The sequence below is a fragment of the Durotheca rogersii genome (assembly GCF_024521655.1).
Source record: "Durotheca rogersii strain YMJ 92031201 chromosome Unknown GGS23scaffold_8, whole genome shotgun sequence".
In the NCBI taxonomy this organism is placed as follows: Eukaryota; Fungi; Ascomycota; class Sordariomycetes; order Xylariales; family Xylariaceae; genus Durotheca; species Durotheca rogersii.
Window position 1 is genome coordinate 1349699 of NW_026251239.1, and position 261833 is coordinate 1611531.

The window sequence follows — 261833 nt, forward strand, 5'->3', positions numbered from 1 at the left end:
TCGATCCTGCAATATTAGGTACCTAAGGTAAGCTCGTAATGGAGAAAGCTGGGGGAGGGGAGGACGGCGAGTCAACACCGTGGCTCAGCTCGGCTTGTGAAGCGCAAGCGAGATAGGCGGGCGGCGACGGTGGTGGTAGTGGTGGTGGCTCCTCGTAGTACCAGCGCATCCCTCCCTATTTCGGTCCCGGACCGCGAAAGGCCGTAGCCCGCTGCGCCCGCACCAGCATGGGCGTGAGCAGCCACCCAGCCAACCAGAGAAGGACTGGTAAAATGGTAAAGAGGCAGTGGTATATGGAGGGCTGGACTGGACTGCATGGCATATATCCACGTGTTTGTGCTATTTACGGAAGTCCCTTAGGCCCGGCTGTTGGGATGCACAACGCCGCTGCGCCTGTAGATTCCGAGATCGAGAAGGCTCGCGAAGTGGTGATAGGCACGTATGGGTCAGCACCTAATACGTATCGGTATATCGAGTTAGTTCGACACTGCTAGGCAACGCATAACTCGCATCTACCAGCTGGGACATCTCCCCTCCTCTCTAGCCGGGCGAATGAGACCGTGGGAGGTCCAATCCGTATGGGCACGGTCGAAGCTCTCTTTGCCAACACAGGGTAGAAAGAAAGAAGGATTCTGCTGGGGTAACGTGTGCCCTGCGCGTGTCGGCACATGCAGCTAGTGAGTGCTACGCCCCACCGCTGCTCACACTCAGGCCGCCACATGTTCGTGTGGTATTCCGGTGAGGAGCCTGTAAATCGATGTTGGTGCTTAGGGACGGACTGTCCTCTTGGTTCGTCCGTTGGCTCGTCGGGAAGGCGTGGTTGAAGCCGGGTGAGATTGGCAGAGTATTACGTTGAATACACGAGCACCTGGTTGCAATGCCCGACTCGTGGAAAGAGTGGAAACCGGGCTGATGGATCCAGCATCTTAGCAATCCTTACCAGGTGAAGATTGAAAGTTGCCGTTGGATCTGGACCCTCGTCATGCCGAATTCGACCCTCCTATCACGATCTCGGCGGACCCGGGGGAGGGTGCCGTTGCATGCGGTCCCCCGGTGACCCCAGAGTAGGATACCTGTGAGAATGCTCGTATGGCTCGGCTCGGGGATCCGCCACATCGGCATTGAGTTGTATTTATCGATTACGTCGGATGAGAGTCGCCTTGCTGTGGAACACCGACTCACTCGATAAGAGAAGTGATGCCGTTGACTGCTTGTTGGTGTACGAGTCGTCTGACAGACACGATCCCGACCTCACACTCCCCAGTGGGTCGAAGCTGGACTCGGATGGTTCGGAAAAAGGAGAAGAAAAAAAAGAGATCGGCAGCACTAGAATCCTAACAGTTTTCGTATTTCACCAGTCGTATCGAAACACGATCGGGTGGATTGAGCATTCTTGCATGAGCCCCCCCGCTGGGCTGTACCTATTCTCCGCTTAGCTGCGATCAGGAATTTTCGAACCAACGATCGATAGCGGGGACTGCGAATTCCTTCCCTTGGTCGCTCCAGGTAGTTAACGATCGACTCCGGGCAGTGGACAAATAATTACTTTCAGTCCTCATCTCTGGCCTGCATATTGTGATGGTCTCGAGGTGCTGTCTACTGGCTTAGTCGATAATGGGACCTGTGATCCACCACATTGCTCTACTCCCGAGCCTATATTAAACATCACCAGCACGCGCTCTTTCCCCCGCCAAGGTCGGGGCCATCGGCGCCCGTATTCTGATCAGCTCTGGTTGATTCGGAAGGGGGCTTTTCCAAGCATGGCTGAAGAGAGGCCCGAGCAGATGTCTAGGCTAGACGCCTCTCGCAAGGGACTGGGTGTGGCGGCGGCACTGGTGACCACATTGATCGGGTCTGATTCTGGTATACCCGAAGTATGTTCTCAACCGTCGTGCCTAGGAAGATTCTCCCATGTTGAAGGTCTTTCAACTGGTCCATATGACATTTCGCCCACGTAGTGTGGTAAAGTAGGTGGTAGATGGGCTCATCGCAGCATCTAGAACATCTACCTACCTAAATATACGCCGATACGTGTTGAGCGCCGTTGTACGGTAGATGGAGAAGAGAAGGCTGTGTGGTACTCGATTGAGGTCCGTCAAGAGGTGAAAATTGGCGTGACGGAACGATTTCGACACTGAAGAGACGGATGATTTGGGATGTGAAATTGCCCAGGCTGCAAAAGGAGGCATTCCAGAGACAAATGCAAAAACGGGAATACCTAGTGGAGGTCTACGTCATGGAGGGTTATGTCACAGCTTATACAGCACCGCTGGTTGCTTAGTTATAGATTATTACCTATAGATTAGTAGTAGGTACCCGAGGCGAGATAGCGGGGCTTATGTGGCGCATTATCGGGGCGCTAGGGGGCGATCGCCGAATTTGCCCCTGTTTAATCCGTGTACTTGTATGCGATATGAAGATAGCGGCCGTTATCTGATTATGAGGTATTACTGATCAATTACCTATCGCAGGTGTCTTCTTTCTCGATCCCTTTCACCTTGTCCTTAGCTCGCTCGGCTTTCCCCATCTAACCGCAGATACGCCGTGTTCGAAGTAATCGGCCTTACTCGGCTTGGCACAATACAAAATCTGGACCTGCGGAAGTCGGCGCACGCATGGTCCTGGGCTGATGATAGGTAGGTAGTTTTCGGCTGGGGGGTACGGGGACGGGGTCGAGCTTAGCCTGACCTAAGAATACGGCCCAGTAGCTCCTCGTAGTGGACAAAGAACGGAACACATGCCAACTAATAGGTAGGTGTAATTATCCTCTGGATAGGATCAATCAGGAGATTCTTACCACCACGCTACTGCTGCATAGCTGGGCAGCGCCCACGGCCGGAAAGATGAAGAGGGGAGGAGGGGGGATGGTCAGCCACCCGGGTCCTCTAAGCTAGAGAAGGCCCGTACCCAGCAATTCTGGAGGGGGAGGGGCGGGAAGAAGACGAGAAGCCGAGGAAAGGAGAGAGAGAGACAGACGGCCGAAGAGAGCTTCGACTTGCGTTACTGCCGCTGCCCTGACATGCCTCCCGTCGTCCTCCGTCGTGTCGCCAATCCTGCTGCTGGTGCTAGTGCTAATGCTGGTAGCGCCGCCCGCTGCCCGCCGTCCCGAATAAGCTCCCCCTGCGGAGGGAGGAGGTGGATAGGCACCAGCTCGGGTGGATGAGGGGCACACCTGTGCGATGGCACGCACGTGCATGACATTGACATAACGACGTGCATGCCAGTGGCCGGCTGCGTCGTCCGTTGTGCGCCCCTGACATCATCGGCCCCTGCCCGAGCGGGCAAATATCTCCTTTCCACTGAGCTACGAATGCATCGATGCAGACCTATAGGGCTTCCTCGCTGCTGCTGGCCTATGGGAGTTGCCGGACCGCTGGTTGCCTGAGATGCCCCGAACGGATCGACAGGCTCTTTGCCTACCGCCTCTTCCTCAGGCCTAAGGTTTAACCTTCTTCCTTTATCTTCCCCCCTCTCCCCCTCACCCGTACCTTCGTCTTCGCTTCTTCGTCTTCGTTCCCCCGTGCGTCATATCCTCGTCGTCCTTGTCTAGAAACTCAACAGCCCGCCCACTCCCTTTTCTCCATCCCCTAGTCACCTGGTCAACAACGTTGTAAACATGCCTCAGACAGTCCCGACCGCGAACAAACTGCTCGACCTCTTCGGTCTTAAGGGCAAGGTCATCGTTATCACTGGCGCGTCCGGCCCTCGGGGCATGGGCATCGAGGCCGCCCGTGGCTGCGCCGAGATGGGTGCCAATCTCGCTCTCACCTATTCCTCGCGTAAGGAGGGCGCCGAGAAGAACGTTGCCGAGCTCAGCCGAGACTACGGCGTCAAGGTCAAGGCCTACAAGTGCGACGTGGGTGACTATGCGAGCTGCGAGCAGCTGGTTGCCGACGTGATCAAGGAGTTCGGCCATATCGACGGCTTCATCGCCAACGCGGGCGCCACCGCCGACGGCGGCGTGCTCGAGTCGTCCAAGGAGGCCTGGGACAAGGTCATCCAGACCGACCTCAACGGTACCGCCTACTGCGCCCGCGCCGTCGGCAGCCACTTCAAGGCCCGCGGCCGCGGCTCGTTCGTCATCACGGCTTCGATGTCAGGCCACATCGTCAACTTCCCGCAGGAGCAGACGTCGTACAACGTGGCCAAGGCCGGCTGCATCCACATGGCGCGCTCGCTCGCCAACGAGTGGCGCGACTTCGCCCGCGTCAACTCCATCTCGCCGGGCTACATCGACACCGGCCTGTCCGACTTCATCGACCAGAAGACCCAGGACCTCTGGTACGGCATGGTGCCCCTCGGCCGCCCCGGCGACCCCAAGGAGCTCAAGGCCGCCTACGTCTACCTCCTCAGCGACGCCAGCTCCTACACCACCGGCGCCGACATCGTCATCGACGGCGGCTACACTTGCCGATAAGTGCCGCAGCCCTTTCCTCCGCGCCCCGGTATCTCGTTTGGCAGCTCGAGGGGCGAATCGAAATCAGTCGAGAGGATGGATACTTGGTGTCCGATACAAGACGGTCGAATGGTCACTTTTTCGGTGGTGACGGTCGGGGTAGCGGGTGGCGAGACGTCCCCAGAGCCTGCATCTTTAGTAGGCAGACGAATAGAGTATCAAAAGCATAAATAGAACTTGTCTGTTCTCTCTCTCTCTCTCCGTCCTTGTGTCTCTGGGTATGCCGCCTCGTCTACTCCTGGTTCTGCCACTCGGCATGACTCATCCCGCAAATTAGCTGCTGCATCCGTTCGAACACTTCTCGGCATCTGCCACGGTTCTCCGTCGGTAGTCGGCGCTGCGCCTCTGTCGTAGCAACACGTAAGACTTTAGAAATAGCCAACGCAACCCCCGCCCAGGGCCAGTGCACGTACGTACGTTTGCGGGTTGTATCCACGTTTGCCCCCTTCCGCCCGTAGCCGGTGTGCCGCGGCCCGCGGTGCTTACGTGCGTAGGCCGGGCCCTGCGCCGCTGCGGCAGATACGAAAGGGGGGAGAGAAATAGAGAGAATGTGTACCTTATGGGATGGTGGACGTACCCAGTGTGCGCTGAGCTCTTGTACGCCTAACTTATCTACGAGTCCGTCCGTTAGCTATCAGCGGGATGTCTTCCTTGGCCCACCACCTCGCCTTCCCTCCTTTTGCTTCTACCTCCCATAGCCGACCAGCGGCAGCGGCAGCGGATACTGACTAGCCAACTCCCGCCCCGCGCCCGGCGGACCGGACTGGAGGTGCTGGGTCGGAGGCCGGGGGGCCGGGGATTGCGGGGAAAGGCTGGGGTAATGTGGCTAGTGCGAGGAGCATAGGTGTGTGTGTGTGTGTGTGTGTGTCACCTATAGACAGCCCTGCGGACGAACGGTATGGCCCCGTTAGGACGAGCCGCGGGATTCGAGGCCTAGTGATGTACGTGTAGGTAGGTACTAGAGAGATGGACAGACAGCTGGCTAGGTAGTGAGACGTCTATCTGGGTGCTCGTAGTACGCAGGCTTAGCAAGCGAAAGGATAGAGGTAGGTAATCCGGGGCGCCGAGTGCATTACCCCATAAACTGACCGAAGCAGGGTTGTCCGTAGCCTGCTGGATGCGTGCAGCAGGCTCGTTGACGGCAGGATCGTAGGTGCTGGGCGTCGGTGAAGAAGATGGACAGACGCTTCCTAATCCAGACGCTGGCCTCTCTACCGCCGTCAGCTAGGTAGGTAACCAGTTCATCCCACCTTTGGACGTGACGGCTAGCTTGGCACGGGATAGGGGACGCCTAGACAGAGATACTGGAAGTTAGGTAGGTGGGCGTCAGATGAAGGTCGACAAGCCGGCCGGTTAGACGGCCGCAGATAAAAACCAGGTACTAGATCAGGCTAATTTTTGGCGTCGGTCTGTCGCGTGCGTACCCGCCCCGAAAACAAAACTACCCACTGGTTAGGGCTCTGCGTCCTAGGTAGGTACTCGTTGGCGCCCGGCCGGCTCCAGTAGGCGGGTGGATAGACGGGTGGGCGGGCTGGCGGCGATTCTTGCACATTAGGTACCCGCCCATATTACAAACCTGCACGCGTGAGAGATATTCAAGGAATATACCATGCGTGCGAGACAATTGGCCGAGACTCGGTCCACGGGCATCAGCTTCGCCGTTTTCCCTCTTTTCAGCTCCCGTTCGGCAAGCCGCTCGCTCGCTGTCACGCTGCTGCCATTGCGACAGCACCGCGCCGCGGGGACCTGATAAAGGCATCCTAGTTAGGTATATACCTAGTATCTCACTGTCGGCCTCCAGGCTGTCCAAAACCCTGTCCTACCCTATCTCTTAACTATTAGGTAGGTATGTCTTATCCTGCCCTTGCCTCTACTAATCCCTCGCCCATGCCTCCCTCACCAACCCCCACTTACCTATACCTTCTCTCCCTCTCCCCCTCGCTCTCCACCCCTACAATCTCTAACTACCTACGTCTCGGTAGGTAAAGATAAAGCACCCCCCAGTCCCCGATCCTCGCTCCCCTCCGTCTACCTATCTATGCCTCCCTTCTATACCGCATACATAACGCATACCGATACGCTTAATAATCCCCCTCCCCTGTCCTGCTTACGCCCCCCTGTCAGCACCGACTTGACTTGCGGCTCTGGAGGAGAATAAAGCGGCCGAGCTGAAGATAGCCATGGGTTGTATCTGCGCGTCTGTGGATTCGTACTGGTCGCGAGGCGGGGAGCGAGCGCCGTCTTGCTTGGTAGCTAGTGGGCGGGGGCTCCGTCACCCCGATATCACCGTCCCTGCGTTCTCTCTTCCCGTTCTTATCCCTAGAAACTGGAAGATCTGTAGGTGCTCGTCCGCGTTGCTAATGGGTCCCTGCTGTATTGCTTACTGTGGCGTTGTGCGAGGCAACACCGAGCCTCCCTGGTAGTCGGGATTCGCTATGAAATGAATCAATTCTTTGAGAGATCCCCCCAGCTTGTCTCAGATTCGTCGAAACAAGATGTGCGTGTGTCTAGGTGTATGTGCACGCTACTGGAGGAATCTCCTTATCCCACCCTTCCTCACATCGCGACTCGGCACGGTGGGTATGACTGACCGAGAGCTAATCTCACTTCGTGATAGCTCCGGTGGACCGTGAATCTAGGCTTATCGTATACAGTGCACCATTCTCGTCTCCCGAGACTGATTGCTACCATCTATCGTCGAATAAGTATCAGCAACTTTACCGGCTCGACGATTCTATTGTCGATATTTTATTCTGTAGAACTCGACTCGGTTCTCCTGCTCAATTCCCAGCTTTGGGCACACGACCTGTCCGGCGGGTTGAATAGATTCATTCCCCTCCGTGCAAAATGTCAACCGATAAGCCGGCCATGGCCGGCCCCAATATCGAGGCACAAGATTCTGATGCCGGTACCTCGACCGAAGTCTTCGACTCTGCCGAGGAGAAGAGGCTCCTTCGCAAGCTTGACCTACACATCATTCCGCTTGTTATGTTACTTTGTAAGTTTGCTTCCGCCTCCCATAGCGCATCCCGGAATTTTCGGATTGAACATTTTGTGAATTTACCCGAGGCGCGCTGTGGTCGTGGTTGTCGTGATGGCTCCTTCTAACGTCGAGCTCAATAGATACGTTTAGCTTCCTGGACCGGTATTTCTCTCTGCAACCTCTTCACCAGCCAACGCGCCCAGCGTGGGGACGACTAACTAGACTTTCAGAGTGAATATTGGAAATGCGCGCCTCTACCACTTGGAGACGGACCTCGGTCTAGTAGGCAACCAATTCCAGGTGGCCGTTTCCATCTTCTTTGTCACGTGTTAGTCTCCCTTCGCCTTAAATCTCGTGTCGTCACCTCATCGCTAGTGCGGGAGCGCGCCTGACAGCGCGTTCGATGCTCGCCGGTATCCTAACCCTGTTGATCGCATATAGACTTGCTGTTCGAGGTGCCGTCGAACCTGGTGCTCAAGCCGCTGACACCATCCCGATACATCGCCTTTATCGCCTTCGCCTGGGGCATCATAGCCACATGTACCGGCTTTGTACAAAGCTACGGGGCGCTCATCGCGACTCGTCTCATTCTCGGCGTCGTCGAAGCCGGCCTCTTCCCAGGGCTCAACGTCTACCTGACCTTTTTCTACACCAAGCGGGAGCTCGCCTTGCGCGTCGGCTATCTCTTCGTTAGCGCTGCCATCGCCGGGGCCTTGGGCGGACTGCTAGCCTATGGCATTGGCCAGATGGAGGGCATCGCCGGTTATAGCGGTTGGAGGTGGATCATGATCATCGAGGGTCTCCCGAGTGTTCTGCTGGGCGTCGTCACCTGGTTTCTGCTGCCTAACGATGTCAACCATGCTTACTTCTTAACGCCCGAGGAGAAGCAGCTAGCAATAGCGCGGCACCGGCGCCATTACGGCGACACGGAGAGCGCGCAGCACTACAGCAAGAAAGACATGATGGCCGCTTTCAAGGACTGGAAGGTCTGGCTCTTCTGCATCGGACAATTCGGCGTCGATACCTTACTCTATGGTGAGCTTGGACCCAACAGTGGTTGAGCACGGAGGTTCGCGCTAGAGACTCTAATCAGAGATGTAGGCTACTCGACCTTCTTACCGACCATCATCCGCGGCCTCGGCCAATGGACTCCAGCTGAGATCCAGCTACTGACCATCCCGTGCTACTTCATCGGCGCCATGACTTACATGGGAATTGCCTTCTTGTCGGACCGCAAGCAGATGCGCGGGGTTTTCTGTGTGATATTTGGCGCGGTCAGCGTTATCGGGTACGGCGTGCTGCTGTCCGACTCGGCTGCAGGCGTGCACTACTTCGGGTATGGCTATTCCGATCGCGAGTCTCTCCAGACAGAAGCGGATTTAGCTGACAATCTGTAGCTGCTGCCTCGTAGCCACCGGGCTCTATGTTATCGTTGGCCTTCCGCTGGCTTGGGTACGTTTCGCATGTCGAGCTGTTGGGGGAGGCAGGATTGCGCTGACTGACACGGATCCAGCTGCCGAACAACACACCGCGGTACGGAAAGCGCACGACAGCCAACGGCATGCAGCTCACCATAGGCAACTGCGCCGGCATAATGTCCTCATTCATCTAGTAAGTTCGGCGTGCCTTTGCCATGGCGGCGTATCGCGTCGATCTCTGGTATCTAACGCTCTCGCTAGTCCTAGTGTCGATGGGCCGCGCTTCATTATGGGAAATGCCGTCTCCCTGTCTCTCGTCGGGATGGCCGCGTGCATATACGGGTTCATGTGGTTTTGGTTTGCGAGGGAGAACAAGAAGCGTGCCGAGGGATTCGTCAAGGCAGAGCACCAGAACCTGTCGGAAGAAGAGCTGGCCGAACTGGGAGACGAAAGCCCGAAATACCGGTATACGATCTAGGGGCTGGTTTTATTGGGTTGACGAGTGTTGTGAAATTTCATGTCCGGATCACGACTTGAAAGAGATGGAAGATTCTGAAGCAGGTGGACGAGGCATGAATCGCGTCGGACTGGAGCCTTTCGGTGTCAGTGCGGGCTACGTGCTCCCTAGTAGGTACCTAGCGGTCTTTTGCCGGAACTGCATATTTGCGCATAGGCATTTAATGCACTTACCTGCTCCTGCCAGTGGATGCCGTCTGCCTTTCCAGTTTCACGTATTGAATCCTCGATTTGGAGAGAAGGAACAACAAGAGTCGCATCCCGTGACCGTGAGTGACATCATGCCTATACCAACGAAGACAAATGTATGTTTTTATGCATAATATGCTTAGACGCATCAGGGCAAGCCTATACCGTTGCATAGGGGACTATTTCTAAACGGGGTGCTCTCCACCGGCGCGTGAGAAGGCGCGTCAGGATAGGTCCGTCCTCTTAGCTCTACCTAGGTAGGTATCTCAATTAAAGCGCCGCGTCGGCATCGCATCTCTCGTGACATCACCCTTTTTGCATCAGCAGCCTCCACGTACCTCGAGAGCAGCTTTTCACACCCTTCGTCTGCCGCCGCGAGACGCTCAGTGCCCGTCGTACCCGCAGATCCTACCGATACCCCTACTGTAATTTCAACGAGCACAGCTTCGAGAGAAGGTCTTCGCCATGGGTATCAAAGGCCTGTTTCCCATCATCAAGGAAGAGGCCCCGGGCGCGATCAAGGAGGGAGACATCAAGAGCCAATTTGGCCGCAAAGTTGCCATCGTAAGTGTTTCGCTTGATGGGTTTCCTCAATGGGCCGAGAAAGAATCACAACTTGCTAACTGATACTGCGATATTAGGATGCGTACGTGCAATTTGACCGCAATCAGAACCTGTTCTGCGAGACTAATATGCGACCAGTTCCATGAGTATCTACAGCTTCCTGATCGCTGTTCGCTCCGATGGCCAGCAGCTCACGAACGAATCGGGCGATACCACATCTCATCTCATGGGCATGTTCTACCGCACCTTGAGAATGGTCGACAACGGCATCAAGCCTCTCTACGTGTTCGACGGCGCGCCGCCCAAACTCAAGTCAGGCGAACTGGCTCGTCGTTTCCAACGCAAGGCCGAGGCCAAGGAAGGGCTCGAGGAGGCCAAGGAAACCGGTACTGCTGAGGACGTCGAGAAGTTCTCACGCCGGACCGTCAAGGTCACCAGGGAGCATAACGCAGAATGCCAGCAGCTGTTGAAGCTCATGGGTATACCATACATCATCGCGCCCACCGAAGCCGAGGCACAGTGTGCTGTCCTTGCTAGAGCTGGGAAAGTCTACGCGGCAGCGAGTGAGGATATGGATACTCTATGCTTCAACAGCCCCGTCTTGCTACGGCATTTGACTTTCAGTGAGCAAAGAAAGGAGCCGATCCAGGAGATCTACGTGGATAAGGTCCTCGAGGGATTGAATATGGATCGCAATCAGGTCAGCACTTCTTTTTTTTTCTTCCTTACCTTGCGTATAATTTCTTACATGGGCCAGTGCTGACTCGAGCAGTTTGTTGATCTCTGTATCTTGCTCGGCTGCGATTACGTCGACCCTATCCCCAAGATCGGTCCCAACACGGCCCTGAAGATGATCCGCGAGCACGGCACGCTCGAGAAGGTGGTCGAGCACATCAAGAATAACCCCAAGTTCACGCTGCCCGAAGACTGGCCCTTCGAGGATGCGCGGGCCCTGTTCTTCCAGCCCGACGTGCGCCAGGCGGACGATCCGCTCTGCGACTTCAAGTGGGACAAGCCCGACACCGAGGGACTAGTCAAATTCTTGGTCACGGACAAGGGCTTCAACGAGGACAGAGTCCGCGCCGGCGCCGCCAGGCTAGAGAAGGCCACCAAGAGTTCGCAGCAGGCCCGGCTCGAGGGCTTCTTCAAGGTCATCCCCAAGACGGATGCGGAAAAGGCGGTGCACAAGCGCAAGCTAGAAGAACAGAACGAGGCGAAGAAGAAGAAGCTGAAGGAGGAGAAGAAGGAGAAGGCTAAGGCCAAGGGAAAGCCTCGCGGCACGGCGTAGAGTATACGCATACGAGCATAGATCATTTCTCTCTCTCTTCGGACCGGGTGGTTTTGCTTTTGCTTTTGTGCGGCGTTAGCTATGCGCCATAAAACGGGGAGTTCACGGTTACGGGTGGGCGAGAACTGATACCAACCGGTATGGGACAACCGGTGCTTATGGATCTTGACTGATGGATATCTCCTCGCCTGGCTAGTATGACGACGCAAATTCAAATGCGTGTTTTGTCCCATAAACTGATGATGGTTCTACCCCCGGGGGGGGGGGGGGCTCCCAGTATCTGGTCCGAGGGCAAAATAAATTCATGCCATGCCTTATTTTTCTTCTAGCTCATAGAACCGAACGGGAAGTGGGATGTATCGCAGCTTGCGCTCTCCGCCAATAATCTCGAACCCTTCCCCGCCCTTCCTATGCGTGCTTTAGGGCGCGACGGGGCTGAACCGTGACAAACGCCGTCCAGTACGGCGACGGGGTTAGGCGTAACAGAGCATGATCTTTGCCGTTGGCGGGACGAGGGGAGAGGGGAAAGGAAAGAATGGGGGGAAAACAAAAAAGAAAAGAAGAAGAAAATGCAGGAAGGGCGATATGTTCTTCTGGGTCTTGATGATCGGATGAGGAGGCGAGGAAGGGAGGAAAGGGTGAGCGCGGTGTCGGGGCTAGGCAGCGTCGAGAAGACGAGACGCATACGCACCAGCAATTCCGCACATCATCACGACAATCGGCCTGGAGTCTAGTTATGTCCTCAGCAAGTGAGGCGGTAACCTCTGCAGGATTTCCTCCATAACGGGTGGCGGGCTTATCGACGAGCGCGTTTGGGACTGACTGTCTCCGTCTGCTCGCAGGTGAACGATTTTGCTACGGCAGTTAGCTGGCTACCTACAACTACCTGTTAGTCGTTGTACCTAGATGAAGCGCGATACCGCTTAACTACGGTATTACTAGCACCAAGGGCACATCGTTTCTTTCGTCCAGCCCAACGACCTGGATCATTTACGAATAGATGCTACTAAGAGGGATAGGTAGCTACTAGTCTCATGAGGGTAGTAAACACCGAACGTTTGCCGAGAGCCCATAGATGCCGTAGGAAATGAAATTTACAACGACCCGGATCATCCTGATGCCTATTGCCAACGCTCCTAGACGCTCGCCGGGATCGACGCGGGCTGGTCGGACTGCCCAAATGGGGAAGTGGGCCGGTGCTCTGTCTGCTATGGTTGGTCGGCGCGGGTGGTGGGCAGGAATGGGCAGCGGACAAAGGCGATAATATGGGCGAACTCGCCCGTGGACAGCGAGCCTCGAGCAGGCGAGTAGTACCTTTAATACGGAATTCAACGTTGTCGGGTGTCTGTGTCGGGGGTCTCCTAGGAAACGATAGGTAGGTACTGGGACCGTAGAGCGGATTAGCCCCCGAGCTTGCGCCGGTCCGTCCGGGCCATGCTCGGACTCTACCTCGACGAACCGGACCTCTCTGCGTGCTGACACGCGCAGATGCGGCAGGGGAGGCAACTCGCACACACGACACCAGCCTCTCAAGCGCACGGGTCGACGCCGAAGCGCACCGTGACCTGGGCCCACAGGGCGGCGTACGCGCCGGCGTCGGCGTCACGCGCCTCGCGCGCGCGGGCGGCCGCCCATTCCTTCTCGCGGGCGATGCAGCGGCGGGCGGCCTGGGCCTGGCAGCGGTAGCTCGCGAAGCGGCACTCGAGGGCGGCGCGGGGGCCGCGGTCGGGGGGGAGGGGGACGACGGCCTCGAGGTCGAAGCGGAAGCGGTCGGCGAAGAAGGGGAGGAGGGCGGCGGGGCCGACGAGGGCGGGGGGCCCGCGGACGTGGAGGACGCGGGACTGGGGGCCGGGGGGCCGGGGGGCCGAGCGCACGCGGTTGGGCCGCACGCGGGGCGCGTAGCCCTGGACGGCGAAGCGGCCGGCGCGGGCCTGGGTCGCGAGCCGCTCGGCGCCCGCGCGCGAGAAGAAGACCAGCTTCGCCGCCGACGTCGCGTGCCCGCCCCCGGCCCCGGCCCCGCCCTCCTCCGGCCCGCTCAGCACCGCCGCGAACACCTTCCCGCACCCCCGGATCGCCCCCAGCAGCGCCCCGTGCGTGCACCCCGGCGGCAGGTTCGTCACCCACAGCGCCGTGTTCAGCCCCTCCGGCACGTCCGCCGACCGGTTCCCCGCCACCCACGGGTTCCCCCGGTACCGCGGCGACATCCCCGCCGCCGCCATCTGCTGCCGCCACAGCCGCGCGTAATGCAGCTCGGCGTCGACGTCCGCACCTCCTAAGGGGTAGGTGCGCTCGGGGGCCGTGGTCTCGCAGCTGCTGTCGTCCTGGTTCCCTAAGTGGGCCCGCCACGCCGGCGGGTTATACGCCCTTGCCACATCCCCCGTGTCGTGGCGCAGGTCGGTCTGCTGAAGAGCATCGTGCTTGGGCCCGGGAGCGGGGCGGACGAAGGAGAGGGGGAACTGGGGGAGTCTGTAAATGTCGTAGACGGCATCGGCCTCGTCATTCTGCCGTCCCGTCTGCTGGGGAGCTGGGGGGTCAGGGGCGCTGTCTAGTTGGCCGATAGGAGCGGCGTGGCGCTCGTACGTGGGGAGCACGGCTCGGAGAGCGGACCTATCCGCAGGCGATGATGCTCCCGGAGCTTCTCTGAATCGGGTATCCACGCTTTGCCGATGATACTGCAGATGGCCAGGTGGAGCTCCCTGGTTGGCCGCGAATCCAGGAGGGAGCCGCGTGCTTGATGAGACGGCCATAGAGGTGAGACCTGCCCTGAGTTCTTCAAGATCGCGGGATAAGGCCGGGGCACCTCTGGGCCAGTTGTGCTGAGGACACAAACTATTGTTTGCTGAGTTATGGGCGTACATTGTGATCTTCGTTTCTTCCGCACTCTGGAGTGCAGTGTGGGAGAGAGGATTCGATAATAGAGAATGGGATCTGAGCTAGGAAGATATTTCTTAGCTTCAATAACTATACATAGGGAGCCTCGTACCTTCTATAGGGAGCAGGATTCTAGGGACAGAGGGATATGGTGAGCTGTAAATAACTGCTGGATGAGTCAGAGATCGAAAAGGACACGCGTGGGTGCTCGAGATAGATCGGCAAGCTGACTAAACCGCTGGCGACTAAGTTCATGTGTGCGGGTGGCATACCTACGACTGAAGCTAGATTGGGAAGATGGAGGTGTGGTGGGCTTCACAAGATTTTGGGCCGTGGCCGGGAGAAGGGGAGGAGACACAGGGCCTCTGATACTAGGCTTGCACGATCCGTTGCTAGAACTTCCGAACGGAATATGATGTGTTGAAGGATCTTTGCCCACTACCGAGTAATAGTAAGTTTCGAAGCCTGAGGCTGCCGCGGGGAGGATGTTAGGTATCGGGCTAGTTATCGAACCGCGGAGGCCCAAAGAGAGAATAGGGGGTCGAATCTTTAAATATATTTAGCATTTACCTAGACGTAGCACCCGCCCCCACATGAAACCATCTATTTCTCAGGATTAAGACTTCGGTTGTCACGAGGCGGAAGCCACGCAAGGGGAGGCTGGCCACGCACTCTTTCATTGTTGGGGAGTTGACGCTACAGCGACTTTTAGAGTGGATTTCTCGCCGACCATAAGGACAATGGGAAGAACACTATCGGCAGTTCATCTTCTGCCTGGAGATGCAAGAAAACGCCTTGGGGGTGTAAATCAGTTGCCTACCGTCTACACAATAGTGTCCTAACTAGGCTGAAGGCTTCGAGAGTTGTCCTTCACTGAGCCCTTGAGGCTGATCGGTGGCGTCAGAAAAGAGACGATTCGAAAGCACGTAACTATTGACGCCTTTGTTGTCGAGTGTTACGAAAGGCTACTCGATGAGGCTGGCAATTTCGTGAGGATGATGCCGACTACGAAAGGCATATTCCATTATGGATGGGACGAACAGAGTGGGCTGGGAGGGAGTAGATTTTAACCGTCTAGTTTAGGCCATTCTTTTCCCTTTTGTCTCCCATTCTCCAGCATCCGGTACTTCGCGGTATTGTGTGATGATCAACGGGGAGTAAGTAATAAAAACCGCCGAGGCTGAATTTCGTATCTCTAGTAGTACTAAATGTATGATTGATAAATTACCCCTTTTCGGTGTGTGCAATAGTTTGGAAATTCGATCCGCCTCCGAAACACGATCTCTACGACGTGGACAAGATAAAACAAGAATTTGGTAGATACTAAAAGTCTATCGCGATAGGAACTTGATTGGGATAATACTTGACGGCGCCTGAAGATTGATAATAAAAAAACCTAGTATGCTCCTATAACTACCAAGACAGCTAGGGCTGATGTACATGGAGAAACTTGTTCTCGAAGGTTCCCTTTCATCGGACATGGAACAGGTGTTGTAGTTATCGACAGGTCCAACGCCTTGATGCAACCCCTGGGCAGGTGCGCCGACTCGATCCAAGAATTTCAGGGTTCGCCTGCGCGCGCAACGGCTACGCCCGCCAAGACAGCGTCTCTTCTCTTCTAATACATGCGCCTTGCTCTTCGTCTTACAACTTCATACCTGTCAACTTGGCAACCCTCAGACTCTGCCTCATGCTCAGATCCAACATGATCTCTTCGCTACCGCCAGGGATGGCATAGGCGCGAACGTCCCGGTACAGCCGCTCGATCTTTGCGCCCTGGCCGCCCCTCGAGTAGCTCAGGCCGCCAAAGATTTGGCTGGCTTCTCGGGCGCAGAACTCGAAGGTGAGGGTGCTCTGGGCCTTGAGGCCGGCGATGGCGCCACCAAGCCGCAGCATGGCCTCGGTCTCACCCATCTTGACACACTGGTAGATGAGGTTCTCGAGCCAGTTGTAGGAGGCCTCGATCTGGCGTGCCATGTGTGCCAATTTCATGCGGATGACGGGGTGCTCGATCAGCTTCTTGCCAAAGGTGCGTCGCTTGTTGGCGTATTTAACCGATTCCTCGTAGCAGACGCGCGAGAAGCGGAGACTCTGGATGATGATTCCTATTCGCTCGTGGTTGAAGTTGGTCATGATGACTGAGCTCGAAATTAGCGATTACTCTAGATGGATAAGAAATGTCTGAACGAGAGACACGCGTACCCTTGAAGCCCTGGTTCTCCTTGCCTAAAAGGTTCTCGACGGGGACCTTGACGTCTTCGAAGGTGATGTAGGTCGTCCCAGAGGACCATACACCCTGGCAGTCCATCCGCCTGGTGCTGACACCGCCGAAGTCGCGCTCGATGAGGAGCAAGGAAACACCGTTCATGCCCTCGCCGCCAGTTCGCACGGCGGTGGTGAAGTAATCACACCATACTCCGTTCGTGATCCACTTCTTCTCGCCGTTGACGATGTAGTGCTTGCCATCCTCGCTGAGCTTAGCCTCGCAGGTCAGGTTGGCAACGTCGCTCCCGGCATCGGGTTCCGTGATGGCCAAGCAGATTCTCTTCTCGCCAGAGAGGAGGCCGGGCAGGATGCGGTCCTTCAGAGCCTTCTTGCCGAACTTGACCAGCGGCGGGCAACCGATACCGAAACCGCCAAGGATGTTCCAGACGAAACCGCCGGATCCGACACGCGACAATTCGTCGGTGATGATCAGCTCGTGGAACAAATCCCATTTCTCCGGCGGGACCGCTTTGACGGCGTTCTTGACGTATTCCACCGGGTAGTGGACGCCTAGGAGGCCGGCCAGATAGCCGCGACGACCCGCCTCGAGGAAGATCTCGCGCGGGACGTCTTTCTTCTCGTCCCATTCGGTGACGTTCGGCTCGATATCGGTCTCGACCCATTGGCGAACCTCAGCTCGGAGAGCAGCGTGGGATTCGTTGAAGTAAGGCGAATGGTACTACGCTTTCGCGATTAGCAAGCAGAGATCTGACGAGTGGGCACGGCGAGAAGACGTACGCCCTGGTACCAGCTGGGGTCTCCAAACGGGATCAAAGAACCGTACGGCTCCAGTGCTTCGGCGTCTTCTTTCGCAGCGGCGGGCGCGGCGGCCTTCTTGACCTCTTTCGTCGGCTGGGGGGCAGCCTGTGCCGGGGCCGGAGCCGGGGCCGGTTCGGGTTTGGGCTTGGTGTCTAGCGAGCCGATCTGCAGCGACGGCTTGTACTTCTTAAGGATCCCGTCGTTGTGGTACTTCCAGAACGGCTTGGACGCATCCTTTCCCGCGAATCGGGTCAAGATCTTCTTCCCGCCTGCACGATTCCTCGCAGCGTGGTTAGCAGCGCCGAACTCAAGTTTATCTAACTAGGGCGCGTGCGCAGCGAGGCGATGGCGGGAAAGGGGAGCGACAAGACAACCACGGAGGGACGGAGGGGGTGGTAGACGGGGTTCGATGACGACATACCAGGGTGGTCGTCTTGGAACTTGGTGAGGTCGTAGACGTCGCCATCCACTATAATCCACAGCGAATCGGCCTTGTTATGCGACGCGACGTCGCTCTTGGTGAAGGTCTTAGACATGGCTGGCTGCGTCGGTCTCTGCGGGTATACGGGTGGGAATTTCTGCGAAGGCTGCTCGGGAGACTGGTGAGGTGAAGGGGGAGAAAATGGAGACTTGGTGGCGGAGGGTGTGTGAAGGGAAGAGAAGAGGGAAGGAGAAAGAGAAAGAAGGATAGGTGAGATGGGACGAGTTGAGGGAGATGAAAACGATCTCACCGGACTGCATTATGTACGAGGAGGTATGGATTCGTTCGGGGCGCGTCTCCAACCCCACCGGCTTGGGGGAGAGGCTGCTTACAGATTACAGAGCTACCTACCTGCCTAGGTAGGTAGGCATACAGCCTAGGTACATACGAGGGCTGGGTACAGAGGATGCCTAGGCAGAACAGGTATCCCGCCTCGGAAACACCGCTGAGAGGTACATGCAGTGGTGGTAGCAGTGGTGGTACTCTAGCACTTCGCTGAGAGGTAAGTACCTGGCAGTGGCAGCACTGCCCGTCTTGACATGTGATGGTACTGAGACAGGGACCCCGGGGTAGCGCTGGGGTAGGTACCTCTACCGCTAAGTGGCCTCCCCCTAATTGCCTGCAAACAGCCCGTCCCGGTCCGCCACGCCCCAGACGGCGTGCCAGTCGGGGAGGTCGTCCAGCCATTCAGGCTGTCGCTATTGGCAATGGTAGCGGACCCATCGCCTGCAATCCGCAATCCGCAATGCCTCGACCCCATCCTCTCTCGGTACCCCACGCTAGCCGAGGCTGTTCGTGCTGCTGGACGTGGGCAGCTCCCCTTCTGCGGCGTCGTCCCCGGCCCGGGGGTATATAAAAAGGGTTCGCGGGGAAAGGGAATGCCCAAAAGCTTTTCCCTCGCCGGTGCCGCTGTTCCTCCTGCTCGATGCAATCGTGTTCAAACGCTGTCCTCGCGCTGTTCTTTTTTTCTTTTTTTTTCCACGTGACGGCGTTCGATCCGAGATTACATGACATAGGAACGCATCATCGGGAGCGCAATGCCACTCATCGCCACCCTTAGAGCACCTCCTAGTATCTCTACGACGTGGACAGGACAGGCAAAGGTATATACATGTCCTGGGTACATCCCTCAAAGTACAGCATTCCCTCCCGTGAATGATGTCACTGCTAGTCGTGTCGGGCGGTGACCAATGGAAGAGGTCGGAAATCAAAAACGAGCCGAAGCTTGGGCGATGCCGAGGTATCTGAACTGAACGGACCCCACATGCTCTGAACCCGTGGTCACGAGGGATACCTACCTAGGTTAGTCGCAGCTATACGTAACGCAGGGGCCACCTGCCATAATCACCATCACCACCGCTGCCCAGGTCCCCGACGCTCTTCTACCTACCTACATACCTGGCCTCATTCTGGCCCGACGTCTGGCATACCCGCGAGTGAGTCTCTCGTCGCAATTCCACGACGGGGACGTGTGCACACTACCCGACTGTGTACGCCGCGGTGTCGACACGGGCATGCATCCCATACGAGCTCTTCGTTTCTGGGTCGCCGGCCACGCCGTGAGGCCCAAGGTGAGTCCAACACTGAGCCCGACGATGTTGGAGTCTTGCCCAGAATCCCGTGACTCGGGAGGGTCTTCCTGATGCAGACAGACCCTGCCGTACGACAAGTAGGTACACAATGTGATGCTGTGTAACTGGATACGTTACCTGTCACTCCATCATGGCTATTTTGACCCCTCGAGTTCGATCGCCTGGCCTCCGGGTCGGTGCATGTCAGGAACGGCCACTCCATTGGGCGCCGGCAGCACAGTGAATCGGCTTTGCCGGCGGCCGTGAGAGGCTCAAACCACAACTTGGCCGTGTCGGGCATTTAGCGCTGTCGCAGGGATGCTTCTTCTTTTTTTTTTTTTTTTTTCCCCTGAGCGGGCCGGTGTTAAGCGCCGCGTCTCACAATCGACAACATCGTATCCAGTCAATGTCTTTGTCGACGCGAAGCGAGCGATCACTCCGATGGCTCCAACCGCTGCCCCCAGGGCGCCTTGATTGGCCGCCAGAGCTTCATTTGGCAACTCTGGATTTAGAAGCCTTTGACGCCGTGTTTCGATTTACACCAGACAAAAGCCCAGACGCCTGTCTTCTCTCGCGACCTTTGTCAATCATCTTGACCGCGTCCCACCTGCGCAGCGCTTGTTTGCCGCTGAGTCTGTCAGGCATATTGTCGCGATAATGACCATGGGTCTGTTTGCCTTTAAATAATCTACTGCTCGCCTCTCTGTCGCTGTCTCGGGGCCTGCACCAATCCTTTCTTCGTTACTAACACATACAATACGGCACTGGGTGTCTTTGGTTCATTTTTTCATTCCTCTTTCTAGTAATTGTCTATTATCTGCCTGCATTGCCCTACTTAATACTCTACAGTTCATTCGCTTCGTCTCTTCCTCTTTCCTCTCCTCCGCCTACTAGATTTCTCGCCGTAGTCCTCGTCCCTGAAGCCCTCGAGCCTGGGTAATCACACTCTTTCGTATCAAGAGGAGACACGCCATACGCGAAACAAAATGCAGATCAAGTCTTTCGTCTCCAAGGTTGGCAAGGGCGCCGCCACTAAGCAAGTCTACATCTACGAGACCTGGCTGCGCTGGGCTGCTCGTGGTATCCAGTTCATCCTCGCCGTCATCGTTTGCGGCCTGTACGGACGCCGCGTCGACATCGATCACAGGGCCGGGAACGCGCAGTCGGCAGCCTGGGTCTACGCCCTGGTCGTAGGAGGCTTCTCCTGCGTCACCTGTGTGTTCTACGGCATTCCCAACCCCTTCACCCGCCTGCAGTCGCACCGACTCTTCGCCTGGGACCTCGTTCTCTTCATTCTATGGATCGCCGTGTTCGGCACCTTTGCCGCCATCTTCCTCAAGCGCGACGATGACGAGTACGAGGGCACGAGCGTCAGCCTCATGAAGTGCGCCGTCTGGCTCGACCTCGTCAACTGCATCTTCTGGCTCGCCACCGGCGTCTACGGCTGCGTCCGCACTTTCGTCGGCCGCAAGGTCAACGACCGCGTCGAGCACTACCAGAACAAGGCCGAGGAAGGCCTCAACTCGAAAATAGACCAATTCACCACCTCGGCCGCCAGCAAGCTCGGCGGGAAGCTCAACCCCCTAAAGAAGGAGACGGTCTAAACGGCTCGTTAATTGGGAGGAAGTGCACGAGCAGTAGGGAAGCGATGTAAGAGGTTGTCGGCGTTTTAGACGATGACACGAATTTCATTATGCATGCGTTTGGCGCAGTTATCGGGATTCATATCGGCGTTGAACAGCGATACGGTAATGGCATGGTCTCAAGGCAGGTCCGCCATAGGTCTCCGATCTTATAGACGAGTCCACATTGTACAAAATAGAAGAAAATATTCACGTTTGTTTTTGATTCGCGCGTAGTTGGTGAGAACTCACTCTACTTCTATCTCCAGATTCTAGTTGTCAGGGTTTCTCGGGGTTTGTGCGGCTATCGTTAATACGTGTATTCGTGATGCAGACTAGATTTCCCGTCCCACTTGATTATAGCCAGGTGCCAATACGCACCGCAGAAAGCCCACTGAAGCGGCAATCTTAAAAGAACAAGGGGTGGCAAATAGCTACGAGAACAAATCACGATGTAGCGAGGGAACCGAGGGGGGGATTGGACTTACATTGCTCTTCGTGAGATGCTACGAATGTACTTACCCGATTCCAAACGAACCACCATCACCTCGCTATTTCTGCGGCCGGCGGGCTAGTACCTACCTACCTAGACGACCATGTACCGGAACGAGCGCAAAACCCTCGATGGCAGGCTCGTCCAAGTCCGAGTCGGGGGGACGGAAGACGCCCTTCTCCACCCCGGCGCGCGGCCGCGGTCGGGCGTCTGGACGCCGTAGGAGCGCGCCAAGCGGCGCTGGAGGACGCGGGCCTCGTCGGCGAGGCCGAGGTCGGCGAGCAGGTCGAAGACGTCGTACCAGCCGGGGTGAGTCTCGGCCTGGGCGCAGTCGAGGACGATCTTCCAGAAGTCGCGGGGGCGGGAGCGGCCGGCCCACTCGCAGATGCGGACGACGACGCGGCAGTGGGCGACGACCTCGTCGGCGTCGTCCGTGCTCGCCGCCTGGCGGAACTCGAGCGTGCGGCGCGGCTGGTTGTACGGGTCGGGCAAGAGCTCGCCGCCCGGCCCCGACGGCCCCGGCCACACGCGCCGGTACGTGCCGGAGTTGTACGCGCCGAAGTTGTACGCGGCGCGGTTCATGAAGAACTGCATGAGCAGCGCGACGGTCGGCGCGTTGGGCGCCGCGAGCAGCGCCCGCGCCCCCGCCTCCGTGCCGAGCGGCGTCTGGCGGCCCTGGTCGAGCATCGGGTCGCGGCCCAGCCCGAACACGTGCTCGCTGAAGGTGTAGCCGCCGAGCGCGCCGCGGCGGAAGAGCGGGGGGAAGAAGGGCGCCGGCGCCGGCAGCGGCCGCGTCTGGGGGCCGCTGCCGTCGGCCCACGGCGGCACCTCCTCCAGATCCGGGTTGCGGATGAGCGCCGCCGCCTGCTCGGGCGTCACCCAGTGCGCGAGTTGGCTGTACAGGCGGTTGCTCGCGGCGAAGGCCGTCTCGCGGCGCGGGGGCGGGTGCATCTGCACCAGGATCGGGTCGGCGGGGTAGAGGAAGGCGGCGATCCTGCGCAGCTCGTGGAACGGGATCCAGTCCCTGCCGCGGCCGTAGTGGACGTGCAGGCCGGCGGTCTCGGCGGGGGCGAGGACCCAGTACGCGTCGGACAGGGCCCAGACGACGGCGCGGACCTCGTTGTAGGACTTCTCGGTGGCCCAGAGCGGCGGCGACGTGATCTCGGCCCGCTGCCAGATGTACTCCTGCATGTGCTCCTCCCGGAGCAGCTCCGGCGGCATCTTGACCGACATGTCGTCCTTGACCTGCCAGCCCTCGGCATAGGGCCTCAGGTGGATGGCCTCGGGGTCGGCGGTCGCCTCCGCTTCCGAAGATACGACGCGGTCGCCGGCGCAGCGCTCCGCGGCGAGCCTGATCGTTCGCTTTATGTTCGCTCGGACGGCGGCCGGCACGGAGACTCCGTGGGCATTCCCGCCCCCGTCGACAACGATGGGCGCGCCCCGGGCTCCTAAAAACCGCAGGGGCTTGCGGGCTGGAGAAGGGGGGTTCCTCTTCACGGCTACGAGAAACTCCAGCTCGATGCCGAAGCTGCTGGTGGGTTTGTCTGTCGCCATATTATTACTCGTTGCGAGGAGGGTCTTACCGTGCTACACTCTCGGTGAATTAGTTTAGCGACAATAGCAATGCTTCGCTGTCGATATGGCGAGACAAAGTCGACACGGTTCCTTTGAGCCCCGCGAGCATCTTTTATCACCTCCTAGAACAAAGTCTATATGTGGAAAAAAGGCCTTTGTTTCCCGCCCTTGTAAAACGAACAATGTTGTTTCTGGCCAGTAGACTTGTGAAACCACGATGGGACAGTCCTCCTACGCTCACCTACTGTCATAGAGCTGGACTCTCACGCTGCAATCATTCCCGCCAATAGAATAACAGAAACCACCTAGGTATATCCAACGACAGGATCCAACGACAGGATCCGAGCCGTAGGGCTGGCGTCATTACCGCTCAAAGATACCTTACGCAGCGGCGTTCCGCCCTCCTCCGGGGCGTGCATCCGCCTCTGAAGCCCCTAGGGTTGGGTCAAGTCCGTTTCAAGCCATACTTTCACCGCCCCCTTTAGTGCTGACTATGCATGACGGCCAGTTCGCCGCATGACCGCCCACCTGAACGATCGCGGCACGGAATGCGAAAGAGTCTAGATTAGCATTCATTCGTTCCGTCTCGTGGTTTGATCTATAATAGCATGCTGGCGTTCCCCGCACCGCGTGACCACCTCGCCTCCACGTAGGTAATAACCAAGTGATCTTGTCTATGGGAGGCCACAGTAGGATACCCTCGAATTGTCCCCGATGCCTCGCGTCTAACGATACTCCAGAACGAAAAATTACTCTTTGCGTGTTTTAGGGAAGAAGCATGTGCACCTGCATCGCATTGAAGGTATATATATAAAAAACAGCGGAAATCGTCCTAATGCATGTTACCCCTTGCCCCTTGCCCCTTGCCCCTTGCCCCTTGCCCCTTGCCCCTTGCCCCTTGCCCCTTGCCCCTCGTCCCTCTCCGACCAGAGCGCGCTCTGAGCCCAACCCCTATCAACTCCTAAACGACTAGCTAGCTACCCAACCCGAAAAACAAGACGGAAAAAAAAAACACACAAGAACCGAAATTACAACCGTCCGTCCGTCGTCAGCGCCACCCGACGAGACGCCTCTCGGGGGCGGTAGTCAGATGCCGCCATTGGAAGTCATGGCGGTATGTGACGCTGCCGAGGCGGCGGCTGAGCGGGGCGGCGGCGCAGTCGTAGCAGTACTCGGTCCAGTAGAGGGGGCGGCGGCGGAGGCAGCCGTGGCAGGTGTGGGGGGTCGCGGTGGACCAGTCGCGGGAGTGGTCGGTGTCGCGGTCGCGGTCGCGGGCCGGGGCGGCGGCGGCGCGGCCGGAGGACACCAGGCGCAGGCTCGAGTGCGGGCCGTTGTAGATGACGGCGTTGCTGTGCTGCAGCGTGCGCTGGTCGACGGTCATGCGCCCGTCGTTGACGATGTACTGGGTGGGGTGGCGGCGCGGCCGCCCGCAGTCGCGGTCCCGGTCGTAGTAGTGGTGCTGGTGCTGGTGCTGCACCTCCTCCGCGTGCTCGCGCCGCGTCTGGTGCGACAGCTGCCGCGCCAGGTCCCGCGCCAGCGCGTGCGAGTCGCCGTCGTAGTACATCAGGGCGGCCATCGCCTCTCGGCACGGACGCGGTGGCGTGCGGGGAAGGCGGGAGGTGTCGATGTCGCTGTGCGGTGCGGGCGGGCGGCCGAGGTGGGGTGAAGTGGTGGTGGCGGCGTGGTTGACGGCCGCGGGTAGGTAGCAGTGGAGGAAGTAGTAATAGGTATGAGATGGGGGTTGTGGTTGCGGTGGAAGGGTTGGCGGCGACCGATAGGTATGTCTAGACAGGTGGTAATGATATACTGGTGATGCTTGGGGTGGTAGATATTATTTGGCGTCCTGCTTCACGGAGAGAGACTCTCTGTCTATGATGGAAATAAAATCTCGCGATGGGAACGGGAATGTGAGAGGGGAAGATTTTTTTTTCTCTTCTTCTTGAGAGTTCTCGGTCTGGCTGGCAGCCTAGTCTTGTACTTATTTAAATATGCGGGCGGATGATGACATGCCTACGACTAGGCGCCATCCTTCTCCTTGCCTATCCTCCTCTGCCCTCTTGTCTGCCTTACGCGACGGCCTCCGGGATCGTGGTAGACTAATCTAAGCGCGCGTGCATCAAATCGTGCACATCGAGTACCAACACAACCAATGACAGAAGCCCGGCCTTGGCCGCAGGGCGGAGCAGCAACGCGATCCCACCCCCGTCTTGCGCTGTTCTCCTGGCTGGGGGATTTCAAGTCGATCAGGGTCTCGCCTCTTTTCCCGGCCCCCAACAGGTATCCCCCCCGCCTGCTCCACGGCGCCGGATCAGTTATGGAATAGTTTGGCGCTTGCCTGATGATGTTGGCTCCGTCGGGTGCACAATGTGGGCAGGTCGTCAAGTGACGGACGAGGAGGGGAGGCCCGCGGGCCGGCGACGGCACCAACACCTTGCCTGTCGCGGTGGACGCAGCCAGAGCGGTGAAGCTGACGCTCGATAGATGCCACACCAGGGGTTCTTGGCTGTAGGACCCGCGATACCATGGGGGGATCATTGAGGCTGAGATGATATGATTGGCACAGGCATCCCACGCCACATCGAAATGCCCGATTTCAGAAGGGCACTTCAGCTTAGCGGCGAGTATCGTCATAAATATATCGGGATCTTTATTGATATTTGCTGCGGTAAAGCACCAGCTGGCGTTTAGAAATCGCCTTTGGTACGGTTCTCAGCACCGACCTCTATGGATAATTTGATGTAGGTACGGTTGTAATATTATGTGCTCTCTAACTCGTCTTTGTCGGTGCTACGGGGAAAAAAAGCCTCAAAAAATATTGTTGCACTTTTGACGTGGCATGTCGTCATGATTTCCCCTAGACGCAGCCTTGGGGGGCACTGGGTATCATCAAGAGAGAGGACAATCGCCGGCTTCTCGACAAGCATTTAGTCGGCCTGGGGAAGGCTCTGGTTCCCGGGCCTTGTGATACAACCCATGAGTGACGTCGGCGAGGAAACTGGCATGCTGCCGTTGTAGCAAATGGGGTCTAGGCGGCGATGGTCGTTACAACGACCACCTGCGAAAACTCGTGGTCTCTAGACATTTAGTGGCTTGGGTATCTCAGTGTCGAAAACGTGTGGTAATAATGTTCGTTGTGTGTTCCAGTATCCGAGACCAAGTAGACCGAATCTCGACCCTTCTCGGGATACGAGGGGCTCCACCGAGCACGTAGCTCAACATGAGGACCAGTATCAGGAGGACCGTTAGCCTTGAAGAAACGGAGGCAGTTAGGACAAGGTCGAGACGGGAGGGGAGCAAGAAGCGAACGTGGACGAGGGATGTCATGGGAATTCCGGCCTCTATAAGAGGCGCGAGAGGAACACTGGAACAACAACAGTATGACGTCTACGTCCTAAAATAGGGCCCCTTGTGTCTCCCCGGGACGATGGCAAACCTCCGACACGTGGTCATTAACGATCGACAGCGTGAAGAGCTAGGTATAATTCGTCGTCTGAACCTGTGGTGGTGCCCCCGGATGCCAGCGGGAGAATATTAGAGCGGGCTGAGCCGTCCACGAATTCCATGACAGGCGATATGATGCCCACGGCTGCTTAATACCTATCGCCGAAGTCTCTGCATCTCCGCTGGGGCACGGCTAGATTCTGTTACCAGGGAGGACACCGGTTGGTGGAACCAATAGGGAATAGCATCATAACACCTAGTACAAACGCCTGTGGTGAGTAAGGAGCAAAACCCGGAATACAGGAGAAATATAAGGAACCAAAAACGCCAAGTAACCCTGCTTACAGCCTGCCGATATATGTCCGGAGCGAGGACATATTCAAAACAACCAAGCGGGTATTAATATTTCCTCCAGAGTCGCACCCAAACGACAACCACCTGTACCCAGCGTATTCCCGCTGTAAAAATGAATTCTACTATTATCCATACGCCACCTTATTTGTCATAGACTTGCTCTCTACGCCTAATTTAATAATGATCGTGAGTGTGGGTGCTGCGAGATTATCGGATATAAGCAACGCCAGATTTGTCAGGCATCTCTGGCTCCCCTGAGCCCCGAGTACCCTGCATATTACCTGGGCCAAAAGTGGCGATAATTTCTAAGAGGGGAACCGCTGAGCTCGAGGCGTAATAGACGGTTAATTCGCATGCCGCCAGCCGGGCTAGCAGGCCTTATAAAAGGCGAGCCGCCAGCGCCGATCCTCGAGGCGACAGGCTTCACTGAACCGGAACACCCCGATTCCACCCCGCACCCTACTCCCCCGCTTTGCACTGCCCTCCGCTACCACTACCTCCACTAACACCAACACCACCAACACCAACACCGCCACCAACACCACCCATGGCCGCCACCCTCCCGAAGACGTACTCGGCGTTCCGGCGCGCGGGCGCCACCATCGAGCAGACGACCGAGGACCTGCCGGCGGACCTCGGCGCGCACGAGGTGCTCATCCGGGTGCGCGCCGTGTCGCTCAACTTCCGGGACGTCGCGATGCTGCACGGGCGGTACCCGGTCGCGGTCGAGGAGCGCGGCATCGCCGCGTCGGACTGCGCGGCCGAGGTCGTCGCCGCGGGCCCCGCCGCCGCCGCCGCCTTCCGCCCCGGCGACCGCGTCGCGCCCATCTTCGACCTCGCCAGCCTCACCGGCCACGAGGACGGCCCCGTCCGCGCCCTCGGCGGCGACGCCCCCGGCGTCCTCCGCGAGTACGCCGTCTTCGCCGACGCCCACCTCGTCCACCTGCCCGCCCACCTCTCCTGGGAGGAGGTGCGTTTTCCCTCCCCCACACCCCGTCCCCGTCTGTGTGCAGGAAGATGCTGACTGCTGCGCTGCGTGCGCGCGCGCGCGACTAGGCCTCGACGATCGCGTGCGCCGGCGTCACCGCGTGGACTGCGCTCGGCAACCCCGTGTCCGTGGACCGGCCCCACGCAACCGCGCTGCTGCAAGGTACGGCCGTTCGCATTCGCGCTAGCGGGCGTGGCTCTTTGTTGTTTTCTTTCTTTTCGTCCTCGCGACCTCTCCCGCTCTAGCAACTACCTAACTAACTGGCGCAGGCACCGGGGGCGTCAGCATGTTCGCGCTCCTGATCTGCCTCGCGGCGGGCATCCGGCCCATCATCACCTCGTCGTCCGACGCGAAGCTCGCCGCCGTCCAGAAGCTGAGCCCCGAGGTGCGCGGCGTCAACTACAAGACGACGCCCGACGTCAGGGCCGAGGCTCTCCGCCTCACCGACGGCCGCGGCGTCGACGTCCTCGTCAACAACGTCGGCCCCGCCTCCGTCCCCGACGACGTCGCCTCCCTGCGCCAGCGCGGCGTCCTCTCCTTCGTCGGCTTCTTGGGCGGCGTCACCGGTCAGCTCGACCCGAGCCTCCTGTTCGCCCTCATGAGCAAGAAGGCCAAGATCCAGTAAGTCATGTCTTGCTACTAGCGGTTGCCGCGGCGTGGCGGCCCCCCTCCCTCCTACGCTCGTCTTATCTACAGTTTGCGTGTCGCTTAGTACAGGCGCTAATGAGGTGTCGTGAAAACTTCAGAGGTATCGGGGTGGGTAGTAAGGCCGACTTTGAGCAGCTGAATGAGTTCCTCGAGAAGCACGCTGTCTCGCTCGCCCCCATCATCGACCGCGTCTTCCCTTTCGAGAAATCCAAGGAGGCGTTCGACTACCTCTACTCAGGGAAGCACGTTGGGAAGGTGGTTATAAAGCTAGGGCAGGATTGATTTGAACCCGTTCTCGAAAGACGAAGGCCTCAAATTGAGTCGTTGAGATAGGTGGTAGTATTACGAATATTTAAATCAAGTCTAGATTGCCCCTCTGCGAACCATTGGATTGCCCATATTTATCCTAACAACTATACATAACGCAAATTGTGTACATAAACGCAAGCTTTATTACAATAGAACATTAATATGCCGCGGAAGAAGTGAAAAATCCCAGCTAACGAGCGTGGAAGATTTGGCTGTGCCGGCGATCGTACAGTTCCATTGGGTCACCAGTGGGGGCCGATAGGATACCCAAGCTTGGGGGAAAGGGGGACGGTACGCTTGGTAGGAGCCGTGCTGTTGGTGCCGTAGTATTTGTCGATGACCTCCTTCCAAGTGACTCCCGAGTACAGGGGCGCGTCTGATTCGCAAAACAGGTTGTCGGGTAGAGTTCCGTCCAACCAGTAGGTCGAAGTCTTCCGAAGGGTGCATGCCGAAGGGGCAACAAGAGAGGCATGCTGTTTACGTGGACGTGTGTTGTTAGTATTCTGGCCTATCTCTAAGAGAGATGGATGAAGTAAAGAATAGGAGGGAGCAGGGTGTGAGGCCTAATGAGGGAATTACTTACGCCGTATCCGTCGACCTCGAGGACAACGCTACCTTCGAAGGTGGAGCTGACATTCCTGGCCGATACCAAGGGCGTCAGTCCGTCGAAGGTGTTACCGATGAAGAGGACTGGGTGCTTCGTGTTCACGTTGAAGTCGCCCATATACCGCTCTTTGGGCTCGATCTTCCACTGCGCGCAGGTGGCGTATAGGCTTACTAATGCATCTCCGACTAACACAATGTTAACTACTATAACCTGCAAGGAGTCTTGACGATAGAAAGGCCCGTGTTGGGGTTCGCAGAAGGATACCCGAGGCGAGGAGCTTTGGAGAGAGAAGTGGGTGACATACTGATTTTGCTTGACTCGTACATACGCTCGACAGCCGGGACGAAATCCTCGAATCTCTCAGTCCGTACCATATTGTCGCTGCAGTGGATGCCTGACAAAGCCTGCGCCCTGAGAATGCTCCAATGGATGAGGGCGGGATCAAACGGAGAGGTATCAGAGGAGCTCTCGTATTGCCCAGTAAGTATCGCGTTAACCATTTCGGCTAAACCTGCCCAGGTTCCGCTGTTATAGAGAGCATTAATAAAGAGGCCCTTGACGGCTGCGTAATCCATCATAGCGCCTTCGACGACAAGTGGACGGATTTTAACAGCCTCGATAAGGTCCCAAACCTCCTTCTCGAGCTCGGCGGCGGTTTTATTGTTACCTTTGGCCAACGCGCACTTATCTCGAGCTGCGACACAGCCGGTGAATATGGCCGAAAATTCTGCGTCGGCGTCGGTCCATTCCTCAATATCACTGCGTAAAGGCCAAAGGCAATCGGTTAGCTTCACGGAGTTGTCTACGTTTCTCGTAGCAGGTCAACATACGCTTGCTCGCGATAATACTCGTGGGGATTTTGAACTCCATCGAGCACCATCCGCTCGATTTTATCTGGGAACATGCCGGCGATAGTTGCTCCCAACGTCGTGCCATACGAAAAGCCTATCCGGTCGGTTAGTCTTGTCGTCGTGCAGGTTATCGCTCAGGCAGCCCCACTCACCCCAGTACCGTAACATTCCATCTTCCTCGAGCGCATCCACGATTTGCATTATATCCCTCGCGGTAAACGCGGAGCTGATAAGGCTGCCGGTCTTATTTTGCGTCCTTAAACAGGTATCGGCGTTTATCGTCCCCTGCGCCCATAGCCTCCCCAGCTGTCCTTCCGACTGGTTGGCGGGGACTTGGCTCAAAAAGAAGGACAGCGCATCTAACTCATTCTGATAGCAGTTGAAGCTAAGTCGGGAGCCAGAAGTTCCACTATAGATCGCGACGTTGTCAGCAACGGTCGCCAGGCGTGTGGATTGTTGGGAGGGGGCGCCAATCTCCTACCGTGGGTCGAAGGCTAGAAGGTCGTATTCACGGCCGGAGAGCCTGAATTTGCAGCGTCAGTCTCGTTGAGGTCGTGGTAACGGAAGGTCTACCCAGGGAAGCATTCATACGCCTGTAACTCCATCGACAGCGCACCCACAACATCTCGTGCCGTGCCTCCTGGACCGCCAAAGTTAAGGACAATACTGCCCTTCGAAGGCTGTACCGGCGCGGGAACCCTAACGAGATCAAGGATGTGAGTCTCGCCGGAACCAGGCTCGGTGTAATCGAGAGGGACCTCAAGAGTGCTGCATTGCACGGGAACCTGGCTGGGCACTTCGGTTGTGTTACAAGGGCCCCATTGAAGTATCGCCTTCGGGTAGGGCTTCGCGTAGGCCAAGGCCGCGAAGGAAAGTTGCAAGACGGTGCGAGAAAATACCATGACGAAGAGAATAGAAAGAACACACAAGGAAAGAGAGTTATGGGTCGGGTTGTTGGCGGGACAGAGAGTAGGGGATAGATATCAAAGCTGGACGGAGAAGCGAGTATATATATCCATCCTCGATAGCTGTCGATGAATCTCGACTATACAAAGAGCTGAGTGAGATTCTAGGGCTGTCCATGATTGCCGGGCTGAGCAATGCAGAATAATAGGGGCATAGCCGACATATGCCCAGGTTTGTTCACGTACGTTGTCTAGCTGGGAGGAAAACGCCGTATTCATAGGAAAGTACTTAGGTAATATTGCTCATCTCCGTAGGGCTGAAGATGAACATGACACTGCGTGGTGCCGACAACCCGGTCGACGTCATAGTATAAAGGAGACGGGAGAGGCGGACGGCGTCGATCAGCTGCACGCATCTCCGCCTGGGCACGAACACGCCGTATCCTCGCGACGCCGTGGCTCTATTGGCGGGGGAGTACGGGCGGAGATGCGAAGTCAAGAAGACAACCTCTTGGCGCCACGCCTCAGCCCTCTTATATGCGGAATCCTTCTCGGCGATGACGAGGACGGCGGGCACATTCGCTGAAACTTCTTTGCGCGCGGTCGGCAGGCCTTCTGAAGAGACGGGGGTGGGTGCCAAGAAGCGAGCAAGAAGAATCATCAAAATACCCAGGTCCAATACCTAATGCATGGGAAACAGTAATTCTCCTTTTTGATGCATACATGCAGATATCCCATACTTTGATAGGTACGTAGCGACTTCTCCAAGCCACACCCGGAGAGGGCAGGGTCAGCCACCTTCCCTCGACGCCCAGGAGCACGTAATTCTACAGGGGATTCACGTCGTCTCAACTCCTCCCCACTTACCGTCTAGAGGTTGTGATGAGGTTCAGGGGCGGTGTCGGCGTGATTTGGAAATTGGTCCCTGGCGGAACTCCGAAGGCGGTTGTCCTGGGTCTAGCCAGGGGTCCACTGTCGTCCCTGCGGAGATCTCTATCCCCTCATCAAATGCGAGAAAGGGTGACCATTTCTTTAAGGGGGGAGGGGGTATCCCCTCCTCAGAGGCGGGAGAGGGTATCCCCTCCTCAGAGGCGGGAAAGGGAGGGGATGACCTCGGAGTATCGACTTCTTGAGACTCGTCAGTCTCAGGTATTCGTGTGAAGGGACAGCCGTCGTTAGCGGGCCACGGGGTCAAGTTCCGACCGACTTACCGCTTATACGCTGATGGCCTTTGCAGAGGCGTCGCAGCTCCGCCATTCCGCTCGTTAAGATCTCCATCTTCTCGGTGAGGAGCCTCCGCTGTTCCGCGGATTCCGCGCTCTCACCAGCAATGCCTTTCACCATCTCGTCGCCGAGATCGAACACGATCTCGGGCGTGAATAGCTTGGGCAGGTGTGATATGAGAGATTCCTCGATGCCCAGCGTGCTGAAATCGTCCGTCACCCTCTTCAGTGCCACCTAGAACACACGTAAATCAGAAACGACCGCGTCTGGTGCGTGCGGTGGGACGAGTACCTTATAGTACGCTTCCATCCAGTCAATCGCGTCCGAACACGCCTGGACTTCCATATCCCTTCCAACCTCCGCCACGATCTGGTCCACGAGTGGGTCGTTACTAAGTATGTGCGTCGCAGTCACACCCCCTGCTTTCTTGAGGCTGCTCATGATGCTATCTCGCATGCGCTTCCTGCGAATCTCCTGGACGGTTTCCGTCAGGTAGTGGTTGTAAGTTATGGGATGGCCGTCCTCATGCAGCCGCAGAAGCTCGGTGATCTTGTCTTTCAGCTGGCTCTGGAGTTGATTCAGGGCCTGGCCGATCAACTCTTCCCACAGCTTTCTCTTAGTATCCTCGTCAACCACATGGGCCAACATACAATTGAGGGTGGATTCGACAGCTTTGTACACTTTCCCGGAAAAGTTGTTGAGTAGCCCCTTCCAAGGCACGCATTGTTCTCGGAAGAGCTCTCCGATTACCAAGGGGTTGTACGTGCCCGGTAGTTCACATCCTCGGGTCCGGCTCATGAGACTCTTCACTTCTTTCATATATGCAGCTCGGGTAACCTCCCTCGAACCCCCCCCAGGAGATGAGGCTGTCTCGACAATCTTCCTCGCTTGTCCGTGGATGCGCATCTCGTGAGAAAACTCGGTCAAGGTGTTCTGCACCACAGCGCGAAGCCGCTTATGATATCCCTCCTCGTCTCGGGCATTCCCGAAGAATTTGTCTCGATAGACTCCGTCTATGGCCTCGGAAACAAGTGTCGAGAATTGGCGACTGGCGGTGAGTAGGTATCTACGTTGATCGGCGAGTGCGGTGCGGGGTGCACCAAGCTTCTCAAGGCTCCTAGAGCAATCATCAAGACCATTTTGGATCTCGTCGAGAACCTCGGGTAGTTGATTGAGGATCTGATCCTTAAGGACCTCACTTAGCCGAGTGCGTAGGCTCGCCGAACCTTTTTGCGAGCGCGGCAGGCCCGCCCAGACACCCTGATCGAAGAACTCTGCCTCCATCTGGTCCCGCTCCTGATTTGTGGCATTTCTGGTCTTGAAGTCGCGGTTTCGAACGACGTGCCATCCGAGTCGGAACTCGACATCTTTGTTCTGCGCCATGTTAAAGTAGTCACGTTCACTATTAGAGCCGACGTCGAGCGTGTCCGGCTTCGTTATGAGACCCAAGGTCCTGGCGCCATGACGATCTATCTCGCGCGCGAGTTGAGTGACCTCTTGTAGGGCAAAATTGCTCTGCGCTGAGACGACAGCAAGGATGACGCTGCGGGGGTTCTTCATATAGGACCGCACCAAAGATTGTACCACTTTGGCGTCCTCAGACGACTGGTCCTTATTTCCGGCGCGGAAGAGACCTGGCAGATCGACAATTGTGAGGTGCGGTTGAGTTGGCCCGGATAGCTCGATGCGGAGGATATCCTCACAGAAGGTCCTGCCTCCACTACCGCCAACTCCCAGCACTTCCTTCGCTTCGTCTATCAGGGCACCGATATCATTATGATCCGGGATACTAGAATGGAGAAACTTTTCGAGACGCGCCCTCTCTTCAGCTAAGCGATCTCTTCCGGGGATGATGGATACATTGCATCTCTCCTCGGCGGACTCGCCGGAGTAGCGCAGGATTAGCTCTGTTGCGAATCTCGTGCAAATATTGTCCTTGGCTGGAAACGACATGCCCGAGATTGCCTGCAGGACTGAGCTCTTGCCCGACGACTGATCGCCGCAGACAACAATCTGAGGAAGATGGACATAACGGTTGATTCCCTTGGATCTTAACTTGTCAATGACGTCCATCAACGCCCTATAGTCCTTGGATTGCAAAGACGCAGCCATCGGGTGGAGCGCCATCCCTGAAGTCCCGTCGAAAACAGCTCGATTTAGGGCACGATTCGGGTCGAGTTCTCGGCGTGTATCGCAATAGGGATGGAAACGATAAGATGGAGAGAATGAGAGAGAGGGGGAACTTGAGACAGGTGATGAGAGGAGGGACCAACAACGCAAAGCAGGTCTTACCCAACATTAATACGCCTTCCCCCTCAGGCACCGACCTACACGCGGTTGGTGTGGCATCCCGCGCGCCACCTCGACGCATATGCACATTTCCATGTAGGAATAGGAAGAATGACCCTCGTCCTCTAACTCCTTGACTAGTCACATTTATCGCAGGAGGTGCCGTGGGTAGAGACAGCGGCAATCGAATGGCAGTTGGCTTAAAGTCACACACGGCGGGATACATTCAATGCTGTACAACTGCCCACATGCATTCATCCCATCCTATGGCAGCATCCCGTGGCAGCCATTGGCAAGGCCCTTTACTCGCACATTCGTGCGTTATGAGACGGGTGCCCGAACAATATATCGCCCGGTGAGTCCTTTTTCTGCTGTCAATCGGTGGTTGGTTTGACCCTCTCACGTTACAACTGAGCTAACTATCAATACAAGTATCGCCGTTCATGCAAATGAATCCGAACCGCCGAGTGACGGCGACTCAAGCGAACCTCCGATCCAGAGCCAGGGACGCTTAGTTATTACCACCGTTCATCGCATCCAATCGTTTCGTGCCACGACTCGATGGCTACGTGCATGTTTACTCTGAGTACGTACTGGTCGTGCCGCCGTAGGTGGACTCCAGGTCCGGCTAACATTGTCATGTCTTGTTCACAGCGATATCTTGAAGGGCACTGGGGACCGTCCCGAAAGCGCGTCATATCCGTTGAGGTCAATTGGGTGGCCCAGGACGATCTTGAGCTCGAAGGCCCACAGCATCCGCGAGATGGCCAGCCAGATCTCGCGCTCGGCTACGATCATACCTGGACAGACACGCCGGCCGGCGCCGAAGATCCAATCGTCCCGCTGGTTGGGGTTGGGCAGGTTCGAACTCTGCGCCGCAGTGAGGCTATCGCAGAGGTAGTCCCCCGACGCGACGTGAGGGGTGCCTAGCCAGAAGGGGTTATAGCAACGCTCAACCTCCTTCACGATGGCGTGGCAGTATGGCAGGTTCACTTCGTCTTCGACCGACGACCCTGTCGAGCTCCTCGTGCGCGCGCTTCTGGACTTCGGGGTTCACCGGGATCAGCGCCGAAAACCACTGCACGACTGAGGCCGTCTGTAGATATGCTCTCAACTCTGGCTCCTGGCCGTTGGTGACAAAACCAATGATGTTGGACACGGGACCAGTGCAGTTCCTAATGAGTACCCGATTAGTTGTACCTAGTTGGGACGATATTTATTCCGAGGGGGACCACACGAACTCTCTGCTTAGCTTTAGCGATTGGGCAACCAAGGGATGGTCAACGGTGTCGGTTCACGTCGCGAGCACAATCGTCAACATGTTGTTCAGCGAGCAGCGCTCGGCCAATGATGCGGATTGATAAGCTCGGCGCCCCCTGCTTGCCTGGAAGAGAGACTTCGCTATGTCTATGACCTCGAGGTCTAACACAGCTGTGTAGTCGTCTAAGGTCCTCTGGCGAAGCTAGTTGGTGGCAATACGGCGGTGCTTCCTCCTAAGACATCACATATTAAGGCTTAGCAATTGTTTCGATAGACCGATCGCGTCTCTGGGTATGGTTGCTATGATATATACAAGGCTTCCTATCGATCATTATAAGGAGTCGCGGTGATGCCCCGACCTGCAAACACCGTCTGGCTCTCGATGAACATGATTCTGTTCAAGGGAGTTACGGACGGATTCTACACTTGGTTGCATAAATAAAGATGCGAGGGACTTAATTGGTTACTTACCTAGAACTAGGCCGCAAATACCAATTTTGGAACTCCAACTTGCCAGTCCACATAGGGCCCGGGATCGGGACGACTCAATGAGATACTGAAGCTCAAAAGCGACTCATCTCCTTCAGTACCTTGCCACCGCACTGTCCTAGGTCAATTACTTAGCTTCGAGATAGCGCTGGCAGAAGGAGAACAGAGAGCTGTTTCTCCCCTAACCACTCAGTTCCTTAACCGCGGCCGACAAAGAATCGCCTCAAATCAAGCCGCCCGCCACTCTAGATGCACCTCAGTTTCGAGTTAGCAACATGTCATACAACTCGCCGTAGGTAACGGCCTAATATCTAGCAGGCTACGCGATGGGGGACGGGAGATAAAGAGCCAAGTCTCATGGGCCTGGGTTGAGGACCATGGCGTCGGGTACCATAGAGCCGGTAGCTTGCGTGGGGTGCGGCCGCGGGATGTTGTTGTTGGCTTGCTAGACAGGCTAATGGCTTGTCCGTCTGAGGCGCCATAGGATACTGGCGAATTCTCTTGTCGATATGATTCAGGGGCGGACCGACTTCTGCTTAGGCCCAGACGCCTGTTTCCATGACGAGACATCGCTCTAATACCTAGGTAGGTACATCCCGAACTAATACAGCCTTTTACCCTAGGTTCTTCAAGCGGACTCATCCCTGCGCTAGGGGGAGGGGCCGTATAGTAGCGGGATGCGGATGGAGTTGGGCTGGTCCGCGACCTCTGCAACCTCGTCTGCGATCTCCATGAGTACCTAGATGATAGGTACCTAGCAGCAAGTAGAGATCTGATTACATAATAGATAACCCACAGTGCCAAGAGGCTTGAAGAATTCTGCCGCCCTAGCTGATTGTTCCCCCTCTCACCGCCTTTGAAAAAAGGTATTAATATCCGTTTCCCGCTCCAACTTTTTTGCTTTTCTTTTTTTCCCTCTTCTTCTTCTTCATACTTACCTTGTACGGAGAACCTTCGCTCAAGAATGAGGGTTTTTAAAGGGGGAGACCTGCATTGCACAGCGCGGAGTCGACCCTTTTCTATTATCCTTCGCGGATCGTAGCGTGCGCAATTTTTGCTTTTCCAACCCGTTTTCATTGTGGAAGATGCCTGGATGCATCGTCACGAGGAAGAGGGAGTGGGTAAAGGCCTCCGGTGGCGCAAAACTTGAGCGGCGTGGAGCATACGACCTAGAGGTCTTGGCTGTATGGGGAGCTCTGAGGTGAATAGAACTAGCGTTTATCCACATGTATTATGGAGGATTCCACCTAGAAACCCGGGAGCTACCTAGGTGCTGCCGGCACGCCAGTCAATGCACCGTCGGAGCGACGTACACGTAATTATAGAGCCGGCCGGCTATACCACCACCAGAAATGGCTGGCAGGTCCAGGCAGTAGCGTGGCATTGGGTTAATATACCCAGGCATCCGTCTTCCGGCGTGGTTGAAGGTGCCGAGGAGCTTCCTGTGGAGGAAAATACTTGGTGTTCTCCAGTATTCTCTCGAGGATGATCGGCATCAGCGGGGGGAAATCGATAGGTAATATCAGCGGGTGCTAGAACCTGAAGCGCTCCGGGCCATGCGAGACTCGGCTCTCACCATCATAGCGACTGAGGAGGTGCAAGGAAAAACTGACAGCTAGGAAGAGAGGTCGGTAGGCAAGAGTTCGGCATATGCTGTATAGGCGCCGGTCCTAGTAACAACTCTAGGTAGGCATCCGTTCCAGAGTAAAAATAGCCTACCGAGGCTTCTCCTATACGGTAACGCGGCTGAGTGGCTGAGTGGCTGAGCGCGTTAGGTACCTAAGTAGCGGATGTCAGTTGGCGCGCCCTCATGACGGTACCCACCTAACCGTCGGTGTCAAAAGCGATCGTGCGAATATCCAAACCTCATCTCCGCCACTTTGACGTACTCATACACCGCGACAGCTGCGATCCGATTCCTATCATCTAGCTTCTTGCCAAGCAGCCCTGAATTCTAGCTTCCTACTCTCGCCTTATGGCAAAAGCCCCATAGCCAGTTCCTACCAGCCTCGCTTTTGTTTTCAGCCCGGGCCAAGGGAGACTGAGCTGACCTTTTTTCTACTTCAAGATGGGTCGTGACGAATCGCCACGGGATCGGCGAAGAGCCTCACGAAGCGATAGCGAGGATCATTACGAGCGTGATAGGCGAAGCTACGCTAGTCACCGCGACAATTCTCGCCGGCATGGCGGTGAGAGGAAAGAAAGATCTCGTGACAGGTCCGGGAACCGAAGACGGCATCGGCGTTCGAGGTCTCCCGATGATCCGTCTGGCAATAAGTCAACTTCCGATGACCGCGACCGCGAAAGGCAGAGTAACCACAGGCGGGAACGCTCACGCGACTACGACAGGCATGGCGAAAGAGAGTCGCACCGCCACCGCTCGCAGACCGACGACCACCGAGACCGCGACAGGGGTAGCAAACAAATAGTGAAGAGAAACGGCCCCCTACCCTCGCAGGCCGACTCTTTCGCCGTCAATCAGGGCGAGGAAGCACCCAAGCCGAAAGAGAAACCAAACTATGGGAACACGGGCGCGTTAGCTGCAGCCTCGAACTCGGTCACGCAATCCGATGGCTCCAGGATAGTGCTCAAGTACCACGAGCCGCCCGAGGCTCGCAAGGCGTCGCCGAAGGACCAATGGAAGCTGTTCGTCTTCAAGGGAGAGGACATCGTCGACACCGTACCCCTCAGCAACCGGAGCTGTTGGCTCGTAGGAAGGGAGACCGTGGTGGTGGATCTGTCCGCTCAACATCCGAGCGTTAGTAAGCAGCACGCCGTCATACAGTTCCGTTACATCGAAAGACGGAACGAATACGGCGACAAGATTGGCAAGGTGAAGCCTTACCTCATCGACCTCGAGAGTGCCAACGGAACCGTACTCAACGGCAAGAAGGTACCGGAGAGCAGGTACCTGGAACTTAGGGACAAGGATATGATCCAATTCGGCCAGAGTACGCGAGAATACGTGGTGATGCTCGCGCCAAAGGACTGAGGGACGGAGCGGCATCACCGGGGCTAAGGCAATAGGCTCTAGTCATCAATTGTCTCTTGGCTGATGGTACCGTGCTACACCACCCTTCTGGGTACGACTATCGTTGTACGCGTCCGGATTTCGACGGGTGTTGGTGCGAGCGATCGCAAAGCCTTTCTCAGCAGATACTCACACTAACCTTATTTTTATCTCTACTCTCGAAGAAAGCACAAGACGGCCCTATTCTAGGCCAACACGGAAGAACCTCGCTGGAACGATAAGGGAAGGGTATCGTCTGTACGAGCCAATACGGCGGTGCTCTCACCTCCCCCTCCCTCTCCCCTCCTCACCTTCACCCGCGCTCCGATCCCCCGGTTCGCCTCGGCGAAGCCGTCCTATTCACCGCCTTCCCGCACGCTGTCCGGGAATAGCGTGTTAGCCCTGGGAAATTTTACGCGATCACGAGTTGGTTTCTATATGCGGGTGACGGACGTAGAACATTATTTCGGGAATGCGATAAGTGACGATTCTGTGTGATCGTTCACATCTGGGTAGAGGAAAAAAAAAAAAATTTTTTTTCTCAACGCGAGGCCATGTCTCAGACGCAGGAACCAACAGTTCATGTGTGTACATATGCGCCGAAGAATCGGCCGCGCTCCGATGTTCCTGACAGAGGGGGTTGTGATGACGCCGATGGAGACGGCAACGACTGATTGGCCGGTCGGCCAACCGCCGCCTGTCCAACGTTGGGTTTCCCTGGCGGTCGGTCTCCTACATGGCACTAAGACACTTCCGCTCGACGCATGTGAGTACGGTGGGATTGTCCCTACGTCGCACTGGGGCTCTGGTTGCCTCGTATCGAGATGCAAAGACCGAAGCGGAGATCTGTCGGAGGGGATTCTAAGCCAAGCCGCATGTGCGCGAAGGCGGCATATATAGGTGCTACGAGACGGAAGCATGTGAAAAGTTGTATAGGATTGGCTAGGTCGCGAGCATGGGCATCGACATCTGCGTGCGATGCGATGGGAAAGGCGGTGCTTCTCGGCCCGGCACTCACTCAAGAGTGTTGGCGCTCGTCAGGACACGGGGATCTGTTAAGAGCTACAGGGAAATCCTTGAGATTCCCCCCGTAAGTTGCTGCGGTGAACTCCCCAAGGTACCTCCTATGCCTGAAGTATAGGTTGCTATCATAGGTATTTATTTCACACCTGATACCTCGTGTACCCGTCCTGTGACAGGTACCGGGCCGGTATGGGAGACAGGTACCGTTGCGTTGCACACCTGATGGGTTCGTCTAAGGGCAATATTCCAATATGACAAATACGATAGCCCGCATACCTACGCCGGACACCATTGGAACGCTACCTCGCAAGTGGAAATTCCCTATTTTCAAATCCGGCCGCCCGTTAACTTCCGTTGGCATCATCGCCGCCATGAGTAAGAACCGTTATATTGGCTTCCTGATGTGACACCTGCCTTACCTAAGGTAAGTTCCTACCTGTTAGGTACCTACCTACCTACACCTTAGGCACCTGGGATACTTAGCTAGGTAGTTTCTTATGAGTACTCGGTTGGGCTAGCGGGAGGTGCTTTCGGCGGCCGCCAGTGTCAGCGGACGAGCCAAATCATTAAAGTTAGAAACCGTCTAACTTCGGTGCCGCACCCGTGCAACAGTGGAACGTAAGGTTGCGCCAACGGCCTAACCGACTTGGCTGCGAGGTGGGTAATAAATCCAGAATATAGGGGCATTTCCACATGCAGACCTGCTGTGCCTAATAGTCACATAGTACGTGTGCGGGCAAGGCGAATCATCGGTGGGTTAGGGGGGGGGGGGGGGGGGGAGGAGAAGAGGGCGAGGGGTAACGTAAAGTAGGGTAGCTATATGCAAGGTAGGTATGTCGGTAGATAGGTGATAGATCTCTCACCTGCAGGCAGCAGAAAGCCAAGTTCTATCTAAAGCCGCAGCGATGAGCCTTCGCCCGCCCGCGCGCATGGCGAGTGGCCTGCCTCAGCTAGTCGCCTGTCTCTCGGTAGGGGGAGGGTACGGGGTGTACATAGAGGGAGGGAGGATAGGCAGTGCTGCTAGAGGTAGGTAGCCAACAGCTGTGATAGACGCAAGGGAATCCATCCAATGATCTGGCTCACCAGTCGGTCTGTCTCGGATCTGGCTGCATCTCGTAGGGTTCGATGGTTAGCAATATCATCACGGTTGACGTCACCCTCCCCCTGGGTCGAAGTCCAGCAACGGCGACAAAAACCGGTGGTTAGCCCCCGTTCGACTGGCCTATACACACCCTCCTGCCTATAGCCGGCCACACACGCGCACAAGCACACGCACACGCACACGCACATAGCCCGGCGCCAGATGTGCATGGCTGCGCGGGGGATGGCCGGAGACTTTTCTTCCTCTTCTTCTCTCTTGCTATAGCGACTAGCGAGTCTGCTCTGGCAAATGAGGAAGTGCCGAATCGCGATGTCGCCGCGCCCCAGGTCCGAGAGAGATCTGCGCAACCCCTGCAAGCGGCGCCGTCGCCATCTCACCCAAGCCATTCGAGGCCTAACCCAAGGTAGACGCGTCCCTGTGCCGATATATATGGACTGTGCCTCCGCCACGCCTTGGCCGGCTTACTGCAGACTAACCTGATATGTACCCCGAGGAACCCGTCTCACCTGCATGATCGCAGGACGGACGGTACATACCTCCTTGGTGGGTAGGTACCTCCCTGCCTCCAAGGTCTATGCGGAATGTAACATTCATATACCTACCTAATACCTACCTGCGTATACTATAGGTAGGTACGCGCCTACAGGATAAGAGGGCGGGAGGTACCTATATATAGGTAGAGGTAGGTACCTAAGGTATAGGCACCTTGGGCAACCTGCCTCCTAACCTAACATCCTCCCTAACGCAGGTACCTAGTGATGGAGGCAGGCCAGGCCCCGGGATCGAAAATAGAAGATATCGTGGCCCCGCGCGGCCCCTGGAGGAAGGCAGTTGTGCACTGCACTGTAGGGTGGTGTGGGGAAGGTAGGGAGGTGACTAAAAGCGGGTTAATCAAGTCGATTCATCACCGCATAGCCTGAGGCTCCGAGTCTCAGCACACCATACCAGCTGACGCCTCCAAAACAACCACGAGCGCCCCCCCGTGATGCCAGCCGGCTCTTCTACGCCCTCTATACCCTCTCCCTTTCCCGTATCCTGCACACCCACTCGCTCCGGTGCGATGTGACTCGTTCGCCCAACTCTGACGGTCTGCCTTGACTGAACCTTCTCCCCTCGGACGCTGCTGGCACTGTCCAATCATCCGACCCCAGCCGGCCGACGTTGCGTTGATAGCACACGGAGGACGCCAGCGCGCTGCGCGTCTCGTCGAGCGGCTTCTCCCTGGTCAGGCTGGTCCGACCCATTGCCTTTGCCTTCCTGCGCCAACTTGGTCGATGACTCTACGCGAGTCGACACCGTGTGCACACTCCTCTAATGCCTGCACTCCCCTTGTCCTTCCTACCCGTCTCTGCCGCCCCCATCTCTTCGATGCCGCCGAATTAACCTCCTTCGCGTACCCACGCCTCCCGTCACGCGCGTCACCGTCCGCAGCAGCACCCTAGACACTGCTTATAAGAAGAGAGGCACACACCTCTCCCCCGCTGCCCTTCTGCTTACCCCCCCTTCCTTTTCGATAAATGTTAATAAAAGCCAATAGACTCGGCCAGACTATTCCCGTCTCGCCCCGAGAGAGGAAGCATGGTGAGTTTGATCATGGCTCCCCGCCCCTCTGTATCCCTACGTTCTGTGATCCGAGCTGGCGCCGCGGCGGGATGTTCCGATATCTCGCCTTGAACGTGCTCCGTAGTCTTGTCACCCTCTTCCCCCCCCGGGAGAGCCTCGCGATGAAAGCTGAGAGCCTCTGGCGCCGCTTCATATTCAGGCTTTTCCGGCTGCACTTGACGAGGAAGCGGCTCGCTGCGCTCCCATCCTCGACGATGGACAGTCTGCTAATCTCGGTCTCTGACTCCAAGGGCTCGATCAACAAGCAAATCTCGCGGTACGAGACGACGGCAGTTTACACCCACCCCGATGCGAAGGTCGACATCGTCCTCGTCCACGGCCTGAACGGAGATCCCCACAAGACGTGGGCCTCCAAGAATGGCGTCTTCTGGCCCACCGACCTGCTCCCCGCGTCTCTGAGGGATGCCCGTGCGAACATACTCGTGTATGGATACAACGCCGACGTATACTCGAAGAGGCATGGGTCGAGCCCGAGCGACAACTTCATATACATGCACGCCCAGACCTTGGTGACGTCGCTCACCCACTACCGCAAGGACGAGATGTCGTCGCGCAACCCGATTCTCTGGGTGTGCCACAGCCTCGGCGGCATTCTCGTCAAGCGCGCTCTGCTGTACTCCAACGACCTGACGGCTTCGCAGCACGAGGACTACCGGTCGCTGTACGTCTCCACGTACGGCATCATCTTCCTCGGCACGCCGCATACCGGCTCTAGTATGGCAGCCTGGGGCACGACGCTGCAGGCCATGTCCGATGCTGTCGTCCCCAGGACGCTCTTCCGGTCGGAATCGGTCTTGCTCAAGACGCTGAAGCGGGACAACGAAACGCTGCAGAATATCAACGTCCACTTCCTGGATATATATCAGCGGTTCAAGATACTCATGGCGCACGAGAACCACGAGACAGACCTGAGGGGGACGAAAATGCTCATAGTCGATGCCCACTCGGCCAGCCCCCATCTGCCGGGTGTCACGTATTACGCCGTCGAAGCCACGCATTCGGCCATGTGCAAGTTCGATAGCAGAAACGCGCCGGGCTACCGGACCATCAGCACCGCTCTCAGGGAATGGGTCTTCGACTCGCCGGACGTCATCGCTACTCGGTGGAGGATAGAGGAGGACGAGAAGTTGGCGAGGGCGAGGCATGAGATCGAGGAGAGAATGAAACCATGGGTATGTTGCTCCCCAATTCCTTTACAGATATACGCGTGCGTGCAAACCAAAGCTCAACGTCTAATCTGGCCCCGTCTAGCTCGATTCGCAGCGCTTCCAGGAGATGGGCCCCCGATCCAGTAGGTTACCAGCACTATCCTATTTAGAAAGTGGTTCGGTTCGTCCCTACGACCGATCTCTCAGCAGCTCGGTGTTTCAAACCGTTCAGCTTCCTTTCGAGATAGAAGAGGTTGATGATTATGCACGAGACGGAGTCGGGCGCTGATGACTGAGGAGAGCCGTGGCTGATTGTTCTTCTTTCTGTAGCTCCGCAGCAGCAGCAGCATCATCATCATCATAATGAGACTACATTACCACCGTCCCGTGACGTCCCGAAGATCGACCACCCATCTAGACCTCTCCTTACCGGCCCGGTGTCACCCAACCAGCCGTCGGAAGATGAGTATTTTCCATCGCAGCAGTCCAAGTCCGAGGATGATTCGCCGGAACCCATATTTGTGAAACCGACGATATTTCGACCCAACACGTATTTTATAGGCCGTGACCCGGAGCTAAAGGCGTTGCACAGAATGCTCACGGACCGTAAGAGAAGGTCCGAGGGAACATCCTCTGTGCTGATTCAAAGCATGCCCGGCGGGGGCAAGACCCATTTGGCACGGCAATACGTGTTCCGGCATCGGTACGATTATCCTGGCGGTATCTTCTGGATCATGGCGAGCTCCCTGTGGGAATTGAATTTAGGATACTGGGACATCGCGAAGACTGTGGGTCTCAGCGAGGTACGACAGCTAGATCAGAGCGGACTCGACGATACCGGCAAAATGGTAGCGGCCGTCCGGGACTGGCTGAGCAGCAACGAGAACTGGCTACTCATCTTCGACGGTATCCAATTCGACCTCCCCGACTTAAAACTATACATCCCGTTTGCCAGGAACACGAGCATAATCTACACGTCGACGGAGCGAACACCGAGCGAGGAGTACCAATTTGACAATCCCCAGGTCCTCGCCCTAAACCCGCTCACAAAACAAGAGGCTCGAGAGCTGCTCTTCGACGAGATGGGGAAGAAGAAACCATACACGCAGGACGACCTAAAGCGCGCCGAGGAGCTCGTGCAACTGATGGACCGCTTACCCATCATGATTCACGCCGCGGCACAGCATCTGAAAGCCACGAGGGAACCCTTGGCGAAGTATCTGAGGTCGTATCGAAGTCGTCCGAAGGCAAACAACTTGGAGGCGTATCGGAGGGTACGCAAGCAGCTCGAGTACAGAGGCGCCAGTGCTGCATTGAACCTGATGGCCCTGCTGTCCTTTCTCGGCACTCACATCCCAGTCGAGATGATAGTAATCGGTAAGCTCCTTCTGGTCGGCCGATCTGCGTGTTTACTAACAGCGACCGCAGGAACAAGAGGTCTGGATAAAAGGACGCCCGTTAAATCTGCAGACCCCGAGACCCGGCGTGGTTCGTTAAACATCACATTCAAGATACTTATCTCCTTCGCCCTCATCGAAAGAAACGAGAACAGCGAGATTGCTTCTGCCAGCTCGCACAGCACTCGTAGCGTCGACATGGGCCAAGACAGCTTGGACGTTCTCAGAATCCACGGAATTGTTCAGGCCTTCTTTATCGATACCCTTGTCGAAGAGAGACAGGCCGGATTTTGGTTGGAGAGGGCAATCTGCGTCTTCTGTCGAGCTTTTGATGTGAGCGACCGCCGAGTCGACGAAGACCGTCAGACGGGAATACCGGAGGACTTCCGGAGATTTCTCATCCACGGCGAGCGGCTACTAGTTCATATCAATCGTTTCGAAAAAAGACACCCGGATCTTTCTGAGGGTCGAGAGCAGGTAGAATCGCGTCTATGTCTCGCTAGGAAACGCATCGAACAGCTCACCAAGCGGGTTAGAGAATCCACCAACCAGGATTCCGCGGAGCCGATCATCTCTGTCTTCGAACGCACCAATAGTCTGTCGGAGAGGGACTCCTCGACGCCGCCGAGCAACAGCAGTATCAACGAGTCTTATCATCTATACGACGAAAGCTCGCCGCTGGAATCGCCTGGCATCTACAGCCCTACAGATCACAACCCCTACCATTGGCACGTCAGCTACCCTAACCTAGCAGTGGCTTATGACGATGAAGATCTCTCCAGGACGGTCACTCCGCAACCGGAAGGAACGGAAATCTTCGAGTCGATGTCTATGCCAGACGATGACGAAGTCACCCGCAACGTGTTTGGGCCCAATCATCGGACCATCAAGAGACATGCCGAGCGACGTTACCGCGATCGCGCAGGTTCTTGGCGAGCCTCGGCGCAAATGCTTAGTGATCCACGAATCAGCATTAGTCGTGAGATGGTAAAGGGCATCATTAATCCGTCGGCGACCCCACAAGCCCCTAGGCTGCGCTCTGCCACCGATAGCGCTGTATCAGACACTACCGAAGCGCAGGCAACCCTCAACCGGATTACGAAGGTGCCTCCCTCGTCGGGACAGAAGGAAGAGACTGGGGACGCCGAATCTGCCAGCGCTAGCTCCCCAAGTACACGCCCCAAGTTCATAGCCGGAAGGCCATCTTACGCCGATGCCAAGACTGAGGCTGCCGTCGGGGATCACTCCGTATCTCCAACGTTCTCTAGTCCAGTGCGGCCAAGTCACTCTGCCCCGAATGTTGTGAGAATTAGGGAACAGGAACGATCTGTATCACTAGACGGCCTCGCGCCCGTCAAGATCTCTAGCCCTCTAGCAGGATCTCCACTCACCCCAACATCGATACCATCCCCGATCCTAACGCGGCAGCAACAGCCCCAGCTAGAAGGTGATAGGAGCGAGCTCATGCCCAGGCCACCTTTGAGGTCCTCGTCTAGACCTCCATCAACCTCGCCCTCGAGACAACCCGCGAGGCAACATTCCCGGCCGTCTTTGAAATCGGCGTCGCGATCTGCTAGATCTAGCCCATCACACGCTGCTGGCCCTTTCCCGCCGCCGCCACCACCCATCCCGGTCGAGGTCAACTCCACTAGCAGCCTGCGTTCCGCGGCCGTCTCCAGTTCCCACCATTGGGACCATCATCGATTCGCTCAACCATCAGCGGACGAAGACGGCGGGTATCAACATCTGGCCCACTCCCTCCCTTCAGTACGATCCTATCCCAACCTTCCGTATCCACACACGGCACACAATCCACCCGAAGGTTCCCCCCCAGTGGATCATCCGCCACCGTGGGCTGCATCTTCCGTGACTCCCAATTTACACCCACAGGGCTACTCTAGCCAGCCAATGTCGCGGGACCCCAGCCACCAGTCCAGCCACAGCTATGGCTCGAACCATTCCTTACCCCACACCGGCTCGCCGCTGGCTCGCAGCTCGTCGTCACCCGGATCGCAGGCCATGAAGCAGCCGCGCTCGCGCCGCCCGAGCATCGTTGAGACAGAACCTAGTCCCCGGCTTAGCGGCATCGACCTCGATACGGTGGTGACAAGCTACTCCCTGTACAACGAGACCGCTCGCGGCAGGAGACGCGTCGCGACGGGAGGTTTGTCCCGCTCTCCGAACATGCCAGGGCTGCTGTCACGATTTAAACCGCAGAGGAGAGGAGGCGGCGATATTCGCCGCAACAGGTCCGCTAGTGGCCGACTAAGCAGTCTCGGTACTGCGTCGGGCGGGGCCAACCCTAACGCAAATGTTCCTAAGGGTGCCGAACCCATGATGCGCTCCGGTTCGGGCGGGCTTCGACTCTCGGATGGTACGGTTGTCGAATTCGGGGCTGTGCCGTCGCGGATAGGCTCACCGTCACCCAGCATAGTACGGACCAGCTCCCCAGGTCCCATCGTAGTCGGCAGCAGCAGTGATGCCAAGACCAATCCAAACCCGCCTCTTTCCGCCAGGATGAGCCCTCAACTGGCTTCCGCCTCTACGTCTCGGCCGCGGAGCCTCCGGCGCCGCGGTAACGAGAGCATAAACAGCAGGAAGACGTCGCCTGCGGCCGACGACCCAACCGTCGGACTAGGCATTCAGTACCAAGATCGACCCTCATAAGTTTTTTTTCCCTCCACATGTACATTGGCTACTTCCCCTTGGATCCCATCAAATATCCCACCTCTGTCTTCTCACTCCATCGTCGCGTAGACCTCTCTGTAGAGGTTTACGCACCCACGCATACGTGGGCATACATGTACATACATAGGCATTCGAATTCGCATACACATTGTTTTTTTCCCTCACTGTTTCGTGTGCCGACAACGACCATGCATTTCCGGACCCGGTGGGGGGGAAAAAATAGAAGAAAACGGGAACTCTGGGAGGTGTACTGAATGCATGAGAGGAACGGGTAAGGTAGACCGGTGGAAAGGCGGGACAGAGGCGTGATTTGCATACATACACATACTACTACTATAGAATGGAACCACGGGACGTACTGGAACACATTGCTAAGGAGAGGGGGGTTCGAGAGAAGGAAGCGAGATCGAACGGTCGTCTTGGCGGAGAAGGGGGGGATGGAAGTGCCTGAGGCGATCCCTTGACGGGCTATTTTGCGGGTTGAGGCATAAGCAGTATTATGGAGTATGAGTATGTATGTACTATTGAATACATAGATTGCATACGTACACTTCGCCCGTCACCGCGGCGCGCCGACGATCTGGTACGAGTAGCACGCGTCGCGGCAGACGGAGCACGCCTTGGCTTACGCCTGGGGTCGCCTGACTGCTTCTTCTGTGACCACACGTCTACACGTATATGTCTTATTCCCCACCCACATCCGCGCTCTTAGTCGAGAGAAGGAGGACGCCCTAATGAGTAGAGACGCTCCGCACCGTCTGCCGCGCGCCGACGTTCTACGCGGAGACACCGGGTGCCGGGGCCGGCTTCTGGGCGTGTACACGCTGCTGGGCACGCACGCAGGTACATAATAGCGCCGTATCACGCGAGGCCGGGACACTAGCAATAGCCACAAAAAGGGGGGGATCGATGAGAGAGTAGAGAGAAGAGAAGAGAAGAAGAAGAATATGTACCGACAGCCACACCACCCCCCCGGGCATCGCGGGGCACGCACATCCCTCGAACCGCAAGGATCCGAGGGCGCGCAGCCAGCCAGGCGGGCGGAGCCAGACGAGAAGAGCGTCCGGCGGGGCCGTCGGCGCGCGCCGTGCGCGTCACCACCACTTTCTGCCGCCGCCGCCTGTCCTTCCCGTCTGCGCGCCGCGGAGAGGGGAGGGAGGAGGGGGGGGAGAGAAAAGGGACGGCGGCGACGGCAGCGACGGCGCGTGGGGAAACCGCGACGCCTCCCCGCCGCCCCCAAGAGGAGGAGGAGGAGGAGAGGCGCGCGCGCCCCAAGTCGATGTACCGCGTGGATTACAGAGCAGCAAGGAAGGGTCTCGCCTTGTGCTCCACCTTGCCTCGCGGAGAAAAGGGGGGGAGAAAAGGGGAGAAGGAAAACCAGAACACACAGAAAAAAAAGAAGAGTAGGGAGACTAGGGGAGGTCGGTGGTGGCAAAAGAAGATACTCCCCCCCGAGTAAGAAAAGCAGGCCGTCTTCGGAATTCACTACCTAGTCAGTCGTAGGACCCGCCCCTCGCGTCCCGCTTCCGTCTACCCTTGCTCGCACGGGGGGCGGGCGACGGGCGAAGGGTTGTCAAGTCGCGGACCTGGGGCACCTGAGACCTGGATTCTCCCGGAGGCCAGTTAGTCGCGCCAGCGTGTCGGGTATCGTACATTATCCCGGCGACGCCGAACTCTCTTTTTCCTCTTCCCTCTGTCTCGTCTCCCTACCCCTTCTCTACTACCACCTCCCCCGTTTTCCTGCACGTATCTGTGCGCTCTTTCTCTCTTCTCCCGTACCGAGCCACAAATCACCCCGCCGACGCCGAACAGGCTATCCCGCGTGGACGAGAAGAGCAAGGCGGGGCGAGGAAGGGGAGACTCGGAGGAGAGAGAGAGAGACCCCTCGGGAGGGCCTAGGATTCGAAGATGACCTTCTTACGGCCCCTCCCCCTCCCGCTGTCCATCGCCTCGAGCTCGCGGTCGATCGCCATTATGTCCAGCATCTCCACCTCCACGTCGCGCTCGTCGTCCTCGCCGCCCCGCTGCTCCGCGTCCGCCGCCGCGCTGAGGCTGTCCGCGAACGCGAACCCGCTCCGGGGTCGCGTCGGTAGCTGTATCGGCACCGATCCCAGCGCCGGTCCCGCCTGTGCGCCCGCGGCGTCCTCTTCCGGCGACGGCTCGCCGCCGTCGGCTGCCGCGGAGCGCGACAGCTTCCTCCGGGGCCCGACCGAGAGGTTGTAGGCGATGCTGCTCGGCTGCTCGGGCCGCGGGTACACCACGATCGCGCTGTTCTCCTTGACCCGCTCGTTCGGCAGCTTCCTGCGGCTTACGACGCCGCCGATCCGCGTGCCCACGACCGTCTCGCTCTCGCGGACGATGACCAGCCTGCTCTCGCCGCGCAGCAGCAGCTCGATGGGTAAGCCCTCGTTGGTGGAGGGGGCGGAGCCGCCGCTCTCGGGGAAGCGCACGATAGCGCCTACGCCCGTGCAACGCTCGCCCATGAGCCCGACGCTCAAGTCGCTCAGGCGGACCATGCGAGTAGGTTGCGCGCCACTGAAGAGGTTCACGCCCCCGCCAACCCCCTTGCGCACTTGGGCGTCCCAGAATTTCAGAACGCCAGGGATGACAAAAACGTGTTCGGCGCCGCCGATCCATAAAGCAACGCTCTCATCCGCCGTCGTCGTCGTGCTAGCCGGGAGTGGCATCACCACGATGCCGCCCTTGACGGATGCCAGTCGTTCGGGGCCGTAAGGCGCGGTTAGGGCATCGCGTCTAGAGTGAGGAGTCATGGGAACGAAGTCGGAGCCACCGCCAGATGTGCGTTGAGAAGCAGGATTCCGCAGAGGACTCGTGCCTTCGACATATCCAGACACATTGAAATCGGTCAGAGCATCGCCGCGAATGCCGGAACCAGGCTTGCCGAACAAGGCCGGCCCGTGCGGAGATACGCCATCGATATCCCAAATGCCCCACTGGCCGTCGGCGAGAAGGACTAGAATAGCTCGGCCGTGGGCGATCCAAGACGCTGCTAGAATCGGTTTTCGAGATGAAGAAGGTCGAGTGAAGGGCGTGTAGAAGGAGATGAGCCATGAGCCCTGTGAAGGGAACGGACCTTCCGAGAGGTCGTCAGGAGGCATAGAAGCGAGGGCGAAATCGTAGATCCTAACAGCATCGGGCGATGCGTTACATAGTAGTTGGGTCGTGTAGGTCGGGTTGAAGGAGACCGAGGTTAGGGGTTTGGGTAAGAATTCGGTCTGAAACGGTTGGACATATCGACCAGTATTAGTCGCGTCCTCTAGAGAGAGGTTCCAAAGGCGCAAAGTGCCGGAAGCCTGACGCGAGTGCGCGGCGATCACGATCCGTGGCAGTGCCCTAGATTCGGAACGTGACCGCTCGTTCGATTTTGTGCGCTCCAGCATAGCCTTTGGTCGGATGAGCGACATGGCTATACCATCGCTAGCTCTCTCCGAACCACCCAGCAACACCATCGTCTCGCCCCATTTCCCGCTGCCAGCCTTGCCGGCGAGCAGGCTCTCTTGCAAGTCGGCGCGCGCTTTACTCTGAGGCGACGGCGGTACCAGCGGCACCGTGACGAGGAAGACCTTGCTGGTGGCAGACGCAGCGGCGAAAACCATCCTGTCCTTAAGGAGATCGGTGCCGCCCCACGCGGCATCTTCGGCGGTGCACGGCGTGAGCGGCACGGCGGCGAGATGAAGCACGGCGGTGCCAAATTCAAGGTCGAGGGTTTGCGTAACTTCGGGGTACGGCGCGTCCTCGTCGATAGCATCTTCAAATTGAGGTTTGTCGACGAATACTTCCCCCTTCTTGGCTGTCGCAGAATCCTCCTCGTCAGAATCTATGACCATGACCGCATCCACGGCAGGATTCCCATTCTGCTTCCCCACGGAGCCACTGCGGCCCTCCTCCTTGATAACTTCGGGTTTGAACCGCCGTCCTCCGCGCCAAACGATGGTTATTCCGTTCTCGTGGCCATAGAGTAGGATGGTAGCGCCTTGGGGGGAAAGAACAGGGTAGGTCTGGACAGCGTGGATACGACGGGGGAGATTGTACCTGGAAAGCCAGGATGCGTCAGTCGAGGGCAAAGCTAAGCGGTGCGACGATTCTCTTGCGTGAGTCTTACGTATACTGGATATTCTGCGCAGTCCGACGCACACGGGGTCCCATGGTCAAGGCCATGCTGGCCGGCGGCCAACGATCCCAGGAATGCGTGGCAGAGGAATTTCAGTTGGGAAAACCGTCAGGGTCAGCTGAATTGGCCTCTCACAGCATGGTAGAGACGAGAATGGGATTCTTAGAGAATGATCAGCAGCACGGGCTAGGGACGGGATAGGGATGGGCGAGACACGGTTGCGATGCTGGACGAAGTTGGATGTCGACCTGCGCAGCTTATTGACAGCGGAAGTGACGCGACGGAATGCCCAAGAGGTTGGAAACCCGAGGTCACATGACCTCAAGCAGCTCAATATGCATATGTGGCCCGTGCACAGCACACTCAGGAACCAAGTTCCCTCTTACGTCATTTTAATCCTGATCAATTATTTACAATAGCAGGCGCTCTCTGCCGTACCTTCTACGTAGTGCGTAAGGCATCGCGTTGATCATTCAACCGATGAGGACAATCGCCTTGTACGAGGTACCTCTTTGAAACGGGCCTTGGCTCATGCGACTCTCCTGGGCAGGTACGTACTCACCAATTAGAGGTACCTACTACCTTAGGAGGTAGAGGTACCTACCTAGCTACCTACCTAGGTACCTCCTAACTGTGCCTATAATCCATTGGCGCCGAGGTTGCGAGATATACTCATAAGGACGACATCATCCATCCATGGTATCGTCGCGCCAACACCTCTCTGCTCGCCAATATCCGCCACGATCGTCACCATCGCAACCCAACCCAGGCTATACTCATATGCCCATATGCCACCGCCAATCCGTCACAAGAGCAGGCGTGCATATACACTACGTTACATGCCTCCATCCAGATATTTCGCCTCTGCCGCCAGCCCAAGCGGCCAAGTGGTTACATCGCCCACCCCAACACCTGCCCAGGTATGCAATTCCCGGCCTTGCCATCGTCATCGCCGCACACTCTTCGTGTCCCGTCTCCTCGCTCATAATCAGACAAGCCCAGAGAGAGGGGATCCGGGCGGACCAGGGCCGCGAAAAGAAAAATGAAGAAGAACAAATGAAATAAACCCCATACACATCGGCCGACGACCCGTAGAGATGGGACCCCATACGGGCTGCCTCGTTTCAGAGACCGTCGATCTCGGCGCCGTCTTACTCTTTCTGAGTTAGCGCGCACGTTGCGCCCGTAGACGATACAGAATTTCACAGAGCCAAACCCTTGTGTCCCTCCCGGCCCCCCTCCCCCTATCTCTCCCTCGGTCTTCCCCGCTGATCGCCGTCGTCAGGCGCCTGACTGGACAGAAGACGCATATACAAACAAGGCCGGACGTGTCCAGCAAGGCAGGCAAGTAAGCGATAGGTTGTCCCGTCCGTGGGGCGACGGGCATCACAGCATTCCCAACTAAGCCTAGGCGGGCACCCAAGTTGCTGCGTACGTGGGGAACGGGCGTGGGAGTCGGCAGGAAATCGTAGAGCGACAACCTGCTACGACCCAGTACGCCACACCACAAAGAGAAGCCCTTCCGTGCCTTGCGCCGAGGAGGAGGAGAGGGAGAGGAGGGAACGAACCGGTTTGCCCATCTTTCCGCATGTACGTACGTAGACGCAGTGCATACTTACCTATATATCCGCGTATGCACGGACTGATAGAGATCGCCAGCCGACGCAACGGAGGTAGCACTGAGCAGAGAACTCCAGCCCATGCGCGGCAGGACGAAGAGATGCGAGCCGACGACTTCCAGGGTGGCGCGCGTAGTATTGTGTGCCCAGCCCGAGTGCCTGGCTCGATTTGGACTTACTGTATCGTGTTATTTACTCCCTGCCTCCCCCCCCCCTTCCACACAATACACCGACACAAACACGCTCAGACACAGCCGTACGTGATCCACGTCGGACGACCACCCCGTAGCCTGGGCAGGTGCTAGATAGCGAGCCGTCGATAGTTTTTCTGTTTAGTTTCGATAGTAAGCGAGCAGCTTAGCTGGTGCGCGGGCTAAACCAACCCGCCCAACCACCCCCCCCCCCCCTGCGCCCAACTCAGCCCAGCTCAGCCCAGGTCTTCAGCCCGCCTCGTCTTCGCCAGCGACACCCCAACCCAAACACACCTATCTCCCCGCCCGCTCCCCGGCGCAGCAGCAGCCGAGTGAACCCCCCCTAGACCACGTCCCCGGGCGGGCCGTCACCGCGCGACAGCCGAGGAAACAGAAGCCCTCCTCCTCCTCCGGGCCGGGAAGCTGAAGCGAATCTTCGCCTCCGTAGCGCAACGACAGGCAGCGCCCCCGTCCCGGTTCCTACAAGGGCGCGTATCCGCCACACGCCCTCCTTGCCTACCCGACTTGACCTTGCCTACGTGCGTACCAGGGAGGAGCCGTTGCGACACCACATCGCGCGGCGAGCCAACCCGCGCGGACGTAGACAACCCGAGGGGAAAAGAACAAGAAAAAAAAAAAAGGGTGCCGGGAAGGAATCTACCGTGTCACACGCAGATGCTCCAGACTCCAGAGCGAAGAGGAAGAGGAAGACTGCGAGAAAGAAAGGATGCCGGGATCCTTAGGAGACCGACCGGCCGGCCCTAGGATAGGTAGATATCCCCGGCGGAAGAGGGGCGCTCTAGCATTAAACACGAGCGCACGTGGATGAACGGCGGGATCCCCCCCCCCCTCGTAGATAGTAATCACATGGGCCGAAAATAAAGGAGTCCGGGGGGTACTAAGAATCCAGAAGTACACATAGGGAAGCGAGTCGTCGAGTGCTATCAAGAGAGAGAGAAAAAAGGTATTGTCAATGAACAAATGCCCAGCCGTTCGGACTATGTGAATAATATACAGCAAAGTCCCCTTCAACGTCCATTGGTGCCCAACCCCCTCTACCAGAATTCTTCAGGCAACTAGTCAAGCCGGTAAAAATATCCGCCCCGGCCTATATCGGACCACGGCGAAACCGTCTGCTTGATCTTCTATTAACTATCTCACTTACGTAGCACAGCAGCCGGAAATACAATCACCATATGGGCGACTGCGCCCCCACGCATACACGCGCGCGCGGGGGTGCGCCGTCTGTCTCACTCTCCCGGTTGGGCCTGCGCCCTAGTAAATCTCGTGAGAAATTCCGCAGTCGACGCCGGGCGGCACGTCGCTGCGTGGCCAGCCGACGATAGGGCAAAAGGAAAAGGAGAGGGGGCGGCGTAGGAAGGCTCATCGGCAGATACTGAAACTGATAGTCACGCGGTATAAACCGTGACAACCCCAATGTGTGCTGTTCCCTACACCTCAATACAAATAACGCCAGAGGATCGTCAGGTTTGATCGATCATCCAATGACGAATGGGCCACCATGAAACGCCGTCGATGCCGATGGGGAATAAAAAGGTTTCTTTTTTTACAAGCGGAAGTCGTTCATCGTAAGTTCAGCGATGGAGGGTTTCAAGCATTGGTAACCTACACAACCCGTCGTGTTAGCAAATCGTAAAGGCGCGCTAGACCATCGGTTCGCCTACCCTCAAAATTCTCCGCGAGTAGTCTTGGTTGTCAGCAATGCTGCCGTCGCTCATTCGTCGGTTCATGACGGGGTCGAGGCGGGAATCGGACATGGAGAGGCCGCCGCTGCTGCTCGGAGGTTTCCCACCACCGGTGATGAAGGCGTTGACGGCGGCGTTTCGGCGGTGCTCCTCTTCGAGCTCGGCGTTCCTCTTGCGGCGCATCCAGAACAGTATTCCTCCAACGATAGCGGCTGCGCCGACGACACCAACAACGGCACCAGCGGCAATACCGGCGACGTTAGGACTTTCGGTGGGCTCTTCGACCGGGGTGGTGGTAGCTTGAGCGGGAGCTGTTCACACAAGTCAGCCAACAATTCCAAAGGTGGGGTGGGGGATCAACGTACGAGACGTGCTAGTTCGGGCTGTGCTTGTCGTGGTCGATGTCTGGGTACTCGTCGCGCTGGAACTCGACGAAGGCAGCTCCGCCTCACCGACGACCACTCTGATACCAATATTGTATACCGTATATGCGTTCAGTCCACCGCCTGCGAACGTGTTAGCACAATCAAGCACGAAGCATGTGACAATTATAGAAATCGTAGATGGGCGGATACTTACAAGCCTCTGTGTCAATGCCACGGCATGGTTCGGCACATTTGCTGTCGTCTACCAAATCGGCCTTGTTAGGGTATTCATCACCACAGTAACAGTCGTCCGCGTTGGTGGCGCCCACAAGTTTCGAAAGAGAGCGACACAGGCCAGCACACAGGCCCTTCGAGTTTCGATTCGAGACCTCCGCCAACGTCATCGTGCCTACCGACTTGTAGCATCCATGGACGGTATCCGCACCGGGTATAGGTTCCTGCGCGGGCTGTTGCAACAAGCAGTCGGCGAGAGATGCTAAGGCCAGAACGGCCACGGTGGAGAACTGAGAACGCATGGTGATCCGAGTGTATCGGAAAGCGAAAAGGTTGTACACGTAAAAGTCGACGGAGAATCAAGCGAGGCGAGGCAAGACCCGATTCTCTCAACCCGATCAACGACTAGAGAGGACGGGGACTCTGACAGCGGCTCGGCCGGGATTCAATCTTCTCCGGGGACCGAAGTTACACGCGTCGTGCTTCGGGGTTGCCTTCGATAACAGTACGTCGTTGCGTTTCTGGGCTGAGATCAGGTCGCTCGAATCATATAGACCTAGACAGGGGCTATGTAGCTCTTTGACGAGCTGTTTCGCGTCAATGGTACTGAAATGCAATCAACTCGCACGCCGTCTTTCTCCCGACTTCTTCCCTTGACCGCAGCGCAGGTAGGATGGCGAGCTGATGAAAGCCAGGGGCAAACAATGGGCCGACGGGATCAACGACTCGGGTCGGTCGGGTCTCCCTCTCCTAGGATCGTCGTTGTGGTTTATTCCTTTCGATCAATTAGGCCACTTCCAACTGGGAACGGAGATTTGGCTTCGCGATGGGTACCGGGAGGGCTGGCGAGCGAGGAATCGACCTATCGCGCGGGCGTATTCGGGTTGAAGAAAATGAACGGGAGATGGGGCAAGGAACGAATAGTTTTCTGCTGCTCACCCTCTACTTGATGGACGGGTCAGATTGCGATGGCCGGTGACCCGTCGAAACAACGGTTTGGTGAAGGTGCTGTGAGAAGTAGAAGGCAAGGGTGGGTAAGAACAGAAGGACAAATTCAAAAGAAAAAACGAGAGACACGTCGAGATCAGACGGGGAGGGAAACGAGTGGACTGACTGGCCTGAGTAACTGGAGGGAATGTGGGAATGGGGGTGGTTTTTGCGAGAAAGGCAGGTCGGGGAGTGGGTGCGTAAGGGCTGGATTGTGAAGGGGGGGGAAAGGGAGAATAGAGAGAAAAGAGGAGAGAGGGAATAAGAGGAAGAAGAGAGGCGCGTACGAGTAAGTGAGAGAGAGAAGAGAGACCCCGGTTTGCCAGCGAGAGATACAAAGCCGGAGCACGAGATTGATTGGGGGGGGCCCTGGTCAGGGCATACGTAGGTACGTCCACTACCTACCTAATGTATAATACGCAGCTTTGCATGTATTCTGTACATGGGCGGGCGTCTGCACATGGGTCGCTGTTCCAGGGCAGGCCGGGCAGTCAGGTACCTCGAATGCCTGGGAGAGAGTACCCGACCTAGGGAGACGCACGTACCCATACATAGAGAAGGGGGGGAGAGGTAGAGGCGAGCAGGCGGCACGATGGATGGGGTGGATGGGCAGAAGGGGGGTGGGGGGGGGGAGGCAGGCAGGGAGGGAGAGACAGAGGTAGGTAGAAGGATAGGGAAGGAAAATATTTAGTGCTCACCTGCGGACGGGCACCAGATGATCGTAGAGGACTCGGATGTGTGACCAAGGTGACGGTGGATAGAACTAGTAACGCGCGGGTTACATGCGGTTGTTCAGTAGTGGGCGGCCGTTCCCGACTTGTGGTGTGCGTGTGTGTGCCCTGGGTGGATGGCGGTTAGCAGCTGGAGATAGGTACTCAGACGGAGAGGAGGTAGGTATAGGATCAGACGCCAGGTACGCTTCAGCCAGTTATGTACGTTATGCAGAGTAGGGCGGGCACAGGGCGCGGGTACCGAGTACATGCACGTAGGTACATACCTGATTATGCGCACTGCGGCTAACCTCAAAATAGGCAATATACGAGTATACCGATGGTTGGAATCTTCCAACTCAGCGCCAGCCAGCGTTCAACGGAAGACGGCAGGACGTCAGGAGAGAGGAGAGGAGGAGAGGAGAGGAGACAGAGGCGGGAGGGGGGGAGGAGACAAGGTCAAATAAAATAGAAATAACAGCTGTAGGTACAATAAAAACGGAAGGGTACGTGGTACGCAGCCCTAGCAGGGGAGAGGGAGGAGAGTTGTGGGCCGGTCCCCATCTCATTCGACGGACGGCCGGGACGAGTGCTTCTGCACTTTGCAAAGAATAGCAAGCAGCAGGGTGGGAAATTGCATCGGACCAGGGTCCAGTAGGCGATCGTGCCAGGTACAGAAATACCTTTGTTAGGTACCTAGCATAGCACGTACATCAGGTTACGGACCTACGACGCACAAGACACTTACCTAAAGACCGTGGCTGTTACGCCAGCACACCACACCGTAACCCGGAAGGGGGGTCGCGCGAGGGGATGTCTGGCTTTTTTTTTTTTTTTTTCTCTTCTCGCTCTTCCTTAATAATTCCCTGGGCCTCCCTCAGGTCCTTCCTTAATTCTTCTGCGCCGTCCTCCCCCCTTTTGCTGCGTACGTACGGGTATATATCCTGCCTAGTATCCTACCTAGATAGGTAGGTACTGCGTGGTAACAGATAAAGTAGAAACATCGATGAAGCGATGCATTCGTTCATTGCACACCCTACCTACCTCGTTATGAGCACACCCGGAAAAATCTACTCAGTAGGGGGATGCAGGCATTGCCGTCTTCCAGTCTCCCTGTCGCTCGCTTGCTCTTTTTTATTTGTTTTATTTTTATTTTTATCCGCACACCACCGCACACCTTACGCCCTCGTCGCAATTTCTCGCTCTCTCTCCTCTCCCTCTGGTGTTTTGGCTTTTGGCCATCCGAGATAGCCCGGCCGGCCAGTTCACCCCGTCCACCCCGTCTCCGGCGTTCTATATCTGTGGTCGATCTGTCAGGCAGCCTAACCCGGATGCACATGTTGTAGGCGTCTCTGACTAGGCAGTTCCTCCTGGCGGCTTCTGGCGTCTGGCGTCTGGCGTAGGGATGGGATGGGATGCCAGTTTTAGACTGGGCAGCTCTGGAAGTGTCTCCCCCTGTGCCCTTGCAGTAGTTCACAGCCACCAAACTTCACCTGTCCCCATTCCCATTCTCCAATGAACTGCCCCAGATAAGCCCCGAGCTCGACCTTGCTCCACCTCGCCTGTCTACAATACCAACTTGTGCTTGGTTGGCTATTTAGTCGGAAAAGGCAACGATCTGCCAGATGGATGGCACACGCAATACAGGTGCAGACTACGTGCCTAAATATACCTTGGCACCTACATCTCTATGTGCTCTCGGCGTGTTTTAGCACGTTAGGTACCGACCTGTATCCTAGTTACCTGCAAACAGAACTCATATATAGGTATGTGCCCGAGATACCGGTAGATGCTAGATACATAACTGAAACGCCGTGTCTCAATCGGGCACCTCTTACCACAATGCCTCGCTATTATACCGTCTTTATGCTAGGTAGGCAGTCCGTTGCACAATGGCCAGGTTCTAATCCACGCGCGCATAACGAGATCGGCGCCGCCAACCCGTCAGGGTCCTGGGTTTTCCTGGGCGCGACAGGTCCGTTCCTGGTCCAGCCCCCCCGCTGGCAGGCCAGGAACGGCTAATCTTATCAATCCTTCCAAGCTATTGTTGTTTTGCCCCGAACATGCGTATTCATCCGTCCATTTATGTATGTGTACTCACTCCCGACCGCACGACATATGCACATGCACACATACGTCGGCGTTTGTGCAGCACGCTCTATACTCAGTACTTAGTGACGAGACCCTTCCCATCCAAAACCTGCTGTAGGTACCTAGGTACATATACAGGTATATAGGAGGAGGTACGCACCTAATTCCTTACCGGCGTTTCTGACAGGCTCCGCCACAAATAGCTGCTCGTAACCATTCCCACCCATTCCTAGCAGGTATATGTTCCTGGCGTGGCGCATCAACCCAACTATTCCCTTCTACCTAGCGAATGCTATGCACTCACTCACTCACTATTAGTCGGCATCATAACGCATCTACCATACACATCTCTCTCTCTCTCACCTACGCCGTCCCGTGCGTATGCCGATAGACATCTAGATCTACCGTGTGTCTACAGTGTCTATCGCTGTCTTAGACGTGTCCGCACACATGCTCAGTTTCGACTCCGGACACGCGTTGCAGGCATTATTACCGTGTGCTGGAAGCGATGGCCCCTTCATTTCATCGACGGTTCAGCCTCTCCTTTCCAAAGAACCCGGAGCTCGCTAGGTACAATTTCGACGCCCACGCATGCATCGATACCGATGGATGGCTCTCAGTTTCTCTGCTGCTCTTTTCTACGCAAACTGCTCTGCACTCTCCGACGACCGCCTACACGGTATCGCAACCCCGTTTCGCAACCCCTTCCTCACCTATCCCATCCCCTGTAGGCGCGTCCAGCCAGCGTAGGCGGCGAGAGACGACCGAACCGCCGGCCAAGCCTAGCCCGAAACGTGAAAATCCCGGCAGCGAAGCGGCAGGCCGTCAACCTACTTTAGGCGGTATTCCTACGCCACAGCACTCCTGACGGCCGGCTGCTTCGTCCCCACGCGTCGCTGCGTTCGTTCGTAGTGCTTCTATACTCTAGTGATACACGCTTCCCATCCGGCATCCCTCTCTTCTCCCCGCCCTTTTCGCCGTTTCTCACATAGGTACCTGCAGATCGATTTCCCCATCTCAGGTTGGACGAAGACTCCAGGTCAGCGTGGAACGATGTCTTACCCAACAAGCCGATTGCCTACTCGAACGAACCATCTTTCCACCTGCATCGGCCCAGGTCTTGTACGGTCCGACTCTTTTTTTTCCTTTCCTTTCCTTTCCTTTTGGGCGCTTTCGTCGTTCTCTTGTGCCGTCCCCCCCTTTTCTATCCGGCCCCGGTGGCTTACGCGATGAACCTGGCAATAAGGTAAGTGGTATTCTCCGCGCTTCCGGCCATGCCATGGTACATAGAGGTATCCTTCTCGCTATCGCTCTCGTCATCCGCCGTATTTGAATGCAATGTGCCAGATACCCATCATAATCCTTGATCAAGCCACCATCACGTTGTCAATACAAGCCTAGTCTCCCCGCGACAATTAAACGCCACATGCGTCGCGATTTAGAGTCCTCCTCAAACTTCTAGATACCCTATTCCTCTCTCTTGGGATTCCTGAGGGCAGTCGAAGCAACTTGGCTGGGCCACTATGTATAGATTCTCTGGCCTCAACGTTGTTGGTTTCAGGCACACGGATCCTCGCGCATCGTGTAGGTATTGGCCCAAATCCGGCATCCCGTCATCCCAACGTCCTAAAATAGGGATTACCCGTCCGATTCGTATAAATCCGCCAGCCCTCCCCATGTCTAGACCTATGCACAGAAACAGGACTTTGCGCACGCTCCCAGATCTAGCAGGATTTCCCCCGATGCTGCGATACGGCAACGCCACCTACACTAACCAGGGGGTTCCGTCAGACTGGCACACCGCAAGCGACACGTCCCTAATCCTAGCTCGAGTATCTCGTGTTGTTGATTAATTGAATGTAGGCCGCTGCATAGCATCGACATAGGTATGGAAAGGCCTATTCCGTCGAGCTTTTTTTTCCCCGCCTGACTGGCTGGTTTATCATCATGGGTCCAGCCGGTCACGCCTGTTCTATTTGGCCGGTTGACCAGGTCTGGATCTCGTGTTTATGCCGCGCAATTCGCAGCAAATTTCTTGTGTCTTGCATAGGTTACCACATGGATCGCCAGTCTTCAAGGTTTTGTTCCCTTGCCCCCCAACCATCGATATATGTGCACGTATTCTGTGTGCGTATTGTGTATTCTCTAGCACTACCATCTTCGCCGTGGACTCGGACGCCAGTTCTGACGTGGCATGCCAAGATCGCCCGTTGTGACGGGTCATCCGGTACTTGATCTCCCCCTTCGGATTGAAATTACGAGGTCTGCCTTAGCCAAGCCAGGCCAGAATACAAACCAGCGTCACCCGCTCGCGCCATATTTAGAAAGTCGCTCGAGAGCTGTCTGTTGTCGCACATGTGATAAGGAGAATGTAACCTCATTTTGGTCACTCAAATACATAGGCAGAAAACAGTCTATCCGATGTCTAATATTCCATATTCATGTTCCATATATGCCATAATCGGTGTTAGGGGCATGGCCGTCGAACTGTCGAGTTGTTAACCAGATAGCAAGAACCCATCCTCAGCGACCAGTTTCAACTACATCACGGCGATGTCCGATCTGCCTCAAGCCGTTTAAACCAAATCCTTAAGCAGGCTAACCTCGTTGCAAGCGCAATTAACACAATAATCGTCTGGACTTACTAACGCGAGATAACCCTACTTATCAACGACTCGTGCAATCTTCCCTCCCATGCGCACCGACTAACCCTACGACTGACGTATCCACAACTTACCATCGAGATGATTATCTAGGCAGAGCTCTATTCCCGACAATTTTCACCGCTCCGCATAATCGAGTGTATTTCTGCCTAAATCCACGTCCGACCCGCCATATTACCTTCCAGCCTGACACCATTCATTACCTCCTATCGTCTCTCCATCGACTTCCGCCGCCGTTCTATGCGTAGAGACACCACTAGCCAGGTTTTCCCCGACCGCCCGCCGTTCAATAGCCTTCCATTTAGTCAAGCCCGATGTCTTTTCAAGCAGCTGGACCACTAAGCCCATATAGTTACGTCACAAACAAAATACAGCTTAGTTGAAATATCACGATATACGTGGTATATGCCGGGGCTAAACACGTCTAAGGAATAGGCAGTTCACTGGTTACCTAACTAATAATTACTAGAGAAACCGAGCGAGAGGAGGTACGAGTGCGGAGAACCACACAGCAGATAAGTCTAATCGTATTGTCAAAGGTCGCGTAGGAAGACCCCACGTAAGTCTACATATCCAAACGAGCGAAAGTAAGCATCGACGTTTCTTTCCACTTGCCGTCAACTTTTTCGGTTTTAGCTTCTTTTCGGGGCGGTAGCGAAATGGTATATGTATAGGTCCCTATGCAGCGCTCCCCACGATAGTCCCATCCATCCATCCCAGTTGACGTACCTATCCTTTTCCCCGCCGAAATCAGCAAGATTCTTGGGGCCCTCGCAAGATGCGGTCCGTTCTAGCAACGCCGACACGCACTCGCCCTAGAAAGCGGAGGGACGCCTAGTGGGGGTGGATCCAAGCGTCCTCGTGATCCAGCAGTCGGGCTGGACAGGCTACTCGCAAGCAGCGTCGAGGGTCGAGGGCGCCGAGATCGAACCAGGCGTGGCCGTTGGGGTCGATAGTGAGTTCTATCTGTGATAGCCCTGGGTTACGCACGCACTCGGGCACCGCCCCGACGTCGTCCGGGTCCGCCCGCGGCGGCGACTTTGTACACGTCCCCGCGCGTGCCCATCCCGACCGTTGGAGAGGGCGTCCCGTCGTTCTCAGCCGCCCGGTACCAGGTCGTGAAGGGGCACCCGCTGTGCGCCCGCAGGACGCTGCCATGAGCAAGGGACAGGAGGACGGCGGCCGCAAGGGCCTGGAGGGAGAGGGTGTTGCTGTCAGGAGACATGGTCAATGGCGGAGGGTGGGGTGGATTTACCCCAGCCGGATGTTGGTGTCGTGGCTGTTTTGGTTAGTATTAGAACGTAGACTTGATGTTATGGCTTAGGTTGCTAGTAGCAGTAGTGAGTGACTATTATCGCCGGCGCCGACGTCCCCTCTATTTTCGACCTACTAGTGGTGTTGTTTGTCCCCACAGCTGCGGCGCAGTCTCGCGATGACTTCGTTAGGTGCTAGCATAAGGAACAAAAGGGCCGTGTATGGTGGGCAACTCGGTCGTGTCTCCTGCGTTGCGAAGCGCATGTTAGACTCCTCTTTCTCAAAGCCTTACTACTAGTTCAGAATGAATGTTAAAGTGAGGAAAGAACATCATTCTTTGATCTCTGTACCTAGAAGTGAAGCTGGGCTCACATAGCTAAGATAATACTTCGCGTACACCACAAGGTTAAGGCGCTGAAGTATTCGAAGACGTGGGGAGGGAGAGTCAACGCGGAGCAAGCCCTGATATGTGACATCAGATGCAGCACTTGATTCGAGTAGATGTTGTCAGAATCAACACTATTAAGATGTTGTCACGTAGAGGTGGCTCCTTAGGTTGCTCCTCTTCGTTGCTTACCTCAGCAACAGGAGCTCCTATATATTCGCTCCGTTGCTTCCACTCCTTTAGCTCGTTCCTGGATAGATCTAAGACCTTTTCACCTTCTCGTTGCTCCTCCTCCCGTTGCTCGTGAGATAGCTCCTCGCGCGTGCTCTCGCACACGTAGCTCCTACCGATAGCTACGTGACAGATGTCAAATTCCAATGGAGACATCTAAAGTCCGTTATTCAACGCCATTGGAAGGTATCTAGAAGCCCTGCGTTCTTAGTGTCCACCATAATTGTGTTACCTTTCACGTGGCTATTATTCTAAAAAGAGTACCAAACATGGGGACATTAGGATCGGAGACAAAGGCGATATATATTTATAGATCATCCCCCATGCTTTTAGGGCCCTCTCTTTGTTCTAGTACGAACCTAGCTATTGTCCCCGGTATCAATAACTACTTGAGGGTTCCCCGGCCATCCGCCCGCCATTGCCTACATCCATAACTATTGTATATTGTAGAAGAAAAAATCATGGCAACTACTATGTTGGTTTATTTCCTATTCTTAGCTTTTGCGAAGCAAGGTGTCATGTCGATACTCGCTTCCAGGTAAGAGGCACTCATGCAAAACACTACCCAAGGCGTTTAAGCTGACCTTTATTAACTAAGAGATCTACGTATAAATCCGTGAAGTTCGCACTATAGAAGGGACTAAAAACCCAGGATGGAATACAGATTGGAATGGGCAAGCGTAAACACATAAAGCTGGTCGGTTTATAGGCTACTACAACCAGCAAACGGCCGTCTCCTCCAGCAATGCCCACGCCGCGAGATAACTCACGATCGCTGCCACCACCTCGCCGCGGGCGCACCCTACTGCCGGTAGACCGTGTGGCCCGTCGTATCCGGGTCAGTAACTGTCACGCTCTGCCATCACGCGACGGTGACGCCTGCGCGGCGTGAGCATGCAGCTCTGGCCCCAAGCCCTGGGGAATCCGATCCGAGCCGAAGTACTCCGCGCCTTATGATATTAAGAGGAACTTTAACGGAGCCTCGACGACGACGGGTGGTGCGATGAATTTTGGAATCTCTGATTGCGGCAACAGGATCACCCCGTTCATGATTACTACGTGGATCTTATTCGGGGAGAGCTCGGTGTGCCTCGTTAAGCCGACGGCGCCTCTATTCGAGGGATCGACCTGGTCTAGAGAAATGGTGTGATAGCTACACCTCATTTTAGGGCTAAGGACGGCCTAGCTAAACGGGTAACGACCATGTTTGGTAGACGAGTCGGCGTATTATAATGGGCTCCCAGTCGGCGGTATGGGGGCGTTGGCCAAGACGAGGATGCCGCTGGCCGACTACCGTAGCAACATCGTGGGCACGGAGTTCGAAAATAGAGGGGGGATCTCCTAGTAAATTTGCCGGTGAATGTACGAGGCTTTTTTCGTAGAAGGGGGAGAGGGGTAGTTACTGTTCGATGTAGGCACATTCGGAGCTTGGGGGAAGCAACTGGGAGGATCACCACCAGGCCATTAGGGTGTAATATGGCAATTGAGAGTGAAAATGGATCACTGAATGCATGCAGTCCAACCGGAAGGACTCCGGGTACTTAGTGAGCGGGCTAGACTCACCTTGCGTTGAAGGCCCCCGGCCTACAGGTCAAAGACTACCGAAAACGACTTGGACACATTATAGCTTTGACTCCGCGGGAACGGAGCAAGAGTATAGAAGTCTGCTGCGAGGCTTCGCTGGAGGAACACGTCATGTATTTGGCAGCGCTGCGCGGTAACATCACTCTGCCCTGTGACCCTCCTATTTTGTTAACCGAATATCGGTGACGTAGCGCAGTATATAGTATTAGGCATAGAGAGATATTGGCGGAAAGAAATCTTGAAAGCATGGCCTGCAGAACTTGGGGTTTAAGTGCCAGAAATAATTCTCTCACACTCCTTTTTAAGCGCCATGTTGAACATATCCCAACCTTTTGAAGGTCCTTTTCGTGCGCTCGATCCTTCGGGGACCATGGCCGTTAGGGGGCCCCTGAAAACTTCAGTTTGAATAAACGTAGTACCTCCCGGGTTCTCTTCGCTAGGTGTGAACCTGACAGAAAAGAGGCCGAATAACGACCCTTCCCAAACGAAATACTCAGTGCAGTTGTCCTACACGACTTATTAGCATGGAGCTCGTGGGCCGGAGCAAGGGTTGATGCAACTCACCATTACTATTGGGTGAAACACCATTCCATGCATGGAAACTCTGAGGCTGTCGCCTGTGTCAATTTCGGACAGATTCTTGCCCGAGTCGACGGGCTCGATAGTCCATGCTTCTTGCCACTCCTTATATCGGGGAAAATCCAAGAACTAATACCGAGCATTTAGTAACGGTGGGCTATGTATGGTCGGACATTTGCACCCACAACAGACCGAACAGTCGCTGGCGGCGCGGCTATTTCGATTTGGCAAGGCACAGAGAAGGCTTGGCCCATGATTTCGAGAAAAACGTTGGTGAATGCCTAAGATACTTGGTGTATTTTTTATATACCTACGTCGATGTGCGCCGTCGCTAGACATGGTAAGATGGCGAGCCTCGGGGTTGCTGTCATCGCCAAGTGTCCGGGTTTCTATTTTCAGCCAACAAGACCACGCTGAAGGCGGTCCAAGGATCAACCAAAGAAAGAAGATAAATATATAGAGTGGAGCGGCTATAAATCTCGAATGGGCCAAAATTGTTGGCCCCTTGGCGCGGGCTGGTGCCGACGAGACCGAGGTGGCCGAAGCTTACCTATTTGAGTACGGAGATGAATTACACCGCGCCGCCTGACTCTATTGACCCTTGTGAACATTCGCAATTTCAATCCCCGCCGAACTACTCCTCGCTCGCTATCGGTTATTTGATGAACTCTTTGCTATGTTGATGATGACGGTAGGAGAGTCGCCATTTCGACCTACTATGAATTATTTTAGATACGCCCTTTTAACTTTAATGCTGAAAATAGGGTTAAACGTAACAAATCTAGGCACTTTAAGTGAAATGGCAATTCGTAGTCTACACAGGGGGATGTGGTGTGTGTGACGGCGGTGTTTCTTTAGTTGGTTATTGCAGGCTTCCCGTAATCAAACACCTAGGCCAAGGTCTTGCTGCTCGACAATAAGCAAAGTCGGCTAACCTATGGCTTTAACCCAACTGCCTGCCTAGAAATAGTCTGTTGTAGGTTATATCGATGTGCCTAGTACCGCGTAGTCCTAATAACTGTATGAGACCCTCCTCTGCAGGCCATCGCGAACGTTGGTGGACAAGAAAACCGCAGGTGCCCTAAGGATCATAAACGTGGTGGGTATATCGTATATAGGGAGAGGTGCTGGTCTAAAACGAAAACGCCCGCTAGGTATATAGATAACAAAGGTAGAGACCTGAGTCTCCAAACCCGACTTCAAACACGTCTATCAAGTAATATACAGGCATCTAGCCCACCCCACAACAGTAAACCCCCCCACCCTCAGTTTCTAATCACCGTCCTCAATACGTGATTGTCGCGACCTTATCCAGGTACTTATCCTCGGCAGCGCCCTCGTCGGGCAGGAGGATAATGTTCTCCGCGATCCAGCGGCCGGCGTCCTCGCGAGAGATGGTGTAGCCGACGGCGGCGGACTCGCGGCGGGGGCCACCTGGCGCGCGGGGGTCCTCGACGCCGACGCGGACGGGGCGGTCGGTGGCGCCGTCGACGAGCAGGCTGGGGCGCACGACGGTGAAGCGCTCGCCGCTGGCCGCGAGCGCGTCCTCCATCGCGCGCTTGTCGGCGTGGGGCGTGCGCAGCAGCACGTGGTACAGCGGGGCGAGGGCGAGCGGCACGTCGCGGCCGGCGCGCGACAGGCCCGTCGTGCTGCAGACGACGACGCGCGGCCTGCCGGCCGCCGGCGGCCCGCTCGCGTCCGCGCCCGACCGCAGCGCCGCGAGCGCTCCCAGCAGCGCCTGCATCCCCCGCTGGCACACCTCCGGGTCGTCGAGCAGCTTCCACGACAGCGTCGGCTTCCCGCCGATCGTGCTCACGACCGCGTCGACCAGCGCGCCGCTGCCGTCGTCCTTCCGCAGACACCGCGACACCGCGGCGACGTCGTGCGCGTTGCCCTCGACCACCCGCAGGTTGGGATTCGAGGCCGGCGGCAGGACCGCGGTCAGCTTCGACGGCGTCCGGCACAGGGCGATGCACTTGTGGCCGGCGGCGAGGGTGTGCCGGAGGGCGGAGAGGCCGACGCCGGTGCTGGCACCAAAGAATGCCACTGTCTTCTGCGTCATGTTGCTATTATCGATGATGCTGATGTGGCGCCCCCGCGACTATTTCCTAGTGTCTTGTCGTCTTGTATTGTATTTTCGGGGGTTTCCTCTGTGTAGCTATTCGAGAGGTCCTTTAAGTATTATAACACCCTTCGTTACCGTGTCAATATTGGGCCTTCCAAAAAATGGCAGCCTAGACTTACCATTTTATAGAGCCCGAGGGAACCCTCGTTAAGTACCTACATTTTAGCAGGGCATACATATGTACTTATTGAGGTTTATTATATACACGTACCTACGTACTAAGAACTATTAATGAAAAAAAAGAATCTTGAATTATAAATAGTTTATATTACAAACTAGTAGATTGGAAAAAAGTATCTATTAATTTAAATATAGTAACTAATTATATTAATAAATGTTAAAAATTTTTAAATTTTTTTTAAAGTATTTTATTGCTGAAAATTATTTATATATAAATAAAAATAAAAGTTTTAAATTTGTAAAAAGATAATATATAAAGAGATATATTAACTTGCTTAATTTATTTAATCTTTTATTAGAGAGATTTTTTTTAAATTAGTATTGAACAGGAGCAGCGTAGGCACGCTGACGGAGGCACGAAACAAGGACTATCCAACTGCTAACAACTGGCCCAGTGCCGATCAACCCAAGATCACAGCTGTTAACAGCTGTAATCGGTTGATCGGCCAGCTGAAAACGGCAGCTAGGAAAGGAGGATGGCTAGAAAGGCATGGCAAGAAACGAGTGAATGGCTATAGATCGTGATGTCTACAGGTCTAAGTCTGGCTGATGAAAATATGAGTGCGCGACCCATATAAATACACATCGAAAAGGCTACGTGGCCTAGATCCACCGCACCACTACAGTATTTAGTTATTAAGTATTATTTTAATTACTGTTACGTAGCTGGCGAGAGCTAAGCTTAGGTTAATAGGTTATTCGTAAAGAGAGTAATAGAATGAGGATAAGAAGGTATATATTAACTAACTAGAAAAGAAGGAAAGCTATTAGAGAGTATAAAGCGATCTATAGGTATATATAGTAATACTTAGCTAGCTTAGGTAAGCTAGGTAGTTCCTATTAGGGGTATATACCTACGTAATATACCCCCTAGTTAAGCTTACGATAGTAAGGTTAATTATAGTCCTTTGCTTACGATAATAGCCTAAGGGGTTATTCCTTAGTCTCGCTATACCTCGTTAAGGTTAATCGATTATTAGGTACCTTATTTCGGGCTCCCTTATGTCCCCTTATCCGTATATATTCCGGTTTATTACTAATAGTATTTTCTCTTAAGTTATATACTCTTCGTACCTCCTATTTAATACTCTATAGTTTATTATAAATGAAAATAATTACTCGTATAATTATTCGTATAATTATTCGCTTTCGATTAAGCGGTAGTTAGCTATATAGGTAATATAGTAATAGTAATAATAGTATCTCTAGTATTAATACTAAGATTTAATTTCCTTTATTACTATCGCGCGCGCTCGCGCGCGTTACCTATGCTAACCGATTCTACCGTTTTTCCTACGAAGGCGGTTAAGTATAAATATATCTAAGATTTCTCGCTCTCGAATTAAGCGTACCTCTTTCTTTTCCTTTCTTTCCTAGGTTATTTATTATAGGTATATACCCCTAACTATAATTAAGTAATTCCATTAATTACGCGATCGTAAGCTAATATAACTAATAAAACTTCGTTAATTTATTATCGTAAGGTAAGTTCGCTTTTTTTATAGTTTACGTAAAGCGTAGCTCGCGTATTATACGAATCGTAATATACTTTTATTAAGCGACCGTAGGATAATAGCCTAGCTTATTACGGTAAGGGTTATTATTTACGATTAATATATTATTCTTAATATTAAAATATCCTAGGATAATAAAACGACCGTTAGTTATTTTATATTAATAGGTAAGAGATTATTCGAAATAATCCGTTTATTACTTATTCGTTATTTACCGGTAATAATATAATACCGTAATTAACGATCTCTTAATATATCTAATACTTAAAAGCTTCGTAAGATAGTATTAACGTTCCAAGGTACCGTAGCCTCGTTAGAGTAAAAGATATTCGGCCTTTCCGCCGCGAGCTCCTAACCTATCTCCCGTATTCGTACGGGGGATAGCGTTAGAGCTTCGGCCGGTAGCCTTACTCGCCGCGGAGGGGTACCTTTTACTCTCGGGTCCGGGGCCTTAGTTATCGCTTAGTTTCTTAAGGATCCCTTTATCGACGAAAGTAACGTCGATATAATCGTACCTAGCGCCTTAGTATAGCGTACCTAAGCCTTAGTTACTCGCGTCCCTTAAGGTACCGTATCCCGAGTTATTAAGGTCTTTACTAACGAATCCTTTAAGGAAGAGTCCTCCGAGGAAGACTTCTTCTCCTTATACGAAGGAGTAATCGAAGAAGGCGACCGCCCGGCTATATTAATTATTCGTAAGATTTTCTCGCGTAAAACCCGAGCTTAAACTTACGTATATTAAGTTACGTTCTTTAATAATATCGCCGTTACTCGCGTAACCTAAGCGATCGTTATTATTATTATACCGACCCGTAATAATATCGTAAAACGAGGATAGGAACGAGGCCGTAACGCTTCCTCGGTTCCCGGAGCTACTACCGCTCCCGCTACTCCCTCTAGCCCGGCCGTTCCGGCGGTTCCGTTTAATATCCCCGTCGCGGCGGCCGTTTCCGCTTTTACTACCGTCGCTTTAGGAACTACTTCGGTTACTTATAATCGAAAGTACGAAGCTCGCCGTATAGTTCCTTACTTAAGTTACGTACGTAATACGGCCTAGAATAAGTTTATTAAAAAATACTTCGATTCTTTTTAAAGTACCGATTATTACTACCGCTACTTATTTAGTTACGCTTACGTACCTCTATAGGTATTCTTATTTCCGTACGTCGAAATCTAAAGCTAATATTATATAAGGCCGACGCTTTAATCTTACCGGTTACTTACTTTATCGTCGCTCGTATCGAGGGTTCTATCGATATATAAGCCTTATTCGGCGTTATTTAATACTCGCTAACGTTATTTATAAGCCCTTAAGCTCGTTACGATAATAAAAGAACTCTTAATCCTTTATTAGGATAGGAAGTAAATACCCGCGGTCCTTAAAACCGTAAAGTCGTAACGAAGCGTAACTAACTCCGGTTAGTTTACCTAATTAAGCGTAAGTCCTTCGGCTACCGGATTATCGACCGTTCTTATCGTATCCGCCCTTAGCTTTATACTTATTAGTCCTTTTATTACTTTAGCCGGCGTAAGTAACGCTTCCGCTAGCTTATCGACCGTAATACCTAACGTAGCCTCGCTTATTATCGCCTCCGAATAAAAGTTAAATATAGAAATAAAAGACGTTAGAGGAAAAGAAGGAGAAGAGGAAACTTCCGAGGACGAAGAGTAATTTTCTAAGGAAGTAATATTTAAGATCGCTCGCGCTTACGCGTTTATTTCTTTCGAATAATACCTATACGAAGTACTATATCGATAAGCCGACCGCTTATACGAGGAGATTATCGAATACTAAAACGAACCCGCCGGTACTCGTACTTTCCGTTAATCCGGCCTTACTTATTATTCCCGTAGTTAAGTTCTTTATCTTAAAGTAGCCTTCCTATATTAAGATCTAAGAATAATACGAATTCGGTATTTAGCGGTAAGAAGAGCTATTTCTATATAGCGGTAGTACTTTATATCTATATATTAATTAGTTAAGGAAAGAATTTACGTACCGTTAGTACTTACGGCGATTCTTTAAGTATTATTATAATTATTTCTCCGCGAGCGTTCTATAGGTTAAGTAATACTCTAAAGTACTCGAACGATTAACGTAATAAAGCTTTCGTAAGTCCGTTTATTAATATTTAATTAATAAAGAGGTAGATTACTTTAAAGGTATCCTTTTAATACTCTTAGCGTAGCTATATATTCTATATATCTATATAACGTAACCTAGTATTAATCCTTTCTTTTTCCCTTATTACTAGTTTTATCGTTTACTAGTTATCGCTATATACCCTCTAAGGTTCTCCTAGCTTTAGGGTAATATCCCTAAAGAAACGTTTAAGAGCTATTATTTCCTTAGCTATATACTTTAATACGAGTAGTTTAGCTTTAGTCGTCGATATCGATATTATATCCTAACGAACGGCTCTCTATATAATCGGACCTTTAAATAAGGATATTACGTATCCCTAAGACGACTTTCTTAACTTAGAATCGTTTATAAACGAAGCGTTACTATTAATTAAAAGTACCTAAGCGTTATTATTCTTATCCCTATACCTTATACTAAGGAAGTAAGTAGTATATAGGTATCTAATCGTTTAATTAACCGCTTTAAAGTATTAAGGTCTTAGATTAATTAGGAAATAGGATAGTTAGGACGTTACGAAAGCGACGTTTAGGCGTATTATAATTACGCTATAAAGTAATAACCCTACTTTCTTCTGGTATTTCTTAATTTATTATTTCGAAGTAACGTTTATATACTTTACTAGCTCGGTAATTAATAGTAATATTATCAGAAACTAATTATTATCCGCTAGTTTAAAGCGTTTAGTAATCTTCTCGATATAAGCGTCGTATATTAAGGTTATAGTTCGTACTTTACGATTACGTATTACCTTAATCCCTAAATATTACTTTACCGGTTTAAGCTCTTTCGTTTTATAGGTATCCTTTAACCCCTAAGTTATCTTTTATACCATCGCTTTTAAGCTTTTATAGTTTATAACTAATATATCGTTTACGTATATTAATACGAAGACTTCTCGTCCTTTTATATAGAATAAGTACGGCTCCTCTAGAGAGCTCTGGAGTCCTAGGCGGTTAAAGGTACTCTTAATCTCCTTAAACTAAAGTAGGGGTAAATCTTTAAATCCGTATACTATTCTTATAGCGAGGGCGTATTTTTCCTTTTCCTTAAACCCGTTTAATAATTCTATAGGTATAAGGTCGCTTTCCGGTCTTACTACGTTAAAGAACGCGTTTTTAATGTTATACTAATTAACTTCGAGGTCGAATTAAGTTACGATAGTTATTATTATACGGAACGATTTTACTACTAACGTAGTTACGTAAGTACTTTCGAATAACTCTTTAGGCTATAAATTTCCTCGCGCTATTAAGCGCGACTTATAGGTAATAAGGAAATTATCTTCGTCGAATTTATAATCGAAAACCTATATTAATAAAATTAGCTTTATTTTTATCCGTTTACGATTAATAATACGCTATATTTTAATACGTAGGAAGGCCTTAATCTTAGATCTAGCGTTTTCTTTAAATCGCTCTCTTAATGAATACTTATCTAAGTCCTTTTATATCTTTAGCGGTTTAAGTAAATCGTCGCGGTAAATTCTTATTTTACCCGGCGATACGCTTAATCGCTCGGCCTTCGTTTAATTAACGGCTATTACGAAAACTAAGTATAGCGTAATATACTTATCGTAGCTCTTTACTTATTATTCTTTTAATTAATTAAGCTAGAAGGTTATTATAAAATCGAACTAGCGATTTCTTAGGAGGTTATTCTTAGCCGTTAAGTTACCCGATATTACGTAAACTCTAATACTTAAGCTACTTATTACTTCATTCCTTTCCGGGCTTTTTCCTTTTTTCCTTTTATTATAACGGATAATAAAAGGATAGACCTTTTTTTTACGTTACTTACGCTAAGTAGTTTACGGGAATAGGTTATATTACTCCTCTTCTTCGGAGGAAGTACGAGTTTCTTTAGTTAATTATTCTAGAGGCTATTCCCGAGTATTTATTCCGTCGGCGAAATATATTCGCCGCTCCGGACTTTCGGTACTTTTACTAATAGCCGTACCTAATTTTAATTATTCTATATTCCTTATCGGAGTATTCTTACTTCCCGTAGCTTCCGCGGATACGACTAAAGTAAGTCTTAAACTCGGGAGCCCGTGGGATATATCCGCTTCTTCGTTTAATTTCTCCTAGGTTTCCGCTTCGAGTTATTTTTATATCTCCTATTCGATTAATTCGAATAATTTTATTAGCTCTTACGGTTACTCGTCTTTAAACCTAGCCGTTTCGTATTTTAAATTATCGGAATCTATCTTTAGTTCTTCTTCTAGAGGCTACCCCTTTCCCGAGCTAGGACCGGCGGACTAAGTCGTATTTAAATCCTCGTTACCCGAAGTAAGCTCGCCCCTCCTGAAGGGAATTAACTTATTACTTAGCTCTCGATTAAATAATATAAGCGAATCCTATAGGTTTAATACTTCGATAATTAATTAAGTAACGTTATTACTTATACGTATCGAGAGATTTATTCGATTAATCTTTTCCCGTTCGAGTTACTAAGCTTTTAACTTATTTATCTAGCTATAAAACGTTTCTTCGTTAAAGACTATATCCTTAATTAGGATTACTCTACCTAGCTTAGGAATTTAAATTCGGTATAGGTTATTAGTATAATATCCTATTAAATATCCGATATAAACTCGTAGGTTTACTTTAAACCTTCTCTTATTAAGATCCTAAGTACGCTTTCTTATTAAGGGATACGCGCGATACCCGTATATATAAATACCGTTTTAATCCGGTCGTAGGTCGCTTATTAACTCCCTTATTACCTCTAGAATATATTATCTAAAGTACTACTTAAATTAAGTATTTAAAAGCTCGTAAGGTATACGAAGATTATAAGCTTAGCTAGGGCTAATATTAATTAAATATACCGCGGCTTTAACGGTTTCCGGCTATAGTTTTTCTAGTAACCTTACTTTAATCCTTATCTTAATCGACTTAACGATAATAATCTATCTAGCTCTCTTACCCCTACCGGTTAACTCCTTAGTATTAACCGGCGGAAGTTCGAGATTAATGCCCTCTTTTACTATCTAGATCTTATATCCGGACATACCTTTAATACTTATTACTAAGCGTTCGTTATCGTAACGTATCTTATAAATTAAGAATCGGAATTACTTCCGAACCTATCTTTTAAAGAGTCGAAGAATTCTTATTACTAATAAACCTTACTTACTTTCTAGGGTCTTAACCTATAACATTCCGTTAAATTTATTCTTAATTACGATAAGCTACTTAAACCCGTCGTAACCTTCCGGGTAGTTAAATAAATCCTAATATACCTTTTAAAAAGAACGTAGCAAGCGATATATTAATAAACGGCGCGAGATTACTCTCTTACCTATCGCTTAACTATAATACTCGTACTTAATTATAGGTATACCGTTAATCTTAACGTTCCGGGCGTTTTTAACGAAGGCTTTAAGCGCCTTAAAACTAAGATACCTTATTCGCTAGTACTAAAATGCCTCGGAGTCTTCTCTTGGTTTAATAATATCTCTCGATCTTTTCCACCGGACGTTTCTCTCCGGGAAATAAGATATTACTACGATCGACGTTACGTTACGTAAAATACTCGATGGTATTATAAATAATATTACGGGTAAGACTTACGAATAAGAAAAGAACTATTTAAATTCGAAAAAGACTAGGTTAAAGCGTCGCTCTAGCTTCCTTACTATGGTACTTTTTTCGAAGGTTCCATTCCTTAAAGTATAATCTAAATCGTAAAACTAAATACCTATACTACGAAGTTTCGCTTTAAAGATAATATTAACGTAAAAATCTTTAATAAGTACGACGTCCTTAAGCTTTAGATTAAAGGTAGGCTTACCGGATTAATCCAAGATATACTTCTCGATAATCCTACGACCCGTATTAATAATAAGAAAGCTCGTAATACTAGCTTCGACCGTTTATCCGTCTCTAGCGGGAACGAATAATCCCTTTACTAAAAGATTACGATTATTAATAAGGTAAATTACTCTATAGTTATCGAAGACGGTACTTTCCGATAATAAATATCGGACTAGGTTTATAATAAAGTAGATCCTAATTTAAGTAGATAAGTATATAGTACGTAAGTCGATTATTATTACGTTAATATTAACTAGCTAAGTAATAGCGTTATTTCCTCTTCCGTTTCCGAAGCGATTATTAGGTATATTATTTACGGGAACGTCTTATCCTTAGCGGTTAATCTAATTTCGGAGCTTAGCGTATTTAAGTAAGTCGTATTTAGCCTTAATTTTTCGCATAATATTAGCCGGAATCGGCTTTAGGTTACGTATAATTTAATTAATAACGGACTTCTATAGGATTCTATAAAAGCGAGCTACTTATAAGTATAATTTACCTCTAGATTTATAAGGGTATTCGTAGCTCGTTAGTTTTCCTTAGCCGCTATTATTAGTTAATTTCGTTCCTAAAGTCGGTCCTTAGTAAGCTATTACGAAAATTCTATAACCTAATTTACCTTTTTACTTATTCTCGGTAACGAAAGCGCTAAATACGATGCCTAATTACTTAAGGATCTTTAGTTATTCGCTAAATCTATTAGCTTTAATAAAAGCGATTAATATCCGTATAGCTTAGTCGATTACGATCTTAACCCTAACTACTTCGAGGAAATCCTTTGCTCCTATAACGCCCTTAATCTCGTTAATATAATAAGCGCGAGCGTAAAGGAAAGCGTATTACCATATAGCATAAAATTACTCGGGATTATAAGTACCTACCTTTACTCTCTAGAGTACCTTACGATATTCTCGTTTAATAAGCGTCTTAATAACGGCTTCGGTAGAAGCGATTTACTTACGGAAGATCTTTACGAGGTTTTAAATAATCGGATCGAGATCTAGGAACTATATTTCCATATTAGCTACCTTAAAAAAGCCTATAGAAACGGAAGCGAGAATCTAGCCATAGAAAACCCTATGCTACTTATTAGTAGCTATAACCTAAGCCTCGATCGTTATTTACTAGGAAACGAACTTATTATACGCTACCGTTTATTACTCTCGAGTTCGTACCTTAAGCCTTAGTAGTTAATCTCCTCGGTCTTCGGTTAAGATCGACGCCTATTCGTAGACGGCTTTCTTATAGTTTTCTTTAAGAAGTTCGTTCTCTTAAGTAATATACTCCTTAAAAGTACCTACTACGACTTAAGTAACGTTAAACTTAGCTCTATCTAAATTAACGTCTTTCTAGATACCGAATTAAGTAGCTATCGACTTAAGCGTTAGGAACTAACGTAGCTACTTATCGTAAGCTCGTAAGTAAACGTTAACTAGAATTTTATCCAGGGAGAATTCGGACGTATTAATCGTTATAGCGAAATAAATAAGCGACTATCTAAAGCTAAACGCGAGAGTAAAGTACCGGTATAGAAAGGAAAAGGGAGTATAATCGTAAGATCTAAGAAATAAATAAATATATTACTTACTTACGCTAGAATAACCTAAGTAATAATAACTCCTTAGAAGTACCCCGGGCTTATAACTATTACGTAATTAACGAAAGCTAAGCTTAAGTTAATAGGTTATTCGTAAAAAAAGTAATAAAATAAGGATAAGAAGGTATATATTAACTAACTAGAAAAAAAGGAAAGCTACTAGAGAATATAGAGCGATCTATAGGTACATATAGTAGTACTCAGCTAACTTAAGTAAGCTAGGTGGTTCCCACTAGGGGTGCATGCCTACGTAACAATTACTTTAACGACTTTATATTATTAGTAGAATTTTTCCTACTACTCGCAGAGAAGATTATATTACTCTTCTCTATTCTTCTACTACTATTACGTTATCGTCGTTTTAGAGATAGTTTCTTAACTTTGGTTTAGTTCACGTCTAGAGCGCGCTCCCTTTTTACTATAGTATCGTTTCCGGTGTATTAACCCGCTTCCTAGTAGCTACCTTAGGTAGTTCTAACTCCACAAGCCAAGGCAGCTGAATAGGCATGTCCTCATCACCCTTGACTGATGCGTTCACAAATAACGTCTGCTTTCCTGCCTCTGGCACCGTCCTATCGCCGTAGCAGTAACTCGCACCGCAAAACTTCTGTTCAGCATATTTCCTAACCTTCTCCTCCTTCCTCTTTGCATCCTCAGGTGTGTCGAATTTGCCCCTTTGCAACGTGTTGAGCTGTTCAATGACAAAAGACCTACTATTATCGATGTCAGTCAGGTGCGAAGGTTTCTCGCTGAGCGTCTCTCTCCACGTAACCATCCTCGCCCCCCAACCTTCATGAATGTGACCGAAACAGTGTATTCGCGGCTTCACTTTGGCCGCAGCCGTGAAGAGATCCGGGCATCCTGCTCGCTCCCGAGAGTTTGTTCGATCTAAGATACCCCGTGGTGGCCCATGAGTGATCATAATGTCGGTTCCTTCTTTGATGCTGAATGTGTGGCCCTCGCATGGACGGTACTGAAAACCCCAATCTCCCAATGACGGCGTGTATGGGCTTGCGTAAATAGCCAGCGTGGCGCCATTTTGTAGACCGATTCGATGTATGCCTTCGTCGAGAAGATAGATGCCGTCCTTTTTCGCATCCAATAACAGGCATCTTGCCTCTTCATATTGTCCATAGAATTTTGCTACAAGCTCTGGTTCCAATCGCGGTCTTGCTTCTTCAACCTTCTTTCTAAAGCTCAAGGTATCGAGCGTAAAATCGTGGTTGCCGGCGATGACAAGCTTCAAAGGGGCTTTGATAGCGCGCAAGAGCTCGAGAGTCGCGCGGAACTCATCGAGCTTCGACTCCTCAGTCAAATCTCCGCAGTGGATGGCAACATCTGCGGGTTGGCTAGGGATCTTCCCTGCGAGGCTCATGCCGTGTGTGTCGGATAAAATCAGGATTTTTGTCTTGACGAAGGATTCCACTCCAGAGGTCTGCATCATGACTAAAGACAAGTCTCTGCTTAGTCTAGAGATTAGGATGGCAGACTAAATAGGACACGATCGTAGAAATGATTTCTAATGTTTTGAGATCTGTAAAAGGCCGTTCGGTGTAAGGAAGTGTTGTTTTCGGGAACGACCTTGTAAAGAGCCAGTAGCTGATGCCGGTGAAGATTGATGAAGTATTAGAGGAAGATTAGGCCTGTCACCTAATTATGAGGGTTGAGGTTCAATCGTAAGTCGTAGGATCCCACCACTTGTTAAATTATGTCACTGTGAAATGTGATGATGCGGGTTGCGCGCGAAGGTGGCAAGCGGACGTAGGTAGGAAGAGTAGATTGGCTGAATGTTTAAAAGGAAATCTAAAGTACGGAACGACTAAATATATAAGCTACCCTACACCTTTTTAGGCTACCCCTTCGCGGACCACCTAAATTAAATATTACTTAGTAATAATTGTGTTAATTATTAAAGTTATTTATATTATTCATATTAATTAAACCTTTTTAAAAAAGGTGTTATGATTATAATATAGTTTTTCATTTAAACTTTTCTATTTTTAGATATTTTAATAACATTTTTATATATTTAAATACCTTTTCTATTACGGTTTTCAGGGCTATTCGTTAAGTCAAAGCTATACATTAACAATTTAAAGCTTTACGAAAAGAAAAAGAAGAAAAAGTACACTTTATAAGCTGTACCTATAACTACTAACCTTATTACTTTACTAGCGCTAGGAGCGGGATTACGTACCAAGCTCTCGTGTTAACCAAGACTCTACTATTAAGCGTAGTCTATAATATTCTCGTTACTTATTTTGTTTTATAAAAATCAATATAGATTCGTGGCGCACGCCGAAAAGGAGGCAGCGGTGAGAATTATACGATGATTGATTGTAGTTTATAATTTTTATATATGATATATAGAAAAATTACAGCTGCAAAGCAGCAGCGCTATCCCGCTCGCCCAAAACGGCGACAGCAGCTAGTTGACCCAACCCTGGTAGACACGCCTCCGCTGCCCCAATCACACACTCCAGTTCTTGACTGTCTAGCTCCGGAAGATGTTGACCTGCTTTCACCACCTCCAACAACCACAAGAAGTCGAGAACGTCACCATCACCTCCTCGATCAACCACCGTCATGGCCCTCAGCCTCAGGAGATCCGACCTTGACGCGACAGAACCCTCGTAAAAAGGTTCCGTCGCGTGAATCCGCTCGACGCATCCCAACTCGCCGCCGATCTCGAGGAGATCGACTCTGACTTTGAATCCTTGGGGCGCATCAAACGAGATCTTGCCGTCGGTCTCGAGACTGAAGCTGGGGGCGCCGGCCGCTACTGCGGCGGTGATGTCGACAGGTTGGCATCTGAAGACCGGGACGGGGAGGGCAAAGGTGAGGACTTACTCGCCTCCAGGATGTCAATGATCGGGCCTGGAGGGGCCGCAACATCCACGTCCTCAGTCTTCTAGACTGAGGAGTGGGCAATACTGGCCGCACCGCCAACTAGTACTAGCTGACGACGACGATCGGGCCTGACAAGACGGGTGATTGCGCGAAAGCATTCGATGAGTGCTTCGCGGATTGGCGAGGGGATGGTGGCGCGTCTGGGCATCTTGTGGTTGTTTCGAAGGTTCGAGACGGAAGCAGTATGGAGAGCTCCTGTGGTGAGATCAAGTTAGCGCATCGTGAGCGACCGAGATGAACATCGACAGCACGGATTAGGAAAATAAAAAACCTACTGGAATGTGTGGTTGGGGCTTTGGAGATCTGCCGCGGACTGGGTAGATGGCACATCAATAGCAATGAATGATACATCAAAAATTAGTGATGATGCGTGAAGAAGAGAGGAGACATGGCCGCAAACCGCGCCCAGAAGTGCTCTAACTCATCGACAACACCCTGTTCTCCTATTTAGTAATGGTAGGCGCATCCCTCCTACCTGTAGTCAAGTCTGGAATGAGCTACGCTACAACTTAGGAGTCAATCGACGACTTCCCGTGGCAGCACCGGGCCGGAGCAGTCCTTGACATTGACAGAATGAGCGTTGTAGGCCTCCTTGGGCCTAGAAGCAGTCGTTAAGTCAAGCGGAAAAGATCCATAGACCTTGTACTAAGGAAGAGGTTTGAACCCAGAGATCGGGAGGAGCTTCGGCATGCCTCGATACTTCTCGAGGGTGATCATAGTCTCTGTTTATCTCAGATAACAGCTCGCGTCCAGAACTTCCATGCCCGGTTTTCCTGCGCACCTACTCCAACAAGATGTTCGGTACCCTGAGCACCTACAGCATTTTCGAACTTTTCCTTATCGATCTCTTCGCTGGCCTCCCCATCGATGCTGCTTCGGAATATTGCTGGCCAAAGGACACCAACTCCGTCGGCGCCTAGGATAGTGTCATATTTCTGGAATCCTTCCGCAGTGAACTAACTCTCTAACTCTTTAATAGTTTTGGCTTTAACGTCTGGTCGAAAGAGGGTGATAGCACATCCACCACCTCCAGCACCGGTGAGTTTTGTCCAGCCGATATCGGCGTAATCCACGAGCTCGCGGATACGTTCTAGACGGGGATGGGAAACCCCCAGTGAGACCAGAAACCCGTGGTTTATACCGATCAAAGTTCCCAAGCGTTCGACAGCCTCCGGGGCGCCGTCCCCATCAAAATCGGCCGATGCAATGAGCTTCAAAGCAGAAGCTGTAATCTGGCCAATTCCATCCAAGATTGTCCCTGCCACTATAGGGTGGCTGGCATTCAAGGATTTAACTGTCTCAACCTGCGTAACTGTTGAACGTGGTTGTCGTGTATCAACGAGAAGCAGTGGCAGTTTCGGGAACTTGGTTAGGGGAGTGACGGATAGTGGTCCCGAGCCGTTTCTCTGGAAGATCGCAGCCTTTCCACCTGCAGAGACTGTATTGTCCACCCCGCTAGGGTCTCCGTGCAAGCACAACTCGCCCACGAATGCCCAGCGATTGATGCGCTCAATTTGTACCTCTCCTTCCTCGGGAAGTTGGTCAGGATGAGGTCCTGAAAGGGTGCGTATCTGAAGGAGCAGCGCAGCACTCAAGCAGACGCAGACACTGGCACTACTGCCTAGACCAGCGCCGACTGGGATGGTGGATCGAAGAGTGTAGATAAACCCAGGACTTTCCGGGGAGCCTAAGGAGAGGAAGAGGTAGAGGAAGGCAGTGGCAGATCGCACATGCATCTTCCGCCTCTTTTCCGGAAGGTCTTTCGACACAGCCTCTGCATACGGTATAACGGCGTCGAGTAATTCGGGATCGAGGGAGTCGACGTAGGAATAGTAGAACCGTTTCTTGGAAGGTTTGCGGAAGATGTCCCACGGCAGAGTATTAATCTTCCACGTATGATCCAGGCCGATGTCTCTGAAATTCAGCGTGACGGTGCGCTGGGACTTGGAGAGGGTGGTGACGAGGAGATAGGATCTCAGAGAGATGGCTGCGGCAATGGCTGGCTTGCCATACACAGCTGCGTGTTCGCCGAAGACGATGACTTTGCCCGGCACGGACACCATAAAGGTGGGCGCCATCGGCGATGAGGGTTTTCTCTCCGTGGCTCTGAATTCTCTCTCCATGGCTCTGATTTCTCTCTCCGTAGTTCCGAATACTCTCCATGGCTCTGAATCGCAGAACCTGTCGACAGGGGCTTTGGTGGTCGGGCTGCTGGCGTCTGTTGGTTGGTGTGCTGCTTGACAGAGATCTTGGGGCTAGGCCACATGCTCAGTAGCGTGGCCACACGCCCGGTCCATGCAACCTCGCGACTGGCTTCCTTGACGTATAGCCACATGCGGACATCCCCGGCATTCGTACGCTTGTCCACTTCCGTCTGACCCTTCTGGGTTTCAGGTATCTACCTACTGTAGGTATACATTTCTATATAGGCGCTGGCGATGGTCTTTGGGGTTATAGGATGGAGAGTTGGATCAGAGTTGGGTTTAGTCCCTTAGGAGTGCGGGACCCGAAAGTCGTCCGAGGTGGCCGAAGGATGCGCCTCTAGGTAGGTACCTTAGGTACCTGTATGCATGTATGCATTGTTCAAACCGTGTAGAGGCGCCTATTACCTCCTAACGCACCGGATGCTTCAGTGAGAGGCGCCTGTATGCATGTCGATTACTACCTAGACTTACAGGCGCCTATAGGCTGTAGGCAGGTAGGTACCTAATGTACCTAAAGTAGATCCCTACCGAAGTATAGGTAGTTAAAGAGGTCTAGGTAGGTTACGTAGATAGGAGGTATTTATTAACTTACCTAGGTACCTATCAATAGACCTAAATTAGGGGTTAGTACTCACTACCTACCTAGGTATCTGTCTACTTTACTTCCTTAGGTTGTTCCCTTAGGGCAAGACATTTGCCTCCAATCCCTAAAGAGGTGCTTACCTAGGTACGGTAAGCGTTTCACGTGACCCCCTCGGCCAGTTCTCGCTCCTTCGACGAGACGGAGTTGAGATTGCGCCGGCTAGACACGCTCGGGAGAGTCAACCCCAGGCAGCCCAAGCACGAAGGGGGGAATTAGTGGGTGCGAAACCGGCCATCACTCTACCCGGGCTCGTCTTCTCAGCAACTCTCCCCTACAACCCCATTCTACCATGTCACGCTGGCCGCCTACGGGCGCGGCCGCGGGTGTCAGCGTTGGCGTCGGCGCGAGCTTGGCTGGCCTGGGATCGGATAAACACCCGCCTTCGTCCTCGGCGCTGGCCCCTCTGGCCTCTGCGTGGTCTTCCAAGTTACGCAGCTGCGTGGTGTGTCGCAGCCGCAAGGTCCGCTGCGACAAGCAGTCTCCTTGCTCCAACTGCCGTCGCGCCAATATCGCCTGCGTCTTCCCGGCCAATGACCGCCCCCCGAAATGGGCCCGTCGCCTCGAGCGTGTCGCTCACGCTGCGCCGGCTGCCCAGGCTCCGCAGCCGGCCGATCCCGGGGTTGAACAGGTCATGCAGAGGTTGCAGAACCTCGAGGGCCTCGTCAAGGAGCTGAGTGGCCAGCTCGAGCAAGCCAACGCTGCCGCTAGATCCTCTCCCGATCGCTCGACTCAGGGCAACAACTCCCCTGGCAGCTCTACCCACGAACGGGATGCCGACAACCAGGCAAGTCCGTCGTCTCGCACGGGAGCCACCGGTTTGCAAAAACATTTCGGCCGGATGGTGCTCCAGGACGGGAGCCGAAGCCGTTACATCAGCAGCGGCTTCTGGTCCCGTGTTAGTGACGAAGTACGTGCGCCCAGTTTCGATACCATCTGGTTTCCCGTTATGGCTATTTGCCTGGCCAAAACTGACTTGTATGCATAGCTCGACGGCTTGAAGATGGATGCCCGCGCGCTCCCGGGAGCTGATACCGACTCCTCAGATGACGAAGACTCGCCAGGAACGGCCCCGTCCTTAACGCAGGAGCTCCAGCGAACACCGGCAGAGCGGCATGCCTTTCTATTTGGACAGAATCTGCGGAGTTCCGCCCCCGACTTAAGTGACTTCCGGCCGCTACCATCTCACATACCTCTCCTCATTGACTTCTTCTCCACCAATGTGAATTTGTTCACGAGGACTGTCCATGTCCCCACAGTCACCAAGATGATTCGCGAATCGCCCGGAGCCGACGGGTCGGGGCTCACGCCAGCTAACGAGGCTTTACTATTCTCCATGTACTATGCAGCGGTCACATCCATGGAGGAAGAAGACGTAAGTGTCCCCGGGCGCCTCATTGCCAACTTAACTTAACTCCCTTTTCATCCCTAGGTGCTAGCCAACTTTGGCAACACGCGAGCGGAGCTCAACCTCAAATATCGGCTCGGTCTGGAGCTTGCCTTGGCCAAAGCAGACTTCCTGAACGTCCCCGATCTTGTGCTGGTCCAAGCCTTCGTCGTATTTCTCTTCCTCGTGCGCCGCTACGACAGCCCAAGATTTGTGTGGATGATGACGGGGCTTCTCATCAGAATGGCACACGCTCTTGGGTTGCATCGCGACGGCTCTCATTTCAATAACTTGACGCCTTTCGAGGTGGAGATGCGGCGGCGAGCGTGGTGGGCAGTCTGCGTGCTGGACGTACGGGCATCCGAAGACCAGGGAACCGAACTTTCCATCCCGATGGATAGCTTCGACACCCGGTTTCCCCTTAATATCAATGATGACGACATTGATACTGATACCAAGGAGACACCATCAGAGCGGCAAGGGATCACGGACATGGGAATTCCGCTCGTCAATCTTGATATATGTGTGATAACGAGGCGGATGACGGCCCCTGGAGTCAAAGAAGGCCCGCCTAATTTGGAGGAGCAAAATAAGCTGCTGAAGGAGATGTACACGAGCGTCGAGGGGTGGTACGGCCGTTACTCGGCCGAGCTGGACAACATCGTCTGGTGGGTCGGGATGACAGTTGTTCGGCTGGTGATGTCGAAGATGAGGCTTCTCACGTCGGTGCCGGCGCTGTTCTCGGCATTGTCGAGTCAGCCCTTCTCGGACGAAGCCGTGCGAGACCGGCTGCTCGTCGCAGCGATCGAGGTGGCCGAGCACAACCACGCGCTCAACGCCGAACCGCGCTGTCGCCAGTGGCGCTGGATCTACCAGACGTACACGCACTGGCATAGCGTCGTGCTGCTGCTCATGGAGGTGACGCGCCGCCCCTGGTCGCCGCTCGTCGAGCGTGCCTGGGCTGCTCTCCACAGCCCCTGGCTAATCCCCGACCAAGCCCGCCTCGACCGCAACAACCGCGTCTGGGTTCCCCTTCGCCGGCTCACGCTCCGGGCCCGTCGGCACCGCAAGGCCGAGCTCGCACGCCTCCGTGCTGACCCTGCCGCTGCTGAGCGCCTCGAGGCTACCGCTGATCGCAACGTCCCCATCCCCCTCGTCCCTGGGCCGCTCACTGCCGAGAAGGCTCAGGAGCTCTTCCGCGAGCGCTGGCACGGCCTCGTATTTACCGCGTCCGAGCAAGGGCCCCCAAAGCACCCGGATGGTGGTGGTTCCCAGCAGGGCGTGTTCAAGAACCCGTCAATTGTCGTCGTGCAGACGGGAGAAGGGGGAGAGGGGGAGGAAAGGATCGACGCTTCGCAGCACCAGAACAACCTCGCGTACGCCGCTTCTAGGCCCGTTCACGAGTCCATGTGGACGACGAACCTGGACTCCACGTGCTCTGCGGGCGTCTCACCGGCCTTCGGGGAGAGTCCTTACCCCCCAAGCCAGGACCCCAGCCCGTCGTGGTCGGCCGACCCCCCGGCCACCGGCGAGCGCCATTCTGGGTTCTCATACGGCGTGTCGTCCTCCGCCGCCGCCGACAGCTGGCCGCCGATGATGAACCTCGGCTCGGCGCCGTGGCTCTGGGCCGACGCGGCCGACGTGTTCGCCGACATAGACCTCGACGCGGACGCAGATGCGGACGGGCAGAATATCATGGACCTCGACGGCCAGGTCGACTGGAATCGGTGGCTGGCGTCGGCGCAGGGGGCCGAGCGGGAGTCCGGGCTGCCCGGGCCCGGGGCCGGGGGCTGGTGAGAGCCGTCTCTGCTTCTGAGATAACATGTTGGCTGGCTTGGTTTAAGCTCTGGCTACAGCGGATTCGCGATTCCCCAGGATTTGCTTTGATGTGGCGGCGGTTTAGGCTCGAGGGGGTTTTGTGTCTTGGTTAGTTTACAGAGTCTTGTAGCCTGTGAGCGATGCTGATTTGCGTATTTCATACGGGCCGCGGCTTGAGGCTGCTGGATTCGGCGTTAGTGTAGAGGAATTGGTCGCGTTTTCGCTTTGTGTCAGGCGTGTGTATCTAGACCCCTATATACCTGCTGGAGAAGGTAACCAATCTCCTATTGCCCGGCAAATCATGCTCATGTTCCGATAGCTGGAGCGGTTCCGGTTAGAAACTGATGCTGTCACGAGAAAACACCTGCCCCTCTCATTTGGAAACGACTGGTCACATAGCCTCCTGTGTAATCACACACCACGCACACGACTAAGACGGCCGTTAAAAATATTCATTATTGTGGGTATTCTATTTCGCCCTTCTCGCTATGCTTGGGAGGCTGTCCTCGATAGGCACTGCAGTCCCATCCCGGCCCGGATCGACCTGCTCGGCGGCAGGAACCGAGGCATGATACCTGTCTCGTCCTTCTCTCTTCCCTTCGCCTGCCTCTCTTGCTCGCTTGGGCGGCGTACTCCGGGCTCCCCTTTTCTCCGCTCCCCCCTCTCGTTCTCCTCTCCTCTCGGAGGTCCCCCTTACAGGAGCGAGAGCATGCCGACAGTGGCGAGAGCGACGGAGAAGACGAGGCCGAGCTGGGCGGCGGCGGCGGCGCGGGGGCCGGCGTTGATGTTGAACTCGGCGACGACGCCGCGGGTGAAGTTGGCCTCGGCGCCGGCGATGGCGACCTCGGTGAGGTTGCCGCAGGCGGCGTTGATGGGGCCGTCGAACTGGAACTCGGGCAGCTTCTTGACGGCGCCGTCGATGATGGCGGTCGACTCGAAGGTGCCGAGCGGCGACGCCTGCTGGAACGCGGCCCGGTACGTCGAGTTGCCCGCGATGACCGAGTAGTTCGCCACGCGCGAGTACTCGGCGCACGCCACGTTCGCGGCGGCCGCCGGCGTCGCCGCCTGCCGCAGGCTTAGTAGCAGGCCCGTCTTAGACGACTCGTCCCCGCCGACGGCGAGCGCTGATACCTCGAGCGCGACAAACAGGGCCCAGAGGAGGCCGGCGAGGAGGGATGATCGCGAGGCGTACATGATGACGATGGTGGAGGGTGGGTGAGGGGTGTGAACTCGGGGTCTTGCTGTGTAAGAACAGGGAGGGTATCGGGTCGAATCGGAATCGACGATGTCGGCGCAGGCTCTCGAGAAATGATTAGAAATAGTATATTTTACGGCAGAAGTGAATTCAACAAAAAAGGTGGCCAGCCACGGTACAGAGAACGGAAAAAAGAAGAACTAGCTGCCAAGAGCGAGTCAAGCGAACGTATGTGTGAACGGAAGAAAAGAAGAGCAGGTGGGAGGAAACCGTCGACATCCGCCCCGACGACGGGAGGACGAGGCATGATATGGCTCTGACCGGAGCGTGCACGAGCGCTGCTGGGTACGTAGATAGTTGGGTAGGGATCAGCCCCCGGTCCTTTGTCCCGGTCCTAGGGGATTTCTCCATGCGATGCTAAACATGGTCAAACACGGGTGAGAGCTGGCTGGCTGGCTGGCTGACTTGCGTCGGGCGACAGCTTTTGGGCTCCTCCCCCGGGTGGGTTAACCTTAACCGACCCTTCGCGGTCAGAAAGCCAGCGATCCAGGATCCTGTGTGAGAAGCCTCCTTCATCATGCCACGCTCACGCTATGGCGAAGGGGGGGCCGCGAGAGGGTCGGACGCTGGCGACCTGGTCAGGGGGCGGCGGATCCGAGGATCTGAAACCCGCCCCGAGCAGCGCCAAGCCATCACAGGGGTGTCCGCCCAGCGCAGCCGCGAAGCTTGGCATCCTGCTTCGTCGAGACGGAACAAATTGCTGCCGTCTGATTCGAGGCCCGACGTGGGGAGAAAAGGGGACGAGAGGTAGGAAGGAAGAAAAAAAAAGAAGAAAAGGGGACGTCCCAAGCGCGCCTTGTGTCCTCCCCCCCCTCTCTCTCCCTCGGCGCCTGCTCGTTCAGCTCAACCACAGCTCCGTCTCGCGAGTGCGGTCGTGACCCCGCGGCCGACGACATCACTCGTTTCCCTCCCATTTGTCGAGGGCGCGTGCCCCTACCGTTTTGGCAGCGAGCGATGGCACCTCGTCGGCGCTTGCACGTCTCATCTGAGGCCGCGCTGGGGCCGGTACGGCCATCCTTCGGGTTATTTGCATAGCGGACCCGACGGCGTCCTGACCCTGGCCTGGAGAGAGTGTTCTTTAATTGTTATTATCCGGCGAACCCCCGCTCGCTGCTCGTCTAGGTGGGTAATTATTTTGTATTCCCCCATCGCATCGCATATCGCTCGGCAGTTGCGCGCGTCTCTGTACGGGCGCGTCGTTGACCCCGTGGCCGATAGAGCCAGCGCTCATTTCGTATAGTATAGCCTACCGCTATTTTCGTCGAGAGGTGTACAATTCCTACCCGTCCCCTGTTTCCCTGCGTACACTAAGCAGGATGGAAGCTACCTAACCCATCATCCCATCCCCCTGTCCCCTCCCGCATGCGCCTCCTTCTCATCCCAACTCAACTCATCCCATGTCCTCCCGCCCCATCACGCCCCCGTCCGACAGAGCCTCCCGTTCTGCGAGCCTGCGTACGCGCCCGCGCCGTCCCCGGCCCCCGCAGCCGGGCGCACCGCCCAGCCTTCGCTGCCGACCGTAGTCGGCGCCCAGAAGGCGCCCCAGGGGTCGCGCGCGCGCTTGATCGCGAGCAGCCGCGCGTAGTGGCTCCCGTAGAATGCCTGCTGCCACGCCGGCTCGCCCGGGTCGCCCTCGTTCATGTACGCGCCCGCCCCCGGCGACGCCGCCCGCAGCAGGTCCATGTAGTCCTGCATCATCGCGTCGCGCTCCACCGACTGCGCCGGCGCTTGGTCCACTGCGCGTGCGTGCTCTCGGGTTAGCCGTGGCGGGGACGAGAGAGTGAGACGGAGAGAGGAGGGCTTGGGGGGGGGGGACGGAAAAGGCTACGCACTCAGCATGGCGTGCATCCGGTTGCGGCGCCACGCGGGGTTGACCGCGCTCGCGCGGCCGGGCCAGCCGGCGACGTCCTCGGTCGGCGAGGCGAGCGTGCCGTGGAAGTAGAAGCCATTGTCGAAGCCGGCCTCGGTGGCGGTGCGCACGGCGGCCATGGTGCGGGCCCAGCGCGCGTCGTCGTCCCAGTTCTCGCGCGGCAGCAAGCGCGAGCGGTAGCGCGTGTTGCCGGGGCTCGGGCCCACGGCGACGGCGCGCGCCGTCCCGTAGGCCGCGCTCGAGAACTGCCCCGGCGCTGGGTCCGCCGCCTCGGCCACCCCCGCTGCCCGCAGCGCCGCGTACAGCGGCCGCGCGAACGTCGCCGCCGCCTCCTGCGTCCACTCCCCGCCCACCAGCTGTGTCAACGTCGTGAACAGGAACCCGCCCCCCGCCGCCGGGTAGATGTAGCTGAAGCAGAAACCCCCCGCGTCCAGGACCTGCGCCGCGAACCGGTAGTACGCCCCGACGGCCCGCCAGAACGTGTCCGCGTCCGCTACGACGAGCTGCCCGCCAGGCGCCGACGTCCCGTTACCCAGCACGATGGCGAGCGACGACCCCGTCACCGTGACCCGCGGGTGGGCCTTCATGACGGCCGAGGTGACCACGCCGTACGTCCCTGCAGTACGCTGCCATTAGTCCGGAAATCTTCTGGAACCCCGATATACATCCCCCCCTACTCACCGCCGCCGCCGCCCCGCAGGGCGAAGAACAGGTCCGAGTTGGTGTACGGGTCGGCCACGACGAAGCGACCGGCGGCTGTCACTACGCCGAGGGCGAGCACCTGGTCGGCACCGAGGCCGAAGCGGGAGCTGACGGTTGTGTGGCCGCCGCCGCTCATCCAGCCGCCGGCGCCGCCGACGGTCCCGCACCCGGGCGCGAGGATGGTGACGTTGTACCGCGCCATCAGGTTGTGCTCCTCCCACGACTCGATGCCCGCGCCGACGTGCACGGCCATGCCGCTGTACTCGCCGACCTCGTACGCCGGCAGGAACTCGGTGGTCTTGATGTAGTGCGTCCAGACGCTCAGCGCGCCCGCGCCGACCGACCGCCCGCCGAAGTCGTGCCCGGTGTTCCTGCTCCCGCGGTCAGACACCTAGCCGGCTGCGAGAGGCAGGCAGACGGGAAAAGAAGGAATAGATAGGTGAAGACTACGGGGCGATAGCACAAGTCCAAGACGAAAGAGGAGCGAGCGCAAATCCCGCGGACTCTTACTTGATGATGAGCCGGATGTTCTTGTTCCGGGCGAAGTTGACCGCCGTCTGGATGTGCCGGGCTGTGGTGGCGTTGACGACGTACTCGGGGAACCCGCCACGGGTGCAGTTCCCCTCGGGGGCCAGGGAGAGCGCGCAGGTGGCTCCTTGCGCCCACTCCGTCAGCGCGACCAGCGGCTCGTCGAGCCAGTAGTGCGAGGACGACGCGCTCGAGACTAGGAACTGGCATCGCTCTGGGTCGTAGTCGGGTCCTGGGTAGCAGACGGCGGCTGAGGGCGTCGGCCTCAGCAGGACGCCGCCTAGCGTCGCGTTCAGGCGCGCCCACTCTTCTGCTGCGGGCCAGGCCGGATCCCCTGGGAAGACCTTGCACTCGGACTCGTCAACGTCGAGGGGCGTGCCGTCGGTGTCGTCACCGAACCGGATAGAGGAGAAGTCGCCGATGTCCGCCTCGGTGAGCTGGATGGAGTTTGGGGGAAAGGCGGATACGTTGTACGCCGCGGCCGCGGCCGCCACTCCTGGAAGGCATGTGCCTAGGAGAGCGAGGGGGAAGTTTGATTTCATGGCGCAGAGACAGCCTTCGCCTTCTTTGGCAGAATATTATCCCACAACGACAATATCGAAAACAGCAACAAGATCAGCAGCGATCAGCAGCGACGCGTACTCCCCTTGCAGGGGACCTCCATAAAGCCACTGACGCTACGACTACAGCGCCCTTTGTATATCGCCCGACTGCCCAGGCTCATCGTCGCTCTGGAGGAATACTCCAACCCTCCCGTCGTCGAACCGAAGCAGGCAGAGACCAGGACCCCCGTATTCCCCCTCTTCCTCCCGCCGCCATCACCACCACTATTGGCCTCCCTCCTCCAGGATCTGCCGACTGCGGCAGCAGCACGAGGCGTCCCCTCAGCCATGACTAAATGGGCCGATGGATTATAGAATGCGATTACTCAAGACTTATACTCCGGGTGGCATCTGCGCGCGCGCTCGCGGATTCTGCGCCCCGGCCTGCGTCTCTGTCCGTGGGAGATGTCACCTTCCGAGTTGGCAGCAGTCGACGCGCGGCGAGTCGCTGTGTCACGGCGCGGCGCCTTGCCTTGACGTAGGCCTCGTCATCAGCCCGTCGCACGGGGCGGGAATTGGTGTCGCTCGCTGTGTGTGTATGTAGGTGGGATTGCGGCCTGACCCGGGTTTGGTATGATGACACTACCTGCTACTGTCGCGCCGCTACGATGCCCTCGAGCGGATGGGCCCATGAGGGGTGGTTGACGCCTTTAGGCTAAATACCGTCGCGTTGCATTCTAGCAGGCAAGTATGTCCCGAGCCCACGTCTGCCCCCATGTGCGCGTACGGGGTATGGTAGGCAAGCTTTTTGAAGCCTCACAATGCTGGTGAGGCTACGGATCCATGCCATTGCACAGCTATACCCCCCGGTGAAGCTTCCTGATATGGTTAACGTCACCGGAGTGATTATCTTCCAAGAGTCGCACATAGCCTTCTGTCAAGGATTGAAGGATTGAAGATCGCGACCCTCCACGTCCGGAATGCAACGGCAAACGAAGCCGCCAACGCCATTCCCCAATTTCCAAGCCTACTAGCACTTCGGCAAGGTATAGCATTATTAGACTTCCTGACGTGTATGTCTTGTATAGGAACACTACGATCTCGCACAGTTAGCACCCCCTGACTGCTGCTTGGGATACTCGTCCCTCTCTTTGTACTTCCTGTATTTTACCTTTATAGGACGTATGGCATCGTACGGCGAGATTCGATGTAGCTGGCTATAATTCAATGCATTATGGCATTCCGCCAATGTGGAATATCCGGGCAGCCGCCTTGACTGTGTATCGACACCAGTTGCAACAAGATCAAGCTCGATTTGGCCATGCTTAGGCATCACCGTTAGGGGTAAGGGAAACCTGTTGACCTAAGAACGGACTCCAGTTGATAAGCTGGATTCAGTAGCTCGCACCTTAGGCGATACGTAGCAAATCAGCTCCAATACTATATTGCCGTAACCCCATCACCCCTGGCCATATGCTGCCTGACTGCTTACGCTTGGCCCTTGCTTTCCCTCTAGGCCGGTTTCTGGGGTCACGGCGTGTCGGACGGTAGGCATGCTCTTCAACATCGGAGGCGGATTCCCAAGGGATCCCCTGGCTAGGCCCATGGCTTAACTTCGTAAACTTCAGGTCGTCTGCGAATATCTGGCAATGCCACAGTTTGTCAATATGCTCCTGGTGAAAGTTCCCGTGGTCATCCAAACCCTCGTCTCTGTCAGGGAAACGTCCTCGAGAAGTATGTATTATTACTTCGGTGGGTGGAGAGAATGTGCAGGCATGCCATAGTACTCATCCTGCTGTCGCGTCGCTAGGTTCGCATTCCATACGATGCTTCTTCCAATCTTTGCGCTGACACTCTGGAGAACAGTACATGGCTTCCTTGCACCTCGTGCACTTTAACAGCCGCCCACCACCCTTGCCCTCAGTAGCGTTGCAGTTGTTGCATTTGCAGCTCCTTTATACTTTTCTGGGCACGTATTAAGTTGACGTCCACGACATCCTCGATGAAGGGCACAGCGAACGTCGGGCTAATCGCGAGGCGCACCGCGTACTGGGAAACATTTTCCCACCCCGGTATGCTCACAAACCGCTCTGCAAATTTCCCGTTGCCGCAACTACATATGATCTATTTTCCAGGTTCAACGCTAAGCGGAATCGTAGCGCCAGGTCTCCTGTATTCGCATTCAGGGCCGTGACTCCACGTGCGGCATCGCTCGACGAAGGCGGGCAAGACTTTTTTCCAAAGTAGGAGCTCCTCGTAACTTACGTCAACGACGCACATCTCCAACTCTCGAAGGATGAGGGGAAATTCTGCGAGCTCTCCGGAGTCGATGAGCTGCCTCGTGACGGAGATAGCTACGGCGTCTGCTACGACGGAGCTCTCAGCCCCGTTGAGCCGGATCGCACGGACGAAAATCAGGATCTGATTTCCGTCTGGGGGATACCTGAGAGCAAAAAGGCCTATTTGTACGCCTTGAAGACCCGACGCCAGCATGAATATGGTAAAAGGGGACTCTTCGAAGTCGAGGCGTACCGAATTTGAGATGCCTTGGTCCGGCATGCTCAAGTCCCGCATTCGCCGCTCGCGGGCGGAGAATTGGTATGAGGCCAGTGTACACAACCATGCGTTGGCTTTCTTGTGAACTCGATCTACGTTGAGAACCGGCAAAGAGTCCAAGTTGACGTGTTGGCTGTTGAGCAAGATAGGGACGGAGTCTTTCCCGAGCATAGTGGGGTAAATGAATGATGACGAGAGCTCCGATGCCAGAGGGTCCGGCACAAGTGCAGTGATCTCGACGTAACCCGACGTGCGCGCAATACGCGTTCGAGCGGTTTCCTTGAGAACGGGAGCCGGGAATGAGACTGGGTAAACGACAGTACTTTTTCCTCCAAATATGATATCCATCGAAAACGGCGAGGATTGCTCTAATTTCATGGGCAAACGCTCTGTTAATAGCGCCTTGTCTTTCTGTGACGAGAAACTGACACGTGCACACAGAGACTTAATCTCGTCGCCTTCCAAGTTCACGGTAAACCGTATAGCAGCCGGTACGTTTGTTTGGGGAGTGTCTATCGTATTGCCACTATTCGCGGTATCGCCGTCTATCTGATTGCTCGTAAAGGAGCGGTTAGACATCCCGGGCGCATGCTTAGTGACGAAAACGTGTGATTCATTGCTAAGGTTCGTCATGTAGATGTCCATCGTGGGTATGTGGTCCTTAAGCGTATACTTATTCTTGATGGTATTCCGAATACAGAGCCCAACTTCTACGCCATCCGGTTCAGCTTGCAGTGCGCTCGACGGGACATAGTACGAAACCACTACGGGCGAGGCTCCTTTCCAACTCAGAGGATCTTGGCGGACCGTTATCGAGAAATCTTCGGATATGCGGTCTCCAGACGTGTCAACATGCCCGAAAACGACGTCTACACTGGAAAATAATTTTTGTGAATCGTCGAGTCCACTCGATCTGAGTTGACCTTCGAGAGCTGGCGGCACATTCATCTTTGTCAGGTCGGTCCCATATATGGAGTCAATGTGCTGCCTTGGCACGGTGACTGTCAGGCAGACCACTTCAGGGATGTGTCTCCAAGCGTGAAAACGGCCTTCGCCAGGTATAGGCATGACATCAGCCTCCAGCCAACTTTCCGTGTACAGACCCTAGAGGTGGAGCTGCACACCTAGGTCCTAGCGGTAGAGGTTTCCTAACGTTGTCATGTCTTCGCTGTCCCGGTCTATCATTCTCAATAGCTGCTCCCAGAAATTCGGCCAGTCGGTAGAGATATTTTCTTCGACACGCTTCAGTAGCGCAGCGAAACTTCCTCGGTGGGATCGCGGGTACATAGTGTCCGTTAACTCGCCTGTAAACTCTCCGAGGCCGGAGCTTAACCGAGTTGTGACCTTCTCATCCTTAAACATCTTTGTGAAGATATGAAAGGTGGATCCCGCAAGTGCTCCCGGCTCAACAAAAAGGCTCTCGGAGCTGCCTTGTTTCCGTAGAAAAGTCGTGCTCAGCTTCCAAGGCAACCGGGAGTTAGAGCGGAGAGGCCATGTCGAGCTTGCGATTATAGCATTTCTCAGGACTTCGTGTGTGCAAGACACAGACGTCGCATTGGTCCAGTAGTCGATCGGAACGAGGCCTAGTAGTAGAGATACAGTTGGCGCATGCCCGCCGAGGAATGCGTCCAAAGGGAGTTTCTGAGTCGCTTTCTCCTCTATCGGTGGTATATCGGTCCATATGGTTGAGGATACCGATAGTTTCAACAATGGCCCGGTCGCGACCAATACATTCAACGCGCCAACACGGTAGTTCAGACCCGATGTATCAATTAAGTCGAACCTCACAGGTGCTGGGGTTTTGGCCTTGGAGGCTCCGGTATCAAATTGGATTGGCGTTATGTCCGGCTGTCGGTGGTGGAGGCTCGGCCTAGTACCTCCTAAAGACGAAATAGTTTGGAGGGCGTGAGCAAATCGTAGGCCATCCGAGACGGCGAACCTGAGTATGATACGCCCACCCAATGCCTTCTGGAATGATGCCGCCCATTCTCGAAATTGATTCTTCCCTGCCTGGACAACGTGAACGGTTTCGCCGCCATCTTTGCCCGCGTTGAAACTGAGCGGGGAGCCTGGCGCCAATTTTGCGAACGCAGTTGCTGTATGAAATCCTGAAATGGGATCTGTGCTACAGCCGAATGTCGACTTAGTAGCTCACGGGTTTGGAAGTGTGGCCGGCTGCTTACTGAGGTGACCGCACTCCCAGGAGTGTTCGCAGGATGAAGTAACCCCGTCTCTTGATGCAAAGGACAATGGGGCTGTGGAATTAATACCCGCAACGATTATTTTCTCTCTACAAATATCTTTCGCGAGACCCTGACTGCATGAGATGTCCTTTGAACTGGCAATGCCGTTAGATTGAGGCGACACGTACTTTGCCCAGGTCTCCCTCACTTGCCGGAGCGAGGCTGCGTCCCAGAATGGCAGGATGGGCCCGTATTTGCCCTTGTTTCACTCGCTGAGGCTATCCGATAGGGCCAATACCTTTTTTGCCTGCTCCTCAACAATTTTCTTTGTGTCTTCATCGATGTGGGCGTGAAAATAGATATCCCACACTCTTTCTATGTCGACGCCGTCAACTAGGGCGGTATTATATAGAAAGATATTTCGTGCTAGAAGGGTTGGTTCGACGCGTGTTTAGTTACTGGGAAGGTGATGCTTACCTTGTAGAGCCGGCTCGACGTGAACACATGTGATGTCAAGCCTTCGAGGTGCTGTCGGTATATCGTCCCCATGTTAGTGGCATCTTCGAAATGATAAGGCGGGAGGGTGGTGGATCAACCGCTGATGGGAGGGCCTGCACGTTAGACCCGCAGATAGTAACCCAACGATATCAAAAACCAGTCACGCAGAATGTTTGGGAACTTACGAAGACCTTGCTCAGAGTAAGCTGTGAACAAGATGCTCCGGACATCTCCGCATCGGAGAAGGAGGATATCAGTATCTTGGCCGTGAGGTAGGCCACTCGTGAGGTTTACTGCATGAGGGATGTCCGAGGGGAACCAATGATCGTGGTAAGGAATCGTAGTGGGAGTGAACATTTTAGTCGGGTGTCGTCCTTAGTAGCGCAACAGCTTCCCGGCAGTGGTCTTCGAATAATGCAGATTTTGGAGAGTTGCTATCTTGCCTGCCGGGTAGCTTTGCCTGTGCTCCTCAACAAAGTGAAAGCAGAGCAGCCCTTCCTCTGAATACCTCGTGCCTCATCCCTAGATTAGGTGGGGGACCGGTTGCTTCGAGGGCTAGATGGCGTAATTTGGGCGTCCGAGGACGGCACACACGGGTGTCGTCGTCGTTGATGCCTCTCTAACAGTAAGATAATTTGCCTGATCTGCTTGGAGGACGCCGGGATCGGGTATGACTCGTCTGTCTAGGTCATATCAAGAGACCTGGACGTTCTCTATGACCTGTCGCCGTTGAATAATGAAGGGTGAAAAGCTGACAAGGACTGGAAAAGAGGTAGGCAGTTACATTAGGAAAGGATGGAGTGGCGGTGGCGGTCGATAACGGTACCTAAGTAAGGTTGCCAGGTGGGCACCTGCGCCCGACTGGCTCCCAGCTGCAGCTTACTTCGGGTACCTCGCTTTCAAGAAGCGCTCGGTGCAGGCAAAGAGGCACAGGCATCGTGGAAAAAAGACTACGGGAGGAATAGGCGACTGGGAGGCGATCGCATCAACGATGGTAGATTGGTATTCTGATCCCTTATGGGGTATGAGAGAGATAAAACGAGAGGCACTGCGGGCCTGCCCTGTACTGACGACCGACAACCGGCAACAAAGCGACGTCAGAAAAGACGGCCACGACACGTCGGCGCTAAAACGCCGAAACTGACCGGCCCAGGTGACCCAGTTGGAAACCCCCTCCGCCCCGACCCCTTCATGGCAATCCGTTATCCTATCATACACACAATAATTTTCCTTCGTCCCAAGTCGCGAGCATGTCCATATTGAGCACCAGGGTCAAGTATAGAATTATACCCCAATACGAGCTTCATTAAGTTTTCCCCAAGACGGCAAATATCCTGCTTCCCTCTAGTCAAGTTGAGAACCCGAAAGAAAAAAAAGAAAAGAAAATGGCCATAGAAGCGAGGCATCCCGTGGCAGGACAAAGACGTGCGCAATGCGGCCGCACCACTTCCCGAGTGGCCTAGCCGCTACCGAAAAACAGATCGTCGTTGCTGGTGAACATGTCCACGCTATCAAATGCCTCGTCGAATTTTGCGTCCGAGCTGAGCATCAGCATGCCGGGGTCGCTGCTGGTGAACTGAAGCAGGATGTCGTCGTCGTTCTCGCCCATCGCCGAGAAGCTTGGGATGCTCGACGTCTCTGTGGCGCTGCTTATCGCGGCCTCGAGGCCGCTCGAGTTCGGCTCCGCGTCAAAGTAACGGCCGCACGACGGCGGCGACGACGACCTCGACAGCTCCGGGAGCTCGTTAAATTGGCTCGCTACGCTCTTGGCTGGGGACCCCGGCCGTGACGAGCTCGCTTCACCGGCAATTTCTTGGTGGAGTGACATGTGCGACAATTGCGAGACGTAAGAGTGTACGCTCGTGGCCGACGGCGAGTGTGTACTCAACGGTGCGTCGGTGGAGAGACATGGCATCGGCGCCGAAGAGGAGCCTAGGCCCTGAAGGGAGCTTGGATTCATCGTTGTCCCGCCCAGCGATACGTCCATAATATCGTCCAGCGCGAAGTCTGGCTCGACATTCTCGGGGGAATTGACTGCCGAGCTGTCAGAGTAGCCCGACTGGGAGGAAATTGACGATATCGACTGGTTCTTCTTGCGAGTCCGCGTCGACTTCTCCTTGCGTTCGTCCATGTCCGGTCGGTGCTTTCGGGGACGGCCCCGCTTCACCACCTTCCTCACCACGCCATCGAAAGCGCCGATGCACATTCCGCGTTGCTTGTGTCTCGTGAGGGCGTCGTGGCGTGCGAAGCTGTTGCCGCACTCGCAGGGATACGGCTTGATCCCGGTATGGATCTTTGCGTGGCGCTTCAGATCATGTTGTCGGACGAAACACTTATGACACGTCGGGCACTTGTACTGGCGGTCGTTGAGATGGGTCTGCACATGGGACTTGATGTTCTCCTTGCGGCCGAACTTCTTGTTGCAGTCTTCAAAGACGCATGTCCATTTGTTGTCCCGAGGATCGGGCCCTTGGATGTATTGGTGGATGTCTTCGAGAGTGATCCCCGTGGATGTTTTGGTCTTCTCGATGTCGATGCTCGCGATGCTCGCCGCGCTAGCTATGCTGGCGACGGATTCATTTCGGCGATGCTGGGGGGTGCCTCGGCGGGAAAGCGCCTCGGTCAAGGGGGACCCTTTGCTAAGAAGCCCGTCGGATCCCGCGTCAAGAACTCGCAGATCCGGCTTATAGTCCCAGGAACTATCGAATTCGCCAATGTGCGGCGTGATGGGAGACGTCTGCGCGGACAGGTCTGAGCTGGCGCTGAGTTGATGCGAAGATGCGGTGAGCCCGTCAAAGGTAGTGTCGATCCTGAGGCCGCTGTTCCCGATGGAGCTCATGTTCAGAAAGTCCGACATCGGGTCCGAGGAAGGGGGATTGAATGTCTCTAGTAGCGGCATCGCGCCTCCTCGATCCGACAATGGCATCGAAATCTGAGCCTCGGCAGCCTTACGCATCTCGTCAAAGGTGGTCTGCGATTGTCGGTTGGGCTGTCTCGTCGGTTTGATGGTCTCTACGGCGGACTCATCGTAACCGTCTGCGAAACTCTGCGGCTGCTGGCCGTGCTTGATGGTTCGATCGTGCGGTGTATCTCTGGGCGTCAGAGGAAAATAATCTGGTCACCGTCAGCATCACGTCGTTGGCCAGCCAACAGACAGGTGGCCCACCTGTAACATTCTGGCGGGGCGTTAATGGTCTCCGGGGAACCTCGGTTCCGATATTCTCAAATTTGGCAACCCGATCCATGATACCGTTGCTAATCCGACGTGACTGTCCTCTAGTGCTGGCCGTCTCCCCCTCGGAGATCCAGCCAGCACTACCGGACGGACTCTCGTGAAAGCCCACGAAGGTTGGCGTGGATAAAGCACTAGATGGGAACGGCTCGAAGTCCTGAGACGTGGTTATGTTGATGGAGAAGCTCTCCTGGTTCTTCTTCATGTTTACATTCACGGGACCATTGTACAGGTCAAAATTGATTTGCATGTCTGGGTGGTTCGGAATACTACCGAAGCACTGTTCCTCGAAGCTTTGGCTCCGCGGCGTCCCGTGCGGGGACAGAAGATAGTTCTCGTCGCTTGCCAAGTTCGTGTACGCTTGCTGGGGGCCCGGGCGAGCTATGCGTTGCTGCTGCGCTTCTCGCAGCACATGCTGTGGTGTGATTGATCCTGTATTGTTAGTAGCGTTACTTACCGTTGGGAACTCCTGCCGTAGCTGTGTCGTCGGGGATTGCATCTGCTGTTGTATATGTTGTTGCCGCTGGTGTTGGTGTCGTCGAGTATCCAGGCTCATACCCCGGCGATGGGATATGCGCGATCTTTGCTGGGCGTGCTGATGCAAGGGGGGCAGGTTTGCCGCGATCTTCATCGCTTCGAAGCCGGTCGGCGTCGAATTTTGTCTCCGGTGTTGTCGATTCCGGGCCTGAAGACCGCCGTGGGGCGGATTGGACAGCATCGTGATGAGAGTCGAGTTCGGAAGGGGGAAGGGGGGGCCGGTTGTCGATAGATCCTGGTTGCCGGAATTGGGCTATCAATTGGTTCCGAAACTGGGAGGCTACGTTAGCTGTCTGGTCGCCGGGTACTCATCTGCCTGTGGTGGAGGAGGAACACGACAATGGCAACGGAGACAGGCTCAACACCGGGAGACGCCTTGCTCACCTCACGCAGCGCAAGCCAGTCTGGCCGGGCAATGGGGCTCTTTTGTTGTCCTCAGCAGCAGCGAACGAACTTGGCAGACGAGAACTAGATGCGAGTAAGTAAGGCTGCCCTTATTCAGGCAGATGAGAGAGGAAGGCGAGGGCTATGGAGGAGCGGCGAGGCGGGAGCGAGGCAAGTAGAGGGACGAAGAGAAACAAGCACTATGCGCCGCGAGCGAGAGGAGGGTTATTTCTGTTGTTGTTCACGGACGATTTCGCAGAAAGTGGATATACGATGTGGTAGATGTCAGGTCGAGGGCAGGTCAGGTTAGGTAGTTGGGATAGATCGAGGACACGATCTGGGTAATGCAAGATGAGGTAGACAGAGGTAGGCAAGGTCTAGGTCAAGGTATGGGTTCAGTGAAGAGTTTGGAAGGAGGTCGTTGGCGTCGGATGCGCCTTCCCACGTCCAGGTTAAGTTGCCGGGGTTAGCTGTAGTTCAGCTCTGTTGACTGCCCCGGCGACCCGTTGCCACGGCGACGCACCAGCACGGTGCCGCTAACGTCCCAGGGATCGCTCTTGCCCAATCAACATACGACGCACAGCCCTATTCCGGCTAGAGGCAGCTGCAGCCCTCACTAGCGCTGGCCTTCCTAGACTGGTCTAGCGCCACGAGTACCTGCCCGGGAAATTGCCCAACAAGGCCTAGTGCTGCTGGCCGCACGGGACTCTGCTCCTCTGCCCCTGCGTACTGCGTCGGTACCCGGCAGGCGGCCGTATCTAGGCTGAGAGACTTGACATGTACATACCTCCCAGCGAGTGGTCTCATGGTTAAGGCAGGTCCCGCACCTGCCAACAACTCGACGTTGCCCGCTGCCCACAGCACGGACATGTGGAATCTGCGAGCGAGTGAGTTTGCCCACGTTCTTTCTGCCATCAATGGCAAGTTGTTCCTTCTCGGCTCCATCTTATAAACCACTCGCGATCTCCATCCCGCTTTTTCACAATTATTAGGTGCGTCTGTTATTGCATCCGTTATATTGAATTGAGATGCCAATAAACCTGGCCGCCTGTGCCATATTACACTATTAATAGACAATACCGGCAAATATTAACAAGCCATCGTGAATCCCTCCCCTCCTCGTTGCTATCATGTCTGTGTGCGCTTTACGTAGCCGTCTCCGAACGGCCTGGGTGGCCGCGCGATGCCTCACGATGAATCTGCAACCGGGACGCGCTCGCTTCTCCTCTTTTCTTTCCTCGAGGGTTCTGCAAAGCTTCCCGTGTGAATGCGTATATTCACACACACCCACACACGTGCATAATATATATATGTACACCCATCTGCAGAGAGACAACTCTCCCCTAAACCCGTCCCTCGAGCCTCCGATGGTGCTGCCTCTGCAATTCGGTCTTGTCCACCCGACATACCGCTCTGGTTCCCACGATACGCATGCATACGGCTACCTTAGGCAGCTATTCGTCATTCCATTGCGCTTGTCTGTCGTCGACTTCACCGATTGTCGGCCGTGACCGCTAGGAAGTGCCATGAAAGCGGTGAGCGGGCGAAGGCATCATGGCAGAACGCCATTGTTGCGTCCAGGTGGGTTGTCCTCGTCCCGAATGCCATCGAGCTTGGACGGAGCGGCTTTACCGCCTCATACGTGCCGGCTTGATGACAATAAACCTCATCACCTACCTAGCACGTCTCTGCGTGGTCGTGATTGACCAGGTCGCCGCGGCCATTCCCCGAGCAGCCGTCCAATCGAACAGGCCCAGCTTTTCCGGACGTCCACCATGATGACATAGCCACCCGTGCATGGCGACGCTTGCCAACCTGGATTTCCCACGGTGCGCCGAGCACCGGATCAAGCCCAAAATACCCGATCCCACACCCTGCTTGGTTCTACCTAAGGTAAGGGGAGAGAAGAGAGACACTGGCGCGTATATACATGCACCACAAGTCCACCTTGCTCGCACGCGCACACTTAAATCACCAGCAGCAGTGCTATGCACGGATGGTGCGTTATAGAGCATGCATGCTCCGAGGCTGCCGATGGTTAGTGGTTGACACGACGCGCATGCGATGGCGGTAGAAGTGCGACGCACTGCCGCTAGTGGGAATATCTGTCGATGCAAGTCAGACGCCGATCGTATTTACTATGTTCGCGGTTTCGTCCGTGCTGCTCTGCGACCCTTCCCTTTCCAAGCCGACAACAATGCCATACCGCCACTCGGTTGGGGCATCTAACCTGGTTCTGGTCCGACTCCTTACCATACGCATATTAGCCTGGAAGATAGAAGCCCGAGTGGCATTGCACCATTGCGTCTCACCCTTCAACATATATACATATACGCAGTGCTGGTTCGAACAGGAATGACAGTATCTGCTCCCCAGTAACGAGCGCCACACTGAGTGTATGGATGGGACCTTTGCTCGATCTGATTCATTCGTACACGTAGTGTGGGCATCGGCGTCTTACCCAATGATGGGCACATCCGGATGTCTCGGGAATGTTGAACAAGACGGCAACCCAACTCTTCGACCCTGCGAGGAGAAACATGGGTGCTCTAAGTGAGGGCGACATGCAAAGCGCCCAGCAAGTGATGTTCGCCTGCGGGAGACCAGCAATGCAGGAGACTCGAGTACCCCGTGCTCATGGACCACGGCGTGGCGTCGCCTAAGGAGGGCAACCGGAAGTGCGTCTCTGGGGTGTCGTGGATAGGCAGCGGACTTCTCGGCGAGCCTCAACTCAGCCAGGTGCAACGTCACACCACATGCCACAGGGTCTCCCGCGTTGTTTAGGGTCGGAACGCACGAAAGACGCATCGCATCTACTCGTCTCTCTATCATGAGATCTCAGGGCGGCGGGCGCAGGAATGGCTACGGTTAAGTGGGACAGCGGCTTCGATCCAACCTTTCTCGATCTTCCCCACGGTCGCAGGAATGAAAGCCCGGCTGCCTGGCTCCTTTCGTGCTGACATGCCGTACGCAACATATAGCGCAGTCGTCAGGGACGATTGGACTGGAATGGGGGTCTCCGCTACCGCCGTGAGCCGAAACAGACGACGCATCTCTACGTTCTCGTTCTATGCGTCTCCTACTACGCTGCTTACGCTGATCATGAACCTGGATTGGCGTTTCCAGGATAAAAAAGGAGATAGAAGGAGAGAGGTGAAAGCCTAGGGTATATGAAAGCCGGGATATGTATATGTGGAACAGGTAGCTAGCAGGAGGTTGCTTATGCCTGTCGAGTAGTTGTCAAGCGTGGGAATCGGCCAGGGCGCCCGGCTAACGCGGGACTGGAAGTCATGCTCGGCTGCTTAAGGAGCTTGAAGAACTTATTCTGCTCCGTCGCTATCCAGCTAGCGAACTCGTCGTTCACAGACCGGCACTGCTCACCCGTCACCGAGGGAGCCCGGTCAAGCGGGCACATCACGTCCCCGCCGATGTCCGGCCCCTGGAGGAGGCCTGTCGTGGTGTGTCCCGGCGCGAGACAGAGGATGGGTACCCGTGCGAGGAATCGGGAGAGCTCGCTTCGGTTGCCGCCCCGCTCGATGATATGGAAACCCGGGTAACCCTGAAAGATGGGCTATCCACCGATGGTCTGAGAAAAATGCCAGTTCGCTAGATGGTTTCGTTTGTCTAAGTCATGTCTAAGATCGATATATCTACCCAATCGCTTCCCCTCATCGGCGTTCCCACCCGCAATCTAGTGCTCGCCACTCCTACCCCGGACGCCCTTGGTTATCATTTTGGGTTTGAACGTTGAAAATCCGTCTCCAGTGCCGCCTTCGTGCAACTCTTCTAGTTGAGGTTACATCTTGTGCGATGAGGATCCCGTAACATCTCACGGGCCGTGGAGTTGAGCGGTTTTAAATCCCGATTGGGGCGTGCATGTCTCTTGCCTAGTTTAGAATAACTCTTGTCTGAGATTGAGGTGTCGAAGTAGAAGGGGTCGGAACTAAGCTTCACTATGTCGCAATAGAACCTATCGTATAACTTTCAGTTACCTTTACAATCGATAGGTCAGATGGGGACCCCCTGCATAACTCTAATGTATACCTCCGGAAACCCCTGGCGCGTTGTCTTGACGATCTAACTCTATATCAGTGTGCAAACCTGAAGTCGAGTCTCCTAGAGCCCTGCAGCTTGGTCATCTTCCGGTACTCGACCTGCTGCTCCTCGCTCAGCGCATTCCATATCTGCTCCTTCTGCTTGTTCCTCCGCACGTAGTACAGCTTCGTTAGCAAGAACACGAGAATGGAAACCAAGTTGATTGCGATTAACGTCGTGTTCCCACGGCGATACAGCGGTTTATCGTCGTCACGGTAGATGTATGCGGCGTACACGTTCCCGGCCTGGACGCTCATCTGCCGACTGTGTCAAACATAACGCCACCATTATTATATCTGGGCCAGAGACAGCTGCCACTTACATTATACAAGGCGGCGGACACCGTCCGCGTACCGACGTTGTTGGAATTTTTCGAGCACCACCCGACTAAGATTGCGTCTAGATGAAGTTGAACGGGAGAACACGTGGGAAAGAGCATGCCGGGGGGGGGGGGGTTATACGTACGACAATACGGATAGGATAGTAAGGTCATAATGATGGCGTAGGTACCCCATTTATCCTCAAATACGCCTCCCCAAAATCTCAGAGCAATGATACACGGGAGAGTCCAGAGAGATTGGATGACGGCAACCAAGGATCGTTCGTTCAGCCACTCTGATAGTCTGGTAAGCAGAAGCAAGTTGACGATATGCATTAGATCCTAGTAGAAGTGAGTAATGGCTCCTGTATTTGGGGGTTGGGGTCATCTATGCCTACTGCCGGGATGGTAAGGAGGTTCGTGCTAAAAGTGCTGAACCCGAGAGACCGAAGGGTGAGGGTCAGATACGTCTTCGGTGGCGATTGGGGTACGAAGGCGCAGAGGCCGATCGCGTACAGCGGCCACAAATCGTAGTCCTTCAGCGCCTCCCACAGCCGGCGTGGGGTTAGTGCCTGGCGGTTATGCATGTCTCCCTTCGAAGGGTCGTCGCGAAGTACTCGATTGACGACGATCGACTCCTCTCGCTCCGAGAACCAACCTTCCGGGCGGAACCAGGTCTTTGTCTGCACCGCCGATGCGGGCATCATGAAGAACGACGCGACGCCCACGCCTAGGGTGATAGATCCTTCGACTAGAAAGAGCCACCGCCACCCCTCCCACCCCAGGAAGCCTCTCAGGTGCAGCAGCACAAACGCGAGCAAAGACGTGACGATACCCGTCACCGACAGGGTCGTCCAAAAGTAACTGAGCCGTATAGGTAGCTCTCGCGACGTGTAAAAGTACGAGAGCCAGAGCACCAAGTCGGGGATAAAGCCGCCCTTCGGTGGATTAGGTCTAAGTCAAGTGGAAAATCGTCGGCTAGTTATGGGAAGCCCGTACCTCGAGGAAGCCGAGTAGACTTCTCGTAACCAGGAACGACAGACGGCCTGTCAGGGCACACTGAGAGATGGCGACAAGCGACCAAAGCACCATCTGCATAGGAATCCAACGATCTGGACCCACGGCTTTCGAGATGAGCTGCGAAGGTAATTCGGCGAAAAGGAATGAGACTAAGAAGATAGAATTCCCATAATTGTAGTCTACAATTCGTCAGTCAGGGTTGCGACGACTGTACCAGGCGTCGAAAGCGTGCGGGTGACCGAGCAAACTCTCATAATATGATCCCCCAAAAGAAAGGAAATGAAGATTCACGGATTCTTACCGTCGGTATCCAGTCCAAGATCACCTAGCATGTTGTCCGAGACGGCCTGTGATAGGTTGCCGCGGTCTACTTGTAAGCCGAAGAACATCACGCACTAAATCGGCCTCGGCGTCAGTAGGTGTCGTAGTCACGGGTAGACGATTCCGTACCGCCCACAGACAGACTTTCCAGTCCAGTTTCCGCACCAACTCCTTCTCTTCCTGGGCCGACCACGTCAGCTTCGGGTTGAAGGCGTGTCTACACTCATACTGGCAATTATCGTAGACCTGCCGCCAGTAATCTGCCGTCTCAGCGTCAAGAAACGGATTATCAGCGTCGGTTGCCGCATCCTCGACGAGGAAGCTTTCGCCAAGCAGAGCCGTGGGGCTCGAAGCAGGCGTCGTGTCTATGGACCCGTAGGTCTTCATCTGCTCCTCGGGGTCGTCTGATGCGAGCGGCTGGTAAGACATCTTGGTCGAGAGTCGAGGAAGGACTGGAAGCGCAGGCTCTACGGGGTTTAATTCTGACAATTCGAAACCTGGGCCATCCCGTCCATCGAAAACAGCGCTGCTGGGAGAGATAGGACGGGGCCATTCCACTATATCTCTGGCCGAACCGGCCGGGGATCCTATGGGGGACATGGCGGCTAGCCCGCTACCCATCGGGGGGGAGGGCACTTAACGCCTAAAGCAACACATGATAGAATGGTAGTAAGGAGGTATGTAGGAATAGGTGGGATGGATGACGTGCTAGCTAGTTCGCTGCTCACGGGGCCCTTTCAGGTGTTGCGAACAGATATAATGGATGCCGACTGTCCCCTCCAACAAGCGAGACATGCTGACCCGATGAGGTTTATCGTGCACGATACCCGCCGTAAGCGTACATCGACACGATATCGAGGGGACCTCACGAGCAGACGCCCCCCAAGCTGGCTAGCTCTCGAACGAGGCTCGAATGGGGGAATTTGGGTTGACCAGAAAGCTGGAAAATCCCCATCCTGCCATGCCAATCAGGGGGGGCGCGCGGGATGGATGTTTCGACAATGTCTATCCCAACGCCGAGGGAGGGATGGGATTGACACGGGGGCATCTCGAGGTTGAACGAATGAGCTTGCGCGGGGGGGCGATTTGGTGATTGTGGTTTGGATATTCGCCATTTCCGCCGCACCGCCACATGCTCGCCAAACCGGGACGGACCGCTGCGCCACCGCCCGCCGCCACAACTCACCAAGTTGGTATGATTAGGTAATGGCGAGTGGTGGGGGCTATCCGGAAGAACCTGGCAGCCGAGAAAGTGTCCGACCCGGCGGCCGAGATACCGAAGCACATAGGCAACAGGGGGTTGCTGCTTTCAACTGACGTCACACTGAAGCTGGTTGTGTGTCAATACGAACGCCAAGACAGTTTCATCTCCCCACCGGCTCTGACCTGACCTTCACCGTTGGCTCTCGCCGCAGGTTCTTTGTCGCAGGTCAGCGCCTCGACACCCGATAACTGAATATCAATCCGACACAGCCCACCTCGCCAGCTCGCCGAGTGCCAGTAAGCGCTGTAGCTAGCGCTGCATAGCCCACCCGGGACGCGTAACCTGCGAGCGCCGGATCGGATTTCATTACCTACCTATGGCATGCATGGCCAGGAGGACTTTGCGAATAAACGCAGGAAAGATGCGTGTGAAGATGGGTGAGACGGAACCATGAATAAATGGCAGGCCGACCCGTGCACGTCTAGGCTCCGTGCGTAGCTATATCTTATGTCTCCGTCCTTACCGGGCGTGTCTGTTTGCGCCTCTGCCACTCTATCCATCCATCCATCCATTTTCATCTACTCATCTACCCCCCAGAGAGATACAATATCCATACAATTTCCATACAATATCCCAATGTACGTATTATTTCGCCGTCGCCGGATGGATTAGTAACCTTACCCACTTCGCTGCCTGCTGGTACCCAAACCTGTCCTACTTATGCTGTAATACCCTACACCTTGCAACCTTGCCTCCTAAACTACGCCTCCCTTCGATCTCACTTCTTCTCTTTGTCAACCTCCAGCTACATAATCCAGAATTTCTTCTTCCACATTTTTTTGCGTATACGATAAATCTCCGAAAAGGAAACAAATAATAGTACATATTTCGTCTCTGCATTGTTCGTCTCGTTGCATCTATCTGGCTTGATTTCCCGGGTGTCACTTATACTCTCGTTATCTGGGCAATAAATTAATAGCAGCTCCCTTTCTTCTTAGCCGTTTCGTCTCTGTTTGCATCTCGCAGCCAGTTTCGTACTCCCAACCGGTCGCGTCTTCTCATCTCTCCTCTCCGGCTGGCCAGAGGGAACAAAAGCAACTATAAAAGGACGACTCGGACCAGCAGCAGCGGCGTGAGACTCCTCACTGCGCATTCGAAAGTCGGAATCCACCTCGACCGCGAGGAAAGAAGAGAGGAAAGGAAGAAAAGATAGGGGAGATCATCATGCAGTTCGCAGCGCTATCCGTATCTCTCTTCGCCGCCTTCGTGGCCGCGCAGAACTCAACTTCACTCCCTGGCCTCGTCTCCCAAATACCCACCTGCGCGATCCCGTGTTTCAACAGCGCTACGCAGGCGGCCAACTGCGCGTCGACCGATTTCTCCTGCCTTTGCACGTCCGGCCGTGATAGTTTCACCTCGTCCATCGGGCCATGCATCCTGCTTGGTTCGGAATGCACGCAGGAGGATATCAGCAGTACGCCCCCTCCCCCTGCTGCCCCCTTTTTTTCTCTCTTTTTCTCCAGCCGTCTGGGAACGTGGCTACCTCTGAAATGATGTTTGGCTAACTGAGCTCGCCTGCTTACTAGGGGTCACTCAACTCGCTCCCGAGATCTGCGCCGCCGTAGAATCAAACCCGGACCCGTCCTCAGTCGCCGAGGCATCTAACATCGTCACATCCGCCGTCGGCGCCCCGACCGCGTCTTCGACGCCCGACGCCGCCGCCCGGCCAGATATCGCAATGGGGTTCGTCGGAATCGCCGCCTTCGCAGCTCTGGCGCTATAGAGCTCGCAATCCGCATACGCTCGCTTTTGGAAAGCAACCGGGGGGGGGCACCGCGCTCCTCCCTCCCTTAACTACACTTTTACGATCATTCATGACCTGGGATTGGGACTAAGGAACGGACGGACGGAAAGGGCCTCTGTTGTACTTTAGAGCATAGACTGACGGGACGGGATAAGACGCCCTCGAGGCCGTGAGCAATTAGGTATCACCGCTACAGCATATCTTCGGTTCTGGGACGAGGTTGATAGAGCCTAAATCTCAAATTCTTTTTAGGGAGGGCTCGGTAATACACCTCGGACGCGGAAAAACAAAAGCAATTCCTGTCGTCGCGACTCGGCTGCCTACTGTTCCCATCTGCCCCCGCATCGTGAAGTTCACAATGCGAGCGACTAGGTCCGCTAGTGCATCCGGGCCGCGTTAACGCTCCCGAGAAACTTCGGATAATCCGGATCGTATGGTTTTGCATATTTTACGGTTGACACACAAGGCCCTGGTTACTTTACGACACCAGACTGCCGTCTGCGCGCTTTGAAGATTTCTAGTTTCGTCTGTAGAACCTAAAGGTAGGTTAAGTGCCTGAGGTACCGGTATGTCAGGGCAGGTTAGGTGAGTGCTCATATGTAAGGCTCGTATGCGCCTAGCTATTTTTATCCGACTCGTCGGAGACAAGACACTCTGCGCATCGCATGCATATGCAGGTAAGGCTTATACACGCCGTAGTGTGTATGAGTATAACTACTACTAGATGGCGACGCCTAGGCGGTATGGGATCTAATTCCTTACCGCCTAAGCTATATACCTACGCGCTCACGTAGTAGGCTAGCGTCTTCCCTCCCCTACTCGTCATCGCTGAAGGACTGGGCTGTGTACGGATAGGACTTACTCTACCGAGCGTCATTTCCCGGAAGCGGCGGCGAGACGAGACGAGGAAAAAAGAGTTAAAATGAACTGGATTAAATTCGAAGGTTGTAGAAGAGAGAGTGCGATGGGTCGTCGTAATCTCGACGCAATGACACTGCTCTCTTTTTAATTACAGCCCTCGACCTGGGAGGAATTAGTCGTTGTCCAGGGTCAAGTCGATAGTGGTGCATTGCATGCGTCTCTGAGATTGCGGCGGGTGGATCTATGTTCAGACTGGGCGCAGCCGCGAAGAACCGGATTCGCACGAGTCCTCGGGCTGCGGGCGAGCGATCTCGTTGTCTGCTCGGAGCGCGAGCGAACGGTTTACGAGCCTGTTTGGACGCAAATGGGCTGGGCAGCTGGGGGGGGAGAAGGGGAGGGCCCTCTCGGGCTTTAGGGTGTGATCGTCCTAGCGGCTGGGCCTGCGATACGATACGAGCGCCGATCGGCAGGATCCCAGCACGTGTCGATGAAACCTCGGAACTACTTATGTGGGCTGTCTTGGATGCGTGGAAGTCTCGTCGAAGTCTCGCGGGCGACGAGCAAATGCACCGCGCAGCAAGGCGATGGTGTGCTCTGCCAATTAGACGGATCGCACCCGTGGTCGCCTTCTATTTCCTCCTCGGTTTGGCACGCCCGGCTGCTAAAGCAAGCTCACTCGACGGCGCGAAGCCAGGATCCGGGTGCAGTCCCGACTCGACGGGCACTCCTAGGCTAGAAAATGTGGTGGGTATCGCCTCGCCGTCCGACGCGCAGCGGACACTTCGCGGTGGCGGATAGACACAATTGTCTGCCGTAGCTTGGGCAAGGGGTTCGATTTAGGCTCGCGGCCCAACCAATAATTCCTGCCCCTCGCTCCCGCCAAGCGGACGGATGCCGAGCGTCGATGAACCGATTCTACGACGCGTCCCGTCTCAGATAATAGCCGGCTAGCGTTGGCGACGTTTCCCCGAGTTCCGAGACCTAATCGACCGACGAAGGCAAGGGGGTGCGACCCATTACAATCTCGAGTGAAGACGCAGCTGGTAGAGGGGATTCCGCTTCGAGAACCTCACAAGATAGGGATCCGCCAGGGCGACCTTGAGCCGCCGCGACGCGACGCGGGGTCTGCAGTGCCCCCAACCGCGGTCGCGATACCGGACCCGCGAGGTATGCGCACATCACCGGCTCGCGCGGCTCGGTGCCTGTTCCGACTGATCGACAGGTGTGTCGTCGCCCCCTTCTACGTGACCCGTTCCGGTCTTCCGTCTGCGCGAAGTAGATCTCCCTAGTGCTCGCCGAGAACCAACCCGCGTGTCGTCCGGCGATCGCAACAAGAAGCTAGGCGCGGGAGGCCGTGGTTCGGCGGCAGCCCTGTCTTGGCTGGGCCTCGTGGCCTGCGCCTGTCCGCGTCGCGTCGCATATCACTGGCCCCTGTACACAGCATCGTGGGCGGGGCGTCCATGAGAGGAGTGACGCGCTTCGCGGAAATCTCCAGCTTCGCCGCCGGAGAAGTACTGCGTCTTGCATGCGCCGCGATGCTCGAACTACTCCCGCTGATGTCCTCGTCTAAACGCGACCCAGCCCGTGACTCTCTTCGAAGTCGTTTCGCGAATTCTGCTAGGCGTGACCGTCAAGAATCGTCTATCAGCCTTCGTGCTAATTTCCTCGACATCCTTTCCGATGTACGAGAGCATTTCGGCAAGGTGATATCGATCACTTACTTGGTTCGAGGGGGGCCGAGAAGAGCACATCTTCTCGGATGCCGTCGCTTGTGCATGGGGCAGGCAAGGTTCTCTACGAGTTTCCTCTCGGAATGTCTTCGCCATACGTGACCTTCATAGGCGCGACTTTGGGGTCAACTATTAGGGCCATGCAGAGTTATCATAGGCCCGTGATCAACTTTCTAGAGCCAGGCTCTGTCACCAAGAGGATCGGGATTATGACTGTCAGTGCTTAGACATCTCTCAAGCGCTCACTAAAGAAGAGCACGCTTGGGACCCCTTTAAATGCCTCTTTGCATTGGCCATCGGGGGCAAGTCACGAATACGGGTTGGCGTTTGGCGGTCCGTAGAGCAACGTGCCACCCCCTCAACGACGCTCTCCTTACCAGTCCAGCTCTCGATCCTAGAGGCCGGGCCGCGTGGTGTCTCATCCTTTGGAAATAGCTAAGGGTCCCCGTCAACGATAATTACTCCGGTCCCCCCAAAGGAGACAGTGCCGCACCTCGAGCTTCTAGTTCCTCTTCAACCCGCGAAAAGCAAACAACATGGCGACAACATCTTTCAACGGTTGGCCAAGAGCCGACGGCTCCTCAAGACTGGCCGGGTACTAGTAAACGGGATGGTGTGGGGTACATCGTTCCAGCATTGACAGCCTAGTGTTGGTGGAAACCAGATTCACGATCATACCTAGCGGTCTCAGCTCAACTATCTCAAGCACTGCTATAGCTAGCACCTCTTGGCTACGCGAGACAGCTCCTATTCCCGAAGCTGAGTAGCTCTCCAGTCGACTTTTGCGGCGTTCACGGCTCTTGGCTCCAAGACCCCCGTTTCCTTATTGGGGGGAATCCCGTCTAAATACAGTTATGGACCTTGTTGGTATTCGCCTTCGTCTACGATCCTGTGACACGAAAAGTCCCGACGGCAGCCATGTAGTTCAGCATTCCAACTAAGCGAAAGATCACCCCCGGGTGCTAGTTTGAAGCTGTTCTGGGACCGTGGGGGACTTGGCCGGAACGATTCGAGCCCAGGCTCGCTCGTTATGCTTGCTGGAAATCCCGATCACGATGCGTCTACGTGAGGCATATTTCGCAAGTTACACAACAACGCGGGCATGTCCTCTCCCATAGCCTTCTGTCTGCAGTTATTTTTTGAGTAGCGCGGGATGTTGTCGAACACGAACCAGCTCCGTCGGACCATCGATTGACCACCACCTCATTTTCTACGCATGTAGCTTCGGTGCCCTCTCCTGGATCACTCGCGCCCTAGGACTGGGATATATGCTGTAAAAATGGGCTATCACCGGCCGTAAGTTATCCGTACTGTCGTAAGTAGAGTACTCACACGGCGGGTATCGGGCCGCGAAAGTGACATGTCGGTCGGTTCTCTACGACGACCCCAGATCGATTAGCGTGTGAAGTAGGATAATCAGGCAATATAGGGGCGCCACGAACACTTCCTATCTTATGACCGGCAATAAAAATTTTTTGAAAACTAGATGGGGGGATATGCATGTTATAAAGCCATCGCTGTCTGCTTACACTCTCGTGTCCAATACGCATAGCTAACAACGTCTTGTTAATATGGCGTTGATTCCCGATTCGAACCTGAGCCGCTCTGGTAACCCTGGGATGGCATGTCAACGCAAACACCACTCGACCTGTCGTGCGTGCTGCCACTGCTCATATCCCCGCTTCTAATCATGTAGGGGCGGCTGTCTCGGTATCTTGCTTGCTTGCTTGCCTGCGCAGCGAGGGCTTAAGGCCTTGTTCTGGTGGCGTCCCAGACAAGCGAAGCCCCGCCAGCGCGGGCCAGACTCCGATTGGACATGCTGCTCGACGTAGGTCTCAATGTTTCTTGTTCTATACGACGTATATATGCGCACTTAGATGCCGCCCAGAGATACAAGGCCTCTTCCGGGAATCCTCAGCATGTGGCGAGATGCGGAAAGTCAGGGCTGTCTAAGGGCGAACAATGGTTCCCCAGATAAGGAAACACATCCTTCGATACCGTCCTCCGTGCCGCCCTCGTCGGGAGACTTCTCTTGCTCGGAACTAGAGACAGTGGCGGGCTCGAAATCTTTAGCAACGCCGCCTCGATATTGTTTTTCTTCTTTTCGGGGACCGAGCCGCTTGCTATTTCATCCGATGGCTTGACGGGAGCGAGACCTGTCAGTCTTTCCCTAAGCCCCTTATGTATCTGCCTCTCCGCGGTGACCATCGTGAGCGAATATTCCAAGTATTCCTGCCTGGCTTGTGCGCCATCATCTGCGGAAGCGGGACACCCCTTTTCTACTTTTCGTGTCCGAGAACCGGGACGAACACCCCCTCCTACTGCTCCTTTCCGTAGGGATGCATAACCATCAGGCTCATTTATACGCCGGACGCCCGATCCAGTACGAGGCCGGCTTGGCAATATTCTATATTGCCATCTCCACGCTCTTGACTCGCGATGATCCACGATGCGGCTCCGGCTGTTGAGATCGTCTGCCGGTAGTGATCTCGATATGTATCGAGGAGGGCGGCATTCCCTCTCTGGAAAGCCACGTAGCAGTTCCGCTTCCCTCCCAGGCGAGCAAGGCTGCCTAGAAGGTCGCACCAGATCTCGCGCGACTGCAGTGGTGATCATCCCCCGCCGGGCTTGGTTCCGTAGCCTACTGCGTCATGATCTAATTCCCGCACCCAGCAGTATATTTTCCACCGTCTAGTCGGCTGTGGACACCGTCTTTTAGGCCCGGATATGCATCCAGGGAACTGGAGGACATCATGACGTGACTGGCGCTACGGGCGTAACACTGCACGGCGGGCGTGCTGAGCGCGCGCGGCTTGCGAGACAATTTTCAGCCCAGGGCGGTGGCGGGCCTGTGTCGCGTACCCGGCGCTTTGCCTACAGTCGCAATTAGCCACCTGAGAGTATTTTGGTAATATCGCGGGGACTGGGATACCGCAAACCATGAAGTGGGTGTGTAATTAAGCCTTCTGACTGCCAGTGAGATCGGTGGGGGTTCGTTGTGCCCCTTCATACTACATCGGGATCCGGGTTGGGGTATGAAAAGAACCGAATTGGCTACCCCCATTGTCTCGAGGGAACAGGTTACTCCAGATTCTATAAATGACCAAAAATAACGCGCTGGTTCGAACCTGAGGTACATTCGCTAATCATGTCGGCTATGGTGGCACCCATCTCGCCCGCCACCAGGCCGGCGGTGAACCTGGATCGTAGGTCTCAGTCCCCGACGATTGTTCTGCACGGGAGACCTCTTGAATGCTAAGCCTCTCGCCCTCTCATTTGCCCCAGCCAGTAGGCGCTCAGCTTCAGGATGCTAGGCTCCAGGTGGCGAGCCCCTACGCCAGCAAGTGTGAGACTTTGCGGACGTGGCTAAAGGGGGCTTGACTGTCTGGATAATCGAAACTCGTGTTGTAATTGCTCTGGTCCATAGTGGCCGGCTACCGAGTGCCCCAGAGTACCGAACGCTCAGCAAAGATGGCTTCAGCACCGATGAAGTCCCGCCGCGTTAACAGCACGCGGTGCGCTCGCAGTTTCGGGGGGCTCTCTAGTGATGCGTTTTAAAGACGGAGCAACGCGACGAGTCCTTTAATAACAGCCCCTGCGCCGCCAAAGATCCGTGTAGCAGAGGAGGACATTCGGAGTATGCGCATGCTCCTATTGAATCTCGCACTTCCTAGCTAGTTACTCGAGCCTTGCACGTCTCCATTAGGGATACTCGTTCTTTCAGAATGGAGGGGATGGAGATACATACTTACGTTTTGTCAAACACGAATTTTTTAATTCCCAGCTCATGTTTCCAGCGTTGTGCCGTTGTCCACACTCAAGCTAAAACCACCGGTCGTAATATGTCCAGGCTTAAGAATCGCTCGGTCGAAAAGAGGCTCCACGTATCCATGTTGTAGACTGTCGGCTACGACTATACTCCCATTTTCTCAGCCTTCCAGCTAAAGGCGACAACATCTTCTAGGTTTCCTCCTAGTGGCCCGACGCACGTACCCGCCGACAGCCTCGGCATTGGATGAGAGATGTCCTCGCTCCAATCTTGTGAAGACTTGGGAGTCTTGAGATCGATGGTGTTCTCCTTATATTATCGATGTCACCCAAGTGTCGTAGGCGCGTATAGTCTAGGAAAGACGGTTATCACGTTAATTATATGGACTCACTCGGTAGCTAAATACACGGGTGATCTTCTGAAAAATTCCCAACATTAACACAGATGTTGCAACTCCCCAGGAACCTCCGACGAGGCTACATTGGCTCTGGTTGACTTTGCGACAGTCTCTCCGGCGTACATGAAAGGCATCGGATGTCGTCAGCGCATCTCTCTGTCGATGTTCTTTTCGCATCCAATATTGGCTGAAGTCTCCACCCGGCTAGCATTAGTCGTAACGCGTATATATCACAAATTTGCCACTGGTTATGGCTCTCTTCAGCTTGCTACACGATTCTGTCAGGAATTTGTTATCGAGTCCGGCGGATGCGCGGCTGGGCGGGTTTCGAGCCTTGAAGATCAGGAGGTTGATGATATGGTTGTTATGGCAACAGGCATGGAATATTCTAAGTATTCTCACAAAGCCTCATTACACGTCGAATGGCTGTGATGCCGGCGCTTGATGTAGTTTTAAACAGCATTCAAACTGACGAGGGGGATATATGCCGAGCTTCTGAAGCTGGACAGGAGAGATACAGGGGGTCCACTGTTTCCGAATCGAGAGAAACGCACATAGACGATTTTATTGTATTCATATCATCCGGGACACCGAACCGCCTGTGGCGATAGTCCGTAAAATGCTAGGGATAATATGGCGTGGAGTTCGGACATAGTTTCTGGAAACGCCCTGTCCACAAAGGTGTTGAACACTACGTGATGATTTTACCTACTATCCTCGGAATGCCTAAGAGCTCGATAACCATTCTTCTAGAATTACTGTATTTTGCGTCAACTGCCCGGATGAGGACTCCGGATTTCATCGCAGCTGAGGCTCGAGTAAACAGATGACGATCGTCTTCTGAATCAGCTACTTCCACCAGCGCCATTCCGGGGTCGCTTATCAGTCACATCATTACCCTGAGCGAAATGGGATAAGGTTGCATGACTGTTTCTCTGCGGCGAAGGAATAGAAATCGAACTGCCGAATGTTAGGGGCGCTGATTGTTGGTTGTTCATTAATATGGAGGGGACCTGAGACACACATATTGTGGAATGAGCATTGTCGCTTAACTCTCACAATGCCACGAATGGGTAGGCAGGGCTGGTTGCAAGCAAGGGGAACGGCGATTAGCCAGAAATGAACAGCCTCATCTTGAGATGACTACGTAGTTAACTTCTATCTCAGAGGACGCCAGTGAGTCTAAACGCTCGTTATACAGACATATAATGCGGCCTAACTCTACAAGCATTGTTGAATGCGCCGTACAGTATACCAAAACTCGAGTTGCCTGCTACCCGGAGTTGATGAGGGAAGGGACGTGCAAACTTCGCTCGCCGCAAGACAACATATCTGACTTCTAAACGTAATTGGGAACCAGAAGACGTTGCTATAATAGCTGCAAATAGTAGTTGGCGAGATTATTCACCGACTGGAGCTTCTGCAACGTCTCGACGGAGGCGCGGAGGGACCTTTCTGCGTCCTCGGCCTCCTTCGGGTTCATTTCCCCCTTTCGAGTATCTAGGTGCTTCGCAAGCCTTGATGCACCTAGGTAGATCGTAAGGGGCATAAACGTATGGGCTTTAAAATAGCCGAGGTGTTCGTGTTCCTTAGCGAGGCGGGTGATCTCTTGAGCCGCCCAGTAGCCCCTCTCCTGGAACTCCCACACCAGGGATTGATTCTGATCGGTTCTCGCAAAGGTCTCCGTGATACGGCCTAGATATATGACCGCCGAGTGTGCAACCATGTACGAGAAGATGATCATCGGATCCTCCGCGACCGTTAACGAGGGGTGGTTGACCTGTAGGTTGTTTAGGCGGTGCGTCAGCATGCCGTCCAGCCAATCGTGCCTCGACGAAAAATCGAGGGGCGCGTTGCTGTACAGAGACTCTATTGTGTAGATCTGCTTGTGAGACAACGCTCGGCTGCAGATGGTGACCAGGATGACGCATTCCGCGAGCGGTGAATAGAGGCGTATTTCTGCAGAAGACATGGCTTCGACTAGGAACGACTCCTGTGGCACGAGCCCTCTCTGAAAATCCTCGTCCCGGCACGGGAGACGCGTGAACACCTATTCAAACGGAAAGTAATCAGCCTTGACCTCCGCGAGGTGGTGCCTACAACCCCTACCCCGTACGTGGCTTATGTTGGGTAACCCTGGAACTTACCACTTCCTCATTCAAGGTCATGGGCGCCCCCTCGCTGACGCCGATGAGCCTGTCCAGGCAGTAGGCCACCCAGAACGTGCGCCTCTTCTCCTCCAATGAAACCGGGTCGTCATCGCCCTCCAACCCCGGCGGCTTGGGGCCGTCGAGGTCGTAGAGCTTCAGGAACTGTACCAGGCGGAAGACGCGCCCAGCACTCAGCCACCCGCGCCGGTAGTTGGCCCTAGCAAACTCGTAGAAGGTAATGAGAATCCATGATTGGACATGTTCTATGTGGCATATTAGAGAGTCACTGCCGCTCAGGTCCATCTGGTCGAGCATAAACCGCGTCTTGGCGTACATGGAGTCTTGAAAGCCGCCGAATTGGCTGGAGAAAGCTGTGGCGGACGTCCACATGGCATACTGTAAACATTGGCGGGACTCGCTCACCGCGCCTGGGTCGTTTATCCATTTGAATGTCTTGGTCTGGTTGAGGATCGGGACGACGGGATGAACACGATCGAAGTAGAGTTGCGTCCTGTAAGCAGAAGTAAGCGATCTGGAACCCCCCGTTGGGTTTTGAGGGGGGCTTGAAAAAAGGGGGACCAACAAATCCGCTCTTGTTAGATCCGGTATGAAGATATCACCCACCGAAGTAGGACTTTGCTTTGGCGAGGGGTATGAGGTTGACATGGTCGGCAAGACCTGGATGTCGGGATAGAGAATGGGGGACTGAGGAGCCGTCTCCGGGGCCGCCCAAACCAAAGGTATCGCTGTATTCGGCGGCTGCTGTTCATGTTGCGATAGATCCCAGTCTGGCACTGGCATGACGCGAGTTAGCATTTCCCCGTCCTATAATAGTGGGAGCTAGGTATGTTGAGGATGTCTCAGATAAGTCGGAGCTCTGGAACAGGCAAAGCCTAATGGTAGGGATGGAGGGGGCAAAGTTTCTCGATACATACAAGGAAACTGCTCTGTAGATTGCCCCTTGGGTTCGGCCTCGTCTAGCAAGCCGAGTTCGTGAGAATCCGAGGCCAATGCATCCTCAGACTGGGCAGAGGAGAGGCGACGCTCGAGGGCGACTATCTCGGCATTTAGTACCCGCGACAATGACGGCACCAACGCCGACGATGACCGACCTATACGGCTACGAAGAGCGCCGATGCTACCTTTCTTTGGGCCACGAGGCACGCGTCGGTCGTTGACTTCGCATTGAACCTGGGCGTTTGCGCAGGCACCGCATTGCGGGCGCTGTCTATCGCATCGAAGCTTCTTCTTACGACATTCTTCTCGGTTTAGCCGAATTAGCACTAGATCCAGCGGTGAGGAGGCACTCAGGATGCCTTGGTCTCAGGCTTCTGATCCTTTCAAATCCCCCCCCCCCCCCCCTCCTCAGGATCCCGGGGTTCAAAGCGCGAGCTCGTCACTCGTGTTGCCTTGGGCTGAGACGTAAAGACGTACCTTCGCAGGCGTAGCCTGGTTGCTGACGTGGCTCGGTTCGTCCATACATGGCGATGGCTGGAAGACGGATAGGTGTACTGGAGCTGAGAGTGTCAAAGACGCAAACAATCCGGAGGCAATTGTTGTGTATAGGAGTTGGGGCGCTTCTCTTATATCCTCTGTCGAAAAGTGATCATCAGATAACTCTACTAGGAACGCCATGAACGATGGACTAGAAAATTGGCCGACCGCTCCGTATCATGGGGAGAAGAGGACGGGAATAAGTAGCCACGCGCCAAGGTAGAAGGCGACGCTTATATACGCCACTCAATGAAGTACATAAGATAATATGGCGGATGTTAGCAGCGCCCATAGAAATAGAGTGTGGTGTATTAACATACCGTACAACGCCCATTCGATCTCGATACTTCGCTAACTGCGTAGGGAATTTCTAGCGGCACTCGGTTCGGGTGGAGATCTACGAACAAGAGAAGGAGAAAGAAGATAGATACAGTTGTGTTTTACATCCGACCCTCGAGTTGGACACAGAGGTCCGAATCATACATGGCTTATCGACTGTTTAACCAGGCCGTCTTTCTTCTATACACCACCTCGACATCCCAAGCGGTTCAAGCCCGCAACCACCTTACCTCGACAGGCCCTGGCCAGCAACCCTCACATCCCGCTGCACACCCGAATAGTCCAGGCGCTATGGCAGATCAGTCCAATCCCCTTTCGCGTAGATCTTGGGGACGGTAAACGGCATGACGCCCCCCCTGTAATAGTCCCATTTAGCTACGCCTTGCAGGTTTCTGGTCTCTTCTTGGATGGCTATCCTGCGCTCGTGGGGACTTCGGATCTGAGGCCGCTCTCTAGACCACAGTTCTGCTGCTCTCGCTCTCGCGCTCTCTATAAGAACCAGCCCCAATTTTAGCTGCAGCTGCATCTACACAGTCTAGGCGCATCTGCAGTTCGATTACCGACACGAGGCGTGTATCGAGAGACTATTTACCAAGTCTTCGCCATGCCGGTGGTACAGCTTCCGATTGCACCATGCCGTCAGCTAGGTACCAGCCATAAGCCATATGAGCATACGCAAGATGGCGTAGGAGTTGACGGCAAGGAGGGAAAGTCATCTTGCGCTTTATTAATTGCTCAACCAGCCTCTAAATCATTGACACACTCTTCGGAGGTCTTTGTTATGGCTCGCTCTCTAGACGGCCTGAAGAGCCAAGCTTATGGCGGCGGTCGTGCAGCATATCCATATTCTGTTACGACGGTACCTGAGGAGGTTGATACAGACAAGACACTGATGAGGTAATTACATGAAGGGGGTTTCCCCAATACCTCCTCCTTCTCTCTGCCTCACGAAATGGTAATTTGGCTCTGACAGTGAGGCAATGGAACGTCGAAATGCATCCCACCAGATGGATGGGATGTTAGCCCTATACTAGCCTCAAAGCCAATCCTGCGCAGTGCGTTTTCATATTGAAGCAGCAAACCCGATGACCTTTGAATGCGACGTTTACCTTGACGCTAACAGTCTCAGATCTCGAGGCTAGAACACATTGCAGCGAGACTGGGGCAGGCGTTGCCTTATTTTGAGAAACAGGGTGATCGCAGCTTCGGACGAATACAAGAAGCCGAGCAGACCCAGACAAGAGATGACAATCGCGGACTCCTTGTTAACTCTGCGGGGGATTGCACTCCCAACTGAAAATATACCATATATGTATCTATGATCTCCAGCGAGGGTGTTTTCGCTAGCGTGCTCTTCACCCCCATCTCTTCCTCCTAACCCCGAGCTCCCCCAAGTCTTCGGCTCCGCTGGGATGGGTGGGGGGAGAGGAGGGGGGACCCTTGGTCAAGGCCGATATTGCCCGTGGACGATGTCTCGGATGGATAGGAGCTTAGGACGCCACAGATCGAGCTCTTAATATGGAGCAAGGGTCACGACTCGCTGAGAACTGAGCCGTCTGCTGAGGATTGGTCTATCTGTAGACGTATCACGCAGGTGTGCGGCTATTCTGGCCCGAAGATCTTATCCTAGTGAACCCCATGTCCATCGGCTCCTATCTCAGTTGACAGGCTCGGTGCACCCTATTTCTTTCTCGTTTCGCCCATCTAATGGTACCGTGGTCAGGGTTCGATCTAAATAAATTACCGTTTGGCGATTGCCTGAGTCTCATCGCCTTGGTTTCGAGGTAAGGGGAGAATGGGACGAAACCAACTATCCTTCGTAACCGCTCCAGACCCTGACGCCAAGACGGGAGGATAATATAGCGAGAGGTTAAAAATCAAAACCCTCGGCCCCGTCCACACCGCTGGCAAGTTGCCGAGGTGGAGAGCAGTCCGGGTGCCCATACCTACTCGGGGAATCTCTGACGGATTGAAGATGTCTGTGAGCCTGCTAAAACACCCTAAGCTACGGCGTCTGCCGCGTCCCCGAGCCCGGGTGCTGGCAAGGGCCGTCTTTGCGGACATCCCATACGAGCAACCCTCGCATGGGTCGCGAATTCATACTCTGCATAGTTTCAATCATGGCTGAAGCCCACAGCAGAGTCATGGAGACAATATACTTGCTCCGTCGAGCCCGAACATTCATCTGCTTGCATCGTGGCGACGCTATCGGGCATTCGATGACTTTGGATGTCCCATCTTGACTCAGAGACTTACATCAAGCTTTTCTCGTCCTCACCAAAGCTTTCTTTGTTTTATTGAGTATCCAAAGCTAAGATTGACCAAGATCGTCGGAAGGCTCTGTGATCTTCGATATTGAGTTAGAACGTTGTAAAGGGCCCCTCTCCGACGGAGTTACCACCTCAAATAGCTCGGCCCAGGATAGCAGCGAGGACAGATAGGATGGTGCCCGAAATGGAGACAATGAGTTACCTGGAGAGGCATCACCATTTGTACGGCTCCTCTAATGAGGGGGGCCCTTTGCTATTATCTCGTAATACTCGCCAGACATCTCGGCAGGCTGAGTATACAGATGCTGTGTTAGCTCGGGCCATAACACTTTGTTACAGGGAAAACACATTCATGACTGGTGTTATTCACATCATCGGCTGCCGATAACGGCACATGCCTAAGAGAATAAGGCTAGTGGGTATAGACAGACATAAGGGAGAAGGGTCTAGACAAACGAACGTTAGCCGTCTTGAATTTCAGGTGGCACAAATTCATATATTTCTTGCAGGGACTGGGTCGTCGGGAGGCAGTGAAAGGGCGGTCACGTTCGTTTGTTGAGCGACCGGAGTGAGTTACCGAATTCAATAGCAGCGTAATTAGATGGTGGCGAGGTTGATAGCCGAGATGGAAACGTCCGTCACCAAAGAGCTGCATGACTTGCTAGATGTAAGAACTTCTAAGAGCTGCGAGTCTTGACAGGCCCCTCTTGACGAAAGGAGGGACACACTCAATATTTCCTAGCTTAATATTTCCGATGATTCCGATGTTCCGTTTTGAGGATCTCTGCAGACTAGTCGAACTGAGGAACGTAGTTCAACCCCCCCCTCCCTCCCCCCCGGTGGAGAAGCCGGCCAGATAGTTGAGGGCAATGCTAACGTACCTAAGTCGTATCTAAGATGCCATTGCTGAGGAATACAGAACCCTTAGAGGACATATGGCCGTGTTCGATATCGTGTTCGCCGATTATGGCGAGTCTCGTCGCCGGCGCCTATATGCTCGGGCAGATTGGTCACAGTCTGTACTACGACATACCGCACACCGGAATGCACGAGAATGAGCCTCACCGGGGAGACATGTGCAGTCGAGCCTTCTACCCTTACAGAGCCGGTCGATGTTGACGACACGAGGTGGGATGGGTAAAATTACTCACCCAGGCCATCATCATATGCTCGTATGTTTGGGGTTGAACGCCACGGAATCTCACCGCCCTATATAAGCCGTGATCACACGCCCTAGTGTGACATCTGAATGGTGTAACCCCTCTCAATCTGGGATGAGCCGGGTCCAATTTATCACATGGAATTGGATTTCTGTGCGAGTAGGTCGATCGGCGGAATTACTTAGGTACTATGTAATCTACGATTATTTGACCACTATGGTTCGCAAGGGCCATCGTGTCGTTATGAAGCCAGCCTTGAAGGGAGGTCCCCGACACGGCGTCAAGGACTTCAGCATCCCCGGCTTCTTGTCTCTCACCGCTGTTGCAACCAGAATGTCTGCGCTATTCAGTACGAAATACGTCAGCATCGTTGGGATGATTCTTAGTATATCTTCCTTTTCTGTGGGGCCGGCGCCACCGTCAGCCGGCACCAGGGGAACATCGTCATGGTGGCCCCCCCGACCCGATGATCGATCAGGAGGAGGGATCAGAAGGCAAAGGGAGATAACGATCTAAGGGCCATTGCCCACGCCATCCCCCGCCGGTTCGTCGTTAGACTAACGTTGTATAGGCACGGGCCGCTCATGCGCGTAAGATCCTTTTTCTGCTGCGTACCCACGATGTAACCCACGATCATTTGTTATAGGTACCTACCCCAGACTATCCCAGGCGCTTGGCAGCGCGGGGTAACCACCGCTCCTTATAGGCATCGATCGCCATCGTTATTCTGGGCATTGAGCAGGTATGTCGAACGCTAGGTAGAGTAGACATACCTAACATGGCGAACAGATGTCGAATACAATGAGATAACGGTTTAGCGGCAGCGGTTCTATTCATTACGCAGATCACGCAAGCGCATCGTGTCGACGAGTTTGAAGCATGTAATAGAAGGCGCTGCTTGTGAATTCCGAGTGTGAAACCCATCTTATCCACCCCGGATCCCATCTGTAATTTGTATTTCGTCTTTCCATATTGGCAAATCGCCGTGCCCTTAGAAGTTAACAACGATCTTTGCTACCGAAATACTATTTGTAGAAATATCTATATGCTTTCTGTATGTGTTTTAACCCCTTGCTAGCTACCTATGGGTCCGGCTTCGCCTTGTACGCCCCGCTCACCAGCGCGCGAGCGGGAGGAAGCGGCGGTAGATCAGCTCGCCGACCTTGTCCATGAGATCCGAGCCCCAGATAAACCTCGTCTTGACACCCCAGAACCGTGCCCTCAGGGCGACTGACATACTCGGCCATAGGTAGCCTAGCCCAGTGTCGATCCGTGCCCAGCACAGTGTTCGGGAGCTGGAATGCCTCCTCTTAATCGTCCCCCCAAAAGACTACCCACGACGACGGAGCAAAGATTTTGCCGAACCCCCATGAAGGAACCTCGAGAATATCATCTGATTCCCAAGATCGGATATCGCAAAATGTAAAGAATTGCCGGGTGCCCCATGAATGTGTCTGTCCTGCAACCCACTGTGTCGGCCTTATCGGATATAGGCAGACTCGATTTGGAACATCGCCAGGCTATTCTCCGATTCTCCGGCGGTATCCCCTATTTAGTATTCACCGAGTCCGGCCTCTTTTCTAGAGCTCACCCAGTGGTTCGGAATAGTATCGTGGCTCATAAGTGACGCTTGTCAGTCATAAATTGCTCCGATGCCCGCCGGAATGATTAGATCAGGTTACAGGGCTCTCTCGCCTCTTAGCCAAATTCCCGTCTTCTCTCTTTCCAATTAATATGTAGAGAACAAATCCGATTTTGACTCTCTACGCCCCTTCCAGGTCCGTAAAGAAAGATATTATGAACATGCGCCTGTTTACGAATTCTAATATCACTGAATAATCCCCTGTACCTATAGTTGGGCGAGGAGTCTTAATACCACTTTCCTGAAATGCACTGACGCTCTCACGATAGTATGTTATTTTGCAAAGCACTAATTCTGATTTCTCACTACATTTGGATGATAACAATATCGTTTCGCTACTAATAGCTAGTACACGACGTGCAGGTAATTTCTACTCCTACCTATGCACAACGGATGTCTAGGGCGACTTCAGCAAGCATGTCGATGTAGCGGTCCCGTTGCATTCGCTCGAGGATTTCAAGAACGAACTCGCACCACATCAGGTCAACAACGCGGCTGTTCCGTCGCTCCTCGTCGGTGACGTCCAGATCGTTAAGTGTGGCCGGCTTCCAGTCGGATACGGACAAATCGCAGAGGTACTGCTTTACTTGATGGACGAAGAGGGCCTCTGCCCACGGCTCCTTTGTCGGGGGGTCCCTTGCCCACTGGTGCAGGTCAGCAAAATCCAGTAGGGGTTCGCTTAGGATTGCATAGACGCCCGCGACATAGTCCTTCGCAGCGATGGGTTCGAGGGATCCGCATATGTTGGTGTGATATTCATCGAATGTGATCTTTATGAAGAGTTCATTCCGCACTTCCAGCCTTTCCCTACCTTTGAGCCTCAGGATAGGTGGTATGTCTCGTTGACTATCTCCCTGGAAATGATACTTCTCGGAGATCTTCTCTGGTTCCATTTTGTTGAGATTCGTTTATCTTTGATTTTCGCCACTCTTGGCTTGGTCAACTTTACCAAGTATTAGTTATTTTGCTAATATTATCACGAAGAGCTCGCTCAGCTTATGGTTTAGCTTAGCCGTGTGGCGTGCTGCGCGCAAGACGAGCTTAATATCAGAACGAGAATCACTCGGAAACAGTAACGTTGAACGAAACTAGCTGCGAGTTCAATTTCGTAAGCGTTGATATCAAAGGTGATGCGCGATGAAACTAGGGGAGCCTGAACCAAACCTACGAGCACCTTTTTTGTGCGGTAAAACCCCATGCTTTGTCGACATAGTAGTACAGCTTGTTCCCCCTTTCTCAAGCGTTTTGGTGCAAGACCCTGCCCTCCCAGGACGATCATCGATTACTTGTATCCGCAAAGGGATACTGGAGGGGACCGTTCTCCCTTAATCGGATTGTAATATCAGGAATCGTTCAATGCCGTTATATTTCTTGTTTTCAACCCACGCCCAACCGCGCTGTAGGTTTCGTAGTAGCCCATTGGCGCCATATTCTCTCGCAACTATTGTGAACTCATCTAGGTTGGGTATTTTGCTGGATTCGGTGTCATTACGTGTAGAACTTCGGGTTTCAGCTACAGGCTGGGCGGATGGGGAGCAAGTCCTGTGGAAAATCCGAACTATGTTAGCCTGCACGTCTGAAGAACGGAGCATATAAGTATGCCTGAGTCTGGACACGATGACATAGACTGACAATTACCCGTTTGACACCAACCCGGCTCCTAGTCATAACTAGGCGTTCGCCCGACTCGTGATTATCTTCTCAAGCGACTGGAGGATGATCCCATACCACGGGAATCGTATTTTATTGTTGTACGTGTCATTATTATCCACCAGACCTATCATATGTAACCCCCTCTTCACCACCATAACCCCCCAGCTCAGTACACAATCGGCGGGAGGATCAGATCGATCTCATCACATTGCCAACCTCCAAATAAGGCTAGTAGACTGCTAGCATGATTACACATATACATATCTGTGCCATTGATTAACCAATGAGAGAAAATACTTATTGAAAATGAGGACGAAGAGAAGCTATTGGCTATTTCGTTTCTCATAAATACACTGTACATGAAGATTGTGGTAGAGGTGACATGGGGAGGACCTCATTCCAAGTCTACCCAGGCCAGCTGTAGGTCCCATGGGCGAAGAGAAGTATCCTTCTCTCTTCTCTCTTCAGGTAAATACCCAGTAACTGGAACCATAGACTCAGGGGTACCATCACAGTGCCTCGAGTACATAGGTGCTAGGTATACGCCTATTCAGGATTTTTGACTCTCCAAATGGACCTGATGATGGTTCACCTAGCGATAGGCAAACGTGGGTGCTGATCTTGGGTTAGTAGAGACATATGTAGCCTTTTTGGAGATGGTTGCCTCCGGCGATAGAGAAACATTGGCTCTTTTGGAGGTGGTTGCCTCCGACGATGGGGAGACATCTGACCAGAAAATGGAGCACACAGTAAAATAAATAATAGGCTTAAAATAGATCAACTAGATCACAATCTGGGTGATTGTGAGGTCTGGGGCGCCTCTTTCACAATATATAAAGGGCCCCTCCCTCCCCTCCTCCCTTGTTTTTCACTCTCCCTCCCTCCTCCATCATCAAGACCAACACACACTTCAACACATGGCCACCATCATGGCCAGCCATCACCAGTATCCCCAAACCACCACAGCTCATACCCATCATCACCTGCTCTTCCTTAGAAACCACCTTCACTTCTCATCTACAGCCGCTGGCTGGGCGTATTTCCATCACCATCATTGGCTACTGTTGCATTCCTGACCTTACCGCCTGCCACCGGCATGGTCCCGGTGGAGGGGGAGAAGGAGTGCAGAGAAGTGTCGTCAGAAAGGTATTGACAACAAGAGTGTCGATCGGACCTCAAAAGCATCAAACGTAAGTCCTCACATGTATCCGTCTCAAGGCATCATTACCCTGTCACCCTCCCCTCCCTCTCCTCCATCCGTATACCCTAGTGGGATGGGGCAGTCCCCCAGTATAAACCCCAACTTGAACCCTGCCTTGAATAACCACACGAACGATCCCTCGAGGAATGCCTTGAGTAATAGGCGTTCCGTGTTGAATCAACGAGCTAACGTGCTTATGAGTCATCTACACGAGATTTCTACTTTCGTGGGAGCCCTGTTATACTTGGGCCATGGCACGATATAACAATTGCCTCATACTCTGGCATTGAACTCAACCTCCCCACTCATTTCCCTTTGCTTCCTCCTCACAGGGGCGGAATGGGACAGGAACTTGGCTTTATCGAGTTCCTCTCCTGCTCCCGATATGGGAACATTGTATAACCTACCGGTAATTACCAACAACTGAGGCATGTACTGGATATGGACACTGGGGTTTGGGGGCCTGAAGAACCCCGACCATAATTTGTCCGTGCTGCAGCGGCAGACATTACCCCCGGGCGACTCGCGATAGCGAGGCCCTGAAAACAGCTATCACCACCAACTATGTCCTGGGCCTGCTCCCTCCCTCACCGGAGGCACCGACCTGGAGAGCTAGAAACTAATGCTAGAGCATGAGGTACGTTGAACAAATCTCATAGGAGAGTTATTCAAATACTAATGGTGACAACAGGGCCCTAGAAGCGGATAGCATCCCTTTACCTACTTCGACTGTCGCCATCAAAGGTCGACTCCTCGACCTTATACCATTTTACAGCAACACAACGCCTTACGAACCGGCGTGGTGTGGTTGTCAACGCTCCGTGGTCACCCTACGGTGGGCGGTCGGTGTGGTGGCCTCCCACTAAATGGGTACGGAGAAGAAGCGAAAATCCAGAAAGCCACTACACACCAGTCCACACATCGGAGCTGGTTGGCGATACCAGCATCTCGTATCTTCCACACACGAGGGAGGGGGTGCAGGCTGGCAGAAGATCTGGAGGTCTTTGACCCATCCTACCGGCCTGCCTCCCCTCGACGTGCCATACGCTCCCTGCGTGCAACGAGTAACGCCCGATCTTACGTTGAACTGGAACAGCAGAAGGACGTAAGCGTTATAATCCGCCTACATTCCCACCAACTCCCATGGCCCCCCGACTAGGGAGGGAACCACTCCCTCCCGCACGCTGGCAGCGGGGTCGTACTGCCAATTAAGTACGCGGGCCGGGAGAAGAGGAAAGAAGGACTCGACCCTTCTCCCTCCTCTCCCAGGCGGAAGCGGTCGTTGCAAAGATAGGCGGGGGGGGTAGGCAGTCTGCTAGAGGGACGAGCCTTAACCATACGGGACCCGAGCCCCAATATGGTTGGTGAGTCCACCACTACCAGCAGATATGTCTGCCCCTAGGCCCTCGGGAGCTTCACGGTGCTGCTCCCGAGGGCTTGAGCATGTACACATCTGGTGGTGCTGCGGGGCCCACTAGTAACACCTGTTACCGCTCTGCTCTGCTCTGCCACGCAGTCAATACCCCAAATCCAACGGGGTTTGGAAACTCTCAGCATGGCCTAGAGCCTCGGACAGAACCAGCCGCTACCGACGGGTTACAGAGGAAGAGGATGACTCGGCGGCTCTGGGCAGGGGAGGGAACCACTCCCTCCCATCTTCTGCCTACGCAACACCACCGTTAATCAGACAAAACACTCACCGGAGGGGCCATGGGACGAAAAGCCGGAGTCTCATGATGCGTCCCGTGGCCGAGCAGGACAAGAGGCCAAGGGCGGGCAAGCCTTGCGGCGGATAACTGTCGCCTCAGCATACTCGCTGCCCTTACTCCCTATGGCCGGCGCTTACTGGTGGCCAGCCTTAACCAAGGGGGACCCCGCCGACACACAAATGTCCCGCGCTCATGCCGGGGGAGGGAACCACTCCCTCCCAAACACCCTGGAGACACGCTGGGTTGTCGCCAACCAGACACCCCGAAGGGGGGGGGCAAGACTTGGGGAGATTCAACCCATATCCCCCCCCAAAACGCCATCACCAGAGGTCCCTCTCAGAGGAGCCGCGTGCGAAAGTTACCACCCGACAATCGGACTCCCCCCGCCCTGCCCCCCGGCGATCCTACCACAGGATCGCGCAGAAGGAGGTAGGGCCGAAGAACACATGGCAATGTCTGGCGACCACTGCCCCCGCCCCCCCCGCGTGGGGGAACAGGGCGGCAAAATAGCTACACAACACTGCCTCCGCCTTGGGGCCCGGCCGGCGCCCGGCAGGATGTTCAGCGTCTCGTACGCTTGGGCGCCGGCCGGGGGGAGGCGTGGTAGGGGGAGGGGTAGGGCGGGCCGGCAAACCATGGGGCGTGGGGCGCCCTCGCGCCAGCCCCTCCCCTACCCGCCCCGTCCGCCCAAGGACGCAACACAGCGTACTGTCGGTCGCCCTCGCATTACCTACAGCGCCGTCAGCGGGGGCCGGGCGGGGCTCGTGTCGAGACTTGGTGTCTCTGCGGCAATAAGTCTGCGTTCATTTCCGTGAGAACACCCGCGCCGCACGCGGGACCTCGCCTCGAGGGGGGAGTGGGATGCTGCTGGTGGAGACTAGGTGGATGGGCATGTGGTTGGGGGTTGGAGGGGGAGGTTTGGCGAGATCGAGGAGATCGAGGAGGAGATCGAGGAGACTAGGCATGGCTGTGGAGAGAGCTTTGAACCCAGAGCAGGGTCGGAGGGCGTCGGGCACTATACCTACACAAGAAAGCTCACTGCGACTCACGGCGAGAATGTGGTGGCGTGTATGCGTCTAATACCGAACAGACGCCTTCTCAAGAGGCCCGATAACTTTAGTATTTCAACACTCGTATACTTATTGTCACGAGGAAACCCTACCTGTACCTACCTATATAAGGCTGCATAGCCGACGAGAGAGGTGTAGGCGTCTACGTTTTCATGCGACACGTATATAGTGTCGCGTAAAACGTAGACGCCTACATTTACGCTTTGCGGTATGCAGGCATATAAGGGCTGGTTCAATTGCTACGTGACATATAGGTATACCAGATATGACGAACTCAAGAATTTGCTAATGTCTCACATCTTATAGTTGTCTTTGGGATAGGATAACTAGCACATACCTGTATAAGCAGTCCAGAACTGGGATTCCCCCTTTCCCTGATATCGAGGTGGGCTAGGCCCCATTCCCTAGCCGACGGATGCCCCAAGCGTTAAGCCTGTATATGACCGTGTAGCATCTCTCAGCTTGGGAAAAAGCAATCGAGCCGAAACGTAAAAAAGGCCCTCGTCCGCCCTGCAGAATGACCCCGACCCCATCGTGCCTCTCTATATATATGCATGTGTGCCAACGCCGTAAGCGACAAATATAATACTACAGTAGCATCTGCATTGGCGACAGTAACAATAGTAGCGACGGCGGTAGCTACACCACCACTACCACCAGCGACGATATACCCTTGTTCAAGCGCTTGAGGCCTCCCCCTTCGTTATTCGGTGTCCGTGTGCTCGCGGCCGTATCGTGTAGTATCGTGTCGTACAGCCCCCTCTCCCTGCCCCGAACATAACGCATTCATCCTTGCACCTATGTCATCCACGATATGTCAAGTCGCTCTCTAAAAAGTGTCCCGGGTCCAAAGTCGGCTTCTAAGTGATGTTCATATATACTGTATGCGTGGATATATATGTTGCGTCGCGGCATCGTCATCGCCGTCATTATCGTAATCCTCCTCCTGCTCTTCCTCATAATCCTCTTTCATCTCTCTGAGTGGATCCCCATTACAATCAACACTCCCCCCCCCCCCCCCCGGTATTCTTATTCTTCACCCGTCACATCCCCTAACCTCTCCCTTGCTATGGGTAGCCTGTCGTGGGTATATGTATATATATATGTGTGTGTGTGTCTATTGGAAGGTACCCCTAATCTTGGCAAAGAGCTCCGTATCGAAGAAATTGTATTCCGTGTCGAGCTCGCAGAATTCGTGCTGCATAAGTAAGCGCTCTGCCGTGGGCCGATCCCTAGGGTCTCTGCAGATCCCGTTAGCAGTCGACGAAGAGGCGGGGGAAGAGAGATAAGACAACATACACAGTAAAGCAATCCAACATAAAACCTAACGCGTATGGACTAATCGCCTCGCGCACGTCGTCTGCGATTGGGGGTATCTCGCCATTAGCGATTTTGTAAATAGCGCCCACTGCTTCCTCCCTGCTCCAGGGACGCCGTCCGGCGAACATTTCCAGCACGACGCACCCCAAACTCCAAATGTCAACCTTGGCGCTGTATCCCTCGCCCTGGGATCGGATCACCTCGGGGGCCATCCAGAATACGGAGCCCTGCATCGAGTTGGTCTTGTCGTTGCCGTAGATGTTGTCCGTCTTCTTGCTGATACCGAAATCCGAAATCTTACAGGTGCCGTCTACATCTAGCAGGATGTTGTCGGCTTTCAGGTCGCGATGCAGAATGCCTTCGCGGTGGAGGTACGCGAGGCCCGAGAGGGTTTGCCGCGTCAGAGAGCTCACGACGGGCTCTTCGAACTTGCCGTGCTTGCGCAGGCAGGACCCGATACTGCCACCAGAGATGTACTCGAGGAAGATGCTGATGCTCGTCTCTTTCCTCTCGCAGCCCAAGTACTGCACGATGTTGACGTGGTCGAGATTCTGCATCGTGTCGATTTCCTGATCGAGAGCCTTAAGGAGCTCCTTCATCTTGTTCTTATCACCGCCCGCGGCTTTTGGATTGACCTCGACTTCCTTCACGGCCAAGAATTCGCCCGTGGTTGCGTTCATACCCAGGTATACGCGTCCGTAGGTTCCCTTCCCGATCAGCTCGCCCTTGAACCACCGGAAGGTAGTCTGTCGCTTGGGGATGACATCTTGGGGTATCTGCGGCACTATCATAGAGCCGCGCTCCGGGCGTATCTGCACGACGTTGGCACCAAACATCTTGGTGCTTTTCCGTCGCTGAATCGTCGTCGACGCTCCACCACCGCCGCTCGTTGAAGATGTGGTGAAACGTTTGTTCGCTTCGTGAGCGCCGCGTGCCACCTCTCGAATGGACTTCATCCGGCCGAGTCCGCCAGACCTTGCTACACTACGTGTCGCAACCGAGGCAATCGAAGGCGGGCGCTCTAGAGCCTTTAGAGTAGACTCATCGGAACCGAGCGTATCACTTTCGTTGTAGATCGATGACCTCGTAGTGCCAGTTTCGGCGGTCGGGGCGGGGAGTTGCACATCTAATGCGGGCGATGGAAGGTTGGATTTATTATCCTCTCCCGGAACCTCCTCGTGTTCGTTTATCGGCGATACCGATCGTTCCTGTACTTGGCTTTCGTCGAGGTCAAGCACGGGTTGGTCGAGATCGAGCTCGGGGAAGAAGGCGTCGAGGTTGCTGAGCAAAGCCTCCGGGGGCGGACGGTTGGCCCAAACGTCGCGCTCGATGAATGATTTCCGGCGATTGATTCCGCTGTCGTCCGACTGCCATTGATCCGATCCTGGCGTCGCCGGCGTGCGGCGGTGAGAGTCGCGACCGCTCCTGACACTTCCGTCATCATCTTCCAGTTCGGGAGTGTTACCATTGCCAGGCGAATCAAACGATACAGAGAGACCCTTCCTAGATCTCGAGGTCTTGACTCTTAGATTTGGCCTCCTGCCCTCGCTCGACTCGGAGTCGCTATCAAGGACGCTCGTTTCGTTACGGCTCGGCTGCTTGCGTATGGACTTCTTCGATGGCTGTCTTCCCCTCATCGGTATAGCGAACAGCCCGTCGTCCGAGTCGTCACCAGAATCGTCATTCATTGGCCTAGCAGACTCCGTCGGCTGGGAGAACTGGACGTCCGTCTCGGTGAAATCCACATCGGGCCCGTGAGACTTGCGGCGGTTGGCCGTAGTATTTCCTGATCCGGCGGCGGTCCCTCCAGGGGGGTGTGCGGTACTCGGGCTAAGATCGCCGGGGGACGGTGCTCGTTGCGCTACTTGATGCATTTTAGTAATCGGTTCAAGCGCGGGTTTTCCTCGGTTTCCAAGGGTCTGGCTGCCACTAGGCGAGTAGTCTGGTACGAGGAACGGGATATCACCGCGACCCCACGTTAGGGAACCGGGCGAGCCAGACCTCGACCGAGGGCTACTACGACCTGAGGCAGCTATGCCAAAATCAACGCTTGCCATTGCTCCCTTACCTCTTTGTTCCGTGTGGTCCGCCCCGGCCATGGGGCCTGGGGCGCTCCGGGGGGGCGATACCGAGCGTTGTCGTGGTGCTATGGCCGACGGTCGACCTAGTCGGCCCCAGGCACTACCCATATTCACCAAAGCCCCGAGAGCTGAGCCGGCTGGCGGGGAAGGAGGCCCGAGGGGCCGTCTCTGAGAGGCATCCTGGTTCGACTCGCCTGTCGAAGTGGCTGGCCGCTTCGGGCTGGTAAACTCGTCGATGCTACCCTGAGATGGCCGCATACCGTGTCCTGTCTTTTTGCTTAATGAGTTGGCCTTGATGAGGGTCGCGGTCTCTACAACTGGTGGCGCGGGTGCTTTCCTATGGGGGAAGAGGTTGTCGGGTTTCTTATCTTCAAAGGGCGAAAGGCGGGGGTGATCAAAATCTACATTCCTGCCCACGATTCCGGGGGAGATTTCCTGCGGCGAAGACTCCTTGATGGCCTGCCTTCGTTTGCTCAAATACGCTGCCTGTTGCTTCTCGACTTCGGCTCGGTACTCGCTGGCTCTCGCAGCTAACTCGGCTTCGTTCGGCTGCGAACCTGTGGAAAGCGTATTAGTTCTCGAGGTAGGCGGCGAGGAGCTTGACCTGGTACGCTGGCCGTTAAGGCGGGCATATGTGTCCTCGTCCACGTTAGAGCCCGGGCCCGTATATCCCGGAGACAGCAAGGCGGGAATGCTGCGGTTGCCGTTGCTGCTAGATCCGCTAAGTTTGATATGGAATTTGAGAGAGCCCTGCGCGTCGCCCTTATTGCGTTTATGGATCCATAGACTCTGGTCTTCTAGCGCTTCGTCGTGTGGCGCCCGTCCTAGCTCGGTTAAAAAGATATCGAACCCCTTCGGATCTGGAAGACATAGGTTCATACAGATCGTGGTGCGCAGGTCGGCAGCTGTGTCACAATCCGTGACGTCGCACATCCGGTAATTCCACCCGTCCATCGTGACGAGGACGAATACTTTGGGGAAATTCTTATTGCGCCTAAACTTGGGGGCCGAGTCTTGAACCGCTTCCGGCGGGGGGGTCCCGAACCGGCTCCCGAAAAAGTGAGGTTTCACTAAATTAGGACTGGTTGGCGAGTCCTCTTCGTTGGGAGAGGGGAAAGAACCGTCCTCCTTCTGCTTGTTCTTCCGCTTCAAGAACCCGAGGAAGCTCTTGTTGTCCCTTGCCATCGACGGCTCGGCCGAGGTTGGTCGTTCGCCATTTCCGTCGGTGCCGTACCGCCGGTCGCCGCGGCTACCGTGAATCATATCGCCAATTCCGCTCATGCCGTTCCGCAGAAGTTGACCAGCCTCGGGTGGCACGCCGGAGCCATATATCGCGGCGCTCGAAGAAACGGAGTCGGCACTGTTTCGGGATTTATGATGGAAACGGCTCGAGGGGGATAGGTTACCCGACGAGGGCGGAGGTAGGAAGGAGGTCGAAAGTTTCGGACTCGAGCCGGGACTGTCGCCGCGAAAGGCAGATCGGTGCGTGCCGTCTCCCTGCTCGCTCGCACCCGGGCTCATCTTGCGGCCGCTCTCGATGTCAATATTCTTCAAGATAGCACGGTGGTTGGAATCGGAGCTCATGGTGCTGCTGAGGGTCGGCATAGTCGTAGACCGCGTCTGCGAGAAACCCCGGGTGGTGCCCTGTTTGATGGGAGTGTTGGGGGAATCCACATCGGTACCAGCCCCCTGCGCATGGGCACTGCTAAGAGACTCTCTGCTGGCGTGAGCGGGCAGCGACTTCGAGCTATCGACCGGCTTCCCAGTTACTATACTCCGTATCAGACGCCGCATCCGTTTGCCCTCCTCTCTTTCCCGGGGCTGATCCCAGGCGGTGTTATTGTTGACGCACTCCTGTGCCAGACGTGGGTACACGAGCTGGTGCATCATACCAAAGTTGCCGCGACCGCCCCGCTGGCTCCCCAACTCAAGGAATTGGGTGCCGTGGATATTGAGCCCCTTAAACGTCTCCTGCCATTCCTTGGAGAAATGGTTCGCGGCCAGCCACAACAGGACCTGATCGAGGGGCCACTTGGCTGCTAGCTCGGGGGCGATGTCGGAATGGCTGATGGTCGAATTCGACGTGGTGGACATCATCCGATTGTTGAACGCGTTGGCGTAGAGCAGCCCCCGATTGGTCTCGTCGGCGGGCGTCGTGCTCAGAGTATTGATACTACTCATGGTCTGGTTAGCTGTGGGCCACGCGCTCTGGGCCGTGTTCGAATGCGAGGGCTTGTCCTCCGGGAAGAAGCCCGGGATACCGACACCCTCTCCGTACGTATCACCTCCCGGTATATAGGTGGCGGACACCATGGCCTCGTTCGGGTCACCCGAAGGTCTATATGTAGCCGACATGAGATCGTTTGTCGGTGGCGGGGGAGGTGGTATTGATAGGGTCCCGTTAGAAGCCTGCGAGTGGAGTTTCGGGTTATATGAGGGTATAGGACCACCTGCCGGTGGAGGGGGGATGGCGAATCCAGGCTGCCCGCTATAGGAGCGACCCCAGCTGGCTTGCCACGAAGGCTGCGGCCCCAGAGCGCTATTCGGCGGGGGACCAGGAGGCGGAGGCAGCACGACGCCGGCGGTCGCAGAGGGAGCACCGGGATACCTTGGCGGCGGCGGAGGGAGGCCCATCATCGCGTTCAACTGTCCGGGCTGCTGGCCGGAAACGGGAGGCGACATAGGCGGGGGCGGGGGCACCTGGAACGGCCGCGCCGGATCTCGTTGGGTGTTCTGATACATGGTAGGCAGAGAAGGACGAGACGAGACGGCACGGCACGGCACGGCACGGTGCGGGTCAAGCTCGACGGAGAGATGCCGCCACAAAGCAAGGGTGAGATGTCGCGGCAGGCTCGAGGGAGAGGTAACGATCGAGGTTGGGATCGGCGGGCGTGGGACGGGGGGTTCGAGCGATGGCGGGAAAGAAGACGACGGCGAGATTTTCTCTGGCTACGGCTACGAGCAGATCGTTAAATGGTGACCTCAGCGGTAGACGCGGTCGCGGCGGAGCGAGCTTACGAGTCTTCGAGGGGTTCGTTGCGGAGGCGAGGGATGGGCCGAGGAAAGTGGCAATTGGTGGGCCAGCTCCTCTGGCTTTACCCGCCTTTACGCCAGTCGAGCCGGCTAAGCCTCTGCGAGGAACAGGGCCCCGTCACGAGTCGAGCGAGAGGGCGATGGAAGCGACAGCGGGGAGAATCATGGCTAACTTGAGAGCGGGAAAATATCCAATCGATTGCAATTGTGCGGCAAGGCGGAGGCGGGAGGGTCGCTGAGGATAGGCAGGATGGCCAGTTGGTATATGGCCTGGCTGAGGCTCGCGATGGGATATCGTTGTCAGAGGGTGAGATTAGCGTCGGCGTTGAAAGCGACCCAGGTCTTGGTGCTTTTGGGGTCAGCCAGGTCCGGGTCAGTTGGGCCAACCAAGGTCCCTCCAACGGCCTGTCTGTGCCTGGTCGGGGTCGGGCTTCTCTCTCTCTTTTTTTCTCTCTTTCTCTCTGGTACCACTTTGCCCTCCCTCCTTCGCTTCGCCCTTTCTCCGTCGAGGACCACAGCAAGTCAAGTTAAGACGGAGGAACTGCCTACCCATCTGTTACCCAGTGCTTCCCCATCGCCGGCGCATACCTCTACCTCCTACGTATATGTACAGGTACCTGGGCGGGCACATACAGAAGTGTACTTTAGGTACCAAGGTGGGTACCTTGGGTTGGTGTTCCCGTAGGGTTTAGTACCTCCGTCAAGCGAAGAGGCAGGTACCTTCATTACCTTGGAGGGTACGTGGGGACATCCGCTTACCTGAGATTCCTAGGAGGTACCTTAGAGGTAGGTACCTAGGTAGGCCCCCATGCTGGGGCACGCGCTTCTCCCGTCTCTTCACCCAGACCCGCCCGTGTAGGCACCTTAGGGTAGGTACATGACGGCGCTGGCCAGAGGCTGGAAACCTGGTGGGAGAGGCCACGCCTACGGTACCCAACCGCAGTGGAGAGACGCAGACATGGCTCGGCACCCAACACCAGCGGTTCACGGCATCCGTACCCGAGCATAGAGGTACCTAGGCACATATCTGTGCACCACCGAAATGCTTTTTGCCTGCCCAACCCTAGGCGCCTTTTACGTATTCGCGCCGGGCGTCTGGTGCTTCTCGTCAAACCAATCACTTACTATAGACTGATCAGTAGCCTATTCCATACCCGGGCCAGGAGACGCATGATATTGCCCAGGTACCATCAGAGCGTCGTCGGTACGTCACGTATGCCTGAGGTACATCAGGCGAGCGAGCAGATGGTGGAATAACGGTGCGTGTATGAGTATGGGTCGAGGGTCGGCGAACCACCTGATGTATTGTAGGTATGTACATCTCCCGTGAGTGCTGTACCTACCTAGACCTACCTACCTGTGCTTTAGGGAGGTACCTACCTCTAAACACGCTGTGATCTGCACGTGCAATGCCTGCAATGCTCGTGCAAGTGAAATCAATTGTGTGAGAATAGGGGCCTCGGATCACTGCCCGCCCATTCGTTTCCTGTTGGCTACTCCCCTTGCCCGTCGATCTCTCTGCAGCAGAAAAACAGCCTCGAGTACCTGTAGCAATTGTGACACTTGTTTAGCCCCCTGGTGTTTACCTTGGATACCTGATCCTTACCGGCAAACCCATACTGAGTCTAGATCCCGTACCGCAAGGTTTAGAGACTCTATGCATACGTAACATCAGATCAGGTACCTGTCTATTGCCGGGTTGGGCTCCATCCCGTTGCTTCGCTTTGCCCGTATGAGGTAAGAAGGCTTCGTGGCTCGGGAGGCCATGGAGCGCGGACGGACAGCGTCGTTCCGATGCGACGGCGTCGACGTCGCCCGTCGGCATTCCAGACAGCCCTCGCAAGCTTTCCCATTCGGCAGCGGAAGACGGCGGAGGCGAGAGAGAAGGGAACCCTGCGGGCTGTAAAGCGGGACTCGTGTCGGTCTCCCTCTCGGGCAAGCGTATCCGCCACACTACCGGCGCTCGAATCGAAACCTATCGAACGCACATCGACGCGCACACACATGACGGACACCCCTCCACGGGCCGGTGATGGAGCCAAACCGCACATAACCTGCCCGCCAACCGGAAGCTGCCCAGAGGATTCCCGACCTACGGCGTCAGTGCAGCGAGCAGCGAGGTGCAGCACGGGAGCTACACATAGCTACATTAGGTACCTATACGCAGGCTAGTAGGGAGGCAGGCCGATAGATGAGTACCCAGGCGGGAAGGCTACGGGACTGGCGAAGACGACGCTGCCGGGGCTCTCACGCAACACGTAAGAGGGGGGTTGATAGGGTCGCCCTCCCGTTCCCCTTGATCGAATTGATTCGACGCGCTGCAGGCTGCATTCTTTTCCCGTCCACTGCTACCCACCGTGCCAGACCAGCACCCGCAGCCAGCTTAGCTGCATCGCGAGTAATAGGTATCTCTGGGTTGCAGCGCGCTGCAGTGACACCCCTGGGTGGGTGTGCGTGCATGTGTATACATGTCTATGCACGAACATCGCGGCTTTAGGGACCTCCGATGCGGTTCGATTAGGTGGGTGGGTGTGTGTGGGATGCATGCCGTGGAGCAAAAGATAGCTGCGTGGGAGGCAAGAATCCATCTACACATACCATATTTGACGACAATGTTGGCCGAGACCTCGGCCAACGCGACGAGCGACACAGCAGTATTTTTGCTGACCTGGATACCTGCCTACATACCTATGCAGAAGGTAGCAAGCAACTAATTACCATCTATAGACGGGACTGATTGAAGCCACTCGCACGCGGTCCTTCATCGGGTTCTCACCAAAGATGCTTAACAGGGGGAACTTGCACCGGCATTAGCAACGTCATTGAAGGGATGGCCTATGTATACCAGGTAACCTATGTATGCCCAATATCGTGTATTCGTACAGTCACATTCCGATGTAAGCGTTACCGAAGCCGAAAGAAGAACAGTGACGCCTGTCTTGGCGCGCCATTCGCCAAACCAGCTACGCTTTCTAATGAGAAATGCTGACCAGATCGGCCTCATTTGACTAGCGTGTGGCACCCGGCTGGGGTTAGAATTCTTACTCACGCAACTGTCGATACGACCGCAAATTGCCCATCCCACCTATTGGCCAATGACCACACTCAGGAAGCGGTCGCGTCGTATGCTATACACATAGTATACGGGTAGCTCCAAGGCGATCGAGAAACTAAGAAAAAGAGAATAACCTTGGGGGGAAAAGGCGCAAAGGCTCGTAAAACTAACCACTTATCTGCACAAAGCGGACCTTGTTCTCAGCACAATGAGAAATATTCCTACTCAAACAGCCCACGAGGAAGAGACCAGATGGAAGAAGACCCTCCACGAATTGCTTAGTGGCCCGCCAATTAGATACGTCTCGTGGCATTCCCATTTCCGGCGCCAACAGACACGACCCCATTCGACGGCCCGAGCTGAGGGGGGAAGCTTACTCAGGCACAGGCACAGGCACAGGAACAGGAACAGGAACGGGCGCAGCCTGCCTCTCCCTCCATCCTCACTCCTGCGTCGCGTCTCGGCCGTGGCCGTGGCCGGTGGCCGTGGCCGATGTATGTAAGGCGCTGCTACAACCGCACATTGCATAGACTGCCGCTTGCGTATATATGTTGTATCCCTACTACCATAAAAAAAAAAAGTCACCGCTATTGGGCTGTCGTATGAGTCCCCGTCCCGTGCTGGGAACCGGAAACAATGCGTCGAAACTCGCAAATTGGTGGCGCCCTACCAAAATTGGCTAGGGACCGTGGGAGTATGCTTTGCAGTGTGCGTCGGTTAGACCGTTCGCGGAGACGGGCAAGCCTGCCCAAGTTCCAGATTCGTGCGTCCCCTGATCGTAATTCATAATCAGAACCGTAATGGCTCCCTCGCATTCTCTTGTGTATTATACGGTGTAATCTTAAAAGTCAAGTCGTGCAAGCCTTGCCCCCGGGAGGAAAGGAAAGACGAAAAAAAAGGCCGTCTCTGACGCCGTTCATCATGATGCCCTAAGATTGATTAAGCAAGTGACCCGAGGAGTTAGGTATGGTAGGTGATCTGGTGACCCGTTGTTGGTGAGACCCAAGAACAAAAAGGAAGAAACATCGGCGATCAAAGAGCTGCGGCATAACCGAGCATCGTCTCGATGTGTATCACACTCCCCTCCCCCCTGAGCCGTGGCAACACGTCACATCACGGTGCAGTTCTTGGCGTCGAAGCCGTATGAGTACTGACACTGGTCGAGGTAACCGAGCTCCTCCACCGTGCCGTTCAGGGTGTTGTGCAGTCGTATCAGGCCTGTGATCTTGAGGCTCTGCTTCCCGTCGCCGTGCCACCACCGGAGCTTCTGGATCCAGGCGCGCTCCTCATCGTCCGTGCTGATCTCCCACTTGCCCGAGCTGACTGCCACTGCGCATTGGTCCGCGGGGAAGTGGTACTCGGGCAGGAACACCGTCGTCGGGTGGTCGCTGTCGCCCCTAGCTTCCTCGATGTTCAGCGTGAACTCGCAGTTCTTGAGGTTGAAGACATAGTCCGCGATACGCCCGTTGGTCACTATCGGCGCGGGGCGCACGTACGCCTCCGCTGCCCGGTAGCCGGGCGCGTTAGTAAGTTCGGGGTTGGTGCTAGTCGACTGCAGCGAGATCGAAGGGTTAGTGAGGGTCCGCTTCAAGTTTCCAGGCGTGACCGAGATCTCGTCATCTACCTCTCTCCTAACACTACTACGCACGGTCGCCGTCTTGGTGAGGCTTGATGTCGAGTCTGAGGTTCGCGGGATGGCTGAGACAGGCAATGTCGGGTCGTCCGTCGAGAAGATAGATAAATCTTCGCCGTTCCACTGGTCGCCTCGCTCGTGATCGTTCTAAGCGCACACAGTTAGCGGCTGGGTTAGCCAGCAGTCGGTTTCCACCATTCGTAGCAAGTCTTACCGTCGCAGCGTATAACCACAGCGTATAACCTTCCATGAGTGAGCCCTCGACGGCGAAATGATTGGCATCCATGGCCGCGGATTGGCTCGAATAATCGCCCGTCTTGTACGCGTTTTTGTCGTCCATGTCGTACGGAATGCCGAACTCGGTCAGTATACAGGGGTGGTTCCCCATGTAGTCCTGGCCCTCTTTCCTTATAGCCGCTAGCTGCTCCTTGAAGCTGTTTCGGATGGCCGTCTCGCCGATCTTGATAGCGAATGCCGGGTGCCAGTACCGACCTCGCAGAACCCCGAATATGTCGACGTTCCAAGTCCTATTCCATTTTTTAGTCATGAGGGTGATTCCGTCATAGTAGTGCGGCGCGTAGACCATTTTCGGGTCGTCGTCGTCGGTCCCTTTGATACTCGGGGGCAGCTCCAAGGTGGGCGGCTGGCAGAGCATAATGGCATCCTTATGTATGGACCGGATGGCATCCCGGTACTTACGATAGAATGCCATGAAGTAGGTATTCGTAAACTTGTGGTAGTCCAGCTTATCACCCGTGGCCGGATGCTTCTCGAAGTAATTTTTCTGCAGGAGTACATCCCGAGCAGGGTCCCACACCCCATGCTGTGCCCAGAGACACTCTCCCAACCTCCAACCCGGATCCCGCTTCCATCCGTATCGGGTGTCGTCGTAGTGTGCCGGCAGCCACGCAACCTCGCCTTGGGGGTCGATCAGCGTGCGTCCGACCTTGTACGGGCCCATACCTCCCATATCCCAGGTGTCGACTTCGCATGCTCGTCCAGAGCCCGTCAGCATAGTTTGCCACAGCGTAGGGCAGGTGCCCTTCTTGAGCTGTTGTTCGCTCGGGATCACGCTCAGATCCACGTGCCCGATCATGCCCCTATTTGGTTCGTTCAGGCTCTCCCACCCAAAGACGACGTCATTCTCGATACCGCCCGCCTCGTGTATGCGTTTCGCGAGGTGCTGACAGGCACGCACGAAGTGTCCTTGCAGATAGTCCTGTATATTGACTCCGTCTATTATGCACTTCGGGGCAAAATCTCGACCGGCGAAGAAGAGCGTGAATATGGTTGCTGCGGCTAACCGCAGATAGTTGGTGGACCAAATCATCTTCGGGAAGTTCTCGGGATCGGGATACGTATTGTGCACTATAGCAGCCTCAGTAGCCGCGAAGCTCTGGGGATTCAACCCGCAGGCGTAAATGGTCCACATGGGAGCGCCAGATCCGCCACAATATCTCGACCACTAGTTATTCCCGATAAGTCAGTATGTGCTCGCGGAGACATACAGGAAGCAGACCGGCTAGGCTACGCACCACATCCTGATGAGGGTCCATGAATACATAGAAGCCATATTCTTTGGCTACCCTTAAGACGTCGATCGTGTGCTGGATCCAGACCTCGTCGTACCTCCCGGGTCCGGCAGCCTCGATCGCCTCCCAGGTGAATACGTAGCGGATAGTGTTGTAGCCAAAGCGTTTTAAGCGGGAGAAGTGCACATGCGCGTCTTCCTTGGGGAAAGGCCGGCTGTGAAATTTGACATTGTCGCCGTCAAAGAAGTCGTGGGCGACGTGGGAGGGCACGTTGGGTTGGCTAGGAAGTTTGGCATCGCCCGCTACATTGATGCCGCGTAGCAAGACGTGTCGGCCATGCGCGTCTTGAAACTGGCCATCCTCGATAATAAGACGAAGAGAAGCCATGAGAAGGCAGATTTGAAGGGCGGCAAGCGAAAGGGAAAGATGCTATATCGATTGCTGTGTCCAGATGCAGCTGGAACGTCAGTCCGCTCAATCTCGAAGAGATGCGGTAACGAGACAGTTGGGGCCAGCACCGACAGGATGCTGCTACCAGGGGACGGGCCAGGGGGCGTGGCGTCGTATCGATGGAGTGTCTATCTTTTATTGGGGAGCATGGGCATAACCGCAGGACCTGGACGACGCAACGAGGCTCTTAGCTAGAGACGATGACGTTGGTGCAAGGGGATCCGGCATCCAGCGAATGGGAACCTCTGGGGATGATGTGCGGTAGAAGCTACGTAACTACGGACAAGGTGCGGTAATGTTTAGGTGCTGGTAATGTGCGTGAGCCCATGCGGTCGAAGCAACGAAAGAAGAACCTCCGGATAAGGGACACGTCCTCCCAAGCTCGGGAAGAGGAGAGAGGAGAGAAGGAGGAGGGGAAGGGGAGAATGGGAGTTATCGTCTAGTTTAAAGACACCGCATTCTGGTCTGTGAGCAGGGAGATGCGTAAATTCTTATATACGAACTTCCCTCCTGGGCCGTGATGGCGAGGATCCACAATGGCAAGTCCGCCGGGAACCTACTCCCTAGATAGCCCGATGTTTATCCAGAAACCCGAATACGCGGTGTCCACTGTTATCAGTCCTTGGGCATAACCCAGTGCATAACATTTCATAACTCAGCTGCCTCACCAAGACCGAGGATTTGCCGGCTCAAAATACGTGTAGGCAGGCCAACTCCACCTTAGGTACCTAGGTACCTACCCACCTCTAGAGTATGTCCGATATTTTGCCGTTGCTGTATCTTTTCAACACGATCAGGCCGGGGCAACCACAGCAAACCACAGCAAATGACAACTTGAAAAACATTCCATCTCCATGGAGGGGGACCGGTCCAAGTACCTACACACGTACACCCAGAGCCCGGTGGTGAGATGCTAAGCTACCGACACCCACACTCATGCAACTTCTATCATCTGGACCACCTCAAGACCTGGTCATCGGCGCCACCGGTGTACCCCCTTTGAGATGGCGAGCACCAAGGCCTCATTGAAGGCCATCAAGGATGCCATTGACCAGCAAAAATGGGACGATGCTTTAGCCCAGGCCGAGGTTCTTATCAGCAAAGATCCCAAGATCTACCACTCGTACGTAGCCTTGTCTAGTCTAGCAGTGGCGTGCTTACTTCCCTGCCTTCCTGCCTTCGAGCATCCTGTCTAACTCCCCTGCCCAGCCACTTGTTCAAGGCGTTCGCCTTGGACCAAAAGAACCAGCTAGACCAGGCCGAGGCCGCATACCTGAGAGCAACCGAACTTCGCCCTGACGACCAGGCGTGGCTGGGTCTCGTCAAGCTGTACCAGAAGCAGGGCCCCAAGGCCCTCCGCAAGTATCAACATGCCGCACTCAAGCTTGCCGAGATCTTCAGGGATGCGGATGAGATGTACAAGTGCCAAGATGTCGTGGATAAGTTCATAGACTTTGCTCGCGGCCGTGGCGACCGCGCTCAATATGTCCAGGCCCTCCAACTTATACTCCCGGACAGCCCCATATACCCCGCCCTCGAGGGTCGGGTTCCTCACCCTGCCAAGACGTACGAGACGATAGCCCAGATCCTGGAGGTCGAAGAGAAGAAGCGGGTCAATACGCTCATCGGCGAGCGGCGCACCAGGATAGGTGCCAGAATCAATGAAGTCACTCTCGAGGTCAACCGAGAGGTGCTCTGTCAGAGCAAGCTCGGCAGCATCTACGAGCAGCTCATATTGTGGACCCAGGACGACGACGTTAGGCGCCAGTACGAGGAGAAGTTGCTGCAATTCCGATACGACCACCTCCTTGTCACCCTTCCCGAAGATAAGCCCGCTGAGCTTGAAGTCGTCCAGAAGCTGGCGAATGACATGGTCATCATCAAGCATCCCTTCAGGCTTGCTTGGGACATCGCGATTGAGTGGCAAGACCATAAGGATATCAAAGACTGGGATTTCAACGTGCTCAACGAGTATTGTTCCTTCTTCCCGGAGAGTGACCTTTACCGGGTCGCGGTTGGCTTCATGACGAGTGACATATCGCCTTTCCCCAAACAAGCAGCAGAGGCGTCAGCGCCTACGCACACTCCCGACGGAGGTGACGAGAGTGAAGACGACGACGATGGCGGTGCTCCGACTTCTGTAGTGCCGTATACCGACGAGGATAGGCTCCTGATGATGACGGAAGGCATAGCTGCTACTAATTCCCTGCTCGCTCACAGGCTAATGGGAGAGTACTATCAGCATCTGGAAGAGTACGAGAGCAATGTCGAGCTTATGAGGAAGGCTCTGAAAATCATCGATGCGGAAACGGAAAGGACGGGCAAGACGTTCCCGAATGCGAGTCAATCTTTCTTACTCTACTTGGGAACAGCGCTCGTCTTCTATCAATCCCCGAGAAACCACGTTGAAGCCAAGTCCCTCTTCGACAAGGTGCTAGCGGCAGATCCTGCTTCCACCTCCGCCATGATTGGTGTTGGCCTCATATACGAAGAAGAGGAAGAATTCGATCAAGCGATCAACTTTCTTGAACGTGCATTGCAGGGCGACTCTGGTAATCTCCGTGTACGCGCCGAGGTTGGTTGGCTGTATGCTCTCAAGGGCGACTATACACGCGGCAAAGCAGAACTCGAGACCCTCTTGCCCCTCATGACGCGTGCTGCGGTCTCCAAGGACCTGCTAGCACAGACCCAATACCGGCTGGGCTCCTGTATTTGGAACCTGGATCCTTCGAATTCCGCTCGAAGAAGCCGAAGCGGTGCATACGCATACTTCTTGGATGCGCTCAAGAGCAACCTCAACTATGCACCGGCGTATAGTAGCCTCGGTGTATACTATGCCGACTACGCCAAGGATAAGAAGAGGGCTCGGAGGTGCTTTCTCAAGGCCGTGGAGCTATCCCCCTCTGAGATAGAGTCGGCGGAGAGGCTTGCACGATCATTTGCTGATGACGGCGACTGGGATCGCGTCGAGCTTGTGGCTCAGCGCGTAGTGGACTCCGGCAGGGTCAGACCACCCCCAGGGTCCAAGAGGAAGGGTATCAGCTGGCCGCTGTCTGCGTTGGGCGTTGCCGAGCTGAATAAGCAGGCTTTCGCCAAAGCTATTGTGTCGTTTCAGCAGGCGCTACGGATCGCTCCAGACGACTACCACTCTTGGGTTGGCCTGGGCGAAAGCTATCATAATTCTGGACGATACATTGCTGCCACAAAGGCGATCCAAAATGCCCAAAGGCTAGAGGAAGGTCTGGACAGCAAGATGATCGGCGATACTTGGTTTACTAACTATATGCTCGCCAATGTTAAACGCGAGCTTGGCGAATTTGACGAGGCTATTTCTCTTTACGATCAGGTGATATCGGCCCGACCGGAAGAAGAGGGTGTCGCAATAGCCTTAATGCAAACCATGGTTGAGAATGGGTTAGACTGTATGGACAAGGGCTTGTTTGGAAAATCGGTCGAGCTGGCTTCCCGCGCCCTATCCTTCGCCATCACGGTCCCGAAAAGTGTTGCCAAGACCTTTAACTTTTGGAAAGCCATTGGCGACTCGTGCTCTATATTCTCCTCCATTCAGAGCCGCATACACGACTTCCCGACTGACTGCATCAAGTCTCTACTTGGCCTGGACGCGGAGGGCGAGTCCGTGTATGCGGTCTTCGAAAATGTTGATGGCGTAGGCAAAGATGTCATTTTGGCGGAAGGCATCTTCCCCAGCAATGAACGACTCGGTGTGGATCTAACCCGCGCCTTGCATGCAGCAATCCTCGCCCACAAACGCGCGATCCACGTATCAGCCAGTGACGTTCATGCGCAAGCCGTCGCCTACTACAACCTGGGCTGGGCTGAGAACAAAGCCCACCTCTGCCTCCCCCCCGAGCTCCGACTCCAGTCTAGTCGATACCAGAAAGCCGCCGTGCGGTGTTTCAAGCGCTCCATAGAACTCGAGGCGGGCAATGCGGAATTCTGGAACTCTCTAGGCGTTGTCACTAGTGAAATAAATCCATCCGTATCCCAGCATGCGTTCGTCCGGAGCCTGTTTCTCAACGAGAGAAGTGCTCATGCCTGGACGAATTTAGGTGCCTTGGCCCTTCTACAGAACGATATTCAAATTGCAAACGAGGCCTTTACGCGAGCCCAATCTAACGACCCCGACTATGCCCATGCCTGGTTAGGCCAGGGCTTCGTTGCTCTTTGGTACGGCGATCCTAAGGAAGCCCGTGGTCTCTTCACTCATGCGATGGATATCTCAGAGTCATCGTCACTACTCACTAGGCGACAATACTCCACATCCCTGTTCGACCACATTCTGTCAAGTCCTCCCAACCTACACATCACTTCCCTCATTCATCCGCTCTTCGGTCTCACCCAATTACGACGTCTCGATCCACAGAGCATTACTTACCACCATCTTTCGACACTGTATCAAGAACGAACCAATAATGCTCTCAGTGCAACCGATACTCTTGAGGACGTGTGCGAAAATTTGGAGGCAAGCTACGAATCGACCGAGTCCGCCGAGACACTCGCGCTATTTACCTTGGCCACAACTGATCTTGCTCGGTGGTATCTCTCCGCTGGGAAGTATCCTGCTGCCATCGATTGCGGAGAGATGGCTCTGAATCTCAGTAGCGACGACTCTGCCAAAGAGCTCACAGGCGAGCAACGCAAGAAAGCCCGGCTATCCGCACATTTAACCGTCGGCCTGGCGCAATATTTCTCTAAAAATGTCGAGGCCGCGCTATCGTGTTTTGAAGCGGCGCTTGGTGAGTCCAACGGAAACCCCGATGCTGTCTGCATCCTAGCTCAGGTGCTATGGGCTACTGGCACCGAAGAAGCTCGAGAAAGAGCACGCACCGTTCTGTTTGAGGTAATCGAGAAGGACGCCGGCCATGTACAGTCTGTGCTCCTTCTAGGGGTCATAGCATTGCTTGACGAGGATGAAGAGTCATTAGACGCCGTTGTTTCCGAGCTTCAGACGCTACGTACCAGCGACGCAGTTACCGATACTGAGCATTCCTTGATCGGCGAAGTATTCCGTGCGGTTGCTACTCTGTCTGGGGGTAGCACGGGGAGCGATGCACTTACCCAGGCCCAGAATGATGTTATGTTGTACCCTCATCTCCCGCACGGATGGTCTCGGCTAGCTGAACTCAGCGGCGAAGAATATCCAGCGGACATGGCCCTGCACGTCGCACTCAAGGCCACCCCACCAAGAGGACAGCTTGGAGCTGTAGACCTCGCGGATGCGTATGCAGGCACTGGCAGGGTTGCGGATGCTCAAACGGCAATCTTAATCGCGCCCTGGAGGAGTAGTGGATGGGAATCCCTGAGTGCAGCCGTTGTCTCCTGAGTAGCCGCACGGGCGGTACGAGGTATGTCACAGACTTTCATTGTCATCGTTCTTCTTTACCTCGGCTGTCATGATGATACCTAAGTCCTAAATATGTTTCAAGACGGGACTGAGATCTTCAATGATGGATAAATACCCTATCTGATGCAGCTTCTTCCCACACGGCCGCCCTTACTCTCCTGCAACGGCTTCTGATTCGTACTGACATAACCTCTTTATAGACACGGTTCATGACATTCACGTACGCAGATAATTGTCTTAGGCGGTATACCCCATAGAGAAGACGTGATACTAGGGTTATGTGAAACGAGGACAAACCAAATGATGAATATCGTATTATAATCATGTAGGATTACCACGAAACGAAAAAGACGTTTGAAGCCGCACAATATCGAATATGAAGCACGATGGTATCTGCTAACCTCCATGTCGTCACGGCGGTACAACGGCTTATCTACACTTCTGATTCTGACTTCCTTGACTGCCTTTCAATCCTATCGTTACTAGAGGCAAGTACGGTACTCAGGCATCTGCAGCTGTTGCTTCCGCCACGGCCCTATGCCTAGATAGGAATACCGAGCCGGAAGAGCAGTTAGATATGCTCTTGCCTACGGTGCACCATTAGTGCGTATCCGACAAACCGATTTTCGGAAATCGAAAATCGGTTTTCGCGAATTGAAAATCGACCGAAAAGTAAAAGTGGGACTGACTTATTGAACTACTATAAAAGTCATTAACTTTAATTACATATTATTAAATCAATTAAAGAGATATAATTAAACGAATTTTATATTTAAATAAACGAACGATTTATCTATAAGTATGTATAAGTTATATATTATATAATATAATATCTGAAGAATTATAAGCAGTTAAAATAGTTAATATTACAAAAGTTATTAACTTTTATAATATATAATAACGTTAACAAAGAAGATATAATTATAATTTTTTAATATTCAAATAAATGAATGCTTAATCTATAAGTAAATATAAATTATTCCTTATATAAAATAGGGTTTATGAAGAAAAACGTAACTAAAGTAGATTATTATAATGAAAGTTACTAACTTTAACCTTATATTTATAGATTAATTTAGGAGATATAATAAAGATTATTTTATATTTAGATAAAAACGTACTTAATCTGTAAATAGATATAAGTCATTATTTATGTAATATAAGGTTTATAAAGAAAAACGTAATTAAAGTAGATTATTATAATAAAAGTTATCAACTTTAACCTTACATTTCTAAGTTAACTTAAGAGATATAATAAACCTTTTTTAATATTTACATAAGGGATTGCTTTGTTAATAGCTGAATATAAGTTATTATTTATATAATTCATTATTTATAAATAAAAGTATTATTAAAGATGAATGCTTTAATGAAAGCTACTAACTTTAATTATATATTATAAAGTTATTTAAAGAGATATAATTAAAAAAATTTTATATTTCATCTAAAAAATAAAGAAATAATATATATATATATATAGATCTTAGTATTTATTTAATTAAAAATTTTATATTTCTAATTTAATATTTATTATATAATATATAATTATTAATATAACTTTTACTTTTGCTATTTTTACTAAAGCCCTTTAATTAAAATTAATATATTATATAATATCTATCTTAAAGATAGCTTTAATAAATATTAATAAGTTTTATAAATTTCTTTTTATTAATATTATATCATACTATATTATTCAAAATAATAATAGTATTATCGTATTTTTAAATATGTATATATATATATTCGTATATATATAATTATATAATATATGAATAATATACATATTTATATATAGATTATTTAAATATAAAAATTTAATATATTTAATTTTATTATTAAAATTAACCTTTTAATATAATGTTAAAATCCTTAACCTTTATTAAAATAGCTTTTTTATTTACGTTTTTACTTTGAAACGGTATATTATATATATTGAACAGGAGCAGCGTGGGCACGCTGACGGAGGCACGAAAAGGGCTACCCAACTGCCAACAACTGGCCCAGTGCCGATTAACCAAGATCACAGCTGCAAACAGCTGTAATCGGTTGATCGGCCAGCTGAAAACGGCAGCTGGGAAGGGGGACTGGAAAGGCAAAGACGAGGATGGCTAGAAAGGCATGGCAAGAAACGAGTGAATAGCTGTAGGCTGTGATATCTACAGGTCTAAGTCTGGCTGATGAAAATATGAGTGCGCGACCCATATAAATACACATCGAAAAGGCTACGTGGCCTAGATCCACCGCACCACTACAATATGATACTCTATATTTATTTATATATTAAGCATTCTTATATTAAAAAATTAAATATATATAATTATATTACTTAAACTAATCTATAAAGATGAGGTTAAAGTTAATGACTTTTATTATAATAATGTACTTTAGTTACGTTTTTCTTTTAAAGGCTTATTCTATATAAGAAATAATTTATATTCACTTATAAATTAAGCATTTATCCATCTATATATTATATAATTTTCATTATATCTTTTAAATTAACGCCATTATATATAATAAAAGTTAATAACTTTTATAATATTAACTATCTTAAACTACTTTCAATTCTTTAAATATTATATTACGTAATATATAATTTATATTCATATATACATAAATTACTGAACTATTCAAATATGAAATCCGTTTAATTATATCTCTTTAAATGATTTAATAATATATAATTAAAGTTGATGACTTTTATAGTAGCTCAATAAGGTGGCCCCATTCTTACATTTCGGTCGATTTTCAATTCGCGAAAATCGTTTTGTCGGATACGCACTAATGGTGCACCGTACTTGCCTAAAGAGCTGTTTCCATTAGCGGATGAGATCGAATTGAAAATGCAAGTGGGATGCGAGAAAAGCTGCACTCGGCCGAGAGCAAGGCACGGTGTTCGACGGGATTGATATTGGATAATAGCTTTTCTAATTGTCGGCTTCCCGTATAGTGTCATTATATAGCCATGCCGCTGTTTGATGGACCACGAGTTTGGAGGGTAGTATTATTAAACTATCGACTTGAAGTTAAGCCTCTTAACGTCGATCTAGTACTTGACAATAACTTTTATATCAAACAGAGAAACGGGTCCTAGCTAACAAGCCTGGTGAGGATGCCCAAGGCCAACTTGTCGAAGCTGTTGACAACGTTAGAATTATCCAGCCTGAACCGCCGTTGCCCGCAGCATTAGCTATCCTTCAATCTGCCCCCCCTTTCCCGTTAGTAGATGCTTTTATCCCATTTACAGGATGAATTCGCAGGATCATCGGGGGTCTACAAATATGTGTATACATACATACCACGCTCCTTCCAGCGGGTCGTAGCCCAGAATTTGTCTTAATCTGATTATACCATTCGGTTACGCAACTTGATGCCTACATACAAGAGAACCCTAAACTGGCCCCATCGCCCGGGGCATTTTATCTAAAACCTGCCCATCCCTCCATCTTCTTCCCTGTCGTCTTCTTTCCTTCCTCTCTCGCACTTTTCATCATTTCCTTTTCAAGCTCACAAATCTCGCTTCTTTCAGCTCTGGGCGCCCCTCATCCCGGGATCTCTCTTCCCTTCCAACACTTTTACCAACCCGGTTGACGGCTCACGTTTGGAGCAGCCTGTTTTCATTCAATACAATACTCTCATCTCTTACGAGTTGAAGCAAATGCCGGCGCCGAGAAATAGCCTGTATGCCTTTCGGAATGGAGCTCGTCATTAACATTCCTTCTGTAAGGGCGCTCCTCTATCGGCAACCGAGCTCAACCAGATGCTACGGCCTTCCACGGGATCGTTCGCACCAAGAGGGGTAAGCTGGTGTGTTCTAGGGAGCCAGAAGTATTGCAACTACCAGTCCACAACATTCACCGCAGTGTAGAATGAGTAATACTGACCACGCGCTATGATAGAAAGTCTCAGGGACATGGGAAATATAAAATACAGCCTCTCGGTCACGATCCCAATCTCCTATAGGCGATCTACGTCGACATTGACGACTTTCCCAACACCAAGGGCAAGGATTCCTTGCTGTCCCAAGGAATCCCCGGCACAGTATGGCGGAGTCTCGACAAGACTTAGGCACGGCAACGTGAAGGCAGAACCTAGGAAGCCCTCTTGAGTATTCAGTCGTTGGTGCTAGCCTCGGAACAATGTAGTTCTGCATGGAGCATCAACTCGCCAACGCTATCCTGGCTTACACAATGCGGAAATTAGAGCCTGCTGCTGGAAAACCAATTCGCTAGGGAATAGCCGGCTATGTCCTATCTCGACCTGTAAGTTTCTGTCTTCACTCCAGCCCTATCAAAAGCACATCAAATAGCGCCAGCTTAAGCCCGCATACCCAAACCAAGAAATGAAGGCGCCCTACGCTGACCTTACATCAGTTGTTCCTATTCATTAGTCGTTGTTTAGCGATGTCTATTCGCTTTTTTTCCCTCGCCGCCTTCCTGTATCACTCTGCCCTAGGCTCGTCCTTAGGAGGACCCTCAGGCTCTCATTTATCTGGAGAAACACTGTGCACTATGACTATGTCCTCATCCTCGCTCTCCTCGCTCTCTTCATCCTCCTCACTACTTCCATTCTCTTCCACAACGGCACGTGACGAAAGTCTTTTTGCCGTCCTGATGAACTTTCCAGCCGACTCCTGCGGCCAGGGGACATATAGCGTGATCTGGCAGGTGAGCTCGTCGTACTCGAGCTCTTCAAAGTACAGGTCCACGTTGTACCAGATCGCCGCCTTTGTCGCGGCCCTCTCCTCCTCGGTGATGTTTCTCTCGCACTGGAGCGCGGCGAGGTCCTCTTTAAGTTTGACCGCAAGGGCCAAAAATTTCCGAGTCCGCGCGAGTTCCCCGATATGACCGTGGGCCGTGTCGTTTCGTGTTGCGTACAGCTTCATGCATCTACGTGTGGCCGAGTACGTGGTGCCGGGCACCAGGGCGATGAGCTTGCGGACTAGATCCGACATGGGTGTTGGTCCGCGGTCATTCTTGATCTCCTCCTCCTCGGCATTCAGGATCTCGTCGATTCCGACCCACCTCTTAGACATGAACGTCCAGAGGGCTATCTCCTCGGGCGTATTGGCTGTTAGATACGGAGACTACCATGCGGCGAGCCTGGCCCCCCTACGAAACGAGGCCCGGAATATCGCCGACAAAGTGAAGGCAGCAGGCAAAGCCGCCGCCGCCGCCGCCGCCAACAAGGAGGCCAAGAGACATGGGAAGAAGGAGGCCAAGGGAGGCAGTGCGCAAGAACCCCCCGTGAGGTACCAGGCGTCCTTCTCCAGCTTCTCGAGCTTCACAAGTATAAGGAGCAGCCCACGTTCCCCCCGACCCAGAATTCCAATGTACAAGTATAAAGAGCAGCCCATGTTGCCCTCGACCAAGCAGCCTACGTTTCCCTTGACCAAGCACCAACAGTCCCCGTCGCCCAAAGGCTTCGGACCCGTACCCATCTCGTCGGCGCCCATCTTTCGACCTGACAGCACTAGACTCACGATGGACAGTGAAAGCACCAGAGAGTCCCCCTCCGGTAAGCGCCGCGGTGACGATGACGCACCGGACGCCCTCCAAATGACAACGCAGTGGCTGGACGACCTTCTGAGAAAGAAGCAGTCGGACGGACGACGGGTTATGAGCCCGGCGACGAAGGATACGACCCAATTCTTGCTCAATCGGATCCACGACGCCGCCAAAGCGGACCCAAACACACGCGAGAAGTTGACGCAAGCCGCAGCGCTAGAGACCATCCGTAAGCAGATCGGCCGTCGGCTCGAGGCTGACGAGAAGTACGCAGAGGCGCGAGTACATTCGAATTCTCGGGGAAGGAAGGTTTCCGAATGTGTTGGGAACGCGCAAGACAAACAACGTTTTGAGTTTGCACGGTAAGTTCAGGAAGGCGCCCGGGGTCTCGCATGAGGTTGCTCACCCAGGTCTGCCCGCATGGTCGATCTACTCAATAACTACCACTACAACCTGAGGCTGGACGTCGGGCCCCAAAGCGCGCAGAGCGATGGATGTGTGGCTTTCAGCCTGCAGTGAATTTGTTGGAGTTCAAGAGCAAAAGGGGCGGAGCAGAAAAAGAGGGAGCGGAAAAGTAGGAGCAGGGAGGAGAGGCAGCGAGGGGTACTGTAGGCAGAGATCAGTGGGCTACTTAACGAAGGATAGGTTCGATTCCTAACAGCGCCATTTGGTAGTCTTCGCTATTTAGCCCATCTGGCAGATCGGAAGGGGAGCAGAGAGGGGAGCATGTGGAGGTTGTGCAGCTGAGGCGAAAACAATACGTAGTAGTTACTTATATTCACCATAAATACCAACGTAGGAAAGGCAGCCACACAGTACTAGCCTTTGGCAATCAACCTACCCCTCCACCAGCCACCATATAGCGGCCAACAATGGGCCGCTCATACGAGGCAGAATGAAGTCGAGAAGGATTGTCCCCTTACAGTGGGCGTGTCCGTAGGTAACTCTGGCTACAGTAGGCCACGGCATGGCGCGTGTCGGGGAACCACGAGACTCGATTCTTCTCAAGGGGAATTTCTTCGGCTACTCCTCTTTCGTTCTATATAACGGATAGATTTACTGCCCTGCCTTTAAGCCGGCTGGAATCAGGAGTATTCCTTCCCGTCTCCGTTCCCCTCCATACTTTGCCTCATCAACTTCAACCCCCGGCCAGAGCAGACAACTTCCATTGTAACTCCCGTGTCCTTCCTTCGGGGCTTAGACTCAAACTGGTAATATCTTTAAGATGCGAAACGGCTCTGAATAACCGTAATGTGTTCCCATTTTCCCCTGTGAATGCTCAGCACAGTGCAACAAATACCAAAATTTTCTGAAGTCAGTATTGCAAACATAAATCCGACGATCGGCGGACGCACCGGAATGGTGCCCGAGTTTGGGCTGTCCCAGGACAGTGCAGGCCAGGCTCACCTATGGCTCACCCTGGAGCAGGGCAGCTCAGGGACACACACACAGACATGGAAATCACCAAAATCACCGAAGGCAACTTTGGCGTAAAACATAGACCTGTTGAAGCACCCAACTGATATCTCACTTGACCGCCTTTCTCCCCGTCGATTACCGCACCTAATCCCCGTAAGTCACCTCCACTTTCTCCGTAAATCTAGATCTATATTTGCTTTCCTCTTATTGGTTTTCGATGAGCAGGCCTCAGGATAAGCCCCCGGCACCGCGCTATCGTAACCATCGTCAATAACCATCGTCAATTGCCTTGTGTGGCTAACCGCGTTACAAATGGAAACGAGGGTAATGCGTATTATTGCCTGAACAGTTCCGAGGCGGAGGTCGACTTTGGTGACGAAGACTTCGCGCGAGTGATCCAGCCGCGCCGGTTAGCTTCTAATATATTACAACTTCAATCTAGCTGCTAGGCTTCCTACCCTCGTTGCCTTCTCTACTCGCGTTTTCGAGAGAGTCTTTTGATGGTATCGTCGTGATCTCCCCTCTCTTCATTATTGGTATCGGCCTCTGTCTCGTAATTGTTACTTACATTTTTGGTGCAGTGGGCAGTGCGACACGCCGATTTGGAGCGATAGACCAGCTTGTAGGTATACGCAGTCCAGCTGCATACACAGACGAGCTAGGGCTTCACCCATCCGTCTTGCCTTCTGGTTGAACAACCAACTGATAACACCTATAACCGCCGTTCATTCGCTTCACGTACAACAAATCCGTCCATCACGCCGAAGCTTATAATCTTCTACGTGATATATATATAATGTTGTAGTGGTACGGAGAGACACGTCCTCTTGGAGGCTTACGTGACCGTGCCAAGCCGAGCCACCCGCCTATTTCAAGGAACCACCGCGTAAGCGCGCAGTTTAAGAGAAGGGAACACAGCATGCTTATACACGGACTTCGCTGTCACCACCTGCCACTGCCTTTATCTTGAGCTGACTTAAAGATTTCTTTATACTGTTAAATTGCCTTCTTTACTGTCAATACATCTGTCCCCATCGCGAAGGCTTAAGTCTCTTATTCGTGCCGCTATGGCCGAACGAGTAAACTTTACCTATCTGTCTTCAGCCCTTTTCCTACTTAAGCCTTTTTGCCCCTTGAGCTAATAGAGACCACCATATCTCGATAGCCATGGGCTAGACTTGGGGTACGGTTGCATTATCGGATTTATTACTTTCAGATCGATAGGATTCCTCTTTGACTACGCACAAGTTTCGCCTCAGTTGAGGTTGCAAATAGAAAGCACTTCTGATTCAGTCTCCGGGTTTCCCAACAGCGCGTACGCACCGTTCCTTCTCAATACCCTTCAGAGGTTGAGACCTATAAAAGCCCAACGCTCTTAAGGGGGGACTCGGCCTGCGCACTCAGACGGCAGGCCTCGCGGGCCCGGCGTAGTCAGGCTAACAGATAAGGGGCCTCTTACGATAGTAGACTCGAACGGCCTAGAGAGCGCGCTTGATAGTAGGTAGCTACATACGCTCTTTTGCGGCGGGATGCAGAAGAGGACTACTAGCGGTCAGAGTTTCCGCACCAGCCGCGTTAGAGTTCAGTCGCTTCTGTCGGAGCGGTTGAACTGGGGAAGCTGTACCTAGTGGTGCGGCGAGGCATGTCCTCTACGGGGTCGAACGAACGCAACAAGAGAAACCGGCCAGCGGAGGCGTTCGACCGGCCTGCCGATCATAGGGCCACCTCCAGCGCGGAGCGCGGCGCGGAGTAAATGTTGCGTCGACGAAGCAGAGGCCGCGGCTGCGCGGGGGGGGGGGCGAGAAGAGACGCCGGGGCCACGGGGGGCGTATGTAGGTATATGTAAGGAGGGTTTCTGCCCGGAGCGTAGGCGCGTCGGTCCGTCGAGGTCGCCGGGCATATAGGTCGATGCTGTTTAGAAAGATGGTCGGCGAAGGGGTGGTGCGCAGAATCGGCCGCGGTGTGTGGTCGGTAGGTAGGTAGGTATATAGCCGGGGCGGCCTCTCTCATCATCGGCCCGGGCCAGGTTGATGCTAGATTCGTGTTCAGTCATTGCCTAACCCTCCACGTCTTCACCCGCGCAGAGCGGCGGTTTGATAATATGCTGGACTGGAGTGTGCCGGAGAAGACGACAGGGGAACTGCTGGCTCCGCGCCCGGAAAGTACGCGGAATTACCATAATATAGACAGCGAGTTCTCTGTGCATAATGCGGATTTTCTTCTATAGAGGTGTAGTTTCTGGCAGTTGTGGAGATAATAGCTAGGGTAGCAGTAGCATCGTGTCGGTATATATAGGAGAGGATGTTGTGGCGGCGACAACTGGGACAATGAACGATAATAATAGGCTTGCTTGTATCAATAAACAATACTCCCTCCTTTAGTGTCGTCCGTATTGCTATCCCTGGCTGCCTCATATCTTGACGTTTGCAACAGACGGCACGCGGAGACTTGAAAGAAGGGGGCAGGGAGATAGGAGAGAGGCGGGCGTGAGGATCGTGAAAAGCTTCATCCGCCACCGAGGTTGGGGGCGGTTATCTCGTCCCAGATGGGCAAGGGGTGACTGGAGCAAGCAGCTCAGTACCTGATACGGAGAGGCAGAGAGCAGAGAGAGAGAGAGGTAAAAAAAAAAAGAGAAAGGCTGCGTGTGAAGAGGTAGACTCGAACGGCAGTCCTCCGGAGAAGTAAAAAAAGCTGGGGCGGAGTGACTTCTTAACCCACCCTGCGAAAACCCCCTTTGGGATTTTCTGACCGTCTAGTTACTGGTTGGCACTCACTTCCCCGATTACCTCCGTGAGGACTTCCAGATCCGGCTGGGGGAACAAGTGTCAATTTGGCCTTATAAGGGGTCTCCCTCCCCCCCATTCACCCCCTTTCCGGTATTCACCCGAGCTCCCTCGGCCAACGGGGAAGGGCGGGGGGGATGCGTAGTGGTCGCTCCGGAGACGGCTCGCGGCGTGCTTGCCCGAGGAGAAGGAGGAGGAAAGGAGGAGGGGGAGAGACCTGTTTGGCTACGCGCCACTGTGTTCTCCCAGCTTCCGCGCCTTTCCGTATGGGGGAGGGCCGCGTTGGCGAAGGAGCGAGGCAAGCAAGTCTCTCCCCTCCTCGAGAACTACACGATAGCACTCTTGTAGAACATACGGAGCCTTCGTCACCAGCTACGTTTCATCTCGATACAACCGGCCCGTCAGACTAGCTGATTCTGGGGATAAGTATACGCTCAGCTGAAAGCTAATACATGGGCCGAGACTAGGTGTCCGAGTCCGGATACTTTATTTTCGCCTCGACTCCGTGTCCGGCCTTATCCCCGTGCCTTGTCCTAGATATTCGGCTAGGGGTGTATCGACGAAGATCTTAGGCCGGCGTTTTGGGAAGACAGCGAGTCTTTACGCGGGGTTTCCAGCTTCTTGGGTACGGCCTTTAGGAACATAGGAATCCAAGGTAGGGGGGTAAGGGGGGTTAAGGGAGGATGGTTGTGCATAATATCTACTCATATCTCTGTTGAGGACAATTGGCAAAAGGCTAACGGACTAGGTCTTATTGATTATGGACGCGATCTTATATGGTACAAGACGCCCCTGTATTTCGAGTCGCGAGGTTGTTATTAGCAGAGCCTAACCTCATAGTAACCAATTCCTTTCCCGTGCTTCAGCATTAACCTGTCCGATTCACCTGCTCTCTGGGTATCGGGAATAAGCCGAGAGCAGGTAGTCGCCCATGGTATCTCTTAAAACATATGCGAGTGTGACTACGCCAGCAAGATTTGTTCGCCATACCGCCGACGCCTTGCTTTTCCTTTGTTTCGTAACAACTATCTATACACATCCCTATCTGTCACCAAGGCCTCGATTTGGTCTTAGCCACGCCTCGCCAATCGCCCCATGCCTGCTAGGCACTTGACGAATAGATAGGATGTTGAATTCGAGAACTCGGCCGCCATGAATCCGAGCAGCAGGAAGCCCCTCGTAATGATTACTTCGTCTCCAAGTTTGGAATCGTGGGGGTCGGGACGGGCGTGTATCTGAGCAGTACGTGTTCGGGCCTCGATTGGGGCGTTTTTGTCCTCGCACTCGAGCCCGGCGCCTTGGACACCTTGGACACCTTGGACGCCTTGGACGCCTTGGACGTTTTCGGCGGCGCGCCGTTAGGCGTCAAGGCTGCGCGCGACGGGGCCGAAGGCGGCACGGGCGCTGCTGCCTTGGTGGCGGTTGTCCTGGGTCTCTTGGTGGTCTTCCCAGCAGGCTGCGAGTGGTTGGCCGGGGTTGACTCGGCCTCGTCTGCCGGCTGCTTTCGCTTGAGCTGTTTGCTGACAGTGCCCGAGGACGTAGCTTTCTTCTTCGAAGGGGAAGACGAGGTGGGGGGTTTGGATAGCGTTATCGTTACTTCCTCAGAGTCACTGGTCGTTTGGCTCTCCGACTCGCTCTCCCGCTCGCTCTCTGATCCGACTGGGGCAGCCTGTTGTGCTGCTCCCGTGGAGCGAGATTGGAGGGGAGCAGCTGGCAGTGTAGGATTGGAATGGGGAACGCCGATGGGGGTAAAACGAGGCTTCAGTCCCTGAGGCTGCTCGCGAACAGGTTTCGGCGTTGGCACGTAGTCGTCAGCAGCGGTTGCACTGACGGCACCGCCTGGTCCGAACTTAGCGATACGTCGGAGGTGTACCGTGGAATCGATGCCACGGTTCACTCTTACGTGTTAGCTAGTTATAGCTACGAGGCCGCAGAGCACACAACTTACGAGCAGTGTAACTATCTCCGCCGCGGGAGGGAATGAATAGCTGGATCTGTGTGCTCGTAGCTTGAGATTCAATATCCAGACCGTAGTTGTCCCCTTTATAGTTGAGTATAGAGCCGCCGGTTGTGGCCTTAGATAGGTCGATCTCCATGTCCTTTATGACCGTAATGGGCAGCGATGCCGGTGCTGTGAAGTACCAGACCTGCTTGCCCTCTAGGTTGGCCTTGCTGAAAAAGTCCGTAACCTCCTTGGCGGGGTTATCGGACGAAGCTTTACGAAGCGTGAAGTCGGAGCCATTTAGCCATGCCGGTCGAGAACTGAGATGGCCGGGGTTAGGTCCGAGTGGCACAGACGGGACTTTAAGAGGAATGAAAGGAAGCTTACACTTCCAAAGCCGAGCTTGTGGCAGCAGCAGCGCCGTCGCCGCTGGCCTGCGCAAGGGCCGTTTTGGCCTTGGCAGCATCCTCGCCTTGTACCTCATCCCCATCGGACTCGTCGCTGCTCTCCAAAGATTGGTTCCCGCTATCGGCATCGCCAGGAGGCTTACCCTTAGCATCCTTAATAGGAGCTTTGTCCCCAACACCTTCATCCTCCCCCTCGCTCTCCTCCTCACTCTCCTCCTCACTCCCCTCTTCACTCTCCTCTTCACTCTCCTCCTCACTCTGGCCTTCGCTGGATGTGTCTGTCCGGGTGGGCTCTTCCACGCCGGCCTTCTTGGTCTCCGCACCAGCCTTCTTCTTCTTGGTCTCTGCGCTAGCTTTCTTCTCCTGGGTCTCCTTGGCATCCCCATCCTCGCTCTCGCCCTCGCTCTCGCCCTCATTTGAGGCCTCACGGGCTGGATCTGAGTCTTTGCCTTTAGCCGCCTCTCTCTTGCTCTTCTTCGGCTTGGTACCCGGGTGAGCGTCATCCTCGTCATTGGAATCGGAGATTTCGGGGGAGGATTCCGAGTCGGAAGTAGATTCGGGTTTAGACTTGGCAGTGTCGGTGATCTTAGTCTTAGGCGTAGTTGACTCTGCGGTTCGCGGTGGTGTCTCGGTCTTGTGCGGCGACTTGGTCTCGGCAGAATTCAAACCCGGCTTTGCGATAGCTTTCTTGAGCTTTTCCGCCTGCTTCTTCTCATATTCGAGACGAGCATGGTCGATGTCGACGTCGCTATCACTATCACTGCCACTGCCTTCGCTATCACTGCCCTCGCTACTGGTGTTGCTGTCCTGGATGGCCGCCTGGGATTTCTTGGCCTGGCTGGAGCGAATGGTAGAGCTCTTGGAGTCGGCAGCTTTTTTATTAGCTACTTTCATCCGCATGATCTCGAGCGAGCCGAGCGGCGCCGAACTGCGAGACTTAGCCATTGCGAGCGCGATCACAAGGGCGTTGCCACAAGCTGCGTGCAACAACAAAACAGGGCGAGGAGATCCGGTGAAACTCAGGTAGTGGAATGGGAACAAGGGTCCAAATCGGCCCTCGGAGATGCCCAGATCAAAATGCAATAGGAAGTTAAGGGAGAGGGACGGGAAGAACGGCGTAGGTTCAGAAGATGCGGAGGAGGAGTGGAAATGAACTGAAAAAATTTTAGAGCTTGAAGATGTCCAGGTAGTTAGGTAAGTAACGCGGCGCGTGTGGAATAATTGAGATTGACAAGGATGCGCTGCCGCGGGGTTGGCACGGTACGGGCGCTTATGTCAGCCCGTGTCCGTATGGAAAGGGGGGACGGGCCGAGGATAGTCCGACGGTATGTCCCACTAGGATATCAGAAGGAGGGGCAGAAAGTAGACTTGTAACTACCTACCTCCTAGGTACTTAGTCAAGTACACCATCCTATTCCATGAAGAAAGCTTGAGTTATCGATCCCGTTCGTGAATATATGTGAATGGGCAGAATGTTTAGATTATCTTAGTACGGACCTTTGACGTTAGATATCCGTATATACTGTATTTCAATTAACCCGATTGGTACCTCAGGATGAAAGTGAGACAGGTATCTGGGCAGGGTCTTGGACACTATATGTAAGCTTCTGTGCTGCAAAGGGACGTTACCACAAGATCGTCCAATCAGAGGCCTGCACAAAAAATATCCACACCCCACGTGGAAATTAGTGTAATGTTAACTGCATAACCCATATAAAAGGAGGGAATAATTTGTTTAACGAAACTTCACACTTACCATCGACCTATTATTGTGCAGAATCAACCACCAAGTTATAAACACCATATTAGCCACTTACGGCGCCCTCCTTCACAAGGAATACAATCCAGTCATACCAATAACACCATGAGTTAGCTGAGCCTCCAAAACGAGCAAGTTCGGGCGCTGAGCGGGACAGGAGCTGCGCCGACCTAACGCGGATATTACACCGTCGCAAACGTACCCCGTCAGCCATGAGCGCGTTCGCCCTCCGCAAGAGACTTCTTAGCCAGCAGTCAGCCGCAAGCATCGAGCCGCAACCCATCGAAGCCAAGGCGCCGGATGTCGTCGCAGCCGCCCAGAACCCCACTGAAGCCGGCACTGGTGGAGGGCGCGCGAGAAAGCTGAGGAAGGGCCTCGATGCGCAACTGGTGCCCCGTCGCAGGCGCGAGGAGCCCTCTGACAACGCCTCGTCCGAGCCTTCCACCCCTACCGAGGCCCCCGGCCCGTCGGGGAGCAGCGCCCTGTCGTCGGCGGCCGAGGACGACGCGCTCCCCGCGGCCGAAGTTCCGCCCGTGCGACTCTCCAGCTTCGTGCCGTCCGCGAGCAACTACCGCGCGCGCGAGGACGGCGCTGCGCTGCTCACGCTGTCCGGAGGAGAGGTGCGTCCGACCAGCCTCACCCGCTACGTACTTACCGCTCCCGCTGGTGGCCCCGGCCTAACCTGTTGCGACAGCGTCTGGTGATTCTCGGCAGCTACGGCATCCGCGTGACGTCCGGCGAAACCACCATATACGGCGCGACGCTGCGGGCCGAGGACGAGGTGCACTGGGTGGACGCGCCGCTGTGCCACGCGCTCCCCGTCCTGCGGTGCGCGGACGCGGCGACGCTGGAGCTGCTCCCGCACCCCAGCGCTGTCAGCCTGAGGGCTTTGGGGCGGCTATCGCCCCAGTTCCGGAGGCTGTGGAACGAGGACGCCGACGCTGCGGACGGCGCCGATGCGGTGCCGGGCGCCACGTTTCAAATAGTGAGTATCCGTCGAGGGGCGGAAAGACGGCTCCGGGTTGCTAATAGTGCCCGCAGTTGTACACGTCTGCGGACGGCCCGAAGCGGGGTACGCTGCAGGACCTCATCTCGCCGCCGGAGTGGAACCGTGAAATCGCGCGGCTCCTGGACGCGTCCAGTGCTCGGCCTTGCTCCGTCATGATCACGGGGCCCAAGTCCTCGGGGAAGTCTACCTTCGGCAAGATACTTGCGAACCGGCTCGTCACAGGCCGGTCGGGCGACGCCAGACACAGGGAGCGCAGGGCCCCCGGCGTCGGCGTCGCCGTGCTCGACCTCGACCCCGGGCAGCCTGAGTACTGCGCGGCGGGGCAGATTGCGCTCGTGCTTGTGACCGCGCCCGTTCTGGGGCCCTCGTTCTGCCACCCCGGGGCCGGCGCCGCGTTTCGCGTGATCCGGTCCCACGCGCTGGCGTCGATAACCCCCGCCTCGGACCCCGAGCTGTACGCCGACGCCGCGCTGGACCTCGTGACGCACTACCGGAACGCGCTGGGCCACCACCCGCTGGTCATCAACACACCGGGGTGGATACAGGGCACCGGGCTCGACCTGCTGACCTCCCTGATCGCGAAGCTGCGCCCCGCCGAGGTGGTGTACATGTCGGAATACGGCCCGGCCGAGGCGGTCGAGGCGCTGCGCGCCGCCTGCAAGGTCTCGAGCTTCTCCATGCTCCCGTCCCAGGGCTCCCAGCTTACGGCGCGGACGGCGGTAAATCTCCGCGCCATGCAGACCATGTCGTATTTCCACGCCGAGCCCACCGGCACCGATCCTAAGGGCAGCCCGGTCCGGTGGGACGCGCGGCCGTTGACGGCGATGCCGCCGTGGCAAGTCAGCTACCGCGGCGCCGACCGCGGGATATTCGGGATCCTGTGCTACGACTACCAGGTGCCGCTGGACCTGCTCGCCGAGGCCATCAACGGCACCGTCCTCGCCGCCGTCGCCGTCGACAGCCCGCGGGCATTCAGGCGGCCCGCGGGGCCGCTCCCGGTCCGAGATCGAGACGGCGAGGCCGACGCGATGGATCTCGACGGCGACGGCGACGACATCCAAGAACCGCCGTCGCAGACCTTCTCCGCCCTGGCCGAGACGCTCACCGTCGCGACGCCCGAGGGCATCCCCTGCGTCGACGGCGCGACGGCCCTGGACCCGCGGTTCTCGCAGTCGCTGGGCCTCGTGCTGGTGCGCGGGATCGACACGGCGCGCGGGGTGCTGCAACTGCTGGGGCCGCTGCCGCCGCCGCCACTCGCGGACGGTGACCGCGTCGTGGTGCTGGTCAGCGGGAAGCTCGACCCGCCCACCTGGGCGTACACCGAGGAGCTGTACCGCCTGGCCTGGGGCGAGGGGGAGGAGCCGGACGAGGCGGACGACGACGACGAGAACAACAACGAGGGCCGGCAAGACGCCAGGGCTGAGGTCCCATGGATCGAAACGCTCCGCGGCAACCAGAGCCGCGCCGGGGCGAAGGTGTGGAGGGTGCGGCGAGACCTGGGGCGCGGGCCGAGCAACGCAGGCGGTTGATGGCTATGCTAGCGGCCATCGGAACATACCTAGATACCGACACCTAACCTTCAAAGCTATTAGAGGTAGGTAAGTAGGTAGACATCTACCTATGCCTACCTAGTATATACAACCCAGCCCAATAGATACGAGCTAGCTTCCCAGTCGTCGCCGTCTCTTTTCTCTGTCTGTTCTCCCTAGGTACCTATATATAGGTAGCCAATGGGGTACCACGTGGCCTACGATCGATATGGAGCCGAGATCAGTTGAGTGGAGGTACCGCACCCGCCTTACCTAACCCACCCAGGTATACTACTTATGCAGTGCTTATGTAGTACTTATGCAGTGTACACTGTGCATACTTGTGTCTGGCGACGGAACCCCCTGCCCCCTCAGGTACCTAGGTATTTGAGCCGCCTCGCTTCGGTATACCTACCTCCCCCCCCCTTCCCGTCTTCTGCTTCCCGACTCAGCTCAGCTCTACTGCATCCCGGCCTGTCGCGCTGCCTCTATTCACCGAAAAATCCACCCATGCCTAGTATACCCGAGCTCGCCCCAGGCATACATACCTGCCACGTATGTAGCACGACCCCATCTCCTCTTCGCAACGCATACCTACCTCCTAGGCAGCCACGCCAGGCAGATGGCATGTGGACGAGTAAGCTCAGATCGTGATGCCCATGGGATCGGGGCGGTTACGCGCCAAGAACTTATGCTTTCAATGTGATAGGACGGATAGATATGCGTATCATCACATTAGGTACACTTCGCTTCGCCCCTCCTCCTTAGTCGACCACGCCCGCCGGCAACACAGCGATGTAATCCAGTGGCGCCGTCTCGCGGCCCTGCGGTGTCGTCTCCACACGCAGCACGTCGCCCTCCACGATCTCGATGCCGGGGAACGTGATCCTCGTCGCCGAGTGCCCGTCGATACCGCGCGTCAGTGTGAACCCGAGGCGCTCCTCGTTGTTGCCCTCCCACGCCCCGAGGCTCTTGTCGTTGTGGAAGAGCTCGTACTGCGCCCGCCCCTCGTACAGGTCGTAGTATGCCACCGCCACGTCGTACGTCCCCGCCGGGAACGTGAGCGGCGCCGTCGACACGCGCGCGGCCGTCGAGTTGTCTACCGTCTGCACGATGTGCAGGCCTGACGCAACCTCGAATGGCGTCACCTCCGTCACCCGGTACCCATCGAGCTGCATGTGCTCCGCCTCGACCCGCCACGGGTGGTGGTTGACCCGCCCGTGCGCGTCTGTGATCCCCGAGATATTCGCGTAGAACTGATTGATCGAATCCCGCCACACGATCGCATGGCCGGCCTGGTACGTCAGCCGGAACAGCATCTCCTCGAAACGCTGCTGGTCTACGAGCCCTCGCAACGACTCCCACTGCCGCGGGAATGCCGCCACAGTCTCTGCACCGTTGTAGTCTATACTCGGGTTAGCGGTGATTACGGTCACCCGCGGAGGGAAATAGGCGAGATACAAAAGGGCTGAAAAGGAGAGAAAAACCACACACGCGCATCATAAAAGTGTTGAATAACCGTGTTCCCGCTCTTCAGCACGTGCGTGTACGGCACATGGTGGAACCACAGGAGGAGATCATCAGGCGTCGTGTCAATGCTCTCGAACGCAGCAGCAACCTCGGCGGGGTACTGGCCGGCGAAACCGGTGCCATTCCAGACGGTGCGGTCCATGCCGATACCGTTGGCGTCGGCGCGTGTCCACTGGCCCCAGGGGTTGTTGTCCATCGACTGCGGGTTCGGGCCGTAGTGGGGTCCCGTGATGTCGGTGAGCGTCTGCACGCCAAGGTTGCCCGTGTAGTTCTCGTAGGCCTCCCACGATATGAGCGACATGCGCGCGATGGTCTCGCGCACGCGTGCGTCGAGCCCGAACGTGAGCCGCGTCCAGTCGTCGAGGATTTCAGCCGAGTCCGCCGTCGGCTCCCACGCCAACCGCCCGTACGCGTACAGGTTCGACATTGATAGGTGCGTGCCGAGCCACGTCGCGTTGAGCCCGACGTTAACGACCGCTGCGTAGCCGGCCAGCGTCTTGTTGAAGCGTCGGCCCGTCAGGATGTCTGTGCCGATAACGGAACGCTTGCCGCCGACGCGCAGGTCGAAGTTGAGGATCGTGCGCCACAGCGGCGGCAGGTACACGAGGTGGCACTGCTGTCCAAGGTACTCCTGTGTGACCTGTAGCTCGATGGCGGACGCGGTGTTGGGCAGGTGTGCGAAAAGCGGTGACGGCGGCTCGCGCGCCTGGAAGTCAATCGGTCCGTACTTGATCTGCACGACAACGTTGTCCTCGAATTGGCCGTCGAGGTCGCGGAAGTAGTCGACCGCCGCGTTCGCCCGGTCATCCTTCCAGTTATTCTCGTCGAGCGTCAGGTGGTCGTACACAAAGGCGCGGAACATGACGATACCGCCGTGGCGCTTGGCCTCGCGCCCGAATAGGTTGGCGCCGTCGGCGAGCGTGCGGTTGTACGTCAGCGGGCCGGGCTGGCCCTCCGAGTTGGCCTTGACGAGAAAGCCAGCAAGATCGGGCACGCGGGCGTACAGCTTATCCGTAATGCCGCTCCACCACGCAATGACGGACTCGTCGAGCGGGTCGAAGGTCGACAGTCCGCCAAACGTCTGGGGCGCGGCGAAGTTGAGCGAAATTCCGATTCGAACGCCCCAGGGGCGCATGGCATCGGCGACGCGAGCCAGGCCCTCTATATTCGTTTCGCTGAGGATGGTGGGGTTCGCGTTGACGTTGTTGATGACGATGGCGTTGACGCGGATCGAGGCGAGAAGGCGGGCGTATTGGCTTACGCGCGTCATGTTGGACACGATGGTGTAGTTGTTGAAAAATATGGATAGGCCAGCGTAGCCGCGCTCGATGGTGCCGTCCATATTGTCCCATTGGTTCACCCAACGAATCGAGGCGCTGGGATTGGAAGCGTAGGCGACCTCGGTGAAGTTCGCCTGGGCCAACATGGACAGATATTGGAACGCGCCGTAGAGAGCACCGCGTTCGTTCTGACCGACGATCTCGACCGCATCGCCCTTCACACTCAGCCAGAAGCCGTCCTCGACAAGCTCGGGGATCTCGGTGTCGACGCCGGCGGTATTGAAGTCGTCGAGAGTGCCAATAATCAAGAGAGAGCTTTCGGTGGCGTCGCGGGTGATATTCAGCCGTCTGCCGAGGATGCCCTTGATGCCTTTCTGCAATTCCTGGCCGGCTGTGTAGACGGGGCTCGTCTCTGTAGTGTTGAGCGCAACGATGGTGGAGGGAACTCTGGCATGCTTGGCCACATCGCAGGGCAGCCTAGCATAACGCAGCCAGCCGTTCAGCCCATCTTCGGCGGCGGCGAGGCCGACGGCAGTCAAAAGCCAGAACCCGCGCATTCTTCCGGGGTAGGTGGTGAGGCCGCGTTACTACACAAGATGGGTATGTACCTAGGTGAGAGCAGAGAGGGCTCCGAGCCTGACGATCTCCCATCGAGAAGGTAGGGCCGACGAAGCTCTCTGTTTATACATGGCCGGCCGGCTACTACTCTATGGTTTCCGCAGGGGTGATGGCACGTCAGCTAGGTAGATGTGCGGTTCCCAGTCTCCCAAGAGCCAGGTCGAAGGCCAAGAGCTAGGTCAAGAGACAAGAACCGGCATTTAGGCTAAAATGCGGAAAGCTAGGCTAGCTGATCTTCGCCGTCGCCGGTGGTGCGGTATTCGCGTCAATGGGGTGGTTTCGGCGTAGTCGCGTGCGAGATCTGGGGACGCGACTCCATCCTCACCCCACCACACTCCAAACGAGAGGCTTTCACCGCAAATTCGAGCTACTCCGCGATTGGGGTCAGGGTCGGGGTAAGAGGGTTAACTCTAGGGATTAGCAGCATCCCAGTCTTCTTAGCGGCGCTTGAGGAACCGCGACGTCGGATTGTACCTTGCGGCGAGAGGGGAAGGTAATTTGAGAATTGCGGAGGTGACAGGGCGAAGAGAATTGCTGGACCAATCGTCTCCTCCGGTTCCCCAAATCGACCGAGGCGGAAAAATTAGTGGGCGAGGAAAATGGACGAGCTGGCCCGCGACTCGCTGTTATTACCATTCCAACCCCAACTCCCATCCCGACAATCCAGCAGATAGGTAGGTAGGTAATATCAAGTTCGTAGGTAGATAATATCTACTCGACTACCTCGGTTCAATGTTGTCTAGCTCCATGGGCGATGCGTGGAGATGACATGCGGTTCGGTTTCAAAACAACACAAACTAATAATCGGGTAGGTCGAAAACTGAGGAGGTTCAGGTGGCTCGAATTGAAGCTATTACGGGATCCCTGTGGATGTGGCCCCCACCTATTTATCTACCTATGAGTTACCTAAGGGATCCTGTGGCGGGGCTTATCCCTGCTTCCACACGTGACCATGCCGACACGCCCACAAGGAGGTATATTTGAGGGTTCATTGTGTGATAGCCACAGACAGCCACAAATGCTTACTACGACGAAGTCCGTGATTGGGTCCTGACGCTAGGCAGGTATGTACGTCATCCATAGAAATAAACCCAACAGGACGACAGAAATTCCCTCACTTATTTTCATCACCTTCATTCCTCTTTTCTACCCCGCGACGTCATATGAATCTTCTACTCTTTCGCACGCCTTGCGCATCCTTAGCCATCGGTTTATCGCTTCATCTCATTATAGCTTTATTCAGGCACCGTAGCAGAAATAAATACAGATTCAACCAGTGTATTGTTAATGTATCCGGATTCATTCACTGACTTGGTCCTCATGCTGGAGTGGACACACAAACTTCTCTCACGCTTCACTGATGTTAACACTTCAAGCAGGCGAATATATTTGAACTGGCTTCGGCCTATAAACGTATCCATCGACAACTCCTATGTCGACATTATCTCAACATTCCTCCAAGATTCTCATCTGACGTCTCAAATCATTATATACCCCGGTCGCAAACACTCTCGTGCCAATGAACAGGTATCATAGTACCTAACCCCGGCCGGACTTTATCGATAACTGAACTGGATGACGTCAGCAGGAATTTACAAGGCCTTTATTGTTGTCGCATGTGAACTCGATACCACTACCGGTTCTGTATAGCGCACGGGGACAGATGTAAGCCACGATCATAAAATAACCATGAAGAGGGGGTTGCGACGTGGAGGGTTTAAGTTACCGAGCATTTCCCGAGTAGAATTCCGCCGTCGTTATCTTGCTGGTCAAACTCGCGGAAAAAGTCGTCGAGAGTGCGCTCCTCGCTCTGGCCGAACTGTGTTCCGACACCACGAAGTGTGCCCTCAGCCACAGCCGGGCGGTTTTTGTCCGCAGCATTGTTACGGCCAACTCTCGATTCGGCGTCTACGAGCTCGCCGTTCTTTTGCGGAAAGACCCGGTCGATTTCATTCAGAATTTTGGAGTGATCGCGCACATGAACTCGGTGGTCACGCAGTACCACTTCAGAGGCTGGAGTATCGCCCGAGCGATTGGGGTAACTAACACGGGGTGGGGCGTCGTCCCTGGCGCTAGCAGGGCCCGGCAGCTCAGAGTTGGACCCGGTGCTTAGAAACAGAAATATCAGGCCAAGAACAGAGACGCGTATGACTTGAAGCCCGGGAGTGGCTACGACCAAGGTCTAACATCAAGCTCGCAAGGGAGAATTCGAGAGACGCTACTTACCCAACAGCACCCTCGACCGGGACGTTTGACGGAGTGGCTGCCATCCCAACCATACCAGATGGGAATATGGACAAAGTCCATATAATTGAAGATGGGAATATGGACAAAGTCCATATAATTAAAGATGGGAATATGGACAAAGTCCATATAATTAAAGATGGGAATATGGACAAAGTCCATATAATTGAAGATGGGAATATGGACAAAGTCCATATAATTGAAGATGGGAATATGGACAAAGTCCATATAATTGAAGATGGGAATATGGACAAAGTCCATATAATTGAAGAACGGACCTGGGTTCCGGTGTGGCGGGCAGGTTGCTTCAAGGACAAGTGACAACACACACACGAGCGTAGGTGATTTCTTGACGTCGCAGCACGCGGAAATGATAAGAGAACTTGGTTGCTAGCTGGGCACCGCGAAAACAGTCCGTGAGGGAGTTCAGAGAAGCAATAGAAGATATATATATATACCCCGCGAACTTCTATGACTTGCCCCGTAGCAGGCCTTTTTCCACTCTTCGGGCTGTGCTGCTGTCGCCGCAGTGTCCTGCGTCTCGCGATAGGCATCTCTCAACCCAAGGCCTTTTCAGCCTCACTCAATCAAGATTTATGGCCGTGATTGGTTCAGCAGGTCGGTTCACCCCCAGGATTATGAAGGGTATTAGCCGAGGTCTCAAAGAGCCAATAGAATCTTCAGGAAGCCGTGACCCGCTTTGGGTGAGGTTCAGGGGACTAGTTGGGCTGATCTGCTAATACGATTATCGGCCGTCGCACTGGGATGATGTTCACCGCTTCTACCACGTAGGATTCATGCCGAAATCAATCTCGCGGAACCTCTAACCGGATTAAGTAAAACCTCCACTTTATGCAGAGATATATGCAGAGCTTTATGCTGATCTATATCCGTGTGGAACGACAGAGAAGCTCGTGCGAACCCAGCGGCTATTACTATAGATAGAACTGAGCTTCTAGCCAAGGCCACTGACAACGCGAGCATTCTGCTATTGCTGACTGCTTTCTTAGCTTTCTTCCAAAACAGCGCCGCAACAGGTTGGTACCAGGTTTGCTGTATAGTTAGTCTCTGTCCTAGCAGTTCGCCTCATTTATCCGCCTGCTCAGGAGAAACGAGCAGTACACTCGTCCTTGTACGTCCTCAGCTGTCCCATCTTTTTTTCTACGAACAGCCCCATCTCTGCGCGCGCCTCGTCGTCCAGCAACTCGATACCTATGCCACCGTCGTGCAGTGCCGCCCAGTAGACCGCATCGAGCTCGAAACTTTTTCTGGCTGCATAATCGAACCAGAAGCGGCCAGACCTCCACGAGTCACGCATCCGGGTAGAGAGGCGTGGTTCAGCGAGTTTCTGCCCCTCCGGGGCCGACATGCCTTCCCGTAGTTCTAACGCCCGCAGGAACTGCTCCATTCTGGGCTGATAAAGGTCTCGGAACTCGCTCATCGAACCGCGATCAAGCCACAGTTCTGGGCCGGACAGCAGTAGCCACCAGGGCGGGTCGTACGTGAACTGTGCCGGCATGGCGTTTGTAAATTCAAAATCGAGCACTGCTGTGATCTGAAGCGTCTCCGGGTCGACAAGCATGTTGGAAGGCCGTAGGTCGTCGCAGAACGGTATGAACGGCCCGGCGTCGTCGGTGCAGTACTTTGGGATGAGCTGGGCAAAGCGGTGCCGGGCAATAAACCGCGCCTGCGCGATTTGCCGGTCGTCTGCAAGGTTGCGCTGCGTCCGAAGGTGGGCTAGATGCTCATCCGCGACGGACCTGAGGTAGTCGCTAGCACGATCGAAGGCCGAGGTTGGGAAGAGGTTGTCTGGGTAGCCCGCGACAGTTACTAACTCATTCATATTGTAAGTAAGTGGTCTTTTGGTGACGGACCACGTGTCACCGTCTCTCGAGATGGCTCCAATGCGGGTAAAGGTAAGTTGGGAAAGCTGAAAGAGGTAATCGGCGATTTGACCGTAGATCTTATCCAACGTTGAGTTATCGATGCCCGGGTCTAATACTACGTCTACCTGGTCGTCCTTCGGCGGCTGCCTTAGCACCGTCGACAACGGCGTCCCCTGGATGTAATCCATAATGATAAACGGGCCGAGCTGCTGCGGACTCTCAGAAGTGAAGCCCCAACTGTGAACACGAGGGACCGGGATCGTGGTATTTTGCCTGAGATATTCCATCACCTCAACCTCGTTCGCGACCTTCTCGTCCCTTAGAGCCGTCGCGGTGTGCCCTGGCTTCGGGAATCGGATAATGGCGTCCGGCCCTCCATCCCTGAACTTGAAACGGAAGCTGAAGTTGAAGGAACCCTTGAGAAAACCAGCGTACTCTGTAGCTCTACCTCCTCCCCGGCGCGTAGCAACAAACGTTGCTAGTTCAACTTTGGCGTCCAAAATCCTACTTAACCAGGCCCTGCACTCGTCATCGCCCTTTGTCTCTTCTATCTCGTCGAAACAGGTTTTGAGCGAGGATATCTTCCACATGGTAATAGGGGTGCAGCTTGAAAAACAAAAAAGAGTGACGCTTAATGTTTTTTGATAACAGCCCGCAGTTATATAGTTGTGGTGAGGAGAAAGTTATAATCAATGCAAGGGAGTGAGAGAAGTGTTATAGGGAAAAATAAAGCGGCGCAGATTAACCCCCAGCCGCGTCTTCACACCGGCCAATCAAGGAGGGAGCAACGCGGAGCCGGTTAGACGCACGTGACCAAAGCCTCTGCCGTCCTGACCGGTCTTCATTTATGTAGGTAGGCAATTTGGTCGTACCCCTCACGTGACTGCGAGGTAGGCGGCAAGTCGGGACTACAGACTCGATGAAGGGGCAGTTGGCCGCCTCTCTCCCTACCTGGCCTGTCTCTGCTTCTCTCCCGTCTTCCCAGTCTGCCAGTCACTCTGCATAAGTTACCTATCGCCCTACTGCCCTGGTGTATTTTAGGCCAAAGCTCCTTCACGGCATCATACTAAATATTAAGGCCAAAGCTTCACTGTAGTTCCTCAGTTGTATTATTAACTGCGGCTATTTCTCTTCTGCTGTAGTTATAATCCGGGTAGTCTTCTTTACGCGAAAACAGCCATTTGCAATGAACAACTCCGTGCCATTGAATGAAGAAGGCTTCTCCAAGCTGTACCTAGGACGAATTAGGATCAGCGGATCCTCAGGAGAACCTCATCACATCACAGCTGATAAATACAACAACATTCAGAGAAGATAAATAGGCCAACTTCGGTTACTCATGGCATTGTTTATGCTGCCTGTTGGGTGTGATATACCTAGGTAAGATATTCTCAGAGAAAACTGTTAGGTACCTAGGTAATACGTGCTTGTGTTCGTTACCGCATAGGTACTAGTGATGCGATTACTTCCCGCACGAGATTCTTGCCGCCTAGCTAGTCTTTCGTAGGGATAGGACGTATTTCTGAATGTGTTCTTAGACGGCAGTGCCTCCGTCGCCGCCACGGCGCCTGCGATTCTGAGATTCCACCGCTGCCTTTTTCATCGCCTCTTCCATCTCTCGCTTCTTTCGAGCCTCCTCACGCTTTTGCTGAGATTCCTGGGCCGCCTTTCTCAGAAGCTCTTCCTCATCATCCGTAGGGATTTTAATGAAACCGCCGCTGTCGGTCATGTTGGTACGCTCGAGTTGACGAGGGAAATTACTAGAGAGTTGGTTAGAAACAAGTTCGCACGCTGGCAGACAATACTCAGGGCAGTCATACCGCTGGTTATAAGAAGCTGATGTTGCTGAGTAAAGAAGCTAGTGCTGCTGAGTGTTCGTCTTTGGGTGTAATTAAGCTTGCCATACATGAGGGAAAGAGTCGCGTATATATACGCAAAATCCTGGGTACTGTGGTAAGATGCCTCGAGGCCTTAAGCTGACAACAGATTTGGACCGGTAGCCCCAACACCCAACATGCTTCATGGCGCTGGTTTAGGCAGTAGTTTACTATGCCTCGGATCGCTAACCAGAACAAGTGGTAATTACACATTCGTTGGCCGGGCAGGCCCGCCGGACCAGACCATGGCCAGGAAAATCAACTTACGGGGTCACACTCTTCGCGAATGGGAACATGACTGGCGAACGCCTATCTAACTACCACTAGGTCACACCAGCAGCGGTGTACGGTGAGCCGATGAGATTGCTTACCGAAAGATTGTAATTTTCTAGACAAGACTCGGGGAAGGGTCGGATTTTGCGCCTCCTAAATGAGAAAGGGGGGGGGGGGGGGGGGCGAGTTGATGCCATTTGCATGAACAGCTGTCTATAATAATACATGGCTAGAAAACCGCATCCCTCTGCCTCGAAATATTATAGGGGAAACACAGGCTTTGCGTGGGTATCTTGCTGCTTGACTTAAGGGATATCGACATCGAGGCTCGGAATACCTACAAGCTTACAGCACACAGCTCTGTAAAGTTCCCATCAAATCCCCGTCAAGGGCGACTCCTCTGCTCTAACATGGCCGACGGTGGGCAGAGAGGCATAGGTATAATGAGTATATGGCTAAGCGGGCAAATATCGCGTGCAGGGCAAGATCCAGCAAAAGAGATCGCCGCAAGCTTCTGCAGTCTCCATGATTGTGCATACGTCTATGCCGATGACATGTTCCGGACCACTTCAATATGTATATATCTTTTATACGGTACTAGAATACATCCATGCCTACAACCATCTACAGTTACTTCCAAGCCGCTACTGCGCCTGTGGGGGACATCCCAAACCGGCGCAGGCGTTCTATGTTGATCGCTCCACGGCGCCTGGGGTCCTCGATAGATGCTAATGCCTAACATAGGAAAGATGCTCTCACCACCCCACGCAAATCGTCACCCCCAGGCGAATTATTCGCATATACGGTATGCCCATGACCACACCTCACGGCCTGCTTACCGACTTCCACTTCACGGTAATCACATAATACTACCCGCCGCTACCACCCCTTCATCACTTCTCCGACGTTCGCTAGAGGATGCTGGCTGATAACGTCACCAAGAAACACGACATCGCTCCCAAGAAAATATACATATTGAGAAATAGAGGGGGTAGGTAGAGAGGCGAAGGGAGGCGGAGGGAGGCAGACAGGAGGCACAGGGGGGTGGACAGAGAGGCACAAGGAGGCGCAGGGGGCGGTATGCTATCACAAGACAGCGCTCGCGAGACTAGCGTGACCAAGGTCTGTTTCCCTCAGCGGCCGCCTTCTAGCCCCAGGTTGGGTCCAGGGCTAGGCCGCGACCTCTTGGCAGCGACCTCGACGTAAATCTCCAACAGTCGCTTCCGGCTGCCTTCGCAGTCCGAGGCTCCGACCGACTCGCTCGTCGCTGGCGTCAGCGAGGTGGACGGGTAGGCGGTGGCGGCGAAGACGCGGTCCTCGGACGACGTGTCGGGGCTGGACGAGTCGACGCGGATCGCGGCCGTGGCATCTGCGGCGGCGACGGCGCTGCCGGACGTCGAGAAGGCCTCGGTCGCCGACCTCGTCTCCGGCGCGGCCGCCGGCTCGTCCAGGAGAGTCCCGAACCAGGCCTCTCGGATCGCCAGGCCGAGGGCGATCGAAACCTGCCTCGCCACGCTGTTGCCGACGATGTGCCACTGGACAGGCGGCGCGCCGACGAGCACTTCGTGGTCGCGAAAGCCCTGCGCACGCCTAGCTTCCAGGACTGAGATTGGCCGATGCTGGCTCCAGTGGTTGACGGTGCCCATGCGAGAGTCCGTCGGTACACATGTCGTGGAAACGGTGCTGAACAGACCATCTGGGCGAACGCGGCTCCATCCCTTGGACGGTCTCTTCACCCTACTGGAGGGCTCCGGAGGATACAGAAGCCGGTCGCTCTCGCTCAATGACCGGGGCAAAGCCGGCCGACCGTACCAGGCTTTGCTAAAACCCAATCCCCACGGAAGCGTCGGGATGTGCCATATCTGGTTCCGTAGGAGGGATGTGAAACCGACACACACTCGGTGGTCGGGAAAGCCGACGCAATAGTCCGGCTTTCCGTCCTGGATATTTGGTAAGTCCGCCGTAGCTTCGCTGCTGCTGACGTATTGGAAGGGGGTGGATACGAGTTCCCTGCTATCAAACGGCCGACCGCAAGACATCTCGCCTAGCTTATTAAACCGTACGCCGGGCGGGTGCGAGTGTGAAGGCGCTGGAACTCTCGGCATGCGGAAGCCTGGCGCGGTGAAACAGAGAAACACTCGACTCCGGGACTGTGGCGCACCAAATGACCACGCGTCGAGGAACATGACTTGGGTTTGGTAGCCCAAGCCGACCAGCGCGCAGACCAGCTGGGAGAACACGCACGCGTCGCGGGCCTTCTTCGTGTTGACCATTTGCGGCACATTCTCCAGCAACCCGTACGACGGGCGGTATAAATCGACGAAGGACGCGAAGGACGCGACGAGGGACTGGTTCTTTCGTTGCTTATCCGTCGTTTTATCGACCGTGAGCAGAGAGAATCCAGGGCACGGCGACCCGGCCGAAATGAAGTCCACGTCACCCGGCTGCGGCACCTTAGAGTGGTCGCCCTTCATCGCATGAAGGAGGAGATCGTCGACCGAGCCTAGAAATGGCGTGCAGGCACCTGGCTCGCAATTCGCCATGTACGTATGTATAGCCTTGCTCCATATATCGTTGGCCCACCGCATTTCGATCGCACCGCCGTCTTCCAGGCCGCGCCCGAAGTTCCCACCCCCACAGAACAGATCGAGCCCCTGCAGTTTCTGCAGGTGCTCCGCTCGAGAGGGATCAAATCCTTGTCGCAGCTGATGGAGGCGGCTGATGTCGAGAGGGGCGTAGATTACTTCACCGTCCTCGTTTATAACCTCCTGATGTGTCATGAAGAAAGCGTTGCCGGTTCCGTCGCAGTCATAGGCAGTTGTAATCTTCTCTCCCGGTTGGAACGCTCTAACCAAGCAGCGCCGGAAGATCCGCCTAGCAGAAATCTCGACGAACTGATCCGTGTAAACGAGCTCATTTGAGGGGGAGTTGGGTGCGCTCTTGTCCACCGCTTTCCGTCGCAAGAGTCTCCGTAACCTAACGTAGCGTTTCTCGTCTTCGTCAAAGAAGGCTTCTATGATGAAGTTCTCCAACAGAAGAGCCCGCGGCTTGGTTTCGACAAGGACGGCATCGCCGACGCGGTAGGCTTGCTCTTCACCAAATTTCTGCCCTGTACACGTCAGGTGCTCTTTCTTTAGAGACGTCCACCGGCAGTCGTCGGCAAGATAGGTCTGACGGACGAAAAATTCGGCCTTAGTCGATGGACTCCCGAACCATTCTACGCTATGCGTCTTGAGAATTTGCTCCGCATGCACCCTTCCCGTATCATGGTGGCATGTGCAATTGTCGGATAAGAAGAGTTCATTCTTCCAGGGATATTTCATCATGCCACAAGGAGTGTCGACTGACTGGTACAGCCATATCACGTCAAAGGACAGGGATCCTCTTGGCGACTTATGAACCTCCTGCACTAAGCCGAACCATACGTAGTGGCCTTGATGATGTTTCGATTTCCCCTGTGTCCATTCCGTGCCCGTTTCCTTGTCGTCCGGTTTCGTCGAGATCACATCCCCCGCTCGTATCGAGGCGATGAGCGCATCGCGATCGTGGCTGTCCCGCTTCACCGCAGGTGGGCTACTCTGCTGGATAGGCCGCTTGCCTTGCATAAAAGCAGCTTGCTTCTTATGAATTGCGGCAGACGGTTTGACCCGTTTGAGGACGTTCCCAAAGACCATATGCGAGAACAGACCGTAAGCATACGGAGTCACGATCGTCGGCGACACCTCGCCTCTGTTTTGATACCTTGAGAGCTTAGCATGGGCGAGCTCGTCATCCCGGACAAGTGCCTTAGGACTTGATGTTAGATTCGGCTGGTACATGTCTAAACTCTTAGCTTCTTTCCAGATCGTATGGTATCTGGCATTTCCCGGATCTAAGCCGTTCGCTTCCTTCCAGATGAATTCAATATTGGCAACGAGAGCGCCTCGAAAGTCGTCGCTGCGGTTCGCTGCATACCATCGTTGAAAGGCGGCGGATTGCGAATGGGTCTGCAGGAGCCAGACGCCGAAATGCGACCGGAAGTCGTGTAAGACGGCACGATGGCCCCTGTCCTTCAAGTGATCACAGAAGTCGATGACGTGCTTGGCTAGATCTGCAATCCAGAGAAACGGTTCGTAGAACCGAGAATACTCTGTCGACGGGGATCTGAGCTTGTAGTAGAGTTCAGTCCCTTCACGTTCGTTGAGTTCGGAACGTATCCAGATATGTTCGCCAACCGTGTGCTCCTCGCTTCCATAATTGCCTATGGGGATCTGGCGAAAGGGGATTCTGTTGAGGTAGAATCTGTCGTCGCCGTGGACAACTACACCGTCGAAATAAAACCGGTCAGAAGCCTGGCGAACCGCCAGGTGATGCAAGGGCCGAAGTTCGTAAGGATAATATTCCGAATTGACGTAAATGGAAAAGTCTTCGAGGTCGAATTCGATGTGGTCCTCCTGCGCGGGCTGCCGCGACTCTGCGGCTTCGAGAAGCGCGGCTATAGCCTCCCGTTCCCGAACTTGGGTGGCAGGCGGAACGAACCCTTGGTAGAGTGACCTCGGCTGAATAAGGGTTGAAACAGGGATCTCTACTACCACTGGCTTCCCTTGGGCCGTGTTCGCCGTGTGCAGATCAGGTGTGAAGTCTTCGTCCTTGGAAGTCAACCGCTCCCCGTTTGCCGAGCGAATCTGCAATTCCACGCCATCGAAGGGTGCCGCGTGATCGCAAGCATGCGTGATGGCCTCCAAGTCGAATGGCTCTTCACGAAAAGCCGACGGCTCATGCGGAGCGCCGACCGACGTAGCCTCTTCGATACTAGAAATGGGGCAGTCGTCCAAGTACGAGATTGGCGGCTCGAGTGCCGGCTGATGGTCTACATCGGGGGCTATGCATGCTTCGACGGCCGAAGGGTTATTTGAAGGGGCCCATAAACTGTCTAGGTCCCCAAGACTGATGTCCATCATGGCTCGACCCTACCACCCCCTTCCCGACCAGCGCCACACCCTCACGAGGGAGAGGGCCGAACGGTGGTCCTAAGAATTCCGCAGACAAGTGAGACAGGTGGCGTCCAGCATTCATAACACCCCGGCGAGGGATCGGATCGAATACAGATGGGTATGCTAGACCTAATGTCGGTCTGCGACAGGAGAGAGGGCTCATGAAATGTGGTACTAGAGAGCAAAAAAAAAAAACAATGCCAGTTTGATAGATTATTTAGCGAAAGCGGGAGTGTCTAAGACAGTTCGAGCGGAGTATATGAGTGTGTATATATATATATTGTCTTGTTCATAAACAAGTCTGGATGGAAAATTATGCGGCCGCCAAGGAAAGTCGCGTCGCGTCAGGAGCCTGTCAAGCGGGACGTCTTCACCACGATTAGGGGTACGATAGCGAGAGTACATGGGGGCGGTGCAGGGGGGGGGCAAAATGACAACGTGACGGTCCCCCAATCGATCGCCATGCGCAGGTTTAAGGTAGAAAGGTAGGCGAAAATGAGGCCATCCGGAAAATCCCACTACGAGTGAGGTCGACTTAGGGGAAAGGGGAAGAAACAGCGGAAAACACCGTTACATATTCCTGCTGAAGAACCAATCCGAGGGCGACAGTTTCGTGTAAGTGGGATCGATTCCCGGAACATTCTCCCCGGTCCAGCGGACGGACCCGAGCCCGGAAATACTTTCTGCCGCTAGAGATAACTGTAGTATGAGGTTGGGTGCCGGAATTAGGTAATCGCAGAGTCGTTATGCAACCATGTGGCAGACACGTGGCTGACAGGTACCTAGTAGGTATATCAGCAGCGTCCCCTACCGCTACTAGCGCCAGCATCTGCCATCTACAACCTAGAGAATAATGAGACAACGTCGTGCCAACCCACAGTCATTCTATTTTATCCTGACGACGTACCGTGGCTGTCCTCGTCGGCTTCTCGCCTTTTCACGCACCTAGCCGTTCACTTTTCACCTCCGTGCTTCTCTCTGCCCCGCGCTATTCTTTCCAGACCCGATAACGTAAAATGGCATCACCCCTTCGCCGCCGCCAATCATCGCTTGAGAACATCGTCGACTTCTCTCCCGAACCTCCGCTGGAAACGGAGCTGCGCGACCATGCGAGCCGTAGACTGTACAGCATTTGCGACCACTTCGACACCGGGATCCGCCGGGGAGAGCTGAACCGTCCTCGACTTATTCGTTCTACTTATACATACTCGCTTTCCCCCGAAGCTGGTGACTACTTCCTGCGCGCTTTCTTCCGAGCCGTCGGTCTTCGCATGGATGAGAATGAGCCTATCCGCTTCGAGGATGTCCGCTCGAAGTTCTTCGACTTTGGAGACTATCTCTTCGATAACTTTTTCTTGCCTGGTAACGCTCCGTTGCGACTTGATACTTAGCTGCCACATTACTTAATTGCCAATACTTCCTAGTAAAAGCTTATAGTAAGAAGACGCCGCAGCCTTCCCCGACCCAGGAAGCTCAAGGTCGGGGTGGGCAACAGGACGTCGCAACGGGCCCCCGATTAGCGGCTCTTCGGGAGGGCTGTCTTATCCGCGATCGTCATCGCTGTGTGATATCCCGAAAATTTGATCTTCCCGAAGCGTTTAAACGACATAACAGTCGCGGTAGCGCCCAAGACGACGACGGGAACCCGCTGGAAAACGAGCCGGACTACCCGGAGCCCCTGGAAGTAGCCCACATCTTACCGCACTCTCTCACAAAAGTCAATCGGGATGGCAAACTGGTACGTATAATCCCTTCGGGTGGTATCCTTAACTAAACTCTTGTTCAGGGTGGTTCTAGACAATCCGCACTCGCCATCCTTAACATGTTTGATGTTGGCGTTGCGGAACTGATTCAAGGCCCCGAAATCGACCGCCCACGCAACGCCATGACGCTTACGAATTATCAGCATCAGCTATTTGGCGATTTTCAGGTGTACTTTGAACCCGTTTCTGGCAGGTATCACACGTACACGATCAAAACACTGTATCCCGAGTACCTCGTCCCCCGAGCAGTATTTCCGATTACACGTGAACTTTATCTCACTCCCGAGCGGACAATCGAGCCCCCTTCACCTCGACTGCTGGCTATCCATCGTGCTATTGCACATATCCTCCACCTGTCAGCAGCCGGGGATTATATCGACAAGATATATCGCGACCTGGAAGAAAGGGGGGTGCAGGCGGATGGGTCTACCCCGCTAGACCGCTTCGTATCCCTTGCCATCGGTGAGCAGAGTTCTCCTCTCTATACTTAGATGGCTAGACGGTAAGTGGCAGTTCATGACCACAAAATTCGCGCCAAGTCAGACAGTATACTTCCAGAGCACGGCACATGACACTCTTCATAGACATACCTATATATGGTTGAGTCAGAGGGTCCGAATGGCGTCTTCTGCTAAGCGCGGCATTCTGCAGGAGGTTACGGGGAGTAGCTGTCATGTAGAGCCTAGACGTCCCGGGTCTCGGCCAAAGATCGGACGGTCGCATATCCTCATGTCTTCTTCCAACATTTGTTGCGACTGTGCTCCCTTCTCGAACTTCTTTGACCAGTTCATGGTCAAATAAACTCGTCATAGAGGCAACAACGTGGGCTAAGTTCCCAAAGATAGGCAAAGTCCGTACCCTCAGATATAGACCTCATGGCAACGTTACTTCGTCTCTAAACAAATCCGGTTTTTCACCGTGTATCTGAGGAGTGAGATCAATCGCTACGGACAATGATATATTTGCAGAGGATTTCAAATCACCACTAGGAATCGGTGTGGCAAGTTAGGTTACTCCGCGTGGCCAGTACTGGCCGACCGGTGTAATCACACCCATCTGTGACAACCAGAAGGGCTGCTTGCGAGCAGTATAGGGAGATGTTATTCGCGCTCTATTACCTCTTGACTCTCTTGCGGAGATGACGAATGCTGGGCCCTCGCTAGGACCCTGAGCTGAAGTCGTACTGAGCTACGGTTTCCGTCGGTTTTGATATATATTTCAACCTCTCTTGGCCTCGGCCATCTCCAGGAGCCGGTCTGTGCCGGATCTTTCCTTAGGGGAATCATTTTCTCCAGCTCGTCCTCCCCTAAGATCGGCCCGGCAAATGCGTGAAAGGCACACAGGGTCCTCGCGATCAATGCGAAGCCGCGGCGTCCTATCCGCTCCGCTTCCTGGTTGATATACTCCTGATTCTCGAGCATCCATTCCAGCAGTTTCTTCATCGCCGACGTATCCTCGAGGAAGGCGAGAGCGCGCATGTACGCGTGCAAGTGGGCGGGACCGATGTTTTGCATAAAAAGGGGTGCGTCGACGCTCTCGAGCTCGGTGTCGTAGGTTTTAATACAAGTGGTGAGCCGGGAAAATATTTTGGTGAGGTGTTTCGACACCTCTTCAGCCGAATGCATGAGCGGAGTGGCCGCGTTTATCACCTCTGGTTTCTTCGAGCTTAGGACATGGCAAAGCCGAGAGTACGCAGCTTTTTGGACAACGCGGCAGAAATACAAAAAGATTTCGGGGTCGACCCCGACTCTGCTTTGCACAGATCCGAGAACGTCCAAGCAGAGATCTAGGGCCTCATCGTTATTTTCCGAGGGCGTACCGTTCTTGACACAGATGTGTGGCCGGGCAAGCGCCCTCATAATAATACACCATGGGGGTTGGAATGTCGACCCCTCTGTCGTGTCCGCCCTCAGCCGAAGACTAGTTATTCTTATGGCGTGTCGGATGAAGAGGAGTCCTTCTGGGTCAATTCGTGCTCGACCTTGCCGGTTGGGATGTAGTCTGCAGAGCAGGCGAATAAAGCTCGTGAAGGTCAAGAGAGTGACCTGTCGTAGCAACCCATAAGACGACTCCTTATACGTAGCCAAGGCAGAGATAACGGCTGGATCCATGCCGCTATCTTCAAGATAGCGGGCCGCCTCTTCGAGGGAGCTGGCGCTGCCCACAAGGACCTGGAGGCAGTGGTGTTTTGGCCTAACACCGTGACTAAGCATCTGTTGGTATAGCTCGTCGACCGTGGGCGGCGATAGCCTAGCGAGCTCGTAGTCGCTATAATTCTCATCATGAACGGGCAGAACTTCGCGAGAATCGCCGGGCAAGGCGGCCGAGTCCGAGGGGAGGGGGCGCGCTACTAATTTGATAAACATCTCGGCATAGACTTGGGTATTAGGTGCTTCTTTCGCATCTGCCGCAACCTGGTTAAAAACTGCCCACGCCTCCTGGGCGTTTCGGGTGGCCCGGACCATCATTGCCCAGCGAGTGTATAGATTTAAGCCTTCTCCTTTACCTGTCCATTTCTTAGGCGGGAGGCTGAGCGTTTGTATCGTTGGCGAAGACCCGTCCATGCCACCGAGGGCACCCAGCGCTGCGTCGTAGTGAGTTTCAGTATATCCAGCCGCCTTCATGAGAAGACCCGCTTTCACGCTTCGCGAGTAATCGTCCTCGGGCGTTCTCCTCGCATCGAGCCCGTCGAAGTCTTGCCTATGTGGCGGCCACGACTTCGCATACCTCACCGCTACCGCCTTCTCCGTTTTCGATTTTTTCAGCCCGATCATGACCTCTCGGACGGCACGGTAGCCTGCTTGGCTAATGATAAGAGGTCTGGGGAAATTATCCGACATCGCGAGCAAGACCTTCTGCGCCCTCCAGTTGAATTCCCTGTTTAAGATCGGCCGAGTCGCAGCCGGCCGACTAAAGAGAAGCAGTGCCGTATTGAACACCATACACTGGCGATGATAGCTGCGGGGCTCGTCATTCGGTAGCCTCCGGATAAAATCTACCACAAGCCGGGCAACGGTAATAATTGACCGGGGCAGCTTCCGTAGGATGTGATGAACAACACGGCGGAGTAGTATAAGAAATTGGGACGCCGTCATGACCGTTTTCGAAGTGAGATCAGCGATGCGATCGCCTGACGGCCCTGACCCGTAACGAAAGTGCCGTCTGGCCACGTACTCCATCAAGGATAGGATGGATTCGGGCTTGCGGAACCATTCATCGCTCCGGACCAGTAGTAAGGTGAGGAAGATGGGTTTGGGGGTGTCTGTCGAGATCAGACGCGCAACCCGGACGTCTCCATCCTCTCCGGACAATACCCATATCCAATGGTCTATGTCGTCCCTGGACCAGCCTCTGGCAGCTAAGCCATGGAAACGGTCGGTCCATTCCTGCGAACTGACAGCGCGGAGGGCCTTAAAGACGCGGGGCTCGTCCCGGATTTTCTGGCGTGTCATCCAAGTCTGAAGCATCAATAGGGGCAGCCGGTCGGCACGCTGGTTGGCGGCGTATAGAAACGCATGGGAATAGGAATACCTCAGGATAGCAGTTTTGGCCCGAAGCCGGAGAGCGACCATGCGGCTAGGCGAGATGCGAAAGAGAGGATAGCGACGCGATCTGGGAACGGTCATGCGCGAAAGCGTCTGGCTCCTTGCTGGCTGGGCAGGCAAGAGAGTGCCGGGCCCGGTGCCGCCGGTGGCCGACACGCCCAGACGGATGACCGACATGCTAGCAGCGGCGCTCCGGCCGGGAGGGGGGCCGAAGGGGTGAGGGAATGATTGCGCTATACCTTCTACCGTCCTCCCCTACTGAGTAACTCGAGTAAGTGAAGCTGCTCTCTCCCGCTCACACAAACTTCCAATAGGCGACGGGACGAGGGGTAAGGCATGTCCGAGCGGTTGTTATCCAGGCCACCGAGAAGGGAGGATAATCATGATAGGTTGTTGTAGGAAACTAACCTGGAAAAGGCATCATATAGGCATCGGGACGAAGGGCAGGAGGGGGGGGGTAGATGTGGAAGAATTTGACATGATATGGGGCGCTTGTTTCGGGCAAGGAAGATCCAGGTAGATGTAAGGTATGTGTGCTATCGTGTTAGTATTCACGCGACAAGGAGGCAGCCGGTGAAAGGAGGTAGATACCGACAGCCCCATATGGGTGTGCCGAATGCCTGACGCCGGTTCTCATGAAGATTCCTAAGGAGCGGTTGATAGAAGTTCCTCGTTTCCCGCCCGGCACCGATCCGATACTTACCTATTCGATACTTGCATGTGGACTAATAGGTGTAGATACTATCGCCAAGGTGCATATCCATGTCAATGTAGGGGTGGGCTATGCAACCACACGGTATATGACGGCCCGCCGCCAATCGATAAGGTGATGCGCAGTAATACGACACATGAAAAGAGAATAATATCGGCTAAAAGATTTCTGCGCATTTCTTCGCGATCGATCTGAGCAACCTGCCTACGTCGTCGTAGCACTCGACTTTTCAGCCGGAACCATTCACTAAGCCGCCCGCTGTCGTCTCCTCACCCCCTGTCCAGCCGCTCTCTAAACACTTCCTCGCACTCAATGGCCCAACTAATTTCATCATGCGAGTCCCATTGCAAAAAGTAGTAGCCCCGGCCTTTCGGTTGCGCATAACGTCGTCTCCACCCTCGACCGCGGGGTCGCCGCGATGTCTCCATCAGCCTGCCCGGGCACCTCTACCGTCGAAGCGCAGCACCAGCGCTTCGGGTCAGTTGCGGTGGAGCAGCGATAGGAACAATGCGCCGACGCGTCCCGAGGACGTCATCGCCCTGCCCGAGCCGCAGCAGCAACAGGGCAAACCCCCAGCTTCACCTAACAAGCGCAAGCCCTCTCGAGCCTCGGCCGCCAAGACCCTGCGTCTCGGGCTCACCGCGAAGCCGCCTAGTCGCGCCAATGCCGTGAAGAAAGACACTGCCACCGAGACCGACTACCGCCGGACCATCAGTTCCATCTGCGTCGCCCAGTCCTTTGATATGGATGCTGTTCAGGACATATTACGCTTTCACGCCTTCGAGTTGGACCCCGACGGCACCGAATTCGACCCGACGGGCGTAGTGCACGCGCGGGGCATCAACAATGGCGATATCTTTGTCTTCCCCTCGGGGACCGTAGTGACCTGGTCTGTACCCAACGACGCGCTCATGACGCTAGCCACCAAGCAGCTGATCCGCGCCGCCGAGCTCCCCCACCTCAACCGTCTCGAGATGGAGGAGCTCGAGTTTCTGGTGGACGAGAGCCGCGAAACGAGTTGCATGCGGGGCGAAGTCGTCGTCCTCGGCACGCGGACGCAGGGCCGCGAGAACCACCGTCTCGACACGACGCTGGCCAAGATCGCCTTCTCGAGCGGCCTCGCCCGGAGCCCGAAGCTGGCGGTGCTCGAGAACCAGGCGATCGAATATTTCGAGCACTCCAAGCACAGCCTCAACTTCGTCGAGGGGGGCCTCGAGCACAAGCTGAAGCGCAGCACCGTGCTGAAGATGACGGGCCAGATGCTGAGCCTGAGGTCGCAGCTGAATCACTACTCGGACATCACCGACCAGCTCCCCGACATGTTCTGGGACTCGGAATCCAACCTCGAAAACTATTACAACCAGATCAGCACCGTATTAGACATACGCCAGCGGATCGGGATCCTTAACCGCAAGATCGACTACGGGTACGAGAACGTGAGCGTTCTGCGAGAGATGGTCAGCGAGAAGTATGGCCACCGGTTGGAGTGGATCATCATATTCCTCATCGCTGTGGAGGTCGTATTTGAGTTGAGACGGGTCTATCACGAGGATTCCGGCGAGAGGAGCTCTGAATAGACCGGAAGAGGCTTTGCGCGTTCGCCGGCGCGCGACGGGGCTATATAACACCACTCCCTCCACGCATGCAGTGTCATGCCTTTTGCCCTACAACCGTCTTATATCCCCTCGATATCTGCCAAGGCAGTCAGGTTTAGGGATGCCGACCTTCATCGCATCTATACCCCTTAGATTGTACGTTTATTTAACAACGACCACAGGCCGTTCCGCTACCCCTATCGCACGAGCTAGCATCGTCTTCGACGCCGACTAGCACGTGCCATTCGAGCTGTGCGCGCTGTGCATGTACCTATGCCCTTGCGATGCCTTTGCGATGCCTTATGTCGCCCGCCCCCCGTCCTGTTTCCCTCTCGAGTGGGAGGGGGCGTCTCTTTTACACCCTCTCTAGTAACTTTTTCTTTGCTTCCAGATAGGCCGCCACAGCATCGCCCTCTTGTTACATATATCTATGTAGGTATATCTCGCCGCGGTGACCGGCAATCTACCTATAAGCAAATGCGAGCCTCTCCCAATTTGCTAGAAGCAGGCCTTACCGGAGGATACTCCTATGTTCCTGGGCTCTCCTCCCTCTCTCCCCCTGAAGACTGGCCACGTAAGTAGGTGAGTAAAACAGCAGTTATAATCCGGAGTCACACTCGAGCTGAACCCGTCTATAAACCCTCTTCCCCCCTTCTCACCCTGCCCCCACCCACGCCCTCGCGCAGCAATCCCCGCGCAACCCCTACTACGCCCTCGCCAATCGCCCCGGCGCCCGTGGGCCGCGGCCCGATCGCCTTCGCCGGCGCCGCTGCGCGTCGTACCCGGCCGCCTAGCATCTACGCACGCATGCACGCGGGCGGCGTCGAGTCGGCGCGCCGCCGGGGTCGCGGGGGCGCGGGCTGCGTTTCCGGTCCCCCCGCTCGGTGGATGTGGCCCTCGGTGGAGCAAGGCGGGGGCCAAAGGGCTGGCGAACGCACAGATCTGGGGAGATGGAGGCGCCTGCGCACGTACGCGGGCCCCCCTTCCTGTCCGATTCGCTGCGTGTGGGGTCTGCGATGGGGTGCACGGGAGGAGGGGCGGGGGGAAGCGTTGTAGTTCGTTGCGCCCCGTCTGAGAACTAAAAGAAAGAAAAGAGGCGAAAAAGGGGGGGTGGATATGGGAGAAGGGGAGAACGCGAGGAACGGAATACGCGAGGGCGGGAGGAGAAGAACGTCGAGAGTAAGAGATAAATTCCCACGGCGTCCCGCCCGTGTGTGCTGCGTCTGGAAATCTATCTGCCTAGCCTGTGATGCACCTACAGTAACAAGGCATATTTCGATGGGGAGGGAGAGGGTATCTGATAATTGGTTATTATTCCACTACTACTAGTAGTCCTACCAAGTGAGAGCAACAGTGACAGCACCGTAGGGACTCTGTGTCCATCCTATCTATGCTATTCAATTCTATTCGAGTGCGCGTCGTTTCGTATTATGTACGGGTTTCTCTACTACCAATACCCGCCCTCTTGTCCGCGCGCGCGCGACGGCTAATCCACCGACTGCGATGCCGACGCTAACGCCCGCCCCCCCTTCTCTTCTTTAGGGGAACGCCCACCGCAGGCGTTTGCCCATCGGCCGGCCGCCGTGCTCGTACACGGCCATCACTTCGTCGGGCCCCGTGCTCGCGACGCCGGGCCAGGACGCGGGCGCCTCGTGCACCAGCCTCGGCGCGCTCCAGGCGATCCGGCCGCCGCGCAGGCCCCCCGCGAACGCCGCCTTGACCGCCGCCTTCCGCGGCCACGACGGCGCGTCCGTGTCCTCGTCCGTCATGAATACGACCACCATGCGCGAGCTGCCGTCCCTATCGCCCACGCGTTCGATCTGCGGCGCCCCCGCGTTGCGCCCGGGCCGCGGCCGGTATACCTCGTCGCGCGAGGGCCAGGTCCGCCCCCCGTCGTACGACACCGCGTACTCGACGCTGAAGGTGCCGTGGCGTGTCGTCTCGAACACGACGACCAGCGCCTCGCGCCCGTCGCTGCCGTCTCGCGCCGCCACGATTCCCTGCATGCCGTCCCGCAGGTTCTCGCCGAGCCCGTGGCACTGCAGACACCGCGGCGGCGCGGACCAGGTGGCGCCCGCGTCGCGCGACTCCACGCGGAAGGTTTCCTGGTCGTTGTGGGCGAGCTCGCGCGAGAACGTAAGCTGCACCTCGGGGTAGCCGCCGGAGTCCGTCGGGGCCGCGTCGGGGCCGAGGCGCAAGAAGGGCTCCCAGACGCCGAGGCCGCGGCTCGCGGCGGCGCTCTGCTCGAAGGCCTGCGACGCGAAGCGCCAGGTGCGGCCCCCGTCGGTGCTGCGGCAGACGGTGATGCGGAAGTGCGTGGGGTGACCCTTCGGACCGGGCCCGCGGTCGTGGTTGCGGAAGGCGGCCAGGACGACGGGCGGCTGGTCGGATCCTGCCGAGGGGGGGACTTCGAGCAGGAAGCCGTTGTCGACGTCGCCCGACCCGCGGGCGATCTCGCCGTGGGGCACGAAGGTGCGCCCGTTGTCGGTGCTGCGAGAGACTTGCAGCACACGCTCGCCGTGACCTAGGAAGCCGGTAGTCACGCACAACAGACTTCCGTCCGAGAGGCGGCACATCCGCGGGTAGGTCCCGCCTGCAGGGTGAAGGAGTGTCTCCTCGGCCAGGATTTCCAGCCGGTCGGGGGCGGTTGTTGGTGGTAGCGGCGGCGGGTGGGTTGACGACGACGGGGGCGAGGATGGCGGGACCGAAACCGAGTATGGCTGCGGTTGGTGTGGATGCGAGGGTTGATGGCTTCCGCCGGCATCGCTGCCGTCACGGTGCAGGCCGACGCCGAGATGGCCCAAGATCTTCTGGGTGAGTCGTCCGGACATGGCGATGAAGAGAAGCAGGCTGGAGACTGCGACGAAGAAGAAGAGAGGATGACGCATGGTCGCGATTGGAGGGGGCGGCTCGGGGCAGCCAGCATGTCATACTTCCCGCGTGCTTCGAGGCGCCCTTTGTCCCGCTCTCGTTTCGTCCCTCGCGTCAGCTTCCCCACAGCACCGCCCGAGGTGGTAAAGGGCCTTTTCCCTGCTTCTGGCGGGATTCTCGCCCGGATCGGCTGCACATGGGAGATTGACGACGTAATCCGTGCTGGGAAACGATGAGCTGACGAAGTAGAATTAAAAGAGGTGACTCATGGGAAATATTTGATAAAGAAATAAACAAAAGACGCCAAAAGTGAGAGTAAGGCGAGAGAAGGGAGGTCGAAAGAGCGGGAGTAAATAATCATAGGTAGGTACTTGTTAATTTCAGTCGAGCTTTCCGAGTACCTACTCAAAGCTGCCCGTCGCCTAGACTTTTATGCAAATACGTCGAGTGCGCTCCTTCTCCTGGGGCGAGGTTATGCCAGGCCGTGTCGGCTTTATGCAACTATTATTATGTCCAGCGATGCGAGGCGTTGAATAACCTGGTTATGCACCTGGCCTACTCCCGTAATAGGTACCTAGGATACCTCCTAGGTACCTACCTCCAGGTATGTAGGTACCATATACCTACCTAAGTTAGGTACCTAAGGTAGGTACTCATACAACAGCTTCAGGCCCCTACCAGCAAGCCTTCTTCCTCCTCTCGCCATCCTCAGCGTCGTCCTCTGCCCAATTCCGATCGTCTCCAACACGGCCGGCTCCCACTCCCCATATCGTCGTTGGGAGCTCTTCGCATTCGCGGATGCCCCGATCGATTCCACTAGGGGTCGTGAGACGCGCGTCTCGTCGCTCGTCCCTGGCCCGAGGAATCCCCTGCGGTGGAATGAATCGATGTTAACTTCCTGCACCGACCGCCGTTCTCCGGCAAGGGCGCCTCTGAATGCTCTCCGAGTCTTGCCTTACTCCCGGCGACATCACGACGGACGTCGATCGCGGCTTGAGCAAAGCGGCTGCTGACCTTACTGCTACCGCTGCTGGCGAGCGCAGGAACAACGCATGTTAACGACAGCTAACGCGAGCTCAGAAGGTCGAATCCTGAGGCTATAGGTAGGTACCTAGATCTTGCCCCGTGGCACGGTATGTTTACCCAAGTAGAGGAAGTTGTCGTGTAGACTGTAATTCGACTGTCTCCCTCTACTTTGTGTTCGTCTTGCTACCTCACGTATTGCGGCACGTCTCCCAATCGCCGATCTCTCGTACGCCCAGTTTTGATCGCCTAGTATCGATTGAATTTCTTTATTTTATCGCTCCTAGGGCCGCTTGTGGACGTGCATCTTTGGTCCACGCTCCCATCGTCGCATGGGCCATGTTCTTCTGATTCCGCGTGCTTGCTTCGCCGGTAGGAAAAGAAGCGCAACCTCAGTCGAATCCTAATCCCAGCTGAGTAGATAATCTTCCACCATGCCTAGATTTTCGGCCGAGGGTCTTCGCAAGAGGTTCGAGGCCGTAAAAAAGAAATTATCCCGCAAACCCGAATCTGGGCAGCAAGGGAGCGTGGATCCTTCTGAGGATCCTTCCCAACAGGAGGTATTACCACGTCCCGAGCTAAGCGGGCCTGGGCCGCCGCCTCAAGCAGAGTCGTCAAGCAGAGCGGAGCCGTCGAGAAGAGCGGAGCCGTCGAGAAGAGCGGAGCCGTCGAGAAGAGCGGAGCCGTCAAGCAGAGCAGAGCCGTCGAGAAGAGCTGAGCCGTCAAGCAGAGCAGAGCCGTCGAGAAAAGCGGAGCCGTCAAGCAGAGCAGAGCCGTCGAGAAGAGCGGAGCCGTCGAGAAGAGCGGAGCCGTCGAGAAGAGCGGAGCCGTCGAGAAGAGCGGAGCCGTCGAGAAGAGCGGAGCCGTCGAGAAGAGCGGAGCCGTCAAGCAGAGCAGAGCCGTCGAGAAGAGCTGAGCCGTCAAGCAGAGCAGAGCCGTCGAGAAAAGCGGAGCCGTCAAGCAGAGCAGAGCCGTCAAGCAGACAACAGTTGAGAGAACCGGGGTCGTCAAGCAGAGCAGGCAAGGGATCCGATCGTCCGCCACGTACTGATATCCCACACCACCAACCGGGAGTAGAGCACTATGACGACCCAACGATGGTGTCTGGGGGGTTAGGGGGTCCGGCGCTCGGTGGTACCCAGGGGCAGACGACACCAAGCAATCCGCTCCAGCATCCCCGCGTCGGGCAGCTACGGGACGAAACGATGCATTCTCCTGGTGGACTGCCTAGGCGCAGAATCCAGCCGGGAGGACCACAACCTGGGCGGAGAGCATCATCGACGCCGAGTCCGGCCGCTGGGATTAGTACCTCAGCGGGGCCGAGCACGTATATCCAAGCCCCACCCCCTCAGGTTCCCCTTGCGTCGGAAACATACCCTCCACCCACCGAAGTTTCTAGGTATTTCAACACGCGCCCAACTCCGACCGCAACCTCAGCCCCTCAACCCGAAAGCCAAGGCCGCGGGAAGGGGAAGGGAATCGAGATCAATGTACCCGACCCCGACCCCGAATCACCTCTTAACCCACGACCCACAAACCGGCTCTTAGACGACGAACTCGAGACTCAGCGTGAGATCATAAAACAGTACGAAGCCGGGTCTCGTCTCTGGACCAAGGAAGGACTTCTTGCCTTCGAGAGGCATATGGCGGGTTCATGGAGCGGCGGGGTCGTCAGGATTCCCGCTTACGTTGGCATGGAAGACTATACATTTCACACGGGGGCTAAGTACGTGTATTTCTGCGTCCACGCTCGGTATTGATAACTAACTAGTGGCTGAAAATAGCACCATATACACGGCCGAGTTCCACGGCTACTACGCTTTAGCATTTCCGGCAGGGTATCGGGCCCCAGGGCAACCATACTCTGCCATGACCATCAAGGTGGCCCCTGATTTTGACTACCCGCACTCCCGGTATCCGGAAGCCGAGCTAGAAAACTTCCGCGCGGCGGTGACGAAATTTGAATCGCATCCACTAGGCCACCAGCTGTACTCGCTGTTCATGAGAACCCCGTTTCCGCCCGACATCCGGAAGATCGTATGTATCGGGTTGGGTTCGTTGCTATCGAGCGCACAGGACTAGGAGCAAGAAGTGTGGCACTCGATGTTCCTGCACGCCGCGGCTCTCATGATGAGAGATCGCCTATCTAGCCGGTTCCCCAACGAGGTCGCGATATACGTGCAGGACTGGCGGTACCGGCGCGGGTGTGTCGACGTGCTCGGGCGCATGGGCTTCGTGGTCACGGGTCGGTACGGGGCTGGCGCCTTCGCTGAGATCGATGAGCACACGCTCGTGTTCGCCCCGAAACCCAAAACCTGCGTGCGGGAGATCGTCGCCGACCTCGCCGAACCGGCGACCATGCCGGCGGCCATGTTCTGGAGCACGGTGCTCAGTCCCGAGGATTAGGAAAAGCAGGTTGAGTCTCGCAGCAACTTCAACCTCGGCGAACAGATCACGGGGCACCACAAGTATGTACTTCCCCACCCCCCACCCCCCAGATCCCAGATTCCCCGCTCCGTTTCCCTGCTTCCCATCTTGTGCTTTGCCTTTCATCGCAGCCCTATATACTCCGTGCGTCAGCTCTATCTCCGGCTCCTTAAGGACGGAGCCGCTCCCGCTACGATGTCAAGACGGCAGAACCACTTCCCGAACCAGGGGAGGCGGGAAGGCACTGGCTGACGGCAGGACGTGGCGACGTTAGCATCTACCCCGCCGACACAGAGACGCCGCGCGTGTACGCGCTCATGCGCAGATACGACCGGCACCTGTTCCCGAGGAACAGCCTGTTCGGCAACCTGTCGCTCTACACGCGGAAGGGGCCCACCTTATGAGCGGACGCGGCACGGGTGGATATACCTATTATCTCGGCGTTCTCACGCGGACGGGGGCCTCGCTTGCGGACCGGCCGCGAGCTACTATCCTAGGCGCTTACTCTGTACCATTACGATATTGTGATAGCGAGAGCAAAAGAACGGGCAAGGAGGCGGTGTGTGGGGAAGACGGAGAAAATAGCGAGGGAAGCGGGGTGGGAGAGGTAATAGCGTGCGTATGTGTATGTATTAGAGAGGGGCCGGTCCGTTCGACGACGCGGCCTTTATTTTTTTTTTGGTAATGGAGTAGAAAAACACATGAGCGGAAAATAAACAAGAGAACCCCCCCCAAAAATGTGCGACGTGTGAGACGATGTGGTGGTGCTCGAGACGCGAGGGTTGGGCGGTAGAGCCTAGGCGGCGATTCCCGCGCCCGTTTCTCCTTTCGGCCTTCGTCTGCCTCTGCAAGATATGGCTAGTTATGTCCAGGTATATTATACCATTACGGCCGCTGTTGTTATCGTAGTTACCACGGCTCCTCTGCGATGACCACGCCCACGCCAATCACTAATAGGGCACGCACGAGCAGAGACATGTCCGGTCATCGACTGCAGGTCCGGTTCTCGTATGCGCTTTATTAACAACGGTAGAGGTACAGAGAGCAGCAGCAGCAGCAGCAGCAGCAGTAGATAGGCAGCACTGGCACACACACACACACACCCGTCCGCCGTCTCCCCTTTTTCCCCCTCTCCGACCCCCGCCCGACTTTGGTCTGCCTATCCGGACGGGCGCCGGCAGTGTAAGTAAAGTAAAGTAAGCTATGCACAATCTACCCTCCTCTCTGCTTCTTTTTTTTCTTCTTTTTCTTTTTCCCACCTTCTCCCTCTCCGTCCATCCATCCATCCATCTTTCGTCAACACATACCAGAAGCTGACTAGCTCCTCTCCTCGTCTCGTCTCGTCTCTTCTCTTCCCTGCTCTGCTCTCCCCGAGAACACACATACACATACACATACACGCGTGCGATACAAGAAATACGTTAATAGAACATCTCAATTAGGCCAAATTAGCTACTTCGCCAGGAGCGTGGGTGGGTAGGGAAATGGGGCTGGCCTTTCCCGGTTGTCGAGCCGGCGAGGCCGGAGAGAGGAGGAGGAGGAGGGGGGGGGGGGGGGGGTGTTCCTTGTCTGTCCGGGACCGACGCCCCCGAGGCGAAGCGGGGCGGGCCGGATTCAGGTAGGCAAAGAAGGGGGACGGGCGAGTAGACGAGCAGGTAGGGGCCGATTCCACCGGCCTTACCCGAAACCCCTATACGCTAGACAAACACCCGCGCATCCCGCGCATCCTCGGCATTCCCACCTCCAAACAGCTAGCGAGAAGACAACCTGGCCGTACGCCGGCAACTTTTTATACACGGAAATCCCAGGGGAGACCGAGCCACGCGAGCGCGTAGCGCGATCGTAACGATGATGGTGGTGATGATGATGACGATGATTATGACAAGGGGGCGGCGGCGATGGGGAGAGAGTTAACCAGACCGAATGGGCCCAAGCCGTGGCTGAGGGACACCGTGCTGCTAAGACAGGGAGAACCTGGTTGGGCTGTTTATCGTGGGCGAGGGGGTAGTCGGGTAAGCAGATGATGATGATGACGACAATGAGGAAAACACGTGAACCAAGTTTTTCTATCTCCGGAGGACGGAAGACGAAACAAGACGGGAGCGGTAGGAATAAGAAAACAAACGGCGATGCGCCGCCACAACCCCCCCTTCCCCTCCCCTGCCTTTAAAAGTCCGTCGCCGCCCCGTTTCGTAGGGGGGGGCCCCGCCGTGTTTCCACGTACTCCGATTCCTCGCACCCAGTTTGCAAGCCTCTAAAAAAGGAAGAGGACAAATATAGAGAGAGAGAGAGAGAGAGAAAGCTAAAATGTTAGAAGCGAGAACGGGAGTGCTCTCGCTGTTCTCTATTACTAGGGACTTCTCTTGCTGCCCTTATCACCAAACCCCCCTGGCCCCTGGCCGCATGGGGCGCAACCCGAATATACTACTTGTGTGATTATCGTGAGAATTTCGTTGCTGATGTTCCGAATTTACCGCGTCTAGGCCTGCATTCCGACCCGGATACGGATAGTCCCATGCTGGACGAATGTGTCTGAGTACGCCCAGTGGATGATACATCCGGGGCAAACCCGCGGACCGCCATTTTCCGATTTAGTCACGGAAATCGAGAATCCCTATTGAGAGATTTAGACCTTGGCCTTCGCTATCTCTATCGCGTAGTAGCGGCGTAGGTATTTCTATTGTGATATACATGTGTGGCCCGGGGACGATGGGACGGCCGTCTCGGTGCGCGAAAGAATACTAAACTTCTCTGGCGGGTCCTGGCGGAACACCGTTCGTTGCTGGCGGCGGCGTGGGCGCTATCGTCGGGACCCCGTTGGCTATGGGGGGCGCGCTTGTTACCCTAGGCGAGTTCATCTGGGGGTTGGGACCCTGGCTGGCTGCCGGATAGGCCGGGATGCTCCCCCGGGTGGCTGCCAGCCTCGACGGATCCCCCCCCAGACCGATGCCACCGAGACCTACCGGGGCGCCGACTTGCCCCTGCCCTTGCGCAGCCATCGAATTTCTCATACCTTCATTTGTCCTCTGTGCGCTTTTTGTCGCATCGAAGCGCGCCTTGGCCTGATCCATTGCTTGCTGGACTTGATGAGGGTTGAGAGAAGTCTGGAACGACGAGGTTCCCGGAGGCGGCTGGTTCTGGACCGGCTGACTGTGAGGCATTAATTGGTTGTTCGGCATCCCAGGCGACCCGGCGGGGGGGTAGTAGCGCCGTGACGGGTCGTTTCCCATATTCGGCTGGCTGCCATAGGACGTTTGCCTCGGGGGCGTAGCCGGATTATACCCCAGATGGGTGAGAGGCTGATGCTGGGGTGTCTGGTGGGGTATGTGCGGGGATGCCGTCCTCTGCGGCCCGACACCATTGGTGTACTGGGGGTAAGGCGGATGAGCCGGGGTGTTGTGCTGCGGCGGTTGCTGATGTGGCGGTTGGTAGGGCTGATGGTGATAAACCGGCGACTGCGCGTTCTGCGCGTATGCAGGGAAACGAGGCTGGGGGGTCGCGTTTCCCATGTTAGGGTAACCTGGCATCGGCTGATAGGCTGGCGGACGTGGCTGCGTCGGCGTTCCCCCGTAGGGACCGGGCTGTGCGTACTGCTGGTGCTTCGGAAACTGCTGCTGGTAGCCCGCATTAGGATAGTGGTTAGGAGTAGGCCGATAGGCCGCGTTCGACGGGGGTCGTTGGGTGTAGTTAGGCGGCATCGTTTGCGGCGCGCGCTGTATAGCCTGTTGCGGCGGTCGTATCGGCGTCTGCGCGGCGAAGTACGGTTGCGGGGTCGGCATCGGGGCGCGATTCGGATGGTAAGGCTGAGGGGTATACTGTATAGCATTCGACGAGCTCGAGGCTCGATGTGAAGCCGGCCGTGCAGCAACCGGAGTGGCTGTCGCGGCCCGGGCACGAGCGGCCGCCTCGTCCTCCTCCATGAGGCCTTGGTACTCATCGGTCCGAACCTCGATCTTTGTCGATATGTTGAGCTCGTCGAGCTTGTCCGAGTTGAGGCGCGCGACTGCGTAGGGCGGCAACATCTGAATCACCACAACCAGCTGGGCTTTGAGGGCCTGGTAGGTAGCCATCTCCTCCTCGCCCGGCTGCACTGGCGAACCGTTGGTAAGCATGTCGCTATGAGCCGGGTCCGCTGCGTATCGACTCTGACTGGACGGGGACGGCAGAGTAAGGTTGCGATTCTTCTGGTAGGAGATCAGCGTCTGGATCATGTCAGACACGTCCTGGAGTATGTCGTCGACGTCTTTCTCTTCGTCGGACTTCTTTGGACAGCAGGCTTGTTCGAGACTAGGGTCGACAATGCTGTCGTCCCAGTCTTCGAGAGCTTCTCTGATCAGATCTTCGTCTACTTCCTCGACGACGGCGGCGCTCTCCTTGGTTGCTTCCTCGGGGGGGGCGTCTTCCGGTGTTTCGTTCTCGACCAAGCGATCAAAGTTGCGCTTTCCCACCCTCTGCCACCACATGGTGTGGCTGATGAGACCCGACGAGATCATAGCCGCCGAGTCGTCCTTGGAGGGCGCAAAGCTAGAGAATGCTCCTCGGAAGAGAGATTCCATCTCGGACATCTCTAGGTCGGATGACGAGGGCTTGTTCCCGGCGAGGCTGAGGGCTCGCTCACGCTGCTTCGTCATGATCTGCGACGGGGGCGCCGCGTTGCTGTAGTCGAGCCAGCGTCCGGCGGAGATGGTTTGGCTGAAGTAGGAGCCGGCTCGGTACTTGGACTTTTCTGTCAATTCGGGGTGGTGCCATCCGACCTGAACGCCCTTGGTGGTGCTCTTGGGCGCCTTGGGAGGCTGGAGGGAGGGCAGGTTGCGCGGGGGCGGGAAGAGCTCGCCCAGCGTCTTAGACTTCTTGTCCTTATCGATGGCGGCCGGGAAGGAAAACGGTATGGCCTTGGCCGTCTTGATCCCGTCCGGCAGCCCATTCTCCCGGAGCGGACGGATAGTGGCTCCGCTGCCATCGGGGTTGGGGACGGGCTGCTGGAGACTGGTATACAACTGCCTGCCCCTCATAGCCTCGCCGGTTACGGACAAGACCATGTTCCCGCTTGCGTTGGAGAGGAGGTCGCTGGTCGAATCCAGCGTCTGGAGAACGCCGGGGACGTTGACGCGATTGGGATAGGTTATCTCTCTCTTAAAGAGCCCATAGGCTTGCCGCTTGAAGTCGATAAGCCTGGCGATGGCCATGTCGTTGGCCTCGATATCCCGTGCGGACTCCATATTCCTCAGTCGCGCCAGCTGGTCGTCGATGGACGATTTTATGTCCACAATAATACTATCTAAGTCGGCATATTGCTCCTTCGCGACCTTTTCGGAGATAGAAGGCTGCGGCGGCATGTCATCCGGCCGCTTACGCTTCGCGTGAGGCTCGTCCGCGGAGTCGTCTGGGCTGGGAAGAGGACGTTTGAGGACGGAAGGCGTCGGATCGTACCTAGAGCGTGACCAATAATCAGCACGACGCCGTAGCGTGGGCGAAGCAGTCGCATGCGTGTGTCGGCTCCGAGCACATATTGTTTACAGCTAGAAAGAGGAGAGGGGTGGGTCGCGAGGGGACGGGTAAGGAGGGCGATGCGCGGCACGTAACGATGGGGGGGGGGGGGGGGATGTGTTCTCGGGTGGAATGGGTGACGTGTGGGATGGTGGCCTCCGGGGACGAGGATGACGACGAGGGCGATGGCGGCGATGGAAGCGGAGGAAGAGGGGGAGAGAAGAGGATGATCGATGATAGATGTACTGGGATAGATGCGGGTTATACGTATATAACGTAGGTTACCTAGGCGGAAATATGGGCACGAAGGGACGGGCGTATGGGGGTTGGATGCGGATGTAGGAGTGCACGAAGGTGTAGATGCGGCATGCTAGCTATAGTCTCTGTACCGTACCTCTGGAGGACGTCGTAGTAGTTGCGTATCGTCGGCTGATCGACCTTGATCGCGTCGACGGAGGCAGGGTCGGCAGGGGCGGCCGGGGTGGCCGTGCGATGGGGATTGAGGCCATTTGGCTGCTTGTCGGCTGCGTCGGAGGATTCGCGTTTGCGCTTGGTGGAGGAGGTGATAGATTGCGCGGTATTGACGTCGGCGTCGGGACTGGAGATGGCAGCATTCGGATTCGTGTTGGCGGCCAGCTGCACGACTGGAGGGAGGCCGTGGCCGTTGGGGAGTGCTATGGCCGGCGAGGCCATTTTACTCGTCTCTTTTTTTTTCTGGGTTTGTAGTACCGGGGGGTGCTGCACTGGGAGCCCTTTTTAATTCTCCCCCTTCTCGCCCGAATTGCGTCTTGATTTGGCCTCGTCGTGCACTGGGGCGCGCTGGCATGGACGGTGATGCGAGTTGCTGCTAAGAAATTGGCGGCTCCGTCGCGCTGCACGGCCAGTCGGTCGCGATTGAAGGGGAGACGGGACTTTGGAGATTCTGCGGTTGCTTGTTGGTGCGACCGCGACTTGGCCCTCCCCCCCAAAAAAAAGATCCAGCAGCGGCAGGGAAGGCGACCAGGCCAAGGCAGACAGGCAGATGGAGGCGGGTTATGGAGGCAGTGTATGGGAACGTTATACGCAGCGAGCGTAGGTAGTGAATGTGGTGGTGTAAGGCAGGTTGCTGGGGGGTGGCAGAGGCTGGTTCCAGCAAAGAGGCAGACAGTGACCAGGTTCGGCCAGCAGACGGGGGGAACTCGGGCCTGGGCTGGGCTGGCAGATGGCAAACTGCGAGGTTGTTTGGAGGGACCTGGCTGACAGCTGCCTGTCACTGCGGAACTGGGACTCGCACCACAAAGAATTGGCCCAGCGCCGGCGTGTGTGTGTTATTTGTGTGGTGTGTGTGTGTGTGTGTGTGTGTGTGTGTCCGACCGCCTGCCGACCAAAGGGAACAAATATTATTACCTGTCAATGGTAATAAAACCCACCCGTCGCCCGCACCTAGCAACCTATTTTTTCTCTCTCTCTCTCTTCTCTCCCTCCCTCCCTCTACTTTGCAAATTCCCACTTGGTCGTGGCACCTAAAAAGAGTGGATTGGCTGTCTGGCCCGTACAGTGCAGACCCCCTACAGTACCCACTCCCCAGGAACACCGTACGCCAGGTACCTCGTCTCCCCGTCTGTCTCTCGTCTGTACGTGCGCGCCGAAGGTGTGTGCTTGCGTGCGTACCGTACGCACCGTATGCCCGTCCTGCTCTCGTTGCTCCTAACGGCTCAGGGGCCCGCGGTACGGACGTGAAGTAACACAGGGGAAGGAGGAAATATTAAATGCTGCCAGGATGCAGGATGGAGGTAGTATGGTATGGTATGGCATGTACGTGAGATAGGTTGCATTCAGTAATGGGGTGCAATGAATGTGAGAGTGAATCAAGAGGCCGGGTCAACCACCCCCCGGCCGGTTATCGAGGCCCGTATGCGAGACCCTGGAGAGAGGAAAAGGCCGAGAGACGGGGATGGCTAGAGGAGAAGGCGGATTATATAAATAAATAAAAAAGGAATTGCGGGAAAATGAAGATGAGGAAAAGGGGAAAATAGTGGCAGCGAGAGAGAGAGTGAGAAGACGCATCAATCTTCTTAGCCCACCATAGGGAATCGCCATGCCATGTATGTGCAGATGGGAGGCCGACTGTGCGTGGGTGAGGGAGGGTGTGGTGTATCTGTGTGTATTCTGTGTGTGTGTGTGGTCCCTGCGGATGTACACATATGTAGGTATAGACCAATTTAGGTACTTCCTAAGCTAGTGGAAGCGTCCGCACCTAATGTGGGAGGTACGGCAGCTATGTAAGTACATTAGGTACCTCTCATCCTACCTCCCGGGTACGTAGGTACCTCCACCCATGCAGCGATAGATGTATGTTGGATGCGCCAGGGTGGTAGCTTTGGCATGTACGTGATATACGTGTATTCATGTAGGTAAGAGGCTAAGTTGCCTGTGGGTGAGAAACATGGGGAGAGACCTCGAGGATGGCAAAAAAAAAAATTCGTCCAGAAATGAATCTTGGTATCGAGGCCAAACGCACGCAACATTTTCCTAGCGGGACAGGGAAAAAAAAACTGCAGTGGTAAAGCGATGGGTAAGCCGCCATCATATGCGGTGGGAATGGGAATAGGAAAGGCACCAAATATTCATACCTACCTTAGGTACCTACATTAGGGACTCCAACATGTACCGACATCTTGACTTAACCTAAGTTGCGAAACATCCTTGCTGGAGAACGTCACGATTTTATGATACCTTAGTAGACCTTGGAGAGGTTTTATTACCTATGCGTAGTATACATAATGGGTACCTGGCTGGTTGTGACGCAGGTCCCCGGAGAGCAGTATCTGACAGGTACCTTGGCTGCGTACAACGACAGCCCCGTGGGCAATACAACGAGGAAAGGAATGGCGAATTCGACGGGAACCGAAATCTGGCCGCCTAAAAATGGAATATAAATGTGCCTTACGTCTCCTGCTTAAATGCCTATCGACAACATACTTACTCACCAACCTGTTAGTACGCATGCCTCCTCCCTCCCTACGCGACGACACGGTTGCACTCCCTCATTCCAAGGCATTTTCCATGTAGCGCTTGGGGCCGTTCACGGACCGCCCTCGGTCTATCCAATACGCACGTGATCTTACCCATGTCGAGGCGCCGATAACGATATTATTTTATCAAAGGCAATTCGCTCACGCTCGCCTACTCATAGGAAGTAATCCCGCTCAGTGCTGACCTGATATGCCCAATCTTATCTACATATTTACAGGCACATATTGGGTGACAGCGTCGCTTACTTTGACCGATCTAGGTGCATGGGGTATTCATAGTAGCGAGTTCTCGATGAACCTGCATTTGAGTATGAACGACCCCCTGGCCGATATGGTAGGTATAATAGAAGGGATGTGTCAATCAATCTAGTCGCCTGTCTAACTCGCACATACCCACATCGGCCGTACCTGGGGGGCTGCTTGGGACTTGCCATATTATACCTCATTAGCATCGCAGGGAGTGAGCGCGGAAAGGATTGGATTCTAAATCTCGGTGATACATGGGAGATACGGTTCCCTCGTGGCTCGCCTCCCCACACATGGAACTGATGATAAATACATCCCTACACACATTCTACCTGACGTAGGGGCTCTGTAGTACTGAACTGCATATCAAGGACTACAAAGTCAATTTAGGGGAGGCTGGCGAAGGACGCCCTAACACGATGTAAGCCTACGTAGGACTTGTGTTGGCACCAAATCTTGCTACGGAGGTATTAAGCTGATCGAACGTGTTCCGAATACTTGCAGTAGGGTCATACTGTACAGTCGAGGCCGAGTCGCGCGAGGCCCGACAAATGAAGCTGCGAAACGAATACCCAAAGAGAAAACGCCGAGGGGGGGGAAGGCAGTTGAAGGCGCACTCTAGCCTTCCGTCAAATTATGATCAAACCCGTCCAATTACCCATAGTGTCGCGTTCTCGTCTTACAAGTCTCAGAAAGTCATGCCAGATTCCTCTGCGGGGAACTGTCTCCTCTATTTGGCCTGTGCCAGCCCGACCGTGCCCTTGCCCAGGTCGTAGATCGAGTACCACTTCCGGAGGAATGCGTCACCGAGAATGGCAAGAGGACCAACCGGAGCCGGGAAGTCCATTCCCATAAACGTCGAGATGCAGCTGCCCTGAACCTCGAGGATGTAGTCGTACGCGCTGATGGCAAAATCGTAACCGCCCAGCTTGAAGGAGATGTCGGGGAGCGAGTCGCGGACGGAGCAGTCGACAGTGTACTGTCCATTAAAGCTCTTCTTCGCGCCAATCTCCTTGTTGAGAAGCTCTGCCAGATCGGTGGGCAGGGCGATCAGAGAAGTACCAGTGTCGAGGATGACACCGGTGTTCTCGAGCTCGGCCGTCTCCTCGCCGAAGGAGATTGAGTCGAAATCGACTTCCCAGTAGGCCTGGCGACGCAGGGGGATCTCGGTGATCTTGCCGGTGTAGTGGTCCTTGTCCACGCCACCGAAAACCACTTCCGAGTCGTCACTGCCGCTCTCGCCACTTAAGTAGAAAGCAAAGACAGGCTCGTCAATCAACTTCTGGTTCACCAGTTGGTAGAACGGGGGGACAATGCCGTTCACGGAGATACGATCGAAGCCCAATCCGAGAATGCCGTCGAATCGACCAAAGGCGAAAGCCAGGCCGGGCTCGTTGGTCGCCTCGGCAAAATCTTGGTTATTGATGGTGAGGTCCCCGATGGTGACGGCATCCTGAGACACGAAACCGCTCAAGCTGCCGGATCCGTATCGGATCTCGAACTCGGAGCCGTTCTGCTTGTAGGTGGAGGACGCGGACGAGTCGTACGTAGAGTGCAGATAGCAAGCTATGCTGCCGCAGGACGAGGAGGGAACCCAGAGGTTTGAGCTACCAGTGTCCAGGATGACTTTGAAATTCTGGGGCGGCGTGCCGATGCTGATATCGGAGAAGTCTACCAGCCATTCATGTCAGTAACACCACTCGGCATCAGAACGACTCGATATACGTACACTGAGCATTCATGAAGTTAGAAATGGGGACCGGGTGGTCCCTGTCTACGTGGACCGAGGTATCTTGGAAGACGGCCTGGCGGTGGGTGTCAGGTCGAGGGCCCATGTACTTCTGGCCGAGCCCTCGCATCTGGGCGTCCATCGGGATGCTGTCCTGTTGGAAGGGAAAAAAAAACATCAATACCAAGCCGCGCTCATCGGGACAGATGTGATACTAACCAGCTGCTCAGACAGGGGGATCTTCTTGAGCTTCATCTTGTGGACGCCGGCCTGGGCTCCGCCCAGCAGCACAGCTGCGGTGAGGAGAGCTCCCTTCATGACGGGCGACAACCGACGGAGGGATGATCAAAGGACGGAAAACGAGGGAGGAGGCTGAGTACGACAACGAATAGACAGTCTGGTTGCCAACTAGCGGCGATGAGGTGTGAAGGCGGAAGACAGGCCGATGGGAAGGGAGGGATAAATAGATGGAAGAGGAGAGTGAGGAAAGAGGAGTGGCCGATGATGTTATGGTGTGGTTGAGGGAGATAACGGGCGGGAGCTTACGCTGTGCCAACAAGCACCGCGACTGTTTAGGTGCTGGGGGGTGGTCGGGAGAAGTTCATGCATTAGGCAGTTGCTGGACGACAACTTCTGGGGGGGTGGGGACAGGTAGGTCTCGTGCAGGTAGATACAGGCTGGGCAGTACCAGTACCTCGGCGCTGAGTTGTTCCCCGTGACGACCACGGAATTCTGGGTGCGGCCAATGGGACCGGGTTCTCGCGGGTGCATATGGGTCCGCCCAGCTCGACCCAGCGTAATCCTCGAGGCAACAACCGCTTATGACACAAGCAGGAACAGGGTCCACTCCACCCGGAGGGAGCGGCTCCGCCCAATGAGCGTCCGCGTCGCCAGCTTAATCCGATCCGAAACTCTGGCGAGTACATCGAAAACACGGGTGTCCATGTAACTGTACCTCGCTCTCTCTGACTCTACGCGTAAGACGAGCCGAGCGCTTAGGTAATTATTGGGTCTCTCATTTCAACCCTCACCTACATCCATCACCGCTTTCGAAGAGGTGACGCGCGATGTGCTTCCATGGCTCAGATCGGACGCATTGGATACCTGATAGCCCTACCCATGTACCTAGATGCCGGATTCCATTGATTGCGGTAACGGGCAAGGCAGTCCGACCACCCTCTTATTACGTAGGGTATGTCTCTGATCATCCGAGCCTTGTTGTACTCGCCCTCAGGTGCGCGGCCCCGTATTCGTACTGTAGGTAGGTACCTGAGTACTGCGTGCCTATCGCTAATCTCGATGCGGCTACACCCTGAGCTTCCACTTCCGTTCCTCGTAAGATCGTAGCTGTCCGTGCTTACTTAGGACGAGAAGACGGCACATGCGAAGATATCTATGAGTAGAGATCAAGGGCACGATAAGCAACCGTTTCCCACGGACTGAACATCCAGTTCGTCTCGCGCGGCGGAGTGGCGCTCAGTGTCACGCCGCCGGCAATCCGGAATCTAGACGCATCTATAGTATATAGATCCATCCATTTATCCCTCTGTACCTGGAACTGCGGCGGTCAGAATGGAAGGATCAACAAAGAGGGACGCTAGTAATATAACGTAGGTACCTAACGACACGGCTCTCTATACACGACCGTCCATCTTCCCCGGGCGATTCTACCGCGGGACCAAACGATTAGCTCTTCTACTCCTTTTCACACACACAGCTTCACGGGGATGTATCCGTAACCGATAGTGGCAACTTTTGGTGTTTATACTATGACTCTGTAGGTACATATATCCATGGTCAGAACCCAACGTTTTGGTAGTTCATCCAAGGCAGATAGAAAGCAATCGGCAAGGAACCGGAACCCGTGAAGATATGGTGGAAATAAAGCTACGTATCTAGATTTGATGCTTCTCTTTCGTATCACATACTCTCAACATGATCCGGTGGCATTGGCGGGTTTCTAGCCTCCAATGCCACCGACGCCAGCAGCATCGACAATCGTGTTGGGGCCAAGACTTCTTAGTCAACTACGCCCATACCTCCTCCGGGAGGCGGATCACAAGCAGGTTCTTCAGTAGCCCTCAGCTACATGTACATGTCCCAATTCATACGAACGGAAGCGCAAGAGAAAGGTATTGTAGAGGTGGCTCGCTACCTAACTACCTACCTCTAAGGTACCTGTGTAATTCAAGGCATTAGCTGTCACTAGAGGGAAACGCGTTGTCGATGATCCAGGTATACCACACAGCAATACGACAAGAAATGGCAGTGTAGAATCGGCGGAAGAATCGACCTTGGCTGGCGCGCAGCACACCATCGTGTACCGACTTGAAGGCGCGAATCTATCCGCCGATATATACCTAGAGGAAAGAAAATCTCACAAAAACCCCTCAATCGACTCAGAGAACGGGAGAGAATGCCTATAGTCAGGATGGCAACCCTTGTGGACTACGCAGTCGGTGCATCCATAACAGGCACTCTTCTTGATGGTCCGATGATGAGTGCGCTGATTCGCCGATTTCGGTTGGGAGAATCCAATGGGATACAGCTGGTGGAGGCGCATAGCCCTGGAGCTTCTCCGTCAATAACTCCGGCCCTCGAAGTAAGCAGAGAAATCCCCCGTCGGATCCGATCGACGTTTTTCTCCCCTTCTGCCCCGCCGACATCACCCCGCCTAAGCGACCTGGATTCCTTTCTTAGGTACCGGACCAGCTTGACAGTACGCTGTCTTCGTAGTTGGCGACCCTGCGACCCTATCTGCGGCGCCTCTCGTTCTGAGGCAATTACAAGGTTGCCTATACAAGTACCTCTAACCCGCAGAAAGTTACCTAGCCTAGACCCGTCCAAGGTGCTTACCACAAGTACTGTCTGTTTTGGTCATATTCCCGCCTTATACATATCTAGGCCAGCTACAAGAATCCCCACCAGACTCGAGCCAGAAAAAAAAAATCCATCACTTTCTCACCCTTCCTCTTCCCTCTCCATTTTTCCCTCTTCCGTCTCACTTCCCCCAGAACCGCCTCCAGACCGCAAAAGAAGACGTAAAACCCCCAGATTCCGCCCTTCCACCCATAGCCTCTCGAATAAGACGAACAGGTTCCATTCTATCCTCTCCCATTACGCACAATGGCTGCCCACGGTGCCACTTATGCCCTCTCCCAGGAGCACAAGGATGTTAGCAACGCCCGCCACCAGCTGTTCAAAATGCTCACGCCTACGGCACCCCGCTGACTTGCTGCTAGCTACTCGAGAGATCCTTGGTCGACTCCGACCCGGAGGTGGCCGACATCATGGTAGGCCTTCCTCTGCGAGATCGATAGAACACGTTCGTTGACTGACCGCGTTCGTCTTTACCACAGAGAAAAGAGATCCAGCGTCAGCGGGAGTCCATCATCCTAATTGCCTCGGAGAACGTCACTTCTCGGGCCGTGTTCGACGCCCTAGGCTCGCCCATGTCCAACAAATACTCGGAAGGATACCCCGGCGCCCGCTATTACGGTGGCAACCAGCACATCGACGAGATCGAGCTTCTGTGTCAGAAGCGCGCTCTGCAGACCTTCCACCTCGACCCGGAGCAGTGGGGCGTCAACGTCCAGTGCCTGAGCGGCAGTCCTGCCAACTTGCAGGTCTACCAGGCCATCATGGCGCCCGGCGGCCGACTGATGGGCCTTGACCTCCCCCACGGCGGCCATCTGAGTCACGGATACCAGACTCCCTCCAGGAAGTGAGTTTCTCCTCTTCTTCCCGCGCAATTGCTTTGCATTTTCGGAGCTAAACGTGCTGCTCCCAGGATTTCGGCCGTCTCGACTTACTTCGAGACCATGCCTTACCGGGTGAACCTCGACACGGGTATCATCGACTACGACAGACTCGAGGAGAACGCCCAGCTATTCCGGCCCAAGGTCCTCGTTGCCGGTACCTCGGCCTACTGCCGCGAGATCGATTATGCACGCATGCGGAAGATTGCCGACTCTGTCGGAGCCTACCTTGTCGTGGATATGGCTCACATCTCCGGCCTGATCGCCGCAGAGGTGATTAAGTCCCCCTTTCCCCATGCCGACATCGTCACTACTACGACACATAAGTCGCTGCGTGGCCCTCGTGGCGCCATGATCTTCTTCCGCAAGGGTGTCCGCAGCACCGACCCCAAGACCGGCAAGCAGACCCTCTACGACCTTGAGTCGGCCATCAACTTCTCCGTCTTCCCCGGCCACCAGGGCGGCCCCCATAACCACACGATTACTGCTCTCACCGTTGCCCTGAAGCAGGCCCAGACGCCCGAGTTCAAGGCCTATCAACAACAGGTTGTTGCCAACGCCAAGACTCTAGAAATCAAGTTCAAGGAGCTCGGCTACAAGCTGGTGTCGGACGGCACCGATTCGCACATGGTGCTCCTCGACCTGAGGCCCCAGGCCGTCGACGGCGCGCGTATCGAAGCCGTCCTCGAGCAGATCAACATCGCCTGCAACAAGAACGCCACCCCGGGTGACAAGTCTGCCCTGACGCCCTACGGTATCCGCATTGGTACTCCTGCCATGACCTCGCGTGGTTTCGGCGAGAAGGATTTTGAGCGTGTCGCGGCCTACATCGATGAGAGTATCAAGATTGCGAAAGAGATCCAAGCTAGTCTGCCTAAGGAAGCGAACAAGCTGAAGGACTTTAGGGCCAAGTTGGCTGGCGGCGACAATGCCAGGATTAGCGAGCTGAGGAAGGAGATCTCTGGTTGGTCCCAGACTTTCCCCCTGCCGGTGGAGGGATGGAGATTGGATGCAGGCATCTAAACCAGTACACGTGCGGACAAATAGACAGGGAAGTCTGGCGGTGTTCGTTTTTTCAACATAGATCTGAAGGCGAAAGAGGGGCAACTCAACTTTTCTCTGGTTTGCGGAAACGGGTAGGACTTGGAATTCAAGGAAAACGGGATGACAAAAGTGGACGATTGCATGCATTCATCAGGCGTTGCAAATGACGAGAGCTCTGGAGTTCGGTAGCTCCCTAGGGGGGTCTGGGTCATCGGGGATGCCGCTTCAACGCGGTCGGTTGGGGGGACTGGTATCATGCCACCGATATCTGTTTTGGTTCTTGTTTCTGTTCTGTGTAAATACCAACCAATGCGGGCCCGAGAATGGCAGAATACCCTGAGGCGGGCGATTCCCAATGGGAGAAGAGGAGCTACGAATATAGTTCCTTTTTTTTCCGGGAAGCAAGAAAGAAGCCTTCAGACATGTGATGTCTGTGGCCAAGTACTTGTCTGCTGTGAGGGTATCATTCCCCGACTGTAGCTATCACGTTCTACAATAGGTATTATATCACACGGGGGATGAGGCGGAGCGGACGTCCCGTCTCACGCCACGCCACGCAAACGCTGCGAACCACCAGACAGGGGAGCAAAACCCCACTCTAATACCTATATTTCGAGCTCCTCCCCGTGCCGTGCCGGCACCTGCTGTGTCGCAGGATCCCGACCACGCGAGTCGTTGTCGTGGTCGGGGAGGGGGGAGGGGGGGAGGGGGGCGACGCAACGGCAAACGTGAGGGGCCGGGCGCTCGGCGACGTATGGGTCGGACGCGCGGAGAGCAGGTAAGGAGGCGGGAGGAGCATGCCGACGGGTGGGTCAGGCGTAGTACTGCCTACCCTGGCTGGGGCGCGACGGGGCGGGCCGGGGTGGGGAGGGGTGTGGGACTGGTTGACGACCCCCGGGGTTGCGGCAGGGAAGGGGGGTAGGTGGGAGTGGATCGGTGCGGAGGGGAATCCGGGGGGGGCGAGGGAGGAGGGTGCGGTGCGGTGTGGGAAGGTGTTGGTGTTGCGGTGGAAGTCGGGTATTTGGTAGGTAGGTATTCCTGCGGAGAGAGGTGGTTTAAGGTAAATATACCAAGTATGAAGAGTAGAGCGGTTGTGGTGACTACCATGGCGGAGTCAGGGCTTTGGGGATTCTATTATAGTGTCGAAGTAAATCTTTCCTCTTGAGTATAGTATCGACCCAAGCACGTAAGATAGGGTTGCGGCCGAGTACCACGAATACGAGCGTCTACATGATTGCCGCTATTCGAATCCAGGGGGAAACCAAACAAGGGGTGTTATCATTGAGTTCAATAGGGGCTTGCCGAGAGGCTATGGCTTCTCCAAGTAGGTATATTTAACCCCCAACCTTAGACTCGTAACCCTCTTAGTCAGGTTGACCTTCCTGTCTATCTCTTGTCTTAAGTTAGAAGCATGGACATGGAAAATCATACGCCGATATCTATCCCGCATATCTGTATACGGGTATGTATATATGGACTGAAAGGCGGCGGCATAATAATATAACTGTGAAGTTCACCTGCTTGGTTAAAAGAAAGTGCAACCTTGTCGTTTTACCGTAGACGATACTTGAATCTCCCACCTCTTAAGCTAGATGTGAGAAAATTTGGCAAAAGTAATGGCAATGGATTAATACGCCATGCTGCGGAAATTGCCCCCATAATGGTAATATTACTTAAGGGGACATTGCGTTTTGGCTAGTGCTATGAGTTGCACCATGCTGCTTCGGTTTCTAGCAGGTCTCAAATATCACTTGTTGATGCTGTCCCTTATTCGGATATACAACTCTGGGCATTTCTTGCCGGGTAGGCACGTTGCCTTCGCTCATGATCAGCTCCCTAAAGTTGGCAGTCATCGCCGCGATTCCACGGCGACGAATGTCTACGCGCGGGGAGGGATTCGTGTCGGGGGCAAGATGTGGTGGTGCTTTGGGATGCCTACATAAGTCGTTTTCACTAATATCGAATCGTCCCTACATGCTCCTACACGCTATTACTATGCTTCCTTCCTAGGTAATATTCCCAGTAGCGGAGTCGTGATCACGTAGCAGAATTAAGTCGGCTTGGCGACAAGAGGCTCAATGAGATGACTATCTAGTTACGAATGCCCCAAATTTGGGGATTTAAGGAAGCACGAGCCTCCCTAAAACGTAAAGAATAATAAAATAACTCTGAGTGGTGGTACTTGTCCGTGCCCATCGTGCGTACGGGGTGGTGCAGAGCGAAGTTGAAGAAGATAAAATCCATCCACCAAAACATGCTTCATCCCGTCAAGTACAACTGCCATAGCCACAGTATGCAACTAAGCTGGATATAACAACAATCTTGGCAGGCCTAGTAGCGGATTTCCGCGGGCACAAATGTCTGCTTCTCCGTATCGTACCAGAAGCGTGCCTCCGGCTGACCTGATGGTGCGAGGACAGCATACAGCTGCAAACTCGCGCTCCGCGTATATCTAATGACATAGCCATGGTCCCTAGTAAGGTGATTGTCGAAGTCTTCCTTGTAAACAAAGCCATCCGGGTGCTCCTTTGGGCAACCCGGCTCAGGGCAACCATACGACAGAGCCGAAGTCTCCGGTGCAGGGACTTCTGAGATAACGACCGCGGTCGAAGTCGCGGCAGCCTGGCCTGACGCGGTACCGGGTTGTGTAAATGCGTCCACAGCTGTCTTCCCTGGGCAGTGATTATGGTGCTGGAAGAGGTGGTCGAGACGGCGGAACCCTCTCTCGCCCCGGTGCTTGTCACAGTGTTCGCATGGATACTTCGGGATGTCGGCGGACTTCGACGTGATGTGTCGCTTGAGGGAGTCGGATCGAGAGAATGTTTTGCCGCAGGTACATGCATACCGATGACCTTCACGCTTGCCGTGCTGTGGAGGAAGATCCTTGGCCTTGTGTGTGGTAGGAGAGTATCCGTCATTGGCGAGTTTGATCTTAAAACAGCTGATTATACTCAGTCAGAAAAAGAAAAAAAAAAAAACTTACCCCACGCCAATAACGGCGTCGGGCATCCCATCTGCTAGGGTGGGTTGAGGGAGAGTGGCTGCATTGCCAGCAGTAGTGGTGACTAGAGCGTTGCTAAACACGTCGGTGCCTAGCCGAAGTACCTCGTTGTAGCTGGCCATAACGATGAGTCTCTGAACTTTTGAAAGAAATAGAGGTAGGGCAATTGGATCGGCTAAACAGAGCTAAAGAGAAGACAGAGGAGAGCCGGGGGATGGCTGTGGTTATGACCAAAGGTGGTAACAGCCTCCTACCCGCATCTCACTCCCTGGTCGAGTACATGAGGGCTACTTAGGAATACCCAACTCTACACCGTCGGGTGGAATACTACCTAGCCACGCAGTAGGGTGGAAGAACCGCGTGATGAGGTTCAGCCGCCTACACACATGAGAGCTAATCACTAAAGGACTTCGATTCAGGGGGGCAGTCGGCTTGACGGTGAATGGGCCAAAGTGCAAGCCACTTCCACCCTACTGACAGGGGTAACTGTTGAAAAGCGGGATTGTGCGACGCTCTCCATCCGGAAGCATCCTCTACGGCCTTCTCTGCGTGGCCGCCAGCTCGGCTACACCCTATGGATTACCTAGGTACGCGGTAGGAGTCATATAATCTCATGTGGCCACGCTGTCGACTCTCGCGAGCCTCGCAGCGCGCCGACCGGACGAGTCCTCAGACTCGTGGTCTGCTGGCGTTTCTGTCAATCTTCAGCGCGGACGCTAACGGGTGGGACGGGAAGCCAAGCATCCGGTGCGCTCTACGGACGAGGCTTGGGACCCGGCCTGTCGTCCCCCTGTAGGCGTCGAAGCGACCCGGACTAGACTGGGCTGCAGCCGAACCTTTCCCCCTTCTTCTTCACATGCCCGGACGAAGAAGAAGTAGAGAGTGTGATAGACTGTGCGTGTAGTAGAGCCCTGGTTGGCACCAAGGCTTAGCACGTGATCAACCTCTCAGCACTTGTGGAGGTTAGGTTAACTGTTGCAGGTGCGGCCTGGCAGGGGCGGACTTTCTTCCTTTTCTCTTCGTACAGCTTTAAATCGTCAATACACGGCTTTCACGTAGCGACTAGCCCTTAAAACCGTAACAAGGAGTTATATATAAGTGGCTCTCTACGTAACAAAATAAAAAGACCACTTATTATATTATAAATAAGTAATGTAAAGATAATATTAAATAATAAAATAAAATACTTAAAGTTAAAAAGATAAAATAAAAATTTTAAATAAAATAAAATAATTATAAGAGTAAGATAATAAAAGAAAGAGAAAAATTTAAGATAATGATATTATAAATATACTAATTATCTTTTAAATAAACTAAAACTCTCACGGCCCCCCGAAGCGGGGCTCTGGCATGCTAGTTAGCATAGTCAACCTCTCACCTAACAACATGGCGACCCGGCAGAATGCCGTCGAGGATGCGAAGGAAATGCAAGCATCCGTTGCGCAGGACTGCGTCGAGTCTGGAAAAGAGCCGCCTCCCTATCTTCTTTTGGAACTTATCGGCAAGGGAAGCTTCGGTCGCGTCTACAAGGCCCGTGGCACCAAACCCGGTCAACTCGTTGCTGTCAAGATCATCAACATCGAGAACGGGGATGCGCTAGACCCTAGCGCGGACACATTTAGTGATATTCTCAAGGAAATTGAAACTCTGAAGCTCCTTGATAGTGGTGGAGCGAAGAACGTAAATACCGTGGTGGATGCCCTCCTCGTTGGCCATACTATGTGGATGGTCACAGAGTATTGCGCTGGCGGGAGTGTTTCAACCTTGATGAAGCCAAGAGGACGTTTACCAGAACAGTGGATTATTCCTATTCTACGGGAAGTTGCCGAAGCTATTTTCTGGGTTCATAAGCAGGGCATCATCCATCGGGATATCAAGTGTGCAAATGTTCTTGTCACCGAAGTGGGCAGCGTGCAGCTCTGCGACTTCGGGGTCGCCGGGATCATTCAGAACAGCTTCGACAAGAGGAGTACCATCACAGGTTCCTTACATTGGATGGCACCCGAACTCTTCAATCCCGCCGTGAGGTACGGTACTGAGGTTGATATTTGGGCCTTTGGGTCGATGGCCTATGAGGTCGCCTCTGGGCTGCCCCCCAATGCCGCGTTCAGGGATATCCCTCGGTTTGGCGCCTATCTAAAGAACCACTGCCCTCGCCTTGAAGGTGACCAGTACTCTCCCGGACTGAAGAACCTGATCGCCTGCTGCATAGTCGAGGATCCTTCTCAGCGCCCTCCTATTGAGCAGCTCCAGCAGCATCCTTATATCTACGGCACTGAGATGGACTACCCGACTGAGTCGTTGTCTAGGCTTGTGCACGCCTATAAGCTCTGGGAAGCTCAAGGAGGGAGTCGTACATCCCTCTTTTCCCTAGGCGGTGCGCAAAGGGAGCCCACCTCCGATTTGCCTTCGCTTATTTCTGATGAGTGGAATTTTAGCACTCTAGACGATCTGGGTCAGCTTGCCATTCCGGATTCACTTCAGTCTGTGCTCGAGGCCTACGACACTAATGTCGATGTTCGGACCAAGCCTTCAAATCCTTATCCCCGTCGGCGAAAACCGCCACCGCCAAATATCAAAATGCCAGTAGCCCCGTTACAAAGGCTTTTCGACCCAAATACCACGTCCAATTATCAGGATAACGCTCGTGATTTCTACGCGAGGGGACCGATGACGTCTGAGCTTCCACTTCGTGATGGCACTCAAAATGTTCGAGAATCCCTCATCGACTTAGACGCCGCTCTAGGTGACGTCGTACCTCAATCTGCAGATCTGTCAACCGTCAGACCCTTGACTAGGTCCCTCTCAAGCGACCTGACAGATGCAGGTCGTCGCCGGACCTTGGATTGGACCTTTCCAACGGAAGCGCCTGTCTCAGCGACCCCCGGATTCCAGCATAGCCCTGATCCTGTCAACAGTGACGGGGAACCTACCCTAACTCAAGCTCAGAGAGGTCTGGTTGCCGAATTCCCCCCCGACAAAATGGCATCGGACAACCGTGCGTCCGCTTTTAGCATTATCGATCTTGATGCTAGTCTACCTGATGATTTGCGAGAGACCTCCCGGCCATCTACGGCGGACTCAGATACTCCATCTGACATATGGCGTACACCCTTTGATCTCGAGAAGCATACGCCTAAGCCGTATCCATCAGCCGTGAGAGAACCGTCTATTTACATTGGCGATGGCGATTTTAGCGTCAGCACAGCTGTCGATGTGCCAGAGGAGCCAAGCCAGACCATGATCTACAGCACTCGCCAAACCAGCCAGCACCATCTACCGGCTATCGACAGCGAGCGTGATGAACCATCCGAAATCTCAGGGGAGAGCATCAATGTCAGACAAGATAGGCCTGCAGCGGTGCAGTTACCACCCCTACCGGAACCGCCAACAGCGGGAGTAATGCAAGGGACCGAGGCTGGAGAAGATGTCAAGGGTGAGCTGTTGCGGCTGATCTCCAGTTTCAAGGATCATTTAGGGTCTACAAGGGACTTTCTGGAGACCCTGCCAGTTCGCAGCGGACATGTTGTTCAGAGGCCCCCCAATAGTCCAGAATGACGGGGTATTCGTATTGAGCTCAAATATTGTTATTATTGGATAGATTAAAGACTGGATAGCTGGGAGCGTGGTGTATAAGATGAAATGAATACCTATATGGAGATAAATGTCAACCTATAAATAAACCAAAAGCAACTCGACGGACGCGACCTTCGACTACGACTGTTTTAGCTCGCTACGCTACTACGGACTCTTCGCCGGCGAATGCCAGTGCTAGGGCCGGACGGCGGGCCAGAGCCTGGCGCTAAGCCGCGCGACCTCTCGCTACGGGCTCCTAAGCGCGCTAGCCGCTGCCGCCTTCTGCGTCCTAGGCCTGCTGTGGCGGGTGTGAGACGGTATGGCTCTAGACCCGGCGCAGGATCGCGATCTTCTCGAGGTTAGATATTAGTTGGTGATGATAGGAGTGTGCCACAAAGCTTCAGGCATCTCCGCGTGCGTGTCGCTAACTATCGCCGGCTCAGGGACTCGGATTGTGCCTAACTCGTGCTAGGCAGGTAGTATCTAAGTAATTCCTTTTCTTTCGAGATTAGGGAGTGAGATAACTAGTAACTTATTACATGTGCGGCTTTAACCCCTTTCCTATTCCAATCCTTCTCTCTCATTTTTTCCGATCTTGATACCGATTATTTTGATACCAGATTAACTAGGGAATATACCCCTTCACGAGCTACCTAAATTGAGCATTACGTTTTTTCAACTACCGTACTGAAATAGGGAAGAGATTAATAGCGAAGGGAATTATCGAAGATTGAAACTAGCTAAGAAATTAAAGGGTATTTAAGGAAGGATGTCGCGTTAAAAGGTACGTCCGCAGGTCTTAACGCGGTAATCCATAAAGGGGTAGCCTACAGAGGGGTACACCAGCTTATCCGGCATAAAGGATAGACTTATATTCTCGGAGAAACCCTTTGGTATCTTTATTCGGTTACGGTAGTATTTTGTTAGCTTTAAACTAGTTATTAGGTAATGTCACGTAGAGGTTGCCCCTTAGCTTTACACCTCTTCGTTACTTACCTCAGCAACAGGAACTCCTATATATACGCTCTTATTACTTCCATTCCTTTAGTTAGTGCTTAAATAGAACAAGACCTTTTCTCCTTTTGCTCCTCCTCCCGTTGCTCGTGAGATAGCTCCTCGCGCGCGCTCTCGCACCACACATAGCTCCTTAGATCTACGTAACAAGTAATTATTGCTTTTTCGCCTTAGCTACCGGGAACGGATGTTAGCTAGGAGGTGACTTTACGTTCAGATAGGGACTCGTCCGGGGCGGCGACGCCGTTCTTGCTAGGCCTTTTTAATAGAAGAAACTTTTTGTTTAGTATATAGCACTAGAGAACTGTGAGACTTGATTCGCACCCTGCACATTTCCGAGGGAGCCACAGATTTGGTCTTCATGAATCACGGGCCACAAAGCTTGTAGTTCGTCTGGCTATTAATAGCCTCGTCGACTCGGGTAGCAATAGGCGGATCCGGACACACGCTCCACACTATTCTCTCCAACGCCTTCCCACGTGGATGTAGGAATGATACAACCGCTAGCAGCAGCCTAACCGGGTTAGGACCCGATGATACTACGTAAGGGTATGTACAACCGTGGAGAGTCGGACACATCTCGAGATCGGGTCCCGTCCCAGGTACCAGGAGCTGTGCAGTTGCAATGCGTCGGTACATGTCCTAACGTATCGCAGATTGTGATCTTCAGTGTGAGAATACGAAGGTAGGACAAGGGTGAGGCGATGTGTGGGCCTTTTGTTGTTCCTTGCCCGCAAACGCGTTGGGTGGTATTCGTGATTTACCGATTTCCTTCTGGATCCTCCCTTTGCACGCGAAACCTTTCTAGCTAGGTACCTAGTTAACTCACCACGGCTTCCGACAGGCCTCAACGCCAATTCTGGAGTTGAAGATCAATACAAGTTCATAGCACGAATCGAAGTGGATAAACAGGCAATATATCCTTGTCTTCGCTATGTAACTAGCGTTAGCGCGAGCACAAGACATACTTAACCATGATATGGACTACTTTCCTCCCTCCTGTTAACGTTGAAGAGGGATTAAGCGGGGATGTCGTTGATTAAGATGTAGTGAGACATCTCGCTTACTTTAAAAGCGATCCGGATTCTTGGGTCAGGTGTGTCGACTTATCGGGTCGAAAGGTTGTGGAGAAAGAGAAGGCGACGGGACTGGAAGCCCCAAATGGAGCCTGCCTGGACGATACTAAGCCCCGGATATGGAGTAGTTCGGTTGAACGCTGGCCCGAGAGACAGGGGAGACGTGGGGAACTGCTCCGTGCCGGTTCGTATAAGAGTTGACTACCGCACACTTGGCTCACTTGGTTCACTTGGCTCACTCAACTCGCGTGGCTCACGCATGTAGGCGCTTCGCCTAACAGAACTAGGTAGGTAACAGAAGACGCGCCCAGGACCCGAAGTTGATCCATCCTCGTCCACCTCGCTCAATCCCCCACGAGAAGTCCCACAAGCCGACGGAAGACAGAATCCGTGGTTGATGTGACCGAACATGGCCCCCATGACCCCCGCTTAGTTTGGCTCCTCCAGGGCTAGTGCCAACAGCCCCGGATTGCCTACCAGGGGTTCAACCGAGTATTCAAGCCCCAAACATTCTACTACCTAGGTACCTACAGCCCACTTGAACGGGCGCTAAACGAGACCTGAGCAAGGCATGTACCGGCTGCCATAAGGTAATTAAGAAGATATTTTTTGAGACACGAGCACGGCAGCGTTAGATACGCTGGTTTCTCGTGCGATTTAATATGCAGTCCCTAAAAATGCCATCTGGGATGACAACTAGTCGAACTCTGACGTAGGGCTATGATGTCGGCGGATGTATTGACGGTGCGGAGTCTTTCGGCAACGGTTACTTCGGCTGGTTAGGAGGCAGGTTTTAAAGACTCTGGAGTAGTATAGCCACTAGGGTCCCTTGTAAATAAACGCTACTGTGGTGAAGTAGTATGGTATGCCTCCGAGGCATAAACCACACACATGTGCCCTGCCCAGCCATGCTTCGCCTCATCTATGTCGCCATACAATTTTGCTTTCGTCACCTCTGCTCCAATAGCCCGAGCCACCCTTTTGCCATATATTTGAACGCTCTTTGAACGACTCGTACATGGCGTCATATTCCTCGCCAGTATATTGAAGTTCAGAACCCTCTGGGACATTGTCAGATAGCTCGAGCATGCCATATCTCTCGAGGCGATCCCAATCCCAGAACACATAAGCCCGCTTTCTCAACCCAAAACTGTTTACGAGCATGACCCACGCGCAGCGGGGCCAGACGTTGAAGGCTACACGCCATGCTTCAAATGGGCCCTTGTCGGTATCCTGGCTGTCAAGCACCGGAAACAGGGTCGTCAGGGCCTCGTCGGTGTATTCGGCGAGTGGGATGACATCATCCAGACCTTCCTCGGACGGAGTGCAGAGCGCCTCGTAAAGATCAGCGCTCCCAGCACCGAATGTAGACTTTAATAGAGCCTTTTTGGTTTCGTACGAATTCTCATTTATCAGTCTATAGATGAAACCAATGCCCTGCGACAGCTACGATCCTTGCGCATGAGCAATTAGAGCAACGGGTAGAGCAGAACTGGATTGCGGCTTACCCAGAGTTGCCTCCAGCCATTTCCGTCGCCAGCCGTGAGATAGTCGATTCCCAACTCGCCGAGCTCGACATCATGAGCGAGAACGTCGTGAGAAGCTGTGAATAGAAATCAGAAATGGCGTCGGAGGGCTCGAGTGCCTATCGTCCGAGTCGCTCGCTCGGGAACCGGGCGCAACTGACCTTCGGAAAGCTGACGCTCGAGAAACTCCAGAGCGCAGCCGAGCTGCTCGTTTTCCCAAGGTGCATGTTTCGACAAGAACCGCTCCTTATCACTCCCATCGAGCAATTCTGCGGCAGTCGACGGTGTGCTGGTGCGAAAGAGGCAGAAATACAATTCGACCCTGTAGAAGGCTCGGCAAAAGCGAAAGTACTCTGCTGATGACAAGGAGAGGCTGCCGGATATTCGCGACCCTTGGTCATTAGAAAGACAAGTCCATGAGCTGTTGGCGAAGGTAGTGGCCAAGCTATGGGTCGCTTCGTGCATATTTCCCATTTTCGCCAAAAGCGGAACCGACATCGTGCGCAACCGGTCGGCCAGTTTGGACGGTTCCGTATACAGCGTTTCGAGCAGCTCCTGGACCGCGGCTCCGGTTCGTGGATTGAGCCGCGAGGCTTCCAACGCGGCGATTGAGTAAGGGATCAGAGCTGGCGTGACTTGTTGCCGCAAGATATCGGCCGCGACGCCCGGGTTCTCCCTAAAGCACGAGTAGAAATAGCGGCAGGTGAGGAGGCAGGGCAGCAAGGAGCGCATATTGCCTAGATCCCGCAACACCAAGACTATAACCTCGCAGGGGAGTTTCGTGATGGAAGACATTGGTGCAGCGTATGGTCGAGAGGTTGGGTGTCGGGAACATGGCGGGTTGTTCTTAGGTGCTTTGAGAGTTGGCTTTATTTCCAGTTCCGCCAGCAGGCGAGGCCAGTTAGGCCAGGTGGCAGGACGGAGGCGCGCGCTTGCACACATTACCAGCGCCAACTTATCCAATAACAGGGTTAGCATCGTGACTTCGCCCGCCTCAGTTTGGGACGGACGTTTGATGGAGGGAACGTAGATGTATATCCAGGTAATCACTACGCCCTCTCATTGGTAGCTGGCACCATCGCGGTTAATGAAGCATATTTTTCTACGTACTAACGGTATGATACTCACGTATTAGAGACGGTATTGATTTCTATCCTATACTATGGTATAGGCTTCCTACGACGTTCTCATCATCCTGCGGTGTATTCTACTAGGGCCTTGCGTGCTGGCAGAACCCGATGGGGGCCGTTGAGACCAGGACATTCCTCCAGGACCCGCATAGATTTGCTAAAGATTCCCTCACACTTATAGGATCGCAGGAGATTCTCGTGGGATATTTCGGACCAGTTAAAGCCGATTATAAACGCTGTGTCTACATTAAAGAGCATCCTTACTAATCAGGTCCCGATTTTAGCTTCCCCAGAAATTCCAATCAGGGTAGCAGAGCAAGATACCCAGACACGGCCACATCGCGTCTCTGAGAGTGGCCAAGAGCGAGATTTGGCCAATATTTTAATCCGGGGTAAGCCTGGAATTCACTCTAGGCACCATGGCTAGCAGCGATATGGGGGCAAGCGGGGAACTGGGGACAACCTGGGGGAGGGAATCCACATGGGCTCGACTGACCACTCGCCGAAAGTCGCTGTTCCCCAACAAACTCCTCTTTCCGGCGCCCAGGTTCGGGTCGTTGCGAATAGCTTCCAACTCACGCTGGGGGGGCCGTCCGAGGTGATCGGTGCTTCCTATCCGGGGTGGCCGTCTGACACATGGGCAACTATACCTGCTATTAATACCACGACCGGAGAGCAAATTTCACTGTTGTTGTATAGCAGATGGGCGAAAACAACGCGGCGCAACGTAAGCGGCATAAAACTTCCTTATCCGTCGCCGAGCTGAGACAGTGCCTGGGCTGGATTGGACGTCTTATCGCCGATCAAGACCACTAATTGCAAACGAGCGAGAGCAGAGAGCCGCAATGATCGCTGTGCTTGCCTGCCTATTATATCTCGCACAGGCGGTGAGGCTAGAGACAACCGGTGATTCCATCTTCACCGCCCGTCGTTCGCTCGCGGTCTCCCCTCGCTCCACGACAACTGACGGCCGGGATAGGGTATCCGGCGTGCGCAGGCAGGCTGGAAGCAGGTAGGTATAAGTGAAGACTTGCCCAATATAAGTCCACCCGACCAGGCTGCTCGGGGTCCTTCCGAACCGGAATACCGAATGTAGCCTAGATGGCCAATCCGGTGCGATGCCGGTATCGTTGCCGTTATACCTACGACACAGCAAGCTGTTGGGTGAAATGCCAAGGAAGTCGATGGACGGCCGAGAGGGGGGGGGAGGGGCCAGGGCGGGTACTGACATGCCGACACACTTCCTCACTTGCACCCGGGCTCGCATACACAGGCACAGACTCACACGGACGTGACATGGTGATGGTGGAGCCAACTGTCTGTAAGGCCATCTTTCCTGCTCCCTACTATGTACCAAGGAGCAGCAGCATAGCAAGCGTACGAGGTGCACTTTGCGAAACAGACTGGCGAATAGCGGTCTCCCCTCTCTTCTTCCTCCCTTTCTGTCCCTTTCCTCTTCGCCGTGTGGAGAATCGTCCTGCGTACGCCATTTTCAGCCCAGCCCTGCATGATGTGGTGCAGGGTAGCGCGGTGACGCTTATGGTGAAGTTGGAGGACTGAGGGATGCGAGGGAGAGAACAAAGAAGGATAAAGATCGCCGCCTCTCTCCGTGCTGTAGTCGCTAACCCTTCTGTCTTCCCTCCCCTCCCTCCTCACAGCTCGATCTTTTCTTCAAAGCCGCGTCGTTGCTCGCGGAGAGGAAATAATAATAAAATCAAGGAACCGGCGAAACCCCGGCGGGCAAAATGGTGTCCTGGTATTCCCTCGGAGTCGCCTTTTTCGCCGCTATCGGCACGTTCCTCTTCGTATGTCACCCTCCTCTTCCCCTCTCGCTGCGCGCACGGCTTGGGTACCTAATGTCGCTTTGAAGCGGAGCGAGAACCGATGCTGACTACGCTTCCGGCAATAGGGCTTTGACACGGGTATTGCGACGACAAGTGAGTGTTCTCCTCGATAGGTGCCGGAGGGTACGAAAGGAAGGGGGAAAGTATTGGAAATAATTCAACTAACCCGGCGAGCCAGCCATCGCCCATGAAAGCTGGATCGAGTACATGCAACGTCCGTCTAATGCGCTCACCGGTGCAGTGGTAGCCGTGTACATTGCCGGCGAAGCCGTCGGTGCCATAGTCCAGACCTTGGTCGGCGACAAGCTCGGTCGTATCCGGTTCATGCAGCTCATGTGTGTTGTCGTCACCGTCGGCACTATCATCCAGACCGCATCCGTCAACATTGGCATGTTCTTGGCCGGCCGCGCCATTGCCGGCGCCGCCGTCGGCGGCATGGTCGGCACCGTCCCCATCTACCTGAGCGAGATCTCGGCCCCGGAATCGCGCGGCCTCATCGGCGGCATCTCCGGGTGCGGCATTTCCTTCGGAACCATGATGTCCAATTGGGTCGGCTTCGCTTGCTCGTACGCGCCATACGGCGCCACGCAGTGGCGACTCCCGCTCGGCATGCAGATCCCCTGGGGCGTCATCATGTTCGTTGGCCTGGCGACCTTCATGCCCGATTCGCCGCGACAGCTACTCCGCAATGGCAAGGCCAACGCCGCGTACAGGGAGTTCATCAAGGTCCGCCACGACCTCCAGTCGCATGAGGCAAACCAGGAATTCGCCCTGATGAAGGCCCAGATCGAGTTCGAGCTGGCGCGTGAGGTCAAGACGTACCGCGAGGTCTTCACCCTTTTCGGCCGCCGTGCCATGGTATGCATCGTCGTCCAGACCATGACCAGCTTGACCGGTGTCAACGTCATTCAATACTACCAGACTACCCTGTACCGGTCCCTCGGCATCGAGCGGCACACCATCCTCGCCCTCGCGGCCGTGTATGGCACCATCGCCTTCGCGTCCAACACTATCACGACGCGCTTCCTGACGGACCAGTGGGGCCGGCGCAAGATGATACTGACCGGGCTGAGCGGCCTCATCCTGATTATGATCTACGCGGCTGTGATGCAGCGCTTCTTCCAGTACACCGAAAACCGCGTCGGCAAGGGCTTCGCCATTCTGGGCATCTACCTGTACGTGGCGATGTACTACTCGATGATCAATAGCACGACGTGGCTATACGGCGCCGAGGTGGTGCCGATCGCGCTGCGCAGCAAGCTGATGGGCATGGCGGCCGCCGGCCACTTCATCGTCAACGTCGCCGTCACCGAGGCCGGCCCCAGCGCCTTCGCCAACATCCAGGAGAACTACTACTACGTCTTCGTCGCCTGCACCTTCGTCTTCCTGACGACCGCGTACTTATACTTCCCCGAGACGCGCAAGAAGACGCTCGAGGAGATCGCCCAGGCGTTCGGCGACAAGGTCGTCCTCGTCGGCGAGACCCAGATCCGCCGCGAGGAGGCCATCATGGGCGCCAAGCAAGATGTCGAGGGGGGCAGCTTCTCCAACGCCGAGCAGAGCTCCCAGTCGACCGCTAACCCCCGACCGTGAGGGCGCTTGGTGATTCTTCTCCTTTTTTAGCGAAGGATTTTTATGAGATGAGAAATACTCCTCGGTACATCACTTCGTGTGTGGTAAGGGGTCATTTTACGACTTGTCGATGCGCATATACCCTAAATAGCTCGTACAATATATAATCCCATACCCAATACTCCGTAAAAATGCCCGTCCTTATGAGAACCCATCATACTGTTCCAAGGCCTTATCGTAGATGAACAACTTTTCGTTCCCCGTACCAATCTGTCTCCATGCAAAACCAAACTCCTAGACTCGGCAAGATTACTCCAATTTCTTCGTGCTGTCCCCATTAGCAATAGCTTTCTCGTTCACAAGACCGTCACTCGTGCTAGCCTTCAACGGCTTCTCAAGGCCGAGTGCGACTCTCCGTGGGTAATACATCTTTCGGAGACGCTCCCCCTCGTCTGACGTATAGCGTAACTATGACATGGCCTGTTAGTCATCGCGATCGGAGAGCCTGGTGTGAATTTGGACTTACATAGAACTCCAAACAGACGACGTGCAGAGCCAGAGCCACCCATCCTGACATGCCGAAGCTTTGGTTGATCGCGGCGGCCATCTGGACGGCGTCGCGGTTAAAGACGGTCGCCTCCACCACGGCATGCAGCTCGGGCTTCTCGCCAGAAAAGAAGGCGGCGCATTCCGGATACGACGCCAGGGTCGCGTTCTCGCTCTTCTTTATGAAGTTGATCTTGCCGCACGGCAAGGCCGAGTAGTAGCCCCCGGTCAGCGATATGGATATCACGGCGAAGACCAAAACGATCCTCAAAGTGAGGATGGAGCCCGACTGGGATGGCAAGGTACGGTTAGCTTTCATAGCCACCTGGATCCTGATGGCGGCTAGACGTCCGGAGGAGAACTCACGTAGACCCAGGCGCGTAACATCCAGGTACGGTGCTCGTCGATCTGCATGCGCATGCCCGTAACATAGCCGAAGTAGAGCGACACGAGAAAGGCGGTGGTGAGCACGCCGAGCAGCGCCTGAGTGTCGAGGGTGCCGCCCATCGAGCGGCGGACGATCATGGCGGAGCCAGCGGAGCCGAGGGTTGACAGCACAGCGATGGCGTAGCCGCTGATGCGGTGGAAGCGCGGCGCGCGTCGCCGCAGCCCTGGGACGAACTGCAGACAGGCGAGCAGGCCTGCGGGCAGGATGCAGGCGAGGTGCAGCACGATACCAATCTGGTAGCGCCCCGGCTGCAGATAGTAGAAGCACTCGCCGGGCGCGACGCCGTCAACGCCACCCTCCCGCACCGAGCCGCAGAGATTGCCGAAGTGGACGTTGGGCAGCCTCGCCGCGCTGAATGTGAAGAGCCCGCCGCCCAAAACGAGCCACAGCCACAAGTTGTACGTCTTCGAGAAGCCGATCAGTCGGTAGAGCCGTCGGATACTCTTCGTCAGCGGACCGAAGGAGGTCGAACTACCACTGCTAGCCTTGGGAGGCATGGCGAGGGCGTCTAAAAGAAACAGCGACACCGATACCGACTCGATGGAACGATAGCAGGGCGTCTGTCTATGTATAATATCGTCGGGGTACTTATTGTTATAGATCGCGTCTAGGGTAATGAGAACGGGACCCCCGGAGAGGAGGCCATCGCCAAACCCTTTATACACCCTAATGATAGTCGTACGCCTCAAGGACGGGGCCCGTCAGCCGACGCGATGGAACATTTCGTAACGGGATTGAATCCACTCCCGAGCACTCTTGTCAAGGGAGCGCTCGAGGGTTACGTAGCGTACGTATGCAGGCTGCGGGTTGGAGACAGAGCAAAGCTGTCGTGAGGCTTAAACAAACGCATCAATACAGGGGCCCCTACACCCTACACCCCCCGGTCTGCCGTCATACATTAGTGTTCAAGGCGATCCCACGAGGGGCCTCATGGTTCTCGCATTCGGGTAACTTGCTCCACCGGCCTAAGTAATCCCACCGAAAGAAACCCTTCGTTTTCAGCCCCAAGCTGGGGTCCGTTCCGCCACTGCGCTTTAGCAGACGAAGCCGACGGGGGTGGAAGATGGAGGGTGGGCAAGAAGACGACGTTTCTGCCCTTGACCCCTGTAGCTAGCTACTACCGAATATCTAATAGTTGATGTGCCATTGGATAACAAGCACCAGATCGCCATAAACCACGTCATCTCGGATAGATGGGCAGATTAGACCAGACGCACAGTGGTGGTAGTGGTGGTCCAGATGTTGTAGCCTAAATAATACATGGGTGTGAAAACGGGTTATACCCATAGCAGAGTGACCACAGTAGTTAGTCGCCTTGAGCACTTACTTGTTTTCTGGATTCGCTAAGATACTCTATCAGATGATTCCGTCGAGTGTCTTTCTGGAGGCGGTATAACCGTGTCCCCTCGAGGCTCAATAAACCCCCCGCGCGGGATCCTGGTGGTGGTCTCGGCGCCAAAAAATAAATGCATGTAAGATGCCTGTACGCCGTTTCTCTACCTACCTTGTTATGGTCTAAATTCTCACTGCCTAGTTTCGGTTTCGTTCTCGCATGTGCATATCCGACAATATGATGGATTTCAGGCACCTACTTGGCCCAGAGGTTTGATTGAGAGACGTGAGCCGTAAATGCGATTCGTGGCAGTCTACAACGGCAAGATGAGGTAGCCCTGCTAGCCCCCTGTGTGACTTTCAGGGCTAATCTTGGCTACTGCCTATCGCACCGGGTCAGGGCGCTCGGCTATGCGCTGGTTCGACGGCCACATCGCAGGGGCCCTGCGGTCCTATTACGATTGGGCCAGACTCTGGGGTTCCTATCAGAGTCCGTCAAGCTCCTAGAAACTCCCGAGGACGGAGAAAAACACGGCATTCTCACAATCGTGCTGCAAGGTCCCTCGTCTTCGAGGTTGATGGCTTCTTGGGTCTTACGCATCTCGCATTGCATCCCGCCGGAGAACACCGTCGAGCCACCTAACAGGAAACGCAGGTGTACGTGTCAAGCTTGGACTCCCTCGTGCGGCACGACACGGCCAGCGTGCCAGCAGCCCGATAGTACCGTGGCCGACGCGCGACCCGAACTCCCGTCTGCTACCCGGACGGCGTATGGTCGCTAGGGCTTCACGTATGATTTCCCTCTTTACTCGGACGGGTACGATGGGTAAGCGGAGCAGGTGTAGGGGGTGAACGCTTGCCGGGCCGATTGAGGGAGTTTTCTACACGTAGGTATAAAGCAGGACGGCCGGCCGGGTTCGATGACTTCGAAGATTCTTCATATGCACAGGTAGAAGACGGGCGAAGCGGTTCGGGTGTAGAGGTATATATTAGAGAGTCGACTTGTCCGTACGTGGCGAGCTCTGGTTCTCATTTCTGGACGGAATAGAAACAAGCAAAAGAGACGACCCATCGGGTAAATTCCTCCGTGGAGTACATGTATATGGATGTACCCAAGTACCTGTTAGATAACGGACACCCAGGCGCCCGATAAGATAACTTCTATAAGGTTATTAGCATATCTCACGTACCTATGCATTTAGACATAGATATCCGCTCCTTATAGACATATACAATGCATAGTCGAGATCGCCCTCTCCTTTAACCGGAGACCCCAATGACTCACTAATCCCCCTTCAAGGGGACGCTGTCAGAATTTTGTGGTCAAGAAACTATTTACCCCTCCACCCCTCCGTCTCTCCAACACCACGACAACCACAATTTGCACCTCACGCTCGCGAAATATCGGCCAAACGCCGCCCCAACGCTTCCAACGACACGAGGCCACCCTCGACGGCCCTTCCCAATGGCCTCTGATCAGCCTTCGGATCAGGTCCCCCCACAGGCCGCTCCCGAGGCCGACCAGTCGCAGAAGCTTTACGATGACCCCGTGACTGGGGAGAAGATATCCAAGAGCGAGCTCAAGAGGCGCCAGAAGCAACGCAAGGTCGCTGAGGAGAAGGCCCAGGCCAAGGCACATCAAGTCAGCATACAGCCCAAGGCTCAAGCGAAGCCGGCTGGCAACCTCGAGGAGGAATTGAACCCGAATGTCAGTGAGAATACTCCTGGATGCCCAGGCCCCCTCTCTACTGACAAAGCTGCCAGCAATACTTCGAATTGCGATGCAAGCAAATCGACCACCTCCGAACCGAGAAGAAGCTCAACCCGTATGATGATCCCACCGCCTCCAATCCCTACGGCGGCACGGCGCTGACGGGCTTTTAGATATCCGCACAAGTTCCACGTGAACACCAAGGTCGCGAACTTTGTCCATGACTACGAGGATATCAAGTCGGGCGACAGCCGGAGCGATGTTGAAATCCGGGTTGGCCTGCGAATCATGGCCCAGCGTTCTTACGGCAATTCCCTCAGATTCTACGACTGTAAGGCAGAAGGTGTGTCTATCCAGGTCATGTGCGAGGCCAAGAATTCCCACGGCGTGCCCTTCGCCGAGCAACACGGCCATTTGAGACGAGGCGATTGGATAGGTGTTGTCGGCTTTCCTGGGCGTACAAACCCCAAGTCTCGCGATGTTGGCGAGCTGAGCATCTTCGCGCGCGAAGTCATCCTCCTCACCCCCTGTCTCCACCAACTACCGTCTAGCCACTTCGGTCTCAAGGACAAGGAGCAACGATACCGACAACGGTACCTTGACCTCATCCTAAACGACACCACCCGCCACACCTTCACCAAGAGAGCACAGATTATCGGGTTTCTGCGCCAATTCTTGAACGACCGGAGCTTCCTCGAGGTCCAAACACCGATGATGAACAAAATTGCCGGAGGAGCGGCCGCCCGCCCGTTCAAGACTTTTCACAACGATCTCCAGATGGAGCTCTTCATGCGAGTTGCCCCTGAGCTCTACCTTAAGCAGCTTGTCGTGGGCGGTCTCGAACGTGTGTACGAAATTGGCCGACAGTTCCGAAACGAGGACATCGATCTAACCCACAACCCCGAATTCACGACTCTCGAGTTCTATTGCGCTTTCTTTGACGTTAACGACCTCATGGACTTCACCGAAGAGATGGTTAGCGGCCTTGTCAAGGCTGTCACGGGATCCTACCACACCAAATTCCACACCCAGGACGGGAAGGAATATTCAATCAATTGGGAGCGGCCCTGGCCACGTATCGAGATGATACCTGCGCTTGAAGAAGCGACGGGGGTCAAATTCCCCCCAGCAGACCAGTTTAACACTGACGAGAGCCTCGAGTTTTTCCGCGGTTTGCTGGAAAAGCTCAACCTTACCATGTCTCCTCCATACACTACCGCTCGGATCATCGATAAACTGACGGGAGAGTTCATCGAGTCCCGATGTATCAATCCGACATTCATTAAGGGCCACCCTATGGTGTATGTTTGGCATTCGCAACAAGCGTGTCCGCAGAAACTAACATCGTGACAGAATGTCACCGCTAGCAAAGGCTGATCGTGCCATCCCCGGTCTCTCCGAGCGATTTGAGGTCTTCGTCTGCACCAAGGAGATCGCAAACGCCTATACGGAATTAAACGACCCCATAGATCAGAGGGGTCGGTTCCTTGAGCAGGCTAAGGACAAGGCCAAGGGTGATTTAGAAGCCCAACTCATTGATGAGTATGCTATCCTTTTTTGTGGTGACTTCCCTCCAGACATTGATTGATTGTTTCTTCAGGACATTCTGCGAGGCTCTCGAATATGGCCTACCGCCGACAGGCGGTTTCGGGATGGGCATTGACCGAGTTGTCATGTTCCTGACCGACCAGTACAGGTATGTAACTGGGTGGTCGTGAGCAGGGTACAAGCTAACGTTTTGCGTAGTATCAAGGAAGTGTTGACATTCCCTCTGATGAAGGATGTAGATGAGCCCTCGGCCAAGGCGCTGGTGGCAGTCGAAGAGGAAGGCAAAGCAAAAGAGAATTGATCAGGGAGATTCAAGCTTAGACGTCTACTGATAGGACAGCATACGGCATTGAATTTGCCAGCAAACAGCCAGCATGTCGGCTCCACTCGTCCATGAGTTACGAGCTGGCGAGCGATGAGTGCCGTGCCGATAGGGGCGCGGTCCGGGGGGTTTGCAGCTAGGTGAAATAAAAGACTACGATTTTAGCACCGCCCCGCGTTCAACTCGTCGATTATATTTGCCCCGTCCTGTAGGTGGATTCGAACATGACTGCCTATTAATAATCACAGGGAACCAAGAATTCTATGCGGAGATGCTGGATGCTGGGTCGGTTACATCTCCGTTCTAGAAGTAACGCAAAATATGTCTGTGGCACAGACTGCGGCTCTATTTTTACATATTTGGAACTCGCTTAACCATGAACACTCTCCAGCCGCAATGCTGCGGTTTCGGCGAGACTCTTCAGATACACCGTTTAGTTGTCGGCATTAGGTACATGAGGATCTACAGACACTAACCGTCTTCAGCCGCAAATTCTATGTCTGTCCATCGCAAGACACGAATGGGAGTAGCACGCGACGATTTCTAGCACGATAAGAGCATCGTAATTACGTTTTCGATCGACAAGCTCTTTCTGGAGAAACGTGTTAGCCGTGGTATACGGCCTATTTGCGGGTGTAGATATTCAGAGGCGTGCTTGGACCCGGACTGCCCGGTATGCCTCCCTTGGATTCGAGTACTTTTTGCCAACACAAGGCTCCCTACGTCCCCCGATACTCCCGGCTTCTGAAAACTGGGGTACACAGCCGGGTTGCCAACCGCAATGGTCATGGACCATAGCTATGCTCCATCTCGGCTATCGTGGCACAGAGGGAGACAGGAATGCATGGCCTAACGACCGGCGCTGTCAGATGGGATAGGTGGCAACGTAACTGGGTATGACGCAGAGATTATTAAATCTCAGTACTCCTCTTCTATTTTGGCAACAGCAACCCCTAATCGCCAATCAAGAGATTTTGCCTCTCCAATCTCTCTACGCACCCTTGATTAGAGCCGCGAAACGCGCTGATGACCATAAACTGTCGCCTGCAGGTAGTGCTGGTTGGTAGTTAATACACAATCCTTCCGTTGCTTATACGGCGGCTGTGTGTTCCTGGTTTGTGTCCCCGGCCTGGAGTTACGCAGGATGACACGACAGGCCGGCAGGTACAAAATCATTAATTTTCTCTCTTCCCATTTATGTTTAGGAGGGTTTTCTGGTATAACTATACAATGTACCTTGTTGCGGCCGTGGTTGGGATACGGCTTGCCCTCGGTGCCCTTCAACGACTCAGCCTATCTTAGCGACCAAACCCCCTTCTCAACTCTCTCCAAATGTGCCGGATTTCTATCTATCACGCATAAAATGAGCCGGAATCCAGTGGTTTCTAGAGATATTTCGAGGATTTTCTTCTCCCCGAATGCCTCACAGACACTGGGGATAGATACAGCTAGTCCCATGTACTGCTTGGGCCCCCCCTTGGATGCAGGGCAGGTCGCTGATGAATGACGATATAGTACGTCTGGGCTCGGGCGGCAGATGTCATGATACGGGACGGGACTTTCAAGCTTAACCGGCTTAAATTCTCGATCAAGAGCAAGCGACTACCATCATATATTCATCTCCGATTTAGGCAGAGGTCGACTCATCCGATAAGCGGGTTTCCCCGGTTGCACGTCTCGCCTGGCGAGATCCCAAGCTCTGGTCTGCCAACTACCAATTCGCTCCTGGAAAGCTCGGCTTCGCACCGGTATACTTACGGATCCCGGCGCCGAAGAAAGGTTAGCGATAAGTGGAAGCCGCCGGACCCGCAAGGGTCGCTCAACCGGAGGGCTCCCTAGGCTACGGTATCGTCGAGCCTGCACCCCTACTACGGAAGGAGGAAGCCGCGCCGGTAGAAGATGCGACTCAGAGTCCTGCGCGACGATCGCCGACGAGCGCGAAAGTACGGCCGCGGCGGCGGAGAGACGAGATCCGCGAGGCCTTTAGAGCGCTGCTCTGGCCTCTCCGGTCGCAGGAGGTGGTCGAAAGCGCGGTGCCCTCGAGCCCCCCGCGCGCTACCGCCAGACCTCGAGATCTGGCTGAACGAGTTCCGGCGGGTGCGGGGAGAAATCGCGGGTCCAAACCCTGACGGAGGGGCGGCGCCGCGCCCAGCCGACATGCCGCCGGAGCAGCTCTTGGTGTCGCTCTGGCACTACGACGTGTCGCCTTCCGAGTACGCCGTGTACCGGCAGTGGGTCGGCCTCCTGCAGCCCGGCAGTTGACGACGAGAGGGCCGGCTTCGCTTGCTCGCCGCGGTCGGGGGCGCTCCGCGAGCTCGCCGATACGGGTGCGGTCGCCGAGTTGATGGGTACGAGCGTCGTAGAAGACCCCGACGATGCGATGCGCCATCGCGGGCGCTGAGACGAATCAGGGAAGATGATCGCTTCGTCCCTGGGGCGCGTACCAGCACCAACCAGCCATTCCTCGTTGCAATCGAGCCACCCAGAGATACGTTCCTCGGGGTCCCGTCGCTAATGTTCGGGTCGCTGGCGGATAGAATAATAAATGACGAGCTGATCTAGCACGGAGTAATGCTAGAAAGACGGGGGGTGGCAGTTTTATCTGTGAGATAAGCATCTGCATCGCTGCATCCGTTGCGACGGGTGTCAGGCATTTACAAAGCAGTAATCGTAATTTTCAATTCTCTTTCCAGTCGTGTATGCTCCTTCTGCTGTCCCCTCTGCCGCCTCCTGACCGGCTCGCGGAAGGCATCCGGCCCGGGAGAAAACAAGCGCGTCTCGGGCCGTGCCGGCTGTAGGTGTGCGGGCCACACGGCCGGCAGCCCCGCGCCCTCCAACATCCGTCCCGCGACATTGCCGCATGTACCCGGCCGCGTCCTCTGGCCCCATCCTGTCCCGTCCCGAGTCTCGAATCCCCCCCCCGGCCCCCTCCGATCGGAGACCAGCCGCCAGCGGCCCAGACTGCGCCGACAAGTTCCCGAAGTGGGCGGAAGCGGGCAACGACAAAAAGGAGGGGCGGGCGGGACGGGACTGCGTACGGACTTGTGCCTGTATATACAAAAAGGGGGAGGGGGTGTTGCCTAGAAAGACGGGGACTCGGAGGGTGTGCGTGGAAGGAGATGGAGCGCGGGGAGCAAGGAAGGAGGAGGAAATACTAGTGGTAAGATGGTAGGTAGTACCATATATGTACCGCGTACACACACGCATATTCTCTGTGTTTCTCTAGCGTGGCGAAAGCGTCGTCACGTCGGTTGGGCATTGTACATGCGGGACCAGGGAGGGCGACAGGCAGGGGGGAAAAAGGAGGAGGGGCGGACGAGAAAAAGGGCAGCCTTTGATCGATGGAATGAATTGTTTTTTGGGTTAAGTACAAGATACATACAGCAATGCCCGAAAATTCAAGAGGACGTCCTAAGCTTCGTCCGGGATTTCTCCTCCCTCCCCCCCTTAACCGGTACAGTGCCAGAGTCCGATCCCTCATACCGTCGTCCGCCAGGGGGGGGGGGGGGGGGGGGGGGAGGCGCACGAAGAGAAGAGGGTGCTGGAGGGCGAGGAGGAGTAGGAGGAGTGCGTGAGCGTGTGGGATGGGGAGGGGGAGATAAAAAAAAAGCTTTTTTATGTACACATGGCAATATGGGTGAAAAGGGGCGGACGTCTCTGCGTCGAGTCTCCGTCACTCATTCCGTCGTCCGTCGCACGCCCTCTTCTCTTCTCGTCATCGTCCGCCCGTCCATCCATGCTGCTATATGCAAGTCGTGCCGAAAAGAAAGAGAAAAGAGAGAGAGAAAGAGAAAGAGATAGGTAGAGAGAGAGCCATCATAAGCATAAATAGCACCGATGACGCCGAGATTAGCCCCGGCGTTGCGCGTGGTTTCGTGGGCGTCCCCCGTCCCGACAAAAAAACGCCCGTATGCACTGTGTGATGTTGCTGTGCCTCATACAACCCGCTCTCTCCGCATTGCACCGGTCCACCCCACGTCTAGAGATTGTGCGCAAAACAAACCAATATACCATTGAATGAGGGGTATAAGCTACGGGGTGGTAAAATATTAATGAAAGGCCGCCTTGAGGAGTATGTTGCAGGTCGGCTAGAATGAAGCGAGGCAGACGCCCTCTCGGCGCGAGAGCGTGCGAGTCGAGAAAATGACCCTCGAATAGTCATGTTGTTACGCTAACGCTCCATGCTCTCCGGGCTCATCATGCCGGTGTCGTCTTTATCAGTTTGGCTATTGTTGCCTTGGCTCTGCATGCTCTCGACGCGTTCCATGGGCGGAGCGACGGCCAGAGATGCACCGTTGGTTGGGCCGGTCCCGTTGGGCAGAGGCGGGCCCTTGGCCTTCTTGGGGCCGCCTTTCTCGGGGCTGGTATTATTATTCGCGGCCTTGCTGGCCTCGGCAGCTTGAGCCTCGAGCTTCTTCTTTTTCTTGTTGATGGCATTCTGCTCCTTCGGGGGTCGCTTCTGCGGGGAAACGATCTTGCCGGTAGCGCCTAGCCGTGGCCTGGGGCGCCGCTGCTTGACGGGCAGGTCTTCGTCCTCGACCAATGGTGAGTCGCCGTTAGCGTGCAGTTTCGCGAGGAAGAAGTTCTTAACCAGACCGATCTGTTCCTGGATGTTCTCCTTCGTGACCGGCTCCGTCGGCGGGAGATCTTCGAATAAGACGGTGTCCGAGGGGCCCTGGGTCGGGTTCTGGACCTGGTACTGGCTGCGTACCCTAGACTGGAGGAGATGAAGAGGGACAGAGAGCATGCCGCCCATTTCGCCCGCGAGACCGAGTTCCTTGAAGCCAAAGAAATCCTCGCCGAGCTCTTCGGCAAAATCGCCTCCGATAAACTGTTCGCTGCCGTCATCGAACGCGGCGGCCCCGTCCTGGCCGACGTCACTAACGGCAGGGCGAAGAAGATCGCTCAGATGGGCCTTCATACGCTCGTGGATGCCGCCGAGCCTATGCCCGAGTCTCTCAACCTCGTCTTTGGCGTAGCCCTCGAGCGAGTCGATCGAGTAGCCGTTCTCGGCGAGGGTATGCAGTAGGGCTTCCTCATCGTTATAGCGAGGCTGGGCAGTCGCTCCGCGTCGAAGGTACTCCGGAGAAGGGTCCTTCATCTCGATCTCTTTATACGAATTGAAGGTCTGGATGAACTTCCCGAAATAATCGGCTGCGACGTCCGTGATCGTGTCCATTGCCGACGGCTGTAGCTCTTCGAAGCCAGCATGGTAAAAGATCTTCGCAACGGACCGCTGCAAGGCGGCCCTGCAAACTTCCGGCGCCATCACGATGTTGTCGCCGCACGTAACATGCGGTTCGACGTCGGCCTCGAGGAATGGCTCAGGATTATACTTCGGAAACTGATTCGTGTACACCTGGGCTTGTTAGCTTAAAAAAAAAAAAGGTTGCTCGCCTATGATGCTGCAGGACCATACCTGGGTTTGGAGTTGCATCTGCTTTATGACGCTAATTTTCGAGCAGATCTTTCTCGTCTCCTGCATCTGGCGGATATTGGCGTCGAACTTCTGTGTCAGGCTACTCTTGGGCGTGTTGAAATAGCCCAGTGGCAAGGTGCGCAGGTACTCTTCGTGCTGGTTGATGACTTGGCCTTCGCTATCCTCGATCCACTGGAACTTGGTTGGGATGTCCGGGATAATGGTCTGAGGCTCGTAGTAATCGGGTATTACCCGCTCCACGTCTTCTTCCATGCCTTCGGCCAGCGTCTCGACTGCCTTGGTCTGCTTAGTGTTAGGCTCCGACGAGTCTTGGGTGTGACCGCCCAGGCCAGCGGCTTCTGCCTGTTGGCGGGCACGCAAGTACCGACGCATACCAGCTTTAGTCCTTAGCAGGGCAGGCTCGTCAATATTCAACTTCTTGCCGCTAAAAAGCTGAAACCGTTCTTTGGCGACGAGGGCACGGTCTTTCTTGGTTACTTGCTTCCAGATCTTGTACTCGTCGTCTTCGAAGGCTTGTTGGGCGGCGTCGTTCAGGGCTTGTCCCAGGGCCATCCCGTTTAGCTCGGGACCGTCAATGTCCATGGCGTCTACGTTGCTACCCACGCCTGAGTGGCCGTTGAGCCCGCTCGGGGTCATGGAGCCGGCGATCGGCGGGGTTGCGAACCCGTTGCTCCCGTCGAGCTCCGAACCCTCTCGGTGGGCTTTCGCGAGCAGGCCGTTGAGTTGCAGAACCGGCTTATGGTCCCCGCCCGGGGTCCCTTCCTTCTGATCGGCATGGGCCTTCCTCGACTTCGTTCCCTTGGCCCCACCGGCGATCCGGCCGCGAGACGACATTATCGGCTCGTCATCCGAATCGTCGCCGCCATCGTCGTCGCCACCATTCTGCTTCCGCCTTTCCTCGGCTTCGACCTCGGCACGTGGGCGGATAGCAAGGTCCGGGATGAGGGGGATGAGTTTCTCGGCTTCCTTGCGCATCCCATTGGCCATCCGCCTGAACGGATGGTTCATGTCCTGGTTGTACCGGAGGCAGTTATCCCATATTAAATTAAGATCCGTGACGAAGTCAACCTTGGACTTGTACGTCAGCGACTTCAGCTTTTTCGTCATCGAGCCCAGATCCATAGGTTGTTTGATGACTGGGGGGCGGCATTAGTGGACACGTCCATTCTGATTCCCCGGGGGAGGGGGCGCGTGTCTATAGCTTACAGTTATGATAGTCGGGGGCTTCCTTCTTGTTCACCCTCTGGAGGAAAGGTGTTGAGTATTCGGTGTGAGCCTTCAGTTCGGTCAAAACCTTCTCCAGGGCCTCATAGAGCTCCTCCTGGTTGACGTTCTCCTCGCTGGCCCACTTGCTCCGATTCTTGCGGACCTCGTTCATCAGGGAGCGCAATTCGGCGTCCGACGCGCGCACCTGGTCGCGCTTCAAGTCTATGCGCGCTATGAGATGCTTGAGGGTTAAGCTCGACGCGCCTAAATTTGCGCTGCTGAGAGATCCGTGGTTTTCGCCGGGAGGGCCCCCGCTCGGATTGCTGGTATTATTCTTATCCATCTCGGCCTGCAATTGCTTTTCCGACTCCTCGAGCTGCTGCTGCTCCAGCATCGCAGTACGGTCATTCTCCAGGGTGTAAAATATAGTGTGAAAGCTGCGTTTAGCGGCCTCTTCGATGTCCTTCCGCGCCTCCTCGAGCTGTTTGCGCGCGTCGACGGAGTCGCTGGCATGCGCGTGGGATCCCATGGACCCCTGCGACGCATCCTCCTTCGCTCTGTCGAAGAGCTTGTCGGGTGACGGGGCCGACGCTATGGGCGAGCTTCCAGACTTGGAGGGGGACGGGAGGGCCTTGGAGGCGGCAACGGCAGCGGCCTTGGATTTCAGGGAAGCCACGTGGATGCTACCGTTTCTGTCCGCGGCCACGTCGTCCTCTTCGTCGTCCTCGTCATCGTCGTCATCGCCGTAGTCATCCTCGTCGATGACCCGCTTGACCCTCTTCGCGGGACGCTCCTCTATGGCGGAGTGGTCGGTGGTCGGGGGTGGGGCGCCGGAGGCGTCGAAGGGCCGTCTCCAGGATTCTATAACGTCCCTGTTAATGGAGCCATCATCGGCAAACATTTGCGCAATGCGGGCTTCACTCTGGCGATATAATTCGGCAAAGTGTGCCCGTGCGCGGTCTTCGTCTATATCAGATGCCTCAGGCACCGAGGCGGCGGAATTATCCATAACATCGTGGGATCTGGCAGGACCATCATCAGAATGGCGGAACGGCCGCTTGCCGACGACATGGTGTAGCGGCGGCGGCGGCCAAGAGTGCTGGCCGTTCATGATGGACATGATAGCCTTGCGGGCGTGTTAGAGTGATAGGCCGGTGGCGGTAGCCATGCGGGAGGAAATAGCGGTCGCGTCGAGGCGGGAATAGGGCGTCGGAGATCCCTATGTTGACACCGGGGCGACGGGCGACATCGAACGAGATGGCACGCGCGTTTTGAAGATAGAAGGAGAAGATTTGGACGTTGGTTTGATGGGCCGTGTTCAGGGCGATTTCGCGTATTTGGAAAGGGTGAGGTCTGGCGGAGTGAGGTTTTGGAGCGGATCCTGGCACTATGGCTGAGGACGTACTATCGTACCTGAGAGGTTCCCCCGATGTCAGAATCAATACCAGGTACCTGAGTACACGAATCTAATCATGGAAGTTAGGTTAGGTACTTGTATTATTAGATAACGTAGGTGTGCATGCATGTACCTGGCCTGCGTCCACATGTACATGTCGCGCCCATCTCTGACCTGCCGTCAATGCGACGTCTACATGCTCCCCTGGGTGCGCTACCTTTGCCCACATGCCCGGGTACACACACATGCCTACACACATGCCTACACATATTGTCTACTAACATCCTACCGCAAGGCCGGGTACGTCAGCGCACGCCGGAAACAAGGTCCAGATACGTGTACATCTACAGCATGTCTGAAGCACCTGACCTTGGGTACCTAACCTCGGATACCTCGCGTCGCCCAGAATAGAGGTCAAATGCGCGCGCAGCAAATATGTTAGGTACCTGAGGACTTCATCCCGTTGCGGGCGGAGTTCGGTTAATGCAGCACCGGAAACAGGCACAGGCACAGGAGGCATGCGGTAAAGCTTAGGTACCCGGTCAGGTACCTAACCTCCTAAGCAAGGTACATTACCTTAAAAACGCCCGAAGACATCCAGCCCTCATTCGGACAACCTTGGTCGTCAGGCACGTTAGGTACCTACATAAGAGCGCCTAGGTAGGTACCCAGCCTACTGGAGGTAGGCAGATACTTGCAAGTCATGATCCTATCCCGTCACGTACCTACATTATCTGATGATGTACCTGAGTGCCCCTTAATGAATCGCGATATTGACTTTCAGCCACTACCTGTATCTAAGCATCTATCCTCTGTACCTGTTAGCGATCAATCGACACACCTGCACTCGATACCCCTCATCAGGCCAGCAACTAACACGACCAGCTCTATTCCCTTCCGCTGCGCAACCCAGCTCACGCCCAGCTTACGTACTCTTGAAAATTGCGTGACGGCCGGTATCGTCCTTCTTAAGATCTGTACACATTGGCATGGACATCGTACCGCGTTCTTCTCGGCTCCGGCCAGGCTACCTACCCTAGGCAGGAGGCAGGTCTTAGCCGCTCTGACCGTGCCATTCGTAAACACCGACCGCTGAATAATGGAATTATTGTCGGCCAGGAGGAGGTGGACAGGCGGCTGATACTCACGTGACCTCACCTCCCACGCCCAGGTCCAACCGAAGGGTACCTACCTATATACCTATGCCCGTACAGTGTACCTGCCAAATGTAGGTACGTGGTCGGTACGGGCCTATATCTCCCACGTGTGCCTGGTTTAGGGCAGGTACAGATACCTTTACCCGTGATCCCGCCAGCAGGTACCTAAGGTAGGTTAGAGGTACCTACCCTAACCCAATGCACCGCGTGGTCCCATCATAGTCACAGCCACAAGACTAGAATACGAAGAGCATCCCATTCTATGAACACTCACCATCCGGCCACGGCAGCATCCGGCCTGATCGAGAGAGGTCGAGAACAATATACCGCACGATAGCCCTATCGAGGCTAACTAGGTAGGTACGGCATACGCCGCGTACTTGAGACGGGCAGGCCTGCAGTTGGCGTCGCTGCGTTCCTAACCCGACTGAGGAAAGGCGGGAAATGTGGCTAGTGGAGCCGGGGACGCCCATAGATACAGATAACCTACCTGTAGATATCTCCGCACACGACCAAGCGGTTGGCGGGCTGAGGCTGCAGACCAGAACCTATAGAGGTAGATACCCTACCCTACGGCGGCCAGGTCGGCAGCGGGGCGTTTCTCTGCTGTGCACAGCCCCACGGCTGGCTGGGGACACGCTCGATATAAGGTTGGATGCCCCCCCCCCGTACCCGATCCGTCCTGTAGGTACCTGTCCCGACCACCTATGGGGAGAGGGGCGCGGACTACCAGTACCGTCAGGAGACGTATGCATACATCCGGTACTCGGTCCTGGTGCCGAATTCGGTACGTATACTTCAGGCAGTACATCCTTACGTAGGCTGGGTACATCCCTCTCTGCCTCTTGGGGTCTGCCCGACGCTGAACGCTGAGCAGGAGAAAGGTGGAGCGCCCAGGTTTGTCAGGCCTGTGTGTTTTTGGTATGCGTGTGCGGAAATCCGAGTCGAGCTCACCCCGGCCTGTTCTTTTCTTCTCCCGCTCCGGCAACGCTTTTTCCTTGTCCAGCATCGCAACCGATTACCTACCTACCTACTTACCGACCTACCGGCCTACGCTCTCTCTCGTTCGGCCAACGACGGCGTCCGAAACCATGTCCATGCGAACCATCGCTGCCTAGACAACCCATCAACCCGAATATGCGCATCCGCTTGCCCTTCGCAGGTTCGTCCCCTCCCCAACATCCCACCTCGGACAAGTCCGAGAGCTACCCCGGGCCTGTCCTGCCGTAGCTTCCCGGCGCATATTGAGCGACATGTCGTGAGATCGCGGTTGCAGAGGGTTCTAACATTAACTCGCGAGCCTGCAGGCGTCTTTTTCCTGCTTTGCCTCATCGCAGGCTACGCAGGGCTCTCCTCCCTTCAGCTCGACACTATCGTAAACGATAAGGTCTTGCACCTCTTGACCTTCTTCCTCCTCACCGTTGCCTTCTACTGGATCATCGATACGAACCGCCGTCGCACCCTAAACCTGACCATTGTCGTATGCACCATATGTATGGGCGTCGGGTCCGAGTTCCTCCAGGGCTTCCTCCCCAACGGACGAGACTTTGATCCCTACGACATCGTCGCCAATGTGGTCGGCAGCTTAATAGCGTTGGGCTTGTGTTCCTGGTACCATCTGAGGATGCTCGAGAGGAAGCGGCAGCGCAGATACAACGCTGTACCCGGAGACGACGAGGACGATCTGGAACTAGGCGAGGGTGTCGAGCATCAAGAGGAAGGCGTCGTGTCGGCGGCCGGGGATGAGCGCGCGGCCACGCTCGAGGACGAAGTCGACAACTGGGACGAGAACGCGGTAGACGCCTGGGACGACGGCGAAGGTGACAGCAGTATAGGGAGCACCAATGGCAAGGCGCCCGAGCACAACGGAACCACCGACCTGCCCGATACCAAAAAGCGACTCGACTAGGAACGGTATGAGGATACGATATAAGATGACGGACAAATGATACCTTGAGATTTTCTTCTATCCAGGCGCAATGCAGGTTACAGAGTATGTGGGCACGAGCGAGCTATATGGTAGGGCGGTTCCGGAGATTCATGGCACAGTTACACATTGAAATCGGATTCATTCGCGATATTGCAGGTGTCGAACAGGGAAACGGGGGGGACGCCGTCGCGGAGAGTCGGCGGAAATGGTTGTTAACAGGTTGTGCTTCATGCGTGGCTCGCATGGTTTGCGTAGTGTCCCGAGAGGACAACAGTATCACAAGAGTTATCCCATCTGCCATCCTTTCATGTCTCCAGCCTTTTGCCGACGTTGGGGTTTCCTCGAGGCGTTCGCCAGGCGATCCCTCGCATTGCTCGCTTTGGTGGTGATCCAGCTGCGGCTCTCATAAAAATGACCGACCTATTTAAGCTGGGCGCTGGACATTCGAGAAGCACGCCATCGTCTCGATCGAATAACAGCTAAGGGAAAATGCAAGTCGGCTGAGTCTCGGCAATTTGTCTAGCAGGCCGCTGAGCGTCTCCTCCGCAAGGAAAGCTAAAAATCAGACTTGGCTCATGTACCAAGCATCCATAAACCCAGCCAGAAGAGGCAATTTCGAATACGTCGGGTAGAGGCACACTCGTTCGTATATTGCTTCCTACGGTGGCTACGACGAAATCTCAGAATGCCTGGTAGCGCCGAAACCGACGCGGAGTATGCCGCGGAAGAGGCCTCGTTAAACAGAGCAGAGGAGGTTGACGATGTAAGTTCTCCAGTCACGATAGTCTAACTTGTAGCCTTGCAGATACAAAATCTTTGACCGGCGCGACCTCGCCGCCAATATACTCGTTCCTAACGCGGCTCTAGTTATTAGATGCGGTGAAGTCCCTCATATTGCCGTACATCCGCGACGCGGACAATGCAGTATCAGACCGGGCTCACGGCTATATAGCTGCCGGCGCTCCAGGGGCCCCGACCCGGAATGTCCTCGTCGACTCTCATAAACCGGAGGGGCTGGTGGAAAAGTTGGCCTTCTCGATACCGGAGAAGGGAGCGGGTAAGGAGGGACTGCTCGAAATCGTCCAGTTGGTCCTCCGATACAGCGTGAATACTTGGGATCAGGGCTTCCTGGACAAGCTGTATTCAAGCGTTACTCCGGTTGGTTGTGTTCTAATACTTGCCCAATAGCTCAACGGCCTATGCTAATAGCACCCGTAGGTTGGCGTAGTATCTAACCTAGTCCTCACGGTGCTCAACACCAACGCAAGTTACCACCCCTTGCACCTCCGCCTCCGTCGGTTACTTCCCTCAGCCGCTAACACAACCCAGGTGCACGTCTACAAGACCTCGCCGGCGCTTACCGTCATCGAGAAGACGACCGCCCGCAAACTGGCCAACCTCTTCGGCTTCAACGGTCCCCGCGCGGGCGGCATCACCTGCCAGGGTGGCAGCTCCTCGAACCTGACCTCGCTCGTCGTCGCGCGGAACACGCTGTTCCCGGAAACCAAGACCGGCGGCAACGGCAGCTTCCGCTTCGCGCTCTTCACGAGCGAGCACGGGCACTACTCGGTCGAGAAGGCCGCGGTCGCGTGCGGCATGGGGTCGGACAGCGTGGTCGCGGTGGCGGTCGACGCGGCGGGGCGCATGGACCCGGCGGCGCTGCGGGCGGCGGTGGCGCGCGCGGCCGCCGACGGGCGCACGCCGCTGTACGTCAACGCGACGGCGGGCACGACGGTCTGGGGCTCGTACGACCCGATCGCGGCGATCGCGGACGTCGCCGACGCGCACGGGCTGTGGCTGCACGTCGACGCGTCGTGGGGCGGGCCGGCGGCGTTCTCGCCGGCGCTGCGGGCGCGTGGCCTGCTCGCCGGCGCCGAGCGCGCGCGCTCGCTCACCGTCAACCCTCACAAGATGCTCAACGTGCCCGTGACCTGCTCGTTCCTGCTGGCGCCCGACGTCGCCGTGCTGCACCGCGCGAACACGCTGCGCGCCGGGTACTTGTTCCACAGCGACGCCGGCGAGGAGGAGGAGGTCTGGGACCTCGCCGACCTGACGCTGCAGTGCGGCCGCCGCGGCGACAGCCTCAACCTCGCGCTCGCCTGGGCGTACTACGGCACGGCGGGGCTGGCGCGCCGCGTCGAGCGCGCCTTCGCGACCGCCGCGTACCTGGCCGCGCAGGTCGACGCGGACGAGGACCTCGCGCTGCTGTCGCCCCGCCCGCCGCCCTGCCTGCAGGTCTGCTTCTACTACGCGCCGGGCGGGGCGCTGCCGGCGGACGCGGCGGAGACGACGCGCCGCACGCGCGAGATAGCGGCGCGCCTCGTGTCCCGCGGCTTCATGGTCGACTACGCGCCCGCCCCCCGCGGCAGCCTGTTCCGCGTCGTCGTCAACTGCGAGACGCGCCGCTCGACGGTCGACGGCCTCCTGCGCGCGCTCCGCGAGGTCGGCCGCGAGGTCGTGCCCCAGTGAGCAGCCGCAGAGGCGGAGAGGGGAGGGGGGGGGGGGGGGTTAAGATATGTTAGGGTGCCTCGAGTAGGCCTAGGCGGGATGCGATCAACTCCTGCTGGTCCTGGAGAAGGAGAAAGGACTAATTGCCTACGGCCCATCTGGGGGACGCTCGATGCCGGCGAGGCGCATGCTTCGTCTATCTTGTGTTGTGTGTCCCCTTTACCCGATCGTTCTCCCTCCCCATTGGCCGCCAATGTCCATTCTCGCACATCTGCCGATGCGAGGTGTTCGAGGGAGCATCGACGTCTACTGCTGGTTATATTACATTGGTGTAGCATTGTACTTAGAGCACGGCTTCGTGAAGCGACGAGCGTATCCCTCTCTTCTCCATAGACCCCCTATACCATAAAGCTGTCTGTTATCTCCCGCGCACGCAAATCCCGCCTGCGATATACCTACTACGCTTAGGCACGGAGAGGTAGTATGGTGCTTGCTACCATCACGATTTATAGACTCCCAGGCTTCCTATCTAGTCCGCAGGGAGGAATCCCTCTTCTGCACAATACCTACCTACATATACTGGTCGTGATATCCTCGAATATCGCTCCCGCTCTAAATCTTTAATGTAAGTACTTTAGGCACCTTGTTGGCATTGTGACGCCGACCTCACCAGGGGAAGCAACATCACTACGAGAGACCAAGCCCCTATTCCTGAACTCGCCCCCCAGCTACGCCTCTCTTGCTTTTCTGCCTCTCCCTCCCCCATCCTACGAACCCGGCTCGGCTCAGCGCTCCGGCGATACCGCTGGCCGTAGTTCTCTCCGGAAGCCTACCGTCCCGCCACGCGAAAACCGCTCCTGAAACCACAGCGATTCCCTACCTATCTATCTGGTTTGCGCCGACAGACCCGCAGGCGTAGGCATCAGGCAGCTACACCCAGTCCCCCCCCCCCCCGCCATTGTGTCGCCGGACCGGAACGGGAGTCGGCTGTCCCCCCGGGGCCCGTCGCCGTCGACTCGCTATGCGGCCCGCCACCGAGCCAGAAGACAGCAATGCAAACGCGATGCACGCGGCCCCTATCCGCAATCGATCGCGAGACGCGTGCGTCCCTCCGTCGGCAAGGTCGCAGCACGCAGAGCACGGGACAGCGCCAGGAGCCCTCGGTGTCGTCACCAGAACCCGCATACCACGACCCTTCAATCGGTAGAGCGCGAGACTCTTAGTCTCAAGGTTGCGGGTAGGTCGGGCGTGCCCACCTCGAGCCGGAGCCGTCGCAATCCATTAACATAGCCTGCCCAGGTTCGACACTCGCATCAGGCTCAATTCCCGATGCCTCCCGGTGAACTGGGAGTCACAGTCTCCTCTTTTTTCCTTTTTTTTTCTTTTCTGCCGGGCATATATTTTCTCTTTGGGCTCTCCTTTGTTGTTGTTGTTCTATTTATCATTTCACCATCTACTTCCCGCCAATCCTCCCTTTCCCCGCCCCTCCCGCTTAAGGAGGCAATAGGTAGCGACGGCAGCAATAGATGCTGCGGTGCGGAGCCTGGAATTACCTAGGTATGTGCGGCAGATGATGCCCTCTTCCTCCGTCCCCTTTGAACGCAGCCCTACAAGGCGTGCTGCCTGCCATGCAGTCACCTGTCACCCGGCTTAGCTTTGCTAGCGATACCCGCCGCTACCAAGCACCAGGCCACCACTTCTTGAAGACCTTTGTCGGCTTATTCTAGTAGGGTCAATCGTGTGCCCCCGACACTTTCATATCTCGATATAAACATGGAAAAGCCGCCTCCACGTCTCTTTTTTTTTTTTTTTTTTTTTTAAAAAAGGGCCAGTCTTTATCCAGTTGCTTACGTTTTACGGAGGGTGAATTTTGTGCTAGCGACATCGTTGCGAGGCGTCCTGACGGGGTCGGTCTCCCTTCTCGGCTCTCTCGATGCCGAGAAACGGCCGAAGGCGTTCTCGACACGTAGTCAGATTTCTAAACTTGCCGAGCAAGACTTACCCGGAGCTCATTAGTTCGACAAAAAGCCTTAGGCTACGACATTTCGTGATGAAGCTCGGGCGTGGTGGGCGGCGAGCAATAATTTCCCCATCTAGTCCGTTAGCGAGCCTGTCTACGGGCACTGGGCAGCACCTAGAGACTGCGAAATCCCGAATCTTCCCCCCCCCTCCCCCCCCTTTCTCATCGCTCATAATTTGGCCGACGAAGATGCGGACTCTGACTCATGTCGACACGTAGATCACACGATTTCAAGGGCGTCACCTCGAGTCATTGCGTCGCAAATACTACGCGCGGACGCGTGCTTGACGGCTTTCGAGGCCGACTCTGGACGGGCAATGAGGAACAATGCTCGTATAAGTGGCTATCATGGGGTGAGCAGGAGGAGAGCAGGGGGGGCATCGCCTCAGTAGTGCGGGGTCCTAATTTGTGCTCTCTGCAGGTCAAGCTTGCAGCCCAACCTTCGAACTCGGACGGGAGAGCTGTAGCTAAGGTGTGCCGGTAGATCTCGGGGCATGTGTCCCCCGGATTTCCCAGATCCCCATCAAACTAGGAGCTAATAATAGCCTACGTGTCAGTTGGCAAACTCTTTAATACACTTGCCCCGAAGGAGATCATGAGCAGAGGTCTAGAACTTCTAGCCTCCGATAGCCGCACCTATTTTGACCCTCCTTACTACCGGGAACCAGGGAATAGGTAGGGATCGAGCAACGAGGGGGATTCCTGTAGTTACCTGCCTATGCTTGATCGGTGGGTTCTAGACACCCCTCCCATGCTACCCACAGTTGCTCCAGCAGAGGTAGTGTGACAGACATGTATGTAGCCTCCCTTAGGAGCGTTTCAATGCTTCGCGGCCGGGCAACATAACAGTAGATATCGAATCGATTCTTGCGTGGTCTAAGCACGCCAGCCAGCCTAAAAGGCATTCCAGCAGTAGTGCCGTAGAACCGGGAGTGGAGGCCAGGTTTCAACCACTGGACGTCGGCCTGTCGGTATCTGCTCTCGTCTACCATGCCCGGGTATGATTGGCGTGCCGGAGACTTGCTGTCGACATGTACGTGAACGGCTATGGGCCTGGGGTGGTCGTGTTGCTGCTCTAGGCGCGAATCTGAAGTTCCACTGTCGCGCAATAGGAGCTATGTGAGAAGGTGTCCGATCTAGAGTTACCTTACGACCTGTAGCTCGGATTCCCTACCCAACAGAGGCTGTGATGGGGTGTAGCATGTGAGCCAGATATGCCACTCGATAATACGCCCTAGCTGAGAATAGGTCGCTGTTCGTTATTCGTCTGTCAACGGGTTCCGACGCGGTTACTTACCTACAGAGGCGGTCAAGAGACTCATCATTGTTTATAGCCGGTACTAACTGGTAGACTGAGGGAATGTCGATAAAACTGGTAACGTGATTACTATCCAACACGGGCACCCTCGGCATATATTTGGCGTACTAGCATTTGAGCGAGGTTGAACAAAAGTCTCCGGAGGTCTCGCGAATAGTGGGCGTAGTCGTGTGGCTGCCTTGATCCCCACAATTCCATCGGTCCTTTTGTCCGGGGAACTCAATAGCCTCGAGACATAGATTTGTGATCAGTATTCGTATAAATCGGTAACAAAACAACGAGAAGAGGGGCTTTTCCCGATAGGCCATTACTTCTAATAAGAAATGTTGAGGAGTTGCGGGCTTCGCCTGGCCCGGCAAAGAACTCGGCCCTGGACGTCGACAAGCACCTAAAGGTGATAGGCCAGAATTACCGAGCCCGGGAATCTGGGAAGGCTAAATATAAAATACCCATCGGCAGAGACCACGCCAGAGTCCACCGACCAGCTCGCGATTAGAGACGTGGATTCAATAACGCGTCGGCGCAGGTCATGAATCTGCGTGGTTAGGTACGCACGACTGGAGCGAGCGGGAACAGTTTGCGAATTTACTCAGAGCACGCGAAATCGGAATCTGCTAGTGGTAAGGCTACACAGAGCGTTACTTACCGCTATACGTCTAGGGTAGTAGATTTGCCCGAAATACTCCCAAGCACATCAGCCCAGCTGAGACGAAGGGCATGTTCGATTTCGCCACGTAAGAGATTTTGCTTGCGGGGGCCTATCAGGTTTGGACCGGGTAAGAGAGACTACGGTGTCATTAGACACACAAGAGCCTACCGATGGGGAGCGGGTTCTTTTGGCGAGTCGACGGACCCAGAGGGCGCTCATACGCGACGAGAGCTCGTCGAAAGGACGGCACGCACAATAGCGGTAAGCGTCTGTTACCTACTGGGGGGGGCGAGGGGGATGCAGCCACCAATTAGTCGGAATTCTTGGCACTAGATGGGACGAAAGAAAAATCGCATGGTTTCTAAGATGGCATTTTGGGAGGACGAGGATAGAATCCCATCAGTCAGGTGCCGCGTCAGACAATGCTGGTAATATTGGGATGTGATCGACAGCCGGGAGAGGAGGGGAGGGAACCACCGCCTAGCCCGGTCCTATGGAGGGCGGGAAGAGGGGGCCGAGGCGCGGCCCAGTGCTACATAGCAGATACGATACAAATGTGCCCTTGGCGTCGGTCTCGTTTCCGGCCGGCGAAAATGAACTCATATTGAGGGGTAATCCACGTCAAAGGCGAGCAATGTAGAGGACGAAGAGGGAGGAGAGGTGAGAAGGGATGGAGAATGGGGTGTGGACGCGAACGTAATGGGGATTACTCAAAATCCCTGCTTCAACGAATCGAGGTTAGCCTGAACGCCGCATGTGGCTTGCGGGCAGTGTGGGTGGAGGCGGCCTTGGCAAGCCTCCCCAGCAAGACTCTCCTCGTCGCCACGCCTGAAAAAAAATTGTTAAGGCGTCAAGTACCGTCGGCGAAAGACCATCCGGCAACCAGGGGGAACGGATCTTTTGCTCCGCGAGGGCCATCGATAGGGGACGAGCTCAGAGGTTGCAGGCGTAAAAAAAACAAGAGCTACGAGGGAACTCCCAATGGGAACGAAGCAAAGAGATCTGGTAAGCGACCCAAAGGAACCCGTCTCCCTTCGCTTCCCTCCTCCTCCCCCCCCCCCCCCCCCCCGTTTCCGGCCCGTTTCGAGGCGCATCGATAGGGCTCCGCACTCGGATTCGGTGGCTTGATGTCACCCATCGGAAAATATGATGGCAATCGTCGGGGGCGCGCTCTGGACCCATCTTCCCTCGCTCCCTCCGGGCGTATGCATGTCTCAAAGGCACACGCAGGCCTGCTCCTGCTACCACGTAGGACGATGGACTTGCCTCCTCGAGGTCCCATTGGCTTTGGAAATCGTCGGGAACCCTGTCGGGAGGGCAGCGCAGAACGACGCGCGTAGACCGGCGAGGGGGAAAACGGGGGTGGGGTGAGGGTGAGGGTGAGGACCGAGTTTCTGCGCGGTCGTAAGGTGTCGACGTGGCAGACGGACCGGCGTCGTCCCGCTTCGTGGGTTGAGAAGAGGAGGGCGGTTATGCTCCGGAGGCGATGTGGAGGGAATTGCATTACAACCTGTGTAGCTAAGCTGGTGCGGTGAGCGGGCAGCTCGCCGAGAGGTATCTGGAGCTGCGTACGTTGCCCGGAAGATACCTATTATCTACCTAGGTACCTATAGAATTACCTATGTGTAGTGGGACGCTGGAGGGGGGGTATCCATGTGCCTACCTCCTAACCTGCCTCCTAACGTACGGACCTCGTCGCACCACGTACCTAGCAACTGCTTTGAGCACCTCCCGGGCGGGCATGTATCAGCGATGTACTGGAATATGCCGGGGTTTGACGTTGACGTTGAGTCGCAATTGCGTGTCCTCGTTCGCTGATGTTGTTACGAGGTCATATTTGCTTCCTTCTTTTGTCATCCACCTACGCGCGTCGTAGCCCGTGGCCTCGATTCCCGCTTTGCTTACCTACCTCCCGGTCGACCGCGGTCGACCGCAATAACTCGGCTCGTGATCGCACAGGTATTTTCGCCGAGTTTCTCTCGACTTCTGTTAACACCCCCCGTCCCATTGTGCTTGGATGTGGAGAGCCTGGCAAGCTCCGCCGACGCTGCCCGGCGTGGAGCGTGGGGGAGGTGCAGACTGCATATACCTGTCAGACCCATTCTCCAGACATAACGACAGCTTCCACGTAGCCGTCGTCTGTCTAACGGCTAAGGCAGAGTTGGCGGATTGCATGGTACTCGCTTACCCCCGCAACCCGCCCATCCCACGTAGTCTCTACCATACCTACCTACCTACTCTCCCATAGCTATGTATAGGTAGATTACGGGCATGGTCGCTCGCCGTCAGGTGCTATCTTGGTGCCATCTACAACACAGGCGTACAGGGACACGATTACCTGATACTCTTGTTACCCGCCCCGTGTGACCCGCCGCAAGGAAGCTCTGGGGATACGGAGCTGAGGAGGGACTGCGATGCCTCCTCCGGCTGTGCGTGTGTGTGGGAGACGATTCGGAAGATCTAGGCGCATTGGGACCTAGGCGCGCTCGCCTATCTCCTACTTGTTGGTGGATGGATGCCTTGGGTGCTTGTCTCCTAGCTGCCGGATGGAGGTGTCAGGCAGAGCTATCTCAAAGGCAAGGGAGTCGCAGAGATGCCCGCCTACGGGGTACCTCCTAGGTAAGGTAGGTGGGTAGGCGCATGAGGTACCTGAGATACGTACCCCGACGGGCCCACGTACCTAGCCAGGCCGGTAAGGTATCGGCAGGCCAGAAACGGGCCCGGACGGCTCGATGCAACGTACACAGGTACGTATGTAAAAGAGTGGGCACCTACAGGGTACGGCCCACTCGAGGCGCCGAACCCCTCTGGGAAGTACCTGGAGCTCTATCTCCCCGCTATCGCACGCTCCTACTGGTTCCCGGCGGGCGCCTCATCGAGATCGATCGCCATCTAGACACTCTCCCGCATTCAGGAATCCTTGATCGAACCCGTCAGGTCCCCGGTACACCCCGCCGCCGCCGCCCACGCCCTCGACGCCGCGTACACGGTACCCAGCCCTGCCGTGGCTCCCCGTAACCTCGCGATTCCGAATATGGGAATTCGTACTTTCTCGTATATAATGCGCCTGCCGTGGATAAGAAACGGCTGCGCGAGGAGTTGCACTCTCCGTCTCTCCACTACCAGCCTGTCCGCCATCTGCCTGGCTTCCTCCCTCTCTTTCTATCTCGCCTGCTCCCTACTGTCTTCATAACAGTCCCCCCCCTCCTCCCCCTCCTCTCCCTCCCCCTCCCCCCCTAAGTAATCTCCCCTGCATGACTCCCGCCGCCGAGACCATCACCATAACAACTGCTGCCACCACCACCACCTCCTTAACCACCGATACCCGCCTCCCCGGGATTCCCAGTGTTCTCGTCTTTGGCAACAACTGGAGCTACCATACCCATACCCACCGCCACCCCTTCCCTCTACTGCCGCTTGCAGGGCTACCGTCGGTGCTATCACGTCGACTTGGCCTTGCTGGCTTCTTTCTCCCCGCTGCTTAGCCGGTCGACAACATCCCCACCTATGTCGGAGGGCCCCTGCCAGCCCTAAAACCTGCTTACACCCACGCCAACTGTTTCCAGATAGTACCTGGGGTGGCTGGCTGATTATATAGACCGTCCAAGACGATCCTACTGATCGTGTCACGGCGCTTCCGGATAGCCTGGCAGCCGGTATTAAAGAGACCAACGCCACTACAAACACCTGGGCACAAATCGGAAGCAAACAACGGGACACAGCGCGTGCGAGGGATAGAGAGCCGACATTAAGTATATCTGCCATACGCGATCCGAGTCTCGTCAAGAGTCGCACTCTCCATCTCCCTAGTGTACCCTCCGTTTCCTCGCCACTGCTTTTCGGCTCTCGACCAGCACCAAATTCTGGGGAGCAGTTAGCCACTCCTGCCAGGACCCTCCGGCCCTGTCTCTCATTGATCAACGCGTTTCCCAACAACGACTGAGATAGCAGCCGAGCCCCTTCAGTATCGGCGTTCCGCAAGATCATATAAGTCCACGTCACACCGCATCCTCTCTACATCTTAGCTAGTTCACCAGCTACCCGACGGGACGGGGTATTGCTTGACCAAGCTTTTCACACCTATGCCGAAACGACACTCCGACGTATCCACCGCCATGCTGGCTATTGATCAGATCCCGCCTGCGAAGGTCCAAAAGGTAAGCGCGTTTCCTTTCTACGACGGCGCATATTAGCCCAAGCAGTCTTTTCTAACCTCGGGCTGCAGACAGAACGATCACACGAGGAAAACCAAGAAAGAGCCTATATCGCCGCGTCGAGGCGGGCGGACCGCAGCCTGGAGGCGAGGGTTCAGTCTGCCCGGCAGGCCTCCGAGATCCACCGCAGACGGACCGGTCGAGGTCTCAAAGTGAGTGAGGAGATCGTGCTGAAGGAAGAAATGTACGAGGAGGAAGAGGATGACCTGCCGCGCCAATATAAGTACCTCACCGCCCACCTGCAAACGGGCTCGTCCGACATGAACCATCGCGTAAACGCGTTCGTCACCACACAAACCGCTATGGCCGCCGTCGCTCGGTATAACGAAGTCAACCGGCTATTCAGCGAGTCCTTCCCGAGCGCAACGGCGTACCGACATCGGCCGGCAACTTCGCTGTACATGGCTCCCCTTGCGAACAACAACGGCGCATTCTCCCATAGGCTGTCGGCGTCAGACTCGAGTCCTACCTCTCCGCATAGCCGAGCCCAATCAGAACACTCCCATTTTGGCGGTAGAGACTCGGTTACCACAGTGAGTCCAGTGTCTAATCCCGCGACCGCCATGTCGTCGCCATCGGCGCCGACTCCTGGCTCCACCGGACCTGCCGACGTGCCCGAGCCCAAGCGCGATCCGTATCGAACACCCTCTTTCCAGGCCGGCGCCCTCGACCCGCAAATGGCGCCGCAGTCGGCGCTGTCGTCCGCCTTCACCTCGGAGCTACCCCGTGAGGTGAAGATGATGACCAACATCGGCATGAGTGACCCGATGGCGACGCAGATCATGGACGACAACGCGGTCAACCTGCAGATATTTGGATTGCTTGCCGGCGACTACTCTCTGCAGGGAGATACGATGGCGAACCAGGCCAGCTCGGGCAATCAACGCTTCTCCGCCTACGGGCTTCCGGGCCAGAGCATCGACATGATCTCCCCGCTGACCGATTCCCTGGGGCCGTTCGACATACCCGATGACGACTACGGCGGCCTAGGCACGCCGGGGGCCGGGATGACGGGCGATGCCTGGGAGAGCTTTGTCGACTTCGGCGCGGAGCACTAGCCTGGCTCCGTCTATGACTTATCGTCTATATTCTCGGCGCTCGGTTCGTTTGTGCGGTCGTGGGACCGCTGGCGGGATTTCCGGTGGGTCAGGGAGGGCGGATCTGGTTCCGGAAGGGGCCGGGGAAGCCGCCGTATACCTACGGCGTTGTGTACGCGCTACAGCTGAACGCCATCCCCTTCTCATTTGAAGACGTCGGGCACATGTATATGTGTATCCCGCGCGTATACGACTGCCGTCATTATTGGTTCGTCGAGTGCGAGCCAGGGAGGCTCTTAAGCGGCGTAATTCTGCGGATGTCGAGTGAAACCACGCAGCGGGAAGGATACCAGGGTTTCGTGCGTATCTCGCGTCACCAACCTACCTCACATAAAGGAGAGGAACCCACCAACGGAAAAATGGCGGGGGTCTAGCTAGAGAAAGTTATACGACGGCGACGTGGCGTGAGTGAAAGGTCGCGCAGCACGACACCACGATCCATCAATTGGAAAGATGAGGTGGTGGTCGTGGGGGGAAGGGGAGTTCGCTAATTAAATCAATGGGGCTCTCGGTAGGCCCCTCGGATAAGGGAGGGACGGAGGGAGTAGACATCGGGATATAAGACCGAGATAGACAAGGCAGAGAGAGGATGTAGAGGGGGCTGGGAAAACACGGGAGCTGGCAAAGGTGAGATTGAAAACCTTGTACAAAAAAATTGGAAGAAATAAATAAAGAACTTGAAAACAGATGTGGGAGAGCGCTGCGCCGTGAATTGCGACACTATGCGCAAATGCGTAAAGCTTATACGTTGTCGATCCTGGATCAGACGGTAGAGCATTACAAGCTGATGATGCGGTCAATTTGAAGGGCCGTCTGACGGCACGACGCTCGTCCGGAAAAACCTGGGCGAGTATTTGGGTAACGCTGGGGTATCTGGGTATATACATCCGTCCGTCTATCTGTCTGACATCGTCTTCTACACACGGCGCACGGCCGAGCAAGATTGGGTTGACCACCGAGCCCTCTGTCCCCCTCTACCCGCCCTCCGCGCCCCTCTTCCGCTTCCACGTCCCCGCATCGCGCTCCCTCTGGGCCTCCCTCGGGGCCCTCGGCCGCCGCCCCTCCGGCGCGGGCGCGGCTGCGGCGGGGGCGCCGTCGACCTCCTTGGCCCAGGCGATCCACTCGCGGCGGCGGGCCGTCCACAGGTCGCCCTTCCAGGCGCGCCAGACGCGGCGGCCGGGGGCGGAGTCGCGCAGCTCGCGCTCGCGCGGCGCGAGCAGCGCGAGGACGGACTCCTTGAGGTGGAAGGGGAGCGAGACGGCGGCGGCGGCGGCGGCGGGGGGCTGCTTGGCGCAGGGCATGGCGGCGACGGCGGCGAGCACCCGGCTGCCGGGCTCGGACACGGCGAGCGCGAAGGCGTGCGGCCGCAGCGCCGCGACGAGCGTCTTGTGCAGGATCTTGCTCCGCGACGGCGTCGACAGCGCGGCCGCCAGCACGTGCGAGGACGTCGCGAGCTGCACCAGGACCTCCGCGGGCAGCGCCGCGAGCGACGTCTGGACTGCGCCGCGCGGCGCCCCGGGGATGGCGAGGAGGGCCGTGGCTAGCTGCGAGCCGTGCGAGGCCAGGGCCGAGTGGCTCTTCGCGGGCGGCCCGTGGCCCGTTTCGCTGCTGGCCTCCGGGGCTTGCGGCAGGCACAGCTTCGGAACGAGAGACGTCGGGTCTGGCCCGAAGGCGTCGACCAGAGCCGTGGTGAGAGCCCCGATCTCGTCCTGGGCGTGTCGGACCTCGCATCGCTGGAAGAGGGCCTTGATCGCGTTGAACCTCGACAGCGCGACGAGCTTGCTTATCTCGGGTAGGGTCTTCTCGACGACTTGGGCTAGGTCTTCCTTGCTGAGTCTATTCAGGACGCGGATCGCGGGGTAGGACGCAATGTCGTTGCGAAGGAGGCTATGTATGCGGCTTGCGAAGATGTGCTTGTACATAGCCTTGAAAATGCCCCCGGGACAGTGCGTGATGAGGGTCTCGAGAAGCCGTGAGCCGATGGGATCGTAGAGCATCGAATTAACGAAGTCGGATGCCGGAGTCGTGCTATCCTTTAGCGAAGCAGGCGCCCCGGGCAAGAGACGCGGCAGCAATATCGCCTTGTCTGACTGGTCCCTAGATTTCTCATTTAGGCTGATATCCAGTTCCAACATGAGCTGGAGAACAGGGTTTCCAGTCGGATGCGTGGCGAGGATTCGAAGCTCCGTAGGAGTCGAGTCGGAAATGGAATCAGCGATGATTTTCTTGGCTGCCAGAGTGAAGGACGCGGGTACGGCCCGGGGTTGCGAGTTCAGCTTGGCCGACCCGTCAGATGTCCAAGGGACTGTTATATGTTCCTTCTTCTTGCTGTGTATGAGGGATTTGGTCTGCGACTGTTCCAAAGGCCGTCCGGATAGGATGATGAGCAATACGCGGAGCGTGTGCGAGGCGAACCTATCGGTGAGTAGATAGCCGAGGCTGCCTTCGAGCTCGTCGAGCGTGAGCAGATACAACTCTTCCATCGAGGACAGAGGCTGCTCGCCGGGGTCATCTTGGTCGGTCGGCATGTCATCACGCTCTCCTCCCAGCTCTCTCGTGACAATCGGGGCGGATTGGAGGAATAGGGTCTCGCAGCAGTGGCTCGCGAAGCGATGCTGGATGAGGGTCAGGAAATGGCCGGCAAACTGGCCGAACAGCTGCTTCTTCTGGCGCGTGTTCGACATTAGTATCAGCCGCTCCATCAATCGCGAGCAGGACTGGCTGCAGGCTAGCTTGAGCTCCTTGCCCTGGGCCTCGGCTAGCACGCTGCCGAGATAGAGCTGGCGGTCTTCGTGGGAGGGGAAATCGTCGATATCGAGCTGCTCGTCGACGGAGCGGAAGTATTCTTGTTCTTGATCCGACAACATGCCGAAAAACTCGCGGTCGGTGGATTGAGGCCCGCCATTTCGCGGCTGGTATTGGCCGTCGTATCCATCTTGGAATCGCGCTTCTCGCTCTAGGGCCTCGTCGCCCGCCGCATCACCCGCCTCGTTCAAACGTCGTTTCTTGGTAGTCTTTTCGTTCCCGTCGTAGGCAGCCGATTCTTTTTCGTGCTTCTTCGCCTTCCTCTCGTCGCGGAGAGCTTGCCGCCTCGACCGTGGCTTCGGCATCGTGATGTCGCTATCTTCTACCTGTCCCGTAGCAGGTGGGTGGGAATTGTCGAGAGGGTTTGCACGCGAAAATAAAAATTCAGGACTCGTCACTCTCATCCGACCCACCTTATCGGTTTATCTTATCGGCGCTGTATCTTATCAGCCCTATCCCCCCGGTATTTGGTCTCGTCTTCAGCTGCCCCCACAATATACCTAAAGGCATATCCTGGAGACGTACAATGTAACAGGTACCATACCAAGACAGCTATGGAACTCCCTATCGACGGACTGATATACACAGTAGGCAGTATACGGATCCGATTCCTCCATTACTCAACTCGTAGTTGAGGCTTTTGCACGGCAATTTGTGATTGGTAGATGGAGAGGCGATAGCAGCTATGTACCTTGTAGGCAGGGCCACCGTGTGGATGTACCTACATACCTACCTACTTGTAAAGGTGCCGCTGTTCAGGCACCCGCTCACTATTATCATAGGAAATCCTGCGTGGGGACTAGATAATCCAGCACTTGGATGGAGGAACAGCTGCAGCTGTTGGCCGTCGAAAGTGTAGTATAGACGTAGCATAAAAAGACGAACCTGGAAGTAAAAGGCGAAGAAAAAGAATGGTAATAAAGGCGAGAAAAAAAAGGCTACCCTTTCGTTATTTTCCCCACTCTTGGCTGCTCTCGATGCTCTCCTGGGTTCTGCGTATTCGGACTTGTGCATCGCCGCCCATACGGTCGGGCCGCGTAAAGTCGATCGAGGAAACCAGGGGAGCCCGTAATGGGATGAATACGTTTGGACGTGAATGCGACGAGTCTAGCCCTTTCTAGCCGGCTGAAAATAGAAGCAATAAAACCAACCAACCTAGTAATAACCCCATCAATAAGCCTAGTTATATAGGTATATATATTGGTAAGACGAACCACCCGAGACATATCACCTACATCTCCTCCGTAGACTTCTTCAACCGGACCGTCACTGCGCACCCGTGGACGCGAAGGTATCATCTCCTCGAGTGTACGTCGAAGTTGTGAGCGGTAGGCATGCGATCGAACAACTGGTGTCGCCACCCATCACATCACCATCGTCTGGGCTATTGCCCTCGCTAATCCATAATCACACTGCGACACTGCGATACACATTGCGATAGGCGCGCAGCGTTTAGTATCGATCGGGGCGGGGGTCTTATAAGGGGCTACGTAGAGGGGGACCTGGGGCCGCTTAGTGTTGGTCGCAACCCAGGCCTGTCGCCGACCGCGAGTTCAGCGGTGGTCAGCACGAGCGTCAACAACGAAACCTGTCGACGGGATTCTGCCCGCCACGAATCACCATGGACTCCCCGTGGTCAAGGATCCTTAACGCCATTGGCGCTGTTCTGCTGATTTTCGCTTTCGCGAGGTTCCTCTCCTTCGTCACCAGCCTATGGCGGAACCGGAGCATAATAAAAAAATACGAGAAGATGGGAAAGGTGAAAAGGACCGACGTTCTCACTGTTTATCATGTTAATCCTCCAGAGCTCTCTGACATGCCCTAAGGATACTAACACATATCTACCTACCTCTGCTAACGCGTCTCGCCCTAGCCCATGCTCCCGCACAGCGCCCTCCTCGGTCATCTCCTCGAAGCTAAGACTGCCAGCGAGGAGCTTCCGCCAGGTGCCCACAGCGTCTACATCCTCGACCGGCTATGCAGGAAGCTGGGCCGCGCACCGGCTTACTATTTTGATAGCTCCCCGATGAGCATCCCCATGCTCATCGTCACCGACCCTTACATCGCCAACCAGGTTACTAACCATGCCGTCGTGTCCGCCGAGAAGCCCGAGAGCCTTAGTTCGTGGTTCGCGCCCATCTCCGGGAACCGGGGCGTCAACCTGTTCACCCAGAACGGCCCGGAGTGGAAACGCGACCATGATCTGTTCTTGCCTTTTTTCAACAATAGCAACCTGGACTCCACCATGCCCGTCGTCGTCGACCAGATGCTCGTCTTCCGCGATCTGCTTCGAAAGGGAGCCGCTACCGGAGAACTACTTCGCATGGGGCCGTTGACACTGTCGCTCATGAACGATATCACCGGGAATGTCATCTTTAATGAGGAGCTTGGCAACCAGACGGCGGGCACTCACCCGCTTTCAGAGAAGATGCTGCGCCAGCTCGCGTTGAAGTTCGGCGTACAAAACGTAAAGGACAACTTGGGCCAGCTCAACCCGTTTAGAGTCTTCAGCATGTGGAACAACAGCCGTGTCTTGGACCGGCAGATTCGGGCGCAGATCGCGAAGAGATTGTCAGCCTTCCGCGGTGCCCGGTCGCGGGGCGAGCAGCTAGCCTATAACTCCGTCCTCGACCAAGCGCTTGAGAGCTACTACTCCGAGCCGGGCCGGAAGCTCTCTGACCCGCTCGACACCAAATTCTTGGAGACGCTCTGCGCGCAGCTGCGTCTGTTCTTCTTCGCCGGCTACGACTCCACCTCGAGCACCATGACCTCCAGCTGTTACTTGATCTGGCGACATCCTGAGGTCCTGGCTAAGCTGCGCGCCGAGCACGACCAGGTATTCGGGAAGAACGTCGCCGCGTGCCCGGACCTGATCTGCGAGAATCCCTCTATCCTCAATTCCCTCCCGTACACCTTGGCCGTCATCAAGGAGACGATGCGGCTATTTCCGCCCGCGAATGGTATCCGCACGGGATCCAAGGACCTCGTGCTGAAGGGCCGCGATGGAACGGAGTACCCAACCGAGGGCATCTCGGTGCAGATGAATCACATCACCCTGCACCGGAATCCAGACTACTGGCCGCGACCGCTCGAGTTCCTGCCGGAGCGTTTCCTCGCAGGGCCCGGCGACGAGCTATACCCAGCCAAGGGCGCGTGGCGGCCGTTCGAGTACGGCGTGCGCAACTGCACCGGCCAGGCGTTCGTGCTAAAAGAGCTCAAGGCGTTCCTCGCCATCGTATGCCGCGAGTTCGACTTCCAGGAGTGCTACGACGAGGTCTTCGCCGGCCAGAACGTCGACCTGACCAACGTCGACCATGAGAAGGCCTACCTGATTGAGAGTGGCTCGGCGCACCCCCGCGACGGGTTCCCGTGTAGGGTCTCGGTGAGCGCATCGCCAATGTCAGCATAAAATGTGCCAGTGCGTTCAAACCCTACAATGTAATATATAACGGAGATAGGTTCGGAATATGTCTTAGCACATATCTACACGATCCCACTAACATTGAAACGTCTTGAAGCATTGTTGACCTTTTCAATCTAGTCCGTGAACTATCCTGCATTGAAGATAGTCCACACGTGTAGCCAACACTGGGGTGATTATTTACCATTATGAAGAATTCATTTCATGAAGATTTGACGGCGAGCAAGCCTCCGCGGTTTTGGGACGCCTTAGGACGTGAGAGGAAACCGCTTTAGTCTTTGATCTGCGGATTGGTCTCAACCAGTACCGGATCCTCCGCCGATGAACTCTCTGCCTCTTCCGCTTCGTCATTATCCGTAGACCTGTTGAAGCGTGTTAGTAACATGACTCAAGTCTCAGAAAGGGTCCCAGGCCAAGTCTCACTTTCGGCGATGAAGCAGAATGGCCGCGACGAACCCGGCCCATAGTAGTACGTGGAAGACGAGCGCGACGGGCCAACCGACCCGCCACCTAGGCGCGCCGTTGGGGCCGACTGTCGGGAACAGCAGCAAAGGGACCCAGATGTAAAACGAGTAGCCAAAGGTCATCATCGCTCCCTACATTCCATTAGAACTGCACATAACCTGAGGTGCTGGTTATGAATACGGCCAAGCTCACCATGATGAGTGCTCTCTCCTCTGAGTCAGCTTTCACCACCGTATTAACGGTAGAGTACAGGATGGGGCTTAAGCACCCCGACAAACCGAAGAGGTACCATGATACAAACCTGCGGTCAAGGAGTTAGTCCATGGGAGAAGGTCGAGTGAGGGCCGCCATGTGACGAAAAAGGGGGGGCGGCTTGCATACATCAGTGGTTTCGGGATTCTCCAAACGATCATACATATGTTGGAGAACACAATCCCCGCGGTAGCCCCTGTGTAGACGGTCCACGAAGGGTAGATGGCAGCGAGAGTGGTGCCAAGCCAAGACGTCACGATATTAATAGCATGCGTGACGGTGGGGAGCTGGTTGATCTGGACGACCGAGTAGCCCTCATCCTTGAGCCAGAGGTTCATGTATGCGTTCGGATACCCGGAGATGATCATACATCTAGATCGAAGGATGATTAGGAAGGTGATTAACGTCAATGGCATACACGGCGTGAGAATTAGGGGCGGACGACACTTACATGTAGCAGAATACGAAGATCCATATGTGCCAGCGCCGAAGCGTGCGCTTGAAGACGTCCAGCCCCAGCTTGCCCGGCTTCCGGACCTTGGCCTTTGCTAGCCTCTCCTTGGCGAGCGCAATGTCGCCGTCGGTGAAGTAGAACGGCTTCGGCGAGTCCGGTATCCCAGGGAAGACGACGAAGCCAATGAAGGCGACCGGGAGGGTGAATATGCCGTCGATGAT

At 54.9% G+C, this 261833-nt stretch overlaps 73 protein-coding genes across 73 annotated transcripts in view; 26 read left to right on the forward strand and 47 right to left on the reverse strand.

Annotated features, from left to right (window-relative positions):
- Window positions 1–3616: 3616 nt before the first annotated feature.
- Window positions 3617–4417, forward strand: GGS23DRAFT_604860 (L-xylulose reductase; the record flags this gene model as incomplete). Its single annotated transcript, XM_051519667.1, has 1 exon — window positions 3617–4417. The coding sequence occupies one exon, from the start codon at window positions 3617–3619 to the stop codon at window positions 4415–4417; it is 801 nt and encodes a 266-aa protein (XP_051372625.1).
- A 2886-nt stretch (window positions 4418–7303) lies between these two features.
- GGS23DRAFT_604861 (DNA-repair protein rad2) lies at window positions 7304–11414 on the forward strand (the record flags this gene model as incomplete). The annotated part of the gene is made up of 10 exons (XM_051519668.1): window positions 7304–7454; window positions 7580–7601; window positions 7670–7767; window positions 7881–8474; window positions 8541–8775; window positions 8837–8891; window positions 8953–9050; window positions 9119–9322; window positions 10265–10826; window positions 10899–11414. 10 exons carry the CDS (start codon window positions 7304–7306, stop codon window positions 11412–11414), a joined length of 2535 nt encoding a protein of 844 aa, XP_051372626.1.
- Window positions 11415–12943: 1529 nt separating this feature from the next.
- GGS23DRAFT_620778 (uncharacterized protein) lies at window positions 12944–14272 on the reverse strand (the record flags this gene model as incomplete). Its single annotated transcript, XM_051521127.1, has 1 exon — window positions 12944–14272. One exon carries the CDS (start codon window positions 14270–14272, stop codon window positions 12944–12946), a length of 1329 nt encoding a protein of 442 aa, XP_051372627.1.
- A 1495-nt stretch (window positions 14273–15767) lies between these two features.
- GGS23DRAFT_520756 (acyl-CoA dehydrogenase NM domain-like protein) lies at window positions 15768–17940 on the reverse strand. Its single transcript, XM_051514644.1, has 4 exons — window positions 17731–17940; window positions 17289–17578; window positions 16488–17229; window positions 15768–16423 (listed from the first exon to the last, which is right to left on the reverse strand). The coding sequence occupies exons 1-4, from the start codon at window positions 17843–17845 to the stop codon at window positions 15930–15932; spliced, it is 1641 nt and encodes a 546-aa protein (XP_051372628.1). The 5' UTR covers window positions 17846–17940; the 3' UTR covers window positions 15768–15929.
- A 1749-nt stretch (window positions 17941–19689) lies between these two features.
- Window positions 19690–21351, forward strand: GGS23DRAFT_566000 (uncharacterized protein). Its single transcript, XM_051516248.1, has one exon. The coding sequence runs from the start codon at window positions 20348–20350 to the stop codon at window positions 20963–20965; it is 618 nt and encodes a 205-aa protein (XP_051372629.1). The 5' UTR covers window positions 19690–20347; the 3' UTR covers window positions 20966–21351.
- Window positions 21352–21452: 101 nt separating this feature from the next.
- Window positions 21453–23090, reverse strand: GGS23DRAFT_620783 (putative amidoligase enzyme-domain-containing protein). The gene has a single exon (XM_051521128.1). It carries the CDS (start codon window positions 23028–23030, stop codon window positions 21570–21572), a length of 1461 nt encoding a protein of 486 aa, XP_051372630.1. The 5' UTR covers window positions 23031–23090; the 3' UTR covers window positions 21453–21569.
- A 1009-nt stretch (window positions 23091–24099) lies between these two features.
- GGS23DRAFT_596410 (uncharacterized protein) lies at window positions 24100–24627 on the reverse strand (the record flags this gene model as incomplete). Its single annotated transcript, XM_051518473.1, has 1 exon — window positions 24100–24627. One exon carries the CDS (start codon window positions 24625–24627, stop codon window positions 24100–24102), a length of 528 nt encoding a protein of 175 aa, XP_051372631.1.
- Window positions 24628–24892: 265 nt separating this feature from the next.
- GGS23DRAFT_520826 (uncharacterized protein) lies at window positions 24893–25916 on the reverse strand. The gene has a single exon (XM_051514648.1). The coding sequence runs from the start codon at window positions 25680–25682 to the stop codon at window positions 25068–25070; it is 615 nt and encodes a 204-aa protein (XP_051372632.1). The 5' UTR covers window positions 25683–25916; the 3' UTR covers window positions 24893–25067.
- Window positions 25917–27393: 1477 nt separating this feature from the next.
- GGS23DRAFT_596411 (uncharacterized protein) lies at window positions 27394–28764 on the forward strand (the record flags this gene model as incomplete). Its single annotated transcript, XM_051518474.1, has 4 exons — window positions 27394–27816; window positions 27903–27996; window positions 28104–28455; window positions 28581–28764. 4 exons carry the CDS (start codon window positions 27394–27396, stop codon window positions 28762–28764), a joined length of 1053 nt encoding a protein of 350 aa, XP_051372633.1.
- A 269-nt stretch (window positions 28765–29033) lies between these two features.
- Window positions 29034–31151, reverse strand: GGS23DRAFT_596412 (alpha/beta-hydrolase; the record flags this gene model as incomplete). Its single annotated transcript, XM_051518475.1, has 7 exons — window positions 29034–29264; window positions 29375–29583; window positions 29703–30157; window positions 30229–30343; window positions 30402–30658; window positions 30731–30772; window positions 30841–31151. 7 exons carry the CDS (start codon window positions 31149–31151, stop codon window positions 29034–29036), a joined length of 1620 nt encoding a protein of 539 aa, XP_051372634.1.
- Window positions 31152–31929: 778 nt separating this feature from the next.
- GGS23DRAFT_520830 (P-loop containing nucleoside triphosphate hydrolase protein) lies at window positions 31930–34680 on the reverse strand. Its single transcript, XM_051514649.1, has 3 exons — window positions 32670–34680; window positions 32366–32612; window positions 31930–32282 (listed from the first exon to the last, which is right to left on the reverse strand). The coding sequence occupies exons 1-3, from the start codon at window positions 34503–34505 to the stop codon at window positions 32044–32046; spliced, it is 2322 nt and encodes a 773-aa protein (XP_051372635.1). The 5' UTR covers window positions 34506–34680; the 3' UTR covers window positions 31930–32043.
- Window positions 34681–35026: 346 nt separating this feature from the next.
- Window positions 35027–35988, reverse strand: GGS23DRAFT_620795 (cytochrome P450; the record flags this gene model as incomplete). The annotated part of the gene is made up of 3 exons (XM_051521129.1): window positions 35027–35593; window positions 35661–35842; window positions 35966–35988. The coding sequence occupies 3 exons, from the start codon at window positions 35986–35988 to the stop codon at window positions 35316–35318; spliced, it is 483 nt and encodes a 160-aa protein (XP_051372636.1). The 3' UTR covers window positions 35027–35315.
- A 368-nt stretch (window positions 35989–36356) lies between these two features.
- Window positions 36357–37600, reverse strand: GGS23DRAFT_520811 (uncharacterized protein). The gene has a single exon (XM_051514645.1). It carries the CDS (start codon window positions 37491–37493, stop codon window positions 36684–36686), a length of 810 nt encoding a protein of 269 aa, XP_051372637.1. The 5' UTR covers window positions 37494–37600; the 3' UTR covers window positions 36357–36683.
- Window positions 37601–38004: 404 nt separating this feature from the next.
- GGS23DRAFT_520813 (SMAD/FHA domain-containing protein) lies at window positions 38005–39648 on the forward strand. Its single transcript, XM_051514646.1, has 2 exons — window positions 38005–38102; window positions 38485–39648. Exon 2 carries the CDS (start codon window positions 38485–38487, stop codon window positions 39406–39408), a length of 924 nt encoding a protein of 307 aa, XP_051372638.1. The 5' UTR covers window positions 38005–38102; the 3' UTR covers window positions 39409–39648.
- Window positions 39649–40523, reverse strand: GGS23DRAFT_520814 (uncharacterized protein). Its single transcript, XM_051514647.1, has one exon. The coding sequence runs from the start codon at window positions 40344–40346 to the stop codon at window positions 39888–39890; it is 459 nt and encodes a 152-aa protein (XP_051372639.1). The 5' UTR covers window positions 40347–40523; the 3' UTR covers window positions 39649–39887.
- Window positions 40524–42911: 2388 nt separating this feature from the next.
- On the forward strand, window positions 42912–48646 carry GGS23DRAFT_521713 (uncharacterized protein). The gene is made up of 5 exons (XM_051514653.1): window positions 42912–43132; window positions 43405–44346; window positions 44426–44465; window positions 44653–45699; window positions 45751–48646. The coding sequence occupies exons 1-5, from the start codon at window positions 43130–43132 to the stop codon at window positions 48384–48386; spliced, it is 4668 nt and encodes a 1555-aa protein (XP_051372640.1). The 5' UTR covers window positions 42912–43129; the 3' UTR covers window positions 48387–48646.
- Window positions 48647–50101: 1455 nt separating this feature from the next.
- GGS23DRAFT_521833 (uncharacterized protein) lies at window positions 50102–52980 on the reverse strand. Its single transcript, XM_051514654.1, has 2 exons — window positions 52531–52980; window positions 50102–52460 (listed from the first exon to the last, which is right to left on the reverse strand). Exons 1-2 carry the CDS (start codon window positions 52584–52586, stop codon window positions 50303–50305), a joined length of 2214 nt encoding a protein of 737 aa, XP_051372641.1. The 5' UTR covers window positions 52587–52980; the 3' UTR covers window positions 50102–50302.
- Window positions 52981–55874: 2894 nt separating this feature from the next.
- Window positions 55875–57113, reverse strand: GGS23DRAFT_521541 (uncharacterized protein). Its single transcript, XM_051514651.1, has 3 exons — window positions 56635–57113; window positions 56421–56561; window positions 55875–56366 (listed from the first exon to the last, which is right to left on the reverse strand). Exons 1-3 carry the CDS (start codon window positions 56954–56956, stop codon window positions 56014–56016), a joined length of 816 nt encoding a protein of 271 aa, XP_051372642.1. The 5' UTR covers window positions 56957–57113; the 3' UTR covers window positions 55875–56013.
- A 6826-nt stretch (window positions 57114–63939) lies between these two features.
- Window positions 63940–64330, reverse strand: GGS23DRAFT_596419 (uncharacterized protein; the record flags this gene model as incomplete). The annotated part of the gene is made up of 2 exons (XM_051518476.1): window positions 63940–64071; window positions 64145–64330. The coding sequence occupies 2 exons, from the start codon at window positions 64328–64330 to the stop codon at window positions 63940–63942; spliced, it is 318 nt and encodes a 105-aa protein (XP_051372643.1).
- Window positions 64331–66638: 2308 nt separating this feature from the next.
- GGS23DRAFT_522023 (uncharacterized protein) lies at window positions 66639–67591 on the reverse strand. The gene is made up of 3 exons (XM_051514656.1): window positions 67324–67591; window positions 67124–67267; window positions 66639–67066 (listed from the first exon to the last, which is right to left on the reverse strand). The coding sequence occupies exons 1-3, from the start codon at window positions 67390–67392 to the stop codon at window positions 66827–66829; spliced, it is 453 nt and encodes a 150-aa protein (XP_051372644.1). The 5' UTR covers window positions 67393–67591; the 3' UTR covers window positions 66639–66826.
- Window positions 67592–68395: 804 nt separating this feature from the next.
- Window positions 68396–69374, reverse strand: GGS23DRAFT_620820 (uncharacterized protein). Its single transcript, XM_051521130.1, has one exon. The coding sequence runs from the start codon at window positions 69198–69200 to the stop codon at window positions 68424–68426; it is 777 nt and encodes a 258-aa protein (XP_051372645.1). The 5' UTR covers window positions 69201–69374; the 3' UTR covers window positions 68396–68423.
- Window positions 69375–78897: 9523 nt separating this feature from the next.
- On the reverse strand, window positions 78898–80302 carry GGS23DRAFT_566040 (ser/Thr protein phosphatase family protein). The gene has a single exon (XM_051516249.1). It carries the CDS (start codon window positions 79960–79962, stop codon window positions 78937–78939), a length of 1026 nt encoding a protein of 341 aa, XP_051372646.1. The 5' UTR covers window positions 79963–80302; the 3' UTR covers window positions 78898–78936.
- Window positions 80303–80893: 591 nt separating this feature from the next.
- GGS23DRAFT_604872 (uncharacterized protein) lies at window positions 80894–81576 on the reverse strand (the record flags this gene model as incomplete). The annotated part of the gene is made up of 3 exons (XM_051519669.1): window positions 80894–81300; window positions 81369–81429; window positions 81475–81576. 3 exons carry the CDS (start codon window positions 81574–81576, stop codon window positions 80894–80896), a joined length of 570 nt encoding a protein of 189 aa, XP_051372647.1.
- Window positions 81577–81897: 321 nt separating this feature from the next.
- Window positions 81898–83506, reverse strand: GGS23DRAFT_620824 (mevalonate kinase; the record flags this gene model as incomplete). The annotated part of the gene is made up of 2 exons (XM_051521131.1): window positions 81898–82384; window positions 82421–83506. 2 exons carry the CDS (start codon window positions 83504–83506, stop codon window positions 82160–82162), a joined length of 1311 nt encoding a protein of 436 aa, XP_051372648.1. The 3' UTR covers window positions 81898–82159.
- Window positions 83507–84262: 756 nt separating this feature from the next.
- On the forward strand, window positions 84263–87813 carry GGS23DRAFT_522072 (fungal-specific transcription factor domain-containing protein). Its single transcript, XM_051514657.1, has 3 exons — window positions 84263–85182; window positions 85261–85647; window positions 85705–87813. The coding sequence occupies exons 1-3, from the start codon at window positions 84565–84567 to the stop codon at window positions 87454–87456; spliced, it is 2757 nt and encodes a 918-aa protein (XP_051372649.1). The 5' UTR covers window positions 84263–84564; the 3' UTR covers window positions 87457–87813.
- GGS23DRAFT_522073 (uncharacterized protein) lies at window positions 87814–88968 on the reverse strand. Its single transcript, XM_051514658.1, has one exon. The coding sequence runs from the start codon at window positions 88669–88671 to the stop codon at window positions 88171–88173; it is 501 nt and encodes a 166-aa protein (XP_051372650.1). The 5' UTR covers window positions 88672–88968; the 3' UTR covers window positions 87814–88170.
- Window positions 88969–89852: 884 nt separating this feature from the next.
- Window positions 89853–92552, reverse strand: GGS23DRAFT_620828 (FAD-binding domain-containing protein). Its single transcript, XM_051521132.1, has 4 exons — window positions 91815–92552; window positions 91284–91675; window positions 90565–91218; window positions 89853–90468 (listed from the first exon to the last, which is right to left on the reverse strand). The coding sequence occupies exons 1-4, from the start codon at window positions 92372–92374 to the stop codon at window positions 90146–90148; spliced, it is 1929 nt and encodes a 642-aa protein (XP_051372651.1). The 5' UTR covers window positions 92375–92552; the 3' UTR covers window positions 89853–90145.
- Window positions 92553–94161: 1609 nt separating this feature from the next.
- On the reverse strand, window positions 94162–97968 carry GGS23DRAFT_604876 (uncharacterized protein; the record flags this gene model as incomplete). Its single annotated transcript, XM_051519670.1, has 10 exons — window positions 94162–94293; window positions 94361–94498; window positions 94640–96017; window positions 96084–96586; window positions 96626–97055; window positions 97086–97268; window positions 97302–97372; window positions 97412–97539; window positions 97591–97641; window positions 97797–97968. 10 exons carry the CDS (start codon window positions 97966–97968, stop codon window positions 94162–94164), a joined length of 3186 nt encoding a protein of 1061 aa, XP_051372652.1.
- Window positions 97969–98405: 437 nt separating this feature from the next.
- GGS23DRAFT_522137 (uncharacterized protein) lies at window positions 98406–101706 on the reverse strand. The gene is made up of 2 exons (XM_051514660.1): window positions 100778–101706; window positions 98406–100725 (listed from the first exon to the last, which is right to left on the reverse strand). Exons 1-2 carry the CDS (start codon window positions 101559–101561, stop codon window positions 99071–99073), a joined length of 2439 nt encoding a protein of 812 aa, XP_051372653.1. The 5' UTR covers window positions 101562–101706; the 3' UTR covers window positions 98406–99070.
- Window positions 101707–102635: 929 nt separating this feature from the next.
- On the forward strand, window positions 102636–103356 carry GGS23DRAFT_522119 (uncharacterized protein). The gene has a single exon (XM_051514659.1). It carries the CDS (start codon window positions 102895–102897, stop codon window positions 103273–103275), a length of 381 nt encoding a protein of 126 aa, XP_051372654.1. The 5' UTR covers window positions 102636–102894; the 3' UTR covers window positions 103276–103356.
- Window positions 103357–105852: 2496 nt separating this feature from the next.
- On the reverse strand, window positions 105853–107948 carry GGS23DRAFT_604878 (allantoate permease; the record flags this gene model as incomplete). The annotated part of the gene is made up of 7 exons (XM_051519671.1): window positions 105853–106116; window positions 106182–106258; window positions 106325–106520; window positions 106577–107116; window positions 107178–107377; window positions 107500–107593; window positions 107649–107948. 7 exons carry the CDS (start codon window positions 107946–107948, stop codon window positions 105853–105855), a joined length of 1671 nt encoding a protein of 556 aa, XP_051372655.1.
- Window positions 107949–109804: 1856 nt separating this feature from the next.
- On the forward strand, window positions 109805–110612 carry GGS23DRAFT_522497 (uncharacterized protein). The gene is made up of 2 exons (XM_051514661.1): window positions 109805–110197; window positions 110310–110612. The coding sequence occupies exons 1-2, from the start codon at window positions 109948–109950 to the stop codon at window positions 110504–110506; spliced, it is 447 nt and encodes a 148-aa protein (XP_051372656.1). The 5' UTR covers window positions 109805–109947; the 3' UTR covers window positions 110507–110612.
- Window positions 110613–114847: 4235 nt separating this feature from the next.
- On the reverse strand, window positions 114848–115992 carry GGS23DRAFT_566072 (uncharacterized protein). The gene has a single exon (XM_051516250.1). It carries the CDS (start codon window positions 115732–115734, stop codon window positions 115033–115035), a length of 702 nt encoding a protein of 233 aa, XP_051372657.1. The 5' UTR covers window positions 115735–115992; the 3' UTR covers window positions 114848–115032.
- Window positions 115993–118428: 2436 nt separating this feature from the next.
- GGS23DRAFT_522593 (fungal-specific transcription factor domain protein) lies at window positions 118429–121230 on the reverse strand. Its single transcript, XM_051514662.1, has 6 exons — window positions 120869–121230; window positions 120547–120693; window positions 120370–120489; window positions 120018–120228; window positions 119432–119945; window positions 118429–119334 (listed from the first exon to the last, which is right to left on the reverse strand). The coding sequence occupies exons 1-6, from the start codon at window positions 120915–120917 to the stop codon at window positions 118654–118656; spliced, it is 1722 nt and encodes a 573-aa protein (XP_051372658.1). The 5' UTR covers window positions 120918–121230; the 3' UTR covers window positions 118429–118653.
- A 3670-nt stretch (window positions 121231–124900) lies between these two features.
- On the reverse strand, window positions 124901–125934 carry GGS23DRAFT_596433 (uncharacterized protein; the record flags this gene model as incomplete). Its single annotated transcript, XM_051518477.1, has 2 exons — window positions 124901–125039; window positions 125816–125934. 2 exons carry the CDS (start codon window positions 125932–125934, stop codon window positions 124901–124903), a joined length of 258 nt encoding a protein of 85 aa, XP_051372659.1.
- Window positions 125935–126719: 785 nt separating this feature from the next.
- On the reverse strand, window positions 126720–127280 carry GGS23DRAFT_620842 (uncharacterized protein; the record flags this gene model as incomplete). Its single annotated transcript, XM_051521133.1, has 1 exon — window positions 126720–127280. The coding sequence occupies exon 1, from the start codon at window positions 127230–127232 to the stop codon at window positions 126720–126722; it is 513 nt and encodes a 170-aa protein (XP_051372660.1). The 5' UTR covers window positions 127233–127280.
- A 5710-nt stretch (window positions 127281–132990) lies between these two features.
- Window positions 132991–138115, reverse strand: GGS23DRAFT_620844 (uncharacterized protein; the record flags this gene model as incomplete). The annotated part of the gene is made up of 2 exons (XM_051521134.1): window positions 132991–133213; window positions 133272–138115. The coding sequence occupies 2 exons, from the start codon at window positions 138113–138115 to the stop codon at window positions 133090–133092; spliced, it is 4968 nt and encodes a 1655-aa protein (XP_051372661.1). The 3' UTR covers window positions 132991–133089.
- A 4454-nt stretch (window positions 138116–142569) lies between these two features.
- On the reverse strand, window positions 142570–145013 carry GGS23DRAFT_596436 (glycoside hydrolase family 5 protein; the record flags this gene model as incomplete). Its single annotated transcript, XM_051518478.1, has 3 exons — window positions 142570–143241; window positions 143309–144559; window positions 144630–145013. The coding sequence occupies 3 exons, from the start codon at window positions 145011–145013 to the stop codon at window positions 142570–142572; spliced, it is 2307 nt and encodes a 768-aa protein (XP_051372662.1).
- An 866-nt stretch (window positions 145014–145879) lies between these two features.
- Window positions 145880–151143, forward strand: GGS23DRAFT_566087 (tetratricopeptide). Its single transcript, XM_051516251.1, has 3 exons — window positions 145880–146199; window positions 146286–150442; window positions 150642–151143. The coding sequence occupies exons 1-2, from the start codon at window positions 146081–146083 to the stop codon at window positions 150418–150420; spliced, it is 4254 nt and encodes a 1417-aa protein (XP_051372663.1). The 5' UTR covers window positions 145880–146080; the 3' UTR covers window positions 150421–150442; window positions 150642–151143.
- Window positions 151144–154752: 3609 nt separating this feature from the next.
- On the reverse strand, window positions 154753–155398 carry GGS23DRAFT_620856 (uncharacterized protein; the record flags this gene model as incomplete). The annotated part of the gene is made up of 1 exon (XM_051521135.1): window positions 154753–155398. One exon carries the CDS (start codon window positions 155396–155398, stop codon window positions 154928–154930), a length of 471 nt encoding a protein of 156 aa, XP_051372664.1. The 3' UTR covers window positions 154753–154927.
- Window positions 155399–155477: 79 nt separating this feature from the next.
- Window positions 155478–156317, forward strand: GGS23DRAFT_596439 (uncharacterized protein; the record flags this gene model as incomplete). Its single annotated transcript, XM_051518479.1, has 1 exon — window positions 155478–156317. One exon carries the CDS (start codon window positions 155478–155480, stop codon window positions 156315–156317), a length of 840 nt encoding a protein of 279 aa, XP_051372665.1.
- A 4681-nt stretch (window positions 156318–160998) lies between these two features.
- Window positions 160999–163447, reverse strand: GGS23DRAFT_620860 (DNA-directed RNA polymerase I subunit RPA34.5-domain-containing protein; the record flags this gene model as incomplete). The annotated part of the gene is made up of 3 exons (XM_051521136.1): window positions 160999–162049; window positions 162102–162455; window positions 162724–163447. The coding sequence occupies 3 exons, from the start codon at window positions 163445–163447 to the stop codon at window positions 161340–161342; spliced, it is 1788 nt and encodes a 595-aa protein (XP_051372666.1). The 3' UTR covers window positions 160999–161339.
- Window positions 163448–164473: 1026 nt separating this feature from the next.
- Window positions 164474–166799, forward strand: GGS23DRAFT_604884 (uncharacterized protein; the record flags this gene model as incomplete). Its single annotated transcript, XM_051519672.1, has 3 exons — window positions 164474–164881; window positions 164956–165246; window positions 165303–166799. The coding sequence occupies 3 exons, from the start codon at window positions 164474–164476 to the stop codon at window positions 166797–166799; spliced, it is 2196 nt and encodes a 731-aa protein (XP_051372667.1).
- A 764-nt stretch (window positions 166800–167563) lies between these two features.
- Window positions 167564–170166, reverse strand: GGS23DRAFT_604885 (glycoside hydrolase family 67 protein; the record flags this gene model as incomplete). Its single annotated transcript, XM_051519673.1, has 2 exons — window positions 167564–168204; window positions 168294–170166. The coding sequence occupies 2 exons, from the start codon at window positions 170164–170166 to the stop codon at window positions 167564–167566; spliced, it is 2514 nt and encodes an 837-aa protein (XP_051372668.1).
- Window positions 170167–173300: 3134 nt separating this feature from the next.
- Window positions 173301–175083, reverse strand: GGS23DRAFT_566110 (kinase-like domain-containing protein). The gene has a single exon (XM_051516252.1). The coding sequence runs from the start codon at window positions 174945–174947 to the stop codon at window positions 173574–173576; it is 1374 nt and encodes a 457-aa protein (XP_051372669.1). The 5' UTR covers window positions 174948–175083; the 3' UTR covers window positions 173301–173573.
- A 1895-nt stretch (window positions 175084–176978) lies between these two features.
- GGS23DRAFT_566111 (S-adenosyl-L-methionine-dependent methyltransferase) lies at window positions 176979–182030 on the reverse strand. The gene has a single exon (XM_051516253.1). It carries the CDS (start codon window positions 181445–181447, stop codon window positions 177641–177643), a length of 3807 nt encoding a protein of 1268 aa, XP_051372670.1. The 5' UTR covers window positions 181448–182030; the 3' UTR covers window positions 176979–177640.
- Window positions 182031–183302: 1272 nt separating this feature from the next.
- Window positions 183303–184252, forward strand: GGS23DRAFT_604889 (uncharacterized protein; the record flags this gene model as incomplete). The annotated part of the gene is made up of 2 exons (XM_051519674.1): window positions 183303–183705; window positions 184173–184252. The coding sequence occupies 2 exons, from the start codon at window positions 183303–183305 to the stop codon at window positions 184250–184252; spliced, it is 483 nt and encodes a 160-aa protein (XP_051372671.1).
- GGS23DRAFT_523014 (uncharacterized protein) lies at window positions 184158–187223 on the reverse strand. The gene is made up of 2 exons (XM_051514663.1): window positions 187197–187223; window positions 184158–187046 (listed from the first exon to the last, which is right to left on the reverse strand). Exon 2 carries the CDS (start codon window positions 186963–186965, stop codon window positions 184344–184346), a length of 2622 nt encoding a protein of 873 aa, XP_051372672.1. The 5' UTR covers window positions 186966–187046; window positions 187197–187223; the 3' UTR covers window positions 184158–184343.
- A 462-nt stretch (window positions 187224–187685) lies between these two features.
- On the forward strand, window positions 187686–189809 carry GGS23DRAFT_566115 (uncharacterized protein). Its single transcript, XM_051516254.1, has one exon. The coding sequence runs from the start codon at window positions 187833–187835 to the stop codon at window positions 189075–189077; it is 1245 nt and encodes a 414-aa protein (XP_051372673.1). The 5' UTR covers window positions 187686–187832; the 3' UTR covers window positions 189078–189809.
- Window positions 189810–190633: 824 nt separating this feature from the next.
- Window positions 190634–191926, reverse strand: GGS23DRAFT_604892 (glycoside hydrolase family 93 protein; the record flags this gene model as incomplete). The annotated part of the gene is made up of 1 exon (XM_051519675.1): window positions 190634–191926. One exon carries the CDS (start codon window positions 191924–191926, stop codon window positions 190634–190636), a length of 1293 nt encoding a protein of 430 aa, XP_051372674.1.
- A 2160-nt stretch (window positions 191927–194086) lies between these two features.
- On the forward strand, window positions 194087–195395 carry GGS23DRAFT_596451 (uncharacterized protein; the record flags this gene model as incomplete). Its single annotated transcript, XM_051518480.1, has 3 exons — window positions 194087–194715; window positions 194774–195026; window positions 195072–195395. The coding sequence occupies 3 exons, from the start codon at window positions 194087–194089 to the stop codon at window positions 195393–195395; spliced, it is 1206 nt and encodes a 401-aa protein (XP_051372675.1).
- Window positions 195396–198065: 2670 nt separating this feature from the next.
- On the reverse strand, window positions 198066–201790 carry GGS23DRAFT_523085 (uncharacterized protein). The gene is made up of 2 exons (XM_051514664.1): window positions 201298–201790; window positions 198066–200846 (listed from the first exon to the last, which is right to left on the reverse strand). The coding sequence occupies exons 1-2, from the start codon at window positions 201594–201596 to the stop codon at window positions 198158–198160; spliced, it is 2988 nt and encodes a 995-aa protein (XP_051372676.1). The 5' UTR covers window positions 201597–201790; the 3' UTR covers window positions 198066–198157.
- Window positions 201752–202695, forward strand: GGS23DRAFT_523104 (uncharacterized protein). The gene has a single exon (XM_051514665.1). It carries the CDS (start codon window positions 201986–201988, stop codon window positions 202625–202627), a length of 642 nt encoding a protein of 213 aa, XP_051372677.1. The 5' UTR covers window positions 201752–201985; the 3' UTR covers window positions 202628–202695.
- On the reverse strand, window positions 202694–203078 carry GGS23DRAFT_523117 (uncharacterized protein). The gene has a single exon (XM_051514666.1). It carries the CDS (start codon window positions 202980–202982, stop codon window positions 202764–202766), a length of 219 nt encoding a protein of 72 aa, XP_051372678.1. The 5' UTR covers window positions 202983–203078; the 3' UTR covers window positions 202694–202763.
- A 1611-nt stretch (window positions 203079–204689) lies between these two features.
- On the reverse strand, window positions 204690–206509 carry GGS23DRAFT_566131 (Asp-domain-containing protein). The gene is made up of 3 exons (XM_051516255.1): window positions 206112–206509; window positions 205893–206046; window positions 204690–205834 (listed from the first exon to the last, which is right to left on the reverse strand). Exons 1-3 carry the CDS (start codon window positions 206208–206210, stop codon window positions 204894–204896), a joined length of 1194 nt encoding a protein of 397 aa, XP_051372679.1. The 5' UTR covers window positions 206211–206509; the 3' UTR covers window positions 204690–204893.
- Window positions 206510–208788: 2279 nt separating this feature from the next.
- Window positions 208789–210811, forward strand: GGS23DRAFT_523182 (serine hydroxymethyltransferase). Its single transcript, XM_051514668.1, has 4 exons — window positions 208789–209066; window positions 209135–209185; window positions 209252–209616; window positions 209683–210811. The coding sequence occupies exons 1-4, from the start codon at window positions 209019–209021 to the stop codon at window positions 210671–210673; spliced, it is 1455 nt and encodes a 484-aa protein (XP_051372680.1). The 5' UTR covers window positions 208789–209018; the 3' UTR covers window positions 210674–210811.
- Window positions 210812–213025: 2214 nt separating this feature from the next.
- Window positions 213026–213817, reverse strand: GGS23DRAFT_596455 (uncharacterized protein; the record flags this gene model as incomplete). The annotated part of the gene is made up of 2 exons (XM_051518481.1): window positions 213026–213635; window positions 213678–213817. 2 exons carry the CDS (start codon window positions 213815–213817, stop codon window positions 213026–213028), a joined length of 750 nt encoding a protein of 249 aa, XP_051372681.1.
- Window positions 213818–215026: 1209 nt separating this feature from the next.
- GGS23DRAFT_566137 (kinase-like protein) lies at window positions 215027–217389 on the forward strand. Its single transcript, XM_051516256.1, has one exon. The coding sequence runs from the start codon at window positions 215046–215048 to the stop codon at window positions 217251–217253; it is 2208 nt and encodes a 735-aa protein (XP_051372682.1). The 5' UTR covers window positions 215027–215045; the 3' UTR covers window positions 217254–217389.
- A 2890-nt stretch (window positions 217390–220279) lies between these two features.
- On the reverse strand, window positions 220280–221682 carry GGS23DRAFT_596457 (uncharacterized protein; the record flags this gene model as incomplete). The annotated part of the gene is made up of 3 exons (XM_051518482.1): window positions 220280–220807; window positions 220870–220964; window positions 221049–221682. The coding sequence occupies 3 exons, from the start codon at window positions 221680–221682 to the stop codon at window positions 220280–220282; spliced, it is 1257 nt and encodes a 418-aa protein (XP_051372683.1).
- A 1454-nt stretch (window positions 221683–223136) lies between these two features.
- GGS23DRAFT_566142 (putative MFS monosaccharide transporter) lies at window positions 223137–225530 on the forward strand. The gene is made up of 5 exons (XM_051516257.1): window positions 223137–223157; window positions 223245–223338; window positions 223676–223822; window positions 223927–223954; window positions 224040–225530. Exons 3-5 carry the CDS (start codon window positions 223763–223765, stop codon window positions 225452–225454), a joined length of 1503 nt encoding a protein of 500 aa, XP_051372684.1. The 5' UTR covers window positions 223137–223157; window positions 223245–223338; window positions 223676–223762; the 3' UTR covers window positions 225455–225530.
- Window positions 225531–225598: 68 nt separating this feature from the next.
- On the reverse strand, window positions 225599–227507 carry GGS23DRAFT_523242 (uncharacterized protein). The gene is made up of 3 exons (XM_051514669.1): window positions 226346–227507; window positions 225960–226268; window positions 225599–225901 (listed from the first exon to the last, which is right to left on the reverse strand). The coding sequence occupies exons 1-3, from the start codon at window positions 226922–226924 to the stop codon at window positions 225743–225745; spliced, it is 1047 nt and encodes a 348-aa protein (XP_051372685.1). The 5' UTR covers window positions 226925–227507; the 3' UTR covers window positions 225599–225742.
- Window positions 227508–228982: 1475 nt separating this feature from the next.
- GGS23DRAFT_523305 (uncharacterized protein) lies at window positions 228983–231601 on the forward strand. The gene is made up of 6 exons (XM_051514670.1): window positions 228983–229467; window positions 229524–229585; window positions 229644–230771; window positions 230824–231012; window positions 231071–231166; window positions 231217–231601. The coding sequence occupies exons 1-6, from the start codon at window positions 229225–229227 to the stop codon at window positions 231317–231319; spliced, it is 1821 nt and encodes a 606-aa protein (XP_051372686.1). The 5' UTR covers window positions 228983–229224; the 3' UTR covers window positions 231320–231601.
- Window positions 231602–234350: 2749 nt separating this feature from the next.
- GGS23DRAFT_523450 (uncharacterized protein) lies at window positions 234351–235392 on the forward strand. Its single transcript, XM_051514671.1, has 2 exons — window positions 234351–234977; window positions 235094–235392. Exons 1-2 carry the CDS (start codon window positions 234506–234508, stop codon window positions 235261–235263), a joined length of 642 nt encoding a protein of 213 aa, XP_051372687.1. The 5' UTR covers window positions 234351–234505; the 3' UTR covers window positions 235264–235392.
- GGS23DRAFT_566176 (uncharacterized protein) lies at window positions 234832–239448 on the reverse strand. The gene is made up of 3 exons (XM_051516258.1): window positions 237987–239448; window positions 236760–237916; window positions 234832–236699 (listed from the first exon to the last, which is right to left on the reverse strand). Exons 1-3 carry the CDS (start codon window positions 239104–239106, stop codon window positions 235512–235514), a joined length of 3465 nt encoding a protein of 1154 aa, XP_051372688.1. The 5' UTR covers window positions 239107–239448; the 3' UTR covers window positions 234832–235511.
- A 2228-nt stretch (window positions 239449–241676) lies between these two features.
- On the forward strand, window positions 241677–242448 carry GGS23DRAFT_604903 (uncharacterized protein; the record flags this gene model as incomplete). Its single annotated transcript, XM_051519676.1, has 2 exons — window positions 241677–241701; window positions 241847–242448. 2 exons carry the CDS (start codon window positions 241677–241679, stop codon window positions 242446–242448), a joined length of 627 nt encoding a protein of 208 aa, XP_051372689.1.
- Window positions 242449–242962: 514 nt separating this feature from the next.
- GGS23DRAFT_620875 (glutamate decarboxylase) lies at window positions 242963–244938 on the forward strand (the record flags this gene model as incomplete). Its single annotated transcript, XM_051521137.1, has 4 exons — window positions 242963–243232; window positions 243337–243627; window positions 243688–243732; window positions 243799–244938. Exons 1-4 carry the CDS (start codon window positions 243155–243157, stop codon window positions 244936–244938), a joined length of 1554 nt encoding a protein of 517 aa, XP_051372690.1. The 5' UTR covers window positions 242963–243154.
- A 5041-nt stretch (window positions 244939–249979) lies between these two features.
- On the forward strand, window positions 249980–250705 carry GGS23DRAFT_566199 (uncharacterized protein). Its single transcript, XM_051516259.1, has one exon. The coding sequence runs from the start codon at window positions 250051–250053 to the stop codon at window positions 250273–250275; it is 225 nt and encodes a 74-aa protein (XP_051372691.1). The 5' UTR covers window positions 249980–250050; the 3' UTR covers window positions 250276–250705.
- Window positions 250706–252129: 1424 nt separating this feature from the next.
- On the reverse strand, window positions 252130–253093 carry GGS23DRAFT_523660 (uncharacterized protein). The gene has a single exon (XM_051514674.1). It carries the CDS (start codon window positions 252889–252891, stop codon window positions 252181–252183), a length of 711 nt encoding a protein of 236 aa, XP_051372692.1. The 5' UTR covers window positions 252892–253093; the 3' UTR covers window positions 252130–252180.
- Window positions 252987–254176, forward strand: GGS23DRAFT_596465 (uncharacterized protein; the record flags this gene model as incomplete). The annotated part of the gene is made up of 2 exons (XM_051518483.1): window positions 252987–253061; window positions 253130–254176. 2 exons carry the CDS (start codon window positions 252987–252989, stop codon window positions 254174–254176), a joined length of 1122 nt encoding a protein of 373 aa, XP_051372693.1.
- A 472-nt stretch (window positions 254177–254648) lies between these two features.
- Window positions 254649–255393, reverse strand: GGS23DRAFT_523652 (uncharacterized protein). The gene has a single exon (XM_051514672.1). It carries the CDS (start codon window positions 255100–255102, stop codon window positions 254707–254709), a length of 396 nt encoding a protein of 131 aa, XP_051372694.1. The 5' UTR covers window positions 255103–255393; the 3' UTR covers window positions 254649–254706.
- Window positions 255092–257640, reverse strand: GGS23DRAFT_523656 (ARM repeat-containing protein). The gene is made up of 2 exons (XM_051514673.1): window positions 257565–257640; window positions 255092–257456 (listed from the first exon to the last, which is right to left on the reverse strand). The coding sequence occupies exon 2, from the start codon at window positions 257422–257424 to the stop codon at window positions 255190–255192; it is 2235 nt and encodes a 744-aa protein (XP_051372695.1). The 5' UTR covers window positions 257425–257456; window positions 257565–257640; the 3' UTR covers window positions 255092–255189.
- Window positions 257641–258506: 866 nt separating this feature from the next.
- Window positions 258507–260590, forward strand: GGS23DRAFT_523687 (cytochrome P450). Its single transcript, XM_051514676.1, has 3 exons — window positions 258507–258779; window positions 258894–260438; window positions 260562–260590. The coding sequence occupies exons 1-2, from the start codon at window positions 258642–258644 to the stop codon at window positions 260427–260429; spliced, it is 1674 nt and encodes a 557-aa protein (XP_051372696.1). The 5' UTR covers window positions 258507–258641; the 3' UTR covers window positions 260430–260438; window positions 260562–260590.
- A 270-nt stretch (window positions 260591–260860) lies between these two features.
- The window catches only part of GGS23DRAFT_604910 (MFS general substrate transporter), a gene marked incomplete at both ends in the record, with an annotated part of 2052 nt that continues 1079 nt past the window's right edge, over window positions 260861–261833 (reverse strand). The window contains 4 exons of the mRNA XM_051519677.1: window positions 260861–261037; window positions 261099–261207; window positions 261288–261530; window positions 261610–261833. The exon at window positions 261610–261833 is cut by the window's right edge and continues 10 nt beyond it. Of these exons, the coding sequence (XP_051372697.1) occupies window positions 260861–261037; window positions 261099–261207; window positions 261288–261530; window positions 261610–261833 (753 nt within the window). The remainder of the gene's footprint in view (window positions 261038–261098; window positions 261208–261287; window positions 261531–261609) is intronic.

What these genes read in the sequence shown, in the direction of transcription:
- GGS23DRAFT_520756 (XM_051514644.1), bottom strand. Translation starts at nt 17,845, where the DNA reads ATGTCTAAGACCTTCACCAAGAGCGACGTCGCGTCGCATAACAAGGCC. An exon ending in GTTCCAAGACGACCACCCTG is followed by an intron (nt 17,579 to 17,730) that starts GTATGTCGTCAT and finishes GGAATCGTGCAG; the next exon opens with GCGGGAAGAAGATCTTGACC. An exon ending in GGAGAACCAGGGCTTCAAGG is followed by an intron (nt 16,424 to 16,487) that starts GTACGCGTGTCT and finishes TTTCGAGCTCAG; the next exon opens with TCATCATGACCAACTTCAAC.
- GGS23DRAFT_566000 (XM_051516248.1), top strand. Translation starts at nt 20,348, where the DNA reads ATGCAGATCAAGTCTTTCGTCTCCAAGGTTGGCAAGGGCGCCGCCACT.
- GGS23DRAFT_620783 (XM_051521128.1), bottom strand. Translation starts at nt 23,030, where the DNA reads ATGGCGACAGACAAACCCACCAGCAGCTTCGGCATCGAGCTGGAGTTT.
- GGS23DRAFT_520826 (XM_051514648.1), bottom strand. Translation starts at nt 25,682, where the DNA reads ATGACGATACTCGCCGCTAAGCTGAAGTGCCCTTCTGAAATCGGGCAT.
- GGS23DRAFT_520830 (XM_051514649.1), bottom strand. Translation starts at nt 34,505, where the DNA reads ATGGCGCTCCACCCGATGGCTGCGTCTTTGCAATCCAAGGACTATAGG. An exon ending in GGATGGAAGCGTACTATAAG is followed by an intron (nt 32,613 to 32,669) that starts GTACTCGTCCCA and finishes CGTGTGTTCTAG; the next exon opens with GTGGCACTGAAGAGGGTGAC. An exon ending in AGGCCATCAGCGTATAAGCG is followed by an intron (nt 32,283 to 32,365) that starts GTAAGTCGGTCG and finishes ACGAGTCTCAAG; the next exon opens with AAGTCGATACTCCGAGGTCA.
- GGS23DRAFT_520811 (XM_051514645.1), bottom strand. Translation starts at nt 37,493, where the DNA reads ATGAAAACGGGTTGGAAAAGCAAAAATTGCGCACGCTACGATCCGCGA.
- GGS23DRAFT_520813 (XM_051514646.1), top strand. Translation starts at nt 38,485, where the DNA reads ATGGGTCGTGACGAATCGCCACGGGATCGGCGAAGAGCCTCACGAAGC.
- GGS23DRAFT_520814 (XM_051514647.1), bottom strand. Translation starts at nt 40,346, where the DNA reads ATGCTTCCGTCTCGTAGCACCTATATATGCCGCCTTCGCGCACATGCG.
- GGS23DRAFT_521713 (XM_051514653.1), top strand. An exon ending in AGGAGAGAATGAAACCATGG is followed by an intron (nt 44,347 to 44,425) that starts GTATGTTGCTCC and finishes GGCCCCGTCTAG; the next exon opens with CTCGATTCGCAGCGCTTCCA. An exon ending in GGAGATGGGCCCCCGATCCA is followed by an intron (nt 44,466 to 44,652) that starts GTAGGTTACCAG and finishes TTCTTTCTGTAG; the next exon opens with CTCCGCAGCAGCAGCAGCAT.
- GGS23DRAFT_521833 (XM_051514654.1), bottom strand. Translation starts at nt 52,586, where the DNA reads ATGGCCTTGACCATGGGACCCCGTGTGCGTCGGACTGCGCAGAATATC. An exon ending in GCGCAGAATATCCAGTATAC is followed by an intron (nt 52,461 to 52,530) that starts GTAAGACTCACG and finishes CTGGCTTTCCAG; the next exon opens with GTACAATCTCCCCCGTCGTA.
- GGS23DRAFT_521541 (XM_051514651.1), bottom strand. Translation starts at nt 56,956, where the DNA reads ATGCGTTCTCAGTTCTCCACCGTGGCCGTTCTGGCCTTAGCATCTCTC. An exon ending in TGGCATTGACACAGAGGCTT is followed by an intron (nt 56,562 to 56,634) that starts GTAAGTATCCGC and finishes ACACGTTCGCAG; the next exon opens with GCGGTGGACTGAACGCATAT. An exon ending in AGCCCGAACTAGCACGTCTC is followed by an intron (nt 56,367 to 56,420) that starts GTACGTTGATCC and finishes TTGTGTGAACAG; the next exon opens with CTCCCGCTCAAGCTACCACC.
- GGS23DRAFT_522023 (XM_051514656.1), bottom strand. Translation starts at nt 67,392, where the DNA reads ATGGGCCAAGCCTTCTCTGTGCCTTGCCAAATCGAAATAGCCGCGCCG. An exon ending in CAGCGACTGTTCGGTCTGTT is followed by an intron (nt 67,268 to 67,323) that starts GTGGGTGCAAAT and finishes GCTCGGTATTAG; the next exon opens with TTCTTGGATTTTCCCCGATA. An exon ending in TGTTTCACCCAATAGTAATG is followed by an intron (nt 67,067 to 67,123) that starts GTGAGTTGCATC and finishes TAAGTCGTGTAG; the next exon opens with GACAACTGCACTGAGTATTT.
- GGS23DRAFT_620820 (XM_051521130.1), bottom strand. Translation starts at nt 69,200, where the DNA reads ATGACGCAGAAGACAGTGGCATTCTTTGGTGCCAGCACCGGCGTCGGC.
- GGS23DRAFT_566040 (XM_051516249.1), bottom strand. Translation starts at nt 79,962, where the DNA reads ATGATGCAGACCTCTGGAGTGGAATCCTTCGTCAAGACAAAAATCCTG.
- GGS23DRAFT_522072 (XM_051514657.1), top strand. Translation starts at nt 84,565, where the DNA reads ATGTCACGCTGGCCGCCTACGGGCGCGGCCGCGGGTGTCAGCGTTGGC. An exon ending in GGTCCCGTGTTAGTGACGAA is followed by an intron (nt 85,183 to 85,260) that starts GTACGTGCGCCC and finishes TTGTATGCATAG; the next exon opens with CTCGACGGCTTGAAGATGGA. An exon ending in CATCCATGGAGGAAGAAGAC is followed by an intron (nt 85,648 to 85,704) that starts GTAAGTGTCCCC and finishes TTTCATCCCTAG; the next exon opens with GTGCTAGCCAACTTTGGCAA.
- GGS23DRAFT_522073 (XM_051514658.1), bottom strand. Translation starts at nt 88,671, where the DNA reads ATGTACGCCTCGCGATCATCCCTCCTCGCCGGCCTCCTCTGGGCCCTG.
- GGS23DRAFT_620828 (XM_051521132.1), bottom strand. Translation starts at nt 92,374, where the DNA reads ATGAAATCAAACTTCCCCCTCGCTCTCCTAGGCACATGCCTTCCAGGA. An exon ending in AACATCCGGCTCATCATCAA is followed by an intron (nt 91,676 to 91,814) that starts GTAAGAGTCCGC and finishes CCGCGGGAGCAG; the next exon opens with GAACACCGGGCACGACTTCG. An exon ending in CCGGATGCACGCCATGCTGA is followed by an intron (nt 90,469 to 90,564) that starts GTGCGTAGCCTT and finishes ACGCACGCGCAG; the next exon opens with TGGACCAAGCGCCGGCGCAG.
- GGS23DRAFT_522137 (XM_051514660.1), bottom strand. Translation starts at nt 101,561, where the DNA reads ATGCTGTCCAATCCGCCCCACGGCGGTCTTCAGGCCCGGAATCGACAA. An exon ending in GCCCCGCCAGAATGTTACAG is followed by an intron (nt 100,726 to 100,777) that starts GTGGGCCACCTG and finishes GACGGTGACCAG; the next exon opens with ATTATTTTCCTCTGACGCCC.
- GGS23DRAFT_522119 (XM_051514659.1), top strand. Translation starts at nt 102,895, where the DNA reads ATGTCTGTGTGCGCTTTACGTAGCCGTCTCCGAACGGCCTGGGTGGCC.
- GGS23DRAFT_522497 (XM_051514661.1), top strand. Translation starts at nt 109,948, where the DNA reads ATGCAGTTCGCAGCGCTATCCGTATCTCTCTTCGCCGCCTTCGTGGCC. An exon ending in CACGCAGGAGGATATCAGCA is followed by an intron (nt 110,198 to 110,309) that starts GTACGCCCCCTC and finishes CCTGCTTACTAG; the next exon opens with GGGTCACTCAACTCGCTCCC.
- GGS23DRAFT_566072 (XM_051516250.1), bottom strand. Translation starts at nt 115,734, where the DNA reads ATGATCACCACTGCAGTCGCGCGAGATCTGGTGCGACCTTCTAGGCAG.
- GGS23DRAFT_522593 (XM_051514662.1), bottom strand. Translation starts at nt 120,917, where the DNA reads ATGTATGGACGAACCGAGCCACGTCAGCAACCAGGCTACGCCTGCGAA. An exon ending in CGCTCTTCGTAGCCGTATAG is followed by an intron (nt 120,490 to 120,546) that starts GTCGGTCATCGT and finishes ATGCCGAGATAG; the next exon opens with TCGCCCTCGAGCGTCGCCTC. An exon ending in GATCTAACAAGAGCGGATTT is followed by an intron (nt 119,946 to 120,017) that starts GTTGGTCCCCCT and finishes TTCTGCTTACAG; the next exon opens with GACGCAACTCTACTTCGATC.
- GGS23DRAFT_566087 (XM_051516251.1), top strand. Translation starts at nt 146,081, where the DNA reads ATGGCGAGCACCAAGGCCTCATTGAAGGCCATCAAGGATGCCATTGAC. An exon ending in GATCCCAAGATCTACCACTC is followed by an intron (nt 146,200 to 146,285) that starts GTACGTAGCCTT and finishes TCCCCTGCCCAG; the next exon opens with CCACTTGTTCAAGGCGTTCG.
- GGS23DRAFT_566110 (XM_051516252.1), bottom strand. Translation starts at nt 174,947, where the DNA reads ATGTGGAAGATATCCTCGCTCAAAACCTGTTTCGACGAGATAGAAGAG.
- GGS23DRAFT_566111 (XM_051516253.1), bottom strand. Translation starts at nt 181,447, where the DNA reads ATGATGGACATCAGTCTTGGGGACCTAGACAGTTTATGGGCCCCTTCA.
- GGS23DRAFT_523014 (XM_051514663.1), bottom strand. Translation starts at nt 186,965, where the DNA reads ATGTCGGTCATCCGTCTGGGCGTGTCGGCCACCGGCGGCACCGGGCCC.
- GGS23DRAFT_566115 (XM_051516254.1), top strand. Translation starts at nt 187,833, where the DNA reads ATGCGAGTCCCATTGCAAAAAGTAGTAGCCCCGGCCTTTCGGTTGCGC.
- GGS23DRAFT_523085 (XM_051514664.1), bottom strand. Translation starts at nt 201,596, where the DNA reads ATGGCCTCGCCGGCCATAGCACTCCCCAACGGCCACGGCCTCCCTCCA. An exon ending in TACTACGACGTCCTCCAGAG is followed by an intron (nt 200,847 to 201,297) that starts GTACGGTACAGA and finishes GTCACGCTCTAG; the next exon opens with GTACGATCCGACGCCTTCCG.
- GGS23DRAFT_523104 (XM_051514665.1), top strand. Translation starts at nt 201,986, where the DNA reads ATGTGGTGGTGTAAGGCAGGTTGCTGGGGGGTGGCAGAGGCTGGTTCC.
- GGS23DRAFT_523117 (XM_051514666.1), bottom strand. Translation starts at nt 202,982, where the DNA reads ATGGCGATTCCCTATGGTGGGCTAAGAAGATTGATGCGTCTTCTCACT.
- GGS23DRAFT_566131 (XM_051516255.1), bottom strand. Translation starts at nt 206,210, where the DNA reads ATGAAGGGAGCTCTCCTCACCGCAGCTGTGCTGCTGGGCGGAGCCCAG. An exon ending in TCCCCCTGTCTGAGCAGCTG is followed by an intron (nt 206,047 to 206,111) that starts GTTAGTATCACA and finishes CCCTTCCAACAG; the next exon opens with GACAGCATCCCGATGGACGC. An exon ending in TAACTTCATGAATGCTCAGT is followed by an intron (nt 205,835 to 205,892) that starts GTACGTATATCG and finishes AATGGCTGGTAG; the next exon opens with ACTTCTCCGATATCAGCATC.
- GGS23DRAFT_523182 (XM_051514668.1), top strand. Translation starts at nt 209,019, where the DNA reads ATGGCTGCCCACGGTGCCACTTATGCCCTCTCCCAGGAGCACAAGGAT. An exon ending in TCTCCCAGGAGCACAAGGAT is followed by an intron (nt 209,067 to 209,134) that starts GTTAGCAACGCC and finishes ACTTGCTGCTAG; the next exon opens with CTACTCGAGAGATCCTTGGT. An exon ending in TACCAGACTCCCTCCAGGAA is followed by an intron (nt 209,617 to 209,682) that starts GTGAGTTTCTCC and finishes TGCTGCTCCCAG; the next exon opens with GATTTCGGCCGTCTCGACTT.
- GGS23DRAFT_566137 (XM_051516256.1), top strand. Translation starts at nt 215,046, where the DNA reads ATGCTAGTTAGCATAGTCAACCTCTCACCTAACAACATGGCGACCCGG.
- GGS23DRAFT_566142 (XM_051516257.1), top strand. Translation starts at nt 223,763, where the DNA reads ATGGTGTCCTGGTATTCCCTCGGAGTCGCCTTTTTCGCCGCTATCGGC. An exon ending in CTATCGGCACGTTCCTCTTC is followed by an intron (nt 223,823 to 223,926) that starts GTATGTCACCCT and finishes TTCCGGCAATAG; the next exon opens with GGCTTTGACACGGGTATTGC. An exon ending in CACGGGTATTGCGACGACAA is followed by an intron (nt 223,955 to 224,039) that starts GTGAGTGTTCTC and finishes CCGGCGAGCCAG; the next exon opens with CCATCGCCCATGAAAGCTGG.
- GGS23DRAFT_523242 (XM_051514669.1), bottom strand. Translation starts at nt 226,924, where the DNA reads ATGCCTCCCAAGGCTAGCAGTGGTAGTTCGACCTCCTTCGGTCCGCTG. An exon ending in TGTTACGCGCCTGGGTCTAC is followed by an intron (nt 226,269 to 226,345) that starts GTGAGTTCTCCT and finishes TTGCCATCCCAG; the next exon opens with TCGGGCTCCATCCTCACTTT. An exon ending in TCGTCTGTTTGGAGTTCTAT is followed by an intron (nt 225,902 to 225,959) that starts GTAAGTCCAAAT and finishes GCCATGTCATAG; the next exon opens with TTACGCTATACGTCAGACGA.
- GGS23DRAFT_523305 (XM_051514670.1), top strand. Translation starts at nt 229,225, where the DNA reads ATGGCCTCTGATCAGCCTTCGGATCAGGTCCCCCCACAGGCCGCTCCC. An exon ending in ACCGAGAAGAAGCTCAACCC is followed by an intron (nt 229,586 to 229,643) that starts GTATGATGATCC and finishes ACGGGCTTTTAG; the next exon opens with ATATCCGCACAAGTTCCACG. An exon ending in ATTAAGGGCCACCCTATGGT is followed by an intron (nt 230,772 to 230,823) that starts GTATGTTTGGCA and finishes ACATCGTGACAG; the next exon opens with AATGTCACCGCTAGCAAAGG.
- GGS23DRAFT_523450 (XM_051514671.1), top strand. Translation starts at nt 234,506, where the DNA reads ATGGTAGGTAGTACCATATATGTACCGCGTACACACACGCATATTCTC. An exon ending in ATGTACACATGGCAATATGG is followed by an intron (nt 234,978 to 235,093) that starts GTGAAAAGGGGC and finishes GCTATATGCAAG; the next exon opens with TCGTGCCGAAAAGAAAGAGA.
- GGS23DRAFT_566176 (XM_051516258.1), bottom strand. Translation starts at nt 239,106, where the DNA reads ATGTCCATCATGAACGGCCAGCACTCTTGGCCGCCGCCGCCGCTACAC. An exon ending in AGCCCCCGACTATCATAACT is followed by an intron (nt 237,917 to 237,986) that starts GTAAGCTATAGA and finishes GCCGCCCCCCAG; the next exon opens with TCATCAAACAACCTATGGAT. An exon ending in AGATGCAACTCCAAACCCAG is followed by an intron (nt 236,700 to 236,759) that starts GTATGGTCCTGC and finishes TAACAAGCCCAG; the next exon opens with GTGTACACGAATCAGTTTCC.
- GGS23DRAFT_566199 (XM_051516259.1), top strand. Translation starts at nt 250,051, where the DNA reads ATGATGGCAATCGTCGGGGGCGCGCTCTGGACCCATCTTCCCTCGCTC.
- GGS23DRAFT_523660 (XM_051514674.1), bottom strand. Translation starts at nt 252,891, where the DNA reads ATGATCTTGCGGAACGCCGATACTGAAGGGGCTCGGCTGCTATCTCAG.
- GGS23DRAFT_523652 (XM_051514672.1), bottom strand. Translation starts at nt 255,102, where the DNA reads ATGTATATACCCAGATACCCCAGCGTTACCCAAATACTCGCCCAGGTT.
- GGS23DRAFT_523656 (XM_051514673.1), bottom strand. Translation starts at nt 257,424, where the DNA reads ATGAGAGTGACGAGTCCTGAATTTTTATTTTCGCGTGCAAACCCTCTC.
- GGS23DRAFT_523687 (XM_051514676.1), top strand. Translation starts at nt 258,642, where the DNA reads ATGGACTCCCCGTGGTCAAGGATCCTTAACGCCATTGGCGCTGTTCTG. An exon ending in AATACGAGAAGATGGGAAAG is followed by an intron (nt 258,780 to 258,893) that starts GTGAAAAGGACC and finishes GTCTCGCCCTAG; the next exon opens with CCCATGCTCCCGCACAGCGC.